At 39.8% G+C, this 288358-nt stretch overlaps 1 protein-coding gene and 1 long non-coding RNA gene across 7 annotated transcripts in view; both read left to right on the top strand.

Annotated features, from left to right (window-relative positions):
- LOC103099157 (uncharacterized) overlaps positions 1–111378 on the top strand; it is a 118576-nt gene extending 7198 nt beyond the window's left edge. For 2 of the 6 annotated variants that reach the window (XR_008912741.1, XR_008912739.1), the window contains exons 2-10: positions 1121–1231; positions 40763–40976; positions 41272–47087; positions 48248–48384; positions 50713–50731; positions 53513–53578; positions 58732–58790; positions 60677–61380; positions 107707–111378. This is a non-coding gene — a long non-coding RNA (uncharacterized LOC103099157). Of the gene's footprint in view, positions 1–1120; positions 1232–40762; positions 47088–48247; positions 48385–50712; positions 50732–53512; positions 53579–58731; positions 58791–60668; positions 61381–107706 lie in introns of all 6 variants that reach the window. The other 4 variants (XR_008912742.1, XR_008912737.1, XR_008912740.1 and 1 more) reach the window with 4 other exon arrangements.
- A 20641-nt stretch (positions 111379–132019) lies between these two features.
- On the top strand, positions 132020–285535 carry HSD17B12 (hydroxysteroid 17-beta dehydrogenase 12). The gene is made up of 11 exons (XM_001367642.4): positions 132020–132303; positions 192799–192845; positions 202034–202109; positions 238926–239033; positions 252169–252233; positions 253118–253162; positions 262636–262670; positions 269115–269196; positions 273447–273512; positions 283858–284007; positions 284753–285535. The coding sequence occupies exons 1-11, from the start codon at positions 132156–132158 to the stop codon at positions 284858–284860; spliced, it is 930 nt and encodes a 309-aa protein (XP_001367679.1). The 5' UTR covers positions 132020–132155; the 3' UTR covers positions 284861–285535.
- The last annotated feature ends 2823 nt before the right edge of the window (positions 285536–288358 follow it).

Raw genomic sequence — 288358 nt, 5'->3', positions numbered from 1 at the left:
CCCCCCCCCGCCCCAAATCTTTCTTTTCTCAAAGAATGACATTATGTGTGAAATTTGCTTTTTTGGTTTTCTCAAGGGGATGTTTACTCCGTGAACATCTCGTTTGAGATCAGACGTTTCCTCGCTCCCTCCACTTCTGCTAAAGAAGGAGGAGGGGGCGGGGGACAAGTGTGATCTCTGTGAACCCCAAAAGTGAGTTACACAAGCACCCCAAACCAAGCTACAGTGCCTGTATGAGGCCCCATTGACTGCGTCCGGGCTTCTGCGGCTTAAACCAAGAATTGCAGTCTTGGCGCTGACGCTCTGTCCCCGGCTCTTACCACCTTGATCGCCCAGCCCCAGGGGCCAGGGGCTGGGCAGTCTCTGAACCTGATGGGGTGGGGGAGGGGTTCCCTAGATGGTCCAGTTTCCCTGCGTTTTGGTATATAAAAATACAAGAACACACGCAAAATAGTGGTGCCAAACGGGCAACCCTAGGGAGCTGCCTAGGGCGCAGAGGGAAGGAAGAGAACAGCCCGAACTTTTTTGCAATTTTTTTAGCTTCAATTGTTGACAGACAGGTGTTTATTTTCGAGTCTGCCTCTGCCCATCTCTTGCCCTGTTCTGGTCTGGAAACAGCTACTGCGAACACTCAAGCTGGGCTTCCCCTTGTGGGGCTGAAATTACTACCCCCAGGTCTTCTCTCCTCTACTAGCCCTTCTCGGGAGTCACTAAATAACATTCCTTGAGGCCCCTCGATTATTTGTGCCCTTCTTCCCACTTTCCAGGGCACCCCAACTATGGGAAAAGATAAGGCAAATGGAAAATTTGAATGCTGATGGGTACAAACACTCAAGGTGCCACCTCTCTTTCTATCAAATCCCTATCGACTCTTCCAAACAGGACCACTTCCAGAGGCCTCCCAGGAATCTGAAATCTGTTCCCAACTGCTTCCCAAGGTCCTGGACAGCAGAGCCTGGGAAAGTTCTCTGGACCACCTCTACCTCCACCCCTCCAACTTCTTTCTCCTTTTTAACCTTCCCAAGCTACCCTAGGCTCCAGGCCAGCATCCTCTCCAGCTTTTCTTGCTCTTTCTGCTGGAGATCATTCAGTGACCTGGCCTGTTTCTTTTTCCTCACAGGTCCTTGTTACTTACTACTCTTGCTGTGATACCTCCAGGAGCCCCAAGGAGACAAGAATGGGAGGAATAGCAAAAACCCTGGGTATGGTACTGACATGACAGGCGACTAAGGTGAGTGCAAAGTCAGCAACACCAGAGAAGGGCAAAGCCAAGGTTCACATACTACATCCTGGACCCCTGCAGTCCCATTACAGGTTGCTTGGGACACCAGGCATTCAGACAGTAAAGTGGTTTTCAAGAGGTGATTTGAGAAGTAAAAAACCACTTACAATATGGAAAGAGAGGTAAGGATACTAGGAGAATGCCTTATAAATCACATTCTTGCCATGAAAATGGGTAGAAAAAAAATCCTTATATGAGATTCCTTTCATTCACTCCTAGCATCCAACCCTCAAAGAAAAGCCCACAAAGAAGTCTATATTCTACTATGAAGTGTCAAGAGATCCCAAAGGGGCCCCTCTTTGTGGCCCTTTAGAGTTTACAGATAGAGCTAGAAACCAACCAAGTAGCTAGAGACAGAGGGAAGCCAGGATGAGACTCTCCCCTTTCAGAGGTTAGCAAGCACTGCTCTGTTTAGTCCAAAATGGTACTTAAGTGGTTTCTAGAAACTCAAATGAATCAAATCTGGAGGGAAGACCTCTTCTTCCAACTGAGTTTAAGTATCTAAGAGAAAAGTGGTAGTTTTGGGGGGAGGGGTAATGGGGGTCACAGGAGGAAGGCTGAACTAAAATCTAATTAAATAAGAATATCTCTGGCAGACAAGTTGTTTTCTTGTTGTTTGAGCTTCAGACTGTAATAGAATTCCTATTTCTTCTAATCCTAGGGCTTTTAAATTTGAAACTAAGAGGAGCTCAAATCAGGCTTCTAAAAGCAAGGTGCCTTATGTGGAAAAGAGAGGAAGTTGCAAGGAATATTAGGGGGGAGATGAAGAGAATGCAAAATTTAGAAGTTGGCAGTCAACAAGGCCTCCACACCATTATGCAATAGGCCTATTTACTATATTTATTCAATTACTATGGCATGAGGCCTTAAAACTTCTCTCATTTTGAGATTTGAACATTCATAAAATAGATGGACTAGAATTGCCTGTGCTTTCCAACTTCATGATTGTGCAGAGGGTCACTGGATCTCTGGTATAACCAACCTTTCCAATTCTTTTCCTTCCTCCCTCCCTTCCTTTCTTTCCTTCTTTCTTTCCTTCTTTCCTTCCTTTCCTTTCCTTTCCTTTCCTTTCCTTTCCTTTCCTTTCCTTTCCTTTCCTTTCCTTTCCTTTCCTTTCCTTTCCTTTCCTTTCCTTCCTTCCTTCTTCCCTCCCTCCCTCCCTCCCTCACTCCTTTCTTTCTTTCTTTCTTTCTTTCTTTCTTTCTTTCTTTCTTTCTTTCTTTCTTTCTTTCTTTCTTTCTTTCTTTCTTTCTTTCTTTCCTTCTTTCTTTCCATTTAAATATTCCAGAATTGGGGGTTTATATAATTCTACTTTTCTATTTTTGTTAATTCTGAGTAGTTAGTAGTTTGTTATTGTTTCTACCTCCTGACCCCAACACATACACTTATTCAGTCCTTACTGTGAGGAAATCTCAGTCAATTCATACTGATGAAAAAGCAAACAGTTCTCCCCATAAAATTTTTTTTTAATCCCTGGCTTTAAAAAAAATAGCCAATGGGTTATAAAAAATAATTCCAACCATAACTATCAGAGGACAGATCAGCATCCTAAGTATTGCCAAAAGCCAGGTCATAGTATCAGTGTTTCTTTTAAAATAACTTGTATTTTGGATGCTGGATTCTATGGAATAGATCAAAGAAATTAATTTATGCTCCCAATTAGTATCTTCTGGGACTTCAGCAAGAGGCTAGGAATTCCATGAAGGATCATTCTGGCCTTCATAAACCTTCCATATACTTCCTTGTTCTATGGCAAGGCCACTATCAAGAGCATGCTTGTACATCTAAGGGTGACTGTGAGCTCATGTGCACACACACACACACATACACACAATACAAATATGGAATTTGCTGTGTCATACAAACAAGGGCTCTGTTTTTTTTTGTATTTTCAGACCTTGCCCAACAGAAGGCAGTTCCATTAGGGCCCAGGCCCCTATCTCTTGTGCCACCGAACAACTTGACATTTCTGATCAATCCTCCCTGTCCCCTAGGACTAGGATGTGGGCATCTGAATATGATCATTCAGGCTAGTCAGCATCCATTGCTCTGAGACACTCACTGTATTATCAAGGATATCCCTAAATTGTTGTCCAAACAATCCTAGGCCAATATCTTCATGAATCCTTGGATGTTTGAAACTCTAGACTTGGTCTGGTCACTGGTCAACTGAGACAGCATAGTCTGAATTTACCATTTACTTTCTATATGATACTGAACAAGTCATCTTTCCACTCTGAGACTTAGTTCTCTCGTCTTCATAAAATGAGGGAATTGGATGTTCTGAACTTCTAAAGACTTTTCTAGTTTTAATCCTAAGATTGTAGGAATCGATGCAAAAATACATTAATTCACTTGTGAAGAGTACAGATAACTCAGATAGAGCCCTTGTTTCTGTTTTAAATATTCTATTGTTGGTCACCATCTTTATATTTAATTGCTCAACATATAAGAAGTAGAGTCACAATATTTTCTACTGGAACTAGACTGACATATAGCTAAATGCTTTTGGTAGTCATCTACATAGGATTTGTTCTTTTCCCCCTTCCCTTCCACAACATGCAAGCATTTAATTTTGAACCCTCTTAGAACATAATTTCAATGAGGAGATTGACAAGATAGACTCTAAAGTCCTTCCCAACTCTGGGTCTATGATCTTGAGCTTTACAAAGTTAAAAGCACTAAATTCCTGTTAGTTATGGGAGGATTAAAAGCAGGAACCTAGGAATTAGAAGTCTAGATTAGCTCTGCCACCTACTTCACATGTAATCCTACACAGATGGTGAGTTAGTGTGCCTCAGTTTTCTCTCTATGAAATGAATGAGTTGGACTATTAGCTGATGTCCAAGGGAACTTTTATCTCTTTGATTCTAGGTTTGAGTCATGGACTTTCCTCATAGCATTATGATTTTTAGTGGGTGCTTGCATTTACAAGTACCATTTCATTTTAAAATCTAACCCATCTATATGATCTCTTTCTAAGAGCAGAAATTGAGGTGTAAAGATAACCCTCAGGATAGTGGAAATAAATACTGGGCAGCAAGTCAGAGATGGAGAAACAAAGTTCAAAAGGGCCTCGGGGAAGGCTGTGGTTGAGTTCTATTGGTGAAACCTGGCCTCATCCTTGGATGCTTGGCAAAGAGTTTTAATGGAGTGAGCAAGTTCCCAGTGAAATAGGACCAGGGTTTTTGTCTTTCTGATAGAGCTGAGACCATCAGCAAGGATTGATTCCTCACCCTTCTTCTCCCCTCATTGCTGTCCTTGGTGCTGGAAGAAATCAGAGCTAGTTAGGACTGGGTCTGGACTTAGAGCTGGTCTCTGGGAGGTCAAAGAGGAGAGGAGGAAGGTCTCTTTGGAGAGTAGGAGAGAAACCAGTTTCCTGACAGAATTAGATCAACCACTGGCCCTTACTTAGCAGAGTGAGTGGCATTCAGACTGATAGGTCTTTCTATGGTTCCATCCTTTTGAGATTTCTGCTGGACAGTAAGGTTCACAGTGAGAGAATTTATCAAAAGTGAAAAAAGAGAAGGATTTGATATTTAAATATGTTAGCTTTCCCTGTGTCTTCCTAGAGGAGGGAGGAGACTATGATTAAATCCATTCTTCCTCTTCTCAACTTCAATAGGTATTTCCTGATTGTCTAAAAAGCTCTTGACCTATAGGAATGTCTCCCTCTATAGAAGAGGGACTCGTGCTGTCCCTAGTTCTCATAAATCAATAAGCAGTAGGAGAAATTTCTAGCTGGAATCCATTTTTGTTGAGGAAGGACAGTGAAGGGAAGGTCTTGGAGCCCAGACTGGCATAGACTTGTTTAATCAGGCTTGGAAGCCATCTGTAAACAATGAGATGGAATGGTGTATTCTGAGTTTGATAAGAGTAAGAGCATAGAGAAGTTCACCTACCTGCTGAGCACTTTTTCCTTTCTCCTAAACCCCCTTCCCTAGTCCTTATGTAAACACAGCAAAGGTATACCTAAATCCCAACCCTTACAGACACTGACAACATGTTTCTACAAACACACATACCTACCATACACATAGTAATCAAAGATGGAGGGCTGGTAGCTGTGTGACCCTGGACAAGTCACTTAACTCTGATTGCCTAGCCCTTACCACTCTTCTGCATTAGAACTAATACACAGTATTGATTCTAAGATGGAAGGTATGGGTTTAAAAAAAAAAGATGGAAGGCTGGAAGGGACTTTAGGGACCATCTAGCCCAACTTCTTCATTTTGCAAAGGAGGAAACTGAATCTCAGAAAAGCCAAAAGTCTCATGTAGCATCACATGAATCAGAGGCAGAATTCTACTCTAGCTCATCTGATTCAGAGAGCTCAACAACACAGCCCAGTGCCTGCTCCTTCACCTTCCACAGCATCCTACAGGAGAGTGTTACTGTGATGGAGAGAGCCCTGGATGTAGTGTTAGTGTATAGTGCAACCTTTCAAACACCATGTAAATGTCAGTGGTTATTACAAATATTATTAGACTCCCAGCATATCTACTTATTAACTGTGTGACCTTGGGCAAGTCAGTTCACTTTGGTAACTTTACTTTAAATCATCTAATCAATCATTCCATAAGCATTTATTAGGCACTTAATGATACTGAACTAGATACATTTCTTTAAGGTCTCTCCCCACTCCAGCTCTCATAATCCTATGTAAAATTCTCACTCACATTTGTGTATGCAACTATACATAGATGTGCATGATATCTATCTAGATATATCTCATATCTTAATTTAAGTCACTCTATCTAGTTATAGGTAGAGGGATGCACATATATAGATAAAGATGAGATAGTAGGAATCTCAACTGAGACTATAGGTATATATATGGTTTATATATGTGTATATATATGATGCATAATATATATACATATAACATGGGTATATCTATAGTCTTTGTTGATATTTCTACTATCTCTCTCATGCACGTCTATGTATAGCTATTTCTGATTGAGATACCGACTTCTGTTTATATAATAGAGATCAGAACCTCTTGTTATAGCCATGCGCACATACCTCTAGATACGATAGCTAAATGGACAGATACCCTTAAAAATAGAGAATGTCTCCCTTCTCCCCTTTTCCCCCTCCCCAAATTCCCATCTCCCCCCCCCAGGCCATTCATCCAGGAATGACCTAACCTGCCTCACTAACATACTTGACCACAAAGCCACACACATGAATCATGTTCAGGATAAGCAGAAGGTATATGATTTCCTGAGTCTTAAAGGCCTTGAAGCAACATTAGTTGAATTGATTTCTCACATTCAGCTGCAGGGAAGGGGGTAGCTGAAGGCTTGCTTTCAGGGAAATAAGATACATGTCTCTATGGATTGTAGTTTCAAAGTCCTCCTATATCCCAAAGAATACCAAAGCTTCCCTATTGAAGCTCAGGCTACTTTAAGAACTAAGAAAGCGTTAGCCCAAATAATTGAGATTTGTAAACCATCACCCCTCTCGAGACCTCAGTTTCCTCAACTGTAAAATGATGATCTAATGATCTCAGAGGTTCCTTTCAGCTCAAACTCCTTTCAATCTGAGATTTCACCTTACATGTATGTGTGGACATTGTAGAAAACTCCCGATCTCATCCAAGAAAGATAGAAAGGGAGACAGATGAGCCAGAGAGAGCCAGAGTGACCAACAGAAACAGAGAGCAGATATTCTCACATATGGCTAGGAACATGGATTTGGTTCTCTTTTGAAATACTATCCAACTCTGTGGTTCCATTGTTTCTTCCTTATCCTAGTTGCAATATATATAGGCAAGAAGGTGTCAAAGAGAAGTCCATAACCATTCTGTCATTTATGACTTTGAGTAAGGGAAGAAGACTGGGGGGCTATCCCAACTGCAATTGCCTAAGATTGATTCCCTAAATAATAGATTTCCTTAAAGACACTCTCACTTAGAAATCTTCATCTGTTTGAACCATAGTCATATTAGGAACACTTCTCTTTCTAAGTTCAAATCCGGACTCAGATTTTTACTAGTTGTGTAACTCTGGGAAAGGTCTGAGATATATAATGAGCTAAAGAAGAAAATGCAAACCACTCCAATATCTTTGTAAAAAAAACAAATGGATCACTAGGAGTCAGACATGACTGAAATGACTGAACGACATTGCACCACTGGTGGTTCAACTCAAGTGGTGAAAAAATCAGTAGGATCAGAGGTAGCTTTGTGCAGTGGAAGAAGCCCTAGACTTCAACATCCTCTGAAGGACCTGAGTTTAGTCCTTGCCTTTGCTTCTTAATTTCAACATGACTTTTAGCAAGTAATTTCTCCCACTCTCAGTTCTCTTGTCTGTAAAATAAAAGGGTTGAACTCTGTGATCCCCAAGATATCTTTTCAGCCCTTTGTGCTCTGACTCCAAACTGGAGGAAAGCCCCTCTTCTGCTTCTGCTCTGACTGTAGCTAGCCTTGATCTTTTTTCTATTCTTTCTTCTACCCCCAAAACCTGCCTTCCAATTCTTCTTTAACACAAAGGGACTTCTTCTCTAATCCAATCTTCATTGTTTTTGTGATGATTGCTTCCTTTGCTCACAAAACCATTTCTTAGAATTTGGGGAGAAAAAGATAACTCATCCAGGGCATCCTACTGTCATTTTCTCTCTCTCTCACAATATCATTCTTTAGTTTCTCATCCTACCTTATGCCCTAAAATTTCAAAACTGGGACTCTGACTAGAAAAAGATGGCATTGACCAGGGAAGATTTTAAATTTTGTTTTGCTTTGTTTCCTTAAATACTGCCTTCTTTGCTCCTTCTACATTTTATTTTTCTCTATTCCTCTGCTTCTCCTTCCTGATTCCTTTTCTTCCTCTAGCCTCTTAATTCTTTCTTATCCTGCTCAAAACTCCTTCCCATTTCTTAGACTCTCATTGTTCCACTGATTGCTCTTAAAGATGGCAGCCATTTTGTGTTCCTTGTAGGGAAATTCTGAAGAGGAAAACTCACACTGAAGAGTCTCCTGTGTGTCCCCACCACCATCACACACACACATACACACACACACACACACCACCACCACCACCACCACCACCACCACCACCACCACCACTCAAACAGTTCCAGAGAAAAAGTCCAAAGCTGATTTCAGTGTCCCCTGGTCTTATAGAATAAGATCAGAAACACCCCTTATTTCTCAGGGATGTTTCCTTTTTCTTTAGTTTTCAATAAGGGGTTATCTGGTCCTCTAGTCTTTTACAAGGGGCATAATTGAGTATGCCATGAATGAAAAATCAAGGTTCTATTCTATACCCCAGAGTAGGCATCAAGAATAGTGAAGGAAAAACAGGGGAAACAAGAAATGTGGGGATACCCACCCAAAACCTCAGATCTTCTTGTAATTTTCCTATTGTCTCAGGAAGGGCTGTATTCATACTTTAGATTGTAGAAATAATGAGAGCATGAAAGAAAATCCCTGTCAGTCTTTCAGACTTTCTGGTGAGGGACAGTTCTGTAAATTGCAACACCTTTTCTTGAATTCTTACTCTTCAGATGCTCAGCTACTATGTGGTCTTGATTAGATCTTTAGAGAATTCAAGATTTGAACTCCTCAGTGTCAGCTCATCTCAAGAGTTGAGAACTGGCCAAATGTAAGCTAAGAAATGTATTTATCAGTTGAGTGGTCAATATTTTTTTAAGCTGTATCTTATAAAAGAGATTTCTCTATAACCTTGATGTTTAGCAAGAACCTTCAAGGGAATGAAAAACATTTTTTAAAGGATGAGAGTGAGTGAATACTCTTTAAAAAGAAATGAATTTGACCAGGTAGAAACTATAATTTCAAACAAACAAAAGGCTAATAAGCTAATAATTATTATAAACATCAGATTCCCCCCTGCCTTTCCTCAGATTTGCAGTGGTTAAATCAAACAAGTGAGACTGACATAAGAGAGATCCTTTACTAAAACAGTAGCTCTCTGTAGCTTTTACCTTTAAAAAAGCTTCTAGTTTCATTTTTAAAAAATTTAAGTGAAAAAAGACAAGATTTTTTTTTGCTACAAAATCAGCTTTTCTCTTGTTAGATTTTTATTTTAAAAAATATAGATCTAAAATGGAAGAGAAACTGATACTTTAGAAAAAGAAAATTTTACAAGTAAATATTTCCTAATATTAACAGCTTGCTCACATTTATAAGAAAATTATACCTTAAGAATTACATTTTAGGCTATAATATAAATAGGTGTTTAATCATCAGTAGTTTTTATTTGTGTATTTGCAACCTTCTTCTTTAAAAACTAATATTCAGAAAATTTCCCCCCTTCAAAAAAAAGACTCATTAGAAAGTTTTCCAGGAAACCTTGACACAAAATTTTGTATATTTATAAAAATGATTATGTGCATGCACATAAGCACACACAAACCTAAGCCCCTTCTGCTTAAATATAACCTATTATATATAATAACAATTTCCTCAAATGAAAACAAATGGAATTTTATTTTTTATATTTCTTAAGGGAGTGAATGTCCAGGAAAGCATGATCTTTTAAAGGGATAATATGAGAGAGTTTAGGTACAAGCTTTCAAGTTCATTTTTTAAAACAATGATATTTTCATTTTATAATCCAAGAAAAAGAAAAAACCCCTTTAAAATAAAACAGGATGCTATTTTATTAATTTGAAGTTCCATTTGTAAAGGAGCTAACTGCAGATTTAAAGTACCACATTTCACTCAAGCAATAAACATTTATTAATTACCTATTATGGACAAAGCATGATGCCAGGTCCTGGGGGTAGAAAAGAAAAAGAAAAAAATGAAAATCTCTACTCTCAAAGAGAGTTTTTATTTGAAAGGACCAACTTGTAGGACTGCAGACAGGATCTGATAGTAAATATTTGCATTTATATAAATCTCAAAAATCTGATTGTACCCCTTGTCATATTGTGGTAAAGATAAAATAGTCCAAAACTGAAGTTCTTCTCCATTTTTGTGTCCTGGATCCCTTTGACAATCAGTCTGGCGAAGCCCATGGGACTTTTCTCAGAATCAGGTTTTTAAATTCATAAAAAAAAAAAAAAAGGATTGTAAGGAAAACCAAATTAGACTAAAATGCAGTTATTCAAATACTGAAAAACAAGTTGATGGATCCCAGGTTAAGAACCCTTAGACCAAAATATCATCCCCCCAATAACACATAGGAAGCATGATTCTTAATAAGTAAAATATTATAATACTTTAAAATATCTATCCCTGGGAGCTATGATATTTGATCTACTGATTCCTAGTTTCTATCATCATTCTTTATTCTAAAAATAAGGCCATATGTATACAAAAGACTGATTTTTTTTCTTAGAAAAAATAGTTTCTAATGAAAAAAAAAGTTTGTTTTTTAAATCATGAGTTTTTCCTCCAGAAAAATTTTACCAACTCAAAGAAATATTTTTCTTGGAAAAAAAGTATCTAGCTAAAATAATTGGTACATATAAAATAGACCCCACCAGCATTGACTCATAGGTATATGATTGTTCTTTCTATTGTCTGCCCATAGACCACGCTTTTTTTCTAGAATAAAACCTCAGTAGTATCTGTTTTATTTCTAGTATGTTGTTCATATACATAAGAATGAAAGAACATTTGTAAAGCACTTTATAAATTACAAAACACTGTAAAAACAGGAGCATCATAAAACTTACTGCTTTGATTTCCAGCAAAAAAAAAAAATCTACTTAATTTTAGGGGTAGGAAAGCTCTCTAATATCAACTTCCAATCCAGATTTGAGATATCCTGATAAATAATTTTAAAGGGTTTGGGGACTTTGCAATGGAGGATAGGAATTGAAACAAACAAATAGCAATAAGAAAAAGAAAGAGGGGGAAAAAAGGAAGAAAGGGGGGAAAAGCTCCTCCCAAAATGTGACCAACAGAATTGATTTAAATCATCCCAACAGCAAAATTCCATAGGGTGATTCTCATGAGGGGTACAGTAATGACTAAACAATGCCACTCAGATTTAAAGAAATATTTATTAAGCACCTATTATATACAGATAATATTTTAAAGCATTTTGCAAACCTTAAAAACCTGTATAAATACTAACTATAGCTATTATTACAAAGCATTGAGTTTATGATGGAAATTATATTTCTAGTGAGGAAACAAAAAGCAGAGAGTCTAGCTAATCCTGTAGATCATGTGGATGTTTTAAATTCATTGGGTAATTAATTGCCTGGTTCCCCACTTCAATTGGCCTTGACAGATACTAAGGTTAAAGAGGTGGTCAGAATCTCTTTTATTCCTTGTATCAGGATTTTTTCAGGATCCATCTATATATCTATCTATCATCTATCTGTCTGTCTATCTGTCATCTGTCTCTTTGTCTATTTGTCTGTCTGTCTGTCTATCTATCATCTCAATCTCTCTATCTAGTCTGCAATGCAAAAATATCCTCAATTTTTCTTGACTGCTTTGGGATGGATGAGTGGTGGAAGGTTCCCATCACTTTACTTAACAGCCCCTGTACTTGAAGGGGCTCTGGATGACATAGATGACATCATCATAGTAATTTTCTTGAAAGCTGATCTCCATTTCCTAAGTACAGGGAAGACTGTGATCTCTACAGTACCTCAGAGGACAAGGGAGAAATGTGTTATCAGCTAGGAAGTGACCGGAAGGGAGGAAAGAGGATAAAGGGAGGGATAAGGAGCTAATTTCATCAAGGGTTTCCAATACCTTGTTTAGTGATGTCATCAGAAGACCGAAATTGAATATATTCTCAGCTGATATCTTACTAATACAATTTACAGCTTTTATATTTACCTAATATAAACATATATGCAGGTATATATGTATATGTATATATACACACAAATATAGAGTTTTATATATATTTATACATATATACACACAAGTATATATTATATAAAACACAAATAATATAGTAGCTATCACATAAAAACACATAAAAAAATATGCACATATATCATCCCCTTATAAACAGATAGGTTACTTTGAAAATCATTAGTTTCAAAGGTTTTGTTTCCTAATATTAGAAATCAATCTCAATGCATACAAATAGGCAGTCTAATCAAAAGTATGAATTTTCTCTCCCCTTCTTCTTTTAAGGGAAGTGGAATCTATATGCTAAATATATATAGATCAGCAACAAGTAAATAAATTAAATTTGATTTTTTTTTTGGCCCCTGATAGGACCCACTTCAAAGTGGATGGCCTGAGGCTCCATAGAAAAGGTCCTTTTCTCCCTTTTTTATAAACTTTATGGACACAAACAGATGGGAATGTCTGAGAAATATATACATTTCCCATATTTAAATATAAATGTAAATTCCTAATACTTTGGCAACCAACCTGGTTGGTTGTGACTGGAGACTCACAGGTCTGGGGAAATTCCAACTATGATGAAGCAGAATAACTACCCAGGATTGCTTTAAGTCAAAACAGCAATTCTCTGATTCCCAAAGCCTGTGATTAGAGGGGAAACACTGATTTCTGTTCTGTGTTTCTGGGGTGCTTAGAGCTTCTTAGAAAAAAACTATAGACAACATTTTTTGTTCCTTTTACTATTAATCAATATTTATTGATTTTTTTGTTATCAAAGGGGATGTCCATTGAATAAAAAAGGGGGAAATGCATATATAAATTTGGGATCTGAAGTTGGTATTATGTAAGAAGATTTCTGATTAAATCTTCCTAATGGTAGATACTGATATGACAAAACTGAAATATTTACACATATAGACATATATGCAGAGCCATCAAAGAAAGTAATTAAAAGACAGAAGCAAAAAAAGCCACTAACAATAATAATAACTCTAGGTCTAGAAGGAAGTAAATTGGGGGAAATAACTACCAGGCTTAAAAGCATAGAATAGACATTTTAGTTTTTTTCAATCCAAAACCTCTCTATGACTATAAGTTCTTTTTATTGTACCTTTGTGCATACTGACATGTACAGAAATATCAAATACACATAAAAGAGGGGCTTAAAGGGAAAAGGGAGAGGTAAATTGTATAGAATACAAGGATAGTTTATCATAATGTTAGAGGAAATTTTAAATATTAGTTTTTGTTCCAAAATGTGTTTTTTTTTAAATGTTGTAAGATTAGGGTAAGGAGAAAGGGCTAAGATATTGCTTTCCTGACATAAAAAATATACATTACATTTAAATTCTTAGTGATTTTCTGATAATTAGTATAATTTCTAAAGAAGTAATTAAAAGATGACAGTAAAATAGAATCATAAGTTGTAAAGGAACAAACCTCTGCCCCTCCCAAAATCACAGAGAAAAAAGTTTATTATCAATTCATTGTAATAATCAAATTAGATGTTAGAATAGTACAGCATTTTGGGGAGAAATCCTCAGCAATATATACATGTCTACTTGATTTAAGGAAACTTTTTTTAAGGGAGTGCTTACATAAAATCAGCCAGAAATAAGAGAATAAGAGAAAAGGCAGGAAAAAAATAATTTTCCTCTTTGATTTTTGCCTCCCTATTTTTTTTTTTTGCTTTTCTCATCCTTGATCAAATTGATATGAAAATATTTGTCACAAAGCCTTGCTGGTAATTGCAGGGATGCTACAGACTCTCTTTTTAACTTGCTGGGAACAGAAGGATCTCTTGAGCTAGATGGTCTCCCCTTTTGTTTCTGAAGTGCCTCACTGGTCCTCCTAAATTTGCATGGAAAATATGGTCTTTTCCCTTATTAGCTATTTATGTTTTTTTTTTCCTTTTCTTCTTTGTGTGTGTTTGCCATATTGTTATTAGAAAAATCAAAGAGAAATATCCCTTCAGACTGTCTATTCAAAAATGAGTTTTCATTTTTATCTCTCAAGCAGAACAGAAGCCTTATTTGTGGCCTCTAACTGTCCTCTTTTTTCTTACTGAACTCCCAAAATTAAGTATATTTTTGCTCTGGACATCTTGCTATTTTTCTACTAAAACCCCATTTTATTACAGCTTATTACATGGTTTAAGCCACATGATATCCCCTTATCTTTGCTTCCAAATCTAAGAATCCCATAAAGTAGAAGCACTGTGAGTCTGTAACAGAGGCATTAATTAACATTACCATTTGATATTGGAGTCATAAAAATACCTTTGGTACTTAGGGGTAAGGCTGAAGAAGCTATATCTCAATATGAGAAGAAGAGAAATGATTTGGGAATCTCTCTATAATAGTGGACATTTTCTAAAGCAAGTCTGTTGCTTTTCTCATGCTTTCAGTGAAAAATCAAAGGCGAGATTACATAAAGAAAATAATAACAATAAATCTTTATGTGATTGCTTTATATAATACATAAGGTCATCTTTTTATTGTTTTTTACATTTGCAGGTTAATATGTATATGTTGATGCCTTACATATAAGCTGAATATATGTACATAAATATATATTCAAATTAATTTTGAAGGAAATTAAATTAAATCAAATTATGATTTTTAAAAGTCAGTAAAATTGAGGGAAACAAGTGGATTATTAACAGGTAACCTTTTTTTTTAATCTGATGCAACCACCTTTCCCCCAAACCAGTTTGTAATTTGTAGACCCAAGCATATTGGGCTAAGGAGGTATAACCTCCTTCAACCTGTCCTACCTCCTCCTTCACTCCATGGCCTTGACACCGTGGTCTTGAAGACCATGCCAGTAGATACCAAGGATTTCAACTGATAAAGTGCCCTTCCTTGGATGGAAAGTTTAAATAGTTTTCATGTAGAAAGTCCTTCATCCATTATTTAGTAAGTGATTGGCAAAGCCAACACTAGGCACTATAAAAGAAATATAAAATGAATAAGACACCTTCTTTGTCCTCCCAGAGTTTATAAGCTATAGAGCAGATAAGACATACGCAAATACAATCAATTGTGATTCTAGAGGACCAGTGATGAATAATGTTATCCATTTTCCAACAGAGGAGAATGATGGACTTAATATGCAAAATGAGATACATTTTTGAACCTGGCCAATATAGGAATTTGTTTTGCTTGAGTAGGTATGTTTCTACAAGATTTGTTATAAAATTTGTTAGAATTTGTTCTTTTTTTCCAGTGGTAGGGAGAGAAAATACTTGTTAATTGAGAAAAAAGTATTTAAAGAAGAATGTAAATTAAAGACATAGCAAAGTGTGATGGGAATTCCAAGGAGGAATAGCACACTTCTACTTGGAGGGATCAGGAAGGAACTAGGGGGAGAAAAGACTAAACCACCTTGAAGATAAGGCAGCTGTCAAGTTCTTGAAAAGTTATCGTGTAGAAGAGGTGTTGAGCTCATTCTACTTGGCCCAAGAGGGCAGAACTAGGAGCAGTGGGTAATTGTGGAGTAGTAGCTTTGTGTTCAATATGAAGAAAAATTGCCTGACAATGAGGGCTAAACCTAATTGAAATGGGCAGCCTCATGCCCTCTCCCTAAAAGTCTTCAAGTGAAGGTTGGATGACTGTGTGTTAGGAGGAATGTAGTGAAGCTTCTTGGTTAGGTGTGAGTTGGACTAGAAGAAAATAAAATACTTTCCAACTGTGAGATCCTGTGATTGTTAGCCACCATAGAGGGAATGGGGTATTTTTTTTAAAACCCTTACCTTCTTCTGTCTTAGAACCAATTGGTTTTAAAGCAGAAGAGTGGTAAGGGCTAGGCAATGGGAGTTAAGTGACTTGACCAGAGTCACACAGCTAGGAAGTGTCTGAGGTCAGATTTGAACCCAGGACCTCCCATCTCTAGGCCTGGCTCTCCATGCACTGAGTCACCTAGCTGCCTCTGGGGTCTTTTAATAGACAGGGAAAGTGAGGAGGGAATTCCTGGTTTAGAAAGTGAGGTGAGCAAAGGCACAATGGTAGGAAAGCATAGTTTATGTTTGGAGAATGGTTCAATTAAAGCATTGGGTACATGAAGAATAATTTTATTAAATAAGGCTGGAAATTACCATCCTTTAATCTTTTCTCACCTTTAAGTGGAAGTATCTGACTTGTATCTGGTTTCCTGATTTAGTTTCTATTGTATCGGCCTTGCTATGCCTGTACCCAGTATGTCAAGATGGTAGCTTCCAAATGGAAGTCACATCCAAGAGAAAAAAACATACTCCAGGTGATGATATCTCATCCCATGGTTTTGGAGCCCTTTTAGCTAAGATCTGCCCCTTTGCAACAGAGATGATGCAAAATATTTGAATTTAGACAAGAAGATAAATACCAGTGTCTCAAATCTCAGGATTTTAGGGTTGAAAGGAACATTAGAGACCCTTTAGTCTAAACCCATAATTTTGTAGACAAGAAAACCATGGCCAAGAGAGGTTATGAGACTTTTCCATGTACATATAACAAAAAAGTAGCAAAGAGAGGTTTTGAACCTGGGTCTTCCAGACTCTAAAAACAGAAAAATGAAGGGAAAGAAGCTGAGAAAGAGGAAGGCAGAGAACAGAGAAAATGAGTGATTCGTGGCATGTTCATTTGGTTTGTGAATTGCATAGAGCAGGCATTTAACAAATGTTTTTGCATTGGATTAGATTAAACATGTATAAAATCTTTGAGAATAGACCTCAGTTCAGTTGATTAGAGCCTGGTGTTGCTTCCATTTAAGCACAGGCTCTATTGCTTTGCCCTCTTCCCCATGAAGAGTTTTAATTTCTTCTCTTTGTCTCTTTTCAAAAAGTTTTATTGATGCCTTTAGTGTTTGTTTCACAGTCATTTCCAGATATACTTTACCCTCCCTGACAAAACCACGTATTGGGTCTTCCCTTTAACAAAGAACGGTCAAGTAAAACCAGTGTAATATGTCATATATTTAGTACTTCACCTTTCCAATAAAAGGAGGGAGAATTCCCTAATTTCCTCTGGGGCCAATATTGGCCATTACAATCATGCAATATTTCACTTGCTTTTGGTTTTCTTTTAACTTATTGTAATTGTATAAATTGTTCTCTTGATTCTGTTGACTCTCCCCTATATCAGTTCATTCAACTCTTCCCGTGCTTCTCTGAATTCTTCAAACCCCTAATTCCTTACAGCTCCATGTAATTCAGGTGCCCTGGTTTGTTCAGCCATTCCTCAACTGACTTCTCCCTTCTTTGTTTCTAGTTCTTTGTTTCCACAAAGGATACTGCTTTGAATATTTTGGTATATAAATAAACCTCTATTTCTGACTTTAACCTTCTTGGTTAACTTTCTTGCCCAGAAGCTAAATTTTTGTTCCAAAGGGTATGGCTAGTTTAGTGGCATTACTCACATAATTCCAAATTTCTTTTCAAAATGGTTAGACCAATTCATAGCTCCATCATTAATGCATTAGTGTCAGGCCCAATTGCTTTCACATTAAGAGTTATGCCTTCACAGAACCCAGGCAACTATTTTGCTGATATGAACCTTTTATCAAATGGGAGGAGGGTATGAATGGTCCAGTATAAACCCATCACCACTACTGGAAGACAAATAGGAAATATACTACTGGTAGTGAAATCATGCTAATATAATAAGGATTGCATGTTCCCAGGTTGGTCTCTTCAGGGAGGTACAAGCTTCAAAGGCTGGATAGAACCAACTGACTATCTTTAATTACAAATAGCAAAATTTCAAGGCTGAAAATGGTCTCTTCAGTGACTAAATAGAACATTTAGAATCCTTTCTGCAACATCATCCCCCAGGATGATGACTTGGCTTAAGAGTCTAGTGAGGGAAAAACCATTCATTCAAAGGACCAACCCCTACAATTTGGGGATAATGCTAATTGTAAGGGAGGTTTTCTTTTTACATCTTACCTCCATTTACCTCTTTACGCTCTCTACCCATTGCTCTTGATCTTCCCTATGACGGAGAAGAGATGGGGTATGATGATGGTGCTATTAATAAAAGCATCTTACATTTATATGGTTCCATTTACAAGATCTAAATATGTCATTCATTTATTCCTTGCAATAACCCCATGAAATAGGCAGAATATTATTATTTCCCCTCCTACAGATGAGAAAACTGAGGCCCTATTGAGTATTTCATTTTTTGAAGTGATTTTTTTTTCTTGTCCCACATGGACACTACTTCTGAAAGTGTCATTTCCACCTTTGATCAACTTTCCTGTTTCTACTGCAGAGGTGGATGCCCTTTGCTGATGGAAGCAAATATCAGTCTCTTGGGAAACTGAGATCTGTCAGGACAAAAACAATCCTTTACAAATGATTCTTTTTAAAAATCATCTTTATCATTTGAGGGAAGGAAGGGGGAATAAAACAAAATAAAATGAAAACCTCAAAACAAGGACTGTTTCTATTTTAATTGTTGAGTTCCCCAGCCCCTTGCTGTGTTACATTGTTGGGTTTTGTGTGTGTGTGTGTGTGTGTGTGTGTGTGTGTCTTCAAAAAAAATTCAAGTGATTATGCTCATTTCAACAATCATTTCAGTTCTCATAGAAACTCAAAGGTAGAGGCAGAATAGCATTGGCTGTACTCCCTAAGACTTGCATTTTGTTGACTGGATTCAAGACAGATCTTAAAAATGATGGATTGTGGAAAAATGGTTAACAAAGCCAAAATGTGATTTTAAAATAATTATTGCTTATACTATTTTGCATGCTATGGGTAAATTGTTTAAAAAAACACACAACAGAAAGTAGGATCTTAAAAAAATCAGTATTATTTTTTTGTAGAACATCTGTGAATTTGTATATCAGTATCTTAAATTAAGTGCCCACAAAGGGTTCCCCCTCCAAAGTATTCCACTTTTATTCAGGTTTGTAAACCTGGGGAGGGGGAAGAATATATATATATATATATGGAGCCAGAATACTAAGGCTTAGATTTTTTTTCTCTCAGTAGCAATTTGATGAGAAAATTCCATCAAAATGTGTTCTTAAAAAAAAAAAAAGCTTTTAAGCTTACCCTATTGTAAAAGTAGCAATGTCTCTGTGCCCATTTGTATAGCCCTGTATCATTTACCAAAGATTTGTTAATGCAGATCCAGATATACAAGTCTTTGTGATATTATGGACTTGATTTAGCTGAATTTTATTGAGAAAATGATAAGGGATTCTTTTAACTTGGGCCTTTTATAACCTATTATTTTTATATATTAACTACTTGTAATAATGCTGATGATAACTCATTAAGTAATGGTTAAAATTTGTTGCTATTATACTAACAATTAGGAATTGTAATCTTTTAATTGTATCTTTTTTTTTACTTTCTTGCAGCCTTGGTTTTTTAATTTTTTAATTTTTTAAATTTTATTTAGTCAATTTAGAACATTATTCCTTGGTTACAAGAATCATATTCTATCCCCTCCCTCCCCTACCTTCTTCACCCTTCCCATAGCCCATGTGCAATTCCACTGGGTATTACTTGTGTCTTTGATCAGAACCTATTTACATGTTGTTGATGTTTGCATTAGGATGTTCATTTAGAGTCTATGTCCCCAGCCATATCCCCTCGATCCATGTAATCAAGCAGTTGTTTTTCTTCTGTGTTTCTACTCCCACAGTTTTTCTTCTGAATGTGAATAGTGTTCTTTTTTCTCGTAGATCCCTCCGGGTTATTCAGGATCCTTGGGGTTTTTTTAGGTTGTAATATGTGCTTTACTCAGAAGTAATAAAGCTAAATGTTTTTTTAATCTATAGTTTTTATTTTGTATTACATTGAATAGGATTCCTTAATTTTATCCTTGTGTCAAATTAATGAGTATTTACTTTATTTTCTTTTGAGGATAAATTTCTTTGAGGGCCTGTAGGTAATTCAGAAATGTTTGAATTTTGGAATTTCAAAATGGCTCTAGTAAACAATTTTCAGTCGATTATGTTTCTTTTCGTTGAGATAGCTTTTGTGTTTTGGAGGAAGAGAATATTAAAATAGCATTCTTTAAGTGAAGGACCCAATTTATTTAAAAGGTCTCATTTTTTGACTGTGTATTTCTGATCAAGTTCAACAATAGGCTGTTATCTCTGGTGTTTAGGGAATCTAAGTTTTGCATGTGACAAAAATAAAAACAAAAAACCCTAAAAAACTCTAAGGATTTTTTTTAAGAACAGCTCTATCAATTTTTTTAAATGTTGACCTAAGTTGAAACCCAAATCTGTATGATATCAATACAAAGGTCTCCACAAAATTCTGTGACTCTTGCCCCAAATTTTCACTACCACATTTGCCACATGGTTCTTTTGTATCCACTGTACATGAAATGGAGGTCCATTAAGATTGTCTTGAGAATCTTGACTTTTCCCTGGTTACAATAATTTCTAAATAGAATTTCGTGACATTTCCCCAACAACTAAATGGGAGAGGGGCAGGGAAAATTATTATTATTGAGTATTTTGGTAGCACTCTTGGGGTTATGATGTTCTGTACCAAGTGTCTTATTTTACAATAACTTGATATTCCAAGGGAAGTTATTTTTGTCTTAGTTATTCAGTGGGGCTATTTTCATGGGAAAACTTGAGATTAATCCTGGATAAGATCAATGAGTTATTAAGGAATGATATTTTCTTTGGCATATACTGTGGAAGAATTGATCTATAGAGATTCCTGGTTGTCGATAGAAGCATTTGGCTCCTGATGTCTTTGTTTTCTGTAAGAGAAAGATGCCAATATCTGTTGTTGGGGAACATGGGTAGCAGGGTAGTTAGCCTTGCTTAAAAATCATTTTAGCTCATCTAATAGATGCGAGATGATATCTCAGAGTTGATTTGATTTGTATTTCTCTATTCAATAATGATTTCAAGTATTTTTTCTTGTAGTTCTATGTAGTTTTGATTTCTTCATCCAAAAGTTGTCTGTTCATATCTTTTTTTTAATCCTTACTTTCTGTTTTAGCATCAGTTCGGACTTAGAACTTAGAAGAGTAGCAAGGCATAGGCAATCAGGGTTAAATGACTTGCCCAGGTTCACACAGCTAGGACTTTTCACATCCTTTGATCATAAGCTGTGGCACATGATTGTAGTAGAACACTATTGTACCATAAAAATATGATGAGTAGGTTCATTTTAAGAAAACATGGAGGGGGCAGCTGGGTAGCTCAGTGGATTGAGAGCCAGACCTAGAGATATGGGAGGTCCTAGGTTCAAATCTGGCCTCAGACACTTTCTAGCTGTATGATCCTGAGCAAGTCACTTGACTCCCATTGCCTAGCCCTTACCACTCTTCTGTCTTAGAACCAATACACAGTATTGATTCCAAGATGGAAGGTAAGGGTTGAAAAAGAAAAAGAAAAAGAAAAAAAGAAAACATGGAAAGACCTACATGAAATTAGGAAATGAAATGAGCAAGAACAAGAGAACATAATATACAGCAACAGAAATATTGTTTAAAGAATGACTTGTGTATATCTACTTCCAGAGAAAGAATTTATAGAAACAAGCAACATATAGTTCTATACTTACATGTTTCTTTTTTGTCTAATGATGCCTTCTCTCACATGGGGAGAGAAGGGAAAGAGGGAGATACCTAGCAATTTTAATGTGACAAAGAAATAAAAAAAATTTTTTTTGAAGTTGTGGTTATCCAAATAAGTCTATGGTCAGGGTGGGCAGAATATGTTATGTGGGTATTATGTAGACCACCATGTTTCTTTCTCTTCCTTTCAGTATTTTTTGGATAGATGATAGATGCTAAAGGCAATTTACATGGCTTGTCCATAGTTTCCACAGAGGATGAAGGGGAATAGAAAGATAAATGGAAAGGAATATAAATATTGCTTCCCAGTCCTCAAAAAGAGAAGGCAGCTGGATGGTGGTAGATAGAGCAGAACACTTAGAATCAAAAAGAGCTGAGTTAAATTCCTGTCTTGAACTCTTAGTAGCCAAGTGACCCAACTTCATTAATCAAATGAGATCAATCAATAAGGGGATTTATTAAGCACCTACTATGTGCCAGGCATTGTTCTGGCTGCCGAATGGAAATACTATAAATAAAACAAACTCTACTTTAAGGAACTTACATCATAAGATATAATGACCTTTGTAAATATTGAAGTACTAAATAAATGCTGACTATAATAGTTTAAGACCTCAAATTTCACCATTAGTGACTCACTTAACCTTTCCATGCCTCGATTTCTTCATCTGCAAATGTGAGCTTAGGATTCATCCTCTAAAATCCTTTCCAGCTCTAAACTGATGAACCTATAACTCAATAGAAGGTGCTAACTTCTATGGAGAACAGTGCCTATGTGCCCATTAAACTGGAGAAAGACCAGATGACCTTTTGGTCACCAACCCCAGACACCCACATGTATCAATAAGGCAGGGAATTTCTTGTCTCTTCCTGTTTCCATGCAACAGGGTATATATAGAGCAGTTAATTACTTTAGATTTGTTGGACATGTTTTTTAGACAAGAGTTGTGAAAAGATCACTTGTCTAGGAGTGAGGAGATCTGGCCTCTAATCCCGATTCTGTAATCAGGCACATGAGTTGGACAGCCTTAGGCAAGTCATTTAACCTCTTGGTGTTATCAGCAAATAAAACTATTTGCCTATCCATCTCACAAGTCTGTTGGGAAGCAGAATCAGATAAGGTACATGAAAACTCATAAGAACATAGAATTTAGAGAGAGATCATTTAAGCTGGATGATTCATTTTACAGGTAAGGAAACTGAGCCTCAGAGAGATTAAGGGACCAGCAGGAGGTGCTCCAGATAGTTCCAGAGTCAGGAGTCCAATCCAAGGCTTCTGATTCCCATTTCAGAACCCCTATACAGTATCATGCAGTATCTCTGCAAAATACTGCAGAGGCACACCCTATTAAAATGGCTACCACAATCCTGACCATTGCATCATGGCCAGGACTCACTATTGCCATGAGAGCCCGCTGACACGTCATCTGACTGGTCAGTCGAGATACAAATCAGATGGTCAGTGATGGGATTAAATATCCTTCAGGGAAATAGCCTTATGAAATGATATCAATTTAAATCTCATTTAAGGAGTTACATTTCTTGTAATTTTCCTCTTCTTAAGAAGTGGACCTACCAAAGGCTCTGTACCACGACTGGACTTTGGTGGGGTCCCTTGAGATCCTCTGCCATTAACTTCCTTGAGCAGCTGCCTATTTACTGTTAAAGTCTCCATCTTACTTACCACTTCTACTCAAGGATTCGACCTGGCTCCTTTGGAGCTAACTGCCCCTTCTAATGTTGTTTCTCCTGACATTGGGCTTCACGGAACTAATTAGCAACATTTAATGTGTGTTAGCTCTAATGTTAGCTTTCACATTGCTAGTTCTTTTCTGAGAAAGCTAGTGCTACAGTGCTTTGCCATTTGAGATACATGAAAATGGATGCAACTTTGTCTCCTGTATGTGTATCCAAAACCACAGAAGAAAAAAAGGAAAGCTTCTCAGTGATGAGGCTTCTGTTGGTACAAATGTAGCCTAAAGGAAAAAGGAATATTTATATAAGATACTTTTAATCTGGGACACATGAACTTGTTTTTTAAAATATTATGATAACTGCATTTCAATATAAATAGTTTTCTTTGCGATCCTATGGGTTATATTTATGTTTATAGAGTTATTATTTGATATTATTATTATTTAAAAGCATTATTCCTAGCAAGTGGTTCAGAGGCTTTACCAAGTTACAGAAGGAATCCAGGACACAGGAAAGCTTAAGACCCCCTGATCTGAATAGAAAGGAAAAGACTAACAGTCCTGGACCAAGAACCTCAGCAACCTAAAGTGACAAGAGCCTAGAGCTTCTAGAGTCCTCCAGAGGTCATCTGATGGTCCAAGCTTCTACCTCCAGCCTCCTAATGCCTGTGCCATTCCAGAAGGAGGCTACCAACTATATTCTTAAAGATCCCTGGAAAAGGAGATTTTCTTGGGTAATTTAGTCAGGAGGTTCCAATTCTTTCTACTTGGCAAACAATTTCTAACATTTCCAGCCTATTTTCTCTGATGGAATTCTTTGTTGAGGCAGAAGATCATTCATCTAGGGGCACTGGCTGGGGTCCCTGAGACTCAGAAAAGCCTTGGGCCCACTTCAGAGTAGCCTACATACAGTTCTGTCAGGGAACCCAGGATGCAGCCAAGGCTTTATTGTAAGTAGGATTAGTAGTCAATTCTGGATTGTTTTTAAGAAGTAACAAGAAGGCCTCTTCTCCTATGTCCCCTTCTCTCCCTAGATTTCCTTCTCTATAGTGAGGGAGTATTGTGACCACCAGTTTAGTATTTTAAGTCTCTGTCACATTTAATATAATAATTATAAAATGCCATCTTTGTTTGAATACCTTTTCTGAACTTCTTTTTGCTTTCTTTTCTTCATTTCTATGTTTTCCTTCCTTTCATTTTTCTTCCTCCCTCTTTTCTTTCTTTCTTTCTCATTCTTTTTTCCTCCCTCCTCTTCCCTCTCTTTTTTCTCCCCTCTCCCTCATTCCTTCCTTCCTTCCTTCCTTCCTTCCTTCCTTCCTTCCTTACTTCTTTCCTTCCTTCCTTCCTTCCTTCCTTCCTTCCTTCTTTCCTTCCTTCCTTCCTTCCTTCCTTCCTTCCTTCCTTCCTTCCTTCCTTCCTTCCTTCCTTCCTTCCTTCCTTCCTTCCTTCTTTTCTTTCTGTCTTCTTTCTTTCCTAGATCTCTGTCACTTCTCAGTAACTGAATACCCCCTTCTCCCAAATAAAATCTCTCCTTTGTTAACAAATATACATATACAGTTAGGCAAAACAAATCAACCCCTAGCCCCATGTAAAAATAAATGTCTCCTTCTGCACCTCTGGTTCATCACTGATCTGCTAAGAGGCAGGAAAGCATGCTTCATCATCAGCCTTCTGATGTCGTTATAGGTCACTGCATTCATCAGAGTTCTGGAGTCTTTCAAAGCTTTATTGTTATCCTTTGTCTTTTACTGGTCATCATGTAAGTTATTGTCCTCGTTTTTGAGCCTCAGTTTCCTCATCTGTAATATGGGGAAAATAATACCTGTAGTTCCAACCTCATTGATCAAATGAGGCCAATCAATATGAGCATTTATTATGCACCTACTTTTTAAGGGCCAGGAATTATTCTAACTGCTAAAATGGAAATACAATAAACTAAAAAACAACAACAACTGTTTTTAAATAATTTACATTGTAATATATAATGTACTTTGTAAATGCTGAAGTACTACATAAATGCTGTCTTTAATAACTCGGACCCTGAAATTTCACCATTACTTTGTGTCAAAAATTTTTATCTATCCATCCTTCATTTAAAATGCAAATGTTCCTGGGAGAAATAACAGTAATTCACTAAACACCTAGAGGTGCATAAGTTTATCAGTTTTTTTCTAACATTATGAGAGCCTAATGAGATAATGTCTGAGTTCCATTTAATATCATGAATAAATTATTCACTTGTGCCCAAAACAAAAAGATAGAAGTTGTCCTCTTTTAAACATTAATATTCCAAGGGACCAGCCTGTGGAACATCTGGAAGAGTACTTTGGATCATCCGTGGTTCTCTTACTACATTTGAAGAACCACTGTTTTATAGAGAGAAGGGAAGGAAAAAATATGGAGAATTACGAAGGAGACATTGAGTTTGTCATAAGAAATCCTGAGTTCAAATCCCAGACCTACCAGACATTTATGACCTGTGTGTCCTTGGGCAAGTTAACTTCCTTATAAAATAGAGAGTCAGACTTGACAACTCTAAATTTTTGATCCTCCTTAACACAATAGTGGGTCCAGGTTGATACCCTAGTCCAGTGTGTATCTACCCATGTAGCAGGAAAATAAACTAGATCCCTGTGGTTTGACCATGGAGTATCATGAAGTGGGACATGATGTTCTGCTCCATTCTCATCTCTTCTCCCTTTGGTGAATTTGAACCAGGACAGTGTGAAGGTGGTCACAGTAGACAAAAAACAAAGCAAGACTAGTTTCTATGTATGCAAAATATTTAGAAACACCTTACTTTCAAACAAGCACATCAGACTAGAAAATCTCTAAACTTCCTTCTAGTTCTAAATCTGTAATTGTATAGGAGGACATTTTTCCTGGAGGACATTTTTCCAGTAAGCTCACTTATCTAAAATATGGCTACAAGGCATCAAAATAATCAACTGAAAAGCCTGGGTAAATGTCACAAAACTTATACACATACTTTATTTTTTAATTTATTATATTCTTCCTTTGTATTAGACATTAGTGTCTACTTCCTTTTCTTTTACATAAATTCAAATAAATAGATTAAATCAAATGAAAAAATAATCTTTGTATTCATTATCTCTTATGAAGGTTTGAAATTTAAAATTTAAAATATTTAAATGAAATATAGACAACCAAAAACTATCCCCCATAGTGAACTAGTAAAAAAGCTATATGTATATAATTTTTAAAATGATCTACAAACTATTAGGAAGTTTATGAAATAATATTCCAAATCACTAAAATAAAGAGAAATGCAAATCAAAACAACCCTGAGGCTTTTACAACACACCCAGAAGACTGGTAAAGATGACAAAAGAATGGAAAAGTCGTAGTGGTTGTGGACATTGGATTATTAGACTATACTAGTACTTAAATTAACTGTATAGAGATAAAGTGGGAAACTGAATTTTGTGAGCAAGATAGTAGAATTAGGATTTAGGATATTTTCCATTTCAGTTGATTAGCCTAAGAAATATTTTGGCATTTCAAGAGTTGCCTGACAAAAGGGATATTATCATATTCCAAAAAAATTGGAACAACTAGATGTCATTGCCGCCTTCTTTCCAGCAAGGCAGCCAAGGCACTGGACTTGGAGTCAGAAAGTTGTTGTTCAGTTATTTCAATTGTGTTTGACGCTTTGTGACCCTATTTTAGAGTTTTATTAGCAGAGATACTTACATGGTTTGCCATTTCCTTCTCTGGCTCATTTCATAGATGAGAACACTGAGGCAAACAATATTAAGTATCTTGCTAGGATCATACAGCTATTAAGTGTCTGAGGTCAAATTTGAACCCAGGTCTTCTTGATTCCAGACCTGGTGTTCTACCTACTGTAACATTTTGCTGCCCTAGAGTCAGGAAGTTGTCACTTAACTTCTTAGCTTTAGTTTCCCCTTAGTTTGAATTGGAGATAATTATAGTACAAATTTTTCAATATTAGAATCAAATGAAATGTTTATAAACTTTAGACCACTAAATAAATGTTAACTATTCCCTTCCTATCTCTCTTCCTTCTCTGCCCTCCCATCATGAAAGCCAAAAAGTTCTAAGCTTTGTCCAGTATTAGTAAAACTCTGGCATGGAGTGGTGATTTTTCAAAGCTCCTGGGAACTTTAACATTTCCTTAGAATAAAACATTATCTAAGAAAGGAGTCATCGTCCACCTCCATCTTGAAGGAGAACCATGGATTGGAGTTCTGGGGTTGGAAAAGCCCTAGTGTAGAAGACCCCCTCTTCCTGGCTTAGTGAGGATGTGCTCAGAGTTTGTGTGTGTCGGGGAGTAGAAGGAGTGTGACTTTAGTATTGTCTCTCTGTCGTTGCCTAGTAGAATCATGCAGGATAGCCTTCAGTAGAGGAGAACAACCAGTAAGTGGAGGCTAAGCAGGTCTGATCATTGTCTGAACTCCATTAATTCCCTGTTTTCTCCTGGTACCAGAGAAGGCTTTGAATAAAATCAGGCAGTTTTGTCCACGGGCCTTTCTTTATCCTTGTTCTGCTTGTCCCTCTAGACCAAAGACCATTACTGGCATTAAATCCTATTTTTTTAAAAAAGGTCCTAAAATTCATTCACACTGAGGTGTAAATAACTGACAACTTGAAGTATTATGTGTATTGGCATTTTAGCAGAAGTTCAAGCCTTAAACTAAAGGGATTAAACCTCTGACCTATTGATGAGTATCAGCCACCAAAGGGGAGTTACTTTTTTGGTTTTCAAGTCTTCCTGACTCAATGGAGTCACATTATGGGCTGGGAACACATCTTAATTATCTCTGTGTCTCCTTGAAGCATATAAAATGTTCGGCATACAGTGGGCACCTAATAAATTATGTCTGAATGAATGGAGCCAGGAAGCAATCACTTTTTAAGCATCAAATATGTGCCGGGCACTGTTCATTAATTCTGATAATACATATGTCCTTCCTCTCTAGCTACTGCTAGTTCCATATGTATAGATTTCTAGGAAAATAGCCTGTAAGAGCTAGAAGGAACTTTAGAGTCCACCTCAGGATCATACATTCTCTCTCTACCTTCCCAGTTCTTCCATTACAAGCATTATTCTATTTAAAAAAAATCTTGCCCTAGTAATAAAGAAAACAGATATTTAGGTCTAATAATACTAATTTAATGTCTATACTAATGTTTATGACTAGGGTAGAAGAGGCCACTAGTTTCTTCTAAAGATGTGAGTCTATCTCTCCAAGAGACATTCCACTGGATTCCAACTTTTCATGGTACCTTGGATAGCTCTTGTCTCTTCCAATTCTTCATTTTAAGAAGTCTATACTTTGCTGACCTATTCTGAGCAATGACCAAGAGAACTAATTATCAGTAATCTGGAAAATATAAAAATATCAGAATCAAATATGCTATATCATCTCCCCCCATCCCCATTTCTATTAACATTGAAAAATGGAGGGTGGAGAATTAACATTTTTCATTTTAAATTTTTCATCTTAAAATTTTTAAGTAAATTAATGCCTTTTCATTTTAAATAAAATCAAACTTATTTTTTAAAAATTCATTTTTAAATAAAATATTTCATTTTAAATTTCAATTTAAACATTCATTTTCATTTTTAAAAATTGAGATTCAGAATGGAAAAGGGGTTGCCTAAAATGACACAGTTAACAGCAAGGCCATAACCTAGGAATTCAGTTTCCCACTTTATCTCTATAAATTTAATTTAAGTACTAGTATGGTCTAATAGTTCAATGTCCACAACACCACAACACTGACTCTTCCATTCTTTTGTCATCTTTACCAGTCTTCTGGGTATGTGGTAAAAGCCTCAGGGTTATTTTGATTTGCATTTCTCTTTATTATTAGTGATTTGGAATATTATTTAATAAACTTCCTAATAGTTTGCAGATCATTTTAAAAATTATATAAATATAACTTTTTGACTAGTTCACTGCTGGGGGACAGATTTTGGTTATCTAGATTTCATTTAAATATTTTAGATTTCAAACCTTCATAAGAGATATTGAACACAAAGATTATTTTTTCATTTGATTTCATCTATTGAAAAAACCATGTAGTTTGGATGTTTTTGTTTTTAACACTATTAATTATATATTATTTTCCTAATGTTGAATCATCTTTCATCCTTAGTATAAATTCAACTAGATCACTATTTTTTTATGATTTGCTATAATTTCAGGCCTTTGCTTATATGAAGGACACAGTTTCTTTTTTGGCGACTATTATTAATTTATTTGTTTGCTGGTTACATTAAAATTCCTACCTATCTCCCTCCTTGCACCAGAGAAAACATCATTTGACAAAAAAGTATATATAGAAGTATATATACATACATAAACTATGTCTTTCATGTTTTTATTTATCAATTCTTTCTGAAAAAGAGCATTCACAAGTTATTCAAACATTAACTCTGTAGCTGTATATAATGTTCCCTTAGTTCTACTCATTTCACTTTTCATCATTTCATTTAGATCTTTCCTTTTTTTTTTTAAACCCTTACCTTCCATTTTGGAATCAATACTGTGTATTGGCTCCAAGTCAGAAGAGTGGTAAGGGCTAGGCAATGGGGGTCAAGTGACTTGCCCAGGGTCACACAGCTGGGAAGTGTCTGAGGCCAGATTTGAACCTAGGACCTCCCATCTCTAGACCTGGTTCTGAATCCACTGAGCTACCCAGCTGCCCCCTGTTTTTTTTTTTTAATTAACCTGCTCATCATTTCTTTGGTGCAATAATATTCCATCACAAATATATGCCACAATTTGTTCAGTCATTCCCCACTTGATGGGCAGAAGGGCAAAAAATGGTGAAATATCTATTAAAATTATACTTTTATGCTCAAAAGTCCTCCATTTTTGTTGAGAATTTTTGTCTGATCACACATTATGGGGGAATTTTTTTTAAGATATGAAGAAATATTTCCATTCTGGCTTGATACCGGAAAACAGAAATGCTATCAAAGCCACATGGACCTTGGATTTATCCCTAACACTATTCACTCTAAAGGAGTTTTAGCCCAGATTAATATTGTTGTCATTTTTAAGGACAGGAAGAATACAATGCAAATAGAAAAAGAAAAATACTTTCTTTTTTAAAATACAAAATGTTTTCCTAGCTGTAAAGAAGAAAATGGACTGTTTCACATGCACAATGAGACAACATATGTATAGCATGTTATTTTGTACATCATTTTCAAATTTGTCCTGGAGAAGTCACAAAGGATAGTAGGACCTGAAGCCTAGAAATTAAAGATCTGGATTCTAGTCCTGACTTGCTGTGTCAAGTGTGGGCACGTTGCTTCCCCTCTCTAGACCTTAGTTCTCTCATATGTCAAGGGCTAGACTTTATGATAGCAAAGGTCTTTTCTACTTCCTGATTACCTGAGTTTAATAGTATGCGATCTTAGCATAGTGCTTTGAACACAGTAGGTACTTAAATAAATGCTTTTTTTCCCTTTCATTCACTTTGTTGGAGTGAACTGAATTGATTATCAAAGTAAACTCATGAAGTTAGAAGCTCTAGGAATATGTAAGAGTAACTCACATTGATATGAGTGTTACTTTTACAAAGCATTTGTAAAAGGCAAATGGCAGGAATAAGTAGCTGACTCAGTGGATAGAAAGCTAGGTCTGAAGGTTCAAATCTGGCCTCAGACACTTCTTTGCTGTGTGACCCTGGGCAAGTCACTTAACCCCAATTACCTAACCCTTACTGCTCTTCTGCCTTCAAATTGATCATCAGTATCAATTCTAAGACAGAAGGTAAGGGTTTAAAAAAAAATAGCACAAGGAACCCAGGACCAAGTACACATCCCCATGACCTCTCAATTGGATACCTCCTCCCAATCTAGTAGTCAACCATTAGTGATTACTCTTTGGTGGCAAGAGATTAAATAATCTATGATACTTGCAAGATGGCTTCAATAGTCCTGTTTGAGGGCAGGATAGAGGATATTGAAATGAAAGATTCTCTACTCCGTTCCTTAAGCTTCCTTTCTCCAATCCTGGGAATCTACCCTTGCAAATTTACCCTTCTTCCTTTCAATCAGCTGACTTATGTGACTTTTTATTTAAATAGATTTTTATTGCTATTTTTTGTTTTTACATCACATACATTCCCCCCCCTACATTGCTCTTCTACCTCTTCCACAAGAACCATCCCATATTCCAAAGGCTAAAAGGGAAGAAGAAAAAGGCAACAAAATTAATTAACAAGTTGAAAAAATCTAATATTATTTCCAATGGTTCACAGATAGCTCTCCATCCTCTTTTCAGAGATGGGAGACAGTTAGAAGAAGCTTTTCATATCTCTTATTTGGAATCTATTTGGTCAAGAAAAGTTTGTGACGATCAGTTTCTAATTGTTTTATTATTCTTGCCATGGATATTATTAATCGCACTAGGCTATAGTTTTCCTGGTTTGCTTGCTTCACTTCAGTTCATATGTTTTTCTATCCTTTGAATTCATTATGTTTGTCATTTCTTACAACAGAGTGATATTCCATTATATTCATGGACCACAATCAATGGGTTTTTTTTGGGACTTCCCCATTCAATGAGATTTTACTTAATTTCAATTCTTTGCTTCCATAATGATGCTATGACTATTTTGGTATATATAGACTCTCCTTTTTGTTATTGACTTACTTATTTGAAGTATATGCCCCAAAGTGGAATCTCTGGATCCAAGGATATAAAAATTTTAATCACTATATTTACATAATTCCTAATTATTTTCTAAAGTATTATACCCATTTACAGCTCCACAAACAATGCATTCATGTTATTGTCTTTCTACAACCTCTACAATATTGACTATTTCATTCTTTTTCATCTTTGCCAATTTTCTGGATGCGAGGTGAAACCTTTTTAAATTTTCATTTTCATTTATTATTAGTGATTTGGAACATTCTTTCATAAGTTTGTTAATAGTTTGCAAATCTTTTGAAATTATTATTTATTCATGGCTTTTGACTAGTTCGCTATTGGAGGGCAGCTTTTCTTTTTTGTATTTCATTTAGTTTCCTAAATATCAGATTCTCATAAGAAATACTAAATACAAAGTTTTTTCCCCATTTAACCTCATCTATTGCAATAACTATTGAATGTGTGGTATTAGAGATTTTTGTTTTTAAGATAATTAATTATATACCTTGTTTTCCTGAGGTTGAACCACCCTTAAATCTTTGGTATAAACCTAATTATATCATTATTAGTGAGCTTTTAAAAATAATTTAATGCAACCTTTTTGCTGGGGTTTTAGTTTAAACATTTGAATTATTATTCATAAATTACTTTAGTCTATAATTCTCTTCCATTGTTTTCTCCTTCCTTGGTTTAGGCATTGTAATAATATTTATCTCATAGAAGTAGTTTGGTAAAAAACTTTTTCAGTTTTTGAAAATAACTTATGTATCATAAACATAAATTATTCTTTTCAAATATATGAAATTCTTCTGTAAATCCATCTTTATCAGGAGTGGTTTTGTTTGGCCTTTACAGTTTCTTTATAACAAGTTCCATTTCATTTTCTGAGTGGATTACTTAAGATATCTATATGGGATCTTTTAGGAGTATTTTATATTTTAAGGAAATCTGTTTTCTCAGTTCTGCTGGCCTATATGTATTATGTGATAATTAAACTGACAATTTTTATTTTTTCTGATTTTGTTGCAGTTTTCCCTTTTTCCCCTTTATTTTTTCCCTTTATTTTTATCTTATTAATTTGATTTTCCCTTTGATTTTTAATCAAGTCAAAAGTCTTTCAATTTTATTAGAATTTTCAAAAAATCAACTTTTAATTTTGTTTATCACTTCCATATTCTTTTTAGTTTCCAACTTATCTATTCCTCAGATTTTCAAGATTTCTTCTTTGGGCTTATTTTGAATTTTTTTCTTTTTAATTAAAAAATATTCAGCTTACCAATCTTTCCTTCTATTTTATCAGCATAGGTTTTTTTTTAATGTATGTTTTTAAGGATTTAGTTATTTCCAGGATTCCTTTAGCTATATCCCAGAAATTTTGATGTTATCACATCATTATCATTTTTCATATGGTTACTATTTGTTTATATGACTTGTTCTTTGGCATTCTCATTTTTTAAGATTTTTTAAAATTATCTCTTTTTTGTTCTATGTCTTTTTGTTATACTCTGAAATTACTACAGTCATTAGAGTCTGTAAAGGATGGTTTTAGTATTTGTGCTTTTTAATATTTATTTGTAATTTCTCAGGGCCCTACTATATAGTGTATATTGAACTATGATGTGATGTTGACAAATATGTATATTCTTTAAGCATTTTATAGAATTTGCTTCTGAATCCATCTAGATTTAAATCCATCTAGATCCCACCCAACCCTGGTATTTTATAAGATATCATAAATCTTTTAGCTCAAAATTCTCCAGCAATTTATTCAGTTCTATACTATATATAATATATATCTAATATAAATTATATATTACATATACATAAATATATACAGATATTTACATCTATTATATAAAGCAAAAGTATTCAGTTTTAAACTTTAATAACTTCAGAAGTATAAATATTACAAACTTACTAACAATCATTGAAAAGTTATTCAAAATTTTAAAAAATTGATATATTTCTTATTAAAATTAAACATATCTACTGTCTTGTGCTATATATTGCCCTAGTTAATTCTTGAACTTTGTAAAAATTTTAATCAGCTACTGCTCAGTGACTGACAGAATTACATTTGTAATCCTAGCTTTATGAAGTTTCAACAAACAAGATTTGATGTAAACATACTAATTTTTATATGGCCCCATAAGAAAAAGTCTAAAGGAGATACTATTCTATTGATCCACCAGTCTGACAAAATATCACCCAGAAAGTGAAATTAAAATTAAATGTTTATTTTTCAAAATTCAAAAAGCTAAATGAATATGAAAGATATTTAAATAATGACACTTTGAAATGGTGTTTAAATTTGTAGCATTTATATTTCTGAAGTATTTAAAGTTTAAAACTGTGCTGACTTTTGGGATATACTGTATTATGCCTTTTCTTTCCTTCCTGTTAGTTTTAACCAATTCCAAGAGAGAAATATTAATATCTCCTATTATTATTATACCACTGTGTTTTTCTTTATTCATTAGATTCTATATTATTTTGATTCTATAAATTTAATGTTGATATCAATTTGTTGTCCATGTCTTTTTAAAATATAACTGTCTTGTTTATATTGTGAATTTAAATTTTTGCTTTCTCTGATGGCATTTGGGAAATCCTATTTTTTTTTCATTCATCTGATATATAGTAAATTTTGTTCTACAATCACATTTTGATTCTGTATATGTCTTAGCTTTTTAGATATTTTTTTTTTGCAGGTAACAAACTACCAGATTTGTTTTCTTCTCTATTTTACCACTCTTTTATTGTATTATTAACCCCTTATGTTTACACTAATGAATTATGTTAATGTTTCACTCCATTTATGTTTTTAGTGTTGCTTTTTTTTAATATATTTTTAAAAAATTCCTATTCCTACTTCAAATCAATTCCCTCATCCCTCAAGTAGTTTTTTTTTAACTACTTAGATGCAACCACAGGCTTTCTTCCCCCTCACTCAATTCCCCTTCCCACTTGTCAATTGTTTTTTTTTTTCATTAAGAGGTTTGTTTATTGATTTACTTTCTTTTCTTTTACATGGTTATCAAATTCTTTCCCCTTTTCCCCCTTTTCTTTCTTTCTCAATTGGGTATTTATTTTAAAATCTCCCCAACCTTTCCTCCAATGTAATTCCTTTGTTTGTTAGGTTTTTTCTTTCTTTCTTCTGAACCCTATACTAAGGATTTCTTTTCCTTGTTTTCTATATTAATTATCTTCCCTTTCAGCCTATTCTGAACATTTATTCTCTGATCCAAGCACTATATTTTTGTTTATGTCTCCTTTAATCTCATCCACTCATAGAATGGAAGGGTTTTTTATTTATTTTTGTTTATTTCTCCTTTGATCTCATCCACTCATAGAGTAGAAAGGTTTTTAGAACATAGAACATCAAAGTTGGAAAGACTTTTGGAGATCATTTAAGTCTAATCTTCTTTTGGGAGTGGGGTAGAGATGGGCAAGGAACCTGAGACCTAGAGAAGTGAAGTGATTTGTCTATGGTTAAGTAGGTAATAAATGGACTCCCAAGCCAAAACTCTTTCCAATGCACCATCAAACTTTTTTTAACCTCAGTTTCTCCCTCTGTAAAATGAGGGTTCCCTGAATTGCCTTATCTACAAAGTTATTGTTAGACTCCAATAAGGTAGTATATGTGAAGAACTTTATAAGCCTTAAAGTGCCATGTAAGTTATTGCTAATTATCAAGAGACTTCTAAATGGTGTTGTGGGTAAAAGCACTAGAATTCAAGTCAGGAAGATCTGAGTTAAAATCTAGCCTTAATAGTTACTATCTGTGTGACCCTGAGAAAGTCAAGTGACTCTGTCTCAGTCTCCTCGTCTGTAAAGTGAGGATAATAAATACCAGTCCTGACCTCACAAGGTAGTTTTGTGGATCAAATGAAAAGATATTTGTAAAGTGCTTTGCAAACCTTAAATCATCATATAAATGTGAACTATTATTACTGATCAATCAACAAGCATTTATTAAACACCTCCTACATGCCAGACACTGTACTAAATGATTAGGATAGAAAAACAAAAAGGAAATAACTCCTATCCTCAAAGAACTTACATTCCAAGTGAAAATAGAGCATTGTATATCTAAGTAGTTATAAAATATATGTAAATTGAATATGATAGTTGGAGAGCAGGGCATTTTATATTTTAAGGAAATCTCTGCTCTCAATTTTGTTGTGAGATAAATGTCATCAAATAATTAATCTGACAATTCATTTTATTTTTATGATTTTGTTACAATTTCCCCGGTTTAATTTTTTATTTTACTAATTTGATTTTTTCCCTTTTATTTTTAATCAAATTAAATAAAGTTTATCAATTTTGTTAGTCCTTTCAAAGAATCATTTTCAAATTTTTTATTACTTCCATATTCTTTTTGGTTTCCAATTTATTTCTCAGATTTTCAAGATTTCTTCTTTGTGCTTATTTTGTTTTTTTTGTTTTTAGTTTTTTTCTTTTAATTTTTAAAAATGCATATTTAGTTCATCAGCCCCAGGAAAGTAGAACATAGAGTTTGAGATGAAATTTGAAGGAAAACATGGATTCCAAGAGGCAGTGGTGAAGGTGAAAAGATTACAAGTATAGAAGACAGTCAGTACAAAAAGAGAGTTGAAAGGTCATGTCTAAGGAACTGCAAGCAAATAGATCAGTGTGACTGTACTGTGTACTTTGTATAAGTGAGTAAAATGATATTGCTTTTGCACTCAATCCAGAAGGACCAAAGTGAAGCCTGAGAGAGTAATAAAAGTCCCGCCAGCTATTTGATTACAAAGGAATCACTGTGGATTTGTTGCTAATGAAAGAAAACTGACCAAAAAATGACAGATTCATATTAGTTTTACAGGTTGGAAACTGTCAAGGTACTCAGTAGTAAAGATTTTCTCCCACCAGCCTCACCTTTCCTTAAGCTCTAACTGTGAGTATTTTTTGAGAGAGATAAAGGAGCCATCTTCAGAGAGTAGAAAAAGGAATTAAATATAATTATGAGTTCCAATGTATTAGGGAAAGCTGCTGATGGAGGTTCTGAGTAACAAAGGAATGCATACCCAAATTTCTCTTTGTGTGTTTGTTTTTCAGAAGAGGTGGTACTTGGACTTTGATGGTTAAATGGTCTTCCTTCCTTTTTTTTTTTTCAAATTTTAAGCTTAATCATCAAAATAAAGATGTATAGAAGTTGAAAGAATATTGTATATGAAACTCTGAATCTCTCATATTGCTTGATTTTTTAAAACAAAAGGATATGATAAACCTATTAAATAAATAGAATTTATTCATACATTATATATAAATAAATAAAGATTTTCAAAACTGTCATTCTTGTCTATATTTTCTTCTGAACATCATTTTGTATTTTTCACTGTCAATTAGAAAAACGTTTCAATGGCCATCTTTTTTTTTTTTGGTGTCACTATTACTAATGTCTTTCTTTCTCTACCAATTAAAAATCAAAAGAAAGAGGAAAGAAACCAACCCTTGTAACTAATAAGAATAGTCACACAATGATCAATGATACGTGTAAAACCCAGTGGAATTGCTTGTAGGCTATGTGAGGGGAAAGGGAGGAGGGGAGGGAAAGAACATGAATCATGTAACTATGGAAAAATATTCTAAATTAATTAAATAAATAAAGTTTAAAAAAAGAATAGTCAAGCAAAAAAAAATCTAAAGAATAGTCAAACAAAAAAAAAGAAAAAGAAAAATCCAAGCAGCTATATCCAAAAATGAATGTCTCTTTTTGCTCTGTGAGTCCTTCCTCTTTCAGAAAATGTTTCACTATTGGTCCTCTGCAAATGTGGCTGGTCATTATATTGATCAAAATTCTTAATTCTTTCCGAGCTTTTGTTTTGTTTTGTTTTCTGCAATACTGTTAACTTTCTATAAATTGCTCTCCTGGTTCTGCTCACTTTGCTCTATATTATGTACATACTATCCAGGATTCTCTAAAATTATCTTTTTAGTAACTTCTTAAAATGAAATAATATTTCATTACATTTATAACACAATTCAGTTATTCACTTTTTAAAAAACATTTACCTTCTGAGGTTTCAATTTAGGTTCTAATTTCTTTTCTTTTTTCCTTATAATCTTTCCTTCAGGAAGAGAAAGTATTTTTAAAAAATACATAGCTATTCCCTCTCTAGTATTATACTTTCTCTTGCTCTACCATATTGCCTTTAACTTCACTTGTTTCTTTGTTAAAGTTGATATTTTTTTTACCCTAAACCATGCATTTATGCATACTCAAATCTTCTCTGTCTGATTCAGATAAGATTGAGGTTCATCTGATATCCTCTTCCCCAACCCCTTCTTCCATGTTTGTATTTATTTTCACATAAGCCAATTATGAGAAATAATAACCTCTAAGCCCTGCGTCCTCTTATCTTTGCCAATGTGTTCCTTTTATATTCCTTTCTGTTTCCTTTCTTAGGAATCCTAAGAATAGAATCAGTCTATACCCAGAACCTGCTTTTCTTATTAAATTTCCTTAATACTCTTTGAATACTTTAAGCCTCTGAAAATACATTTGTTTCTTCTCTTCCCATTAAAATATTAGCACTGCATCATCATATAGCCCCTTCCAGTTTGGCAAGTAAATTTGCCTTTGCATATATCTCTTGACTTTTAAATTTCTATTTCAAAGTTCCTACTCAGCTCTGATCTTTTCATCAGAAATTCTTTAGTCCTTTATTCTGTTTATTATGTATTTTCCCCTTTTAGATTATACATAGATTTCTAGAGTAAATTACTCTCGGTTTTAAGCCTATTGCATTTTTCTTTTGGAATATTGTATTCCTAGTTCTCCTCTTGTTTATGGTAGAAGATGTTAGGTCTTGTGTGACCTTTTATTGTGGTTCCTTAGAACTTGAGCTTCTTCTTTCTAGTTGTTTTCAATTTTTTTCCCTTGGATTTGGGAGTACTGGATTTTGATAATGACATTTCTCAGACTTTTCTTGTTAGGGTTCATTAACAGAGGTCATTGGTAGATTCTTTCTATCTTCACTTTGTCCTTGATCTAGGTAATTTTCACTTTTGATTTCTTGAGATATAGCATCTAGTTTTAAAAATTATTTTTGGGGAAATCTACTGGTTTTTAAAGTTTTTCTACCTTAATATTTTTCCAGGTCAAGCATTTTTGTATATCTAGTATCTTCCTTTTACTTCTGTTTTTTTTTAATATTTTGATTTTATTCTAATATTTTTGCTTCAAAGAGTTATTGATTTCTCTTTAATCTATTCTAGTTTTCAAGGAGTCCATTACTTTGGTAAGGATTACAACTTTCTCTTTTAAACTATTTATTATCTTTTCCATTTTTTTCCTTCAGAGTTTTTATTTCATTTTTAAAGCCTTGTTTCATTTCTTCTAAGTATTCATGCCATTTTATGGAAAATACTTTTTCCCTTTGAATCTCTCATTTATATTGTTATAGAGTTACTCCTGTCTTCCTTTAGATGATCTTTAGATCTACAATAACTTTTTTTTATAGTGGATCATATCTTCTTTGGATTACTCATCTTTCTCTCTTTATTCTTTGAACTGAGGCTTTGTGCTAGGTCCAGGTTCTGCTCACTGCTGTACTTTGAGGTGGTATGGTTAACCCCTCTTTATTTCAACATGGATCACCTGGGTTCCTGGTGCTCTGAACTCTACCTCCAGGGGTAAAGTCCCCCTGGATCTTTGAAATTCAGAGCATTGCATATGCAGGGGTCCTAAGGAACAAAGTGATAGGATGTCAGAGCTACCAGGTACTTGGACTGTCCTAGTCTGAATATTGCCATGGCCCTGGGCCTCCAAAGTCCTTTCTGTAACTGCTGATCACTTTGGTGATTTCTGACCACCCTGGAACTTTCTTAGGGGAATTCTTTCCTTTTATTGCTTCCAGGCACACAAACACAAGCAACATGTATCTTTGGTCCATCTCATCTTGGGAGATGGCTGTCTTATTTGCCTGAACTGTCATTGATTTCACCAGCAGAATTCTTTCCTTTTTTTCATGCCTTTGTGCAATTCTGGGCTTGACAGTTATGTATTGTGGTTTCTCATTGAAATTATTGATCATTCATTTAGTTTGATGGAATTTCAGATTTGTTGGAGAAGATACGTGGGAAAGAGGTGGGCTCCCTCTGTTTGGGTGCCAGTTTTGATTTGAATTCCTTTTCTTCCCTTTGGAATGAGTTGTTGAAGGATTTGATCCAGGAATCACTATCAGTTCAGGGAAGAGTTTCTAAGATAGTCCTATCTCTGACAATGAAATAAAAAGCAAATTCCTAGTTGAAGATATGGACTCAAGTTCCCATTTCCTTATTTGTGTCTAGAATATAATAGCTTCCACCTACTACCACTGTCATATCCCAAGGATCAGTCTCTGTTTAGTTCTTTGCGATCTCTGGAGGAAAGGTTCTTGAAGAAGGCAGATATGAGATTTTTGTGAGGCTACTGAGCAATTCTCCCAGTGAGTTATTATCAAAGTAATTTCTAGTAATATCTACCTGAACTGCATTTGAAACACCAAGGTGAAAGGTTGTACATGCCAAAGTAAAACCCCAAGTTATCTGACCAGTCCTTGAAGCTGATAGAGACTTTCAGGACCTATCATAAAGCCTCGCCCCCAGTGATAACAAGAGCAGTCACCAGATCTTAAGCAGTGCCCTGGGTAGGCAATCTTAATCACTGATATTTCTATAGTATTTTAAAGTTTGCAAGGCATGCTATAGTTATATCATCTTAATACTACAAGATATTCCCAATACTAACTGTACCATAGGAATTTTTTTCCTCTATTTTACAGATGAGTAAACCAAGGCTTCGAAAAGTTGACTGACTTTTCATATAGCAACACAGCTAGTGAGTATGTTTTGAACACTGTTCTTCCTGATTCCAAAGGCAACTACTATTCAAGGTCCCACTACCACTCAAAGAAAGAGTTCATGGATCTTCTTGAGTTTCTTTCTTCTAGGGGCTAAGCCAAGAACTGAGAAGAACTTGACTTGTTGAGTGCAATGGTAAAAATGAATTTATTTTCAATTTAAAGAACCCAAAATATACATTTTAACCTCTGAGATGAAGCTTAGAGAGCTTGTGTCCCTGATACTAAATCCTTGCTGATAAATTGTCTCTGATTTTGATAGTTAAAGGGCACATGAGAAAGCATCTCTAACCAAGCTTAGTTTAGAAATAGATTTCTTGGAATTTTCCCCTTGTAACCCAGGATCCTTAAATGGTTACTTGGGATTCTTTCATTGTTCCTTGGGATTTGTCAATTGTTCTCTAATCACCATCTTTGTTTTCTTTTTGAAGCAACTTCCAGCTGAAGAAGGAACCCTCAAAGAAAGTCTACATAAATCCTGCAAGACTTCCAGAAAGTTTTCCTTGGAGATTAATAGAACTATGAAGGCTTTAATTGGTTGTTTAATAATTTAATTTTCCATTCATACTTTCCCACCTGAAAACCCTTTGTTCATTTTCAAAGAAATTATACCTTTAGGCCATGATTTTTTAAAAACTCATTATTTTGAGTGAAGAAATGGTGAGCCTTTATTTTGCCTAACATCTTGGTTTATTTCAGGAGGAATTTGTCTGAAGTAATGCCTAATAATATCTAATTTGTTTCTAAATCAAAAAAGAAAAGATCATTTTGTGTTGAGTGCATACAAGATGTCTTCAGTTGACACATTACCCAAATAAAAGTATGGTGTGATTCCAAGTGCAGGATTTGGAATTGGAGTCCTGGGTTGAAATCCCAGCTCAGTACTTACTACCTGCTTGATCATGGCTAACAGAGTCACATAATCTTTTGGGGCCCCAGTTTTTCATGTATGATGAGGAGGTAAACTAAGTCTCCTCAAAAGGTCTTTTCCAGCTCTAGAATTATGATCCTAAAAGTCAAAGCCAAATTGGTATTGATTTCCTCAAATAGCATTGTCCACTGAGGCAACATCACATAGAAAAAGAAAGACCAACACCAGAATCAGGAAAATTTTGGTTAAAAATCTTCCTCTGACCCATATGAGCTATGTGATAATGGGCAGATCAGCTAAACTTCCAGTCCTCTCAATCAACTCTATAACACTAGAAACTATAGATAAGTAGTTGATCTGCATTGGTGGATGGGGTTTCCATGCTGGGAATTCCCTTCCCCAATGAATTCACAGATATGAACCAAAAACCAACAATAAAAATCCATGGACCATTAGACCATGAGAGAAACACTGAGCTTGTCATCAGAAACATGGATTTAGGTGTAGACTCTGCTATTTAATGTCTATGTGATTGTAGGAAATTTAAACTCTTACAACCTCACTTTCCTTATCTATAAAATGAAGAGATTGGGCTACATGATCTCTAAAGTGCCTCTCCCCTGAGATATTCTAAATTTTAAGGTCCCTTTCTTCTCCACTATGATCTACATACCCAAAGTCCCATCCAGCTCAAACATTCTTTCAAGTGCTCTTCAGTGCACTGTGGTCAGATTTCTCCATTGTCAAGTGAGGGGCTCTGGACTAGATGAGTCCTAAGATCCCTTTCAGCTCCAAATCCTATAATCATGGCTGTCAGAGGTAGTTCTAGTAGACAAATTACAGCTATTCACTCAAAGCCACAATTAGCTATCTGTCCTAGCTTCCCATTTGTTTTCTTTTCCATGTTAGACCATCTTTAGTTTTCAAGCAAAAGCCATATTGTGCTTCTGGGTCTTTTGTTTTTGTTTGTTTGCTTCTTTGATAAGTAATTCCCTCACCCTCAAAGACACTGATAGCAAAGAACTGTACAGAAGAATGATGACTTTGTGCTTATTTTCTTTCTTCAACTCCTCCTCTTCTTCCTCATTATCATCAGTCCCTTCTCATCAGCAGGGATCAAGGATTCTAAGCAGTAGAATTCTTATGTGGAAACTTTATGAGTGGGGCCCAAGGGTATAAAATAATCCTTCTTGTAGTGTCTGCAGCTATATTGATCCCATAGTTGTTAAAAAACAAAACCAACTCAAGGACCAAAGACCTCCGATTGGAGACAGACTCCAATTCCCATTGACCTCAGTAGGACTTGAATGTGGATTGAAAGCAGTCAAATCAGGTAAATAAGTTAAGCTGATTCATCTCAGAAGGCACAAAGCGTAGAGTTCACCAGGCATTTGGTTGTTGAGAGTAACTCCATTTAGAATTCCCGACAATGTTTCTCCCTCCACCATCCATCACCCTGTGGTCCTGAGGTAAGTGTTATTGGGAACCTCTCTTGATCCACTGCTTCCATAAAGAAAAGCCTCATGATTTATATGACTCTACATCTTAAAGAATTCTTGGAGAAAAAGGCAAAATTGGGGCAGGGCATATGGGAACCCGTAAGTTTTCAGGGGTGTAAGTAGGCAAGACTGCTGTATTCAAGCATGGGACTTTTCTGTGGATTCAAACTGTAGTTGTTTTCCATTTTACTCACGAGTAAACTTAAATCACATGGAGCATGGAAGGTTTATAAAGCCAGAGGATTGGTGGATTGTTTTTAAGCATTTAAAGGCTTGGAATAATCAGCCAATCAAGATCTTTGGTCACTGAAGTGTTCCTTTGTCAAGAATGAGTGGTCCTTACTGAATTGGAGGCCTCTGGAGCTTTCTCTCAGCTTTTGCTGCTTCAAAGAGTGACCGTTAATATACGTCTCTGTATCCAAAAAAAATAAAGTCAGGACTTGTAGTAAGATCCCTGGGAAAAGGCCAAGACTTCAAGTCACTTTACATTCAGTCTTCCAGGACTGGAAAAAGAAGGTGAATGGGACTTTGCCCCATGAACAAGGGAGAGTTTGGATGGGGGTAGGGGAGAGAGATATTTTTACCTTGTGATGCTCCCTCAGTCATGCCTTTCTTCAATGTATGACCTGCAACACTCTGCTGGCTAACACTACCTAGCTCCTCTCTCCTTTCAACTGTTTTGGTCCCAAGTTTAAAAAATATAGTCATGACACAAATATGGCCCAAAATTATATAAAGGAATCTGTTTACTCACTGTAGCTTTTTAAGAAAATGAATGGGGGCAGCTAGGGGGCTCAATGGATAGAGCACCAGCCTTGAAGACAGGAGGTCCTAGTTTATAATCTGGCCTCAGATATTTCCTAGCCGTGTGACCCTGGGCAAGTCACTTAACCCCAATTGCCTAGCCTACTTGCATCAATTCTAAGACAGAGCATAAGGGTTAAAAAATGTATGGCTATAAAACCAATGACTAAGATTATAGTAAAGTCGATTAAGATTAGGGGAAAACAGGAGATGTATAGTATAGACAATAAAGGGTAAATTCCATTCTCTATGAGTTTTTTTTCCTTCAGATTGTTACATTTAAAGAGATCAGAGTTAGTAATCTTTTAAAATACTTTCTTTCTTTAGACCTGTTCCCTCCTCTGCAAAATAAGAGTTGGCCAAAAGAATCTAAAATCCTTTCCAGCTTCAAAATTACATGATTGTTGTTGTTTCTTTGACAATTGCTTCAGTAATGCAAGAATCTGTGATTTTGTCATTATTGATATTCAGGAAACTGGATCATGATGGAGGGAGTGTAGCATAATGAAAAGAGCACCTGCTTTAAAATCAGAGGACCTGGGTTCAAATTCCACCACTGGCACTTATAACCTGTGTGACTCTACTAGGCAAGTCATTTAACATCCCATGGCCATAGTTTACCCAATTGTCAAATGAGGAGGATAGACTCAATGTTCTCTCAGATCTTTTCCAGATCTATGATCCTCTTAATTCCTCTGACCTTAGCTAGGCTTGTCAATAAACCAATTTTGACCATGTGCCCTAAAAATAAATGATAGGACATATTCAGAAGGTCAGATGATAAAGAAATCCATGACACATTTCATTGTGGGACCACATTTTGGAAAGCCCTTGAGCCTCAAAGGTAAGGCAGAAGGAGTGAGTGATCATGGTGATTTAAGTGGTTCTGGACCAGGTTTGTTTACTGATCCAGCAAGTACCAAGGACAGAGAACTTTAGACTTGTGCACCAAACACAGCGACCCTCAGTAATAGAGGAAAACGAAAATGCCAGCAACATTACTTGATCACCAGGAGGAATTGGTGTATGTGAAAATGGTGCCAGTAAATCCTCTTAATTAATTAACCCAATATCACACACACACACACACACACACACACACACACACACACACACACACACAAACTACTACCACCATCAAGCTTTTTTTAATTTTCAAATAAAGTTCAAATGACCTCTCCTAGGTTATAAATTTAGAATATAGTGATAGAGATCCTTCAGAGAGCTTAAAAAAAACAAAAGTAAATGAACAAAAATTATCCTTGAATTTTTAAAAGGCTTATGAGAATCTAAGCTCAAAAATGTAAGTGTTTGGACCAATAGACAAAATGTTCCCTTGCTGCTTGCTTTGATCAGCAGACCCCTGTGATCTGCAGAGATGGCTGTGATCTCTGTTCCTTTTTCTATTCCTGGACCCTGTACTCTGAGTTCCATCTTGGCAAGAAGGATAAATGCATTTTGATGACTCCTCCCTTCCTTCTGTTGGCTGTGCATTTTGAGAGCCAAAGTGGGCTATTATTCATCCAATAAAGGCCATGTCCATAGAGATCTTCAAAAGGGACCTTCAGACAATTCCTCAGTTGAGACATAGCCTCAACTGAGTCAGACAACTTGTTTGCCAGTTTGGAACATGCTTTCCTTTATATTGTTAACATGTTTCTTCATATAAAGAATTAACCTGATTGGTGGGGTTCAAGTAGGCATATATGTCTAGGAGACATATTGAGTAGTAGGTAGAATAAGGAATATGGGGCTATGTTTGTCTAGTATATTACCATTTTTTTCTTTTAGGGGAGTGATTTGAACTTGTGATTTCATCAATGTAGGAGAACTACCAATATAGAAACTCTCTATCAATTCACAATAGCAACTTATCTGTCTATCGATCTAATCTACCTGTCTAGCCTTCCTATCTTTTTATTCTATCTTTCTGTCTTTCTATCTATCTAATCTACCTTTCTGTCTATCCTTCCTTCCTATCTTTCTATTCCATCTATCTTTCTATCTATCCATCTATCTGTCTATCCATTTGTCTATCTATCCATTCATCTATCTTTATTTATCTAGCTTTCTGTCTGTCTGTCTTTCCATCTGTCTAACCTTCCTATCTCTCTATCCTTTCTGTCTGTCTTTCTATCTATCCATCTGTCTGTCTGTCTATCCATCATCTGTCTATCTATATGTCTTCCTATATCTATCTGTCTGTCTCTCCATCTGTCTAACCTTCCTATCTCTCTATCCTTTCTGTCTATCTTTCTATCTATCCATCTGTCTGTCTGCCTATCCATCATCTGTCTATCTATATGTCTTCCTATATCTATCTGTCTGTCTGTCTCTCCATCTGTCTAACCTTCCTATCTCTCTATCCTTTCTATCTATCTTCTAATCTTCCTATACATATTTGCAACAAAGATTTCATTTTTCTTTCTTAATTGGGAGTAGTGTCTGGAGTTAAATGCTGATTGAAAAAAATAAAATTTAAAAAAATTCTAGTTTTACAGTTGTCTGAGGAATTAAAACAAATATTTATGAAGCTTCTCCTATGTGCCAGGCACTGTGTTAAGTGTTTTACAAATATCATCTTATTTAATTTTTACAACAACCCTGATCAGTCAATGTTATTACCATTCATTTCCATTGTGTTGTTTTGCTGTTTAGTCATCTCAGTCATATCTGACTCTTCCTTGCCCCATTTAGGATTTTCTTTTCAAAGATACCCAAGTGGTTTGCCATTTCTTTGTGCAGCTCATTTTACAGTTGAGGACATTGAGGCAAACAGAGGGTAAGTGACTGGCCCAGGATTCACAAAACTAATAAGTGTCTGTGACTGGATTTGAACTTAGTGCTTAACACAATACCTGGTACAATAGCAGGTACTTAATAAATTTTTATTGATTGATTTGAATTCAGATCTTCCTGACTTCAGTCCTCCAACCTCTGTATCACCTTAATGCCTCAATGGCTGGGAGGTTACCGAGGGTGATACAACTAATTGTGGCTCAGAGATGGGAGTTTTTGCCTCAGAGGAAAGTGAATAAGATGAAACTTCTGCCACAGAACCCAAGTTCTATGGGTAAGGTCTAGCTCTTCATTTTCAATTTAGACATTTGTTAATTGCCTGCTCTGGGCCAGGCACTATACTAGCCCATAATTTATGAGGACAAAAGGAGAATTATCCCTACCCTCAAGGAGCTTCCATTCTACAAGTTTCCAGCATCCTTTCAGCTCCTTAAGATAACCAGGCTAGATTAAGAGTCTACAATCCACATTGGCAACACCAAACTGATGCAGAATGCCCCGCTGCAGCCATTTCCAGTGCTGGGGATTTTCTTGGCAAAGATACTGGAGTGGTTTGCCATGTCCTTTTCCAGTTCATTTTACAGATGAGGAAATGGTCTCAGACACTTAGAAGCTAGGTTTGTGACACTGAGCAAGTCACCCTTGGTTTACCTCAGTTTCCTCATCTGTCAAATGAGCTGGAGAAGGAAATGGCAAACCGCTTCAGGATCTGTGCCAAGAAAGCCCCAAACAGGGCAAGGAAGAGCTGGATGTGACTGAAATGACAGAACAACAATACAACAAAATGGAAATAATAATAGCACTAACCAATCAGGGTTGTTGTGAGGCTTAAATAAGATAATATAATAAACACTTAGCATAATACTTGGCACCTAGGAGATGCTTCATAAATACTTATTTTCTTCCTTTCCCAAAGAACTGTATAAAAAAGAAAGAAAAAACCTTCTTTGTGGCTTAAAAACAACAATAGCAACAACCCTCACCTTCTGTCTTAGAGTCAATACTAAGTATAGTTCCAAGGCAGAAGAGTGTTAAGGGCTAGGCAATTGGGGTTAAGTGACTTAGCCAGGATCCCACAGCTGGGAAGTCTATGAGGTCAAATTTGAACTCAGGACCTCCTGTCTCCAGATCTGACTTTCTATCTATTGATCCTATAAGACTTTTAAAAAATGAATTTTGCTTGAGTGATATATTTCTAAGCCCACTCAGTTAAATAGCTTTAACGGATTCCTGGTATTTAAAATTTGGGACCAAAGTCTTATTTTTTCCAATTTTGACACTCCTGGGAAAGGTTTATTCTAAGTGACTAAAAATAAGGGATTTCATGCAAGTTTTTTTTTTCTCAGCAATAGTAATTGCAGCAGCTAATGCTATAAGCTCACTCCTGCAGTGTCTAATTCAATAACTCTATTAACTCTTTGCATTTGAACACAGGACCATCTACCAGATAATGAGAAGAAGGATGATCATAAAGCCATTTTTCATCGACATTTTTCTCAAACAACCTGCCCACGGAAAGATGGATTGCCACTAGGCTGCAAGAATGATCAGAGAAAGGGCAACATTAAGGAGTCAGTCAATAAGCACTTATATTGCTTATTAGGTGCCAGGCACATAGATGTACCCAATTTCTATCTAATGCAAATTGATTAATCACTGCTTTTGGTCCTTTCTCCTAAAAAGGATTACCTAAAATCATATTCAGTGGAACAGACATCTACTGAGTGCCCACTGTGTTTGGGGAATTGAATCCAATACTTTTTCCCATATCTCACTTTTTTAAAATGGGGGGGGGAGGAGCATTCTTGTTTGCTCATCATTAGGGAAAAGGTGGGGGAATGAAAGCTTATTCCTACCCACAAATGCTTCAAGAATACCTTCTAGGTTGTTATTACTATAATAACAGTTCTTGAAATGAGGTCTAAAATCCTTTCAGGATCCTGTGAAGTCAAAACTATTTTCATCATAATATTGATCATTTAATTTCTAACAGTAAATATTGGGATATATATAACCACATAAACAAAAACTCTTTAGAATCCTCCAATAATTTTAAAGAGTGAAAAAGAGTCCTGAGACAAAAAAAGCTGGTAACAATCCTTAATTTCTCTAAATCAAGCCAAGATCTGACTCCTAGCTTTGTCACTTGTCAGATATATGACTGAGCAAGTTATTGCTCTTCTTTTGTCCAGTTTCCTCCTCTTTAAAATTAAGGGGTTGAACTATTATTGTTGTTCAGTCATGTCAAGGGAGTTTTCTTTGCAAAGATACTAGAGTTGTTTGCCATTTCCTTCTCTAGTACATTAAAGCAAACAGAGGTTAAATGACTTACAGCATTTCTATCTGAGGCTGGATTTGAACTCAGGTTTTCCTGACTCCAGCCCAGTGATCTATCCAGTGAGCAATCTAGCTACCCAAAAGGGTTGGATAAGAAGTTCTCTAAGTTTCCTTCTAGCTGTAATATTCTGTGTTCTGAGCTCAGCTTCCAGCTCTATCATTCACTGTCTAAGCTGCTTTCTAGTTCTGCTACCTATATACTCAGATCCCTTCCAGCCCTGATATTTTGTAGGGGGTTTTGATTCATTTATGCTGATAATCCATGCTCTAAAATCCCTTACAGCTATAACACCCTATATTCTAAGACCCTCTCTAGCTCTTATATCTTTTCTTTAAAGTACCTCCTAGTTCTGATAGTCTATGTTCAAAGATTCCTTCCAGCATTTTGTGCCAAGACCTTCCCAATTAAAACAGTTTATTCCAAATTTTCCTCTAGTTCTAACACTCTTATTTTCTGTATTTCAAGTTCCCTTTAAACTCTGACATTCTGGCTTCCATGACTAGATTAATTAACCCATAAATTCAGGGGACAGTCTAGAATAAATGTTTTCTGAAGCCCCCTTAAGACTTAATCATCCATGATTTTACTTATACTCGTTGATCTTTAAAAGTAGAGCTAAGCAATGCAACAAGATCTAGCTGGTTTCCAAAAACACGTGTGCCTATTTGAGGGGCTTTGAAGAGTCCACAGAAGATGAAAATGTCACAGAGATTCAGAAAGGCACCTTACTCATATTGTGAGTGAAGGCAAATCAAAGGAGAGTGAAGACACAAAATATGGTCATTGGGTTACACTAGTCCATGTCAGCCCTGAATCTCCTACCGGGGGATAAACTCAAGTGAATTTAAGTAGAAAGGGGAAAGATGGTTATTTTGATCATTTAAGAGGGACAAAACAAAAATCACTAAAATTGCAAGATGGTTTGAGAGCTTGAACTTTGCAGATTAGTAGTCTCCAATCTCATGAAAAAAATTTGCACTCCATCTTAAATTAGCAATTTCATAATATTACAGGTCTTATGAGAGACCACTGAGTCCAATACCATCAATTTTATAAGCATTTTTTTTAGTATAATCAGTCCTTGAAAAATTTGAAAGCTTATGCATGATACAACTGAAACAGAAAGAAAATCAGATTTATAAGGCTATCTTCCTTAAAAACAATACAAAATATTCTCCTTTTTTTTTTTTTAAGAGTGCAAGAATCACTCTGGAATCAGACCTAGGACCCAGGTGCAAATCCTGACCTTCCTATTTAGTAGCAAAGTGATCTTGAGCAGGTTAGTTAGATGGACCTCATCTGGAAAAAGAGAGTTTTGCTAGATGATCACCTCTAAGATCCTTCCATCTCTCAATCCATGGTTCTGACACCCCATGACCAATTGCATTAGTTAGCAATTAATTAGCAGTATCATTCTGAAGTAATCACTTATCATTTCTTATCAAAGTTACTCTTTAGAAAGGGACAAATGTTTGTACAAATAATCAACAAAAGAGAGGAGGGGGAAAGGCTAGGAAGGGGATCCCAAAGAATTAACTCTTTCTGCAATGTTTTCTTTCAGGGAAGAGGAGAATCAGAAGGTAAGAGAGGACTTTTTGAGCTATCCAACCTCTGGGTTTGAGTACAGGCAGCCCAACCCAAATGGTATTTGTTAATGTGCTTGTGAAATATACATCTGAAGGAATTAAGCTTGGTAGAGTATATCTAGTGCACAACTTGATAATTGCCTGGGTACTTGGTAAATGCTAACCAAACTTGGAAGGTACCAGTTCACAAACATGAAAATTAAAAAAAATTCACATCTTAGGCTCCCTACTCATCACTTGTCTGTCAAGATTTTAAAACAAATCAACCTTTGTAAATCTCTACAAATGGTTTTTGATCAGAAAAATAGGAATAAGATGATTCCAGTGATTTAAAGGGAACTCTCTCATCCCTACAGGACTAAAATATGCAGGAAATTTGAAGGGAAATTAACAATAGATGAAAAATAGAATACATTGAAATTTAAATAGATTTTGAAAACAATTCATGAACATGACTGTCCTTGGCTCCCCAGCATATCCTCTTTCTTGTGATAGAAAGTTAGAAGTATAGCATTTAAACCAAGAAAAAAGTTTAATTATTGCAAAACAGAGGACTTAATAATTAGCACATTTGACCTCCAATATTGACTTGGGAGAGTTTTCACAAAATTGTTTTGATTATTTTGTTTCCCCCCCCTTCATGAAAAAATAAACCACTTTGAAAAATGAAATGGAAGCAATGATTTTACTTTTAAAAACTGCTTTCTACTTTTAAAAACTGTCAAGAATCAGCTTCTCCAAATTATTAAATAAGTATGGTAATAAAGTATAAAACAAAAAACAGCAAAACCACTACCAGCCCTAAACCAACTATACCAAATAAATTTGATAATATAATTAAAAACAGCAACAAAAATAACTTTGCTAAATGAATAAGTAAAAATAATTTTTAAAAATTAAGAACAATTAAATTTTATTTTATTTTCATTTTTAAAGATCTTCAATAGCAATTAGTAAAATTACATTAAAATCAATATAACCAAAAGCATTTTGGAAAAATTTCAAGAGTAGAATTAATCTCAAAACTTTTAGCAAATTGCTGGTTACAGTAATCAATTTCCTGACTACTGGTTATTATTAAAATAAGCTTCATTTTATCCTTGTTAATACTGTATCATTTCAGCCCTGAAATAATTTGCAGTCAGCATTTATAAGACCAGATTTTAGAAGCTCCAGTCCCTTTCACAATAAATGGGCAAATTGCAACTTATTAAAATAATATTAAGAAAGACTGGGTTTTATATGACAAAGCTTTGATTTTGGTTTCCCCATTTTAGAATAAAGCATACAGGAAAGATTATTTAAAGTATATTATTTTCAGCTTGATAGCTATTTGATTTTATGTACTTATAAATTGGATATCAGGTTGCTGATTATAGAGATTTCTGTTTTGTTTTGTTTTGATTTTTTGAGGATTGCTTTAGAAAGAAGCAACAGAACAGAGAACATAAAACACAAAGTTAAATCTCATCATTTTAGCAAGTCAGAACATTTCAGTGATGGCAAATTGACAACTGATAAAAGTCCATTTTTCCATTGAGCCTAATTATGTAAGTTCCTTTTAGGTTAAAAGAGGAGAAATAGCTATAAATTCAGAACTTGAGTCTAATCCTCCAATTTTTGGGCTTTTCAGGATTCTTTCTGTTTCTCCTAAATTTAAATATTACCAATTTTATGTTTGAACATCAAGCAATAATTAAATTGATCTCTTATCAATTCATAAATTATCCAACTTGGAAGAAAACTTTCATTAGGAATATTTTAAATTCCATATTTGCTTTTGGGGGGAAACTATTAAATACTTTATGCTTGAATTATCCAGAGTAAGATCAGTTTGCCTTGAAACCATTAGATTATTTCCATGAAAAATTACAATTTATTAAAATACCTAAAAACCTTTGTTTCTAGGTAATGCTGTTTTCTTTAATCTCAAATTCTGAAAATATTGTAGCTATATAGATTTGCCCCTGGGTAGTATTGGTTGTTTTCTTTCATCTTAAATTCTGAAAATATTGCAGAATTATATAGCTTTGGATTTTAAACAGAGAAAGAGAAGAAAACAGACCCTAGAAGACTGTTTAATTACTTAAAATATTTTTTAAAGAATCTCTATTAACCATAAACAGATTCTTTTTTTCTGGATAGAAAGCTTATTGGATCCCTTTGTCTAAAATTTCCCCCCTAGCATTTCCAAGATCAATCTGGATGGTTTGATTATGTTTGAGAAATCTGGATAAAGGCAGTAATTTTATTTTTGCTTAATACAGTTCTTTTCCCCCTTATATTTATAAATTAAGAAATTTATATTGAAAATATCAATAGGGTTTTAACTATTGTTTTAAATTGAATTTAAAATTCAATTGAAAAGTTATTAGATATTTTAATGCTCATATTTCTGTATCCTTTTGGTTAAAAGATAAATCCCTATTTGTTTGCCCATTTTAAACATTGAAAAAATCCAGCATTTTTGCATTTAGATATATTTTATTTATTGGAAAAATGCTATTCTGGTTTTTAAAATATGAAATATGTGCATATGTAAAATACATATGACATATATATGCATGTACACATATTCTTTAGATCTGAAAATGCATATTAAAAAGTAGATTTATGGATGGACAGAAATTAAATAGCAGTGGTAAGAAACAAAGCCATATTACATAAGCATGGTTCTGGTGAATTTCAAAGCAAAAGGATCTTTTGATTTTGTCTAGGTTTTTTTGGTGAGTAGCATTAGTAAAATAATTCCTCTCTTCAAATTTTTCCATTTAGACTGAAAAACCAGCAGTTATAGCAGACCAGAAGGCTCTTTTGCTGCTGAATTTTGCCAAGAGAATGGTAAGTTTTCCTCTGAACATTTCTTTAGAAGCAAAAGTAAATATAGTTTTGTAGGATTGGGGTTTTGAGGTTTATTTTTTCATTTGATTTCTATAGCTATATTACTTTGTACTGATATCAACATTTTTAAAATATTAGAAGAAAAAAAGGAAAACAGTTTGATCTGACCACATAGAATGAAGGGAAATAAGGTTCATGGAAACTATAACCCACCAAAGAAAAAGACTTTATAAAAAAAATTGAATACAATTTAAAAAATTAAATCTAATAATGTCTAATTTACTGGAACTAAAATATATGTAATTCTGAACATTATTAGCAAAGTAATCAGGCATAGACAAATTTAAGCAGGTGCTACTAGCAGGCAAGACAGGTTTCAATTATTTCATTTCAAAATATAAAGATTTGGCATCAGAAAGGCAAAAAAAAATCTGTCTGAATGACTTTTAAAATATTTTTATTAGTCTGTTTTGACATTGTATAAACTCCTTGAAAACTCCTCTCCCAAATTAATAGTGCATCCAAAATAAATGTTTGTTCCTTTTTGAATCTGGTATACCATGTATCAATTTTAGTGAAAAAAAATTATATTTTTAAGTGCTGGCACTATATTTTGCCTTTTTTTTAGGTAAATGGAATATATGGTTTATTTGTAAAAATATGGGCTTGTGACTTAATAAATAAAAAATAAAATTATAATAGTATCATACAGAGCCCAAGACTGAATGAAATGATCTGTTATGCTATTTTATTATTACATAACATTCTCATTCCTTGGGTTCTTTTGAAAACTATTTTCTTACAAGATAGTCATTTTAGAATTTTCATGGGCAGTTGTTCTTTGCAACTTTAGAAAAATCTTCAATTTTAAAAATCATTGACAGAAATTCCAACCTCTTAAAATAATCTTCAATGCCCATTTAAAATTACTTTGATCATTATCCCCCAAAATAATATTGTGAGTTAATTCATATCCATTAATTAGATTGAAAGATACCAATGTACCCTTCTTGAAATGCTCATTTTAAAAATCCTGATCATGGGAAATTCTTGTTTATATCTAAAGTTATAAAAATGTAGCATCTGTCCTAGAAGTTGATCTGTAAGCTAAATTTTTATTTATTTTTCATGTCATTTTCTTTGATCAAGTATTTTAAAATTATCATTATAAAAGAAAGCATTTGCTGGATTTTTAAGTTTCTGTTTTTAATATTGATAATAATAGTTTTCTAAACCCTTTAACTTCTAGGCAGAATGCATTGTTTTTGTAGCACTTTCACAGCACTTTCTAAATATCCCCTAATTAATTTTGAACCTGACACTTAGGGGAAAATAACATACAAGTGCAGTTTTTTTAATTGTCCAGGAATATAGGTTAGAGATTCCTTGTCTCCTATAGACAGAGAAATGCAATTCTCTTTTCTTTCTCTGTTAGCTCCATTTGTCTTCTTTTTTCTTTTGAAACCTTACCTTCTGTCATAGAATTGATTCTAAGTATCAGTTCCAAGACAGAAGAGCAGTAAAGGCTATGCAATTGGAGTCAAGTGACTTGCCTAGGGTCACATGGCTAAGAAGTGTCTGAGGCCACATTTGAACCCAGGACCTCCTTTCTCCAGGCCTGGCATTCTACCCACCATGTAACCTAATTATTCTTCCATATGTCTTAATGCTGGGGTTTTGCCACCTTTTTTGTTAAAGAAGGTTCCATTTGCAACTTTCACATGCTTAACCCCCAGAGAAAAAATGTTTAGTCTGGAGCTATTTATGTACCCTACCTCCACCATCAATGTGGTCTATACTTTATAGAAAAACCTTTGGTTTTCATTACTTTTCAGACTTTTATTTAATCTATCACTCAGCTTCCCTAGGACCTGAAAATATTTTTAATCATTAAATTGTATTAATCCCATCGATGGGTGCTGGCTCACAAATCCAAGCTCTAAATGAAATCAGAGGGTGAGAAGATAAATGGAAAATAAAACCCACAACCCTACTATTTCTTTAGGCTATTGGCTTATGGGTAGGTGCATTTGTGACACTGTTTCAATGCAGGTTCAGAGGAAGGACCCCTAAAAATGCCTTTGGACAGCAAAAAAAAATCATTGGCATCCACCTGGAAAGCTGTGTCATTTGCTGCTTAAAATATTAACTTAAATGTCATTTTGTGGGGAAATGCTCCTTTCTCTATCTGGTCTCTGGTTTTAACTCTTGAGTATTCTAAAAAGGCATTATTTAACCAAATGGTATTGTGTTACATAATCAATGAACACATACCCAATTCTTTATCCATCTCGCTTATTTCTCTGCTTCTGGTACCATCTTGGTTTTGAGTTTCGGTTTTGATTTTGGATTCAGATTTCTATTTTGTTTTGGTTTGTTGTTGTTGTTTTTATTTCTTTTTTGGAGGTCTTTTTTGGTCCAAAGTTGTTGTATTACAGAAGTGGATCTCTTGATGTGCAGCAATTAATTTGTAATATAAACTTGGACTGTTGCTGGGGCATTGAGAGTGGCTTGCCCAAGGTCATGATGGTTAATACATACTAGAGGCAGGACTCGAATCTAGTTGTATTTAGCTGTAATTTTTCCTTCCATCCTGTATACCAAACTGCTTCTCATTTTGTCTATATGATTTCCAAATGAGTACCATGAACTTTTGTAATGCCATATGACCAATTAATCTAAAATGTTCAAGATTATGAATAGAAGCAGTTTGAGATGGCCTAAGTTCTGATTAATTGCCCATGTAATTAACCTCTACAAACATATTCCACACAATGGCTCTGCTTTCATCTGTAAATAGTTGAAACCCAAATTTATTAAGCCTCTACTATGTGATAGGCATTATGCCAAGTGCTGAGAATACAAAGATGAAAGGAAGATGTCCTTTGCCCACAAGGAGCTTCCATTCCACTTACATATACATGCACAGAGAAGAAAATGTCAAATATAGAGAAATTAATTTTGGGAAGTGAAGAGAAACCACTAACACTTGGAGATACCAAGAAAGAACTCAGATTGGAATTACCTAGACTAGCAGAATCTTTCCTTAGTGAATTTCCCCAGCCCTGGTTATTTTCTTCCACGTTATGGATTTATATCTGGTATACCCAAGGAATGTCCTGCCTGCTAACTAGTAGGTTGGATCTGGAGGCAAATGTTTTTTCTGGTTTTTATTTTTATTTTGTTTTTAATCCTTACCTTCTAAGTATCAATTCTAAGACAGAGGAAGGGCAGGGATTAGACAATCAGGGTGAAGTGACTTGCCCAAGATCAAACAGTTGGCCTGAGGCCAAACTTGAATCCAGATGGTTGTGCTGTTACTGTTTAATTGAGTTAGTGGCTTTATTAGTACCCTAATTAATATTTTTACTTCCATTTAATTTGTCTGAATGGGGTCTTTGGAAATTAAGAAAAGAGGCAGGTTTTGATCATCCTGCTTTTTTGGAAAATGGGGATTATTTGCTCTTTTAAAATATAGCTTAACTATATTGGGATATATAGGGATGTAGGGAACTAAAGGAGGCAAGAGGTTTCATTGAACTACAATTCAGAGATAAGGAAGAGTAGGTGGTAGGGCAAAATCATTTTCCTGGGAGAAATTTTTTTATGGTTACCTAAACAAAACATCCAATCACAGTGTTTCCTAAATTCTTGAATGCTTTAATTAGAGAAGTCAAATCAAATTGTTGGTATTAACTGTCTCCAATGAATGCCCAACTACATATCACATGATCATCAATCTAAATGCAGAAAGGTCTTGAGAGGCCATTTGGATCAACCTCTTTGTTTTCTATGAGAAAAAAAAAAAAGAGAGGTGTTGAATTGTCCAGAGTCACATTGATGGTGAATATTAAATGTGAAGTTTGAACTCAGGACCTTTGATTCCAGAGCCAGAAATCTTCCCCATCATCTGCCCATCTTGCCATATATGGACAGAAAACTATCCAGACTATTTATCTTCTTTAAGTATGATCTACATCCTTTTTTTCTTCTCTCATCTTGCTGCCTGCCTCTTTGCTATTCTAGGAGTTATTTTCCATCAAACCAAGGAGAGATGGAAAGAAAAGGAAAGTAAAAAGATGGCAACTCGCTCATAAGTACTAGAAAAGGTTTGGGGGCAGAGTTAGGGACTTATCTCTAAATTCCAGTTCTCCTTGGGATAGATCTCATTAAGATACTAAAGTGTTGGTGACTTTGGTCCTGGATTTGTTTTCCATAGAAGGTGACATGCTAGAGTAGAGAGAAGGCTGAACTTGAACTCAGAAAGGCATAGATTCTAGTCTTGTCTGGGATACATCCTGGCTGTGTGACCATGGCCATGAAATTTCAAATTGCAGATGAATTGCTTGCCTGTATTGGTGGAGGGAATTTCCAAGCTAGGAGTTCTTTTTGAGGACAAAATCACGGATACAGACCAAAATAAAGATACTTCTGTAACTGTGTACAAAGCATGGTGGCATTTTAATGAGACAGGGGCCTCTTAAGGGAGGAAGTGCATGTTTTATTCAAGCTACTGTTTTCTTAGCTTAAAAAAATAGATTCAAGTGGAATATCAGATACTTTTGTTCCTATGTGAGGTTATAGTTATCTTTTTTTTTTCCAGGAAGAAAATTCAAATGAGTTGGGCTCCCAGAGAAACAAAATGTCTCTTCTTTAGCAAAGCTTAACCACATATGAATCAATAAAATAACATACTTTTAGAAAAATAAATCATAGAACATTTTTTAAAGGGGAGCTTAATGGATTTAAGTGGGAGGAAAGAGAATTGCTCGGGTATTTCTGGCATTGTTCTGGTTCAAGATGGATCTTTCAAAAATGCCCTTAAGATAGAAGAGGTGCTAGAGCTTTCAAAAAAATAAAGGAACCAGTGCACCTTGCTCAACAAAAATGAATTAGAGAACCTCTGATTTGGAAAAGACTTCAGAGATCAGCTGGGCCAATCCATAACTGCAAACGACTAACATTATCATCTTCGTCATCATTGTCATCATCACTGACATTTCTATGGTGCTTTAAGGTTTGCGAAATACTTTACAATTATGGACTCATTTTCTCCTTACAATAACCCTTGAAGGAAGTGTTCTCATTATTCCCATTTTTTAAAAAATGTTTTAAACTTAATTTAACTTCTTTTTTTTTTGTTATATTTTAAGTTCTGAGTGGTCTCCATCCCTTCCCAGGACTAGAGAAGACCAACATTTCACACCCACACGTATGTACACATATAAAACCATATTTTGCATACTTCTGTTTATTGGTTCTTTCTCTGGAAGTGGATAACATCTTCTTTTAAAGGTCCTTTGTAGTTTTTAAAAAATATTCATAATACTCAGAATAGCTTAATCATTCAGTTACTCTCTGAAAAATATTGCTGCTAATATGCACCATGTTGTCTTGGTTCTCAGTTCACTCTTCATTATTTCATGCAAGTCTTTCCATGTTTTTCTAAACTCAGCCTGCTTATCATTTCTTTTAGCATAGTAGTATTCTGTCACACTCATATGTCATACATTATCCAACTGATGAACATCCCCTCAATTTCCCATTCTCTACCACCACAAAGAGAGCTGCTATGAATTTTTTTAAACCCTTACCTTCCATCTTGGAATCAATATTAAGTATTGGCTCCAAGGCAGAAGAGTAGTAAGGGCTAGGCAATGGGGGTTAAGTGACTTGCCCAGGGTCACACATACTATAAATATTTTAGAATATATCATTTCTTTTTCTCGTCCCCTGATCACCTTGGGGAACTGACTTAAGAGGGGGTACTGCCAGATCAAAAGGTTTTATAACTCTTTGGGTATAATTAGAGATTGCTCCCCAAAATGGTTAGTTTGGCTCACAGTTCCACTAACAGTGTATTAGTGTCCCAGTTCTTCCACATCCCTTCTGACCTTTGTCATTTTTCACTTCTGTCATTTTAGATAATCTGATAGATATAAGGTGGTATCTCAGAGTTATTTAATTTGCATCAGTAATCAATAATGATTTAGAACATTTTTTACATGACTACATATACCTTCAATTTCTTCTTCCAAAAAAAACAGCCTGGTCATATCTTTTGACCATTTATCAATTGAGGAATGACTTATATTCTTATAAATAGGACAATATTCTCTATATATTTGAGATATGAGACCTTTTTCTGAAAAACTGTTTATAAATTCCCTTTCCTCAGTTTTTTGCTTTCCTTCTAATCTTGGCTACTTTGGTTTTATTTGTACAAAACCTTTAAAATTTAGTGTAATTTAAATTATACATTTTGCATTTCACAATGTTCCCTATCTCTTGTTTATTCATAAATTATTCTCCTATTCCATAAATCTGATAGGTGGTATGTTCTATGTTATTCTAAGTTACTTATATCTCCTTTCATGTCTAGATTATATATCCATTTTTACCTCATCTTGGTAAATGGTATAAGGTACTGATCTATACCTATTTTCTGCCAAATTGCTTTCCAGTTTTCCCAACAATTTTTATCATAATGAATTTTTATTGCAAAAGCTGAAATTTTTGTATTTGTTAAACAGAAGGTTATTAACTATGGTGTATTATATCTACTCTGTTCCACTGATCCACCTTGCTATTTCTTAGCCAGTACCAGATGGTTTTGCTATTACTATTTTTTAATATAGTTTGAAATCTGGTACTGCTAGACCACCTTCCTTTACATTTTTAAATTCAATTCCTTTGATATTTTTCACCTTTTGTTTTTCCAAATTAATTTTATTTTTTCTAGATCAATAAAATAATTTTAATTGACTTAATTTGGATAGCATTGAATCAGTAAATTATTTTAGGTAGAATTATTGTTTTATCATATTGGCTCTGCCCATCCATGCACAATTCATATTTCTCAAATTATTTAAATATTATTTAATTTATATAAAATTTGCTTTATTATTATGTTTATGTGTTTCCTGGATTTGTCTTGACAGGTATACTCCCAGGCATTTTATTTTGTCTGTTGTTATTTTAAATGGGGAATCTATGTCTATCTCTTCTTGCAGAGATTTGTTGGTGATGTATAGAAATGCTGATGAATTTTATGGATTTATTTTGTATCCTGCTATTTTGTTCATTCCAGTTTTACAGATGAAATAACTGAGGCCAAGTGGAGTTAAATGACTTGCCTGGATTCATACAGAGAATGAATGTCTGAAGCAGAATTCCAACTCAGATCTTACTGATTCCATGTCCAATTGGACTACACCCAGGTGATGGCATCTGCAGTAAATGGTCAACCAGCCCCTGCTTGAAGATCTATATGGGAGAAGAATCTATTGCCTCTTATGCGATCCATTCTACACTTGGGCAATTTTTTTTCCTTCTCTCTAGCAGAAATCTGCCTTTCCTCCATCCCATCAGTTACTCATCTACAAACAGGTGCCTGTACTTAGAATTAAAGAAGAAGAACTAGCTCTTCCAGAAGGACAAAAATGAGTCTTTGTTTAATTCTCTCCAGGAATAATCGTGAAGATCAAGATAGGTAGTTCTCCCCTTGATAAGTAAATAGAAGATTTGGAATATCTGCAAACTGATATCTTACCAGCTGCAAATATCTTGAAAACCTAGAGGAAAAAGCAATCCATCTGCCAAATGATTTTGCCTGAATTTTCTGGGTGATTGGGGAAAAATTTATTTCTTCTCAAAACCTAAATGAAAAAATCTGATCTCATATACCCAAATTAATCAGATAATTGCCAACTATTTCACTTGGACATCTACACTTGGGTGCAGAACCAGTCTGAAAACCTGCTAACCTGACCAGAAAAACAGTGCCTTAATTCAAGCTCATGGTGAGTACTTTGAGTCAGTCTTCCTAATTCTCTTTCTTCTTCCATTCTTTTCTTTGCATTGTACAGTTAGGGGAAATCTCCCTTTTTGTTGTACTACATATTTGAGGCTTGATTTAAAAGGGTGTCTCCATGGAGGTTTGTAGGAGAGATTAGGTAGTCCCTGGTAGTGCCACAGAGAATTTGTAATAGAACGCTGAGGCAAAGGGGTTTTCTCCCTAGCAGGGTTTAGTGGAATTAACTATTTATCAGCACATTTTGGTTGTGAGATGACAAGTTCACTTTAAAACCATCCAAGCACCATCAAATCTGGCAGACCAGAAATAAAATGACACTCAAGAGACCTGGGTTTGAGTCTTGACTCTGATACCACATATCAGTGTCCCCATATGTAAAATGGTCCCCCAATTTGAATGAAGTAGATGTCTCTGGGGTTCCTACCAGTTCTATATCTATGGTACTATCATCATATGACCTTATGTCTGTATGACCATGGGCAAGTTATTCAACTTTTCTGAAAGTTTATTATCTCAGGACAGCTAGATAACACAGTGGATAGACCACCAGACCTGAAGTTGGGAGGACCTGAGCTCAAATCTGGCCTTAGACATTTCCAAGCTCATGACCCTGGGAAAATCACTTATCACTTATTGCCTAGCTCTTATTGCTTTTTCTGTCTTAGAAATGATTCTAAGACAGAAGGTAATAAAAGAAAGGAAGGCAGGAAGGAAAGAAGGAAGGCAGGAAGGAAGGCAGGCAGGCAGGAAGGAAGGAAGGCAGGAAGGAAGGAAGGAAGGAAGGAAGGAAGGCAGGAAAAAGAAGAAAGAAAGAAAGAAAGAAAGAAAGAAAGAAAGAAAGAAAGAAAGAAAGAAAGAAAGAAAGAAAGAAAGAAAGAAAGAAAGAAAGAAAGAAAGAAAGAAAGAAAGAAAGAAAGAAAGAAAGAAAGAAAGAAAGAAAGAAAGAAAGAAAGAAAGAAAGAAAGAAAGAAAGAAAGAAAGAAAAGGAAGGAAGGAAGGAAGGAAGGAAGAAAGAAAGAAAGAAAGAAAGAAAGAAAAGAAAAAAGAAAGAGAAAAAGAGAGAGTTAATTAATTCATCTATAAAATAGGGATCATTTAGATAATAAATGCAGAACTAGAAGAAGCCCTATTTACTATCTAGTTCAACCCTGGCTCTATTTTACAGATGAGGAAACTGAGACCCAGAAAGTTTAGTGATTGCCCAAGGTCACACCAAAAGTAACTGGCCAGTGAAGGTTGTTGTGAGGAAAGTTCTTTGTCAAAATTAAAGTATTCTACAAATGAGCTACCTTAAGCAATAACAATAATAATGATAATAATAATAATATATGTTCCAGACATATAATCCTCAACTTTTGAATTTGTGCCCTTGAAAGCAATAAGTCTCAGGCTATGTCCAGGGTCCCATAGACTCATCCAAAGTGCAAAATATGCAAGAATGTAGAAGTTTTTAGATTTTTAAAAAACAATCTTTTCTACTGCATACTTGAATTTCCATAAAGAGGTAAATTTAAAAAGAATGTGTCTTTAAAGTGGCATTTTCCAAGTTTTGGCAATTATATCCTGTATATCCTTCCCATTTCAGCTATGAGAGTCATTAAAAACCAAATGTGTCAAAAAACCCTAAATTTAGAGCCTTATCTTTGAATCACTGTATCACAAAGTGATAAACCAAGATTTTTTAAAATAATGAAGCACATTTGACCTCATTATTTTCACTGGAATATTTTATATTAATATACTATTACATACTATGATATATGCATGTGGTATATAATAAGTTAATCATATTTAAGGGAGAGCAAAAGGGGTTTTGTACCATTAATAAATAAAATTATTTTTTGAAAAAAGAATATGATACCATATTGATATTTTAGCTATCAAAGCAAAAGTCCCTCATTTGGGATTTTAGTTGGTTTCTTTTTCCTTTGGTGGCAGTTAGAACTAGGTTGGGAAAGTGGGTTTAAAGGCTTTTTGACAGTCCCCCAAAATGCTATAGAATGGCTAAAGAATCTGAGGACCACAGGGATGGAGGAATGAAAGCCAGAGAGAGAAACAGACCCAGCATATATCACTGTTTTAGTAGAAGGAAAGGGAATCATGATAGAATCTTAAGGTTTGTGAAAGAAAAAAGAAACCTGCTATGAAATCATAGCTCTGGAACCCCCCTCAAAAAAAATTATAGAGGAGAGAGAAAGAGACTGGCAAGAAATGTAAATATTACCTGCTAGAGAAAATTGAAGATTTAGAAGCTGTGCTGAAGGGAGGAAGCCATACAGTTAATCTTTAATAGCAATAATAATAGTTGAATATTGAAAATGTGAAAATATTAGTTGAAATATTTAAATCTTTTATAATAAAAATAGTTGAAATTATAAGAATTTTTCTGGTACTATAAAATTAAACATGCATATTTTATTTCATCTTATTCTGATAACAGTACTGTTAGATATGACAAATATTATTCTACTGTTTGATATTTGATATCTATCTATTCCTATCTGATGGGGATACAGGAGTCACATAGCTAATGTGTCAAAAATTAATTTTGAACCCAAACCCTAGTACTTTGATTAGAGAATCATAGATTTAGAGCTGTGAGAGACCATAGAGGTCATCAAGTCCAAACCCCCTGCTTCTAGATGAGGAAACTGAGGCTGAGAGAGTCTAAGTACCCTGCCCAGCATCCCATGGCCAGTATATGTCAGCTCAATCTTTCAGCCTGCTGAGAAACATTTATTAAGCACTTTCTATATGGCAGATACATGATGAACATTGAGAATGCATACACACAAACTCCAATCCCACCTCTCAAGGGGTATATATTTCTAATGGGGGTGGTGGAGGGTGGAAAAGTTACATATATAACATGCAAGATCCTTAGAGGGAAAATGGAAGGTTCTCGAGCATGAATGGACCTTAAAATATAGCAAAAGAGCTCTTAATTTTAGGGGTATCCTGAACCCCTTTGGCAGTCCGATGGGGCATTTCTCAGATGCGTAGGGTTACAAAGGAAACCAATTATAATAAAATACAATTGGGGTGGGGGGGCTTTTTTAAGTTCAAGGACCTCCAGGTTAAGAATCACTAAGAAAAAAATGTCAGAGCAGGATGGGATATTAGAGTACAGAATATCCATTCTGGAAGGGACCAAAGAAAAGAGAATGTTAATGTTAGAAGGGACCTTAGACCAAAGAAAACAGAGCTGGAAGAAACCGTAGAAATGCTCTGCTTTGGTCCTCCCATTTCATAGCTAGGGATGTTTGTAAGAATGAGGTTAAAAAAAAAAAAAGAATGAGGTTTGTTGATATATCTGCAATGAATTTCAGTGCAAAGCACCTGATGAAATCCAGAAACTTTAATGTGTTTTATTTAGTGTATCCCTGATAAAGAGAGACTTCAAAATGGGGAAAGAAGACCCTTGTGAAAGCAGAAGTTTGTGTCTCATAGCTTTTCCCATTTTAGAGAGCTTAGGAGGAAAGGAAGGATTCTCCTTTAACTGAAAAACAAGAGAAAGAAACAGTCTATTTTTTTACTAAATGGTCTGTGGCTAAATATGTGCCTATTGTTTAGAAAATTCATGGTAGAGGAGACATCTATTGGGTTCCAGAGAGGTGGGTGATCCAAATTGGATAAAGGGACCTAGGGAAAGTTTGCCTTTTGGACTGGATGGTCAAAATATTTTGGGGGGGGAGGATTTTTTTTCTCCTTTTTGTTCATTCAGATCTGCAATAACAGACTGCTGATAAGTTGAGAAGCATTGGTGACATGCTGTATTATTGTACCAAATTTATGCCTGTCTTTTATTCTTTTATCCCCTATGTTTCTCTTTCTATCCTTTGCCTCTCTTCTCTCTGTCTCCCTGTTTCTGTCTCTCTCAGTTTTTGTCTCTGTCTCTTTCTTCCTTCTTTCTCTCTCTCTCTCCTCTTTACTCCCTCTCTCTCCTGTCTGTCTCTCATTCTGTCTTTTCTCTACCTCTCTTCTCTTTATCTCTGACTCTATTTCAGTCTCTCTCTGTCTCTGTCTTTCTCTCCTCTGACATCTTCCTATCTCTGTTTTTCTCTCTGTTTTTTTCTTTCTCCTGTCTCTTTTTATCTTTCCCTATTTTTTCTCTGTCTCTCTCTCCTCTTTGTCTCTCTATCTGTTTCTGTCTCTCTGTCTCCCCTCCTTTCTGTTTTTGTTTCTGCTGTATTTGCCTCTCTCATTGTCTCTCTGTCTCTCTCTTAAAATCAAGGGCTTCTGCCTTTCCTTTTCCATGGAACCCTGAGAAAGGAGTGGAAAGAGGAGAGAAGACTCCCTAAAAATGCTTTAGTGCTTTCCCTTTACAATTCCCTTGAGAACTCTGCTAGTCCTGAAATGCTTTCTGAAGGTTTGAAAGGCTCCCCACTGGGCTGGGGACCCAGGCTCAATAGCCCTGAATTGTCTAGTAAGCCTCAGACAGAGAACCTGCCCTGACCATTCTAGGTTTGGTTTGGTTTTCTGTTCATGTGCAAGGAAACAGGAGGAAAAAAAAAACTGAGAAGGGAAGTTGCTTAGGGCCTCAATTTGAAGGTTAGTATTTGAGTTCTTATTAAGCATTTGGGCACTATATTGGTAAGTTAAGGATTCTGGAGTCTGGGGTGGGACTGGTTTCTTTTTTTATTGAAACCAACTGTTTTTAGCACACTATTTCTTGTGGAGATTCTAAAGTCTGAGCCTTCTGTCTCCCTCTGCCTCCAACATCTACTTTAATGGGGTCCTAAGAGCAGGGGGAATCATCTTGTGAAGGCATGGCAAGGAAATATGCTGGTTTGACAAACAGTCTTCTTTCCTCCTTTCTTTTAGTCCCCCATCACTCAGTCAATCATCAGATAAGTCAAGGGAAAACAAGTATTTATTAAGTATAACTACATGCTAGACTCTCCTGAGCCACAGGGCATATACAAAGAAAGGTAAACAATAGTCCTTGTTCTCTCAAGAAGATTACAGTCTAATGGCCATTTGGACTACTTTGGACGTGATTCCAAATCCATACATGTGAGGAAAAAGGCAGAAGGTAGTTAAACTGCTGACCCAGGCTGCCCAGGAAGAAGGTAATGAGCTAAGACAGGAGACTGAGTTTTTGGTTCAGTTTTTAATTTACTAGGCCTTGCAGATAGTTGTTTGCCTCTGCAACTGACCAGCCATCTGGCCTCATTTCAATTAGCTTTCATAAGCATGTAATAAATGCCTCCTTATTCAGGCACTGTGCTAAGTGCTGGGGCTACAATAACAAAAACTAAAAGTCCTTGACCTTGCAGAGCTTATGATCTACTGAGGAGAGCCCTAAATAGCATAGGTAGATAAATAAATACAAATGAAGTTTCCATTTTTCAGAGGTACAATAATAACTACTAACAAAGGAAATCATCTGTTAGTCAGTCAGTCAATAAGCATTTATTAAATACCTACTGTGTGCCAGACTGTGCACTAAATATAGGAGGGAAAAAAAAAGTAAAAGAGAATCCATCCCCCCAAGCAACTCACATTCTCATGGGAGAGACAAGCAAGGAAATTTATTTGTTTCATCTCCTGTGAAAAGATAACATCAGAAGCTCAAGGACCCAAGAATGGCATCAGAGAATTTTTTTTTATTTTTAAAAAATATTTTGTTTTTCCAATTACATGTAAAAAGGAATTTTTTAAGTCTTTAAAGGGATTTTGTTGCTTTGAACCATAAATATCAGTTATTATTTAATTCTTTTGGTGATGGAGAAAGAATTCATTTTTGTTAACATCCTTTCCCCTTATTCCAGCACCCTTCTGTATTCATTATCTTTATTTCTTTATATGAGGGGTCCAAAAAACCCTGGGAGGGTTAGGTCCAATTAAAGAAGACCCTCGTTTAATACCTAGTAAAGTCTAGAGAATGGAGATGTGATGTTAGCCAGAGTTATCTATATGTTTAAAAAAAAAGGCAAAAAAACAAAACATGTCCTTTCAGTGCTAGAGAAGGACAATCAGGAAGACCTTGCTGCCTTATCAAGAAAGTTCACTAGAGTATGGTTAAAAACATTTAGGGAATATCTTTGAGTAAGGAACTTCAAGGAAGGAAAAAGCAGTGGGGGAAACAATGTAGTAAAAATGATAACCTTTCTCTTCCTCTTCATGGTTTAAATTAGTGAACCCTTATATAAAGAAGATACAGTAACACTGATTTAGAGCTGGAAGGGCCTTGGAGGTCATCTCATCCAATCCCCCTTTTTTCAGATGAGGAAACTGAGGCCCAGAGACTTAGCCAAAATCACACAGAACAAATCCAGGAAAATATTATGATTCAAAAACTGCTCTGTGAAGAAAATAGATTTTATTTATAGAAAGTAAAATTATAGAACTCTAACATGGAGAAAAACATTATAGGGGACATAAGAATAGGAAGAGAAAGAAAGGCCAAAATAACTAAAATACAATCAATCTGAGCTTACCTTTTTTTACCTTACATAAAATTTTCATATCAAGAGTTGTTAAATGTTTCAAATTATGCCTTTCTCAAGTAACTGATTTATAACTTTTAAATATAAAGACCTTGAGAAAAATCTGAGTGTTCAGTTACAATTATAAATTTTCTGCCTGAGATATTTGAGTTATAATATGTCAGTCTGAAATTCAAGATTGAGAGACTTCTTAAAAATATATTGCTTTGTGATCAAATGCATAATTTACAAGAGGAGAGAGTATATAGGAAGGGTTAATTATTTAAATATTATGAAAAATATAGAAATAACTCATTGCAACATAAAAAGGACACAGAGTATCCTAGGATAAAAATATAAATTTTATATTTTAAGTTGAAAGCAGCAGCTTGTTAAGACATTCTGGGTAGGGGCTGAAAGAGCATTTAAAATTTAAAACAAGTCATAAAATTCTTTTGGATCTTGAATTTTAATTCATCATATTTTTTTAAGCCTCAGTGCCTCAAATTAGCCCTTGAAAATTTAAATGTCCATAGTAGCCTTATGGTTTTCATAGAGCTGGACTGATCATCAATTAATTTACCCCTTTTCTTCTCTTTTTTTTTTTGGTAGGAAAATTAAGTTTCTTGTCCTGAGCTGGATGAGTTTTTAAAAAGGGAAACATCTTGTTTTCTGACATGGATATTTAAAAATATTCTTCATTACTTTATATCCTTATCCTATTGCTTTCTTGAGAAAAGGGGCTCTGAATTGAAAAACATAAGTAGAGGAAGCTTTCTTCTTTTTTTTTTTAAGTAAATGATGTGAATGTTATGGAAATGTTAGGAAGGAAGAATTTTTTACAGTTAAAAAAATTACAGTAACTAGAAATCTCCCTAATGAAGTCCAACATGTTGAAAGAAAAGTAAAAACCATCTCTATAGATTAATTTAACTAACAGTCATTTGTACCCTAGAGTAATATCCTTGTATCATAACAAAAGGAAATAAACAAGCAAAAAAAAAAGGAAATTATTTCTAATGAATTTTCAGAAAGGCCATGATTTGGGATATTTTTGCTAAGTCAAAAATCACCGCAGCTTTTTCAGGTACCTAGAATATTCCTAAATGTTCAGGCAAATAAACTGAGGAAGAGAAAGTGGGGAGAAACAGGAGGAGGTGGGAACCTCTTTTCAGGGAAGTTGAAGGGATCATGATCATTTTAAAAGTAGACAAAGGAAGGAAGGTTAGCCAAGAAGGTATGGGACAGTCAACATAAGACATTCTGGAATGGTGGGTATATCATGGCTGGCAGGGTGGGTCAGAAGGTAAATGTAGACAGCCTGCTCAATTAGGCAAGAATTGATATTTGGAAAGTGACCTTTTTCAGTTGTGGATAATTATATCATAAAAGGATAGTCAGAGAGATAAAACAGAGCAAGTTGTCTGACGTATTCGCTTTCTATTTTTGGTAGCCACTCTGTACCATTTACATGAAATGATGGTTTAAATTCCATTTTTTGAAAAGGAGGTATTTAAAAGTCAACAGATCAACCAAAAAGAGAGAGAGAAAGAGAGAGAGAGAGAGAGAGAGAGAGAGAGAGAGAGAGAGAGAGAGAGAGAGAGAGAGAGAGATGCATATATAGTGAAAGGTCTAGACACTCATGAAACTGGAAAACTTTTGAAATATTTCATAAAATCAGAGGACGAAAGGAGATATTATCTTCATATAATTAGACCTTGAATAAAAAAAAAGACAAATTCTTGCATTCCTAAGTTCTTCTACAGATAGCAGATTTGGAAAAATAAATATGTTTCTTTGGGGTTTTTTCCCCTTTTGTTAATTATGTTATGGAAAGTAAACAAAGGTTCTTTTTTAAAGAAAATCAAATAATAAAAGTAAGTCCAGTAAAATGTCCACAGCAACTAAAAAAATATTTCAGTGTTAGTTTTTTAGGAAAAAAAATATTTTGTAAAAATGCAGTATTTTAAAGCTTTGGGATGCAGAAGACTCCATTTCTTTGTTTGGTTTTGGAGAAAACATTTTTAGGCTTTTTTATCTTTGTATTTTTTTTAAGCTGCTGGACCCATTTTATTAGCTTTAAGTATTTAGGTTAAGACTGACTTAAAATTGCTTAATTAGGATATACCAGAATTCTAAGTGATTTTAAGAAGGATTATGGTGATTTGGCAAAATATAAAATAATTTCCAAAATAGTCTTTAAATAAAATCCTTTAACATATCAGTTTTAAAATGTTTAAATCTTAGAGATTGAAATTAGGGGAAAAAGAGAAAGATAACATCCTAATGAAATCTATAATCTTACAGTAGGAAGGAGGGACTTTGTAAGTATTTGGGAAAATGTGATGCTGTCAGTTAAATTTCTAATTTGACTTTTTAGCTTTTCTCATGAAGCTATGAGTATGTTAATGTCAGGGTATATTAAGTGTACTGAAAATACTTAAGGTCTGCTTGTAGAAGAAAAATGGGAAGGAAAAAAGTACCACAATCTTTCGAGGTTAAATGTTGGCTAAAGATATTTTCAGTGAAAAATTGGGGGGGAAAGACAGAAGTAAAAATTAGTGCAGTGAATTAAAATTCCAAATATATATGTTTTATGTAACAGAGCAATTGTGTAAATTTCATGAAATATTATAGAGGATATAGGAGTAAAAATGAAAATATTAGAGATATGCTTTCTCATTGTAGTTTTCCAGGGCAAAATACTGTTTAATAAGATAAATATTACATGCTTAAAATTAAGACATTTAGGAAGAATGTTTGGTAGAAAATGAATCCTTTCCATCAATTAAAATAATTGTTTTGATTATGTTTTCTGCTTCTGGCTATTGTGTGTTGCAATACAGGTTGCATTTTCTAATGTACTTTCAAAAGTTTCTGTAAAAAATCAGGTCTAGGGTCCAATTTTATTTTTATCCATTGAGGGAAAAAATTTATTTCTTATTTTATTTTATCCATGGAGGAAAAATATCAGTTGTTTTGCAGGAAATTTGGTCGTTTCAGAGTATGGTTCAAAAAACAAAAACAAGAACCCAGATTGTTTGTCTTTCCGTAAGTTGTACCTCTGAGCATATGTTCTGTCTGTGGCCTGGCAAGTTAAGGGCATTAAACTGCTGTTTGTAATGCCCTGATCCCCAAATGTGATCTCGGTTCCACTGCATTTAGACCTTTAAAAGAATTGTGTTTTGTTGTTTTATCTCGTTTTTAATGAGGAAACTGAGGAGTTTCATAAATGAGGGTGGGAGTTAGGCTGTTTACTGAAAGATACAGACAGCTCACTTCCCCCCTGGCTCTTAGTGAAAGTGGCTGTTTGTCAATTACAGTTACGAGGACGCCAGAAAGAGACAGAACAGCTGGGGGTCCCGGGCTTGTCTGGCTTCTCATGCCCCAGGAGTGTGGGGACAGGTTCTGTGGGGCTTGGGGGGATTTTTTGGAAATTGGCTTTATTCTGGGAAGAGGACCTCTTGTTTCCCTAGGGCTCCCCTAGAGTGAGTGCATTTCATGGCTTGGAGAGAAACAGGGTCGCCTGTGGGGGCTTCTCCAGTGGGAAACGGGGGTCAGGGGTTAGCAGTTCTTGGGGGTTGTGGGGGTGCTTTAGAAATGGTTCTACTGCTCCAAGCGCCGACTGCAGGGGAGGGGGAAGCGCTCGGCCTGCCTCGGGGGTGGAGGTGGGCTGGGGGCTCCCCCATAAGGGGCTGGGGCGGGAACTAGGAGGCTGGGTAGGATTGGGGGGAGGGGAGGCCTAGTTTGCTACCCGTCCAGCCCTCGGAGGGTTAACAGCCAGGTGGCTTCGGTGCATTGTGGGACTTGTAGGCGCGAAGCATTGTGGGAGTTGTCGTAAAAGGCCGCCCGCGTGCCTTCCTGTCATGGCTTCCTGCATGCTCGAGATTCCTTCTGTGTGGCTCCGGGGGTTCGGGAGACCAGCGTGAGCCCGGAAAGAGCCCGTGGCTCCTCCATGCCTCGGTTTCCCCTTCTGTTAAATGGCGAGAGTGGCCTCACCGGCTGCTGAGGCCCCTTCAGCCCCCTCCAGGGATCTCATTTGTACATAGTAGGCGCCTAATAAGTGCTTGTTTCCGTGTTCTTCTGCTCCTAGAGGTCCCAGATTGTCTGGGAAAGGGCCGGTGAAGCCCAAAGAGTGCTGGTGACCTTTGGGACGGGTTAAGGCGACCTGGTGGTCTTGGATCCGGGCTCTGATCGCTGCTGAGGTCTCCTCTTGGGCTATGCGCGTCGGACCGAGTTCGGAGTTTAGCACAGTCCTGGTAGGGAGGGAGCGTCCTTGGGTCTGTTTCCTCCCCTGAAAAAGTGAAGGGGAGGTGGAGTGGTTCTTAACTCTCGATACGTATGTACCTGTACCCTTTGGGATTTTCAAAATAGTGTGACCCTAGGCTTGTCACAACTCTTCTGCCTAGCCCTCTCCCTTCTGTCTTGGTGTTCTAGAGACAGAAAGGAAGAATTTTTAAAAATAGACACTGATCACTTTCACTGTAGCGGTTTCCTTTTGTGTCTGTTTCATCTCTCATCCCTTTCAGGGTAGTTGTTTCCTTCCGTTTCTATTTCCTGTCTGATCTCTTTCACTGTAGTTGTTTCCTTCCGTTTCTATTTCCAGTCTGATCTCTTTCACTGTAGTTGTTTCCTTCCGTTTCTATTTCCTGTCTGATCTCTTTCACTGTAGTTGTTTCCTTTTGTGTCTATTTCTTGTCACATCAATTTCACTGTAGTTGGTTTCTTTTTGTGGCTATTTCCTGCCTATCACTTTCAGTGTAGTTGGTTTCCTTTTGTATCTATTTCATGGTTTTCAAACATTTCCCAGAGCAGAATCTGGAGACTTCAGACCAAGGGGTTCTGTACACACCAGTTAAGACTCCCTGGCTCTGTGGTCTCAGATTTCTTGCTACTGTGAGTCCTTTGGTCCTAGAAAGCTCTCTCTGCTCTCTCTAAGGAGACTTCTTAGGGCATAAGGCCGAAATAGAGATTATTTGGGGGAGGGTAGATGCGTGAATTTCATTTTATTGTTCGCATAGTAGCAGTGCTGGACTTGGAATCAGTAAAATCTGAACTCTAATCTTGAATACCCCTCCGGCCTCAGATACTTAGTAGTTTCATGACTGGACAAGTTGCTTCACTTTCCTTTCCTCAGCTGCTAAATGAACTGTTTGGGTCCAGTGGCCTCTAATACCCCTTTTAGGTCTAAACTTGGAATTTTCAATATTTGTGGTCTAAATCCTCCAGTGTTGTATGGAAGAGCTTAGATAGGTGTGTGTAGCTTTCTTTATGCACTGATATTTTGTCCTTTTAATGCTTATGGTGTTAGTATTTGACCCATAGTCTCTGTGGCTAGACTAGCCCCAGAAACAAGGCCTGCCTCTTGACTGATAGTGGTTGGGCAATGAAAGACTTAACCTCTCAGTGCCCTGTATTTAATTGGAGGGGACAGCTGGGTGGCTCAGAGGATAGAGCCCCAGGCCTAGAGATGGGAGATCCTAAGTTCAAATCTGGCGTCAGACACTTCCTAGCTGTGTCACCCTGGGCAAGTCATTTAACCCCTCTGATGTAGCCCTTCCTTCTCTACTGCCTTAGAACCAACACACAGTATTGATTCTGAGGCAGAAGGTGAGGGTTAAGGGGGAAAAAAGATTAAATTGGAGACCAGTAACCATGTGTGTTGGTGGAGTTATCTCATTTGTATTTCCCAGAAAACATAGGTCCTGGGGTCCAAAAGAATAAGAAAATCAGTATTTTGTGTTTTGCAAGCTTTTAAAGGTGGCAAATGTTTGACTGAGAACGTTTCCTTTCTGGGACATTTGGAGGAGAGCAAGGAGACGGGGTGACCGCCATCCCTGGCTGTGGAGCCCATCTAAGAGTGTTCCTGGATTTCCTGTTAACTTAGGTCTGTGCGACCACTGTGGACACCTTGGCGTTCTGAGTACAGACATCTGTTTCCCTTTCACTCCATATTGAATGACAAGATCCCAGATCTTCCCCAGATTCCCAGCTTTGGGATATTTGACCTTGGGCCTTAGAATCGAATCATACAACTAGCAGAGTGTGAGGTCAGATTTGAACCCAGGTCCTCCCAGTGCACTCTCCACTGAGCCCCCTTGCTGCCCCTCTGTGTTGTTGTTTTTTTTAATTTTATAATATTTATTTGATCATTTCCAAGCATTATTCATTAAAGACAAAGATCATTTTCTTTTCCTCCCCCGTTAACCCCCATAGCCGATGCATGATTCCACTGGGTATCACATGTGTTCTTGATTCGAACCCATTGCCATGTTGTTAGTATTTGCATTAGAGTGTTCCTTTAGAGTCTCTCCTCTGTCATGTCCCCTCAACCTCTGTAGTCAGGCAGTTGCTTTTCCTCAGTGTTTCTACTCCCTCAGTTTGTCCTTTGCTTATGGATAGTGTTTTTTCTCCTAGATCCCTGCAGATTGTTCAGGGACATTACACCGCCACTAATGGAGACGTCCATTACGTTCGATTATACCACAGTGTATTAGTCTCTGTGTACAATGTTCTCCTGGTTCTGCTCCTTTCACTCTGCATCACTTCCTGGAGGTTGTTCCAGTCTCCATGGAATTCCTCCACTTTATTATTTCTTTTAGCACAATAGTATTCCATCACCAACATATACCACAATTTGCTCAGCCATTCCCCAATTGAAGGGAATCCCCTCGTTTTCCAGTTTTGGGCCACCACAAAGAGCGCAGCTATGAATATTCTTGTACAAGTCTTTTTGTCCATTATCTCTTTGGGGTACAGACCCAGCAGTGCTATGGCTGGGTCAAAGGGTAGATATTCTTTTGTCGCCCTTTGGGCATAGTTCCAAATTGCCCTCCAGAATGGTTGGATCAGTTCACAGCTCCACCAGCAATGAATTAATGTCCCTACTTTGCCACATCCCCTCCAGCATTCATTACTTTCCTTTGCTGTCATGTTAGCCAATCTGCTAGGTGTGAGGTGATACCTCAGAGTTGTTTTGATTTGCATCTCTCTGATTATAAGAGATTTAGAACACTTCTTCATGTGCTTGTTAATAGTTTTGATTTCTTTATCTGAGAACTGCCTATCCATTTCCCTTGCCCATTTATCCATTGGAGAATGGCTTGATTTTTTGTACAATTGATTTAGCTCTTTATAAATTTGAGTAATTAAACCTTTGTCAGAGGTTTCTATGAAGATTTTCCCCCAATTTGTTGTTTCCCTTCTGATTTTAGTTACATTGGTTTTGTTTGTACAAAAGCTTTTTAATTTGATGTAGTCAAATTTATTTTACATTTTGTGACTCTTTCGATGTCTTGCTTGGTTTTAAAGTCTTTCCCCTCCCAAAGGTCTGACATGTATATTATTCTGTGTTTACCCAATTTACTTATGGTTTCCTTCTTTATGTTTAAGTCATTCACCCATTTTGAATTTATCTTGGTGTAGGGTGTGAGGTGTTGATCTAAGCCTAATCTTTCCCACACTGTCCTCCAATTTTCCCAGCAGTTTTTATCGAATAGTGGATTTTTGTCCCAAAAGCTGGGATCTTTGGGTTTCTCATAGACTGTCTTGCTGAGGTCGCTTGCCTCCAATCTATTCCACTGATCTTCCTTTCTGTTTCTTAGCCAGTACCAAATTGTTTTGATGACTGCTGCTTTGTAATATAGTTTTAGGTCAGGGACTGCAAGGCCCCCCTCATTTGTGTTTTTTTTTTCATTATTTCCCTGGATATCCTTGATCTTTTGCTCTTCCAAATGAACTTTGCTTTGGTTTTTTCCAAATCAGTAAAGAAAATTTTTGGTAGTTCAATGGGTATGGCACTAAATAGATAAATAAGTTTGGGCAGGATGGTCATTTTTATTATATTGGCTCGTCCTATCCATGAGCAGTTAATGTTTTTCCAATTGCTCAAGTCTAGTTTTAGTTATGTGGCGAGTGTTTTGTAGTTGTGTTCATATAGTTCCTGTGTTTGTCTCGGGAGGTAGATTCCTAGGTATTTTATTTTGTCTTAAGGTGATTTTGAATGGGATTTTTCTTTCTAGTTCTTGCTGCTGAGCTGTGTTGGAAATATATAGAAAAGCTGATGACTTATGTGGGTTTATTTTGTATCCTGCAACTTTGCTAAATTTGTTGATTATTTCAATTAGCTTTTTGGTTGAATCTCTAGGATTCTTTAAGTAGACCATCATGTCATCTGCAAAGAGTGATAACTTGGTCTCCTCCTTGCCTATTTTGATGCCTTCAATTTCTTTTTCTTCTCTAATTGCTACTGCTAGTGTTTCTAGTACAATGTCAAATAGTAGAGGTGATAATGGGCATCCTTGTTTCACTCCTGATCTTATTGGGAATGCGTCTAGTTTATCCCCATTGCAGATGATATTAGCTGATGGTTTTAGATATATACTGTTTATTATTTTTAGGAATGACCCTTCTATTCCTATGCTTTCTAGTGTTTTTAATAGGAATGGGTGTTGTATTTTATCAAAGGCTTTTTCTGCATCTATTGAGATAATCATGTGATTCTTGTTGGTTTGCTTGTTGATGTGGTCAATTATGTGGATGGTTTTCCTAATATTGAATAGCCCTGCATCCCTGGTATAAATCCTACTTGATCAGCCTTCTGATCACTTGCTGGAGTCTTTTTGCTAGTATCCTATTTAATATTTTTGCATCTATATTCATTAGGGAGATTGGTCTATAGTTTTCTTTCTCTGTTTTTGACCTGCCTGGTTTTGGAATCAGTACCATGTTTGTGTCATAAAAGGAGTTTGGTAGAACTCCCTTCTTTGCTTATTATGTCAAATAGTTTGTATAGTATTAGAGTTAGCTGTTCTTTGAATGTTTGATAGAATTCACTTGTGAATCCATCAGGCCCTGGGGATTTTTTCTTAGGAAGTTCTTTGATGGCCTGTTGGATTTCTTTTTCTGATATGGGATTATTTAAGAAATCTATTTCTTCTTCTGTTAGTCTAGGCAGTTTGTATATATTTTTGTATATATTCATCCATATCTCCTAAATTGGTGTATTTATTGCCATATAATTGGGCAAAGTAATTTTTAATGATTGCCTTAATTTCCTCTTCATCGCAGGTGATGTCCCCCTTTTCATCTTTGATGCTGTTAATTTGCTTTTCTTCCTTCCTTTTTTTAATTAGATTGACCAGTACTTTGTCTATTTTGTTTGTTTTTTCAAAGTACCAGCTTCTTGTCTTATTTCTTAATTTTTAGGATTTCTAGTTTGGTTTTCTGCTGGGGTTTTTTAATTTGATCGCTTTTGAGTTTTTTTATTTGCATTTCCAATTGATTGATCTCTGCTCTCCCTAGTTTGTTAATATATGCACTCAGGGATATGAATTTACCTCTGATTACCTCTTTGGCTGCATCTCAAAAGGTTTGAAAGGATGTCTCGCCATTGTCATTTTCCTCGGTGAAATTATTGTTTCTATGATTTCTTCTCTAAACGATTTTGGAGTATCATATTGTTTAATTTCCAATTAGTTTTTTATTTGGTTTTCCATGTACCTTTACTGATCATTATTTTTATTGCCTTGTGATCTGAAAAGGCTGCATTTATTATTTCTGCTTTTCTGCATTTGTGTGCCATGTTTCTGTGACCTAATGTATGGTCAATCTTTGTGAATGTGCCATGTGGTGCTGAGAAGAAGGTGTATTCCTTTTTGTCCCTATTTATTTTTCTCCATATGTCTATTAATTCTAATTTTTCTAAGATTTCATTCACTTCTTTTACCTCTTTCTTATTTATTTTTTATTTGATTTATCTAAATTTGATAATGGTTGGTTCAGGTCTCCCACTAATATGGTTTTACTGTCTATTTCTTCCTTCAGTTCTCCTAGTTTCCCCATTAGAAATTTGGGTGCTATATTATTTGGTGCATACATGTTGATTAGTGATATTTCCTCATTATCTAAAGTCCCTTTTAACAAAATATAATTACCTTCCCTGTCCCTTTTGATCAGGTCTATTTTTGCTTTGGCTTTATCAGATATCATGATTGCCACTCCTGCCTTCTTTCTGTCAGTTGAGGCCCAGAAGGTCTTACTCCATCCTTTAATTCTGACCTTGTGGGTGTCTACCCGCCTCATGTGTGTTTCTTGAAGATAACAAATGGTAGGGTTTTGGATTCTAATCCATTCTGCTATTCGTCTGCGTTTTATGGATGAGTTCATCCCATTCACGTTCAAAGTTATGACTGTCACTTGTGGACTCCCTGGCATTTTGATATCCTTCCCTAATTCTAACCTTTCTTCTTCAGCTCTACGTTTTAGTCCAGTGATTTGCTTTAAATCAGTCCCCCTTGTCCCCTCCCTTGATATGTTTCCCTTTCTAGTCCCTCCCTTTTTGTTCCCTCCCCCTTTCCCCCTCTTCTTCCCTCCCTTTTTTGTGTTCCCTCCCCCTTCCCCCCTTGGTTTTCCCTTCTCCCTTCCCTTGTTGGGTAAGATAGAATTCAAGATCCCAATGGATCTGGATGTTCTTCCCTCTCAGAGTTGATTTCCCTGAGAGTTAGGTTTAAGTAAAAACTCTCTTCCTCTCCTTCTTATAGGAGTTTTTTTTCCCCTCCCCTTCCCGTGTGAATCTTTGTGTGAGAAAGATTATTCTATTTGGTTTTTCTTTTCCCCCTATGTACACATTACATTTTCCCCACATGCTAGTATACATAGATTGATATAAATGTAGTCCTTATAGAAGAGAGTTTGAGTGAAAGAAAAAGATAACATTTTTCTCCTTTTCCCTTTCCTTCATATTTACCTTTTCAGGTATTCCATGTTCTTTGTTTTTCGATATCGAACTTTCCACAGAGCTCTGGTCTTTTCTTTGCAAAAACTTAGAAATCTTCTATTTTGTTGAATGCCATACTTTCCCTTGGAAGTATATAGTCAGTTTTGATGGATAGCTGATCCTTGGTTGAAGGCCCAGCTCTCTTGCCTTTCTGAAAATCATGTTCCATGCCTTACGGTCATTCAGAGTGGAACTTGCAAGGTCTTGTGTGACCCTGATTGGCATTCCTTTATATCTAAATTGTCTTTTTCTGGCTTCTTGTAAGATTTTTTCTTTTGCTTGAAAGCTTTGGAATTTGGCAATTACATTCCTTCCTGGGAGTTGTCTTTTGGGGATTTAGTTCTGTGAGCTCTGTCAGTGGCTGTATTGCCCCCTTATTCTAGAATCTCTGGGCAATTTTCTTTGATTATATCTTGTATTACGATATCGAGTTTGCTGTTTGTTTCTGGCTTTTCTGGAAGTCCAATTATTCTTAAATTGTCTCTTCTTCCTCTATTTTCCAAGTCTATGACCTTGTCAGTGAGATATTTTATGTTCTCTTCTAATTTCTTGGTCTTTTGGCTTTGCTTTATTAATTCTTGCTCATTGTCTTCGAGTTGCCTGATTCTGACTTTTAAAGCCTGGTTTTCCTTTTCACTTTGATCAAACTAGTTTTGTAGATGCATGAATTTCTTTTGCATTATTTCCTACTTTTCCTCCCAGAAGGCTCCCATCTTTTTGATCCTTTCCAATTCCAATTCTTCATGGGTTTGTGGAGAGTTTCCATTACCTTTGGAAGGTTTTGGAGCATTTTCTTGTGTATCGTATTCTATCTCCTCTGTATTTTGTATTTTTGCTCCATAACATGTGTCCAAAGTCACCCCCTTCTTCTTGTTTTTCTTGGAATTTTCGGGCTTTTGTGCTTCTGTGGAGTTTGCCATCTCTATCTGAGTGGGGAGGACTAGCTTTTCTTATCTCTGTCTGGTGTTCAGAGGTTTTAGCCCTAGGCAGATTGTCCGATCTATGCAGTTGTTGTTCTGTCTTCCCAGGGAAGCCAGGAATTGCTGGTGTTTTTGTGTTACTGCCCTCCTCAGTTCCCTCCCGATGCTTCTCCGTTGCCTTACTTCCACGCTCTGAGCCTGGCTTGGCCCTTTCCTCGGGGTTTTTGTTTCTGTGCCTTAGCTGGCTAGGAGAGCCAGCACTCTGAGGGGGGAGGGGCCTCGGCTTCCCGGGGCTCCAGGGGTTCCTGATAGGATTAGCTTTCCCTGGGTTGAACTGAGTATGCCCTGAGGCAGGGACCTTCCATGAGACTCGGATGGAAGGATCCAGCCAGGGGGTTACAGGCTCCCCCCGTCTCTCTCTGTTTCCCTGCTGTCTGGGTGCCCCCTCAGGTTGTTTTCAGGTTGTTTTCAGGAAGTGGCCTTCAGAATAGCCGGCCCTGAGGCTCTGAGGTTCCCTCTGCTGCCCTTGGACTCGGTGCTCTGGGTTGGGGGGGATGGGTCTTGGGACCTTCCTTCTGCCTACCCTTTAGGTCCGAGTGATCTCGGGTTCTGGCTTTTGGGGGGGCCGTACCTTTTGATCCAGGTCCAGGAGGAGGATTCCCGGGGTCTATGCTGTTGTTCGTTTTGAATTTCGGTGCCCTAGGAGCATATAGTTTGAGTTCGGTAGGGAAGGGTTTCCGGAGATCTGAACTTTAGCTTTCTCTAAGCCGCCATCTTCCCTCTGTGTTTTTAAATATTTTTATTTCTCAGAGTTTATCATGAAAATGTTTGGGGCCTGTTTTGGTCTCTCATTTATTTTTGCACATGGGTTGGAGGCAGGATCTGATCCTAGCCCCAAGGGGTGAGAGGTCATGTGTGGAGGCGGGTCATGGCCCTCCTCAGCCCCTTCGGGTGCCTGGTTAGCCCCAGACCCAGAATAACATTTTTATTTCTGGACGTGGTTAGAAGCCGCATTGTGTTTGCTTCTTTTGGTCTTCCTGGGCGAGTTCACTGGTTCCCCAAACACAGGATAAAGTCCCACTGAGACGCTGGCCCCGCTTTTGTCTAGTCCAGTTCTCCAGACGAGATCTCTGCGGGGAGAAGCTGAGAGCTGAGGCTGGCCGGGGGTCTGTGGTGTCCTGATAGAAAGAGGGACGCCCCGGGCTTTGGGCCTCCTTCGGCAGTCACTGCGTGAGCGATGCCGGAGAAGGTGAGTCCTGGGCTTTGGTTCCTCAAGACTGGGAAGCCTGGGCAGTGATGCTGTGTTTTATTGGCTAGTTTTTCCTTTCTAATTTCTTTCCTTTACATTGTTTATTTTTTAAACCCTTCCCTTTGGTCTTAGAATCAATCCTGCCTGTCTGTTAAGGCAGAAGAGCAGAAAGGGCTAGGCCATGGGGACAAGTGACTCGCCCAGGATCACCCAGCTAGGAAGTGTCTGAGGCCTCATTTGAACCCAGGATCTCCCTTCTCCAGGCCTGGCTCTCCCTCCCCTGAGCCACCCTGCTGCCCCCTATTATGGCCTTTTTTTTTTTAAACCCTCACCTTCCATCTTGGAGTCAATACTCTGTATTGGCTCCAAGGCAGAAGAGTAGTAAGGGCTAGGCAATGGGGGTCAAATGACTTACCCAGGATCACACAGCTGGGAAGTGTCTGAGGCCCCCTATTATGGCCTTTTAACGACACAATTATTTTCTTTTCACATAATTGCAGCTTTCACTGGCAGATTCTGGACAACAAAGATGTTCTTTAAAGAACAGATTCCTCAGCATCCTGGAGGGGGAGCTGGAAGGGACCTGACGGGGCAAATAATCCAAATCCCTTATTTTTCCATTGAAAAATCTCCAGCCCAGAGAGGTTGGGACATGGAGTCTAGATTTGAATCCGGGTCTTTGGACTCCAAACCTTTCCTAACATTGCTATTTTCTGACCCACCTGGAAAGGGGGGGGGGGGTGGATCTGCTTTTCTGGGCCAAGGGGCAGGTTCTCGAGTGTCGTGGAAATCTAGAAAATCATTTTCCCTTTTGCTGCTGCTTTCCTCATGTCCCAAATGACTCTAATCCCCCACCCCCACCCCAAATCCTCTGTAGCAAAAAGCAGTTGCTGTGTATGAATTTTCTCTATCACAAATGCCCATTTGAGGGTTCTTAACGACACCGGATCTTCCCACCAGCCCTTTCCTCTTTGGGTCTCCGTTGTGCCAGGTTCCTGCCATTAGCATGGGAGCTCCAGGAGGGCCAGCATGTAGCCCAGTGACTGTCAGTGCTTCTAATGAATGGTGAAGTCCTTAATAAATGCTTTCTCATTCATGCTTTTGGAGTTTGTTTTTTTTTAAAGCCAAAAAAAAATCCTAGAAATTAAAATGACAAAAACTAAGGTTGGACCAAAACAACTTTGCAGAAGATGAGACGGTCCCTTGGAGCCCAGCCATGAGCCTTTTAGAAGTTCTTGTATGGAGGAGGCTTTACTTAGGTGTTCAGTTTTGAAATCTGGGTCTGGAACTTCAATGTGCCAAACATTCTTTTTTTTTTTAAACCCTCACCTTCCATCTTGGAATCAATCCTGGGTATTGGTTCCAAGGCAGAAGAAAAGGGCTAGGCATTGGGGGTCAAGTGACTTGCCCAGGGTCACCCAGCTAGGAGGTGTCTGAGGCCAGATTGGAACCCAGGACCTCCCATGTCTAGGCCTGGCTCTCATTCCACTCATAGCCACCCAGCTGCCCCCATGTGCCAAGCATTCTTAAAGAAAATCCAGGAACACTTGGAAATAGGTCTTTTGACTATTTCTCTGCAGGCAGCTTAAACCCTTGAAGATTTTTTAAATAAGACTTTACAGATTTTTAAAAACCCAACTCACAAAATGCTCATTGAATTTTTGACCAGACCTATTAGAGGGTGTTATGGACGTTACTGGCCTTGAGAGGCAGCTGGGCCGATCAGTGGTTGGAGAGCCAGATCTAGAGGTGGGAGGTTCTGGGTTCTAATGTGGCCTTCCTAGCTGGGTGACCCTGGGCGAGTCACTGAACCCCAGTTTCCCAGCCCTTCCTTAGTATTGACTCTAAGGTGAACGTAAGGGTTTCATATAATCTGTAGAGTCTCACAAGGATCTGCAATTTCAACACTCAATAACTACCCATAACTTAGTAAATTAATTCTCGGAGAAGTTCTCTGCAATTCAAGTTGAACAACTTGCCCAAAATCATACAGCTAATAAGGGCCAGAGTTGGGATTTGAATTCAGGTCTTCCTATTTTCCAACTTCAATCGTCTTCTCTATTGTGCTCCTTGGTGCTTCCTTGCAGGAATAATTTTGTCGTTGTTTAGTCACGTCCAGCTCTTGGCGATTCCCCCACGTCCCCCAGGAGGTTTCTTGGCAAAGACACCGCGGTGGTTTGTCCTTTCCTTTACCGATGAGGAATCCAAGGCAGTCAGGGTGAAATGACTTGCCCCGGGTCACACAGCGGGATTTGAATTCATGTCCTCCTGACTTCTGACCCAGAAGTCTGACCTGCTGCTCGGCTGCACTGCCCCGTGGCACGGTGGCTTCTTCCCGACTAGCCCGGCTAAAACGGCTCGGTTCTTCTCGTCTGCCCTTCTCACTGAGCAAGGGACTCCCAGGGCTTCCCGCTGCTTTTTTCTTATTCCACCCCACGTAGATACCGTAATAACACTGAAGCTTGCCCATAGCTCTTATAATGATATGGAGTCAATGCAGTTCACTTAAATTTTACCTAATAAATTCTAACTATACGCACCTACAGTCATATGATCCCGTCACGTGACACTGGACTTCCCAGCTGAGCGTGGAGGTCCCACCCTCAAGGTAAGTTACGGGATCTTCAGGAGCAGCCGACGCGCAGCTGCTGCTCCTCGAGCCCGGGAGCTTCCCATAAAGGGTGTTCAGGCCTGATGACAGCCAGGCACACAGCTCTTTCCTCATCAAGACATTTCTTGTTCCGTTGTTATAAATTAAACTCATTGAAAAAAGTCCAGAAAATAATTTTCTTTTACCAAACTCAATCCGCAAAGGAGACTCCCAGCTGTATGCTGTGCCTCAAACTATTCCCTTCCTACACGTGCCCTTCTTGACTCGTGGTACGGAGCTGCTGGGAAAACCTGGGAACACGATCCCCTGCCAAGAGGGTTCAGTGCTAGACCGAACATTCAGGGGAGCCCAAGTGGCTATGAGAAAGCCTCCTCTCCCTGCCGCCAGGCAGCCACAGGAAGAGACGCCGGCCGGCACCGTGCCCGAGACGGGCGTCCGAGCAGCTCCGCCCCACGGCGACGCACGGAGAAGAGGACCAGCAGGGACAAAATGACTCCTCGTGGCCCTTTTGGTCGTAGCAAAGATCAGAACCTAAGGGGGTGCCTGTCCCTCCCCTCCAAGGTGGGGCGAGGTCGGATGGTTTCCTCTTGGCAGCATCTCCTTTCCCCTGGCATTGCCACCCTGCTTTGGTCGCTGCCCCTGGCTCAGTCTCCCTCAAGTCTCTCCCTGTCCCATCCGGCCTCTGTTCGGCCACTAGCATGATTTTCCTGAAGCTCAGAATGGCTCGTGCCACGCTTCCACTCAATAAACTGCAGTGGCTCCCTCTTGCCCACAGGATGGAATACAAACTTCTCTGTCATTCAGAGCCCTTCAAAGCTTCGCCCAAAGACCTTCCAGTCTTCTCACCCTTCCTCTGGCCTCAGCGTTTCCCAATAGGACGCTTTTGTGCCTGGGAGGCTCCGAGCCTTCTCCCCTCCAGAAGGAGGCTGCCCCATCTCTCTCCGTTCTCCCATTTCCTCTCTTTGTCCTCACTTTCTGTGGGTTGGTTTGCATGTGCTTTCCCCCATTAGACTATTCTATAAAGACAAGGACTGTTTTTTCTCCATTTTTGTATCCCAAGCCCTTTGCTTAGAGCCTGGCAGAGTAAAAAAGCCCAAACCCCCTAACTTCTGCCTTAGAATCCATACTAAACAGCTGTGTGACCCTGGGCAAGTCACTTGACCCCCATTGCCTAGCCCTTACCACTCTTCTGCCTTAGAGCCAATACACAGTATTGACTCCAAGACGGAAGGTAAGGGTTTAAAAAAAAAAAAGAATCCATACTAAATACAGTTCCAAGGCAGAAGAGCACCAAGGACTGGGCAGTGGGGGTTAAGGGACTTGTTCAAGGTCACCCCACCAGGAAATGTCTGAAGTCAAATTTGAACCCAGAACCTTGCATTTCCAGGCCTGGCTTTCTATGTCCTGAACCATCTCGCTGCCCCCAGAGTAGAAACTTAATAAATGTTTATCAGACGGAATCAAAGGGCTCCCCTTTGTTGGGGAATGGCTGAATACACGGCGTATACTTGGAATGGAATATTATGCTGCAAGAAGCACAAAAGGTCTGGATTCATAGGAAACCGGCAAGATTTGTATTCATTGAAGCATGTGTGACCACCAGGAATAATTCATGCAAGATTAAGACTAGGAAAAGCATTTCGTTAAGACTTGGAACTTTGGTCGGTGCAGTAAGCAGCCCCAGCCCCAAGAAGCAGGGAGGAAACATGCTCCCCATGTCCTGGTGGCAACCCCAGAGGGGTCACCTCAGACCCACGATGTTGGATGTGGCCAATGTTTGGATTTGTTTTCGCTTAACTGCCGATTTCCTACAAGGGAGGGTGTTTCTGATTCTAAGACGGAAGGTAACAAACAAACAAAAAAACAGAAAAAAGTTTCCTCTTGTTCCAGTGCCCAGATTAGAGAAAAAACTCAAAAGTGTGTCTAAGAAGTATAAACTTTTGGAACGATGTCTGTTCATTTGTCTGGACCCAAAGCCTTGGCAAAATGTACAGTGTTGCAAGTCTCCTTTGACCGTGCTAAACAAGGCAGGGCGAATAAATGTCTCATCAGCCTGGGAATTCCTATGGAAAGATCGATGAAGCAAACCGACTTGGAATCATGGTTTCCAAATAATAACTGGAAGACTAGCAAGACAGAAGGAGAGAAAAAGTGCCAAGAAAGAAGTCCACAGAGGAGGCACAGAAAGCAAGGAAAGTTCTACCAAAGTAGAAAAGCAGAAATGTTCCCAGCTTTTGAATATCTGTAAGCCAAGGGCCAGGAACCTTCATTTCCAGAGAAAATTCTAGACAAATAAGAAAAGATAAGCGAACATTCAATAAAGGAAAAAATAATTACAAACACCCTTTTGAGAGAGTCCATGCCCATCAGTCACGACCAAGCTTGGAATAAAGGAAACCTGAGGTGGAACCCTTCTTTGCCGAGGTGAAGGGGGGGACTGATGTTTATTTTGTGGAGCTGTGTTTTCTTTTTATTCTTTGCTGTGAGGGACGGTTCTTCAAGAGGGAAAGGAGTGTTATATTAATTTATTGGAAAATATAAAAGCTAGCAAGCAAGGAAATTTTTAAAAATAGGTCATTTGAGATTAATTCCTTTCCTTTTTTGGCTGTTTCTGAAGTAGGAAAGCAGAACATATTGTAGATTTAATTTGCCTCTTTCCACAAAGCATTGGATAAAATCATATACCATTCTTCCATAAAAGATGGGAGAAATGTGGGCTAGACTTTAATAGGTGGATTTAGCTCTAGTTAGTCATACAATCATTATCATTAGTGGTTCAGAATCAGCTTGGCAGATGGTCTCCAGTGGAGTAGCTCAAGGATTTGTCCCTCAGCTATTTCAACATTTTTCTCAATGTTTAGGATAAAGGTATAGATGGCATGCTCATCATATTTGCAGATGACACAAATTTGGACAGATAGCTAACACTGGGTGACAATGTCAGGCACTAAAAGGGACTCAGCAGATTAGGAATGAATTTGACTAGATGAAAGTCAATAGGAATAAGTAAAATCTTATACCTGCATTAAAAAAAAATAACCACCAGTATAGGTTATAAACCTAAGATGAACTGAATTTTTAAAAAGACAGGAGATTTGGGGGCAGCTGGGTAGCTCAGTGGATTGAGAGCTAGGCCTAGAGACAGGAGGTCCTGAGTTCAAGTCTGGCCTCAGATACTTCCCAGCTGTGTGACCCTGGGCAAGTCACTTATCCCCTATTGCCTAGCCCTTACCACTCTTCTGCCTTGGAGCCAACATATAGTATTGACTCCAAGATGGAAGGTAAGGGTTTAAAATTAAAAAAAAAAAAAAGATAGAAGATTTGGGGCAGCTAGGTGGCTTAGGGCATAGAGATCCAGGACTAGAGACAGGAGGTCTTGGGGTCAAATCTGACCTCAGACACTAGCTGAGTGACCTTGGATAAGTCACTTAACTCAGTTTGCCTCAGTTCCTCATCTGTAAAATAAGATGGAGAAGGAAATAGGAGACCACTCCAGTGTCTGTGCCAAGAAAACCCCACAGAGGGTCACAGAGAATTAGACATGACTGAACAACAACAAAATGGCGGCTCAGTGATCACATGTCCACATTCTTTTAGTAGCTAAGGATGTAGTTCATCCAAACCAGATGACTTGAACTCAACAAGATCAGCCACTTGTATAATTGAACATAATGAACTTCTCTACTAGCAGCAATGCAATGATCCAGGGCAATTCTGAGGGACCCAAGAGAGAGAACATTATCCACATCCAGAGAAAGAACTGTGGGAGCAGAAACACAGAAGAAAAACAACTGCTTGATCACATGGGTCAATGGGGATATGATTGGGGATGTAGACTCTAAATGATCACCCTGGTACAATTATCAATAATATCGAAATAGGTCTTGATCAATGACACATGTAAAACCCAGTGGAATTGCTCATTACCTACAGGAGGGGTGAAGGAGGAGGGAGGCAAAGAACATAAATCATGGAACCATGGAAAAATATTCTAAATTAATTAAATAAACAAAATTTTAAAACAAGATTAGCCATTTGTTCTCTTGATCCCTCCTCCATTTTCTTGGGGATTAGCTCCCTGTTAGCCATTTTGGTTCTGTTTTTTTCCAGTGCAAAGGTTCTCACAGATAAAGCTCTGTTGACAGTTGTCAGTTATAATTGACCCATCCATCCCAAGCCAAGGTTCTATTCTAGCCTTTCTTTGAGCTTCCTTTTGTTCTCGAAAAGTCAAAAATGTTTTTGCTGTCTTTAGCTTCCCTTGCCAGACTCTTTGTTCAGAGCTTCAGTATTCCTAATGTTTTTTCATGCTATTGTTTTTCATTTTTTCAATTGAATCCACAAAAGGAAAAATAAGATTCTCATGGGGAATAGAACATATTTTAAAATTTCCATATTGGCCATCCACCAAAATATAGTCTCTCTCTGAATTATGAGTTTTCTCTGAGAGGAGATGTTACACAGCATCTCTGGTCCTCGAATAATGACCTATCAGTGCATTGATCAGAATTCTGAAGTCTTTCAAAGTTGTTTTTCTCTATAAAATATTGTCATTGTATTAAATGTTCTGTATCAGTTCACTGAAATCTTCCCAGTTTTCTATGAGATGGTCCATTTTGCCATTTATTACTGTGCTAAACATTCTAGTATGTGAATGTAATTGAATATTAATGTGCCAAAAGAAATGGCAAAATGAAGAGTTTCCATTTTTTACTACTACGAGAACATATGCTTTTCTATTCACCTTTTGTTATCTGGCCTTTCTTCCATTTTTTAATAATTTTCTTTTTAAAACCAATTGGTTGGTGAGTCCCATGTATATCCATATTAGTCTATTTGAACAAATCCCATTTTTACTTCTGTTTGAAATTGTTTTCCATTATGGCTTCAGAATTTCTTGTGCATCTCCCATCCTCTGTAGCATTTTGGTTAATAGAACTCTACCTATCTATCTTTCCTCTGAGTCCCTTGAAATGACACCTTTCCAAGATACTGGGTACATTTCATTCTATGATCAAATTTCCTCTCCTTTTCTGTCACAAACATCATTTCCAATCCTGCAGCCAATTTATTATTAGTCTGAATCAGCTGCAGAATAGCATTTCCCTTTCCTGGCTTCTCCACTTTTTGAAGGATAAAATTATCACTAAACCATATCAACAAGTCACTAGTTGCTTTGCTTTTGGGGAAGAGAGAAATGGAGGCAGAGACAGATTGGTCAGCCAGTTAGATAATTGATGTTTTTACTATGATATCATGCCTCTGCTAGGCTTGTAATTGGTTCCATAAACTCATCTATTTTCTCTTTCTGTCCTGGTGGTCTGTAGTCTACTCCAATAACAAAATCATTTCTCTTTCTCCCTTCATTGAATTTCACATAAATGTTCTATGTCATGCTTCCCTGCTCTCATTTCTGTCACAGAGTTAAAAGGGACCCTAGAGGTCATCTTGCCCAACCAATACTTATACAGCAATCTAATCTACCACATTCCTGACAAAATCTGGCCTCCTATCTGGATAGAAAACTTGGTACCACTTTTGGAGTTAAAATATGTGTAAATGAGCATATATGTATACACACAGATACTTTACATGCATTATGTCACTTGATCCTTCAAACAATCCTGGAAGGATCATGGTGTTATTCTCATTTTACTGATGAGAAAACATTTACTCCTCAAGTTTATGTTCAAGATCTATTGTACCAAAAGAAAGACAGACAAATAGCAGAAAGAACTTAGAGGAGAGAAATACCTGTATAATGTAAGTCAGAGGTGTCACACTTGTAGTCCAGGGACCAATATGGTCTGCAAAACTCCCTCCCAACACCTGAACCCTATTAAAATGTAACTGGGAAATATTTGGCAAAGTAAATAAAAGTACTTTTCAACATATGTAAATGCGGACTTTCTAATGTGACTTTCTAAGTGGATATGTAGCCCACAAGAATCCTTTCTGTTTGGGTTTGACACTGCTGCTCTATGTGATACCACCGTAATTTCATCATGGAGAGGACTGGATTTAGCTCACATTGGACCCATCTCCAAGGATTAGTCTACTGTGTGCATGTGGTTGGTGGATGTTGCTTATGTATTTTCCTTATTTTCATTCAACTTATGTAAATTTTGGCTAAATATTATGCCTTCTTGTCATGAACAATCATTTTGTGACTCCATCTGCTTATAATTTGCATTAGATTTTCCATAAATATCAATGTTCTTCAAGAAACTGTTCTGATTTTAGTTAAATCAGCTGTTTAGTGGAAACACAACTTCCATTCCCAAAAGCTATTTTAATGAGCACGTTTTGCCATAATATCTCTAAGTGGTGTCAGCCCAATGGAAGTAATTTTTCCTTTTAAAAAAAATCAGATATTTTTAAAAAATCATTTAATACCCATTTTAGTTTTATAATCCGGGGAAAATTTTATCTTAGAAGTAATCTCCTTGTAAAATATTTTACAACGTATTTTGAATATGCTAGATAATCTGTAGTCAAATATATTGTAGAATTGATGAATTATAATTTTTTTGTACAAAATCTGAGTTCTTTAAAGATAATTATTGTTAAAAAAAGATTATTGTTTTATGGATTATCGTAGTGTTTGCCACGTGCAAATGTGAAAGAAATGTTCTTGAAACTGGTTTTTCCTGTATGTTTCTAGAAAACTGATGAATTTTTAGTATCCCCACTTAATTATTAACTTAAGACATTTCCTTATTCTTGTTATGTTTAAAAAATGATAATTTAGCAAGAAAAAAGATATTAAGCCCATTGCCTTCTATGCTGTAAAACTAAAGACAATGCAGATAAAAATCTTTTTTTAAAAAACCTTTTCTGCCAGTAAAAATTATTCAAGGAGGGCTATCAATTCAATCTATATGTTTTCTTTAAAAATACATTTAAAACCAGATTCCTGATACCCTTTAGAATAAAGCAGCCCACCTCTCTAGTACCTTCACTAAGAAAACCCACCCAGATCACAAAGAATATGACATGATTAAAACCACTGAACAAGAAGCGGTGGCTCACACCTTTCATTCCTACTCCTAGGGAGGTTGAAGCTGCTGGATTGCTTGAATTCAAGACTTCAAAACTGTAATAGAGAGGCAGCTGGATAGCTCAGTGGATTGAGAGTCAGGCCTAAAGATGGGAGGTCCTGGGTTCAAATGTGGCCTCAGACACTTCCCAGTTGTGTGACCCTGGGCAAGTCACTTAACCCCCATTGCCTAGCCCTTACCACTCTTCTGCCTTGGAACCAATACCAAGATGGAAGGTAAGGGTTTCAAAAAAAAAAACTACTGCAATACCGATTTGGTTATTCTGGCACCAAATCGGTGAGCCTCTGGGATTGGGGAGGAGAGAGGCACCAAACTCCCTAAAGAGGGAGCAAACCAACCCAAATAAGAGAGTGAACATGTCAGAACTTCTTTGTTAATGAATAAGGAGATTTGGCCAGTGAACTTCCAACCAGAGTGAGAAAGGGAGACCCAGTCTTAGCATTAATAGATAGGTAGATAGATAGATGGATGGATGTGGGGTTTTCCTTAATGGACTTCCCTGACCAGCAGGGTCCCACAAGGGAAGGGGCTCCCCTTTGTGATGGGACCAAGGAGAGATAGGAACCGAGAACCAGGGTGGAGAATGAAAGACACGGACAAGTCAGTGTTTGAACAGGGCAGGCAACCCCTATGATACTCCCCTTGATAGGAAAGTATGAGTACAAAGGAACACGAGGTGGGTGAGATTAAGATGGGGAATGCAGGCCCAGATGGTTACAGCCTCGGGGAAGGAGAAGGTTAAGAGGAGAGAGAGACATAGTCATTGAGGAGCCCAGTGGAGCTCCATGGGTTTGCCTCTGAATTTATTCCTGTCCTGTTTGGGCGGTACTCCCAAGCACGTAGTATCCACATCACAAAGTATAGACAATTAAGATTGGGTGACAAGGTAGAGGGAACACCTTTGGGCGGGTAGATTGCAAACCGCGCTTTCCTGGGGAATTGAGTCCGAGCATGTTAATGAGTTTGTCTTAGCCAAGGGCCGCATGGCCAGTTCAAGGTTACATTCACAAGCCTCATTGGTATAACCTCATGCTTGGAGACACAGTAATCATACAGTCATATATATTTCATAGATGTGAATATGCTTGGGATGCTACATATCCCCCTTTTTTTTAAAATAAAATGAAGTGAAGGGTGAGTAATATAAAAATGTAACAAAGTTGCTTGAGGTGAGTAAAAATAGATATTCAAAATATATTGCCAAAGCCTTGGCTGAAAAAAGTAAATGTGATTAACAACAATAATAAAACTGCCTCTTTGCTCATAAAGATTATTGCAAAGATAAAATGTGTTCTTAATACTAAACAATCAAGATCAAAGATAAAAAGTTTCATAAACGATTAAAAATAATGACAAGGATATTAAGAAAATAGTTTTCACTCTGATTATCCTGAATTATTGGGGTAGTAGTCCCATAGAACATAGGATAGGTGCATTAGATTATCACCCACACACAGTTAGGATTACAAGAAGTTGCCAGTGCTTTTGTAGCAAGATAAAAGATGACTGTATCTGGATATGAGGGGAATTTCCTTTTTCTCCCTTGTACTGATTATGCATTTTAGGGATACCCGCCTAGATGCCTGCCACATGGCAATATGGTTGGACTTTGATACACGAGTCACCTGTGAATGAGGGTGTCAAGCACTGTGTCCCAGGACCTCCAACCTCAGCAGCCCACATATATCCATCTCTTATAGAGTATATGCCTGTGTATGTGGCTTTGGCTATCCAGCCCATTGAGGTGTCCTCTGCATTCCCTTTTTATGCAATCAGTGATGGTTTCCCAGGATAGTCACCTGCAACTTTAACAAATGCTGTCACGTTCTTGTAATCTGATGCTGTTGGGTACATATAAAGAGAAACATTTGCACCTTCATTGCTCAGGATTAGAGTGTTAAACGTACTTGAAATATTTTTCAAAATATAAGAGAAAAATGAAAACAACATAGTATAATCAAAATATTCAGAGAAAATAAAGTGAGAGCATCAAATCAAAATTGCTCAATAGGATTAAAATGATATAAAAATGGTATAAAAATGTTCTTAAAATACTTTCTGGGGGCAGCTGGGTAGCTCAGTGGATTGAGAGCCAGGCCTAGAGATGGGAGGTCCTAGGTTCAAATCTGACCTCAGACACTTCCCAGCTGTATGACCCTGGGCAAGTCACTTGACCCCCATTGCCTAGCCCTTACCACTCTTCTGCCTTGGAGCCGATACACAGTATTGACTCCAAGACAGAAGGTAAGGGTTTAAAAAAAAATACTTTCTGTCTTATCCTCCCCCTTTTTTCTTTTTGAACAGCATACCAAATATATTAGCATCTTTTACATTTTTCAAACAGTAGTGCAAACTTTAATACAAATATCAATTTTGCCATAAATATAACATTTTGATTTGTTGAAGACATAACAAAAATGAAGCTAATGAAATGACTTTGTACATTCTGGCTGCATATTTCTTATATGAGCCTTATTTAAATCTCTGCTATAAATGAATTAATATAATAACCAAGAATATAACATAACCAATGTTTGCAAAATTCATTCCACCAAACCAATGTTTGGACGGATAGAAGCTTGAGTTGCTTTCTATGTAGAAGCAATTTCTACAGTTACTTGTTCATACAGAGTTTGATGTAACTTACTTTTCCTAGTTGTAAATGAATAATATTCAATGTGCTTTTTCTACAATCTTATTAGTGCCAATTTTTTTCCTATTTTCAATACATACTCCAAAAAAGAGAAACTTAGTGTATACTTTGCCCTTGCTCCATGTATGTGTGTAATAACCTATTCCATCTAGGAGGTTCAACAACTGCGCGTCCACAGAGATTGTCCAACCTAGGCTTTACTTTCATGTACCAGAACATCTTCCAGTACTTGAAGTGGAAGCTAATAGACCCCGAATCCAGCGGCCATCTGAATACTGGGACTGGTGTCAGAGAGCAAGAAAGAGTTCCCATAAAGATATTAATCCAAAAGATGGGGTTTCAGGAGTAGTGATCAACAATGATGTTATCATTTAACTACAGCAATGGCAGTTGGCACATAATGTCTACGTAGTCATTGTCAGGAATATGATCTATACATAGATGTAGATGATCAATTTTCAATAACGTTGGTTCCTAATTAAAAATTTCTAAAGTGCATTTTGCCTGATATCTCATCCCTTTTTTAAGAGTGGTATCAGGACCATCTTTCCATTAAACATTCCTGTGCAGCATCTCCTGCATTAATCATAATTTTTGTGGTCAGGGTTGCTAGGTTTGTGTTATGAATGAAAAATTTCTATCTCCTTCCCTTTGGAGAGTCATACCAATGTCTATTCCCTTGTTGATAGACCAATTTTTTACAATATAAGGAGTTTTACAATTCATACAAAATAAATTTCCTTTTGACATATATAGCAGATATCCAAAATGAAAGATATACATTAGTGTTTGAACAATTATAGCTGTTTCGATGTTGATCCCATGATAAAGTCTTTGGAGTGTGGGATCCATCTGGTGTCATAAATATAGACGAGTGGGGTTTAGTCCATACAAGTTGACATGCTTGATATTGGTTTAGGTATAAAAGACCAATGGATGTCAGCATGACAATTGTCCTTCAGTAGAATAGTAAGGGTCATTAAAAGTAGTGTAATGTCAGTGTTTGGTTTTTATAGTCACCAATTATGGTTTCTTCCCGCGTGCTTGGTATGCAATCAGCTGGCATCGTAGATGGTACTCGTCTGCTTCTCTTCCTGGTCCTGTGCCACATGGCATGACGTGCTTGGTGGGTGACCAGGTGTTCATTCTCTGTAAACATACAAGCAAAACCTCGACCCAAAATTATCATCCTGTTGGGTCCCTGACAGTTTTAATGTCCTGGCAATATTCAGCCCAATCCATGTACCACATACAATGCAACATTTGTCATTTCATGAGAATTGTGATTTAATAATATTAGCTTATATTCCTTCTGGGGTATAGGAGAGATAGATGGTTAGTAATACCATTTCCACCCCGTTTTTCTTTTTAAAAGCTTCACTGCCTTTTCCAAAAACTTATTGAATAAGATTGATTCTAATGAAGATCTAATTCGTTCTTACAAATTTAAAATGAACCCTATAAGATATATATTATACATACATTTTGGATGATAGCAACAATTTGTGTTACAATTGGACAGTATTCACTGTTCTGTTTGAACATGTCAATCGTATGATATTCATTTGATCAAATTTGGGTAACATGGAACAATTCCAATGAAATAATTGCAGGTTACATATTGTACAAATACCCTTTGAAGTTTTCAGGTACATGATGAACTTAGATCTTACAACAAATTCCCATATACTGGCAGAATAGAATGCTAGTGAGTAACAATGATATTTTTCTCTAGGTATTGTCTTTCATACAAGTACATTTGTGTGGATATTGCATTAGACCTGCCTATAGGGCAGTGATGGTTTTTCCAGCTCATTGGCTGCTTTTCCTGTTGTCTGGCATCGGTACCATGTTGTGGATGGTGCCAGGCACATCTGCATGGACTTTCTGGGCAGACTGTCTTTCAGCTGGATCATTTCAGTTTTCTTCCATGGACTTCTGGTATCTGAGAAAACAAACAGAAATCTCGACCCCAAAAGAAAGCCTTATTGGGTCTTGTTAAGTTAGGAAGTGGCTGAAAATATCTCCTTCTTGTGTTTGGAGTTTGGGGCTTATCAATTCCTTTGAGCCCTTTTGAAATTGCTTGCATTTAGGCCATGGATTATCCCATTCAGCCCATGTATTGCTGTTACAAGCACTGTTACTCCACAATTGTTTTGGAATAGTTAGATATGCCCAATTATTTAAAAGATCTGTAATAACTTTGCATACTTCCCAACTTTGCATCTCCCATCATATGTTAGCTTTTAAATTTTTATACCACAGGAGCATGTTGTAATGCCTCCCTTAGTCCACAATGTTTAGTTCAGACACCTGTTTGAAGTGCATGAGTGACATGATAATATTCACAAAATTTTGCACTGGTAGGTAATTTCACTTGTGTGCATAAAATATGGAGGAATACTGGACTTGGCGCTCTGATGTGTCAGAGAGTGCAAGTGATCTGTGCCTGCTAAAAAGCAGTGTCCTCCAGGCCATTTGCCTTTGATAATGATTTCACGTTGGCTTTGCAATATGGCATACATAGATGTTTAATATTCACGTTTTAAACCAATAATCATAAAAGCCTTATACCATAAATCACATTTGATTTTACCAGCTTGTGCTGTGAACTTAAGCAGTAGCCTATCTGCATGTAGCTTTTGCTTTTGTATCAACTTATACTGTGCATTTAACAATATCTGCTGTACCCTAAATAGATGCAGTAAGTGTAAGCCTAGCAATTGCCGTGATGTTATTATTTTTAAACTGTCAAATTTAAATTCATGACTGAAAAGATTTTGATAATATGAATGGAATTATCAATTTTGCCTAAGAGTTTTACAAGATTCTGTTACCAAAAATGCACTACCTATTGCAAGTAATATTTGAGCTTGTACACTAGTAATTGGTTTTATACTGCAATAATGATTAGGATTGATATATGCAATTTGAATGAGTGGTAGTGTTGCCCATTCTAAACCACACATAAGTCACTGTTACTGGTTAACAAATTAATTAATAACCTTAATAATTTACTGCTGATTAACAATTTGAATCCTACCAGCACTGTTTTTACTCTGATGCCTCGAAATGTTGAGAGTGTGTCTCATATTTAGAATTGATGCTATATTATTTTGATATTGAGTAATTCTAATTAATTTGCTTTTTGGATAAAGTAGCAGTAATGTGCTTTACATACAATTTTTTAACTTTATACAGGTTTTTAAATAATGGCTGCTAATTTTTATCCTTGTTGACCTTATGTCCTGCTTAAAAATTTAATGATTTCTACATCTTTAAAATTTGAATATATTAGAAATTTGTCCAAAGCATATGCCAATTGATGCTAGTCAATTAAAAATTTGCACTGATTATTCATTTTGCTTTTGATAATATTCAATACTTGTCATAAAAACTTGTAACCTGAGGTGTAGGCGTGTGGATCAATCTATGAAACTGCTGAATTAAGTTTCCTTTCCAGATCCAAATAGTTTTGGTAGTGAGTCACATGGTTGCAAGAGTCCATGAGGATTCACCTCTGAAAGCCTTGAAAAATTAGTGTTTATACCTTGGTATTTAGCCTACAGTTATACTATAATTCATTTTAAAATATTATTACAGATAAAATATCTCCTGTAGCATATGACAAAAGTCAGAGAAAGATTTTTAACTTTAAAACTTTGCCTTATAAGAAATACAATTGGACCTTCTTATGTAATTTTGCCATGTCTAATCCAAATTAAGACAATTTAATTTGTAAATTTTGCTTCATAATAATACCATCTCTTAGCAAAGATCTGTTTGAAAGACATAACAGGTTTATACCTTTACATTTAAATCATAGTCCTCCTGCATTCTCTGGTGCTGCTTCAAAAGGCCTGTTCCTTTTAGAAATGCTAAACTGGTGGAGAGGTTTGCTGATAAGAAAGTCTTTTTGCTGTTTGTCCTCTTGAGAGCAAAATGCCTGTTTGCTTCCTAGTTAGGGCAAACAGGTGCTCTGCTTTTTTTAAACTGGTCTTCCTTTAGGTGCTTAAGGAATAGTTTTCATGCTTTGATAAGATCTTATGGTCCTTATGTGAGGGATCGTCTCCTCACAACACTTTAACCTTACGCTAGTAGCCCAAAGTGATGAAAGGTTTGCTCTAAGTTTAAGCATTGCTCATTAAGCTTTCACCATTCACCTGTGCCAGGTAACTTCTGGTAGATAAGTGTTATGGCACAGAGTTATGATTTTTTGGCTTTTTTCTTGCCTCACTTTTGCAATAAGCAATGTTTAAGTAAGGAAATTTCTTGTCATGAACTTATATTTAATTGATAAGAACGGTTTGGTTCTAGGACTTGGTATTAGTCTTATCTAGCCCCATATGCTTTAGCTAGAAGCTTGATACTCTGCTTTGGATTTCTAGAGGAGTCGGGATTTCAATGGCCAGAGGCTGAATTAAACTTCAGTCTGCACTATTGGAATCATTTCTAAGTTTTGTAGGAGAAACATTTCTACCTGCTTATTTCTATACATTTTAAATGGTCCTAATACTACATGAAGCATGGGTGGAGGCCGAGGTTGACATTGAATATTTCTGTCTGTTTCTGCAGCAACAGACAGGGGAGAGATAGCAAGGATAGATCAGTCAGTTGAAGGAAGTGAGTTAAGTATATTGTTAGTATCTTTAGTGAAAGGAAGGGCAAGAGACTGAGAGAGAAGTCAATCCTCCTTGTTTAATGTAACACTTTAATCAGAATCCATGTGCTCTTAGCAGGTCTTAATTTGTCTTAATTTCCCATCATCTGGTGTAAAATTTGTTGCTAAAGAGTTTTGATCAGCTCTGTAATGCTGAGAGCTTCCCATATTTTTGCATGTTATGGCACAATCTAGAAATCCTGCTTCTCCTTTGCAGGGGGCTATCTGTAGCCTCCTTATTGCTGTTTTGGCTTGCAGAGTTCTGCGGGGGAGGGGGCGGGCTGCACAAGACCAGAAGCCTTAAAGGATGAAGGTGGCTGGAGAAGACTGAAAGCTTCCGAGGAAGGGACTTCCTCTTGCATTTGGAAAGATTCTTCTACCTTATGATCGGGATGCTGAAATGGCTTTGCGTTTAACGCCCTTTGCCTAATTTCCCACGTTTTAAAAGGTAGAGGAGGGAGCCACGAGCCAAACGCATTGAACGTCATGGCTTCTGCGCTTTTTAGAATGGAATCCTCCATAGTGAAAAGATTAGGAGAAAGCGTTAGACTTGCCCATGGCGCTCTCTCTGCCATCCACCCTAAGAGATAGGTCAGAGCAGAGGCTTCTTCCTCCACAGGTGGAGGGACTTTCAGCATTCTGAGAATTAGGGTTAGACTGAGGCTTGGCTTTCCAGCACCTGTGATGCCTAAAGTCTGCACAGGCTGTGCCATCAAGGCCATCCTTGTAGTCTCCCAAGTGTTCCAACTGACCTGCGATACTTTCTTTCTTTCTGACACGGCCTCGTTTTTTCTTTTACCAATCAGATCTCATAGCTGCACTTTGGGGACTCCCCTTGCTGGGAATTCAGGCTTTGCTTTTCAGTGCCCACTTAAGTAATGCTTCAGAGATCTTAATACCTTTCTGTTCAATCAGAGACATTAACCGTCTAAGGTGACGAGTATATGATGAGGCTTATAGACCTATGGTTCTAGATAATTTCTAAAATAAGAAATTGAAATAAAAGACGTTTCTTACCGTCAGAGGCCACCTGCCCAGATACGTCTTTGTGATTCCGTACCTCGATGAATGCTCCTCAAGTTGCACGTGCTTGAATGCCTGTGACAAAGGAATTTCGCTCCCAAATCCAGGGTGCCAAGTGTGGAGTTTTCCTTAATGGACTTCCCTGATCAGCAGGGTCTCACAAGGGAAGGGGCTCCCCTTTGTGATGGGACCAAGGAGAGATAGGAACCGAGAACCAGGGTGGAGAATGAAAGACACGGACAAGTCAGTGTTTGAACAGGGCAGGCAACCCCTATGATACTCCCCTTGATAGGAAAGTATGAGTACAAAGGAACATGAGGTGGGTGAGGAGATTAAGATAGGGAATGCAGGCCGAGAGGGTTACAGCCTCAGGGAAGGAGAAGGTCAAGAGGAGAGAGAGACATAGTCATTGAGGAGCCCAGTGGAGCTCCATGGAAGGGGAGAAAAGCCAAGAGGAAGTTCATGGGTTTGCCTCTGAATTTAATCCTGTCCTGCTTGGGCTGTACTCCCAAGGACGTAGTATCCACATCACAAAGTATAGACAATTAAGATTGGGTGGCAAGGTAGAGGGAACACCTTTGGGCGTGTAGATGGGAAACCGAGCTTTCCTGGGGAATTGAGTCCGAGCATGTTAATGAGTTTGTCTTAGCCAAGGGCCGCATGGCCAGTTCAAGGTTACATTCACAAGCCTCATTGGTATAACCTTATGCTTGGAGACACAGTAATCATACAGTCATTTATATTTCATAGATGTGAATATGCTTGGAATGCTACAATGGATGGATAGATGGATGGATGGATGGGGAGAGAGAGATGATGATGAAAAATAAAATTCAAGTCATAAAATACACCGAGGGGGAAATACTTTAAAGAAACAAGGAAAAAACAATAAAAGATAAAATAGTTTTCTTTATATTTAAGTGTTTATTGATTTTTTTTAATTTTATTTTAGCTCCAAATCCAAGTTTCTCCAATTACCTCCCATAGTGGTCAAGCCATCCTTTGTTTAAAAAAAGAAAAAGAAGGGGAAGACAGTTTGACAAAATGAACCTATACTTTAACTAAATTTGACCACATGTGCAGTGCTCCCTGCCAGGAGGCTCCATCTCCGCAGAGAAGGATGAGATGCATTTCTCTTCTCTTTCTCAGGGTCACGATCCAGATCTGTGCTTTCATTGGTATAAAAATCCCCTCTTCCACTGTAGGGCTGCTCAGAATCTCATAGACCAACTTAACAGAAATGTATAGAAACACTAAAATTAAGCAACTTGTCTAGGATCATGTAACCAGAATGGGCAAAGGCAAGCCTTGAACTTACGCCTTCTTGGCTTGGTTATTATAATTATATAGTGTTCAGTTCCCTTTTTGTTGTTGTTTCTATTTTTTCTCATTATTTAATATATTACATTTCTGGTTCTGCTTACTTCACTGGATCAGTTTCTCTTTTTTCTGAATTTTTCATATTCATCATTTCTCATGATAGTAATTTTCTCCTACATTTGTTTAACACAACTCCTTTAGCCACCCCCCTCTTGATGAACATCGTCTTCGTTTCCCATTATTTGCTACTACAAAGAGGGATGTTCTGAACATTTTAATGTATACAGGAGTCTTGGTGATGTTTATCTCTGTGCAGTATGTACCTAATAGGAGGCTTAATGTATCCATTAAGGGAGGAATTTGTATTTAACCAAAAAAAGACAATTTAGAGTGTTTCAAATTTACACCACTATACACAAATAAAACCATTGAGTATAGACTAAGAAGAAAAAGTAAAGAGTGGTTCAATATTTGCATCAAATGATCACTGAAAAAAACCACTGATATATTCAAGATATGTAGGGAAGTAACAAAGATGTAGCACCCATTACAAAAGATATGAACAGTTTTTAAATGTTAAAAAAAAAAAGTATTTGAAAACACACTCCAAATCCCACAATAAGAGGAATGAATGCAAACTAAAACACCTCTCTGGTTTCCTGTTATTCTTAACATATTGGCAAAGATGACCCAAAAAACATAAACGATTCATTTTGCAGGGATGTGGGGAGAGAAAGAAGTATGCTATGATCCATTCTTGGTGGGGCTGTGAATTGCTTCATTATCCTGAGTCAGTTTCAAATTATGAAAGAAAAGTGATGGGGGTAGCTGAGTAGCTTAGGATGGAGAGCTAGTCCTAGAGATGAGGTCCTGGGTTCAAATGTGATCTGAAACACTTCTTAGCTGTGTGACCCTGGGCAAGTCAGTAAACCCCAATTGCTTAGCCCTTTAACCCCCCTTCTGCCTTGGAACCAATACATAGTATTCATTCTAAAATGGAAGGCAAGGGTCTAGAAAAGAAGAAATCTAGATTGTTTGGTAACCCTGCCATTGAACACATAACAAGAGGAAATTAAAGAAACAAAAGTCTAATAGGCAGATAGATGGCATAATGAATGGAACATGGAATTTGGAGTCTATCTCAAAAACTTCCTGGGCAAGTCACCAAACCTTTTCCTGATCTATTAAATGAGGATAATATTAGTATCTGAACCTCATAGAACTATTGTGAAAGTCAATATTAATATATGTAGAATGTTTGCAAACATTACAGTGCTGTCTTTAATGTTATTTATTTTTATTATTATATACCAAAATATTAAGTGACTCTTTGTAATAGCAAAAAATAAGAAACAAAATGGAAGCTCATCGACTGGGGAATGGATGAAAGAACTGTGGTATATCACTTAGGAGAAGAGAAGCCTGTTGCCTACGTGTTGAGATTTTTGGGTAGTGTACTGTATTAGATGGGGCAGCTATGTGCCACAGTGGATAGAAATCATCAGTTAAACAACTTAGAAATTCTAAAAATCAAAGGAGAGGTTTATAAAATTGACAATAAGAAAACCATTAAACTCATAAGTATACAAGAAGCTAGTTTTGTAGGGGGGAAATCAATAAAATAGACAAGCCATTAATTTGGTAAAAAAAAAAGAAAAATCAAATTATTAAATCAAATTATTAGTATCAAAAATGAAAAACAATCATTAGGAGTTATTTTGCTCAATTGGCAACTATGCCAAAAAATCTTATAATTGAAATGAAATAGATAAATATTTAAAGAAATGTAAATTGCTCAGATTAACAAAAGAGGAAATAGAACACTGAAACAACCCCATCTCAGAAAAAGAAATTGAACAAGCCTTCAATGCCCTAAGAAAAAGGCTCTAGGATCAGATGGATTCACAAGTAAATTCTATCAAACATTTAAGGAACAATTAAATCTAATACTATATAAACCACGTAGGAAAATAGCTGAGAAAGGAACTCTACCATAAATTCCTTTTATGACACAAATATGATGTTGATACCTAAATAGAAAGAGACAAAAAAAAAACAGAAAGAAAACTAGATCAATCTCCCTAATGAATATTGATACAAAATATTAAATAAAATACTAGTAAGGAGATTACATCAATACATCAAGAGGATCATATACTATGACCAGATGGGTTTTAGTCTAGGAATAGAAGGATGGTTCAGTTTTTGGGAAACTATTAGCATAATTGCTATATCAATAATAAAATCAACACAAACTGTATAATTATATTAACAGATGCAGAAAAAGCTTTTGGTAAAATACAATACTCGCTGCTAAAAATAGAAGAGAACAAAAAGGAATAAATGGGATATTCCTTAAAATTATAAATAGCTTCTATATCTAAAACCATTAGCAAGAATTGTCTATAATGGGAATAAGTTAGAACCCTTCCCAATAAGATTAGGAATGAAGCAAGAAAGTAAATTATCACCACTACTCTTCAATATTGTACTAGAAAGTCTGAGGATAGCAATAAAAGAAGAAGAAATGGAAGGAATTAGAATTGACAATAAGGAAATAAAACTATAACTCTATAGATGATAAGATGTTATACTTAAAAAATCCTGTCAATCAGAAAACTTAACAAAAAAATTAACAGCTTTAGTAAAGTAGCAGGATATAAAATAAACCCACATAAATCATCAGCATTTCTCTATACTACCAACAGCAAGATATAGAGAAATCCCATTTGAAATAACTAGACAATACAAAAAACCTGATGTACTTGCCAAGACAAACCCAGAAACTGTATAATCACAACTATAAAATATTTTTCACACAAAGTCAGACCTAAACGCGTGGAAAAACATTAATTGTTCATGGGTAAATGAAGCCAATGTAATAATAATGACAATTCTACCTAAATTTACTTATTCAGTGCCATACCAATCAAACAACCCAAAAATTATTTTATTTCATAGAGCTAGCAAAAAATTATAAAATTCACCTGGAAGAACAAAAGGCTAAGAATATCAAGATAATTAATGGGGGGGGGGGGTGGAATGAAGGAAGGTAGTTTAACTGTACTGGATTTCAAAATGTATTATAAACAATAAAAACAATCTGAAACTGGCTAAGAAATAGAATAGTGGATCAATGGAATAGATTAAGCATTCAGCACGCAGTAGCAAATTATTATATTATTCTAGTTTTTGACAAATCAAAAGATCCATGCTTTTGAAGAAAAAACTCTCTATTCAACAAAAACTTCTGGGAAAACAGTATGGCAGAAACTAGGCACAGACCAACACTTTGAACCATATACCAAGGTAACGTCAAGATGGATACATGATTTAGAAATAAATGTGTTAATAAATACATTAGGGGAGCACAAAATAGTTTACCTGTCAGACTTATGGGTAAGGGAAGAATTTGTCCAAAAAGACATAAATATTATGAGATGTAAAGCAGACAACTTTGACTATGTTAAATTAGAAAGGTTTTGCACAAATAAAACCAGGGAAATCAAGATTAGAAGGCGAACAACTGAGAAAAATCTGTATAGCAAGTGTCTTTGGCAGAGGCTTTATGTGTGTGTGTATTTACAATAATATGTGTGTGTGTGTGTGTGGCTCTATATACTAATATATAGAGAACTGAACCAAATTTATAAGAATGCAAAACATTCCTAAATTGACAAATGGTCAAAAGATATGAACAGGTAATTCACAGATGAAAAAATTAAAATTATCTTTAGCCATATGAAAAAATGCTCCACAGCACTACTGATTATAGAAATGCAAATTAAAATAACTCTGACCTATTACCTAAAACCACCTTATACCTATCAAACTTGTTAGTATGACAAAAAAAGAAAATGATAAATGTTGGAGGGGATGTGGAAAAATCGAAACACTAATACACTCTTGGTGGAGGTGTGAACTGATACAACCGTTCAGGAGAGCTATTTAAAACCCTGTCCAAAGGACCATAAAACTGTGCATAATACCCTTTGACCCAGCATTATCACTACTAGGTCTTTATCCCAAATAGATCAAAGCTAGGGGGAGAGGACCTGCTTGCACAAAAATATTTATAGCAGCTCTTTGTAGGGTTAAAGAACTGGAAATTGAAGGGCTCTCCATCAGTTGGGGAATGGCTGATTAAGTTGTGGCATCTGATTATAATGGAATGCTATTGTGCCATGAGAAATTACAAATGATAGGATCATTAAAAAAAACTTGGAAAGACTTATATGAAGTAATGCAAAGCTAACTGACAAAGTGAGCAGAATTAGGCCAATATTGCACACAGTAACAACAATAATGTATGATGATCAATAGTGAATGACTTAACTGTTATCAACAATGTAAAGACCTGGGATAATTCCAAGAGATTCATGATGAAAAAGGCTTTCCATTGCCACAGAAGAAACTGATAGAATCTGAATGCAGATTGAAGAATATCATTCTTCAATTTATTTTCTCCAGTGTAGCAATATGTTTTCTCTCACAATATAATAAACATGGACATCTGTATTGTATGATAGCACATGTACAAACTATATCATGATATCTGCCCTCTTGGGGAGAGGTGGAAGGTAAGAGAGAGAACATGAATCACAAAATGTTAGAAAAAAATATAATCTTGGGAGGAGAAAAAAAGAAAAGAAAAGCACGAGTCCTTATCTAGAACCCACACGAGCATGCCATCCTCAGGCTAGTGTTCAATACTGATGAACTTCTCCAGTCAACCAAATTTGGCCAAGATCTTCCACAAGCCCTGATGTCAGACAGTATCAAAGGATTTGAGCAGATCAACATCGTGTAGAAACCTCTTCTCTGCTCCTGAAATTTCTCTTGGAGTTGTTGGGTACAAACATCATATCCATTGTTACTGAAGCCACACTGGCTCTTAGGTAGATGTTCATCTTCCAGGTGAAGGATCAGCTTATTAAAGAGGATTCTAGCAAGAATCTTGCCACAATGACTAAGAGAGATCCACCCACCCACATATTATGATTGTCATAGGACAATCTATTTCCTTTTACTTTATAGAAATGGACAATGGAGGCATCCTTGAACTCTTGGGGATATAGTCTCCTCTTGCTATAAAGCAATCCAGAAGATTGGTCAGCTTTCATATGAGCAGTAGACCCCCTGGCTGATAAATCTCTGGTAGAATGAAATTTTGCCACACAACAGGGGTCTAATGAAATTCCAAACTTCTTCTTGAGTTTGGCTAAAGAGGAATTAACTTCAACCTGAGATATATGGTCAATGGCTTAAGCATTTGTTGATAACAATCTATTGAGAACATTCTCCAGGATGAATAAATTTCCTGGATGCACCCTCACAGCATAAATTGGCATTTAACAAACTGTTAACAAACATTGTAAGGAAAGGAGTCAGACAGAATATGAGAGTGACTAGGATGATGTGTGGTACAGTGCTGGACCAATCAGAGATTCATCCTCTCTAAGCTAGACATTTGCATTCAACAAAAGTGATAGTCCCAAGGCAAGGTGACTAGCAAAGGACTTCATGTTAACAGATTAGAATGCTTCTCTGAGCTTGGTTTGTTGATGACTTGGTGGGAATGCTGTGAGGGTGCATCTAGGAAGTTTTATTGAATTTAGGTAAATAGAAGACAGTGTTGGTGATAAGGTCATGAGATGCTCAGTCTACTCAGCAAGAAGATTTCAGAAAAACCTGGAAAAATCTTCATGAACTGATACAGAGTGAAGTAGAAGAACCAGGATATTATATATAGCAGCAGCAATATTATACCATAAACAACTGTGAACAATTTAACTATTCTCAGTAATACAGTGATTCAAGACAATTTCAAAGACATTAAAAATGTGGTCCACATCCAAAGAAAGAACTGATGGAGTCTGACTGCAGATTGAAGCCAATTGTTCTTCATTTTATTTTCTTCACGGGTTTTTTAAAACTGTGTTTTCTTCCACAACAGGATGTATATGGAATTTGTTTAATATAATAACACATGTATGACCAAAAGAAAATTGCTTATCATCTCAGGGAGGAGGGAGAGAAGAAAAGGAAGGTGGAATTCAAAATGTGAGAAAATGAATGCCAAAAATTATTTTTTACATATAAGTGGAAAAAATTACATTACGGAAGAAAATAAAACTTGAATTAGGAGTATGATGATGAGATTAGAAATGATGAGTTTAAAGGTCAGTTTGTTGGATGAGTTGAAACTAGGACTGACAACAGAGTCATGGTTTGTCTAATTATTTTGTTAAGCTCCTAAGGAATCTCCTAAAGAGTACATAAGAGGGGATAGATGCTACCTTGTGTAAGAGAGAAGTTACAAAAGGAGGGAAAAATCAGACCCAGCAATGCAAAGGAACAGCCCAAGTGGGGGAAGGGCAAGGAAGACTCAAGATTCCAGGAAGGAATAGAGGAGCTGAGAGAATTCAAAACTGCCAGCTTACTTCTGGTCAGCTCCCTGATGGAGTGGACAGTCTGAGAGGAGGACCTCTGAAGCAGAGGATCCCTCTGGACATTGATTACCTTCCAGCAAACCTCTAAATCTCTCTGGTTCAAGCTGAAGACAAAAGTAGACTGGGACTTTATAGGAAACCATTTACTGAGAAGGTCTCTCTTTTTCCCCAAATTGTCCTGAACTTCAATTTATAGCCAGATTAGGAGGAAAGACAACCAGCAACTAACCAGAAGGAGGGTCAGGCTGATAGCCTGAACCCCTGGGGATTTGGGGAGGAGGGGTAGGTCAGTTGCAAATCTATAGGGATTCCTGTTTCCCACTTTCCAGGACTTTCCCTTCCTTGTGTGTCCTCAAAAATAAAGTGTTACCATTTAGATCAGGTCTGCCTGCTTTCTGACACCAAAGAAAGGGACTGAGGATTTGGGGAGAACCATACCTTTCCCCAAAGAGGAGAACTAGCTCAAGACCAGGGCTGAGGATAGAACTCAGGTCTCAAAAGGGAAAAGTGGCAGTTGGGATATTGGGAGGATTCAGAGGCAGGAAATTTATCCTGCCTCTCAACAACAGCTAATATCAAGAAGGGAGGCTGTGGGTCATTTCTCCAAAACCTCCTCTGGTCCTTAACCTCCACCTCCTAAATCTAATCTCTAAGGAGACATATTCTGTCCCTCTAGAAGATAAATTGTGTTATCTTCTCCAAAGGGAAGAGAGGGGAAGATCGATCTCTTCCCTCTCTCCATTTCTTCAGCTCTTTCACCCTCTCTCTCCAGTTCTCCAGTGTGTGTGTGTATGTGACCTCTTTCTGGTCATACATTACACTTGGATGAGTTATCTACACTCCAGGCCTCAGTTCCATCATTTATAAAATGAAGTGGTTGGACTAGATAACTTCTGTGTTCCCTTCTAGCTCCTTTTCTATGATTTAGTGATCTGTAGCAGAGAGAACTCAACCATAGTTTTATAAAATAACCCTTAAAATTAATGAGTTTCTCCATTCCATTCTGAGTAAACAACTTTTCTTGCCTTTCATTTGGCCTCCTCCAAAGACCCATTACTATAATGGAGGTATCTTGGAGAAGGGGTTGTACATACTGGTTAGCAAAGATCAATCAAGTACATCGCCCACATTAACAAAATGTTCTTCTGGTTTATAAAGCAGGTTCCTGTTGGTGTGAATAACAGAAGCCAGGTTTCCTGAGTCGTCCCCTCATCCCTGAGCGACCTGACATTTGAGCTTCTGGACCTACAAACTTGAGAGGACTAAACGTGAAGAGAAGATAAGCGCGTCTTCAACAAGCATTTACCAAGCATCTGATACGGGTGTGAGACACTGTGCTACATTCTGGAATAAACAATAACTAGCATTTATGTAGGGTTTTGAAGTTTGCAAAGCACTTTTCAAAAAACAGATTTCACTGCCCTGTCTGCTGCTAATATGAAGGGAAAGAAAGTGAATCAGTTCCTGCCCTTAAGGAACTTATGTTTCAATATTATGAAATAATATGGAGGCAGCAAGGTGGTGCAGTGAGTAGAGTACAAGGCAAGGAAGATCGAAGTTCAAAAATGATTTTTTATATTGGTGCCAAGAACGGGGAATTGTTTCTTTGATCTAGCCACTGACTTTTGTACTTCAGGCCCAATAATTGTTGATCTATTCACCAGTGATAAGACATTGACTCTCCATTAAGGCTTCAGTAAAGGGGATCTGGGGTTCCAAATTATCAGGGGATGGGGGCAGCTGGGTAGCTCAGTGGATTGAGAACCAGACCTAGAGATGGGAGGTCCTAGGTTCAAATCTGGCCTCAGACACTTCCTAGCTGTGTGACCCTGGGCAAGTGACTTGACCCCCATTGCCTAGCCCTTACCACTCTTCTGCTTTGGAACCAATACACAGTATTGACTCCAAGACGGAAGGTAAGGGTATAAAAAAAAATTATCAGGGGAGAGGGGTCCTGCTCTGTTCTGCTCTGGTCAGACCATATTCCATGTGGAGTACCTTCTACTCAATTTTGAATACCAGTTGTAGGCAGGACATTTGCAAATTGGAGAGCATCCAAAGCTGCTAGGCTCCCATCCTTCACATTTTGTTTTATATTTGTCTAGGGTGATTTTAAATGGAATTTCTCTTTCTAATTCTTTATGCTGAATTGTGTTGAGAATATATAGAAATGCTGATGATTTATATTGGTTTTATTTTGTATCCTGCAACTTTGTTGAAATTGCTTTCATAAATGTAGATATATGATGGGGCCAAATACTAAAGAAGAAAAAATAACTAAATTTACTAAATATTTTGCTTTACTATTGTGAATCTTAAAATTTCTCAGACTCTACCTTGGAACATTTGGTTAAGGCTATTCCCCATTTAAACAATGGAGGTACTTGATCAGGAATGTATTGGGAATTTTAACATTACTCCACCCATACTTAGGCATACTTTAGGGGAAGATAAAATTGTAAACTCCTTACTGAACAATGAAAAAGTACTTAACCCATACTTATAGTGAGGCCAAGCCCTTAAGCTAGGTCTATTTTTAGATCTAATACAAAAGGGTGCTAAGTACCTATGAAGGTTAAATTAATCACTAAGAGGTCAAGCAACTTACAAAGGGCAAGCTTAGCAAGAGGTGTGAAGTTTTAGTCTACTCAGGGAAGGTGATTAACAAAAGAAGATGTGAATTAAGAATGGTCAGTCCTGTGGAAAACATCTACTGTGATTGGTAGATGTGAAAATTTAGGGGAGGTAACATAAAAGCAATTTCTCTTTAAAAGGAGCTGGTTCTCTCAACTTAGGGGGAGTTGGATCTTGGACTAGTTGGAGTAGCTGGGCATCTGAACTTAGTCGGAGTTTTTCTTGGGACAAAATCTTGTGGCGAGTGGATAAAAGACTGACTTAGTTTTCTCTCTTAAAGAGAAAGGCCTAGGCCATTTGGCCTAGGCACTAGACCTTTTCCTACAATTTCCTCTTACTCTGTCTCACTCCCTTCCCTTAATTCCTTCATTCGTATTAATTAAAATCTCCATAAAACCCAGCTGACTTGGGTATCTCATATTTGGGAATTTTTCTCATGGTGACCACTTATTTTTTGATATAAAATCAATACACTAAAATTATTTTTACAGTTTTGGCAATTCACAGTCATTGAACCCACATTTTTGCGGTCACACTCTGGAATAGCATCTAGCCGAGAGAAAAAAATATCTAAACTTTTTAGAATTTTAGAAAAACAGTTGGGGCAGCTGGGTGGCTCAGTGGATTGAGAACCAGTCCTAGAGACGGGAGGTCCTAGGTTCAAATCTGGCTTCAGCCACTTCCCAGCTGTGTGACCCTGGGCAAGTCACTTGACCCCCCTTGCCTAGCCCTTACCACTCTTCTCCCTTGGAGCCAATACACAGTATTGACTCCAAGATGGAAGGTAAGGGTTTTAAATAAAAAAAAGAAAAAAAAAAGAAAAACAGTTTATGAGAAAAAATAATAAACCTTAAGAATTCCTAAAGGCATCACACAGTGCCCTTAGGAAATTTTCACAGGGTTGGGTGTGGAGATCAAATATTTGTACAAGTGCTTAACAATATCTGGCTCCCAGTAGACTTTATATATATATATTTTTTTGGTCTTCCCCTTCCCTTTTTCCCCATCTAGCCCAAACCCCATCTCCAAGATGACTTCTTACCAAGCTAATGAATCCCAAGGATCTAGATTTGCCACCTGTTATCATTATATATTATTATATATGAAATAAAATGTAATATTTATAATATATAACATTATATACAATAAAATAGAATGTATTATATATTATAAAATAGAATATATAACATAATAAAATAATGTTATAAATAATAAATTATATAGTTGTATAGCAGAAATAGCCCTGAATCATGAGTCAGAGGACCTTGGGTCATTCTAGTCCTGGCCCTGCCACTGATTTGCTGTGTGACCTTGAGTAATTCACTCAGTCTCCCTGTGTCTCAGTAATTTCATCTGTAGAAGGAGGTCATAATACTTCTCAGGGTTGTAGCCAGGCTCAGGTGAACAAAGCATGTGAAAATGCTTTGAAAACTAATGGGGGAAGCTAGGTAGCACAGTGGTTAGAGTACCATGCCTGAAGTTGGGAGGACCTCAGACACTTCTTAGCTCTGTGACCCTGGGCAAGTCATTTCACTCTATTTACCTAGCCTTTGCCCGCGGTCTTAGAACTGCTATTGAAACAGAAAGAAATGGTTAAAAAAATCAAAACAAAAAAACGAATGCATAGGACAAGCAAAAGTTGGGAGTGTTGTTTCTCTAAACTATGTTTAGAAAAAGAAAATTTTTAAAAATGTTTAGACAGCTTGAAGATGATGTTATAATATAAAGAGTTTAGGATCCGCATCTGAACCCCAGGTCTGATATTCACTACCTAGATGACCATGATAAAGCCCCCAAAGTTCTCTAACCCTGTTTTCTCACCTGTAAAATATAGGCAGGGATTGGAAGAGATGACCCTTAAGCTCCTTTTCAGCTTTAAAATATTTGATTCCCTAAAATCTACCAAAAAAAAGGTGTTCCAAAATGTTTTTCCAGGGTACATATGTTCCATATAATTCACTAATTATAAATTTAATTCATCCATCATAAATTATCTTTATTTCAGTTTGAAAACCTGTTTATGAGCCAATATTTCCGATACAAAACTTGCAGCAGTTCCAGCATGTATAATGACATAAATCTGAATGTTGAAACATTTATATGATATTGGTTATTGTGTACATTTTTTCTATGTTAAAGAATTCGGTGAAATTAAAGGTTATCATCATTTCAATAAACTTGAGCCCGAAATCCCGAGGTGACTGTGTCCTGAGTGTTCTATATGATTTGGTCCCCAGGCTCCCTCCAGTCTTAGGCAATTTACTTTTCCTGAGTATAGCATTCAGATTTTTGGTAACCTGAGCTAACCTGAGTCAATGCTACCTCCAGGAAACAGGCATCATTTTCAACGTTTAAGATCATGAGGGAACTTAGGGCAGCCAAGAAAAAGTAGAAAGATTGGTCTGTTAAAAAATGTTGGCAGGTGAACAAATTATGTATACAGAAGATGGTGATGAAATACTACTGTGCTATAAGAAACAATGAGCAAGATGTTTTCTGGAAAAACAAACAAACCTGGAAATATCTATATGAACTGATGCAGAGAGAAATAAGAACCAGGGAAACACTGTACATAGTAACAACAATATTGTGTAATGATCTACTGTGAAAGGTTTAGCTAATCTCAGCAATACAATCATTCTGGACGATTCTGAAGGATTGTGACGAAGAATGCCAGAGAAAGAACTGTTGGAATCCGAATACAAATCAAAGCTTATGATTTTTCACTTAGTTTTGCATAATAATATATATATATAACCCAGATCAAGCTGCTCACCATCTCTGAGAGGGGAAGGGAAAGGAGGGAAGGAGACAGTTTGAATGTTATAACTTCAGAAAATAGATGTGGGAAATTATTACATATAATTGGGAAAATAAAATATCTTTTAAAAAATGTTGACAGGGCAGGGGAATATAAGTAATGTTGAAGGAGAGAGAGACCTGAATGTCAATCCTGTCTCTGAAATTTAGTGGTTTGATAGCCACGAATGAGTCAAAGGATCATCTGAAGGAACTTGAGGAATGATCTTGGCCAAAGCCCCCTTGTTTTCTCAAGGATCAAGGACCATTTCCAGAACCTTGGAAATGAAACAGCTGAAAAGGGAAGAATCCCAAGTTGGGAGAGAAAATACATAGATTCTAATCTTAGCTAAAATTATAATTTATTTTATGACAGTGGGAGAGTCACATGATCTGGATGAGCCTCCAATTTCCCACTTATAAAATAGGGGTGAGAATGAATGAAACCTTATAATTAAAAATTATATCAACATGTAAAAAATTAAAATACTTTTTAAAAAATGAAGCTTTGATCTACTTATTATGGAAAATAAAGTGAGATTAGAACTCTGGGTAGACAAGAAAAAACATAATTCTAAATAAACAAAAGACCCTTGATCCTGGCATAATAGTAAGCAAGGAAATAATAAACTGAATTTATCAAGTCTTGGGATCAGTCATCCATCTCTACACTAATATTGTAATAGAATAATGCTTAATCTGTGGAGAAGGGCCAAGGGGAAGCTGCCTTTATTTGGAACATAAACTGGGGAGATGAAAAGGACTGTTGCAAGGATAGTAAGAGTGGGTAGGGAGTTGGAGTGGGGTATGTAATAGATGATATATTGGTGTGTATATTGGATGAATACTAGATAACTAATGGATCAGATAGTTATCTTCTTTTTTGCCTAACCTCCTCCTTTTATACCTTTCTCTTCAGAAGCCTTTCAGCTTCTCCTCCCACCTTCTTCAGTCTCCTTCCAGTCACTTAGTGTGAGCTGTGAGGTTTCAATGAAATAGTTCTTAATCTTCTTTGTCAAACAAGGGGTTTATTTGGGGAAGACAGGACAAGGGTGGAGCATCAGGTAAGAGGGGTAGGGTATCCCTATTCTCTACAGTGAGTGTTGGATTGGAGGATACTGAGAGAAATGGCAATTCAGTCACTAGCATGAAACAGAGCCAGTCAGAGAGAGCTATGACAATTGTCCTTCTTCCTCCAAATAAGCCAGGTCACCTCCAACTTGATTATCTCAAATCCCAGAGATAAACAACCAGTTTCCTCCTTCAGGTCAGCCAGAAAGTCAAAAGCCTTTCAGCTTCAGTCACCACCATTGGCCAAAGATCTCAAATCCAGTCAAATCTTTGGCTCTTGCCCCCAATTGTTTCCCAGTCACATTCCAAATGGAATGTTCATTTGACTGACAGATGATCAATCTCCAGCTTCTTGTCTTGCTGCATTTTCTTGTAATTTATCTCTTCTCCACAGGTGCTTCAATTTAATTTGAACAAAAGAGTAAACTGCGACAGATTTCCAAGCAGGATAATATCTATTAGCAAGGTCAATGCTGGTTGTCAATAAATGAGTCTGTGGCTTGCCACCATTCATGCCAAAGACAGCTAGTAAGTGTGTGAGACTGGATTTGAACTCAGGTCAGCTAGGTGGCTTAATAGATAGGGTACTAGACAAGAGTCAGCAAGACTCATCTTCCAGAGTTCAAATCTGGCCTCATGACACTTACTAGCTGTGTGATCTTGGACAAGTCTCTTAATCCTATTTGCCTCAGGCTCTTTATCTGTAAAAAGAAAAAAAAAGTTACAGAAAGAAATATCAAATACAGTATCTTTGCCAAGAAAACCTCAAATGGGATTATGAAGAGTGACCAAAACAACTAAACAATGACTCCTGGACTCAAGACCCAGAATTCTATCTATTACATCACCTAACTGCCCTGATTAAATTAAAATGGAACTATTTCTATCCACCTAATCTTTACCTTGAGTGTATATGCTGATTTACTGTCACTGCATTCTATGCCCAACTCAATTTAAAGGCCTTTAGGGGAATCTAGAGTGAGGAATTTTTTTGTCATTTTGTTCCCAGTGCCCAACACAGTGCATTTGCACATTGGTAGATGACAAACATTTGCTCACTTGAGTATTTGCTGAAGAATCAACAAGACTTTTTTTTTTTAAACCCTTACCTTCCATCTTGGAATCAGTACTGTGTATTGGTTCCAAGGCAGAAGAGCCGTAAGGGTTAGGCAATAGGGGTCAAGTGACTTGCCCAGGGTCACACAGCTGGGAAGTGTCTGAGGCCAGATTTGAACCCAGGACCTCCCATCTGTAGGCCTGACTCTCAATCCACTGAACCACTCAGCTGCCTCCCAACAAGACTTTTGAAGATATTGAATAAAGGGAAAAAAGGAGATGGAAGAGAGGAGTTGTATAGCAGGTACAATACATATATTAAGTAGGAACTTTCTGCATATGTTTAAACAGTTCTCTAGTCTACAGTGGCATGTGGCATGTTTCAGAGCATTTTCTTTTTCACACCTGACATCTTTTTGAACTCTGAGAATATTTTGGAGGAAGGGGGGGGTGTGATTAAAAAAAAAACTTATGGTGTCATAAATTAATTAGAAGTTCTGAAACTATGAATTACTAAATTGTGACTAACTAATTCTTATACAAGTAGAGGTATCATATAGTAAGTTTTGAATTAATATTGCTTAAATTTTTGAATTTTGAATAAATTGAATTAAGAGAAATCAATTTAACAGGAGAAATAGACTATCCCTCATAATGCTACAGTTCTTGTTTCAACTGCCATGAAAGCAACTCTTCTGATTAACAGTGAAGTTGGCAGAAATAACCAGAGAAAAATTCTGTAAATTTGGGAATAAAATTAAAGGTAAATAAATTATTAGGACACTTAATTTGATGTTTACAAAACTTTGAAGTGAAGTAGAAATTACTCCTGTATTAATCAGAAATTTTCCTGTAAATCATATTGCTATTATGTAATTGAAATCTTAAGAATTATTTTTTGCCCTCCCTAAAAATAGAGAAGTTTGTTTAAATGAGCAATTGGAACTGTATATGACTTCTACTTAGGGAAATTCTTTGTGTTATTTCTGTGAATAACTTCCAGAACTTAGTTATTCTTTAAAGGATTTTTTATATTTGCTGAAAAGCATCTTAAAGGATTTTAGTGCTTCCATCTCATAGAGAATAGCAGAATTGGCAGTAGTTAAAGTCTAATAGTTTAATATTGTACCTTACTATTATCAGGAAGGGAATGGGTAAACATGAGGTTGGAGATCTATCAGTTAGTTTGAAATTGAATAGTTGGAAAATCTTGAACCCCAGGACTATGTTCCCAAGAATTTCTTTTGTATTTCTCAGCATCCTTTCCACTTTTATGTGTGTGTGTGTTTTAAATAAACTCTTACCTTCTATATTGGCTCCAAGGCAGAAGAGGGGTAAGGGCTAGGCAATGGGGGTCAAGTGACTTGCCCAGGGTCACAAGGCTGGGAAGTGTCTGAGGCCAGATTTGAACCTAGGACCTTCCATCTCTAGACCTGACTCTCAATCCACTGAGCCACCCAGCTGCCCCCTTTTATGTGTGTTTTTACATGATTGTTTATAACTTTTTGGAACTCCTCCCTCAGGCTCTTCTTTATGAATATCAAGACCACAGCTTGAGTTAACTTCCTTTTAAATCTAATTTTTATTTTAATAAATCTTATAATACTTTGGTTATTGTATATTACTTTTAATTCTCATATTTTGGCACCTATGAAGGGACAGAATTCTAAAAAAAATTTTTTTTTAAGATTTGAGAAAGAGAGGGCAGCTGGGTAGCTCAGTGGATTGAGAGCTAGGCCTAGAGACAGGAGGTCCTAGGTTCAAATCTGGCCTCAGACACTTCCCAGCTGTGTGACCCTGGGCAAGTCACTTGACCCCCATTGCCTAGCCCTTACCACTCTTCTGCCTTGGAGCCAATACACAGTATTGACTCCAAGACGGAAGGTAAGGGTTTAAAAAAGAAAAGATTTGAGAAAGAATAGACAGTAGAGAAATTTTGTAAGCCACATTTTCTCTCCTGCCATTGATTGTGCCAGCGTTCCCTGCTACCTGTGCTACTAGGACTGCTAGTAGTCTCTGCCAGCCCACACCCAAACACCCCTGCTGTGAGCCTGTGCTGTGTCTTTTGAACACACAACTTGGAAATTCTTAAGAACTAGGTGAAGTATAAATCTCTTCCCCAAAGTGAGTTTCCAACCTGTCCTAGCCATTTTTCAGCAGGGGAGAAGCAAACCCACGCTATTCAGCTCCATCCCCTTCCGGTTTCTAAGCAGATTTTTTTTTTTAAAGCTGACTCTGGGCTCCTAGTTTAGAAGGCTGTTATTGAATTGTTTTTCACAGGGAGGGCAGTTAGCCCAAATCAGTGGATTTGAAGTCAGAATTTTGGGAAATAAGCCTGATTTTTTTCTTTTCTTCCAAAACACCAAGGCATACTCTTTGCTATTGTTTTCCCTCAGTTTTTCCTCTAGGGAAGGGGTGAAAAAACAATACTTTTCTAAGTCTCCTAGATTGTTTTCCCTGTAAATAAGATCCATTCAGTTTTTTCCTTTTTGAGGAATAATGCTATTTCAAAGTGACATGGGCACTGTACCCACCCCCAGAAACCCAGGCCAACTATTATCAGGGAAACTTCCTTGTCTTTGCATCCTCTGACTCTTAACCTAGAAACACCCAATGACCCCACCCAGGGTCCTGAGATGTTCACCCTCTTTTGTCCTCTAGATTTAAGATGGACAAAGAAATGAATCTTTATGCCTCCAGGCAGACCCCAGTCAGATGCTAGTACTAGTGGTAGTCTCTCTGTGATCAAGAATGACTATTGTCTTTGTGCATTATCATCTATTGATGTACCCTCCTGTGGCTTTGGAGTTGAGTAGTTTTAATCTCTTTAGTAAGTCAGGAAAAAATGCTGCTGTGTGGACAAATTTCATTAGAAAAAACCTCTGAATAAGTTATCACCCTTTTAGGTTTAAGTAGTTTACAAGTTGCCCCACCTTTATAGGTACTTAGTATCCCATTGTATCAATTCTAAAACAGTCATGACTCAAAGAACATCCTGTCCCTTCCATAAGCATGGATCAAAGTACTTTTCATTGTTCTCAAAGAGCTCTCTGTCCTAAAGCAGTCCTAAGTAGGGTGGAGTAGGGATATTCCCAAGGCAAGGAGCCCCCACACTCAAGTAGAATTCTCACTATCTGCTAGGGAATTTTTTAAAGTAGAAGATTCCCCAATGGGGGAAACCCCTAACATTCATAAGTCTGAGAAATGTTGAGGTTTATACAGGCAGACCCCAGTCAGATGACCACCCCACCCCAGCAAATGCCTGAGGGTTTACCACTCTAGAGTCACATCCACACCATGACATAGCATCTGTTGTAAAGAGTATAAAAGCCCCAGAACTGATGTTGTCTGGGGGACAGCTTTTCCATCCGTGCTGTCTTCACAGAGGAACAGCCTTTCCATTCATGCTGTCCTCCCAGGAACTGCTCCCCATCTTGCTGTCCCACCTTGCTATCCTCCTGGCCATTCTCTACATTACTCCCTAAATTAATAAATTTCTCTTTTTCTTTTTAAGCTAAGTTTTGGAGTCTTGCATTCTTGCAAAAGGTGTCCTTCCCGAACGCCAGGGGTACACATCTACACCCCATAAAAGCTAATAATCTCAAATGCTTGTGATTTAAAGGTTAGCAAGTAATGTCTGAAAGTTGTGTTAACAATGAATTCCTCCCAAAAGTTTGAAGAGGCGAGACGAGAGCTGGCGATCTGGATATGTGAATATCCAGCAGGAAGCAAAAGGAGGTCCAGAAATTCTTAACTTTAAGGTCTAATTTTTCTTTCCAAAGTTTTGGTCTGGTTAATATGTGAAATATTTTGTACCAAGTGCAGTTAAAATTGGCAATAAGATGCATTTTATTCTAGGGATTAACCTAGCTATTTGAGGGCTGTCATTTCCCTTTTTTTTCCCCAGCAGTTCATTTGTTTCCAAAGAGCAAGGTGTATGTGAGTTCTGGAGTTAGTAAGTTAGTGGTAGTCTCTCGGTGACCGAGAATGACTATTGTCTTTGTGCATTATCATCTATTGATGTACCCTCCTGTGGCTTTGAAGTCCAAAGGCTGAGGCGCACAGTTTGTGGCACACGGGGCCTGGGACGCCCGTTGTTACGGGAGGTGCGGTTGTGGCCTGGTGTCGGCGTTCACGCGCAGCGGCAAGACGTCGACGTCGCTCATCTTCAAAGGTGGAGGCGGCCTGGTGAATGTGGGTTCGCCAGCTGCTTCTGTCAGAGGCAGAGAGTTCTAGTGGCTTTGGTGTAATGCCAGCCCACTTCAAGTTGGACTTTAGCTGATCCTTGAATCTTTTCTTTGGTCGGCCTTGTTTCCTGAGTCCAGCTGACAGTTCCCCATAGAATACCTGTCTTGGTATTCGCGGTGGGTCCATGCGGATGACGTGTCCAGACCATCGTAGCTGGGTTCGGAGGACCATGACTTCGATGCTGGTGGAGCTGGCTGTAATAGTTAAAATAGTTGGTTGCCATAAACTGTAGTGATTAAAATAGTGGAAGACTTAAATTGTAGTAGATATAAGAGTGGATGAGTAAGTTGTGACCGCAGAAAATATGTTTTCACTACAGTGTCTTGTTTTTAAATCAAATATATAAGGTGGTTGCCAGGGGAATATTCCCAATTATGAAATATACCCAAGTCAACTGGTTTTTATGGAGATTTTAATTAATTAATATAATGAGGAATTAAAGAAAGAGAGAAAGAGAGAAAAAGAGGGAATAATGAGAAAGGGATAAACTGGCCCTGGCCAGTCCTGGCCAACCCAGGCCTAATCCCTAAAAGAAAGATCAGTCAGTCCTTAATCACTCACCACAAGATCTGTCCAAGGATTCTAGTGACACCAGGCCAGCTCCATCTCAGCTGACTTCACCAGCTCAGTCCTCCATCTGAATCTGAATGAGTCTCTGAATGTATCTGAGCTCCTATTTAAAGGGAATTTTCTCCTATGTCACCTCCCCTAAGTCCTTATATCTACCAATCACAGTAGACGTTTTTCAAAGGACAGACCATTCTTAGTTCACACCTGAGTAGACTAGAATCTCTGAGTAAGTTCTCACCTCTTTGTTCCTTGTAAGTTCACAAGTTGCCTGACCTTTATAGGTACTTAGCACCCTTTTGTATTAGTCCTAAAATAGGCACAGCTTAAGAACTTTTGTCTTACTATAAGTATGGGTTTAAGTATCTTTCATTGTTCAGCAAGGAGTTTCTTCCCCTAAAGCAGGCTTAAGTACAGGTGGAGTAGAGGTCTCACATTCCTGATTTAAGTTCCTTCATTGTTCAAAGTGGGGAATGGTCTTAACCCAACCTTATGAAGTAGGGTCTGAGAATTTTAAGGTTCACATGGCTCTGTTGAGGACTTCCTGATTGGTGATTTGGTCCTGCCATCGGATCCTCATGATTGACCAGAGAGAGTGTTGGTGGAATTGCTCCAGCTGTTTCTGCTGAGTTCTAGAGTAAATAAATTTCATTTTAGGATGGTCAACTACAGACCTGAATGGTCATTGAATTGTTGTAAATGACAAGAAATAATGGGGAAAAGGCAGTGCTTTAAATGGTAAGGAAACCCTGGACTGAGCAGCAAATTTCCTTTCAAGGAGTGGCTTTAGCCTTAGGCCAAAGTGGTTTGAGGCAAGGATAAGAGAAAGGCAAACTTGGAGACAAAAGTAAACAAGTAAAAAAAAGGTAAAAAGGAAAGGAATTGTAGAGGTATTTAGAGTTAAAGGTAATTTTAAGCTTTTCTTAGTAATCCTAAACTTTGTGTTTGGAGGGAAAATGTTATGGGTTTTAGTTTCTGGAAAAGTAAAAGGATCATGAACTATAACCTGATTTTTGGAATTTTAAAGTAAATTTCCAGATTGCAACCATTACAATAGATAGATTTTTGTTTTTAAAAGACCAGTGAATACTGATGACTAATTTTACTTTTTAAATGGAGAGAACTAATGGTTTTGTGACCATTATTTCTGATGATCATTGGCACATGACAGCTAATAGAGAAGGGAATTTCTCACCTGGGAAACTCCTAAGAAATTTCTAGGAATGCCCTGTATTTTACCACCCCATGTCTGGAATGTGGGTGAAGTGAGTAAAACCTATTACATTTAAGTTTTACTTCAAGACGCTTCTTAGCAGCCAAAAGCCTGGACCAGATTTTCCTGCAGCCTAGAATCTGAAGGATTCCTGAAGACATCTACAAGAAATCTGAAGGAGCCCCTAAGATGCTGGATCCGGATAAGTATTGTTTCTCATCATTTTCATTGACTTTAGAAATATTTCTGTAGCAGACATAAAACTGGCCATTTTACTTCCCCTGAGAATTATATTTATCTGGAGCAAAGTCCCTTTTAAGTAGAGAACCTAGAAAGGACAGAGCTATTCCCTAAAGTTAGTCGAAGTAGAAAAGTTTCAAATTGGAGCTTTTTACCTGGTTAAGAGGTTTGAAAGTAACATCTGTTCATTTGAAAAGTTGCAGCAAAGATTCCAGAGTGCTAGTTTGTCTCAAAGTAGTATCAGAAGAAGTTAGGAAGAATGACGGAGCCTAGAATTAATTGTTAGTAATAGAAGATAAATTTATTTAAAATCTGGAGCATGGTTAGAGAGAATTGCCATCTAATAGTGAATTGTATGGGAAGATAATTGGGGAAAGAAATACTCTGGAGGAAATTGGTTATTGATACAGTCACAAGGGCAAATGGAAGGGCAAAGTTTCTGTCAAGTTCTACAGATGACTGCTGATCATTGTCAATTCTCCCTCATTTTAATTTACTTCCCACTTTTCTTCTGTTAATAGCAAATTTTCTATATGATGAAAGGAGCCTCAGGAAGGCAAGGCATAGACTATGGAAATTGTGGAGGCAGATAGAAATTTTTAGCCATTATGAATGAGTAAGCAAATTCAAAGAGGTTCCTTTTCTTAAAAGGGAGAGTTTAGGTCATAAGGAAAACCTGGCAAAATATCAGTGCCAAAAGGAGGGAGACCTTGCACATAAATATAGATTCTAAGCAGCATTTTTAATATACAAGGTTCATATAGAACACTGAATTGCTCTCTAGTACCAGTAAAGTTTATACATTTTGAAGCCTCAAAGCAGGAAACAGGGAGATAAGAAGAGAACCTTTGTGACTAGGAAAGCTAATCCATTCACCTATAGATTTAGGCAGAAGTTCAATGGTAAATGAGTCCTTATTGCCAATGAATAAATACTCAGGAAAATGAAATGTGTACCCAAGTCTAATTTAAGGCTACAACCCAGTCAAAACTGAAGAATTATTTTAACAAAAATTTTCATCTACAGACTTTACATTAGTTGACTCATTTGCAACATTATTTTTTCATACTAGTTAATAGAAGTAAAAAGCCTAAGCTATTTAATCATGATTGTTAAGTAAAGGTGAATCAAGACAGTTACAAAATCCCTAGCATCTCAACCTTCCCAAAGGGACCCTCTTTGTTTTAGGTAATCTCCCCTATTGTATTAGACCCTTTCCCAAGAAGATCCACACCTGAGCAGGAACCATCCTTCAGTATCCATTGTAAGTAGCCCCTTCTCTTACACCCTAGCCTCTAGCTAGGATTCCTTTCCCAAGCTTGATTGTATCCTGTCTGTGTTGTTTGAACACTCCCATTTTCTTTGTAGCTATAGTGATGTCAATCATCTTTCCCTGCCCCTGGATTTCCCAAATGGTATATAGTTTCCCCAAATTCTTTTGTTCCTTGGAGTTGTCATCTAGCATTGTGGCACTCCCTAGGAATAACATCCCCAGAGTCCAGGGTTTGCACCCTGAAAAAGTTGTGGCGCTGAACTCTGAGTAAAGGGTCAAATTGGACTTATCCCTATCCTGATTAAAGACTTGGTTTTTTTCTGACTATTTAATAGTTCTGTGTTATTTCCAAGTTAACAAAAGCATGAAGCCAAAGTAAGCTTCTATATGTTTTTTTTTAACTCTTCAGAGTTTAATCTACTTCCACCAGACCTATCTAGATTTCTTAGTGATGTTTTAGACCCTAAAAAGATTTTCATCAGTGGTATAGAGGCTTGCATTTTTTCTAGGCTCTCCTGCCAAATTTTGGAATAATGGCAGTAACTGACTTTGTTAAAAAATATCTTTTCCAAGGTTGAAAGATTTGCTACACCTGTTTAACTTGTGACAATTATCCATCAGTTCATAGGTTTTTAAAATGTCATACAATAGGTGGTTATGTACAGCAACTGATGTGAATCCTATATGAGAGTGTTTTTGTTTGCTATTGTCATTAACTGGGCTATTGTGAATTTTAGGGATTTTGGTACTTTCTTTAAATGTGCATCATCTACTGTACTACTGTTTTATAAATCTGTTACTTTGTGAAAACTATTTGCACTCACACAGTGATTCATGGCCAAGTTAATAAAGGAAATGGATCTCATTTTTGGGGGGTGGGGGAGAAATCTGTATATTCTACCTCTTCTTGGTTGACATAGTATGTCATTGATAATAAGTTATATATTTTTGATTTTTGAAACTTTTTTATTGTTTTTCCTTGCATGTGCAGTATAGTGTTTGAGTTTTATTTTTTCTCTTTTTTTTTGTATTTGAAGCACATGTCACCAATATTGAGAAGATTTTCTTTAACTTTTTTTGATTTTTCAGTAATATAAGTTTAAAATATATTTTCCCTAATGTCAATGCATACCCAAAAAACTTTAGACTATAAAAATGATGCCATTGATTCTTTAAAAAAATATTATGGGACTTTGCTTAATGATTCTGTCTGATTCCAGGGGAAGAGAATATAAAAAGTGTCACTTCACAGTGCCAAAGAAGCACAAAGCTACCTGAATAGTGCCAATAGAGCACAAGGTCCCAGTGGGATTGATGAAATTTTGAGCCAAGAGAAGAGGATTTAAACTTGTTTGGAGTTCAAGGTTGCAGCTGTTTGACCTGGCCTGGTGAAGGGAAGTCACTCCTAGCTTTCCTTCTGAGGGAAGAATTGAAAGATATGTTTGTGAACAACAACAAATTATCTTACCATAGCCTCCCCTTCACAACAACACAGATAATCTCAATACTTCAATTGGGAGCAAAAGTACTAAAAACTGCACCTTGATATGAAGGTAAAATTAATGAAACTATAGTTAATTAGGAGTATTCTGAAAGCAATGAATTTTGTGGTATTTTTAAACTTTGTTATGAAAATCAGATTTTAACTACATTTAATTATGTGCTTTCAAAAGGTGACATAATTGGGATAGATACAAACTTAATAGGTGACTGCCACTTTGGCAATGTGCAAATTGTTTAACACAGAACCTGGGATATGATAAAGATTATATAATTGCCTTGTTATTTCATTGATTGATGTAAAAATCTCATTCTGGATAATTCTATATGAACATAATTGTAAAACACTTTTTGCACAAATAAGGTTGGATAGAAATTATTAAAGAAATATTAATTATTCAAAGATGGGCAGAGCCAATATAATTAAAATGATAATCCTACCTAAACCAATCTACTTTTTCAATGTCATCTCAATTAAATTACCAAAACATTATTTTATTGAGCTAGAAAAAATAACAAAATTCATAACAAAATTCATTTGGAAGAACAAGAGATCAAGAATGTCAAAGAAATTCATGAAAATATGTAAAAGAAACAAGTCTAGCAGTGCCAGACTTTAAACTGTATTGTAATGCAGTAAGGATCACAACCATCTTGTTCTAAGAATTAGAAAGGTAGATCAGTGAAACAGACATATAATAAATAGTAGCAAAAATTATAATAACCTTGTATTTGATAAAAGTATAGAACAGATTTGGGAATAAGAACTCACTATTTGATAAAAATTTCTAGGACAATTCAAAGTATTTTGGCAGAAAGTAGGCATGTATCAATATTTTACACCATTCAATAAAATAAGATCAAAATGGATATATGAACTCTAGAAATGCAAAGATATTATAAGCAAATTAGAACGGGGAATATATTACCTATCATATTTTTGAATAGTACATAAATTTGAAAATTAACAAGAGATAGAGAGCATTATGAGATACAAAATGGATACATTTGATTACATTCAATTAAAAAGGTTTTGTACAAATAAGACAAATGTAGCCAAGATTAGGAAGAGGAAAATAGGAGGGAAAATTTTATAGAGAGTTTCTTAGATGGAGATCTTGTATATAAAATCTATAGAGAAGTCTGTCAAATTTACAAGAATAAGAACTGTCCCCCAATTGATAAGTGGTCAAAGGATATGAACAGGCAGTTTTTGGATAAAGAATTTGAAGTCATAAGTATATGGGAAAACTACTCTTAATGGCTTCAGATTAAAGACTTGCAAAACAAAACAATTCTGAAATATCATTTCACACCTATCAGATTCGCTAAAATGGCAAATATTGGAAAGAATGTGGAAAAACAGGGACAGAAATACACTATTGGTGGAGCTGTAAATTGATCCTACCATTTTGTAAAGCAATTTGGAATTATGTCCAGAGAATTATAAAATCGTGTACACCCTTGAACCTAGAAATACCACTATTGAAGAAGTTCCCCAATGAGATCGGGGAAAAAGAAAAGATCCTATATGTTCCAAAATATTTATAGCAGCTTTCTTTGTAGTGGCGAAGATTGAGGAACAGCTGAACAAGTTTTGGTATATGATTGTGATGGAATACTTCTGTGCCATAAGAAATGATAAGCAGAGTATTTTTCTTTTAAACTCTTCTGTCTTAGAATCAATACTATATATTATTTCTAAAGTAGAAGAATATAATAGCTAGGCAATCAGGGTTTAGTGACTTGCCCATGGTCATCCAGCTAGAAAGTGTTTGAGGCTACATTTGATTGAACCTCCTGGTTCCAGGTCTAGCTTTTTATCTATGAATCCCCCTAACTGCTCCCAAGCAGGTTAAGATTTTTAAAACATGGTAATACCTACATGAAGTGATGAAGAATGAAACAAGTAGAACCAAAAGAACATTACATACAGTTACAGAATTAATTTTTGAAGAATAACTTATGAATGTCTACCTCTGGAGAAAGAATTGATAAATAGAAACATGAAAGATAATTTATGTATCCTTTTTTGTTGATTGATATCTTTGATTGGTTAAAATATTTGAGAATTAATATTTTAGAGAATAAAGATATTTTAAAAAGAGATTATGATCAAATAACTTTTATTTTAAAATCAAATGAAATGCATTCAAACCACTCCAGTATCCTTGCCAAGATAACCCTAAAATGGGGTCATGAAGAGTCAGACTCAACTAAACAATTTCCACCCTTCCTTTCCACTAGATGTGTACTTTCTATCTCTGAATCTGGGGAAAGTAACCAAATCAATAATATCATTGCTTGAGGAAAAGATGTGTCATTCAACTACATTCTTGGCTCTTCTCACCATCCTTGTATTTTCCTCAGTGGAAACATCCTTGTATGCCAACTATCTTTCCAATAGGAATCTAAGTTCCTTGAGGACAGGGTCTTTCTTACTTTCATATTTGTATCCCTAGCACTTAACCCAGTGTTTGACCCTTAATTGGAGCCCAAGAGACTTTTTTTCCTTTTATTCATTCATTCATTCATTCATTCATTCATTCATTCATTCATTCCAATAATGACACTTGCAGTTATATATGGTATGTGGATGAACCCAGTTCTGGATGTTGTGGTACACATAAAAAGAGAAAATAGGATCCTTGAGGCTTGAAAATTTTCAATCTATTATTTGACAAATACTCATAAGACATTTACTCTGTGCTGAGCACTACCTTAAGGTCTGGGCATATTTGGGAAGAGTAGGACCTGGTTTTTGAGCTGATGGAGTTTACATTGTAAAGGGGGAGGAAACATACATGATAAATGCAAAGTAGATGGAAAGTTATATACATATATTGTGTATATGTATATATGGGAGACAAGGCAAATATCCATAAGTAAGATTACATAATCAAAAAGAATTTATTAAGCAGTTACTATGTGTTAGCTACAGTGCTCTAAATCTGTGACCCTATGATTACCTATGAATTTATATTTACATATACATGTATGTATGTATCAGGTATTCATCCTCTTGGAACATGATTATAGTTCTGGAAAGGACTTTAGTGTTTTTCTAATCCAACATTCTAATTTTATAGCTGTAAGTGGAAAAAGGGGTTATTTAAAAAGGGTTGGACTTGATTATTCAAGAGTGTGGCGCAGGATACAAAATGAACCCACATAAGTCATCAGCTTTTCTATATATTTCCAACACAGCTCAGCAGCAAAAACTAGAAAGAGAAATCCCATTCAAAATCACCTTAGACAAAATAAAATACCTAGGAATCTATCTCCCAAGACAAACACAGGAACTATATGAACACAACTACAAAACACTCTCCACACAACTAAAACTAGACTTGAACAATTAGAAAAACATTAACTGCTCATGGATAGGACGAGCCAATATAATAAAAATGACCATCCTACCCAAACTTATTTATCTATTTAGTGCCATACCCATTGAACTCCCAAAATATTTCTTTACTGATTTAGAAAAAACCATAACAAAGTCCATTTGGAATAACAAAAGATCAAGGATATCCAGGGAAGTAATGAAAAAAAAACACAAATGAGGGGGGCCTTGCAGTCCCAGACCTTAAACTATATTACAAGGCAGCAGTCATCAAAACAATTTGGTACTGGCTAAGAAACAGAAAGGAAGATCAGTGGAATAGACTGGGGGAAAGCGACCTCAGCAAGACAGTATACGATAAACCCAAAAATCCCAGCTTTTGGGACAAAAATCCACTATTCGATAAAAACTGCTGGGAAAATTGGAAGACAGTATGGGAGAGATTAGAAATAGATCAGCACCTCACACCCTACACCAAGATAAATTCAAAATGGGTGAATGACTTAAACATAAAGAAGGAAACCATAAGTACATTGGGTAAACACAGAATAGTATACATGTCAGACCTTTGGGAGGGGAAAGGCTTTAAAACCAAGCAAGACATAGAAAGAATCACAAAATGTAAAATAAATAATTTTGACTACATCAAATTAAAAAGCTTTTGTACAAACAAAACCAATGTAACTAAAATCAGAAGGGAAACAACAAATTGGGAAAAAATCTTCATAGAAACCTCTGACAAAGGTTTAATTACTCAAATTTATAAAGAGCTAAATCAGTTGTACAAAAAATCAAGCCATTCTCCAATTGATAAATGGGCAAGGGACATGGATAGGCAGTTCTCAGATAAAGAAATCAAAACTATTAATAAGCACATGAAGAAGTGTTCTACATCTCTTATAATCAGAGAGATGCAAATCAAAACAACTCTGAGGTATCACCTCACACCAAGCAGATTGGCTAACATGATAGCAAAGGAAAGTAATGAATGCTGGAGGGGATGTGGCAAAGTAGGGACATTAATTCATTGCTGGTGGAGTTGTGAACTGATCCAACCATTCTGGAGGGCAATTTGGAACTATGCCCAAAGGGCGACAAAAGAATGTCTACCCTTTGATCCAGCCATACCACTGCTGGGTCTGTACCCCAAAGAGATAATGGACAAAAAGACTTGTACAAAAATATTCATAGCTGCGCTCTTTGTGGTGGCCAAAAATTGGAAAGCGAGGGGATGCCCATCAATTGGGGAATGGCTGAGCAAATTGTGGTATACATTGGTGATGGAATACTATTGTGCTAAAAGGAATAATAAAGTGGAGGAATTCCATGGAGACTGGAACGACCTCCAAGAAGTGATGCAGAGCGAGAGGAGCAGAACCAGGAGAACATTGTACACAGAGACTAATACACTGTGGTATAATCGAATGTAATGGACTTCTCCATTGGTGGTGGTGTAATGTCCCCGAACAATCTGCAGGGATCTAGGAGAAAAAACACTATTCATAAGCAAAAGATAAACTATGGGAGTGGAAACACCAAGGAAAGGCAACTGCTTGACTACAGCGGTTGAGGGGACATGACAGAGGAGAGATTGTAAACGAAACTCTAATGCAAATATTGACAACATAGAAATGGGTTCAAATCAAGAACACATGTGACACCCAGTGTCGGCTATGGGGGTGGGGGGGAGGAAAAGAAAATGATCTTTGTCTTTAATGAATAATGCTTGGAAATGATCAAATAAAATATTATTAAAAAAAAAGAGTGTGGCCACTAGGAATTTAATTAATTCCAAAGAGATTTTATTTATAATTTATTTACAAAATGTAGAAAGAGTGAAGCAAGGAATCAGAACGAGGATAAGGCAAGATATCTAGCCTGAGCACCAAGTAATTTACTCCTGGCCCCTCTTGGCAGGGAGAATTAGTTTCAGCCAGCCTCAGCAAAGCCGAGGACATGGGTCTCTCAAGAGTAGGTCCCTCCAGAGGATAGTTTTTTCAGAAAATCCAGCAGTTAAGAGTCAGTTTTTCACTCACCACATGTCAATTCAAAGGAACAGGGTCTCAGGTCCAGTCAGCAAATCAAAGAATGAAGAATTGCTCCAGTCTCCACTTCCAAAAAATGAAGAACTCCCCCTCACAGGAAGTAACAGCTCCTTTTAAAGACATTTTCTCTTGTGTAGCTTCCTGTGTCTTCCCCTAATTTTATGTCTACCAATCACAATTGACACTTTGTTTTAGGACTGCCCAGAAGGCAGTTAGTCAATTCTGATTCATCATCCACTATTGCACATGTGGGTTACAGACCTCCCCCACTCAATGTGTGAAATGGGGTGTTTGCATCTTTGGTGATTAAATCTAAAATGGGCAGATCTTAATATTCAACTTTAAAAATAGACAGGGGTTACAATTTAATCTTCACAATCAGGGAAGAGTTAAGTATTTTCACTGTTATAATCAGGGGAGAATTAAATTTAATCTTCACATGGCTCAGAAGGATAAGTGACTTATCTAAGGTAATAACATTAGAAGGGAGATTTGAATTCAAATCTTTAAACCCTGTAGCTATATACCATGTAGCAATGTCTCATGTTGGCATAACAAATGGTAGATAGTGGTATTAGGCTGAAAATTGCTAAAAAGCTCATAATCTTGACGTTGCCATCACATATAAATGTTCTATTTCCATGTATAAGATCTCTGAATTTCCATTCTATTTCTATATTCTCAGATCTAAATATTCAGCTCCTGTCTTTCTCCTGCACTTCAGTTGAGTGTCACAAACTGCCTTCTGGACATTTCAAACTGTTAGGTGGGCACTTCAATATCTTTTCCTTAAATCCTCCCTTCTTCCCAACTTCCTGATTAATGTTGAAAATACTACTACCCATCCTTTCACTCAATTTCAAGAATTTAGTGCTATTATTGACTCCTTTCTGTGAATTTCAAAACTATTCGACCCTCATCAGACCATTCTTGAGAAGATCTGATTTAGCTATTTCCTCATCAATAACAATAGAGATATTTGGAATAACAGAATCAGGTCTTGGAAACCCACATTCTCCACCCTACTCAGTGTAACAAGATTAGGAAGGGCTGCATCAAACTCAAGATTTAATTATTTGAGAAAATGGCCTTCAACAGATATATGCAAAAAAAGGACAGAACTCTGGGCCATCCTAAGTCAAGCTAGAGCCACCATTGGCACATGTGAGATGCAGGAAGTAGAGGTAGAGAACAGCCTTGGGAGTTCTCGGGACTTCCTGTGAGGAGGGCTAGAGGGCAATTTGATCCTGGAGCTTGAGCTTGGAGGAGCCCTGCAGACAGCTTTCTCTCAGACTGGTTAGGTGAGTTATAAGGCCTGACACCTTTCCCTGCCTTGGCTCTCCAAGGCCTTAAGGCCCGCTTTGGCTCAGCCTGAGCCAGAGTGGTTCTGAGTTAAACTCCTTTCCTTCTCTCCATCTAATATTTTCTTCCTCCTGTTGTAATTAAATCACCATAAAAATTTGGCAGCTGACTTGGGTATTTTATTATTTTCGATTTCCCTTGGCAACCATTTAAATTTAGATTTTTTCAGTCTTAACCATAATTTTCACCCTTTACATTTCTTGGGCTTATCTGATATATTGTATAGTTGCCAAATCTTATAATTTTTTTCATTCTCTTAATTTAGGTATTTTATATTTTGGTAAATATTCACCTATTTCATTTCGATTATTAATTTTGTTGGCATACAAGAATAAAATGGTTCCTAATATTTTCTTCATTTCTTCATTGGTTTTTAATTTGCATTTTTAATTTTTGGTACTGATAATTTGTTTTTCCTCTTTAAAAAATCAAATTAATTAAAAGATGATCTACTTTGTTTTTCCAAAAAACTCAGCTCCTAGTTTTATTTATTAATTCAGAGGGCTATTTTTTTGGGGGGGGGCTTTCAATTTTGTTAAATTTTTATTTTACTTTCAAAATTTTTCTTTTGCTGTTTAATTGAAGGTTATTAATTAGTTACTTTTCTTTTTAAGTTGAATGATCAAATTTTTTTTAATCTTTCTCTTTGGTGAAAATGTTTAGGGAAAGAAATTTTCCCCTGAGGACTACTTTGCCTAAATCTCTTTATTTCTTTATAACATCTCTCATATGCATCACTTTCTCTCTAGTTATACTATCACCATCCCAGTTCAGGTCTTCAACACCTCTGACCTAGACCATTGTAATAGACTTCCAATTCATCTCCATGCCTCATTTCTTCATATTTCAGTCCATCTGCCACCTACCTGGTAAAGTGATTTTCTAATCATGGGTCTCACTATAGGATAAATTCTAGTGACTCCCTATTACCTTCACTATCAAATATGAAATCCTTTGCTTAGCATTTAAAACTCTCCAGTATCTGGCTTGTTCCTAATCTTATATTTTTGCTCTGCCCCAACATGATCTAGTCACATGATCTATTTAATTGCTTCTTTCCTAAAACACTCCATCCGTCTCCTTCTTAGTGACTTTGCATCTCCTCCCCTGTATAGCAGGAATGTTCTTGTTTCCAATTTTCAATTCTGAGAATATTTAATTGACTTCCTTAAATACCCAGCTCAGGTGGCACTAATTCCAGGAAATCTTTCCTGTTCTGGTCCCTACTCGAACTTTCTAGCTGCTAGTGCCATCCCTTAAAATATTATGTTCACCAACTTTTAATTTTTGTATATTCTGATTTGAATATGCTCCTGGAGGGGGAGGGTCAACACCGTTTTTTTGCCTTTCCTTTGTATCTGCAGGCTTTAGTACAATCCTTGTATAGTAAATATGCTTAATAAATGCTTTTGGATTAAGTGATATAATATTTTATGACTCATAATATTGGAGCCAGAGGACACCCCTTGGGGGAGAGGAGGACAGGATATAGACCTGTGGTCCTCTACCAACAATTACCTACAAGTACTATGCCACTACATAAATAATTTGACCCACATTGTCCACCCCCTTACCACTATTCTGGCTTGGAGCCAATACTTAATATTGATTCTAAGGTAGAAGGTAAAGGAGGTAAAAAAAAAAGAAATGGAATTATAACACTTTGCTACGTTAGCCCAAAGTACAGAAGACCAGCAATGAACCTACCAAGTAACTAAAGTACCGGCAGCGGCTGTTGCTCTTATTTAAATATTCCAGCTCAAACTCGGTTTATTGGGTTTCGCCAATCATAGTTCGAATTCTAGAGTCGTGACAAGAGCAGCTACCAATGAGAGGCGGGGGTGGGGCAATAGGAAGAAACAGAGGAGAGGCTATGACAGATCTGGTTGGCGAGGGGCGGGACTTGAGATCCATTGGCCAGAAGGCGTCATCAATCTGTGGCCTCGGAGCCGGAAGCCAGATCGCGAGGAGTGCTCGTGGGCTCGGAGGGGAGGGGAGGTCTCTAGGGGCGTGGTCTCTCGTATGAGAGGAGGGGCCGAAGCACTCTTGGCTCAATGATCATCCTCCGGGGGCAGGAGCGAAGGCGGGACCAGCCAATGGCCATGCGCTCCGGGGCACTGTGGGTGGGCCTGGCAGCGACGGGTGGGCGGGACGAAGTCGCTTGTAGGTATCCCTGTGGTCGTGGTGGTTCAGTGTCCGACTCTGTTTCCGGCTGAGGTACCTCGTGTGTCTTCCTCGATCCTTATACCCAACATGGAAAGCTACGGCTTCCTCTACTGGGTGGGCGTGAGTACCGTGGCCTACCTGTCCCTGCGACTCTCCTACAGCCTCTTCTCGGCCATTCGGGTGTGGGGCTTGGCCCACGAGGATGGGGTCGGGCCAGCGCTCGGCGAGTGGGCAGGTGAGTGTCCCGGAGCCCCTCTCCCCAGTCTTGGGAGCTGTAACAGCCGGGGTCTGGGGCAGAAGCACCTAATAAGCGCCTGCTGTCCCCTGGCTCAAGCTAAGACAACTGCTTGTCCACTGGCCAGCCGCTTCCCTGCCCCAGACCTGCGTTCTTCTTGTTTGTGTGAGTGTGGGGCTACTTAAATTGAAAGGTTGAACCATAAGACCTCCAAAGTTCTCTTCCAACTTTAAGCAGCAGCAATAATAATAATCATAAAAATAGCTAGCAATTATATATGCATACATATATATGTATGTATTTGTACACTCTATCTCCTTATTCTTCATTGAAATCCCTGTGGGTAAAAAGCTATAGTGATGATTGCTTACTTTTCTGCCTGTTTCAATTGCATTTACTAATACTTTACCCCTTTTTATTTTATACTGAGCAGTAATTGAATTTCACAACTTTTTCAACTTTTGAATATTGAATTGTAATAGTTTTGCAACAGAATTGACTAGGAAATAAAGAACAAAACAAAACAAAACTTTTCATGGATTGAGACCCAGGCCTAGAGACCAGAATTCCTTTAAGATAATTCCTAGCTGTGGGACCCTGGGCAAGTTGCCAAGCTCTTACCATTCTTCTGCCTTGGAACCAAGACACAGTACTGATTCTAAGATAGAAATTAAGGGTTAAAAAAAAAAGTCAGGGGGCAACTGGGTAGCTCAGTGGATTGAGAGCCAGGCCTAGAGATGGGAGGCCCTAGGTTCAAATCTGGTCTCCGACATTTCCCAGCCCTGTGGCTCTGGGCAAGTCACTTGACCCTCATTGCCTAGCCCTTACCACTCTTCTGCCTTGGAGCCAATACACAGTATTGACTCCCAAGAGGGAAGGTAAGGGTTTAAAAAAAATGTCAACTCCCACTCAGGTTGTAGTGGTATGCCATTTCCAGGGGCTTTTTCTAGTGTGCCAGGACAGACAGGATAGATAGAGATGGTGAAACAGCAACACTTGTGATGGTAGGTTTTGAGCAATGTCCTTTTTCTCCCCAAGTAGAATAGAGTCATAGCACCCTTAGCTTCTTAGCTTCTTCAGGGACATGTGTGTTTGCTCCCTGATTCAAAGTATAGGAGCCCAGGTTGGTTCACTTTTTTGAGTGTGTGAGCCTGTGAGAGCCATTGCTTCAAAATAAAATTTCTCTTGTGGCAAAGTGAACTTGGATCACTCAAGACTGGCCCTTGTTAGCAGTTTTATTGGTGATTTCAGGCATGTTGTTCAGATCACATCTTTTCAATCTTTTGAAAATGCCTCTCCTGTCCTCGATTCTGCATTTTTCCTCAAGGATCCTAGAATTTAGAGCTGGTAGGGACATCCAAGAACTCCAGGTTTCTCCTTTATGAAGATTAGGGAACTTGAGTTTCCTAAGGTAGAAGGGTGGTTTCTTTTTTATGCTAAACAGAAAGTATTACAGTTTGGGTCCTTTTGTTAATCTGGCAAAACAAGAATTCTATGTTGAAATAAATACTGTCTTGAAAGGGAGGAGATGCGGGGGAAGGGGAGGTTATTTGCATCTGGGACTTTGAGGGTAATGACATTTCTCAAATAAATGTGTGTGGGACTAATCCCTGCATTCTAGGTAGTCTTGGGGTTTTAAAAAAGTAGGGTAAAGGTCTTTGGATTGCGTGGGAAATTTATCTATTGAGCAACTTCTCAACAGCTTATTCAGACTAAGAAGTTACTTGTCCTGTGATCAGTGACCTGGTTTATTTGACTGAGATTTGATCAATTCATTTTGAAATTCCTGTAGGTAAAAAAAGTTTAGTGATATTTCTGATTATTTAATTGTCTGCCTCTTTCAGTTACTTTTCTAAACAACTGACTAGGAAATACAGAACAATTAGCATTTTAAAGAGAACAAACTTAAATTTTACCTCCAGAAATTCCCTAAGAATTGTATATATTTTAACATATTATATATTTATTTGACACCTGTTCAATGTGATGATTTAACTTTGTTATTAAATTTTAATATTCACTTTTTTCACATTGCTTTTTCTTCCTCTCCTTCCTGGCACATAAAAGATGAATCTCTCATTTCTGTTGTACTGTACAGTAACATAATTTAACAGCCTTTGAATATTGAATGCTTAATAGTTTTGCCATGGAACTGTGCTCCAGGTAGTTGCTCATTAGCCATGAATTTGACATAACCTGCAAACAGTTCTAATAAAATTAAATGAAATGAAATTTTTTAAGCCTTTACTTTCTGTCTTAGAAATAATATTGTGTATTGGTTCCCAGGCAGAAGAGCAATAAGATCTAAACACTAAGAATTAAGCAACTTACCCTGGGGTCATCCAGCCAAGAAGTGTCAGAGGCCAAATTTGAACCCAGGACCTCTGGTTTGTAGGCCTGACTCTCAGTCTACTAAGCCACCTCACTGCCGCCCTGAATAGATCTTGAAATTTGGCAAAGTGAAAAAAAAAAGACCTTTTTTTAAAAGTGAAGCATCTTGAAAAGGAAAGAATGGGCTTATTTAGCTATTTGGTATAGAGATAAGAGTTTAGAACCGGAGTCCCCAAACTACGGCCTGCAAGCCACATGCGGCCCATTGAGGCTATGTATCCTGCCCCCACTGCACTTCCGGAAGGGGCACCTCTTTCATTGGTGGTGTGACAAGGAAATCACTTTAAAAGACTGATATATATTAATTTAAGGTCGCCAAGGAATTCAGCTATGTAATTTCTAAATGAAAACTCAAGTCAATTACAAACAGGAGGAAGAAAGGAATTAGAGATAGAGAAAGAGAGGGAGAGAGAAAGGGGAGAGAAGGGAATAGGGCTTAAATACCCTTTCTGTTTAGGCTGGGCCAAAAGGCCCAAGCCCTTAGATAGCTGGGGCAAATAAAGGAGATCAGTCCCTATTACTCTCGTGACCAAAATGGAGAAACAGTCTCAGGGGCCTTCACCTCCAGCTTCCTTCAGAGCAGCTTCCTTCAGAGCAAGCACAACCTCCCAGAGCCAAAACCTCTCCAACCCACCACCTTTCCAACCAACCACCCTCAGTCCTCAGACCCCTCTATCTTTAAGGAAACCATCCAAGTTCCCTCCCCTCAGTTCTCACATCTACCAATCACTGTCCATGTCTTCCCTGTGCCAATGGTGGCTCTACCTTAACCCAGGACCGCCCAGAGGTCTGTGGCTTTGCACATGTCTGTTGAAGGTCATATTCTCAAATAATTAAATCTTGATCCTTTGCTACAGCCCTTCCTAAATCCTGTTACCCTGAGTAGGGTAGAGATTGGAATAATTAAATTTTGATCTATGCTGCAGCCCTTCCTAAATCCTGTTAGGACTGAGTAGGGTGGAGATTGTAATTTCCAAGACCTGGTTCTGTCATTCCAAGTATCTCTATTGTATCAATTCTAAAATCAATCATGACTCAAAGAAATTCCTGTTCTATGCTTAAGCATAGGTCAAAGCCCCTTCCATTGTTTAGCAAAAGGTTTCTGTCCTAAAGTAATCTTAAGAAGGGAGGAGGAGGGACCTCCCATGCCAATGGGGTTCACATTCCAATAGAGTTCCCACTATCAATAGGAAATTTTTCAAGTATGAAATTTCCCAATGGTGAAATTTCCAACATTTATAAGTCTAAGAAATTTTAAGGTTTACAGTGGTCAGTGAGAGGATCACTGTATGTGGCAGTGCATCGCTCACGTACAGTACTACTTCTGGTGACATAATCCTTTTCATGGTGCCTTAGAACGAGGTGCTGTGCAAAGGATTATGTGGCTGCACAATGGAAGATCTCAGCATGGTGAGCGGTGATCTGGGGGAGGGGATTCTGCACTGTGTATACTGCTGCCCAGTTAGGGTTAGGGTTAGGTTTTTATAGTCAAATGGTCTGAAGGACAGTGAACTGGCCCCCTGTGTAAAAAGTTTGGGGAACCCTGGTCTAGACCACACTGCTCCTTTCTTGAAAAAGTCATTTGCCTTCTGGACCATATCATAGATTTAGTTCTCTCTCAGAGGGTTCTCTAATCCAACAGCTCTCATTTTATAGATGAAAAAGCTCAAGGAATGGGAAAGGATCTGTCCAAGGTCATATAGTGATTCAGATATGGAATGTTAGTACAAGTCCTTTGAATTCCAGAGCTAGTGCTCTTTTCACTGGCTATGAGTCCAGGCTACCTTTTTTTGGTTTATAAATGACTAAGATGTCATTTACAAGTCAAAACTAACTTAGGTGTGTGTATAGAGCCTTGCTTTAACCCTATCCAATGATAATATGCCCATTAAGGATTGGGGAGAAGATCTTACATTGCCAGTGGGAATCTCTTCTGAAAATGAACCCTGTAAATCAGATTTGTAGATTCTCAGTGTTAGGAAGGACCTTAAAGACCATTTGGTTCAATTGAAGCTGATACTTAATGGAAAGAGTGCAGAATTTATTGTCAAGTGACCTGAAGTTGAATCATAGCTGTTACTTGCTACCTATGTGACTGGATAAGTTTCTTAACCTCTTTGGATCTTAGTTTCCCATTTGCAAAATTAAAGAGTTGGACTAGAAGGCCTTAAGGTCCCTTCCAGGTAAGTATTAAGTGCTGACAACTTGCACATATTACTTTCATTTCCCAATATATCCCTTTTCTTTCCTACCCTGAGGACTTTGTTACTCAATCAACAATTATTTGGTAGACATCTGCTATAGGTGCCTGGCACTGTACTAGGTTTTAGAGATACAAAGACAGACATCTGACAGGCTCTTATCATCAAGGAGTTCACATTGTAGTTAGGGAAGACTAGTTATATTTAGAGATAAGTACAAAATAGTTACAAGGTGCTTTGGGGGAGACAGCATTAGTTGCTAGAGGGATTAAGAAAGGCTCTCCTTTAGATTGAGCCTTGAAGGAAATGGGATGTGAGATAGTGGAGAGAAAGGACTGTAATCTAGACATCAGTTCTGCCTCCTAAAGCAGAGTTAGGAGGTGGACTGGGTGCTCTGGATAAGAAAAGCAAGTTCCTTTATAACAGAGAATAAAAAAAGAAAAACTGGTCAGGAAAACTAACAATGTATCAGTGAAGCCATGTTACATGTCCAGAGTCCCCTCCTGCAAAGAAGGGAGGTAGGTATTTTCTTTTATCTCTTCCAAGCCAAATGAGGCCATTATAATGATGAGAACTTCAGTTTTGATTTTTTCCTTTGTTGTGGTGCGTATTATTTTTCTAGTTTGCATATTTTGCCATGTAACAGGTTGGATTACTTTTCTCTAGAGTTTTTCATATTCATTGTTGCTTATGGTGCATCAATATTCCATTACCTTGATATAACAAAATCTTTGTAACCATTTCCCCAATCGATAGGCATCTACTTTGTTTTCAGTTCTTTGCTTTATACAAAATGTGCTCTAAATATTTTGGTGTCTCTGGGGAACTTGTTATCTTTAGCTCCTAGGGGTATATCTTTAGTAGTAGGATCTTTGGGTCAGAGGGTAAGAACATTTTAGTTACTTTGTTCACAGACTTCCAAGTGCTTTCCAGAACGGTCGGACCATTTCATAGCTCTGCTTGAACAGTTCTTAGAGTTGGTAATAATTTGTTCGGCCCTGGCATCCATGTTCCTTTTTACTCCCTGCAGAACTTTCTGGTTCTGTAGACTTCTGTCACCCTGAAGGGAAGGTGCTTCCAGGAAGAATGACTAGAAGGTTTAAGACTAGCAAATGCTGAATTGACATTAAACTAGCACTTTTGCTTTTTCTCATGGAGTCTTTTTTTTTTTATTTTAATATATTTTATTTGATCATTTCCAAGCATTATTCGTTAAAGACATAGATCATTTTCTTTTCCTCCCCCCCACCCCCCATAGCCAACGCGTAAGTCCACTGGGCATTAGATGTTTTCTTGATTTGAACCCATTGCTTTGTTGATAGTATTTGCATTAGAGTGTTCATTTAGAGTCTATCCTCTGTCATGTCCCCTCAACCTCTGTATTCAGGCAGTTGCTTTTTCTCGGTGTTTCCACTCCCATAGTTTATCCTTTGCTTATGAATGGTGTTTTTTTCTCCTGGATCCCTGCAAGTTGTTCAGGGACATTACACCGCCCCTAATGGAGAAGTCCATTACGTTCGATTATACCACAGTGTATTAGTCTCTGTGTACAATGTTCTCCTGGTTCTGCTCCTCTCGCTCTGCATCACTTCCTGGAGGTTGTTCCAGTCTCCATGGAACTTCTCCACTTTATTATTCCTTTGAGCACAATAGTATTCCATCACCAACATATACCACAGTTTGTTCAGCCATTCCCCAATTGATGGGCATCCCCTCGTTTTCCAGTTTTGGGCCACCACAAAGAGCGCAGCTATAAATATTTTTGTACAAGTCTTTGTGTCCATTATCTCTTTGGGGTACAGACCCAGCAGTAGCACTTTTGCTTTTTAAAGAACTTTTCTTTCCCCAAAACACTTGTACTTGTTGTAATGGAATTATTAGAAGGAAGCAGTTAATGCCCAAAGGGTGTTAAATGACTGCCCACCCTTTGATCCAGCCATACCACTGCTAGGTTTATACCCCAAAGAGATAATAAGGAAAAAGACATGTACAAGAATATTCATAGCTGCGCTCTTTGTGGTGGCAAAAAAATTGGAAAATGAGGGGATGCCCTTCAATTGGAGAATGGCTGAACAAATTGTGGTATATGCTGGTGATGGAATACTATTGTGCTATAAGGAATAATGAACTGGGGGAATTTCATGTGAACTGGAACAACCAACAGGAAGTGATGCAGAGTGAAAGGAGCAGAACCAGGAGAACATTGTACACAGAGACCAATACACTGTGGTACAATTGAATGTAATGGACTTCTCTACTAGCAGCAATGCAATGATCCAGGACAATTCTGAGGGACTTCTGGGAAAGAACATCATCCACATCCAGAGAAAGAACTGGGGGAGCGGAAACACAGAAGAAAAACAACTGCTTGATCACATGGGTTGATGGGGATATGATTGGGGATGTAGACTTTAAGCAATTATTCTAATGTAAATAATAATATGGAAATAGGTTTTGATCAATGTCACACGTAAAATCCAGTGGATTTGATCATTGGCTTTAGGAGTGGGTTGGGAGGAGAGGAGGGAAAGAACATGATTCATGTAACTATGGGAAAATATTCTAAAATAAATAAACTTAAAAAAATTAAATAGAAGGAGCCATGGTATTTAAAACCTGGAATTTAAAAACATAAATTAGAGAGTGATTACTGACATTCCAGAATGTTTCCTCTGCTTCCCAGAAAAATTCCTCATATAATTCCTATGAGGAATTCCCTATTTTAGATACTTTGAAACAAGCATTTGGAGATAATTTTTTTCTTTTGTTTTTAAAAACTCGAAAATTACCTTATAAAGAAGATTAGACAGCAATTGAAATCCTTGGACAACTTGCTTGGTGTGGTTAAATTCATTAGGCTACCTAGATATTCTCCTTTTTCAAAAAACATTACCTTCTGTTTTAGAATAAATACTAATAAAATATTTGTGCCAAGGTAGAACAGTAAAGGCTAGGCATTTGGGATTAGGTGTCTTGCTCATGGGCACACAGCTAGGAAGTGCATGAGGCCACATTGACCTCAGGACCTTCAGTCTATAGGCCTGGCTCTCAAACTACTGAACTACCTAGCTGCTCTGCTAGTTATCTTAACACTAATGTGGTAACAAACTTCTGAAAGTTTGTAGTAAAATGGAAAAAGCAAGGCTTCAAATAGCATAATGTAGCAAGAGTACCTTTTAAATTTTTAAATTTTCGTTTAAAACTTTTTTCATGGTTACATGATTCTTGTGCCGCTCCCTTCTTCTCTCCCCCCTCCTGGAGATTACAAGCAATTCCACTGGGTTATACATATATTATCACTCAAATCCTATTTCCATTGTATCCATTTTTGTAATTGAGGCATCTTTTAAAACCCAAACCCCAAATCCTATACTTAAATAAACAAGTGATAAATGCTATGTTTTCTTATGGATTTCTGTTCCCACAGTTCTTTCAAGGTTGTCCACTAAACTGACTTAATCTGATTTCATCAGGCTTCTTTTGGCAAAATTATGGGAACTAGGCCTTTCAGCTAATCTCTGATTCAAAGTCATACTTGACTAGTTTGAGCTAGTTGTAAGACTGATATGGAGTATGGAACCCAGATAAGGGATGTCGTAAGTTTGTTATTTCAAAGTCGGTGAACATTAACCCCTGGTGTTTAGAGATCCGTTTTTGCAAATTCTCAGATTGGGAATGACTCCAGATCTGATAGTCTCCTTGCCTAACCTCCCAACCCCAGCTTTCTTGATTCTGCCAGTCGGTGAGAAGTGACAGGCCCCAGCCGCCCACCTCTTGCTGGTATAGTCTATCCCTGCGGCTGAGCAGACTCCTCCCCCCACCCCCTATTTCTTATCTTTTCTGCTCTTGCAGAGAATAAGGCATTTGTCCACATGTCCTGGGGTCTTTTGCCTCACCCCTGAGACTGTCAGCCGGAGCTCCGAAGCTCGGGGAGGGGATGTTGCACGGACTCTGTCCCCCTTGTGTACCCACATCATGGACTTGGAGGCCAGCACTGAGCCTGGCCCTGCTGCTCCTCCGGGGAAGCAGAAGTTTGGTAAGAGCTGTGTTGGCTGGAGGCTATTCCCCCTCCTATCACGCCTTCCCTGCCTACGATTCTCACTGCTGCCCTATTCCCAGGGGGCCAGCACAGCCTCAGGAAATCATGGGGTGGGTGAAGATGAGACATGCCAAAGCCTGAGGCTCCTTCTGTAGCCATCTCTGAGTCTCACACCATTTACATGTGCTACAGCTCCATGTCCTGAATGATGACTGATTTGTTAAGAAAAAGTTTAGGGAGCAGCCGGATAGCACAGTGGATAGAGCACCAGGCCTGGAGTCAGAGATTCTGGGTTCAAATGTGGACTCAGACACTTTCTAGTTGGGTGACCCAGGGCCAATCACAACCACCTCCCCATTGCCTAGCCCTTACTGCTCTTCTTCCTTGGAACTATCAGTTCTAAGATAGAACATAAAGGGTTTAAAAGAAAAAAGAGGGAGGGGTAGCTAGATGACTCAGTGGATAGCGAGCCAGACCTAGAGAAAAGAAGATCCTGGGTTCATATATGGCATCAGATACTTAGTAGCTGGGTGACCCTGGGCAAGTCACTTAGCCCTTCACCTAGTATAGCCCTTCCTGTTCTTCTATCTTGGAACCAATTCACCATATAGATTCTAAGACAGATGGAAGAAAGGAAGGAAGGAAAGAAAGGAAGAAAGATCTGGTGGTTGCATGCTGCAGGGGGGGCTGTGTGGCAGGATGACTTTGGGGTGTCCCTCCTCCCCCTAGTGGCATAGATAGAGAGATACATATAAAGTCATAAAAATGCTATGTGTAGGGGTACCACTGTCTACCCCTGGGGTTCTTTTTTATTTTAGGAAAATTACCTTTGGGACCTTGTCCTCACAGCTGGGGATGTTCCACTCCTCTGCTACGCCTGGGCAAGGGAAGAAGGCAGTGCATGGGGCCTATAATGATTAAACATGGCTTCCACTTTAAAAAAAGGGAAGAAAGAAAGAAAGAAAAAAAAGAAAGAAGGTTAAAGTGAGTAGGTGGGACATTTTATAGAGTAATGGTACAAGAACTGAGTCCAAATGCAGCCTCCCTCACTAACTTCGGCAAGTCATTTCACTTCTGTCTGCCTATTTCCTCATCTCTAAAATGGGGATAAAATATCACTCAACCTCAGTGATGTTAGATTAAAATGAGTTGTCTCTATAAATGCTAACTACTATTTTTTTTATTCCTACTATTATTATGCTTAGTATACTCTGTTCCCAAGCCTTTCTGTGTGAGAAAAACTCATACTGTGACCAAAAGGATAATGGAGAAACAAAAATGGCATGAGATATTAAGGAAAATATCTGATGAGATGGAGAGGTTTTCTTGGCAAAGATACTGTAGTGGTTTGCCATTTCCTTCTTGAACTTATTTTACAGATGAGGAAACTGAGACCAACAAAGATATGTGACTTGCCCAGGGTCATACAACTAGTACATGTCTGAGGCTAGATTTGAACTTATGAGGATTAGTATCTGATTCCAAGCCCCTGTGCTCTATCCATGAGCCACTACCTCCCCCAGTACGAAACATATATACATCAAATGGCATAGCATCTAAATTCTGAAGGAAAAAAATTAAATGATTTGCAGGAGGAAATAGGCAGTAAAACTATTCTAGAGACACCTCAATTTCCCCTTTTTAAAGAGCTATATAAAATCTAACCATAAAATAAATAAGAAGTCAAGGAGATGAGTAGAATTGTAGCAAATTTAGATACGATAGACAAGTAAAAAAAATGCAATAAAAAGTACATTTAATAAGGAACCGTGGAAGCATAGATTAAAAGTTAATTGGAACTAATAAGTGATCTAATCCTTCAGAATGAGTGGATCAAAGAACAGATCATTGAAACAATTATTTTCTTAAAGAGAATGACAATAATGAGACAATACTCCAAAATTTTCTGGATGCTGGCAAAGCAGTTCTTAGGAGAAAATTTATATCTCTTAATGTATACATCAGTTAAAGAGAACAGATGAATGAATTGGGCAAGCAAATAAAATAATTAGAAAGAGAAGTAATTAAAAATCTAATTAAACACCAAAATGAAAATTCCAAAAAATCAAAGGAGAGATTAACAAAATCAAAAGTAAACATTGAACTAATGAATAATACTAGGAACTGGTTTTATGAAAAAGAAAAAAATATATAAGCTTTGAACTAATGTGATATATAAAAAAGAAAACCAAAATCTCAGTCTCAAAAATTAAAAAGGTGAATGTGCTACCAGCCAAGGTGAAATTAAAGAAATTATTTATTTTGTCCAGTTATATGCCAGCAAATACAACAATGTAAGTGAAATGCATGAGTATTTTAAAAAATGAAAACTGTTTAGATTAACAGAAGAGGAAAGATATAAAACCCTATCTTGGAAAAAGACATTGAAAAAATTTCAAGAACCAAAAGGATTTAAAAGTGAATTGTAGCAAATGTTTAAGGAATAATTAATCTCAGTATTTTTTGAAAAAAATAGGTAAATTAATCTAACCAAATTCCTTTTATGATACAAATTTGATTTTGAGACCTAAATAAGGGAGAGCAAAAACAAAAAAACAACTACGGACCAGTTGCTTTAATGAATAATCATGTACATTTAAAAAATAAAATGCAAGCAAGGAGATTATAGCAATATATCACAAAGATAATACATTATGACCAGGCTGGTTCAGTTTTAGGAAAACTATCAGCATAATTGACCATAAGTAACAAAATCAATGAAAATTATATGATTTTATCTAGTGATACAGAAAAGCCTTTGACAAAATACAATACCTATTCCTATTAAAAATACTAGAAAGCAGAGGAATCAGTGGAACTTTTCTTAAAATAAGTAGTATTTATCTGAAATCAAGAGCAAACATCTATAATGGGGTTAAACTTGCCAGTGATATTAGAAGTAAAAAGCAAGGATGTCTGTTTTCACCATTATTATTCAATATTGTACTAGTATTGCTGGTCTATAACCAGCAATAAGAAAAGAAAAAGAAATTGAAAATAAAACAGGAAGTGAGAAACCACAACTGTCACTCTTTGCAGATGATATGAGGGTATACTTTGAAAACCCTAGAGAATCAACTAAAAAACTAGTTGAAACAGTAATTTAAATACAGTTGTAAGATATAAAATAAACCCACTTAAATCATCAGCATTTCTATATACTATCAACAAAACCCAGTGCAAGAAAAATCCCATTTCAAATAGCTACAGGTAATATAAAATCCCTGAGAGTTTACTTGTCAAGGCAAACCTAGGAATTATTTGAATACAGTTGCAAAATATTTCACACAAATACAGATCTCAGGCTGAGCCCAAAATATAATAAAAACGACAATTCTATCCGTTAATATACTTATGCAGTTCCTTTCCAGATTTCCAAAGAATTATTTAATAGCACTAGAAAAAAATAGTAACAGTTCATCTGGAAGAACAAAAGGCCAAAGATATCAAGGAGGGGGAAAAAGGTGTAAAAGAAGGTGACCTAGTGTAGTTCCAGATTTCAAACTATATTACAAAATAGCAATCATCAAAACAATCTGGTATTTGCTAAAAACTAAAGAGTGGTAGATTAGTGGAATAGATTAGGTATGTGATACATAGTATTAATCTATTGTTCAGTAAACTAAAAAATCCAAGCTTTTGAGGTAAGAACTCACCATTTGACAAAAATTGCTGGGAAAACTGGAAAGCAGTTTCTCAGAAAACAGGCATAGATTGACATTTCACACTGTATATGAAGATAATGTCAAAAAGGATAAATGATTTAGACATAAAGTGTAATCATAAATTAGGAGAGCATGGAAAAAATGTACTTCTCAGATCTATGGAAAAGGGAAGCATTTGTTGGTTGTCTCTCGAACCGAGGATGATGATTGTCTTTGTGCATTTTTGTGCACAAAGACACCTGTGCATGAAGATTTAAGTGGAAAAGTCGATGCACAGAGACAGTCCCACTCTCTTGGCGTTGGAAGCCTGGGTCCATTGGCACGAAAAGTTGTTACACCTGGAGACTTCCTCAGCTGCATTGGATGGCCGTGTTGTCTTTTGTGCTCCATCACGCCCTAAGCACTCCACAGTGCCTTGCTGCATCGCCATCTCAGCCGTTGAACCTTCTTGTTGGTTTCTTCCGCCTGTTCTGCCGAAGCAGTCTTCACATGCTGGGTGAGCAAAGCCCTAGTTCACCAGGAGTTGAGGTCGACCCGATGGCTACCCTCACAGGGTTTAGCCGGCCTGTCAAAGCCGTTGTCCGGGGTGTGGCCGCTGCCGCATGCTAGCAGCTACTGGGAGCCACAGGTGAGAGCTGGGTGTCAGATGGGGGTCAGAGGCTGGAGAGCTGCCCTAGGAGGGCATGATAAGCCCTCCATACCAGAGATATTACCCCTCCCTGAGCACCCCATACACCCCCCCAAAAATATGGAACGCTTCACGAATTTGCGTGTCATCCTTGCCTTTATGACCCAACAAAAGATAGAGAAGATTATGGGAAGTAAAATGTATAATTTTTATTGTATGAATTTAAAAAGCTTTGCACAAACAAAATGAATGCAGCCAAAATTAGAAGGAAAATAGGAAAGGAGAATTTTTAGAGTAAATTTTTCTAATAAAGGCCTGATTTATCAGATATATTGAGAACTCAGTCAAATTTAGAAAAAGAAAAGTCATTCCCAAGTTGATGAGTGGTCGAAGGAAAACAGGCAGATTTTATAAGAAATCAAAGTTGCCACTATTCATATAAAAATGCTTTAAATCACTGATTAGAGAAATTAAATTTAAAATGACTCTGAGATACCATCTCACATCAACAGATTGGATAACATGTTAGAAAAGGAAAATGATTAATGTTGGAGGGGATATGGAAATATTGGAGTACCAGTCCATTGTTGCTGGAATTGTGAACTAGTTCCATCATCCTGGAGAAAACTTTGGACTTATATTCTAAGGACAATAAAATTATGCATACCCTTTGATCCAGCAATACCAGTATTAGATATGTATTCCAGAGAGATCAAAGAAAAGGGAATAGGACCTATTTGTAAATATTTATAGTACCTCTTTGTGAAGTGGCAAGAAATTATATTTTGAGGGGATGCCCATCAGTTGGGGGAATGGCTGAACAAGATGTGGTATATGATTGTGATTGAATTCTGTTGTGCTAGAAGAAATGTTAAGTGGGATGGATTCAGAACAACCTGGGAAGACATACACTTAACTCAACTCAGGCAAAGTTAAGTGCACAGCACCGGAACACTGTACATTTTAACAGCAATATTGTTAGGATGATTGTGAAAGAAACTAATATGATCATGACAGTGATCCAAGACATTTCCAAAGGACCTGTGATGAAAGATGCTGTCCACCTCCAGAGAGAGCATTGGTGACCTCTGCATGCAGAATGAAGCATGCTATTATTGATTTATTTTTTTGTTGTTGTTATTTTGTTTTTGTTTTTTTCACAACATAAAGCTAATACATAAGTATGTTTTGTATGACTGCACATGTAGGAACTATATCAAATTGTTTTCCTTCCTTCTTAAGCCAGGTGAAATAGTTACTACACTGAGGTATATGTGAATCCTCAATGTCCCTCAGTTAAGTAAGGCCAATGGCCTCACTTACAGGGACCAGTATGTGATCAGGCCTCCAAGCAGTGTTGGTAAACAGGTAAAAGGGTTTATTGATAATAAATGGAAGGATTAGGAAGGAAACAGGGTTTACCTAGCTTTGAGAAGTCTTACTAGCTTCCCCCTTCTACATTTCCCACATGGGAAATTCTGTTTTTCTTGACACTCCCTAAGCCCTTACCTATCTCTGGCTAAGATCCTTGAGCCCTCACTGTCTCTACTTAACTCTTAATGAATTCTCCTTGTTGGTTCGCAAGATATAACAATCTTTAGATGGCCAAAGAGTCGACTCTTGATGACTGAGTTCAACCCAGTTGGACTTAGACTTGAGCTGCCTCTTGATCAGATCAGGCTAGTTGTTATAAAGATCTTCTTGATGAAATCTTCTTAGGGAGGAAAGATATTTCCCTTCAACCTCACTGTAGATATTATCACAGCAAGAACAACAGAGAGTAGCTGCCTTCTCCCCTCAGCTCCAGGGACCAGAAGTAATACCTTTTCAGTTGGTTGGTGTCCCATCAAATCCTCTCTTCGGATTCCAGAATCTGCTGTCATCACGTTCCTATCATGCAGCCAAAACCAACTCCTGCAAAACCATTTCTCTCACTTATATTTCAACCCATTTCTCTTTCCTTTTTACAGAGGAGGGTTGGGAGGGAACGAAAGCATTTGGAACTTAAATTTTTTTAAACTGACTTAAAACTTTTTACATGTTATTGGGAAATATTTAACAAAATAAAGACAATTTTAAAAAGAAACTACAGTACTATTATTGTGTTAATTAAAAGTTTTCCTCATTTTTCACTCCATCCCACCAATGACTCAGGCTACAAGGTATTTACTAAATTTTTTGGAGTATTAGAGATTTTTCTTTTATCCTCATTCTTACCTAAGAGCCAGAGTTTTATGAATTATGAAGTTAGATTATGTGATTAAATAGCATCTGTAGCAAAAAAGCTAATCTTTAAATTAAGGACATTTTCCCAGAATGCTAGTTATTTCTATTTTGATTCCATTTAAGTTTATAGATATAACTATCTAATGTGCAAATGTTTTAATACCATTTGCTTTGAAATATATCTTTATTTGCATGAAAAACTGAAATTTTATATCTTGACCAGCAACATCAAAGAAATTAATATGTGACAAATGTTTGCTCTGATATTTCCTTTCCTTTTCAAGATGTTGCCCAGTTTAATTTTTTCTACAACCCCCAATAAGTGGAGGTAGGTGGGGTTGGATTAGCTGACTGGTAGTCTTTGATTTGGGAGTGATGCTACTGCTGACTTCTCAGGACAGTTGGGGAGATTGAGGCAGGTTATAATCACTTTTAAGGCATCTGTGTATACATACCACTGCTGATTTATATTTGAATGGACTGTATAAAGTTGAAACCATGGCAAAGCTTGAATTCACCCCTCTTCTTTCCACTTGAAATTCTGCTCTGTTGAGTGGGCAACATTTCTAAGTCCAGTATAGCACAAGAGTTGATGCATTTCAAGAAATTGTGGGTGGAATACATGGGAAAGTTTTATGTTAGAATGACGTTTTTTTTGAGACTCCATGAATCTAGATAAATTGGATTTTAGTGCTACTATTGGCAATTTTGATATTAACATTATTTTATAATGAAAAGAATATTGGAATTGGAGTCAGAGAACCTGGAAACTTGATTCTGATAATTTATCAACTAGGATAACTTATTCTAGGATTTGGTTTCCTCATCTGTAATATGAGAGGTTTGAATTCAGTGCTCACTTAGAGCTCTAAATCTAGCTCTAAATCTAAGGTCCTGTGATCCTATAAATACTAAGAATTGATTACCTTTTAAAGGGAAAGTCTGTAATTGCTGCTTTTTATGTATTGCTACAAATGTCATTTATCCAACAGTGTTAACTCTTTACTAACTGTAAAAATGGAGGTTCCTGAGGTAAAAATAAAGGTTCTTTCCACCAATTTTGATGGTATATCAGTGGAATAATCAGAGTGCTTCTGGAGAAGGATCTGTATATGAGGGAGAGAGCCAAGGCTTGAATGGATGAGCCTCTGCCCTCCTCTCACCTCTCCTAAGAGAGAGGCAGTTGTCAGTTACTACACAAGGTATATTGAGTGAGGTTCCCTGAGGAAAGGGATGGCCAAGAGTTGAAGACAGGTCACTCATTATCAACTAAGCCCAAGGATGGCCTCAGTTCCTCTGGCACAGAGAGGCTTTGGACACAAGCCCCTGTTGAGGCTTTGCCTCAGCAGGGGATGGTCCTTGTAACTCTGTTGATCTTGACCTTTTTTGATATAATCAAGAGGCTTGGCAAATCTGACTGCTGTTGTAAGATTTAATGAAGGATCTATATATAGGTAGATTGGGTAATGGAAAGTAAGGTTTGGTTACCCTAATGTTTTTCCTACACGGCCTTTCACCTGAGCAGTGTGTTCTCATGGATTCGGATTTCTCCATCCTGTTTCCTCAACTAAACAATCCCACTATTATTTTATGTATCTATCTGACCTAAAAAATTATAAAGAGATAGGTATAAGAAGGCAGGAAGGGGCGAGGGAGCTGGGCTCTCTCCTCTGTGGGTCCACAGCCCCCCTTTGGGGTTTAGAGTATCTTTTCCTCAGTTGATAGGTGGTTGGAGATATCAAACTGATGATAGGTTTGTGGAAGAACTTGAATGCAGGAATAGGGTGTTCTCTGGTGGCTCTTGCTGAAATCCTCAGCCCGGGAACAGGTCTTGCCATGTCAAGGACCCAGCTCAAAAAGCCAAGGATTCCCTGTATATCTTTCTTAGGTCAGTTTCCTTTCCCAGAATCCTTTGCTCTCCAACTGACACTTTCTCTCCCTCAACCCTGATGCCAAGGTTCCAAAAAATCTTCTCTCATGCATCCATCATTTATATTAACATTCTTCATAACAAGTTCGTGGAGTAGATTATACATATATATTAGTGTATTTGGATGAGACTTACAGCTGAGGAATTGGAGGCTCAGAGATTTTGCCCAAGGACCACAACCAGAGTCTAGACTGAAAAGTGGGATTTCTTACTCTTCAAAGTCTAGAATTAGCGACTAAGGGCAATTGTAAAATTCCTTCCTGTGTTTATCTTTGAGGTGAATCAGAGAATCAGGAAGCATTTTTTAAAGAGTCTCTTGTGTAAAAGGTTGGGGATATAAAAATGAAGAGCCCTTGCCCACCCCACAGGTGTTACCCACTTGAGGAAAATAATCTGTATAGAGATAAAAAATAATCTAAATAAAAGGTTTCTCAAAAGACTTAGTGCAGTTTTAAACTTGTAAAACAAATACTATACTGAGTAAATACAAGATAGTGGCAGGAGGGGAAGGAAGGCAGCATTAACATCTGGGGATTCAGGAAAGAGTTCTCAAAGAAGTGACACTTGAACTGAATTTTTATTTCTATTTTTTGGAAATTTTATTTAATTTAGAATATTTTTCCATGGTTATAAGATTCATATTCTTTCCCTCCTTCTCCCCCGCCCCTTGAACTGAATTTTTAAAGGAAGTATGGGATGGTAAGAAGCAGAATTGATTAAATATGTTCCAGACCCAGGGGACAAACAGTCTGAGAAAAGGCATGAGCCAGACTTTAGAAATGTCAAAGTGACCCTTATTGTTCCCCCTTAGTTGAGGCAGCAAAGACTGAGTAACCACTGATCAGGTTTGTTATAGATGGGAATACAGGTATACAGGTATGGGTTGGATTAAATGGAACCGCAGGTCCTTTAAAACATTCTGTGGTGATGCAAAATTGAGTGAAAAATTGACCTTTTTTTTTTCCCCTATCCTGTAAATGACCAAATCCTACCTTTTGCCTAATCATTTGATCCTGCCTCTAGTTTGCCTCTTGACAGTTTAGGTCAGATTCAGACCAGCCTAACTGGTCTACATCAGCTGACATAATCCCTGAGGAGAAGAGAACCTTGTCTTGGAGATATTTGTAGTCCCACTACTTAGAGGAATGAAGATGCTTATCTTTAGGATTTTGTGATTCTTTGTAAAAATGATGGCAAAAATTTTTATACATATATATCTGCTTAAGAGAACTTGATGAGTTAGAGTTAAACAAAATTAACCTTTTAAATCTGGCCTCAGACACTTCCCAGCTGCAGGACTCTGGGCAAGTCCCTTAATCCCCATTGCCTATTCCTCATCATTTTTCTGCATTAGAACCAATATAGTATTGATTCTAAGATGGGAAAGTAAGGGATTAAAAAAATTTTTTTTTAATTAACTTGAGTTTGTTAGTAGAGATACAGCATAATGCAGGGCAGGGTTCAGCTGACTGTGCGTGGTCTATGAGCTAAGAAATGGCTTTTATGTTTTTAAGTGGTTGAAAAAATAAAAAAATATTATTTTGTAACTTGTGGAAATTAAATGAAGTTAAATTTTGTTTTCATAAATAGAGTTTTATTGAAACAGTCCCACTCATTCTACATATTGTCTATGGCTGCTGAGCAAGAGGCCACATGAGGCTCTCTCATCTCTTTGCCCTGTTGTACTGATCATTAAAAGTCACAGTGAAGCAGTTATATATAACTCAGCAACATTTCAGGGGCCACATGTATAGTCAGACCACAACATTTTATTTATTTTTATTCCCAGTATATCCATCATGTCCAAAATAAGAAGAGGGAAAAAAGTTTCTGATCTGTTTTTGAGCTTACGGTTGAGATAGGAATTTTTCTGAATTAAGAAAACTCTCACGGATCAGAATCAAGAAGTCATTGTTCACTGTAAGGGGTAAATTTAGGGTTTTTTGACTGAATATATTATACTAGTGGTTGCCAGGGACTAATTCAAATCCCAATAAAAATATTCAAGTCAGTTTGGGAATTTTATGATGGTTTAATTAATACAGAGGCAAGGAATTAAGTAGAAGGGGGGGGGGGTATAAGATTTCTCAGGCCTAACCTAAGCCAAGGGAAGTTCATAGAACTCAGCCATGAGGCCTCCTCTGGGATGAGGGGTCTCCTAGGAGGATAGCATTTTAGGAGGTAAAGGACAAAGGGATCAATTTAAATCACTCACCCAGATCTCTCAGGGAAGACACCTCACCTAACCCACTCTACAGAGCTTCTCCCAGTTGCCTCACCGGCAAGCCACAACCTGCCAAACTGCCAGGACGCCCAGCGCGCTGCCACGAGCCACACCAGCCAAAGCGAGAGCCATGTCTCCATGAAAGAAGCCGGAGAGAGGAAGAGACGTGAAATATATAGACTCTTTTTTACATCACTTCCTGTGTCTCACATGTACCAGTGATTGCTTAAGCTTGATTTAGGACAGTCCAGGTGGTCTGTCAGTTGTTTCTTATTTGTCACTTGCTAGCACATGACGGTCATCCTCCTCAACATTTAATCCTTAAGTAGGGGTGTAGACATTCCTGTTTGTTAGGATTTTAAAAACTAATGGGGGGGGGGGGCAGCTGGGTGGCTCAGTGGATTGAGAGCCAGGCCTAGAGACGGGAGGTCCTGGGTTCAAATGTGATTTCAGACACTTCTCAGCTGTGTCACCCTGGGCAAGTCACTTAACCCCCATTGCCTAGCCCTTATCACTCTTCTGCCTTGGAGCCAATACACAGTATTGACTCCAAGACAGAAGGTAAGGGTTTAAAAAAAAAATAATCAGGGCATAGAAAATCTAAATTCACAATCCCCCTTGATGATGATTGGGGGACTAGTCTCCCCAATTGATCACTAAACATAACCATCTTGCACCTCTAAATTCTTTTAACTGCAGGTGTATACAAAATTTCACCTTCTAAGAGGAAACTACAATAGTTAGAAATAAGAGGGAAGTAGAAGAGAGAAAGACAGCAAAACCAATGTTTTCTGAGCACATTGACAACCAATTAGGGGGCAGTCCCCTTTTGGCATAAGAATATACATTCAAATAAATGTTTAATCAACCACACCCAAAGTTCATTCTGGATCTTCTTGATGTAGTATAGGTTTTCCGGCATCTTTCTGCAACAGTTCATTCTCTGGATTTAGGAGTTAGCAAGCTCCTTTTCTTGAAGAACTTTCTTGGACAAAAATTTATATCTTGGATTTTTGTTAAACTACAAACTCCCCCCACCCCCAAGTGGATGTTAAGAAACACCTAGTTCAGCTCAGGATGCATGGTTGAGTTATGGGGGTGTATGAGTCAATTATCAAAAGAAGAGAAAACCCCAAAACATAAAAAAAAAGAAAGTTAAACTTTTGGAAGAAAGAGAAAAAATTCAGAATCAAAATACCAAAACCTATGTATAAAATTTTGAGTAAACAAGAATAAATTCATAATAGGCTCTTGCATTAGGGTTCAATAAATTTCTAACAGCTCCTTATATTAGGGTTCAATTAAAGTAATTTCACTTATCCATTTGCAGCCAAGATTACAGGAAATTGCCATACTATAAGAGAGAAAAAGTACTAGATTTTTATTTTGATAGGGAAGTGTCTTCCCTCGTCTGATTTTTTTGTAATTCTCAGGGATATGGGGAGCCAAGATGATAGCCAAACTTCAGTACTTGTCTGTGAGTATTTCACAAAGAGTGTAGATACAAGGAAATCCTATGTCTTAACATGTCAAGTGTCACAACCTTGAGTCTCACACTAGGTTCAAGTCCTTTTGTAATGGCTTAGAAGTGCATCAATCCTACCTGGATTGGTTTCTTTCTTTTTGACCTGTGTTCTCTTTTTGGCACTATTCAGGTTAAGTCTGTGCTCCTTTTTTTATCCAAATTCCTAGAGTCAGACACAAACATTAATCATGGTCCCATAACATTTTTCAATAAATGGCAGGTTCCCACAGTTTAATGCTTTTTGGGTATGCATTAATATTATAGCACATATATATATGAATATTAAACTTATTACTGCTGAGTAAAAAATTAATATTGATTGTATGTACCTTAAGTACAAGAAATATAAAAAGGAAAAAATCAAATATTCTAATCAAAATAAAAGAAAAGCAATATTAAAAATCAGGGAAAAAATTCAGGAATTCAATGTGTTCCCCCCAAAAATAGCATCCACTTGTCTATGGATTATTATCTCCAAGGCATATGATAGGATACAGTCAATCCGTCTCAATAGAAGATATTCTTTTTACATGTGAGCAATGAATCCAAGAGTCCTTTACTCCAGTCCTTATAGATGTTGGAGTAGTTAACAATATTTGGAATGGACCTTCCCAGGAAGGCTGAGTTGCTCCAGTATGCTGGAAATTCTTTATATACACCTTGTCTCCTGGGTTCAGGTCATAAAATGAAAAGTCTAGTGGTCCGGCTTGTACAGCAGCTCCGAATTCATGGAGTTCATGCAGTTTGTGCTGTAATTTCTGTATGTAGGAAGGAGTAGTAGTATCTCCCCCTAATAGTGATGTATATGCAGGGGAGAAAGGCTTTGCCTGTATAGGTGGATATCCAAAAATCATCTCAAATGGTGAGAAGTATAGGTCTCTTCTGGGCCTACTTCTAAGATAAAATAGGGCTAGAGGAAGAATTTCAGACCATTTTAAATGTGTCTCAGTGCATAATTTGCCAATCATAGTTTTAAGTTCTCTGTTCATTCTTTCAACTTGGCCTGAGCTCTGGGGATGATATGGTACATGAAATTTGGGAGTTATCCCCAAGCAAGAATATATCTTGATTTAGAACAAAATCAGTAAAATGACTTCCTCTATCTGAATAAATATGTGCTGGCAGGCCAAAGCGTGGAATAATCTCTTTTGTGGCTCGGACTGTAGGAAATGCTTCCGGCCATCTGATCAGTTGATCTACTATGACTAGACAAAATTTATAATGTCCGGCCTTTGGCCTTGTTATGAAATCTATCTGTAGGTGTTCAGAAGGTGTGTTAAGCCGGAGGATACCCACCAAAAACTTTGCCATGAAAGGCATGTTGGCTATATGCTTGGCAGGTAGAGCAGGCTGTACACACTTTAGAGGCTATAGTAGTTATACATGGGGCTATTCATACTCTCTTAATGGAGTCCACGATGTCCTGGGTGCCAAAGTGGCCATTTTTATGAACAGATTGACAAATTTGGTATTAGAAACTTCTAGGGAGAAGGAGTTTGCCTTCAGATGACACCCATACTCCATTAATCTGTTTTGCTTTAAATTTTTGCTTCCATTTTCCCACTTCCTTTTCATTATAGGAAAATGATAAATTTAAGGCATCAGTGGTTGTCAATGTTAAAATTAATTCAGGCCCTTCTATGGCTATTAGCTTTGCAGTGGTATCTGCTCAGTTATTTCCCCTAGAGACAGGGTCAGTGCCACCTATATGGACAGAGCAATGAACTACAGCTTAGGGCTTCAGGCAGCTGGAGAGCAGAAAGAACTTCATTAATAATTTTTGCATTAGCTATATATTTTCCAGCTGAGGTTAAAAATCCTCTCTGGAGGCTTAGCATCCCGACTTAGTGGCAAATGCCAAAAGCATATCTAGAATATATATATAAATTGTTGTCTTTTTATCCCTGGTAATTATACAGGCATGTTTCAGGGCTATGAGTTTTGCACCTTGAGCACTAATATTAGAGGGCAGTGAAGCTGACCACTCAGTGGCAAATTCTGTGATTACAGCAGCTCCAGTGTAGTGTATGCCATCCCTCATAAAAGAAGAACCATCAGAAAATAAGACCAGATCTGGATTGTCTAAGGGAGTGTCCAAGAGATTATCTCGAGACTTTTCTGCCATAGGCACTAGTGTTTCAAAACTGTGTAATGGTTCTCCTGAAGTTGTTAATCTGGAAGCAAGGTGGCAGGGTTAAGGGTTGTACATTTCAGAGTAATATTTTCATTGTTTAACAGGGTTATTTTATACTGTCTAATTTGCTGATCAGAGAATGCCTGTGTTCTATGCCTTAGCAATAATGCTTCTACCTCATGTGGGCACATAATTGTTAATGGGCATCCCAATACTAGATCCTCAGTTTTTGTCTCTAGTAAGGCTGTAGAAGCTATGCCTCTTAAGAGATGGTGGTGTTCCAGAAGCTACTGGGTACAGTTGGGCCAAATAATAAGCAATTGGGCACTGACGAGGTTCCAAAGTCTGGGTTAAAACACCTGAAGCTACCCTTCCTCGCTCATGTACATACAAAGTAAATGGCTTGTTGTAATCTGGGATGCCTAGAGTGGGGGCAGACAGAATAGCCTGTTTTAGATCTGATAGAGCTGACAGGTGTTCTGGCTCTAATTTGAGGGGTTCTGGTATCTAATCCCTTGTTAGTGCTATAAGGGTTTTAGGTTTCCATTGTCTACAAAATTCTGTTGCTCCTAAAATTGCTCTCAACTGTTTCTGAGTGGTAGGAACACTTAATTTTTGAATATTTTTAATTCTTTTGGGAGAAATAGGACAGGCACCTGCAGTCAGGATGAACGCCAAATATTCTACATTGGGGAGACACCACTGAACTTTATTCTTTGAGATCTTATGCCCTCATTTGTGTAATTTCAAACGAAGGTGTTTACTATCTTCCTGACATGCTTCTGTGTCTGTTGAAGCCAAGAGTAGATCATCTACGTATTTGATTAATTTACTGCTTTTAAATATTATATTATTGGTGTCTTGGCTCAAAATTTGTACGAATAAACTCAGGCTTTCCACGTAACCCTGGGGCAGGAGACTCCACGTATGGAGTCCTTCCAGGTGAAAGTAAAGATATGCCTGGAATCCTCATGAATGAGTATGGAAAAGAAGGCTGAGCACAAGTCCACTACTGTAAAGTATGTAGCTGTTGTAAAAGTGGAGATTTGAACCCCAGACTTCAATCCTCAGAAGTCCTTGGCAGTTTCCAGAATTCCCTGTAGTCTCACCTGAGTGTGAGATCACAAATTATTATTTAAAGGGTCTCTCCGCCAGAGACTTGAGGTAATAAAGAGAGGAAGGAAAGAAAGGTTTCACAGAAATTTGAGGGTACTGGTCACAATCTTCGTGAATTAGTCAGACTGTAAGGAGTAAATTTAGGGGTTTTTGACTGAATATATTATACTAGTGGTTGCCAAGGATTTATTCAAATCCCAATAAAAATACTCAAGTCAGTTTTGGAATTTTATGGTGTTTAATTAATAGAGGGAAGGAATTAAGAAAAGAGAGAGAGAGGGGTAGAAGATTTCTCAGGCCTAACCTAAGCTAGGGGAAGTTCAGAGAACTCAGCCATGAGGCCTCCTCCGAGATGAAGGGTCTCCTAGGAGGATAGCATTTTAGGAGGTAAAGGAAAAAAGAATCAGTCTAAATCACTCACCCAGGTTGCTCAGGGAAGATGCCTCACCAAACCCACTCTACAGAGCTTCTCCCAGTTACCTCACCGGCAAGCCACAACCTGCCAAACTGCCAGGACGCCCAGCGCGCTGCCACGAACCACAATAGCCAGAGCAAGAACCATGTCTTCGAAAGAGTCTGGAGAGAGGAAGAGACATGAGATATATAGACTCTTTTTTTACATCACTTCCTGCGTCTCACATGTACCAATGGTAGCTTAGCTTGACTTAGGACAGTCCAGGTGGTCTGTCAGTTGTTTCTTATTTGTCACTTGCTAGCACATGACGGTCATCCTCCTCAACACTTAATCCTTAAGTAGGGGTGTAGACATTCCTGTTTGTTAGGAATTTAAAAAACTAATCAGGGCTTAGAAAATCTAAAATTCACAACATAGAGACTGATACACTGTGGAACCATGAAACATAATGGACTTTTCTACTAGCAGCAATGCAATGATCCAGGACAATTCTGAGGGACTTGGGAGAAAGAATGCTATCCACACCCAGAGAAAGAACTGTGAGAGTAGAAATATAGAAGAAAAACAAATGCTTGATCACATGGGTCTATAGGGATATGATTGGGAATGTAGACTTTAAATGATTATTCTATTGCAAATATCAATACTATATAGATATGGATCAATAATATGGAAATAGGTCTTGATCAATGAAACATGTAAAACCCAGTAGAAATGCTCATTGGCTCTGTGAGGGCAGAGGGAGGAAGGAAGGGAAAGAACATGAATCATGTAACATGGGAAAATATTCTAAATTATTTAAATTTTAAAAAATAATATACAATATGTACAAACAAAAAAAACATGATTTGAATTCACTTAAAAAAGTAACCTCTCTCAACTAGTTTTAGGAATATTGATTGGTTTTGAAAATTAACCTTTGCTACATATTTAATAATGTTTCTTAATCCACCCTAGATTACAGAGCAAAACAGATTTTTTTCGCAAAATTCATACTGCAGTAAAGTCATTTTGATGACATATTGTGTTCGAGTCACAAGTTATGTTAAACTGCTTTATGTACATCTCATGCTGTCAAAACTTAAAACAAAAAGCAAAATCTCCATCCCCACACAAATTTGTTGTGGATTGTGAGCTTGGAAATTACTCCACCCTACTTACAGTGCCTTAGGGGAAGATAAAGTCGTAAACTCCTGTTTGAACAATGAAGGTACTTAACTCATACCTTATAGTGAAGCGAGAACCTTAAGCTAGGTCTATTTTTAGATCTAATAGAAAAAGGTGTTAAGTACCTGTAAAGGTTAAATTAATCACAAAAAGGTCAAGTAACTTACAAAAGACAAGCTTAACAAAGAGGTGTGAAATACTCAAAAGATATAATCTAACCAGAGTAGGTGTGAACCAAAGAATGGCGAAAACTAAGAATGGGCAGTCCTGGAAAAAAAACATCTACTGTGATTGGTAGACATGAAAATTTAGGGGAGGGAGGTGACATAAGAGAAAATTTCTTTAAAAGGAAGGGGTAAAAAGTCAGTGGAGAAAATTTCAGTTCGGATTGGAAGAATCCAGCTTGGAGATGTTCTTGTCATGAATGATAAAGACTGACTCTCTCTCCCTTAGGCTCAGGGAGCCCACTTTGGTCTAGGCCTTTAACTACTTCTTGGCTCAGCTTGAGCCAGAGCAGTTTATATTAATTCTCTCTCTCCTTCCCTTAATTCCTTTTTTTTTTAATTAATTAAAATCTCCATAAACCCCAGCTGACTTTGGTATTTTCATATTTGGGAATTTCCCATGGAGACCACTTATTTAGATTTAAAGTCAAAACACTAAAATTATCCTTACAGTTTTGGCCATTACAGGATTTATTTTTTAAATTCAAAACTACAGTTCTAGCAGTTTCTTGACTTTGATATGAGTGCAAAGAAAAATGCCATTTTTCAGAATCCATTAAGCTGCAACTGAGTAGATTCCATCTAATCTTCAATTGGAAGAGATTCATCTTCACCTCAATGATATATTCAGAGACAAATATCAAATTCAGTAAAAAAGATTTTTGGTAGTTCAGTGGGTATGACATCAAATAAGTAAATTAATTTCGGCAGTATTGTCATTTTTATTATGTTAGCTCTTCCTACCCATGAGCAATCAATGTTTCTTCAATTGTTTATATCTACTTTTAATTATGTGGAGGGTGTTTTGTAGTTGTGTTCATATAGTTCCTGTGTTTGTCTCAGCAGATAGATTCCTAAGTATTTTATATTGTCTAGGGTGATTTTAAATGGATTTTCTCTTTCTAATTCTTGCTGCTGAAATGGGTTGGAGATATATAGAAATGCTGGTGACTTATGCAGGTTTATTTTGTATCCTGCGACTTTGCTAAAGTTGTTGATTATTTCAACTAGCTTTTTGGTTGATTCTCTAGGATTCTTTAAGTAGACCATCATATCATCCGCAGAGTGATAGCTTGGTCTCCTCACTGGCAATTCTAATACCTTCAATTTCTTTTTCTTCTCTAATTGCTACTGCTAGTGTTTCTAGTACAGTGTTAAATAATAGAGGTGATAATGGGCATCCTTGTTTTACTCCTGATCTTATTAGGAAGGCTTCTAGTTTATCCCCATTGCAGATAATGTTTCCTGATGGTTTTAGATATATACTGTTCATTATTTTTAGGAAAGGTCCTTCTATTCCTATACTTTCTAGTGTTTTTAATAGGAATGGGTGTTGTATTTTGTCAAAGGCTTTTTCTGCATCTATTGAGATAATCATGTGATTTTTGTCAGTTTGCTTGTTAATATGGTCAATTATGTGGATGGTTTTCCTAATGTTGAACCATCCTTGCATTCCTAGTATGAATCCTACCTGGTCATAGTGAATAACCCTTGTGATGACTTGCTGGAGTCTTTTTGCTCTTATCCTATTTAAGATTTTTGCATCTATATTCATTAGGGAGATTGGTCTATAGTTTTCTTTTTCGGTTTTTGAAATTGACCTGCCTGGTTTTGGGATCAGTACCATGTTTGTGTTGTAAAATGAATTTGGTAGAACCCCTTCTTTGCTAATTCTGTCAAATAGTTTGTATAATATTGGGATTAGTTGTTCTTTGAATGTTTGATAGAATTCATTTGTGAATCCATCTGGACCTGCTGCTGGAGACTTAGCACTCCAGGCATGGGGGAGAGGGGTCCTGGGTCCTTCCTTCTGCCTTCCCCTTAAACCTGAGTGTTCTTGGATTCCGGCTTTTGTGGTGGGTACCTTTTGGGTTGAGCCCAGCAGGAGGGTTCCTTGGCTCTGTCTCATTAGGTTTGATTTTTAGTCCCCTAGGAGCATTCAGTTTATGATCTGTAAGGAAGAGTATTCAGAGATTTGAACTTCTGCTGCTTCTAAGCCACCATCTTCCAGAGACAAATATCAAGAGATGAACATAAAATTCTACAAATGTTTTCCAGGCAAAAAAAGTGCTCAATGAAAAATCACATGCTTATGGACTGGCACTGCCTATCTATGGGAATAAAATTTCAAAGATGAAATATATAAAATCTTATTAACAGATCAGCATTATCAGATGTACATTTGTAATGGATTTTGATGACAGGGAACATGAAGGTTGAACCCCAACTAAGGGAAATGTTATTCTCTTAAAAATTCCATTTGTATAAGTAGACCTTTATTATAAAAGGAAATATAATTATTATATTTTGACCTCACCAATATTAATGTATGGCTACATAATAGCCTTTTTTTTGTCTCTTGGCCCACAAAACCTAAAATACTTAAATATCTTTCCCATTACAGAAAATGTTTCCTCTGATATAGTGGAAAGTGGGTACACAGTAAATGTTGATTTAAGTTGTGTGAACATGAACAAATTCATCTATTTTTCCTGACCACTATTTTCCTTATTGGTTAATAAATTCACAGCCAGTGGAATGACTGCTGATTCTGAAGTCAGGAGACTTGAGTTCAAATCTCACCCCACAGTGTTCATCACTTTTGGATCAGTATCTTAACCTTCCTGACTCTCAGGTTTCTTTTTCTGCAGAAGGAAGAACTTTGACTATATGGCCTTAAAGGTCTCTTCTAGTTGTAAATGTATGACCCTATGACATCATAAAGTTCTTGTGAGAATCAGCAAAGATAACATGTAATGAGCTTTGAAGGCATCTAAATATCAGGTGGGATTTTGGCTGCTGAACTTTTACTACCTTGGCTTATCCCCAGAGAGATGAAAATGAATAATAATAACAATAACGGCAACTAGCATTTATATGGTGCCTATTACATTCCAGGCACTGCTAAGTACTGTACAGATATTATCACATTTGATCCTCAAAACAACCTGGGGAGGTAAGGGCTATTATCCCCATTTTAAAAGTGAGAAAACTGAAGCACAGATTAAGTGATTTGTTTAAGGTCATACAGCTAGCTGGTAAATTTTTGAGGTTAAATTTGAACTCAGGCCTTTCTGACTCTAACCACAATTTCTTATCTATTGTACCACTTAGCTGTTTAACGTTATGTTTTCTGTTAATTTCCAAAGATTGCATTGTACATGGTAGGAGCTTCCAAAAGTCTTTGTGGAGTTGTAAGATTTATAGCTTTCATTTGTAAACTTTAGTAATTTATACTGCACTAAGACTTTTGGAACAATTTACTTGCATTTGTAAAATGAAGTAAGGACCCAAAATACAATGCTAATCCTAAGACAGAAGGGTAGAGTTTAAAAAAAAAAAGTACTATGTACACAATATTTATTGGTTCCGAGGCTGAAGAGTAGTAAAGCCTAGGCAGTAGTGGTTCACTGACTTTCCTGGGGTCACACAGCAAGAAAGTCTGAGGCTAGATTTGAACCCAGGATCTCCCATCTCTAGGCCTGACTCTCTCTATCCACTGAACCCCTAGATGCCCCCATGAGATAGTTTCTTAAGTTTCTAAACTTCATTTAGTCCTGAGACCAAATCTGGGAGGCAGAAACTATTTTTATTTTCATCTTACAAATGAGGACAACAAGGCAGAGTGAGGTTGACTCCCCCAGGGTCAGACCAGGTAGCAAGTGTCTATGGCATAATCAGACTCAGGTTCTCTTGATTCCAGATGCCCTGCTCCCCTGTACCACGGACGGGGAATCCTCATCACAAGTGACTTGTCTTTTTAAAAATACTGCTATAAACTCATCATATTCATTTCCAGGTTTGTCTTGCCTGTGTGTTTCCTTATGATCTTCCTTTTTATCTCTTCTGAGCAGATTTTTTTTTAAACCCTTACCTTCCATCTTGGAGTCCATACTGTGTGTTGGCTCCAAGGCAGAAGAGTGGTAAGGGCCAGGTAATGGGGGTCAAGTGACTTGCCCAGGGTCACACAGCTAGGAAGTGTCTGAGGCCAGATTTGAACCTAGGACCTCCCATATCTAGGCCTGGTTCTCAATCCACTGAGCCACCCAGCTGCCCCCTTGAGTAGTTTTTAAATGATTCGCTGATGACTTTTTTTTTGGGGGGAGGGGGAACATCTCTCCTACTACCTCCCTCCTTTCCCCAGTTCTCTTCTCCACAAATAAAAAAAATCTCCATCCCTTTAAATATAATTATAAACTTTTATGCTGAATTTCAGTATCTAGAGATCCAATCATAGCTTTATCTTGAAAGCCTTTAAGGGAAGGAATCCCCCTCCCCCAGGTTTTTTTTTTTTTATTATAAACTTCTTTGGAATCTTTCACATTTGTATTGGTTTCCTCCAGAAGTAGGATATCTGGCATACAGTTTCCAATTTGTTTCCTTAATAGCATTGAAAATATCCTTCATGTTTGGGCTGACACAGAATAAAAAACTCTGAAAGACTTGCTGAATTGCTCCCCCTGTTGGCCAAACTCTAAAATGATTTCCTTTGAAAAAAGGAAGGTTTAACTAGGACACATTTCAGAAGCTGCTCAAGACTCATTCTAAAGGAATGAGCCCTTGCCACTCCCCGAATGAGTTATTTGTGAGTCCTGATCTGTTTCCTCTCAATTGATTTAAAGCTGGAGGGACTTTTATCTGTCGCACAGCATTATGGTGCAGGTGAGAGAGAACTGGACTTGGAGCCACCCATCCTGGGGGTTCAAATCCTGATTCTTTGAAGGACGCCTGCCAGGGAACACATGCCCCTGGTGCCTGCCTCTCGGCCCCTCTTCCCTGCTACAGATGGGATTCACTACCCACCTCCTTCCCTGCCCCAGACTGCCCCCGTACATCCCCTGGGACAAGAAGGAGGCCGTCTCCTGCCCCCCCCCCCCTCTCCAGGACAGGCAAGGCATCCTCACCCCCTCCGGGCTTCTCTGCCTCTGCTTGCTCCTAGACAGTCCTCTTAGGGAGAATCAAGCCAAAACAGAATTAACTTCTACCAGGTTGAACCTGATGAGATGACTTTTCGTTTCATCGGCCTCCCTTGGGAGTCTGGTCTCCAACCACCGAGCCTTTTCCTGGACTCACTTCTCAGTAGTGAACACATTCTCATCTCCTTATGTTCACCCGCTCCTGTGATTCTGATACTTTTCTACAAGCCCCATTTCCCCCTGAAATAAGCTATGACCCTTCCCGCCCACTTCTCCTTCCCAAGCTTTCCTCTCCTTCACATCTGGCCCCCTCAGTCCTGCCCTCAGCTCCTAGGTGACCCTCCCTTTAGAATGTCCTTTTGACTTAAATCTTCCTTTTATATTCTTCTGTTTTCTTCTTCCGGATAACCGCTTTCTCCAGCCCCCTTTCTAGTGCTGCCTTTGGTGTCAGAGGCACAACACTTCCCATCGTCATTCGCAACTGTGGAAGCTGTTACTTACCGACTCCCAGGACACCCTTTCTCCTTCCTCTGAGTCCCGCGCGGGCCTGGCTCACACTGTTTGTCTGTTCTCATACCAGGAGACTTCAGCCTACGGATCCATATTCGTTCAAATACTCTTTACATTTTCAGCTGTTTGGAAAAAACAAACCAACCAACCAGACAGGTAAAGAAAGGGTTCTCTCAGAACCCTTCCATGATACTGTGTGCCTTGATACCTAAACCAGGGAGTCAAAAGAGAAAGAAGACTACACCCCACCTTCCTAATGAGAATTGCTGCCAAAAATTCAAGTTAAATACCGGCCAAGGGACTACAGCAATGGATCATAACGGATCTATACTATGACCAGGCCGGATTTATAGTAGAAATGCAACATAGACCCTGTTAATAACAGGATCAAGAATAAAAACAATCCTCTGAAAAAGCTCTTGACAAGATTCAAATACTCTAGCTTTCTCTCCTCGTTCTCTGTTCACCTGTCAGAGTCACTTCCATCTCTTTGGGATAGCTAGGTGGCTCAGTGGATAGATAGTCAGGCCTGGATAGGGGAGGTCCTGGGTTCAAATATGGACTCAGATACTTCCTAGCTGTATGACCCTGGGCAAGTCACTAAACCTAGCCTAACCTTTGCCACTCTTCTGCCAGGGAACCAAAATACAGTATTGACTCTTAAGATGAAAATTAAGAGTTTTTTTTTTTTAAATTTACTTAAATCTACTTGTTACCTTGTTATCTCCTCTTTTAGAATGTTAGCTTCTTCAGGGCAGGGACAATGTACTGTAAGTACTAACTAACTTCATGCTTGTTGAGTGACTGACTAAGGGAGGTAGGATCAGGCCATGCCTGTAGAACAGAACAATGTAATGGCCCAGAAGGTAGGGAGTCAGGAGGAAGATGGACTATTTAAAGGGTCTGAATATTCCAGATGTGGGGTACTTAATCTTTGTGTAATCAAGTGTGCTCTGTGATTTTTTTTCCCCTGTAAGGCACCCCTCCTGAAATCCCTTTAATACTGTTCTTTTGGAAGTCTGGGAGGATTTTGTTAATACTTGGATCCAGTTTCTTGTCCTAAGTTTGTTGATTCATGCATGTGCTGGACTGCTCTCCCTCCATACTGAGGAATTTCACTTGCGGAGCATTTGGGAATGCTGGCAGGAAGTTTCGGTCAAATGTGCCCCCTGGAATGGAGAGTGATAAGGGATTGAATTTTCCCCGTGATGAACTCGCATGCTTTTCTTCAGATCTGGGGAGACAAAGGTAAAAAGCCCCAAACTTCGGTGAAAGGAGAGAGAGCAAGAAGCAGCATCTGGCTTCTTTTGAAGACACAGTAAATTGTGAATTGACCACTGTTGCTTTTATGAATTAAAGCAGTGCCCTTATGTGATGTGGCTGCTGACTTGAAAGTGAGCTCTGAGTGAACAGTGAGCTTCATCCATGTGAATGGTGCCTGGATGTGCTGGGGCCTCTGGAGAGGTGAACCCCGCATGTGCTGCAGCAGGGGGGAACGCGTCTCCAGTTCGCCCCTTGATTCGATTGCCCTTCCCACGAGAGCATCAGTTCAATTGGAGCAATGATGGTTTTATGTTTGGGGGAGAAATAATAGAAGATAGCAGGCTCCCCAAGCACTTTTGGGTAACTCTTTGAGGAAGATGACTTTGTGACCTTTTTTGGACCCTTAAAAAAATCTGATCCTGGCCATTCCCATAGAGCAGGGTTCCTAAATATTCACAAAACATTCAGGTTTTGTCTTTTCTGTGAGGTTCCTCAATAGTGGAATAAATCATTTTAATAGACTCTTTTTCATCTTAGGGCAGGAATTTTGAATTTCAGACTTAGCCAACCCAATTAGAAAGTTATAAGACTTGATTTCTTTCCAGACAAAGGCCCTTGCACAGTAACAGGTAGAAGGATGAGTCATGAACCAATTTAGTAGAAATAATAGAGTTAATCTCTAGTACTTTAAGGTCTTTGACTAAGATGATCTAAGACCTGATGGCCTTTAAGGGCCCCTTCCCTCTCTAAATCTAGGATCATTTGGCTAGCAACTTGTATATTAATTTTTTGTCCAATACGTTTTGTGTCTCTAGACTTATGGATAAAGAGATTCACTTCTTTTAATAATCTTGAATTATGTGTAGGTTCTTTCATTGAGTCTCAGTTGCTGAAATGCAGCTCTCCTAGAGATGATATGTGGATATGACTTAAAAAAAAAGTTGACCTTCCATCTTAGAATCGATACTGAGTATTGGTTCCAAGGGATACCTGACATTATATATAATATACAATATAATATTTTATGAATTAAAGCAGCATCCCCATATGTTGTGGCTGTTGGCCTGAATGTGAGCTCTGAGTGAAAAGTGAGTTTCATCTGTATGAATAGTGCCTGGATGTGCCGGGGCCTCTAGAGAGGTGAGCCAAGGCAGAAGAACCTAAATGGCTTGGCAGTGGGGGAGGGTTAAGTGATTTGCCTGGGGTCACGTAGCTAGTAAGTGTTGGAATTTAGATTTGAACTCAGGACCTCCTATCTCGAGGCCTGGTTCTATCCACTCTGTTACCTACCTGTCCGTGGTAGGATTAAGTTTTAAGAAATAGCCAAAAATCAGTAAGAGGCATAACTATTGAGCATTCTAGTTGATCAAACTGAATAATGCAGTTGGGCAACCAGATCAGAATGGAACTTAAAACTGAGGATCCCAGTTCATTGGTCATAGACCTTGAAGGGAGATGCTAGCTGTCTGCCTAGTCCAGTCATCTCATGATGCAGATCAGGAAACTGAGGCCCACTGAGGTTAAATGATGTCCAAGAACTTTTAGGGAAGTAGCAAAATTTGAACTGAGTTCTTTTGACTTCAAACTAGTATGATTTTCTTTATTCCATGCTACTTGGCTCTAATTTGAGGTGTAAGAACATCCGTTTTCTTGAAGCCACTTATATATTGCATAACTTGAAGTCCTTAGGATTTTGCTGTTATGTCTCCTGGGACTGCCAAATATTAGATGTTTAATATATACTTGTATATTGATTTATTGATTATTCTGGCTTCTAGAATGAAACATATTAAAGCTAGTTTAAGACTGATATTGTATAATGAAAAACTTTGGGCAAAATCTCTTGAATTTGTAATTCCACATCTGATCATAGCACAATCTTCATCCAGCACACTGTTCTAAGTGACCTGTATTTCTCTATGTTCTCCAATTAGGCCTTCCATTTTTCTACTACCTTTTCTCCCCTCTTAGACCTTGGGCATGGAAGCCCCTACCTCCATTTTCACTTGGCAAATTATATTTCTCCTTCAGGATCCAGTTCAGATACCTTGATGTATTTCCATATCATCATCTGAAAGAGTGTTTCCTAAGTCCCCTATAGTCTAATAGCACTATTTATACATTTTTATGATACCCAATACATTCTGTCTTTTCTCTGGGCATATTTTTGGTCCTACTTTGCTCTCTAGCTTATTTAAAGAGGTAATTGAGCTCTTCCACATTACCTAGTACAGGGCTCTGTTGATATGAGTGGCCTTTTTAATGATAATCGCCACTTTCAGATACTGTCATTTTTATTCTGTGACTTGTTTTGAAATTCTAATAAGATGCATAACCATTTTCCTTTAAGCATCCCCTTTTAAGAATTATGTTTACATTAAGCTAGTTATTATTAAGATAATTCTTTTCATGGGGATGCATACCTAACTCTGGTTTAAGTTAATGGGGAAAATAGGGTTTGATAATCTTGAAAGATTTGTAGATCAATTTTGAGAAACTTAGTGGTTTCTTACATGTAGGAATTCTTACGTGTGTAGGAATACCTGCCCACACAGAAGATAGAAGCAGAGATGGGGGACATGTCCGTTAACATCACCAGATTCCCTTCCCTCTTTTTGTAAGTAGCAGAAGAGGCATGTTCCAGGTAATAGAAATCGTTAAGAGCAGGAGTGAAACAAGACTCAATTAAAAAAAAAAACAAACTCTTACTTTTCCATGTTGGAATTAATACTAAGTATTAGTTTTAGGCAGAAGAGTGATAAGGGTTAAGGGTCAGGTGTCTTGCCTAGGATCACAGAGGTAGGAAGTGTCCACGGCCAGATCTGAATTCAGGACCTCCCACTGCTAAGTCTGGCTCTCTATTGTAAGGGGTAAATTTAGGGGTTGTTGACTGAATATATTATACTAGCGGTTGCCAGGGATTAATTCAATCCCAATAAAAATACTCATGTGAGTCTTGGAATTTTATGATGGTTTAATTACAATAGAAGGAAGGAATTAAGAAGAAGAAGAGAGAGAAAAGGGTATAAGATTTCTCCAGTCTAGCCTAAGCCAAGGGAAGTTTAGAGAACTTAGCCACAAGGCCTCCTCAGAAGATTAAAACTAACTCAGCTTTTAGCCATGAGGTCTACTTTGAGATGAGGGGCCTCTTAAGAGGATAATGCTTTTAGGAGATAAATGAAAAAGGAATCAGCCTAAATCACTTACCCAGGTCGTTCAGGGAAGATGCCTCACCTAACCCATGCTACCGAGCTTCTCCAGTCTCTTACCGGCAAGCCACAAACGCCAACCGCCAAGATGCCAAACGCCACCCAGCACTCCCCATGCTGCTGACAGATACCAAAGTCTCTGTGAGCGAGAGTGAGAGCAAGAACCATATCTCCGCAAGAGAGGCCGGAGAGAGGAAGTGACACGAAATATATAGACCGTTCTTTAAATCACTTCCTGCATCTCACATGTACTAATGGTAGCTTAAGTTTGACTTAGGACAACCCAGGGGGTCTGTCAGTTGTTTCTTATTTGTCACTTGCTAGCACATGTCTGTCATAGCCTATTCTCCACAACCCTTAATCCTTAAGTAGGGGTGTATACATTCCTGGTTGCTAGACTAAGCAGGGTGGAGTAAATCTAAAATTCACGCTATCCACTGAGCCACCACGCTCCTGATTTCTAATCCAGTGGTCTTTATGACCCCAGACATAACATGAATTATCCTCTCATCACCTTGGGCTCTTCTGTTTTGAGTTTCTGACAGTTTGGACAAATTTGAAGAAATTGAGCAGCTCTATGACTTTTTTCCTATAAAAGGGCTGACAGAGCAAATGGACTGCCTTTAAAATTTCTGACAAATATTTAAGCTGCTGAAGAGAACAAGCTATTGTCCAGTACTTTGGAAAGAACTGTGTATGCTGTTGGTATGCTAAATAGAAACCTTTCTAATCTTTTTCATGACTTTATTACCTAGGGACCCTGCCAGTTCATTCAGTAGGGGTCCTGTGTACTTAAAAGCAATAAAAATACAGTAAAAAATTAGACTCTTCTGGCTCCATTTTGAGGGTCAAGGACATGTTCTTTAAGATTCTAAATTACTTAAAAGCCTTTGAGTACATATAGTCTGAAAAATTTGCTTTTTGGGCACCAGGCTAGTAAAATATGAATGAGAAGTCCTACCCCAGTAGAATAGTCACTTGGTGACAATTGATTTGGTCTTGAAACCCTGACTTTTGAGCAGTTCACTCCCTTCATGCACAAGAATTCAAAACTAGTGATATTTACCGTACTTTGGAATAAGACTTTAAAAGAATTAGCTTTTTCATTTGTCAGCTTTAATTTTTTGTATGTCATGGCCGAATCTAGAATGGTGATTAAAAAAAAAGATCTTGTGTGCTAAGTTTCCAAGGACTGCTTAGGGAATGAGGACCTTGAGCTCAAGCTCTACCCTAGTAGGCATAATAGTGTAACCCTAGGCAAATCACATACTTGTTTAGCTTCCCCAAACCTTAGTTTCCTCACCTATAAAATAGCTATAAAAATCCTTGGACCACATTCTTTAGAGGATTTTTGTGAGCATAGTGCTAAATGGAAGGTGAGGCTTACCCAAGAGGCAACAGAATGGCTGTGATGCATAATTAGAGAGGAACTGGGCTGAGATTGGCATGCCAAGTTAGTAAGCATTTACTAAATGTCTACTGTTTGTGATGCATGTAAGTATAGGAGCATGCCCTCTGTGCCACTAGAAATACCAAGAAGACCAAAAAACCAATCTCTGTCCCATCAGAGAAATTAATGACTGGACACAAAAGACTGATGAGCTCTTGTGCTCCATTGCACCCAGCTGGAGGCAGAACATTACCCCTCCTCAACTCTCCTCCATATTGGACATAAGTGACTTGCCCAGGGTCACATAGCTAGTACGTAGGGCCACACAGCTATGGCCAAATTTGAATTCAGGAAGATGAGTGATCCTGACCTGACACTGTATGCACTGTGGTGCCACTTAGCTGCCCCTAAGATGAGCATCCAACAAAAGAGAATGGAGATCAGTTAAGAGACTGGAAGGAGGACCTAGGAGGGCTGCATGGTATCACAGGATGCCTGAGAATGCAGGAGGAGGGGTGATGGAAAGTGTCAAGTGACCAGCTGAGGTCTGAGAACTCCAGGGGAGACCATTGTTCAGTGGCAGCCAGATTGGAGCAGCTGAGAAGTGAATGGAAAGTGAGGAAAGTGAGGCAAGAATATCCTTTCCATCAGTGTGAAGGAAGAGGAGCTGTAGGAGCACAGGCTGAGAGAACAGCTGGAGAGAGGAAAGGTTGAGGGAAGCCTGGGCCTGTTTGTAGGCACAGGGAAGAAAGAAGCCATTGTCTAGAAGGAGAGCTAGAAGATGTGGCAGAGATGTGTATGTATGTATTTCAAGAAGTTAAAGCCTCAAGGATTATACTGTGCAGTGATAAGTATTTTAAAACTTTAAAAGTCCTTTTATTGCTCTTAATTAACAAACATTTGTTTTCTCTTCCTCCCATCTCCCTTTCCACCAGTTGAAAAGTTACACAAGACACAAGCAAAACCAAGGCCCTTGGCATTGTCTGTGTCAGGTCTTATTTGACGAGGTGGCGGCCTGTTCCCCTCCTACTCCTTCCTCCACCAGGGTGGATTGGCCCAAAGAATCCAATGTTAGTATGGCAGGCTGCTGTTTGATCCTTGTTAACAAAAGCTGATTATATATATGTGTTGGGGTAAGAGAGTGACCAGAGGGTTCTAGGGGAGCCTTTGAGGGCCACGGAGCTCCTTTAGCAAAGAGTAGTAGGTCCATCCCTAAGGCTAGGGGCTAGCGAGCGCCCTCTGTGATTGGGGTTCCATGAATTCAAGTTTACCTTTTTGCTCCTTGCTCCTTGCTATAAATTTAGATGCAAAAAGAGATAAATAGGTTTTTCCTCTCATCTCCAGAGGTACAGGAGAGGAAATTTTGAATGGGTCTGCCGTTCAAACCAATATCATTTAGAGATGATTATAATTGTATTTTTCAACTATAATTTCAGGATGATATTAGAAAACAACAACTATGAAGGCAGTGGTCTTGCCTTGGCTTTATTATAATTGTGTCTGGGGTGGGGGAGAAATAATCCTTTACCGAGGGCCAGTTAATGGGCTCACAGCTAGAGACATCTGTCTTTTAATACACTCCCAGGCTCACACAGCCAGCTTCTAAACAAAAATGCACAATGGCCATGGAATAGAGCTGATCCCAAGCTATTTGCGCATCTCTCCTTTGCTCACAGTGTTCAGCTTTTCCTTCTTTGTAAGGCTTTAAGTCAGGTTATACTAGCAAGTGTGTGTGTTTGTATTCTGGTGGTGTCGCTGAACCAGACAGCTCTGCAGCACACTGGTTTATTTTTAGACTCGAGGTTGCCATTTTTATCCTGTAAAAATATTCATCAGTGTCTGGGTGACAGACCATCACTTTTTATAAATGTGCCAGAGACCAGATTTTGTTCTTTGTTTCTTCCTTCTCCTCGCTGATCCCCCACCTTTTCTCTTTTCCATTCATGATCTGCTTCCCACAACTGGTTGGAGGGGGGATTTCGGGGGGAGGGGAACAGGGGAATCAGTTCATATATTATACTTCATTTCACAGATCTTGAACACCTCCCAGTTCATTCATGCTCTCCTGTGTGTAGTGCTTACAGTCTTGTTTGGGGAGATGAAACCTTAAAAGGGAAAATGGGATCTACTGAGGGCTTCCTGCTTCTGGGCCTCCCTCCTAGACAGCTCATCTCACTTCTGCTAGCCCTGGGGGTCAGCTTACTTTGCATAAATGGACAGCCTGTTGTTTTTCCTTGAAGTGAAAGCCATCTTGCATTTTGATATTCTTATATCTCTGCAACAGTTTCCTCTTACAGACCCTGAATCTTTGGCCTGGGGGAAATACAAATGTGGATTTATCTCTCTCTATAGGAAGGAATGAAGGCTCAAAAAGCTGAAATAACTTGGCCAGGGTTTTCTTTACTTGTCTTTTGTGCCCAGCTTGTGACTCTGTGGCCTTCAGCACGCCAGTGTTGTCCAGGGGTTTTCTTGTCTAAAATACTGAAAGGATTTGCCAATTCCTTGGCCACTGGATTAAGGCCAGCAGAGGTTAAGTGACTTGCCCATTGTCTGAAACTGCATTTGGGTCGGGTCTTCCTGCCTCTATCCACTGAACTAGCCAGAAAGGCCAAAGCCCAAGCCACTTAGTGAGCTCCAAGGTCAGCGGTCTCTAGGCCCCTCTAGGCAATGAGAGCCAAACAAACTCCACTGAATGGTACCTTTGTCTTCTCAGAGCACAGGGCAGTGATGGGCATTCATACATGTACCATTAAATTCTGAAACCAGGGAGCAACTTGGGAGGAGCTTAATTTTTGATTCCAGCTATAGAAGGTGGAGACAAGACAACTCAAAATATCCCCCCACGAGCCAGGAGGACATAATCACAAATGGGAAGAGCATTTTGTTCCCCAGTTAAATATTACATGTTATTGATTTCTTCAGTGGGAGCTCTATCCAGGCCAGGTGCTGCTTCTCTCTGTCTAGGCTCATTTACACTGCTTTGTAACTTCTCTCTTTAGAGAGAACGGGCCAGTATGTGTCTGCTGTGGGACAAGAACCCAGGCTTTCCTGACTCTGAGGCCAGCTCTTTAGCCACTGTACTGTGGTTCTCGTTGAAATCATAGATCTGGTTTTAAAAAATCATGAAATTGTTTTTAACATCATAGCAATTTGCATAATGACAGCAGCTTTACCCTCACCTCAGTCCATTTTGTCTACAGTCAACTTAATAGTGACCTCTGCCTGGTAAGAGTATGTGGCATTTGGGGTATCTAGATGGGTCAGTGGATGGAGCCAGGCCTGGAGATAGGAGGTCCTGGATTAAAATATGACCTTAGATACTTCCCAGCTGTGTGATCCAGAGCAAGTCACTTAACCCCCATTGCCTAGCCCTCACTACTCTTCTACCATAGACTAGTACTTAGCATTGATTCTAAGACAGAAGGTAAGGGTTTAAAAAAAGAAAGTGTATGTGGTATTTTGTGTCTCCAACTTCTCTACCTAAAGGGGGCAAGTGTAAAGCAAATGCAAATTTAAAATGGAATATGTGAGATTTAAAATGATGGAGGTCTTAAACTGTAGTGATTAAAATAGTGGAAGATATAAATTGTGATAGATATAAGAGAGGGTGAGTAAATTTGACCGCAGAAATATGTTTCACTACAGTGTCTTGGGTTTTAAAATCAAATATAAGGTGGTCACCAGGGAAATATTCCCAATTATTCAAATACCCAAGTCAATTGGGTTTTATAGAGATTTTTAATTAACAATACAATGAGTAATCAAAGAAAGAGAGAGAGAGTAAGAAAGGAATAAGTATGAAGGGCCTCAAGCCAATATGGCCTAGACCTGAGTCTTAAAAGAGAAATCAGTCAGTTTTTTAACACTCACCACAAGGTCTGACTAAACAAGGATTCTAGTGACACCAGGCCAGCTCCATCTCAGCTGACTTCACCAGAGAGCCTGCCAGCCAGAGACTGTTCCAAAAGGCCTCTCTCAAGAGATTCTTCCCAAGCGGTCCTCATCAGAGATCCTCCAAAAGGCTTTCTCCAAAAGGATATATATATTCAAGAGATTCTGCTTTTTCTTATATAGGGGTTTTTCTCCCATGTCACCTCCCCTAAGTCCCTACATCTACCAATCACTGTAGATGCTTTCCAAAGGACTGCCCATCTGAATTCCTGCTAAGTAGACAAATCTCCTCAGTAAATCTGAACCAGTGAAAACACAGCTGAGTCAACTAATCTCATTAAGACAAAACTTGCCCGACCCTTTTAGTTACCTAGCCTCTCATTGTATCAATTCTAAAAACAGGCCTGGCTCAAAGAACTCCTTGCCCCCCACCATAAGCATGGATCCAAGTACTTTCTTTGTTTAACAAGGAGTTTTTTTTCCCCTAAAGCAGTCTTAAGTACGGTTGAAGTAGAGGTCCTCCCATTTCTGATCCTGGCGAGTTCTCACATCAAAATGGGGAATGTTTCTCAGTAGGGAATTTGTTCCAATTAAGAATTCCCCGATGGGGAAATTTTTAACATTCACAAGTCTGAGAGATTTCAAGATTTACAAATACCTCCACATTGGATTCTGTAAAAGTTCTGAGATCTGAGATTTTTCAGGGCAGGTTAATTGATTACACAAATACTTCTCAATACTTTTCTATTAGGATCTATGAGGGAAATAATGAAATGTAGAAGACCTGATCCCTGCCCTCCAAGGACATGAAGGCTTGTTGGGAAAGAAGGCTGACTGGTCAGTAATTATAGGATAGAATGGTTAGGTGTGTGCCATCTATAGAAGGTAAATGCTATAGCAATTCAGGAGAAGAGAAGGCTTCTAGCTGGAATCATCAGAAGGCTTTCATGAAGTGCGTGTAGGGGTGGGTGGCATTTGAATTGAGCCTTAAAGGAAAAATGGGATTTTAACATGTGGAGATTAGGCATAGTCGGGGGCAAAGATGGGGGAAAGGAGAAAGGTTTTTGTCAGTGAAAGGATAGTGGAAAGAGTGCTACATTAGGTTGGGAAGATACCTGGGTTCTGACTTCTTCTTACTAGTTCTGTGAGCAGGCAGCAGTCCTCAACATTTCTGAGCCTTAGTTTTCCCATTTGTAAAAGAGGCATAATAATACTTACAGAGCTTCTCTTGCAAGGTTGTGAGGATCAGATGAGATAATGGAACAATCTTTGCAAATCTTAAAGCAGTTATTAGTTTAAAAGTGTGCTGACTTGAAACTGAGATGTGTTTCAATTCTGGTTCAAAGAAATCTTTTGAGTTGTGTGATGGCTTTTAATTTTTTTTAATTTAATTGATTAATTAAGAGAATTTTACCATGATGACATGATTTATATTCTTTCCCTTCCCTCCCCCCCCCTTCCCAGCCAATGAACAATTCACTGGGTTTTACATGTATCATTGATCAAGACATATTTTCATATTATTGATATTTGCACTAGAGTGATCACTTAGAGTCTAGATCCCCAATCATATCCCCATCGACCCATGTGATCAAGCTGTTGTTTTTTTGCTGTGTTTCTGCTCCCACAATTCTTCCTCTGAATGTGGTTAGTGTTCTTTCTCATAAGCCCCTCAGAATTGTCCTGGATCATTGCATTGCTGCTAGTAGAGAAGTCTGTGATGGCCTTTTAAAAAATTCTAGCTAATGTTGATTTGAACCGAAATAATTAAGAGGATGAGCCTGGAGTTCTTTCAAATTGATCATGTGAATGGACTTTGTTTTCTTATTGACCACATGCAGATTTTGCTTGTGTAAATTTTGGGGAACATTTTTGTGGATTTTGTGGTCCATTCTAGTTATTATGAAGCTATCCTTGAACCAGCTACTTTCTCATTGCCCCAATTCACTCATCAAAATGAATTCATTTATCATACTATCATTGTGACCCACTTTTAAGAAAATCTGACATCCAAATGAAAAGATGAGTTTCTAAACCAACAATGGTCTGAGAGGTTATTTGCATTATCAAAAGATTCTTTATTTTGTAATAGTAACTTTAGGGCTATTTTAAATAATAAGCATCCTTAGCGCATTTAAAATGATTGTGTGCAGAAATCTGATTTATACATAAGGGTTTCAGACCACAGTTGGAAGAAGCAGTATTTCATCCATTACTGGTAAAGAGACACAATGAGATCTCATGCCCAATCTGCCAAGGTGAATGAAATCTCCTTGCTCAGCATATACAGAGCAGAGTGCTGATGGGGTTATCTGAAGGTATGACTTGTTAAGGCCCAAGAACTTGGAGCCATCATCTCACACTACCCCATTACACTGAATAGACATTGTCTGATGGGATAAGCAAGGCCTATCTGCTGAAAATAACTATGTAAAAATACCCTGTGGTAAGCATATTTAACGACGATCTTCCTGAAAGCCATGGTGAACAAGGACAGCTCAACAACCTATTGAGAGCTTTGAAAAACAAAGTGCACCATATATTGAAAAAAAATAGAATTGTGACTGTTTCAAGGAGGACTCACCCAGTCTAGTTTGAACCCTGTGCTCTTAAGGCTGACTAAACTATCAACTAGGATGTTGACAGAAGAAAACCAGGATTATAAAGACCTTTAGATTTATAATTGCAATATCAATAGCCAAAAGGAATGGGCACCTTCTAGAAACACTGCCAAGAGCAGTGGTCCAGGAGGCAAAAGATCCTTTTCCTTGCTCTCCTTCCTCTAAGTAGCTGAATGCTCTGTTACTTTGATAACTTTATTAGACCTCAGTTTCCTCCTGTGTAAAATGAGGAAATCGAACTAGATAAATGTCATCTAGACCATCTAGTGGATTGTTGAAATAGCAAAAATGTGTACTCCAAGCTACCTTATCAGGATATAAAATACTCAGATACTTCTGTGATCTCATCAGTTTCCTCCTGTGATACCCTGCTTTACCTTGTGTACTCTGGTGTTCAGGGGGCAAAGAGGTTTTCTTAGACAATTTCTCTTCTCTGTTTACCCCACCTCCTACTTTTCAATACTTTTTTCAATACTTTAGACCTTTTATCAATTCTTTTGCTTCTTTCCCTGTTCTCAAAATGAGCTGAAGGCATGATAGTTCTGGAACCTTTGGTCCCACTGAGAGAGCTGAAGGTGGAGGGGACTATTCTATAGTGCTCAAATGTTGTGATCTCAGACCTCTCTTACGGTTTTTTTTTTTTTAAAAACTCTTACTTTCCATCTTAGAATCAAATTGTATATTGGTTCCAAGGCAGAAGAGTGCTAAGGACTAGGCAATGGGGGTTCAGCCACTTAGCTACCTCCTCCCATATATTCTTTGCTCCTTTGCTGGATCCTTCTCTAGATCTTGGGGCCTTTTCTTCTCTCCCTCTAGGGCACTTCACTTGGCTATCTCATTAACTGCCATGGATATAATTATCATCTCTATGTTGAATCTTGAATCTTTCTATCTTGCTCTAACCTCTTTGGTGACCTCTAACCTTGGATTTCCTACTTCATTTCCGACATCTTGAACTGGATGTCCAGTAGTCCAGCACATCCCAAATTGAACTAGTTTCTTTCCCCCTAAACCTCCCCACTTCCTATTTTCCACCTTCCCTTTTAGTATTGAAGTATTGGGATTATTATTGATGTTATTGAGGAGGAAGCTGTGGTAAAATACTTTGATGTTCATAAAAGTATCTTTCAGCTGCCCTCTTTGAAGAAAAGCCAGGGATAACTTTCCTTCACAAGGCCAGTATGCAGTTTTCTTGGAGACTACATATTTATATAAAATTCTATTTATTTACCTTATAGAACAATAAATAAAATAAGGATTAGTAAACGGATGCCCTAAATCTTAAGGAACTAATTTCTCCACCCACACTTCTATGTTTGCCTCACAATAAAGCCTTCTGTTTCTTCAATCTACACTGCCCTTCTTATCACTTTCCAAAACCCATATAACACACTATCTGACTATACTTAATCTATTATTCCTTATTAAAAATAACTTAATATTGTTAACAGTGTCTCCAAGGAAATATAGTTAGTTAGCTCAAAATGGCAGAGGCTGACTGACCAGAAAGTAACTCTGAGATGACTCCCAAAGTTTAGGCAAATAGGCCTTTGATCTTTCTTTCTTCAAAATAGTTCTCCAACACAGCAGATTTTATAGCTTCTTCTCCACGATGATTTCTCACGGTCAGGAAAGTAGAAACCTTTTAAGATAGGTTTGATTTCTCTCTCTCCTATAATCACCAGAGAGCAAGGTTTGAGATGAGTCTGTCTTCACCAGAAGTCAGAGAAAGAGTCAGAGCTTAGTCACCAACTATCAGAACTTTGCCTGCTGTTCCTCCTTCCAAGTTCTCATCTTGTGTCCAGACCTCTGTTTTGCCTGTAGCCTCAGAGACACTTTCCTATAGTTCTTATCTTATCAATACTTAATCAATATATTTCCTATTCCATTTCTACTATATTGAGGACATTGCCATCCTCCCAGTCTCTCAGGCTCATAGTCTAGGTGTTGTCCTCAACTTTTCACTGTCTCTCACCTTCCACATCCAATCTGTTCCCAAGACCAGTTGATTTCACCTTTCTGACATCTCTTGAATAGCCCCCATCTTTCTTCTGACACTGCCAGCACCCTGATGCATATCTTTCTCCTCTCGAATCTGGACTGGTGAGTACGCCTGCCTCTTCTTTCCTCGCTCAAATTTATCTTCCACTCAGCTACCAAAGTGTAGGTCTTCCATGTTGACCAAGTTACTCCTCCTTCTCAATTAAAATTCCAGTGACTCCCTGGGATCAAACTGGGATGAAACACAAAATATTTTTGTTTGGCATTCAAAGCCCTTCCTGATCTAGACCCTTTCTACCTTTCCCATTTTTTTTACACCTTACTCTTTGCTGTATACTTGACAAGCCTGTGACAGTGACCTCATGGCTCTTCCGTGGACTAGAACCCTTCCTGTCTCAGCTCTGGGTGTTCTTTGGCTGTCCCATATGCCTAGAATGCTCTCCTTCCATGGCTGTACTTCCTGTCTTCCCTGGCTTCCTTTAAGTCTCAACTAAAATCCCATCTTTTATTGTAAGACTCTCCTAACCCCATCTCATGTGAGTGTTTTTCCTCTCATTTATCTCCCCTTTATCCTGTCTATAGCTTGTTCATACATATTTGTCAGCTTATTGTCTCTCCTAGTCGATTGTGAGCTCCCTGAGGTCTGGGGTTGTCTTTTGCCTCTTTTTGTATCTCTGGGGCTTTGCACAGCACCTGACACATAATAGCTACTTATTCATACTGTCTGAGAATAACACTATAATCCACATACAGAGAGCAAGGCTGATTAATTGGAAGGAATGCTCTGGGTGTGTCTCCATCAAATCTGAGGAATGGACCAAGAAAAAATGATAAAACAATGAAGATGATGTTATAGGTTATCACCGTTTATGTTTATGGAGCACCATTAGTCTTCCAAGGAGGGAAGGTGCTTCTGAAGTTATCACTAGCAGATGGCATCCATTCTCTCAGCATACCTGAGGGGGTAGTAAGCAAAAGTCTTCATAAATAATTGTGCCTATTCCATGCCTCCTCCGAGCTCCCTCCATGGATACATTTAAAAGTACTTTTAAAAGAACCTCCATTTGGAAAGATTGTCAAGACTTTCAACAAGAAATCAACTTAAACTGGGTTGCTATTGAATCTTCTAGAGTTTCTTGGTACTGTAAACCTCAAAATTTCTTAGACTTATAAATGTTGGAAATTTCACCATTGGGAAATTTCATACTTGAAAAATTTCCTATTGATAGTGGGTCTTGACTATTGGAATGTGAACCCCATTGGCATGGGAGGTTCCTTCTCCTACCTTCTTAAGATTACTTTAGGACAGAAATCTTTTGCTGAACAATGGAAAGGACTTTGACCTATGCTTAAGCATAGAACAGGAATTTCTTTGAGTCATGATTGATTTTAGAATTGATACAATGGAGATACTTGGAATCAATCTCCACCCTATTCAGTCCTAACAGGATTGAGTAAGGGCTGCAGCCTAGATCAAAATTTAATTATTCCAATCTCTACCCTACTCAGGTTAACAGGATTTAGAAAGGGCTGTAGCAAAGGAGCAAAGATTTAATCATTTGAAAATATGACCTTCAACAGACATGTGCAAAGCCTCTGGGTGGTCCTGGGTTAAGCTAGAGCCTCCATTGGCACAGGGAAATTGATGGACAGTGATTGGTAGATGTGAGAACTGAGGGGAGGCAACTTGGAGGGTTTCCTTAAGGATAGGGGGGTCTGAAAACTCGAGGTGGTGGTGGAGGAGTTTGCCGGAGTGGTTGCGGTGTGCTCTGAGAAGCTTGCTCTGAAGGAAGCTGAAGGTGGGGGCCTCTGAGACTGTTTCTCCATTTTGGTCACGTGAGTAATAGGGACTGATCTCTTTTCTTTGCCCCAGCTATCTAAGGGCTTGGGCCTTTTGGCCCAGCCTAAACAGAAGGGGTATTTAAGCCCTATTCCCTTCTCTCCCTTTTTTTCTCTCTCTATCTCTAATTCCTTTCTTCCTCCTATTGTAATTAAACTCCATAAAAGATTGACTGCTGACTTGAGTTTTCATTTAGGAATTACATAGCTGAATACCTTGGCGACCTTAAATTAATATATATCAGTCTTTTAAAGTGATTCCCTTGTCACAGTACCCATTTATTTAAATGATTTTATTCATATCTTCCTGCTCTTTTCAAAGTAAAGCTCTACTTTTCTTTCTTAGGAGACTTTTCATCAAGTGATTGGGTTTTTGTTTTTAAAGAAAATATCTGAGATTATTTTATTTTATTTTTAAAAAAATGTTCTCTTAAAGTAAAGCTCTACTGACTATCCATTTGTTTATTATCATCATTGACAAGCTTTTATTATGTTCATATGATGTACCCAACTCTGTGCTAAACACTGGCTTTACAAAGAAAGGCAAAAACAGTGTCTGCCCTCAAGAAGCTACATTCTAATGCATTAGACAACATGAAAGTAACTCAGTACACACAATATTTGTAGAGTAGATGGAAAGGAATCTCAGAGGGAACTAGGAAAGGCCTTCTACAGGCCTGAAGGAAACCAAGAAAGTGAAGAGGCAGAGTATTCTGGGCATGAGAGATGGCCAGTGCAAAGACATGTCATCAGTAGATGGAGCAGCAGGTAGGCCAGTGTAGTTAGGTTGCAGGATGTGTGTGGTGGAGAGGAAAGAATAAGACTGGAAAGGTAGGCAGGGGCCAGATTAGAAAGGGCTTGAAAAGCCAAGCAGAGGAGTTTAGTTTTGCTGGTTATAGAGCCACTAGAACTCAGGGAGCAAGGGGGAAGGTTATCATGACTGGAGCTACATGTGCTTTATAAAAATCACCATGGCAATTGAGTGGAAGATGTTTGAAGTGGGGAGAGACTTGTACTGGGGAGAGGTAAATTTGAGTGCTATTACAGTCATTTTGGAGAGAGATGATGAGAGCCTGAATGGGGGTGTCAACCATGTGCATGGAGAATACGGGGAACAAACCAGAAATGTTGGGAAGGTGGAAGGATGAGATTTGGCAACAGATTAGATATATGGAATGAGTGTCAGAAGTTGAAAATGACATAGAAGTTGTACGCCTGATTTACTGGGAAGAAGTCCTTGAGAATCATTAGGAAGAGGAGAGCTTTTTGTTGGAAAGATGATGTGATCTGGTTTGGACATAGCGAATTTCCGCCACCTATTGGACAGCCAATTCAAGATGTCCAAAAGGCAGTTGTTGATGCAAGCCTGGATTTCCTAAGAGACTAAGCTGATATATAGATCTGCCTAGGGTTGGCAATTGAAGACATGGGAACTGATGAAATCACCAAATGAGATAATATCTTTTCAGAGGCAGCATAAGAAAGAGCCTTGGAAGACACCCATAGCTAATAGGTGTGATGGGGATGAAAATCTATGGAAGGAGAGTGGGAACGAGGGGTCAGACAAGCAGGAGGAGAATCAGGTGAGAGTATTGTCGTGAAACCCTAAAGGTGATCCACAGTGTCAGAGGCTGCAGAGAGACCCAGAAGGATGATGCCTGAGAAAAGGCCTTTGATTTTGGCAGTTTGGTGGATGAGAATGCTAAGGTTGGTGACTGGTGCAGTCATTTGGAGAAAGATCTTAGACTAGAACTAAGATCTGACTCCTGTGTAGTATTTGAGGTGTGAGTAATGGCATGGGGCTAGGATCTAGGGAGTCATGTTGGAGTGAAGCCCCCAAGATTGTCTTGTGGAAATTCAGGAAGACCTGGAGGGCGATGGAGGCTCACAAAGGCATGATTGCTAAATGGGGAAGTTGGTGATAAGCCTTTTTTGGTGGCATTTGAGCCGAGCTTTGCAGGAAGCTAGATGTTCAAAGAGTAGAGGAAGAGGCAGGAGAGCATTCTAAGCTTGGGGGACATGGAGTTGGAAGATGGAATGAGTAATGGGAACATAGTCCATAGCATTTGCATAGACTAGAAAAGGCATGAAAGGAAGTAATGGGCTTTAGACCTAAAAAGCAGACTAGAGCCAAGTTGGAAAGGCTCCCACATCATTTCTGCCCTCTTTTTTCCCTGACTCATGTCTACGTTTCAACGGCAGCTTCCAGATGTTTCTGGCCTCGGAGCTGAATCATCTCCAGCCATCTTCTCTGGTGGCTGGTAGAACCTTCTCCACAATATTGCCCCTAGATTTGGTTCATTCTAGTAAACTGGAAATGTAATGTCTGGCACTGTCGAGCCTTTGGATTGCCTCGTTACATGTGTTCTTGAAGGGATGTTGGCATTTGCCTATAGACCATTTCCAAATGAGAAATGGATTGCTTCAGAAGTTCGTGCTGAATTCAGAGAACCTTTTTCCATAAGAATACTGTGGTTCGGTGGTTAAGTTTCCTGGCCAGGTGATTAGATCCTATTTAATCAATACTGTAGCTGAACTCTGGTCAGCGATTAGTGCTGATCTTGGTTCTGGGATTAGGAAATTGAGATTTTACATGAAGAAAATGGGAAAGGGAGAGAGTTTTTACCCTTTTCTGGGTGTTGGGATGGCCTTAGATGAACTCCCTTTTTTTCCATTTCTCTTTCTGTCTCTCTCCTCAGTCCCTTACTATAACGTCCTCCTCCTCTGCGCTCTCCTCCCTCCCTATCAAAATGTCCATTTTCTTAGTGCGGCCATTTAACTAAAGAAAAGCAATCTTGTTGAACCAATTCACATTAATCTGTGGATGACTGATAGCTCCCTCCCTCTCCAACCTTCCCAGCAGAATTTACATTTTTTTAAATGCAGAGACTTCTTAACCCAAATGACTCTGCCTGGTACAAGCCTGGGCAAGAGACACAAAGCAGTATGACAGAAATGCCAGATGGTGTGGGGGAAGGTAGCCTGGGCTGGCCAGAGGCACTGCCTAGAAGTGTGCCCCCCTGTTGGGATTGCCTTCCCTGATTTTCACGCCCTCTTTCCCTTCGGAGCTGGCAGGTGCTTTAGGTTTCTTCCCAGGGGCTGGGAGGGGTGCCCTTGTGGGGATACTTGTTCTTTGCCTGTGTGACTCATTCATGAGGTGTATAGTTCCACCTATACCTAGGTCCATACATGTAATATGGCAGTGTTCTCTTTCTGATGGCAAATTTTATGGCTTTGAAAATGAATAGGTGGGATTCCTGGGATTTCGCAGTCCACTTCTGAACAGATCATTTCCTCTCTCTGCAAAATGACTTCCACTTAAATGTGACGGGGAGTGCAGGTCATATTGGCCTTTTCTCACTTTGCACCACCGTCTCTGTTTTGCTTTCATAAAAATGCAGGAAGTTGCTGCTGGCTTATTAACTTGCAGCCCACGTGCTTATCTTCTTTGTTCTTTGTTCTATGTGAGCTGGCATGTGTTGGCCTGCGTTAGCATTCGCTCTTTGGGATTTCAGTGGTTTCTAAATTCGGCATTGCTCAGCCGGTGCCCTGTTTGCTGGAATCAATTGGGACTGCTATTTTTAGCAACAAAAGGGAATTGAAATAGCAATTTTCTTTCCATGTAATGGATCCCCAAGAGGAATACTGATGCAAGCTCTCTGTCACTCCCTATTCTCCCCCTCCCCAAAAGCACTCAGACGAGAGGCAGCTGTCATGGTTTGCGGCAGTATTAATCTTTAATCAATCGAGTGTTTTCTGCATTCAGGTGTTCAGGGAAAAAAACGGGTCACGAGGAGGACCTGCCTGGAATAACTGAGCACTTGTGCATGGGCTGGGGAGTCAGGATTTGGTGGGGAATGACAGGGAAGAGAGGCAGAGGAGCTAAAAATAGTGTGTTTGCTTCCAGTGATCCTCTAGTCTATTTTTGATGTTTGATTTTGATAAGGTTGATTGGGTTCTTACTAAAAATATCTGTTCCCAGCAAGTTGAGGACAAAAAGAGTAGAATATTTTTAACCTACACATACGAAGGTATTTTTGTTGACTACAAAAAATATCTGGAAGCTAGGAATTGGTCAGTTGCCAGTATTTTATATAATCTCCAACAAACAGGACCCTTCTGGGAGCCAAACGAGGATCGTCTTTATACTTGCCAGGTTCAGTCTTCTAAAGACTTGCATATTTGGGGTCTTGGTTTTGCCTCTCAGAATATTTCTCCCATTATCTTTCCCCCCCCCCCCAACTCCAACTCGATTCATTATAAATTAATGCAGTGTGTATTATAAGTGGAGGTATGGGTTCTAATGGTCATAAGGTGGCTTTTTGTTCACTTATCTTCCTTGTTAAGAAGGACCTTAACTCATCTCTTTTTCTGAACCAAGATGGAACCTTGACTATATTGGTGAAAGCCATCATGGGTGTCAAGGAGAGTAAATTGTTTCTACCTTGATAATGCAGGCTTTGGCTTTTAACAAGGTCCCAAATGGTCAGAGTTCCCTTTTCTCTTGGGACTGAAAACCAACTCATAGACTAGTTTACTTCACAGTCACTCTGGAGCATGATAAGGAAGCAGCTTTCTACAATAAAAATAATTTCTTTCAGTCACAAAGAGTCCTGGCGTCCTTTTGAGAGTTTATCTATAGATTTAGCATGTGCTGAGGCAGATTGCATTTTCAACTAATTCTATTTCCTGGAAAGTTGAATTATGTTTATTTCAGTGTTGAAAAAAGCAAGAGAGAATAGCAGATTGCACATAGTAGGTGCTCACAGCTAGTGGATTGAACTGAAAGATTGCCATTCGATTTCTGTTTTGGCCTTGGCGTAGCTCCATTTAGAATTTCTACATTCACTGACCAATTAGGAAACTGGGTACAATAAGACTCTGCTTCTCCTTTCTTGACTAGGATATTTTTACTTTGCAACAGAATCACTTCTCGAGTGCCCTCTACATGTGAAATGTCCTTTTAATAAGTGACAGTCCTTGTGGTTGAGAGATTCATAGACTGGTTGAGAGTATAGATCACATACAGTGGAAAAGGCAGTGCTTATCAAGGAATGTTCAGATCTTTATAATGGCAGGGGACAACTAGTCAGAGGAAATATTGGGAAAGGCGTTGTCAGAGTGGAATGAGAGTGTTGGGGCTGACGGGAGGACTTGCTGAAGCAAGGGAATGTTGAGCTGATTTCTAAAGGAGAGGGACCTGACTTAAATGTTGGGGAGAGAAAGAAAGGTCAGAGGCATTCAGCAGGTAGGGGAGAACAAGTTGTGTGGGGCTTGGCTTGGCAGACTGACTTCCCTGGGCTAGAGAAGAGTGACTTTGTAGGGCAGTTGAAACAAGATGAGTGATAGAGTCAGGACCCATATGTGGATTGAAGCTGTCGGAGGGCCAGGCAACAGAATGTCTTACTTGATTTCACCCAACTCCTGTTGCCCTGGTGTTTGAAAGATTATTCAGTGCTTTCCCCACAATGGGTTCTGTAAGCTAGATGATACAGGTTTCAGCATTCTTGCTTCACAGATGAGGAAACCAAGTCACATAGAAGCTAGTCTCACAGCCAGCCCTTGTTAGAGCTGGGATTCAAACACTGAGTCTTAAGTGCGCTTTCTATTGAAGTGGAGTGCTTGCGTTGCTTCTTATCAGGAGAGTAGCTCAGGGAAAATGTTGATCGAAGAACATTTTCTTGGCTATGTGTGTAGGGTGGATTGAGTGAGACGACATTGGAGACAGGTTATTGGACTAAGCCATGGATGGGGCAGCAAGGACTTGGCCATTGTGAAATTCAAATGCATATTGAAATAAAACTTCTAACTTCTTGAGTGTGGGGCCTGCTTCTCATGGGCCGTCCTATCCCCAGGGCCATTCATGGGTCCTTGTTCCCTTTCATAAATGTTTGTTGGATGCATAACTCATCTGGTTATTTTGAGGAAAGTGATTTGCAAATCAAAGCAGTATGGAAGTGTGAGTTGTTACTGGATGGCTACTGATTCTCGGTGAGGTGTTTCTGGTAGTCAGTTAATAAGCACTTAAGAGCTTGCTCTGTGCCAGGCACTATGTTAAAAGTATTGAGGATTCAAAGAAAGCCCCCAAGACACAGTCCCTGCCCTCAAGAAACTCCCATTTAAATGGAGGAAGCAATATGCAAATAGCTGTCCACATACAAGGTATACACAATGCCAGTGGAAGGTAATTTTAAAGGTATATTGTTAGTAAGATGTGAATATGTGGAGAGCCTGGGTTTTAGCCTCAGCTCTATGAAGGAAATCAGGAAGTCATCCCACTGCTCTGGACCTGTGGCGTTAGTGGTAGAATGAGGTTGTTGGGGATTTGGGATCCTTCAACTCCTTTTGAGCTCTAAAATTATGATTCTGTGAAAAGTTTTTGTTGCTGGGATTATCATTACATTGTGTCAATGTATGTATGTGGTGTCCCTTGGCTGGATAAGGGATGGGAGAGAAGGTGGTAACAGAGTGCTGAATTTCAAGTCAGGGGAAGACCTCAGTTCAAATCCTTCTGTTATAGGCAGGAAGGATACCCTTGGGGTTTGGGAAGGATACCTTTTGCAAGCATGCAAGAGTCCAAAACTTAGTTTAAAAACAAAAAAGATTTATTAATTTAGAAAGTAATGTTGAGAATGGCCAGGAGGATAGCAAGGTAGAACAGCAAGATGGGGAGCAGTTCCTTGGGAGGACAGCATGAAAGGAAAGGCTGTTCCCCCTAACGACACCACTTCTAAGGTTTTTATCCCATTTTTACAACAGATTCTGTGCCCTGGTAGGGATGTGACTTAGAGTGGTAAGCCCTCAGGCATTTGGTGGGGTGAGGTGGTCATCTGACTGGGGTCTGCCTGGAGGCATAAAGATTCATCTCTTTGTCTATCTTAAATCTAGAGGACAAAAGAAGATAAACATCTCAGAACCCCAGGTGGAGTCATTGGGTGCTTCTAAGTTCAGAGTCCGGAGGAGGCAAAACAAGGGAGTTTCCCTGATAATAGTCAGCCCGGGTTTCTGGGGTACAGTGCCCATGTCATCTCCCCCCTCTCCTAATATGTAAGGGAAAAAGGGACAGCGGTCTGTCTTCTGTAATTTCTTCAGAGCTGAGAATGGGCGTAGAGATGTCCCTGCCTAACGTTAGGAGAGAGAGGTATTGACTGTAGGCTGTCGAGAGCATCAGGCTGGGATGGTTATGGTGGCATCTGGCATCTGGGTGGCTCCCATGAGTGCTTTTACCCTAGAAGCAACTAGAGAGATGACAAGGTTACAAATACAAGGTCCACATGCATATCAAGATACTCCCAATTATCATGATGATAGGGATAAATGGGACAAGGAGGGCATATAGCCAGGATTTCCAGGAGGATGAGCCAGGAAACAGCTTTCTAGGGCATCAGCCATCCCAAGTGGACACCTCATGTAGTTCTTGAACTCTTTTCCACTTTGTGGAATTTCCACATTTGTATTTCCACTTTGTGGGAATTATTGATATTCCAAAAAGGACAAAGAATGTAAGGAAAGAGATAGTCATGGCTAGAGCAAGAGAGATTTAAGATAACAGGGAGGAGGGGATGGGGCTACTTATTCCAAAGTGTCCTTAGGTTGGGTCTTTCTGCAGAAGAGGAATTTGAGATCTTCCAGTGGCTCACAGGAATAAGTGGCTTCCGTTCCCCCTTCACCACCTGTTTCTGGAGGGATAAAGGGCTTAATACGAGAGACATGAGTCCATGTATTCTGCCCCTCTAATTTTACAGCTGAAAGAGTGGACAAAATAACCCTATGGGGGCCCTCCCATGGGGGTGTTAGGTGGTTTGATCCACTCCATGTCTTCAGATATACCAAGTCTCCTGTTTGGGCTGGGTGGAGAGATTCCTCTGTATCCTCTGTTGAGGGTTTGGGGAGGATCTGATTAGGGTATTCTCTCAGAACCTGGTGGATTGGGCCAAGTTGTTTAGAGAACCGAACAAGGCTGTGTATTTATGTATCTAAAAGAACATCAGAGGTTAGAAAGGGTCTCCCATAGAGCAGTTCAAATGGACTCAGCCCTAACTTTGCCTGGGGAGCAATTCTGATTCTGGTTAGGGCAACTGGGAGAGCTTGGACCCAATCAATCCTTGCCTCCTCACAGAGTTTGGTGAGGGCTCTTTTTAGGGTCTGATTCATATGTTCTGTTTTCCCTGAAGATTGGGGATGCCAGGCTGAGTGTAGATGGTAAGTGATGCCCAAAGCCTTAGAAACCATCTGAGTGATCTGTGAAATAAAGGCTGGACCATTGTCACTCTGAAGGGTTTTTGGAAGGCCAAACCTAGGGATGATTTCATTGAGTAGGGCCTTTGTGACATCTTGTGCTTTCTCTGATCTGGAGGGAAATGCTTCAGGCCAGCCTGTGAAGGTGTCTACAAAGACTAAAAGGATCTTGTACCTCTTGCAAGGTGGCAAATGGGTGAAATCTATCTGCCAGTCCTCACCAGGTGATTCCCCTCTCCTTTGGACAGGCTTAAGGAGGGGAGGAGGCCTAAGAGCTCCAGTGCTGCTGGTTTGGGCACAGAGGGCACAGGAGCTGCAAACTTCCCGGATGGTTTTGGAAATGCCTTTGCTGTGAAAAGTGGCTTTATCAGAGTGGTTAGTGCTTCTCTGCCCAAGTGTGTGGAGTTATGTAATCCCATAACCAGCTTCCACGTTAGGTTACTGGGGAGGAGCAGAGGTCCGGAGGGAGACCTCCACCACCCGCTGTCTTCAAGGGTGAATCCCTGAAGTTCTGCCTGTGCGATTTCCTCCTCGGTGTACGAGGGAGAAATGCCCTTCGGGACTGTGGGGTGTCGTGGGGTTAGGGTCAGAGCCGGCAGAGAAGTGGCTCTTGTAGCCTCTTTGGCCGCTAGGTCTGCCCTATGATTCCCTCGGGCCATGTTGGAATCCAGACCCTGATGTCCTCTGCAGTGGATGACAGCGATTTGGCTGGGCAAAGTGACGGCCTCAAGTACACTCAGGATTTCCTTCCTGTGTTTCAAGGGAGAGTTTTTGGTAGTTAATAAGCCTCTTTCTTTCCAGATAGCCCCATGAGCATGTCAAACAGGAAAGGCTTATTTTGAGTCCATGAAAATATTTGCCTTTTTCCCTTCAGCAAGCTGCAATGCTCTTGTGAGGGCGATCAGCTCTGCTTTCTGTGCTGAAGTCCCTGGGGGGAGTCCCTTTGCCTCAGTGGTGGCTGTCTGAGAGACTATAGAGTGCCCTGCTTTCCTTACCCCTTCTCCATCAAGGAGGACCCGTCTGTATACCAGCTGGGAGAGGAGAATCTCTGAGGTCTGGTCAGCTGGAGAAGGTGTGGTCTATCAACTCCTCCCAGTCATGGAGGAGGGTGGCTGGATTCAGTGTCCTGCTTACCTTCAGGGCAAGGCCGGGTGTGTCCAGTAAAAGAGCCTGGTGCTTAGTGAGGCGGCCCCCAGAGAGCCATCGGTGACCTCTAGCCTCCAGAATGCTGAGGACACGATGGGGGGTCTGGATTTCTGGGGGTTGACCCAGAGTTAGTTTAAGGGCCTCTTCTGCCATGAGGACCGAGGCAGAGACTGCCCTCAAGCATGGTGGCCATCCCCTGCTAACTGAGTGGAGTTGTTTGGAGAAGTAAGCAGGGGGCGGAGGTCAGGCCCTAGGTATGTGCTAGAACGCCATGGGCAAACTGCCTTCTCTCCTCAGTAAACCTGAAAAATGGCTTTTCCAGGTCTGGAATCCCCAGGGAGGGCGGAAGAAAGCCGGCTTTTTAAAAGTGAAAAGGCTTGCTCCTGGTCTCCCCCCAATCTAGGGGTTCAGGCCCCTTAGTGGCTTCATAGAGAGGTGTTGCAATGATCCTGACATTAGGTATCCAGATACGGCAAAACCCTGCCGTACCCAGAAAAGTTCGGAGCTGTCTTTGGTAGAGGAGACAGGAGTGGACAGGATGGCCTGTTTCCTGTCTGTGGTCCGGGAGCGCGAATTTGGGGTTAGGGTGTGTCCCAAGTAAGTTACAGACTGGGAGACAAGTTGGGCTTTAGAAGCAGAAACCTTGTAACCCCGTTCTAGAAAAGTAAAGAGGAATCTGCATTTTGGGTGCAAGGGTATGCGAAGGAAGGCATCTTTCAAGTCAATAACAGAGAACCACTGAGAATTCCCTGGCATTTTAGTTAGGGTTGTATATGGGTTTGGGACAATGGGGTGATCAGAAATGATTGCTTCATTAATACGCCTGAGATCTTGAGCCATACGCCAGCTCCCATTTCGCATCTTCACTGGTAGGAGGGGAGAATTGCAAGGTGAAGAGCACTCTTCTAAGAGGCCATAGGCTCGGAATTTATCTATGAGAGGTTGTAGTCCTTCTCTGGCCTCTGGGGAAATGGGATATTGCTTCCTGTGTGGGTAAAGGGAATCAGGGGCATTTTACTACCTCTAGATCTGGCCTATTCTGGAGGTGGCAAGGATATTTTTAGGTTTAAGGTCAAGAAAATTAATTTAGAATCCTGTAAAACAGGCCATTTTAAATGTACAAAAGGAAAACAGGATTCCTTAAATATAATTAAGTTTAAAATTCCTTAAATAATTTGTATCTTCACTGGCCTTCTACATTTAAATACCAAACTCTAGGATTGTGAAGCCTAGACATGACAACAGTTCTGCTGTCTTATTTATGACTAATAGTACTTAAATCTTGAGTTTTGGTCACAACCATCATGAAAGGTAGTGTTGGCAAGAGCTCTGAACTTGGAGTCACGAGGCTTGTGTTCAGATTGCAACCTTCTCACTTGTTTTGTAACCTTGATCAAGTCACTTACTGATTCTCAGCCTCTATTTTCTCACCTGTGAAATAAGGGTAATAATTATTCTGGCTTCGCAGGAGAAGTGGGCACGTCCAATAAGATAACACATACACACATATAACCCCTTAAGTGCCACATGATTATGAGCTATTATTAGAACTTAGGAGGGAAAATACAAATAGGCACATGGGTGGCAGGGGAACTTCAGCAGAGGCAGGTGTATAAAATACAGACTTAGGGAAAAGTGATCCAAGTTTGATTTATATGATAATCATCTTTGAGCTATTGCTTTCACCAGAATATAGCCCAGTGCAAGTCAGCATATTGGCCAGGTCCCCAAAGCTAGCCAAATGCTAGGCATCATCAAGAAGAGTTTTAGAAACTCGAGAAAAGAATTTTAGAGTGGAACATTTTTATTCTACTGTCATGAGTAACCATGCACGGTGCCACCATCCCAGCCTATGAGTGCTGTCTTGTTCTTTTTAGAGGTTTTTGAAGAAGACAGAACTTTAACAAGGTCCAGAAAAGACCAAGAGAACAGAGAAACATTCATATAGGCAGATAGACTTTATAAAATGAGAGAAAGAGAGGCTGGATCCTAGAAAGTGGTTTTTAGGGTTTTTTGGTATCATTTCACAATAGAAATAATAAGAGCTGCAGAGGAGCCAGTATCATCTAGGGAGTGCGAGGACTCCTAAGGAGAGCTAATTGGAGTCAAATGAGGGATTCCATTATCCGGACAAGTGGGGATGGAGAGGAAATGGGTTGAAAGTTTATTTGAAATGTGGGTAATTGAGAGGGGACATTGTTTTATCTTCTTTTGGAATCCTGGACCAGGAGCATCCCTAAAACTGTAGGCTTGATGTGTCTATGTCTGGTCACTTCCCAATAAATATCTCTCCACAGAACTAAAATACCCTTGTGGGTATCTTGTACTTGGCTTCTTTCTGCCGAGATAGGCTCATGTTGTATCCTCCATTAGGATATAAGCTCCATGAGGAAAATGATCTCTTTTGCTTTTCAGTATCCCTAGTATTTAGCCCAGTGCCTAACATGTAATATATACTTAATACATATTTATTGTTTTATTAACTGATAATAACAAACAAATGAGTTAAACTAAACCAACTGGTAAGTGACTGCATCTGATGTTTATGCAATGATTCACATCCATAGTTGTTCCCTATCTCTCTAAGGAAGTATGTTTGCTATTCTCTGGAGCTTTTTATTTATATTTTTGTGATGACTGTATATGTTACTTTCCTGATTCTAGTTTCTTCACTCTATATTAGTTCCTAGGCCAGCTAGATTGAGGCAGTGGACCTGAAGTTAGGAAGATTCATCTTCTTGAGTTCAAATCTGTCCTCAGACACTTGCTAACTCTGTGACCCTGGACAAGTCACTTATTTCTGTTAGCTTCCATTTCCTCATCTGTCAAATGGGCTGAAGAAGGAAATGGTCCACCTCTTCAGTATCTTTGTCAAGAAAATCCCAAATGGGGTCATGAAGAGTCAGACACAACTCAAAATATTGAACAACAACAAACTAGTTCTATAAATCTTCTTATATTTCTCTTAATTATATTACGTTCATTTACTAAAGGTTTTTTCAAACCATTCCCTCAATTGATGGGCACTCACTTTGTTTCTAGTTTCTTCTATCACAAAATTTCCAATATGGATATACTGGCATAGAGATCTTTCTTCCTCTCTTTGACTTCCTTGGGATGTATGTACCCCAAAGCAGGATCGTGAGTCCAAGGATATGGCCATTTCAAGGATTTTTTTTAAACAGAATTCCAAATTGGCCACTCTAAGACAGAAGGACAGGGCTAGGCAGTTGGGGTTAAGTGACTTGTCCAGGGTTACATAGCTAGGAAGTATTTGAGGTCAACTTTGAACCCAGGTCCTCTCACCTCCAGGCTTGTTGCTCTATCTTCTGTGTGACCTAGCTGCCCCCAACTTTAACTGTTAAAGTTTAATGTCTTGGAGAGTCGAGTAACCTTGCCCTTTCATAAAATAAATTTTACAACTGCTATTGGAGCAAACTATTAGTTTGGATGAACCCACTGGGCCAAGCTCAAAGATCTAGTCTTATGGTATAGATTTTGTGTAAAGGCAATAAAACCTTTTTCAGTGCCATTTCTGTGAGTCAGACTTCTTAAAATTTTTCTTTGCCTTTTTTTCTCTTTTCAGTTGTCACAGGGAGTACTGATGGAATTGGACGATCATATGCAGAAGAGGTGAGGTTTAATTTCGTTAATCTAGGTTTTTAAAATTAATTTTCATTAATTTAATTTTTGTCATGAATGTAAATGTCCCTCAAACCATTTCCTTATACAGTGCAACAGTACAGAAGACAAAATTAAGGATTACATACGAAACTGAAAATCTGTATTTCATACTGCTCACTTTAAAAATAGTACATTAAAAATTCCATACGCTAATTTCAAAACTACCCTCTTTTGTACTTTTTTCTGAACTTCCTTTTGTTTTCTACTACACATTTAAAAGAAGATTTCAGTGGCCTTCTTTGGTGGTGGTGGTGGTGGTGGTAGTAGTAGTAGGGGAGGGTTCATTACTACTGATTGCCCTTCCCTCTCTACCATTTATCTCTATCAGTTGAAAATAGAGAAAATAGAACCCATTTAACAATAAGCATAGTCAAACAAAATAAATCTACATGGTATCATGTTGAAAAATATATGCCTTTTTATGCATCTTGTCTCCTTTGTCAGGAGGTGAGCACAAGCTCCAAAAAAAGAATCCTGCAGTGTGGATCTCAGCCAAATTTATCTCCTAAGCATCCTTATGTAAAATGAGGATGTAACTTAAAAGGATGCTGGGAATGTAGCTCAGGTGTTGCAAATTTTTCATCTGCATATAACCCCCTGTGATCCTTTGGGAGACCAATCTCCCCAGTGGATCACTTTAAAAATAATTAATTAAAATACATAGAATTTTACACAGGGAAAATACAACTTGGGGATAAGGAAACAAAAGGGAATTAAAAACAAAACTAATTGGGAGCAGTACCTTTTGGTACAACAAAGTACATATAAATGTATTCAGCTCCCCAAAGTTCAGTTCTGCACATTCAGTTTTGCCCAGGAACTCTTGGAGCAGCATGCAGTCTCCATCAGCATCTCCATGGCAACTTCCACAAGGAAATCAGTCTTGGGATTCTGGGAGGCAGCAAATTTCTTATCCTTAAAAAAATTTTTTTGGGGGTACAGCTGGGTAGCTCAGTGGATTAAGAGCCAGGCCTAGAGATGGGAGGTCCTAGGTTCAAATCTGGCCTCAGATACTTCCCAACTGTGTGATTCTGGGCAAGTCACTTGACCCCCATTGCCTAACACTCTTCTGCCTCGGAACCAATACCCAATATTGATTCCAAGATGGAAGGTAAGGGTTTAAAAAACTTTTTTTTTCTCAAAAGGAACTTTTTCCTCGGCCCTCTGGAGCCATGGTTGGTCATGACTTTGATCAGAGATTTTTAAGCCTTTTAAAGTATTTCTTTGTATACTCTTGTTGTCATTGTCCACATTATTCTCCTGCTTCCTTTATTCCCCTCTTTATCAGGTCATATTTCCCAGGATTCCTTTTCACTGAGATTCTACTCCTGATCAGCCCCTCTTCTCTGATCCTAAATGTCCAGCTTGCTAAATTTTATGTCTATGGCGCCAGTCATCTGTGGCCATAAGCAGCAGCCTACTTATGCCCCCTACATGTCTTTCCATTGAAAGTTTGTATTATTTGGAGATTAAGCATGTTCCATGATTCAGGGCCTGATGGTCCCAGATCACTGGAAGACTATTGGTGTTGAAAGGGTGGGTTTCCCAGATACATGACAGACAGCCCCTTCTTAATTGTTCATCTGCAGTATCTGTCCAAGATATATAGATGAATAAACCTAGTCAGTGGGATGACGATCTAATTGTGTATTCCGTTTGAGCAGTCAGCATTCTTCATTCATTTGATAGTTTTCTATATGTAGGGTTGGGCCATATTCTTTGGCGGCACTACAGATCTTCTCAAGTGGGCTCTGTTGTATTCCGGTCCTTATTATAGTCAGCATAAAGTCATCTTGATACTGGAACATGTGGAAGACTCCTCCATCAATGGGCAGTCCCATTTCTACTTGGACTCTTCATCAGATGTGTTCCGGTGACCTTACCAATATACATCTTTCTGTTTCATGACTCTACAAAGTGCTGCTTTGATTCCTTATTGTATCATGGAACTGTTTCAGGACGCTCAGAGGCTTTGACAGCAGAGCATAAGCTCTGTCATCTTTTGCAAAGGTAGAAAACCTTCTAAGGATGGCCCTAGAGCCAGACTGCGGCTGTGTCCAAGAGCCAGCCTCACTGAAGCTAATTCTTCCTTTGGGGGGTGAATTCTTCAATCCCCAGAACCCGTGCAATGGGAGTAAATAGAAAACGGCCTTTTGATTTCTCCTCAGCTGTAGGGGCAAACAGGGCCAGAAAGCATCAAGAATCACATCCATAAAGGATAACTTACTCTGGTGGTTCTCCATATGAGATCATTGTCTGATGACCAACAAGCCTGTTTGCTGTGCTTCCCCAGGGTCAGTATCAATACTGTCATCAAATACTAAACACCCATAGAATGTCTCGTCCTAGATCTCATGCAAGAGGGGAACTCGGAGACGTCTGGTGGCATTCCTTCATTTTGTAGAAAAAGAACCTAGGGCCCAAGGAACTTAGTGACTCATTCAAGGACACTTAAGTAAAAGGCATGACAGGCAGGATTTGAATCCAGATCCTCTGAATCCCAAGCCAGAAGTTGTAGTCCTGTGGAACGATGGCTGTGGTGGGCATCCTGGAAAGCTGAAGCTGCTCCCTTCTGTCTGTAGTTCTTGTTTCTTGGCCCTGACCCTGCTACTGACCAACAGCAAGGGCAGGCCTCTCCATTAAGGTGGACGTAGCCTTGCCCAATCCTGAGGTGCCTGAGCCCACTTCCCCTCTTGCTAATACCGATAGCAGCTGCCTTCTCTTGTCTCTGCTCCTTCAGATGGGGCTCCCTTACTGGTACACACAGTAAAGCCTCTGTGGCTCACAGACTTCTGGGGCAGGGTTTGGTTCTGATTTGTTCCAGGACTGATCCTGGGACCCCCCCTCGAACCCCCCCCCCCCCACGTTCACTTTGGAAAGCTACACTGAACAGTTTCCTGTTACAGCCAGAGATGGTGAGAGACATCAGCATGCGGGACGTGAGGTCGTCTTGTACAGGGATGAACTCGTGCTGGGGTGCCGGGCGTGAAGATGCCGGCTTCAGGCCAGAACCTACAGACCCGGCACGCTCTTCACAGCAAGGAGACCAAGAAAGGGGACCCAGGTGTGCTCGACAGCATGGCTCCTGTTGGAGTCATCGGAGGCCCCAAAGGCTTCATGCCCTGACTCCCCAGAAGCTTCCTCCCCAAATCTCAGGAGTTTTTCCTTCCCTCAGAGTCAGAGCGCCTATCCGTGAGGAATGTGGAGCTGGCCTGGGTGGCTGTCCAGGGAGTGGTGGCTAACTGTAGGAGAAGACAGACTTCAGTCCACTCTGTATATCAGACCGGCACCTCCTCAAGGCAGAAGGCACAGTCCGAATCCCATCACAACTATGGCGTGGAGCGGAGGGCACTGTGCAAGGAAACCTCAGCCGCATCTGTTTCAAGAGCTGTTGGATGAGAGGAAAAAAGATGTCATCCCAAGGACCCTCATTTTCTGTAGAAATCTTCCCAGTGCAAAGCTGTCACCCCTTCAGGGAGGCCAGAAGAGCCTAGCTACCAACTCTGAGGCAGCAAGTGACCACTTAGCTTCCTTATGGGATGGAGAGCAGGTAATGGTTCTATCTATTTAGGATACACTAAGTGTGAAAACCCTTCAGATGAGGTGGGAAGAAGTTTATGGGCATTGTCACTTCATAAAGGCATTGAAAAGCCATGGAGGAGAAAAGGAGGTTGGAGAAGATTTGGTGCAATCCTCAAAGAAAACATCTCAGCTGCATTCTTGGGCATGTAATGATGGCCTAGGCGATTGCAAAAAGCAGGAAAATGCAGTCAATCTGTTACTCTTTGAAATGCAACTATCACAGCTGGACTCTTAATAATTCTCAAGTCACCAATGTGCAAGCTTAGAAAAGAGAGAGTTGGGGAAATGGCTGGAACATACGTGATACCCCTAGAAACATATTGTGTTTCACCATCACAGTTATTTTCAAATTTCCACATAAATTTTCTGAGGTTACATGATCCATATTGTCTCCCTTTCTACCTTCTGGAGCTGACAAACAGTTTGATCTAGATTGTATTATCACACAAAACATTTCCATATTATTCATTTTTGTTAGCAAATACTCTGATAAAACCAAAAGCCCAAAACATATACCCAGATAAACAAGTGATAAATCATATGTTTTCTTCTGCATTTCTGCTCCAACTGTTCTTTTTCTGGAGGTGAATAGCATCCTTTTTCATAAGTTCCTCAGAAATGTTCTGGATCACTGTATTGCTGTTAGTAGCAGTCTATCACATTTGATTGTTCCACAATATTGCAGTTCTTGTATATAATGTTCTCCTGATTCTGCTCATTTCACTCTACATCAGTTCATGTAGGTCTTTCCAACTTTCTGAAATCATCCTGTTCATCATTCCTCATAGTACAATAGCATTCTAGCACCATCATATACCACAATTTGTTCAGCCATTTGCCAATTTAGGGGCATCCCTTTAGTTTCCAATTCTGCCACAAAAAGAGCATCTATAAATATTTTTGCACAATTGGGTCCTTTCTCATTTAAAAAAAATAATTTTGGGATACAAACCTAATAGTGTTATTACTGGATCAAAAGGAATATATTCTTTTATAGGCCTTTGGACATGATTCCAAATTGCCCTCCAGAATGGTTGGATCAATTCATAATTCTGCCAGCAATGCAGTAGTATCCCAATTTAGCCACATCCCCTCCAGCATTTATCATTTTTCTTTACTGTCACCTTGGCCAATCTAATAGGTGTGAATCTGCATTTCTCTAATCAAGAGGATTTTAGAACTTTTTTTCATATGATTATTGATAACTTTGACTTCTTCAGTTGAAACCTGTCTATACATATCCTTTGACCATTTATCAACTGGGGAATGACTTGGATTCTTATAAATTTGACTGAGTTCTTTATATATTTGAGAAATGAGACCTTTATCAGAGAAATTTGTTATTAAAATCTTTCCCCAGTTATTTTGCTTTTATTCTTGGTTTCATTGGTTTTGTTTGTACAAAACCTTTTAAATTTAAATAATCAAAATTATTCACTTTATATTTTGTGATATTCTCTATTGTTGTGTCACAAAAGCTTCCCTTCTCCATAAATCTTATGGGTAAACTATTTCATGTTTGCCTAATTTACTTATAATGTCATTCTTTATGTTTAAAATAAACCCATTTTGACCTTATCTTGGTATAGGGTGTGAGATATTGATCTAAAACTAATTTTTGCTATGCTGTTTTCCTATTTTCTCAGAATATTTTGTCAAATATTTAGTTCTTATTCTGAAAGCTGGGATCTTTGGGTTTATCAAACACTAAATTGCCGAGGTCATTTACCCCAAATCTATTCCATTGATCCATCCTTCTATTTCTTAGGCAGTATCAGATTGTTTTTGATCACTGCTTTATAGTACAGTTTAAGATCTGGTACTGCTATGGCCAGCACAATTTTGAAAGCTGTCAGAAAGGAAGAGTAGTTACCAAAAGAATAGAAAAAGTCTCAGATGCTCATACTGCCATACATTTGCTTTTCAGATTTCTTTCTGTCCATTCTGTGCTACCCTGTCTGCTTTACCCACTAGAAGAAATTCTCTAGGACAGAGTGATTTCTCTTTCTCTCTCTTTAGGTTCCCAGCACTTAGCACAATACCTGACCCATACTAAACACTTAATAAATGCTTGTTTTGTGACTGACTATGGAAAAAATAACTACTAGGCCATCCGTAGCTTCAAATCCAAAGCCTACTCTTCCATTGCTATTGTAGCTTAGTTCTAGGCTTACATAATACTTGGTAGTACTTTATCACAAAAAAAGCAAAAGATTCTTCAATATATACAATTACATGTAAAGTCACTATTTGTTGTGACAAAGAACTAGAAACTAGCAATGTAGGTATCAGATGGGCAATCGTAAAAGAAGAAATGGTATATGAATCATGTAACATAATTATATCGTAAGAACTGATGAAAAGAGATGGTTTCATAGAAATCTGGGAAGACGTGAATTGATGCACAGTAAAGTGAGAAGAAGAAAACAACTTATTCAATGACAACATTATACGGACAAATGGTTTTGAAAGACTTAAGAACAATGATCAGTGTGATGACCAATCATAGTTCCAGAGGACCATTGATAAGGCAGGCTATCCATCTTCTTGACCAAAAGGTGATGGATCCAAGGTACCAAGTGAGGCTTAACTTTTATGATAGGACTAATGTGCGTATTTGTTTTGCTTGACTGTGCCTATTTGATACAAATGGCTTTTTCTTTACCTTGGGAAGAGATTTCCTGGGAAGAGGACAGTTATACTGTTGTGCTCTGCCTCCTCTCCCCTAAGAAAATGTGATCATTAAAGCATTTAAAAGAAAATGTATAGAAGAGAACAAAGAAGTTCAGAAGCAGTGACAAATAGGGCAGATTTGAAAGTAGCTTGTTGAATTTGTCATATACACATACACCACATACACTTGCACACAGTGTTTGTACACACACATTTTAAATCAAGATGTACATAGTAGAGATTCATCACATTTCCGTCATTTTTTGTACATAGAAATGCTTGGTGTTTAAGTACAGAATGAAAAAAATGAATTAAAAATGTTAATAAAACAATCTATGCACATATCAAGAATATCCTTGATGAAAATGAAATGAAAGCAACACATTCCTCAAATGATTTTCTAAAGCTGATCATAGCCTCAAAGGCACAATCATTGATAATGATATTACAAGATCCTGCTGTGCTTGTTTTTTTATGGGAGGGGTAGGTAGGCTTTTTAAAAAGTTTTGAATTTAACAAACACCAAATAAAATGAATACTTACATATTCAGAGTAGAATAGAAAAATAGGATAACACACAAAACTTAAAATATCTATTATATATGCTTTACTTTTCCTTTAAGCATATAATAAATTTACTGTGTAAGTTTCAAAGCTATCTTGCTTGACTGTGTTTCCTTCTCTTTTGTGCATTTTAAAAATACTTTAGTGCTCCCCATATCTTCTCTTTTTGGCAGTCCTATCACTGGTTTCTCTCTACCTTTGAGAGGAGGAGGAGGAGAAAAAAAAAGAAAGCAGATCCTTATAATATACATGGATATTCAAGCAAAATGAATCCCCATGTTGGCCATATCTAAAAATAAATATATCATTTTGCAAATTGAGTAAAGTGCCTCTCAGTCAAGAGGTTTGATCATCCATCCTCTAGTGTTCTGGTGTCAGCGACAACAGTATCCTTTGTGGTAGTTAAAAGAGTGGAAGCCTTAAACTGTAAGAGTTAAAATGGTTGAGGTCTTAAACTGTAGTGATTAAAATAGTGGAAGATATAAATTGTGATAGATATAAGAGTGGGTGAGTAAATTGTGACCGCAGAAAATATGTTTTCACTACAGTGTCTTGTTTTAAATCAAATATAATGTGGTCACCAGGGAAATATTCCCAATTATGAATATACCCAAGTCAACTGGGTTTTATAGAGAATTTAATTAATAATACAATGAGGAATTAAAGAGAGAAAGAATAAGGAAATAAATGAAAAAGGAATAGACCGGCCCAGGGCAGCCCTGGCCAACCCAGGCCTAAGTCCTAAAAGAAAAGATCAGTCAGTCAGTTATCATTCACCATAAGATCTGTTCAAGCGAGAATTCTGGGGGACAGAGTCTCCCCAGAGGGAGTTCCAGCCAGAGTCAGTCCCAAGGGACTTCTCAAGAGATTATCTTCAAGAGATTGTCCTCAAAAGAGATTCTTTCTCAAGATACCCTCCTTAGAGCCTCCTCTCCAGCCTCCTTCTCAAGAGATCCCTTTTTCTTATATAGGGGGTTTTCTCCTATGTCATCTCCCCTAAGTTCTTCCATCTACCAATCACAGTAGATGTTTTCCAAAGGACAGCCCATTCTGAATTCACAGCTGAGTCGACTAATCCCTTTAGTAAGTTTGAACCAGAAAAAACTTCTGAATAAGTTTTCACCTCTTTGATCCTTGTAAATTCACAAGTTGCCTGACCTTTATAGGTACTTAGCACCCTATTGTATAAATTCTAAAAATAGACATGGCTTAAGTATGGGTGTAAGTATTTTTCATTGTTTAGCAGGGAGTTTTCTCCCCTAAAGCAGTCTTAAGTACGAGTAGAGGTCTTCCCATTTTTTATCTAAGAGTTCTCACTGTCCAAATGGGGAATGTTCCCAGTAGGGAATTGTTCCAATGGAGAATTCCCCAATGGGGGAATTTTTAACATTCACAAGTCTGAGAAATTTCAAGATTCACACCTTCTAGTCTCCCAGATTCATAACATTAGAATTATCCTCAACTTCTCACCCTTCCCCATCTCACATATCTCGTCATTTGCCAAGTCTTGACATTTCTACCACATCATCTTTTCTTTCTATCACTTGGCAACAAAACAATGCTAGTTTGGGTCATTGCTGATCTCCTAGACCTTTATATAATGACCCCCTAGTTTTTCTGTTGGAAATTTTGTTTTTTCTTTTTTAAGGTCAATTAAAAAAAAAACCCTCCTTTAAGTTGGGTACTGAGTGCCTTGCTGCCAGGTGCTGCTCTGGCCCTTTTTCCTCTTGTGGCCTGGGCACTGTTCTAGTTCTGGCTAGTCCTGTGTCTCAAGTATGGTGGTGCTCTGACTGTCTCCTGTTGTAGTTCTCTGTTGATTGTATAATCTGTGCCATCAGCCTACTGAGTCTTGTCTCTGCTTCAAGCAGTGATAGGCTTCTGGCAGCCTCTCATTCAGTTCCACTCTGGATGGAGGAATTTTTGTTTCTATATCATTATTTTTTCTGGTATATTTTAAGAACTTTACTGGTATATTTGGCAGGAAATTGGCTTCTCTAGGTCTTAGCATGCTACCATCTTAGCTGGAAGGCCCATTGTGTTTGATTCTGAAAAAGCACTTCTTAGAGCCAAGGTGCAATCTGTAAGAAAGAACAATAACTTATTCACTCAAGTTTTTTTCAGTCCTCTCAGTGAGAACTTTGTGTATACTAAACTTTTTAAACCAAACAATCTATGGTTGGTTTAGTTATATAATTAAAGGAGCAGTAATAATGACTAGGAAGAGATCTGTTTTAATGTAGAATGCTTTTAAGGTCATATTGGCTGAGAAAGCATTACATAGCACATACTTAATTGTCTTTACTCTCTCTTGTTTGCAGTTGGCAAAGCGTGGAATGAAGATTGTCCTCATCAGCAGATCCCAGGAAAAACTAAAGGAGGTGGCTAATGATATAAGTACGTTTTCATGTCAGCACCTGTTGTTTTGGTGTAGTGGTGGTGATTTTTATTATTACTTAGAGTTGAATGATATGTAATTACCTCTGCATTTGTAGATAGTCTTTGAAAATTGCTGTGGTGAAAAAATTCACCCCCCCTGCAGGCAATGTGGTGCTCTGAGTGTCTTAGAGCTTCTCTAGGCTCGTTCTTGCATTAATAGGCTAGCAGTCCACTCCTGGATCCTGTCTGCGAAGCCTTTCCAGCTGAATTGACCCAATCAGATATTTTTATGCTTTGCTGGGATAGTATTTAAAAACCCAAAAGCTTTCAGGAATGATCATCGTTAGCATTACAGTCACTATCATCATCATCATCATCATTATTCTTTTGCTAATTCTTCACTTTCACATCTTCCTGGTCTGGAATGTTAGGAGGGTGATTTAGGGAATGGGACCAGATGGATAGGTTTGGGCCAGTATCAGAAGATAACAGGTTTGGGAAGGCCAACAGAGCCCAGTGCAGGCAGAGCCTTACTCTTAAGATGGCACACACAGACCACTAAATGAGATGGGAAAGTAGATTTTAATAAAAAAGAATAAGGTAGAAGGCTATGGTATAACCTGAAGCCAATTTCCTAACAAATACCCTCGGATCTAATATCTCTTCACAGAGATTTCTTCAGTGATTTTTCCTACTCTAATCCTCACTGCCTAAAACCTCAGGCCCTGTTCTTGGCTAAGCTAAACTAATTTAAGGAAAGGGTCTATGTAAGCCTGATAGGACCCAGGGAAGGTCCTAGATCCCAAAGGACCCAGGCCTGGTCTCACAGTCAAATGCCAGATGGTTCAGGATCACCAGCAACTGCAGTAGATAAAACAGATCAGCAAAGTAGCAGGGCAGCCGGACAGCAAGACAGGATAGGTAATTCAGGGTAGTACAGGGGAGTGTCAGCCACTAAGGAAAAAGCAGCCTGTCTCTCCAGGTCAAAGCCAGAGAAAGACCCCTAAACCTCAGTTAACTGTCTCTCCCTTACTTACTCCCATTCTAGAATTCTCTCCCTATTAGTCTCATGCCTCGGCACACTTGCTCTAACCCTCTCTTCCTTATAATAGGAAGGAACCCAGGATTTTGAAAGCTCTGCCAGACAAGTATGATGTTATATAGCCCAGCCAAGCTAGCATATGAGGCTAACAATAGAATGTGTGGTTTGTCAACTCCAACCTGGCTAAATTTGATTGCCTACCATTGCTAAAATTGGGAAGATCCCGGACCAGAAGTTTGGTTAGAAGTTGTTGCTGGGCAGTTGTAAATACTTCATATTGAGAAGTGTCTTGCTGAAAAAATTTTGGAAATGGAATATTTAATATCTTATTATCTAATTTATTATATTCATTTATTAAAATTTAACAACAACTTGATATACTACACAGTTTGTAATATTCTTTACTCATTGTAGTTTGTTCAATTTATTCAGAAAGAAATATACTTATGTGGCCAGATCATTTTGCTTTCATGTTCTCCATTATTATCCTGGAGACACAAAGCAAAAATGAAGCAATCCTTAATCTCAAGTGGCTTACATTCTACCAGTTATTTAAGCTATTTATGTCCGCCTCTACTCCCCCACCCTACCAAATAAAGTATCTATAGTTTAGGAAGGAGAATCTCTGTAGGCCAGCTCAAAGTTTGCAGGAAACAAAATCAAAGGCCCAAGTGATTACAAATGCTTGGTTTCCATGGCAGTTAGGTAGCCCAGTGGATAGAGTGCCAGGCCTGGAGTCAGAAAGACCTGGATTCAAATCTGGAGTCAGATACCTAGCTAGGTGACCCTGGGAAAGTTTCATAACCCCAATTGCCTAGCCTTTACTGCTCTTCTGCATTAGAATTGATAATTAGTATTGATTCCAAGACAGACAGTAAGGATTTTAAAAAAATCATGGCCTTTGATATCTTTCACAAATATAAAAATGTATGTGTGTTAAGCATGGTAAATCATGTATCCTAATCTTGTGAAACACATCAAATCTGTAAGTATCACAGTCTGGAATATAGATCTGAAATTATGTATTTTATTCAAAAAGGATAGGATATAGAAAAGATTTAATTGTTATGAATGTCAAAAGTGGGAGGGGAGGGAAACATGGTGGAGTGCATTTGAGTAAAGATTGATAGAGGCAGAAGCTATAGAGGCAGAAGTAAACTTTGAATCACATTATAGAAAGAAGAAGTAGGTAAGATTAGGAAGAGAGAGTGCAAATTCTGGCCCAAAGGCTTTATATAGCAGAAAGGTGTTGTCCCTTATTTATTCCTTTTCCCATAACTCTTCCTTGATATTTTGTTTTTTTCAAATGAATTTTTCAAATGAGTTTTGTAAAGTATCCTTTTGATAGTTTGGTATGATTAAATATTTTTTTTTCTTTTGTAATATTGTCACTTTTATTATGAGCATTCAGTATTCTTCCAGCCATTTAAGTTGTTAAATAGACTTTCCCTTTCATTGCTCATTGGGTTTTTGTTATTATTATATAGAAAAGCTGCTGGAGTTTTACAGGTTTGTTTTGTAGCTCGAAACTTTGCTGAAACTATTGTCTTAATAGCTTTACTGGTTCCCTAGGATTTTCTGAGTGAATCATTACATTATCAGCAAATAGAGATAATTCTTTCCTCTCTTGGCTAGTATATTATGCCTTAAGTTTATTTTTCTTGTCTTATTTATATTGCTAACCTTTGTAGACTATATAAAACACTAACAAGGAGACTGAATGTCCTCACTCCACTCCTTTATTTATTAGGAAAGGTTCCAGTATATTCCTCTTGTATATGATGCTTACTTTTGGTTTTAAATCCTTTTTATGATATTAAAAAGGATCCTTTTACACCTGTACTTTGTAGGGCTTTTAGCATATGTGTGTCATATTTTTTCAGTCTTTTTCTTCATTTGTTGATAACTTCACATGTTTTGGATTTTTAAAAATATGATTCTGTTGATCATTTTCCTAATGTCGAACCTTCTCTCTTTTCTCCTACTCCCAGAGAAGTAGATGGACTAGATGCAATGTAGGAATATTGGCCTGAATCAAAGAAATGCAGCCTTTGACTTAAATTCAGCTTGGTTATAATGGATGGTTTCTTAGATTAATGGTTGTCGTTGATAAGATTTTGTTTAAAATTTTTGTACAACCAGTAATGATGCTAGTCTTTATTTTGCTTTCTTTGCTTTATCCTTCTCTGGTCTAGGTATTAGGACTATATTTGTCTTATAAAAGGTGTCTGGGGGGCAGCTAAGTGGCTCAGTGGATAGAGAGCCATATCTAGAGATGGGAGGTCCTGGGTTCAAATGTGACCTCATACAATCCTAGCTTTTCAACAGGGCAAGCCACTTCACCCCCATTGCCTAGTCCTTATTGCTTTTCTGCCTTGGAACCAATAAACGATATTGATTCTTAGACAAAAGGTAAGAATCTTTAAGAAAAGGAATTTGTTAGGGTGCTTTCTTTCTCTTTTTTTGAGAATAATTTGTTTAGTATTTGTATTAAAATTGTTCATTAAAAGTTTAACCCATCCGGAATAAGGGTTTCATGGCTTGTCTGAATAAGAATTCCATTTGAGGCCTTTCAAAGATGTTCAGAAGATAGAAGCAGGGCAGGTAATCAAGGGGATGGCCCTGAAGCTGTGGCAGGACACTCAAGAGTGATGTCAGTGGTGCTTGGGGTCAGAATGCAGCAATGCAGGCGAGGGAAACTACAGGATGGTTCTAATGTGTATTAGGGGAAGAGAGATGCTGCTTCCTTCATGAAGCCTTCCTTCATCTCCCTCTTTTCATTTCTCACAGCACTTGTTTTCTCACTTGCTGCATTGTGACACAGTTGTTCTATGCCTTATCCTTCTGATGAGATATTAAGCAACTTGAGCCAAATGTAGGGTCTTCTTTATCTTTGTCTCTCCCTTAGTACCTAGCTCTGAACCTTGCATGTGTTGTTAAGTGGTTTCAGTTGTGTCTGACTCTTTGTGACCCCTTTTGGAGTTTTATTGGCAGAGATACTCTAGTGGCTTGCCATTTCCTTCTCCAGTTCATTCTACAGATGAGTAAACTGAGACCAATAGGGTTTCATGACTTGCCCAGAGTCACACACAGTTAGTTAAGTGTCTGAAGCCAGATTTGAACTCAGGAAGATGAATTTTGCTGACTCCAGACCTGACAGTGTGTGTGCTTTGGTGCCACCTCACTTCCTTGAGCCTTGCACATAGTAGGCACTTAACATTTATTAGATAGAATTAAATGGGGTTTGGAGAGAAAGGTAGAACTTGATGGCATCTAAGACACAGGGACAATTGAGTCACACTTGAAAGAAGGAGACTGGAGGGCTACTCAGAGAACTTAGAACTTAGTCTCCCGAGGACCCTGGTCTCTATGGATGGAATCCTGGAAATCATTTTTTGTTTTCACTTTGGCTAACCAGCTAGGCCAGGTGTTGAGGTGTGGCAAAGGCTTTAGTGCCTTCTTTCAAGGCTACATTCCTTGGATCCAGGCTAATATTCCTACCTTGGATCTAATGTGTCTCCTTTCCTGCCAGTAGGGGAAAAGAGAGAAGGCCAAAGGAGAGAAGAAATAGTCCAAGCAGGTGCCCCTGGGAGGAAAGCAATCTTTCGCCTGGCCATTTTCCCATATGACTCTTCTCCTCCTCTGTCCATCCCTGTTATCAGTTTTTACAGGTACCTTTGAGAGTCTGTCTCTCGTGGACTGTGTGAAAACGAGCCTACTTCTGGAGCCAAGCCTCGGCGTCTCTATTGGGAAACTGGCAGCTGAGATTGAACCATGTCATGTTTTATCCCAAAGGCTCAAAACATTTCTGTATTCATGATGTTAGTAATGCACAGAGCAGGGCAGTGGTTGTTTTTTAATGATAGTAAAACAGGCCTCACACAGTGGCGAACACCTTTCCTACGTGTGTCCTCAAGCCGTCTGCCGTTTCCATTCTTCGGTGTTCCTGCAGCAGGCCCCCTGCAGCCCAGCAATAAGAGGCAGCAGCCGTAGAGAAAAAGACCGGCCTCGTAGGGCCTGCTTCCCCTTGACGCTGAATGTCTTCTTAGAATGAGGATGATGGATTCGAGGTGGGCCAGCACACCTTCCAGCTCGAACGTTTTCACCCTCAAGTTGATGCTCTCTGTGATCACATTCGTGTCTCAAATGAGGTGCCCTCCCTCCCCATCTGCTGTGTCCTGGTCCCTTGTCAGGGAAACGGCTTTGCAGAATCCCACCACTCTGGTGTCCTTACAGAGCGTCACCTACAGAGACAGTAGGAGAAGGGAGGGGGAGGGGAGGGCAAGTTCTCCTCTTAAGTATACAGAGGTCACGGTAAGTACGTTTCCCAGGAGGCTGTTTTTGGGGAAGAAAACCAACTGTCTTGTCCTTGTCATGGGTAGAAAAAATCTTGCCTGTCACATCAATTTGTCATCAGCCTATCTGGCTATGTACCCTTTAGGACAGTAAGGGAAAAAAACAACAATATTTGCTTTCAGCCTTGGAGTGGGGGCAGGAGGGAGAGGAAGAGAAAGAGAGAGAAAGAGAGAGACGGGGAGAGAGAGAAAATTGTGCAATAAAATGACCATTCGAAGGAAGTTTACTAGTTTAAGGAAGATGGAAAATGAATAACTGCCTTCCATTTGTAAGGTGGTAATGTAAATAAGACCATTTTCTTTGAAATTTCTTTAAATGAAAAACTTTTACTCCTTTATTTGCAAAGTTGAGGATTCAAAGTTAGGATTACACAGGCCTACTGAAAGTGAAAGATTGTACCACTACCCAGGCATTTGAGATCTTTAGAAAGTTCAAGCTCCGCCCCCAATCATTACTGATTGTACATGTACCCAATGATCTCTACTTAGATTGTGGATGCCTTTGTGATCCTGTTAATGTGGGTATTTCCTTTATTGGGACAGGTCACTATTCACTCTTTCCTTATTTCTTGTTTTGTATGATTCTTATCCGTGGTTTCCCATAAATCCTCCTTAATGGATCCACTCAGGGTGCACGGGATGCTCTTAGATCTCTGACACAGAATGGTTATCAGTAGAACAGGCAGACTGACCCTCACTCTGACACTTAATACTCTCACTACCTGACTATCTGCCTTTTCTGATCATGTCTTTGATACCCCACTTGACACTATTTCTCCTATGCAATTTTTCATTGGTGAATATGTTGGAACTCACTCAAGCCTACCTCATGCCTTTCTATTGTTCTTTGATCTTAAAATATAATTTTTCAGAGATGAATATTGATGAGACTTTGTTTCAGGAAGGAACTCGGAATCTGTATAATTTCCCAAATACAAATCCATGGAGCCTATTGACCAATTTGGGGTCTGGCTCACTATTTATTTTTGGTGACTGCCTAAGATATAGGCACTAACAGACCAGCTTTATGGGTTCTTCCTTCAAGGAGAAAAAAAGTCTGTACAAAAGACATTTTTTATCTGCCTCATTTTTCTAGTGTAGTCAGTTAGGTGATATGATTATGGCTCTCTTGTAGGAGACTCTGAAGTGTTCTGTGCTTAGATGAAATCATCCCATTGTCATTCATGAACAGGAGCTCATCCTATAATAAAAACTTGTGAAGGAAATAAAGTAAAGGATGGTGTGAGTTGCTCCACAGTCACATTCTAACAGTTCCTTCTTTGACTGTGGATAGCATTTTTTTTTTATCATGAGTCCCTTTGGGTTACTTTGGAACCTTGTTTTGCTGACAATAGTTTAGTCCTTCACAGTTGATCATCATACACTATTTCTATTACTTTATACAGTGTGTTCCTATTTCAATTCACTACACTTAGCATCAGTTCAGATAAATCTTTCCAAATTTTTCTGAACTCACCCTATTCCTCTTCTTATGATGCAGTAGTATTCCATTACAACTATATACCACAACTTGTTCATTAATTTCCCAAGAGATGGATAACCCCTCAGTTTCCAATTCTTTCTCTCTACAAAAAGAATTGCTAAATATATATATTTTGTGTACAAGTAGGTCCTTTCCCCCATCTCTGATCTCTTTATGATAAAGACCCAGCAGTGGTATTGCTAGGTCAAAGTGTATGCATAGTTTTATGACCTTTTGAGTATGGTTCTCTATTGCTCCCTAAAATGGTTGTATCAGTCTATACAGTTCCACCATCAGTGCATTAGTTGTAATATTTATTGGGAGAGATGGAGGATTGGAAAAATGGGGGATAATGGGAGGTCTTATGGGGGTATGGAATACTTGAGGGGAGAGAGGGAATTTTGCTCAGTGAAGCAAAGGAGAAAGATGCCCCCTGCCGAGAGGAAGCAGCAGGGGTCCAAAAAGAACTGTTTGTCCTGAATGACTGAATTGAAGTTCAGCTCCCTCTATGACCAGAAAAGATAGTCCACTTATCTAACTGAGAATTCAAATAATATGAAGTTTAATAACCAGTTGGGATTGGAGTTTTTTCCTCAGCTTCAGAGTTGAGGCCAGGCCCCGAGGCTGGCGGAGGGTTCTCCTACTCCCGTCTACTCTATATCAGCCCTGCTTTGTCTAATTCAGAATCTTAGCAGTAGACAGAAAGCAAACAAGAACATTTCTGACCTTCATAAGAGATTGGGCCAAAATCTTCAGGCTGAACCAAGAAGAGGCACCCCACACCAGACTGGGCTGAACAAGCTCCTCCCTCCTCCAACACCAGGAAAAAAGTCAAGCCCATCAGGAAGGAAGTGCTAGTCACAAGACCCAACTGCCACTCCCAGTTGCCCCTTCCCTCACAAACTGTCAGTCTTGTTTCCTTTCCACATAGTATCCCAATTTTTCCACATACTCTCCAACATTTATTATTTATCTTTTTGGTCATGTTAGCCACCCTAAATAGATATGAAGTGGTATCTCAGAGTTATTTTAATTTTCATTTCTCTAATCAATGATGATTTGGAGCGTTTCCTCATATAACTAGAGATAATTTTAATTTCTTCATCTGAGCACTGCCTGTTTAAATTTTTTTGGCCATTTTTCAAATGTGTTCTTATAAATTTGAGTCAGTTCTCTTTATATTTGAAAAGGAGGCCTTTGTCAGAGACACTTGGCATAAAATTTCTCCCCAATTTGTTGTTTCCCTTCTAATCTTGATTGCATTGATTTTGTTTGTACAGAAACTTTTTAAATTTAATGTAATCAAAATTCTCCATTTTTTTGTAATGTTCTTTATGTCTTGTTTGGTCATAAATTCTTCTTTTGTAAGTCTGACAGGTAAACTTTTCTATGGTTCCCTAACTTGTTTATGGTATCCCTTTTATTTGTAGATCAAGTTTCCATTTTGACATTATCTTGGTGTATGGTGTGAGATGATGTTGATCTTTGCCTAGTTTCTGCCGTATTTTCTAGTTTTCCTAGTAGTTTTTTTTTTTTAAATAGTGAGTTCTTCTCCCAATAGATTGGATCTTTGGGTTTATTGAACACTAGGTTACTATAGTCATCACTACTGTGTGTTCATTTCCTAACCTAGTCTATTGATACATTAATATATTTCTTAGCCAGTACCAGATTGTTTTTATAGTACCACTTTGTACTATAGTTTGTGACCTGGTATGACTAGGCCTTCTTCTTTCATGTATTTTAAAAATGAATTCCCCTCGGGGGCAGCTGGGTAGCTCAGTGTGTTGAGAGCTAGCCCTAGAGACGGGAGGTCCTAGGTTCAAATCTGACCTCAGACACTTCCCAGCTGTGTGACCCTGGGTAAGTCACTTGACCCCCATTGCCTAGCCCTTACCACTCTTCTGCCTTGGAGCCAATACACAGTATTGACTCCAAGATGGAAGGTAAGGGTTTAAAAAAAAAAATGAATTCCCTTGATATTCTTGACCTTTTTTCTTTCCAGATGAATTTTTTTTTCCCCTAGCTCTGTGAAATACATTTTGGGTAGTTTTATTGGTATGGCACTGAATAGTTAAATTAATTCAGGTAGGATTGTCATTTTTATTATATTGGCTTGACTTATCCATGAGCAATTAATGTTTTTCCAATTGTTTCAATCTGACTTTATTTGTGTGAGGAATGTGTTTCATTGTGTTCAGTCCTGTTCCATCTTTCAAATAATCTTGTATGACTTGAGTAGGTGTCTGATCCAAATGGAATGAATGAGTAAATGAAAATGATTGAATGATTGATTTAGCACTTAGTCTGTGCTAAGCACTGTGTGAAGTGCCAGCTATTCAGTCTCCTTTTCTCAATAGACTTAACATTGTTATTGGGAAACAACATATGAATAAGGTGTTAGACTGAAAGTCAGGAGGATCTGGGTTCAAATGCAGTCTGACACTTGGTAATTATTTGATCCTGGGTAAGTCACCTCATTTCTATGCACCTCATTTCTTGCATCTGCGAGATTGGATTCAGTGGACTCTGACGTCCCTTCTAATTCTAGCCCTCTGATCTCTTATGACCTTTTTGGAATCTCTAGTTTTCTTCAAAACATAACTGAAATGATACCTTTTGTAAAGGCTTTTCCTGATTTTCCCCAGTAACTGTGCTTCCCTCATCTAGACTACCTTATGTTTATATTTTGAATTTACTGTTATTTGTGTACATGTTATTTTCCCAGAGAGCACATTAGTTCCTTGAAGACAGGAATTGTTTAATTTTTATGTTGGTATTCCCATTATCCAGTGTGCTGCCTGACACTCAGATGCTATCAAATTTTTGCTGACTAATTTGTCTGTTTGTAAAACATTCTCTCCATTCCTCTGTAAAGAAGGGAGGAGTTCTTTGGAGGAGGAAAGGACCCTCTGCCACATCCCCTTAGCAAGTGGCCTGTATGTCCTCTGCACCAAAAGATGATTCTGTATGATGTCTTAGTGCCCGTGATAAGGGGCATGTGATTGCTTCCATATCAGACACTTCTGAAGAAACTACTTTACAAATTAGTAGAGAGAGACACTTTTAAGCACCTGTTCTACATGAGTAGCATTGTGGTGTTTAGATGAAATATATTCATGTCTGTGCCTTTGTGGAATTCACAAATTACACGGGGGATATGACAAACCCACAGAAAACTCTGTGTAAGATTATATGTGATCATTGTACAAGTGATGTGTGTCCCAAGTGTGAAATCCATGAGACGGAGGACCAAGCTGCCTGGATTTGAGCCCATATGGGAAGGTGTGATGTGAGGTAATGCCTGAAAGGCACAATGTCCACTAGCCTTCGATACTAAAGAGTTTCAAGTAAATTCATCTACTAAACTTTGGTGGGCAGTTGAAGAATTCTGAACAAAGGAGAAACATGAGGTTAGACCTGTGCATGAGGGAGATAAAGCTGGAGAAAAGTATACAGCATGTATTCTTGGAATGACTAAAAAGAGGGCTTCATCATACTCTGCAAAGAGAGATGCCTCTGAAATTTAATATAGTAACCTCATCCTATGTATAATCCCAAATTATTTTGGAACCTTTCCTCATAAGAGTCCAAATTTTTCTACCAATTGTAGTTCATTTCAACTTCTCTTATTGTTAATACTGCTCGTAGCTTTTGCTGGGATAGAGGAGAACATCTGTATTATGGATGGATATTTTAATAGAAATGTTAGCATACCTACCAATTACATGGGCCAGCCAAATTAACGTGTTTAGGTCTGCATCTCCAATTAAGGCAGCTGCATTAATGGTGCCATTCCACAGCTGGCATTAGGCTTGTGGGAGTGTACTGCACCATAACCAGACGTTAGATTGTACCTCTTAATTAAAATACTTGGCTATGCTTGGAGAATTTCGTCAAAGTAGTAAGTAGTCTCTCCTATTGGATTATTGATGATTCAGTGCTTTTTAAAAAAATTCTCTTTTGAAGGGGAAGAATAAGGACCAATGAAGAATGAAATTTTTCCAATTTGACTAGATGGTTGGTGTTTGTCTTCTCATTCTTAAATTATTACATTGTTGGAGTAAGTATTTATTTGGACGTAACGTTAGGCAATAGAGTAATTTGGAAAAATTGAATCTGTGAAACACTAAAAAATTTTGATATTCTTACACAGGAGGTGTTTGCTTTTTCTTTTAACTTTGTGATAAAGTCCAAAGTTATGTACTTTGTGAAATTGGTTTCACTTTTTAGTGAACATAGCACTTTAAAGAGCATCTAAATCCACTCATGTGATGCCTTTGAATCATAATGAAATTTCATAATGAAAATTTCATGAAATGAATCCTTTATGCTGTATTCTTTCATCTGTATGTTAACATCTTTTAAAATAGGTAATATGTGTATGCATAAGTGACCAACAGTTTTGTAAAGGGTTAAAAAGAGAAAAATGGGGGCACCTATTGTAGAAAGCCTTCTTAAGGAGTCTAGCTGCAAAGGGCAGAGGAGACAATAATTAGCAGGGTGGATGGATCAGATGAGGATGGGGAGGTATGGGCATGCGTGTAGGTGATGGGAGAGAGGATGAATATTGATAGATTGGGGATAATAGAAGGGCAATCCGTTGGAGATGACAGGATGCAATGGTATCGCGTGTGCAGTAGAGGGGTTAGCCTTGGTAAGGAATAAGAACTCACAAACCCTTGAGACAGGAGCATATGAGTGATAATGAGAAGAGAAAGAAAGTAAGGCTTCTCAGCTGAGGGTGGCCTGAGAGGAGGAGCTGTGGGAGGTTGAGGAAGGGCAACAGGAAAGGGAAGAAGTTGTTTTCCAGTGGGTAGGGACTGAGCCAAGAGTCTACTTAGATAAATGTACATGTGCCAGATCCTTACTCTAATAAGAGAGCATGGAGAAAGAAGTTCCCAGTTCTTAGATAGGCAAATAGTTTAGTAACTGGATGAGATGCTGCCTCCTTTCCTCCTTAAATATAAATCCTAAATTCAGAGTAATGATGAATTCTATATGTACATACTAAACCACTCCTCTATGAATTTTTTTCCCCTTTTAATCAGTATGTTTAGAAGTATAGTGATTCCCAGGTGCTATCTAAAACAACTCTATGCTGGTTGAAATTCATTATATTTTATTGATTTATTTGTTTATCTTATAAGGAAGGCCTTGACCTTCATTAGTATCAGTACTGCATCTTCTTCTAAGGCAGAACAGAGGCAAGGACTAGCTAATGGGAGTTAAGTGACTTGCCCAGGATCACATGGCCAGGCCCCCTGAACCACCCAGATGCCTCCAAAATTCATTACATTTTAGAAAAATAATTTTCTTCTCAGAAGTTAAATTCTTTCCTCTTGCCAAACTTCTTAGGTTGAAATGAGGTGTTTCTGATGATAATTTCTGAATCTCTTACTGGGGTGACTGTTTTAGGAAAATTTGAAATGAAGCTTAAGTTACTTTGTTACTTCAACCTAGTTGTCTTTTAGGGAACTTTAGGTCATAACTGAAGTCTTTTCATATACAGAGATGAAAGTACTTTGCAGAAGGGTTCACAGACTCCATAGCATCCTACTTGGGCTTTGAGGGGAGGTACTTTAAGACCAACTCCCTTGACCTTTTCCTAAGGGGATCTCCTAGCCTCTAGTTCTTCCAACCCAGGCTGGTCCTTTGTCTCCTTAAGTCATCTTCCTTTCTTATTCTAATCCTTAGGATGGTGCCTGATACATGTATTAGGCTCTTAATGAATGTTGATTGATTGATTTCATGTGAAAACTCTTTGTTGGTCCTTATCTTTCCTCCTAGAAGAAGGTCTTCCTTCTCTCTCAAGCTGTCCTTTTGCCTCTCAGTACAGGTCCTTGGGACCCTCCCTCTTTGGTGTACTTAATCCCTTATTAGGCTGTTACCACAATTCTCAAGTGAGTGCTTTATAGCTTTCTCTTCCTCATGAACTCCTTTATCCTTCAACATTGATGTTCTTTTGCTCGTGTCGCTGGCCATCTGTATCCATTAGACCTCTACTTTCTGCTTTATCCATTCTAAACTCTTGCTTTACTTTTAATTTAATTAAATCTTCCACTCTGGATTCAAACTTGCTTCTGACTACTCTTCAGTGTCCTGTCCAGATTGTTTTTCTCTCCATCCTTATAGCACTTTGGGCCTCTTGTCATTGATTTTACCCTCCCATTGCCTTTCTAATCTTATTCCTGTTTTGAGGCTTATTCCAAGGCCCCATTCCTTCCATGTGGTCCATGACACCAAGGCAGGACCTGCCTTTGTGGGCTTTGTCTTTTCATCCAGAGTACCTTGTCCAGAGGAGGAGCCTAGTAAATACTGATCGAGTTGAATTCATGACTCTAGTTGGCTAGAGAGTCTCAACCACGCAGTCCAGTATTTAATTATATTTTGTTTTGTGCTGCTGGCTAATTGGTTCTTTTTGCCCTGTATACCAAATCTCCACCCTCACAGCTTCTGCCGTAGCTAGGCCTGGGCATACTGCTCAATAGTTGCTCATTAATTGATATCTAATTTCACATTGCAATCTCAGTTGTTTGTGAAAGTCATTTTAAGATGATATGGTGGAAGGGGAAGAAGCATTTGGGGAGACCTACCACGTGGCAAGCGCCATGCTAAAAGCCCTTTACAAAAGTGAGGCAGGTGTGGGACCTAGCGGAGGGGGTTTGCAGGCTGGCCCTGTGGGGCCGAGACTGCCCAGAAACTGGACTGTAGAGGGTTCAGGAGAGCGATGCTGTTGGGAGCTTGGTCCAAGATGGTGGGCCTCCAGGAGTGTCAGCTGATCACCAGGGCCTCATGCCACCCTTGGCTGGGAACAGCATGTTCAAAGCTCCCTTTGGTCAGGCGTGGGCTTGGGGCCCTGGGGAGCTCCTGCAGTACGTCCAGCCTGGGCACAATGGGGGAGTTCGCTTCTGAAAAGGCAGGAAAAGCACACACGCTTGGTCCTGGAGAGAATCTGGCCCAACACCTTCTTTTGAGCAAACTGAGGCCCATCAAAATTCTGTGGGCTGTTCAAGGCCAAATACCTGAACCCTAGAGTCATCCTCAGGCCATGTGTCCAATACGCCCACCTTGGATCAGACTGCGAGCTGTCGAAAACCCAAGCTGGCAGCCCTGAGGATAACATGACTGAAACAGACAACAGTCTCTTTTTAGAAGGAAGCATAGTTTCAAAAATTAATCTTTAAAGAAAATTATATAGGGGCAGCTAGGTAGCACAGTGGATAGAAAATGCCAGGCGTGGAGTCAAAGGCTTGGGTTCAACTCTCGCTTAGCTGTGTGACCCTGGGCAAGTCACAACCCCAATCGCCTGCTCTTCGCTGCTCCTCTGTCTTAGAATTGACACTAAAACAGAACATAAAGGTTTAAAAGTTTAAAAGAAAGAAAGAATAGTTTCAGAAGTTCATCTTTTAAAAAATTATATAATACAATAATTTTTTTCATAATATTTTCCTAAAACCTAATAGAATTGTATTTCATATACAACTTTAATAGCTGAAAACTGCACTGTGAATTTTGGGGCATTTCATATGTTTCTTTGCTAAGTTTGGATCAGATTGGAAAAACATCATTTGTTAGGACAACATAGTCAGTCGGGTGGGAACTCGTAAATGAAATCTACCCTTGGGACTCTTTGTGTTTAGACGATCACTGCTTTTCCTGATGTTTGAGAAGCTAATAATTGGCAGAAAAAGCAATTTAGTTCCCCTGTAGTAACTCATGGATGTGGTTGTTGGACCTTGAGTGTTGTAATAGAGAGAGAAAAGGAGGGGACTTGAAAGATGCTGGGACCAGAAAACCAGCTGCTGTTGGGGGCTGATTTCTGGGTAGCACTCTTCCTCTCCTAGGCTGGACAACCTTAATGGAGTCAACCCTGACTTGACCTGAGGGTGAGTCAACTCTTCCCAGCCTTCTTTGATTTTAAAATCCTCCCTCCTATTACACAAGCTTTGATATGGTTCTTCTGTAATCTAAATGATCTAATTTATTTCTTGAAAAGAAAAGAGAGAGAGAGAGCAGAGGGTAGAGGGCAGAGGGACCAAGGAGACCCTGCCAACTATTCCCTATGGCTACTTTGGATGGTGGGATTAAAACTGTCTTCCAAGGGATATAGTCCCCCTTGGGGAAATTGTGATCCAGGATGATCTTCAGTTTAGGGCAGAATACTTTCCTTCAGCTCAGCCAAGAAAAAAGGGTATTAGAAGAGATGATAATCTAACCAGCTCTTTCCAGAGTCTTGGGTAAGAGACTGACCAGAAATTCCTCTGGCCAACCGTTTTCCTTTTTTGAATCTTTCATGGAATTCTCCCTTCCCCGCCAGCTCCTGAATATTCCATTGCCCTTCCAGACACATTTTTTTCCAACCTTTGCAGGTCTCCCTTGTTCTTGGCAAATTCCTTGTTTACAGTGTCCAAAGGGACCCCAAAAGGACCTTTGAGATAGTCTGGTCTGACTGTCACATTTATAAACAGAATTGCTCGGAGAGTTACCCCATTTGGTATGACACCACATGATGATGGCTAATGCTGAGAGGTGCAGACATTTTAAAGATCATGTTCATTGTAGTGGAGATTCCTCAGGCTCCTTGGTCCAGTTCAAAAAGGGAAGACCAGCAGGAAGAGATGATAGTCTTTCTCCTTTTAAGCCCATCTTCTTTTAAAGCTGACAGACAGATATGTGTGCATGGAAGCACATGCACGCTTGCAGGTAATATTTTATAAAAATGAGCTCTGGTGAGCTGCCTGGCCTTTCTCTTCCATGGCCTGTCCTGCACAACACACAAAAGCTATTAACTTCATTTTCCCCCTAATGCGATTACCAGACCATGCTTGGAGTAGGGTTGAATGTCACTTACGTCCTCATTTCACATAGCAATGTCTCCCTAGGGTTTTTTCTTCTTTATATATCCATTGCAGCTGCGTGTGGCAGATGAAGGGAAAAGAAATAAATAGAATGACTCTTACCAATCTATGGGTGTTCCCAAGAGGAAGCACTGTACCCTGGGCACTAAGTAGCTCCAGGATTCAGCATGAATGGGCAATCAAATCATGGGAGCTGCTACTTTTCCTTGAATGGAGAAATGCATCTTGGGAAGGAATGTAGGTTGTTCCTAATCTTTTTGTGAATGGTTTTTCTTGGCATTGACAGATTTTTATGAACGATGACATTTTTTTCAGTGATTCCTAAGATTTTCAGAAGTGACTTGAATGTTGTTGGGGTGGTATTCCATCGAGCTCGCTTGTTTTGAGCAAATTTCATAATTCATTTCTTTTAGCTTAAAAAAAAAAAAAAGGATACATCAGACACACAAACCCAAACCAGACATCCAGGCAGTGTCAGTGCCAATTTTTGTAAGTTGTGGCATGTTTAGTTTATCCAATGAATGGTATTTTCTAGAAACTCTGGAAAGCGACATTTTAGAAGCCTAAGTATGGTAGTCATCACAGTATAATATGGCAGGTGGTACAGGGGCCAAGAGCCCTGGACCTGGAGTCAGGAAAACTCCTCTTTGTAAGTTCAAATCTAGTGTCAAAATCTTACTAGCTGTGTGACCTTAGGCAATTCACTTCTCCCTGTTTGCTTCAGTTTCCTCATCTGTAAAATGAGTTGGAGAAGGAAATGGCAAACCACTCCAGTATCTTTGCAAAGAAAACCCCAAATGGGATCATGAAGTCAGACATGACTGAACAACAGATGGTAGAAAGAATATTGGCTTTGAGATCAGGTGATTTGAGTTCAAATCCAAGCTATGACTCTGGGGCCCTAAGCAAAAAACTTAATTATTTTGGCCCTCAGTTTTCTCATTGGATAACAGGGGAGGCAGAGCTAGATTACAGCCCCTTCTAGTCCTAGACCATAGAATGTTACAGCAGAGGATTTTGCGTTTTCAGCATTTGTTATTTATTCCAACTCATTTCCCATTCTAGTTTTACAACTGCCAGGCATCTAAAGTAAATGTTCATAATTTCATTTTTAATTTCATGAGTAAGGATAAACCTTTTGCCTTTTGCCTATGCCCACTCTTTCCCTGTACAGCCTCATGGATGGTCTTCAAGAGTTGCTACAACTTAAAAAATTCATTACTTCATAGCTAGTCTAACACTTAGCTTGTTCATGCTTCACTAGATCAATCCTCAGACAAGATATAATAGGAGGTAGCATTGAAATACCACCTTAAGGTTTAGAGCACTTTACAAATATTATCTTGTGTGATTTTCACTAAGTTCTTTAAATTGATGGGTTGTTATTCTTCTTTTTTTTTTTAAACCCTTACCTTCCATCTTGGAGTCAATACTGTGTATTGGCTCCAAGGCAGAAGAGTGGTAAGGGCTAGGTGATGGGGATCAAGTGACTTGCCCAGGGTCACACAGCTGGGAAGTATCTGAGGTCAGATTTGAACCCAGGACCTCCTGTCTCTAGGCCTGGCTCTCAATCCACTGAGCCATCCAGCTGCCCCCAGAGTTGTTATTATTCTTAAGAGAAAATTTTCCAAGACTTTAAAGATATTTTAGGAGGTGAATTGTTTTTTTCTTAAGATTTTCATCAGTGTTCTACTCCTGGCATGGAGATAACTCATGTTTTTCAAGGAAATAACAATGGAGCCCAGTTCCAAAAAGCTTTAGTCCTAGCTGAAAAAGCTTCGAGTATGGCTCTGGTAATGAATTATGTAGCCAGGTGGCACAATGGGTAGAGCACTGGACCTGGAGTCCAAATCCTACCTCCGACATTTACCAGCTGTGTGATTCTTGGTAAGTCATTTAAATTCTACCTGCTTCGTTTTCCTCATCTGTAAATTGGGGATAGCAACAGCCCCTCCTGTGCTTTTGTCTTGACTGATTAATGTGCTCTATAACAATGCTTATACTCAAGGGGCTTTTCTAGACAAGCCATTGTCCTATGTTCAAATAGTTTAAAGATATTTTTCTGCATCCCTGATGACCCTTTTGAACCCAAGATGTACTTGTCATGGAGGTCTGCATCATAAATTCCATTTTATGGGCCTCTAAGCCTAATGCTTTTGGTAAGGAGATATGGGGACTTCTTTGGTCTTTAAATTAGAGAAGGGTATTCTGGGTTGTGAAATAGCTTTAATGATCCCTTTTGTCCTTTTTAAATAAGGTTGAACAATCAACTTAATATACTAATGGAATTAGCTTGAGACCAGGCATCAGAATGTCTTTGATCCAGTTTTATCTCTGGTGCTTTCTGTGTGTTTTTGGATAATTTGTGACCTATCACTTCTCCCATAAAATTAAGGGATTGGAAATTTCTACTTTTGGGAGCTAAGATGGTGGAGTAATGCTCCCAGCTTGCCAAAACCCTCCCCAAAAATAAAAGGGGGGGAAAACCCCTTCTCAACACAAAGGAATGCCAGGGGGACCTGTTTCACTGGGTGAAAAGGGAAAGTAGCCCAGCAAGTGAGGCATCCAGGGGAACCAGTAGCTTGGGGACAGCCTCAACACACTGCATGTGGCATAAACTGGCAAAGTGGGAACCAATGCAGTGCATGAGACACCAGAAAAACTTGCAGCTGGGGAGTGAAAGCCAATTGGACAAAATAACTACACACCTCCCCATAGGAAACCAGCCAGACCACCCCCTAGAGATGCATACTGTGGGACCCAAAGGCAGCCATGCCTACCCTTAGCAGCAGAGTAGTCTGCAATACAAGCTTGAAACACTGCTCTCTCTCTTCACCAGGAGCAGAGCAGAACTTCAGCATTTAGGCAAAGTAACAGGAAAAAACAAAAATTAGAAAAATGAGAAAAGCCAGAAAAAATGTGACATTAGAAGGCTACTTTAGTGACAGGGAAAATCAAAACAAACTCAGAAGAAGACAACAGTGCCAAAATAGAAACATGTGAAGCCTCAAAGAAAAGTGTGAGGTGGTTTCAGGCCCCAAAAGAACTGGAAGAATTTGAAAAGAAATTTAAAAAAGTATATGATAGGAGAATTGATTGAAAGGGTCAAAGGATTGGGAAAAATTTCAATGAAGAAAATAGCTTCGTGAAAACTAGAACAGGCCAAATGGAAATCCGGATACAAAAATACAATGAAGAAAACAATTTCCTAATGTCTAGAATGGACCAAATGGAAAAGGAAACACAAAAGTGCAAAGAAGAAAATAACTCATTAAAATATGGAATTGGGCCAATGGAAGGTAATTACTCCATAAGACATTAGGAGACAATAAAACAAAATCAAAAGGATGAAAAGGGGAAATACACAATTTCACTGGGAAAACATCTGGCCTAGAAAATAGATCCAGTAGAGATATCTAAAAATCATCAGAATACCTGAAAGCCATGGGGGGGGGTGGGGGGAGGGAGAGAGGACATTATTTTGTTTCCTCTTGGAAAACTGCCCTGATACTCACAAACAAGGGGAGGAAGGGGAATAGATATCAAAAGAATTCACTTATCACCTCCTGAAAGAGATTTTAAATTAAAAACTCCCAGGACCATTATAGCAAAATTATAGGACCAAGTGAAAAATACTTTTAAGTAGCCAGAAGAAAACAATTTAGATATTTTTGATGCATAGTCAGTATTCCCAGGACTTAGCAGCTTCTACATTAAGGGAAGGGAGGGAGGCATGGGATAAGATATTCAGGAAGGCAAGGAAGCTAGGATTACAACCAAAAATTATATACCTGGAAAAATTGAGCATAATCCTCGGGGGAGGGTGGGTGAGGTTTAATGAAATAAAAGACTTCCAAATATTCCTAACAAAAATACCAGAGCTGAAAAGAAAATTTGATGAGCAAATTTAAAACTTAAAGAGAAGCATAAAAAGGTAAAATAGAAAAGTCAGTACCTAAGGGATTCCATAAGATTAAACTAATTATATACCTACATGGGGTGATTTTAATTGAGATACTTAAGTTATCTATGATTTTTGAGATACTTGACGTAAAGTACATTAGATACTCTAGAACTTTATCTCTATTAGGGTAGTGAGGAATATACATAGATGAAGAAAAGGAGTAAGTTGAATAGGATGGGATATATTTTAAAAATTAAGGGACAAGAAAGAGGAGCATACTGGGAGAACAGAAAAAAATGGAGATAGAATGGATAGATGATGTCATGTGAAGAGAAGCATAAGAGTCAGTAATGCAGAGAAGATTGGGGATGTGTGGCAGGCAGTGCTCAAACCTTACTCTCATGGAATTTGCTTACATTGGGAATAACATTCATACTCAGTCAACAGAAGAAACCCACCTTTACTGCTAGGGAAGGAGGAGGAATAAGAGAAAGGGGGGACAGACAAAAAGGAGGGTGAATTGAGGGAGGTGGTGGTCAGAAGATGAAATGGGCAAGGCTGAATGAAGAGAAAGAGAAGAGCAAAGGGGAGGTGCAGAATGAGGGGAAACACACAATTAGTAATTATAACTAGAAATGTGAATGGGATCAACTTACCTGCAAAATGGAGGATAGCAGCATGGATTAAAAACCAGAATCCTACAATATACTATCTATAAGAAACACATTTAAAGCTATAGAATGATCATTTAGAGTCTACAACCCCAATCATATCCCCATAGAACCATGTGATCAAGCAGTTATTTTTCTTCTGTGTTTCTGCTCCCACAGTTCTTTCTCTGGATGTGAATAGCGTTCTTTCTCATAAGTCCCTCAGAATTGTCCTGGATCATTGCATTGCTGCTAGTAGAGAAGTCCATTACATTCGATTGTACCACAGTGTATCCATATCTGTGTATAATGTTCTCTGGGTTCTGCTGCTTTCACTCTGCATCACTTCCTGGAGGTCATTCTAGTTCATATGGAATTCCTCCAGTTCATTCCTTTGATCACTATAGTATTCCATCATCAGCAGATACCACAATTTGTTCAATTCTCAGATAAAAAAATTAAAACTTTAGTCATGAGGAAATATTCTAAATCATTATTGTTTAGAAAAATGAAAATTAAAAACAACTTTTTGGTGCCATTTCATACATGTCAGATTGGCATTAACCAGAAAGAAAAATGCTAAATTTTGAAGGGGATGTTGGAAAATTGGGAGACTAAATGTACTATTGGTGGAACTGTGAACTGATAAACCATTCTGGAGAACAATCTGGAACCATGTCCAAAGGATCATGAAACTACAAATGCTCTTTCATCCAGCAATGCCACTACTAGGCTTGTATCCCAAAGAAATCAAAGAAAGAGGAAAGGGAAATATATTCACAATATATTTATAGCAGCTCTTTTTGTAGAGGCAAAGAATTGGAAACCATTGGGATGTCCATCAGATTGGATAAATGGTTGAACAAGTTATGGTATATGGTTGTAATAGAATTGTGCCATGAGAAATGGCAAACAAGAGGATCACAAAAACAAACAGACCTGGAAAGGTATTGCAAAGTGAAGTGAATAGAACGAGAAGAACCAATAATGTGTACTGGTTAATAGAGATATTTTATGATGATCAATTGTGAAGGACTAAACTATTGTCAGCAATGCAGGGATCCAAGATAATCCTAAGGTCTTATGATGCAAAATACTATTCACAGCCTTAGAAGAAATTGGAAAGGAGTTTGCAAAATGCAAGAAGAAGATGCAAGACCAAAATTTCATTTGGAACTCGTAAGGACCTAGGACTGGACAGGAAGAGACAGTAACTGGAAAGCAGTTAACGGTTGGTGCTGGGCTCCTTAGGAGACAGAAGCTGTGTCCTGCTTTCTGCTCTCAAGATACTGAGAGGGTAGCTGTTTTTTGGTATTCCTTGGGTGGACCAAGGAAAAGTCATTCAGTTCCCTCTCTGTGGCTGTCTTGAGGTACCTGCCTGCTTCCTGCTGTTCACATTACCAAGAGAAACTGGATTTATTCTGGAGGTGTTGACATCTTTCTCTGGATCAAAGGAGGACTCTTGTGAGAATGCCTTAGGGCCCTAGATTGGTTTTCCCTTACCAAATCCCTCTCCATTTTAACTATTCTTTAGTAGTCAGATTAAGTTAGATTAGAAATTTTAGTAAGTTAATATCTGGGTGGGCAATAGTAAGTTACTTCCTCATCCCCTGTCATTCCCTTGCCTTTTTGTTAATAAAACTGTTTTATTCCATTGTGTGATCCCTTCCTTAAAACCTTCCCTTCCCCCAAATCCCACTATTTCAGTTGGCAAGCCAGGTAGATAAAAACTTAGAAAAATAGGGAAAATCAGTTAGAAACCAGACAGGGAGTTAGCTGGAAGAATCCATTGGAACTTGCAGCACCTGGTACCTTCTAGGGGAGAACAATGGAGTTCTGAGAATCTGACTGAACTCTGAGGGATATTTAAACAAGGAACAGAGAAGGAATACAAAAAACAGCTACCCTCTCAGTATCTTGAACAGAAAGCAGGATGGATACACCTCCTGTCTCCTAAGGAGTCCAGCACCAACTGTTAACTGCTTTTCCAGTTACTGTCTCCTGTGTCCAGTCCCAGATCCTTAAGAGTTCCAAGTAGAATTTTGGTCTTGCATCTTCTTCTTGCATTTTGCAACCTCCTTTCTACAAGTCTGAATGCAGATTGAAGCATACAGTTTTTCATTTTATTTCCTTCATGAGTTTTTCTTGTAATACATGTCTTCCTTCATGGCACAAGGAATATGGAAATATAGAATGCATCATACTACTGGCATCACTTTTATCAGATTATTTCCTGTTTCAGGGAGAGTTTAAAGGAAGGAAGGAGAGAAGCTGGGTTGCAAAATGTCAGAAAGCAATTGCTAACAATTATTTCAATGTATAATTGAAAAAAATTTAAATAAAAAAATTTTAAGTGAAAGAGTTTGATTAATTGTATTTCAAAAGTTGCCTTCCAGTTCCAATATCCTCTGAATTTAAAGTGTGCTAAATACTTGTTTTCATATTATTTTAAGGCATTTATTTTCCATAATTTAGATTTTTAAAATGTTGGAATTTTATGAAATTTGAGTGGGCAGCCTATTTCAAGGCCCTTCTGGTTCTAGGAAAGTAGGTTGCATTTCAAAATCAGGTAATTGATTTTATACTTGCTAATTTTACTTCTTGGATCACCTTGTATCTTCACATTTGAAATTACCTTAAGCAGTAGGTGGGCATTGGAAAAATAAGAAACTCATTGCTATAGCACTTTATGGTTCCCAGAATACTGTCACCATTTTCTACTGGGTTTGGCATTATTTTATTTTACAGATGAGAAGATTGAAGTTCAGAGTTGAAGCAACTTGCTAAAGATCATAACAAAAATATGAATTCATACTGATGCTTCTTGATTCCTGGCTCTAGCCATGTAAGAGATCCAGAGTAACCTCAGTTTTCAAACTGCTCTCCCTTTCTGGCCTGATGAATGGCTGGTGCCGGTTTTCTTTGATATAGCTAAATTATTATCTTTAATTACAATGGGAATTCATATTCCTGTGAATGTTACAGTACATGATGGGGCTGTCTCTGACATCTGCAAAGGAATTGTGTTGACTTTCATCTTTCTCTGTGTTACAGAGAAAGGAAAGTGAACTTCCCTGAAACTTCCTTGAAATTGCTGATAGAAGCATAGGGTGACTTAAGCTATTTATTTTATGCAGGTTGTCCTTCCCTATTGCTGGTTCAGATATTGTCCATCTCTCTTATTCAGGGCCGCCTAATTAGCACTCATGCCACATCCCTTTCAGTCCTTCATTCAACATTCATTTATTTAGCAAATATTTGTTAAACACTGGAAACTGTGCTCCCTATGCTCAGGCTAGGGAATGTGACTGGGAATATGATTCATTCACATTCCAAGTCTAAATGTTGCTTACCACCTATATTCAAGAGACTTTTAAAGGCCTGTTATGTGCAAAGGATTAGGAATATAAAGAAAAGAACCAAAAAACTAGCCCTACCCCAAAGGAACTTATGCTATAGGGGTATGTGAAGTCATTAATAAATCGAAGACAATTTGAGGAATCAGAGAATACTAACAGTTATAGGGATTGGGAAAGGTTTCCTGAGTTGAAGGGATTTAGGATATGGTAGTAAGGATTGAGAGAGCATTCCAGGCTTTTAGGAGCCCTGAGTTGCCTGAGTTAGAGACTAGAGAGTAGATGTTAGGTTAGGTTTTTGCAATGTGCAGTTTGGATTGACACTACCACTATTTCTTTTTTCCCTTTACTTTTCTTTTTTATTTATTTGCTTATTTATTTAGAAAATTTTTCCATGGGATGTAGTAAAATTGGGACATTAATACATTGCTTGTGGAGTTGTGAATTGATCTAACCATTCTGGATAGCAATTTGGAACTATGCTGGAAGGGCGCTAAAAGACTGTCTGCCCTTTGAACCAGCCATAGAACTGCTGGGTTTGTACCCCAAAGAGATAATAGGGGAAAAGACTTGTACAAGAATACTCATAGCTGCAGTCCTTGTGGTAGCAAAAAATTTGAAAATGAGGGGGGATGCCCATCGATTGGGGAATGACTGAACAAATGTGGTATATGTTGGTGATGGAATACTGTTGTGCTAAAAGGAATAATGAATTGGAGGAATTCCATGTGAACTGGAAGGGCCTCCAGGAAGTGATGCAGAGTGAGAGGAGCAGAACCCAGAGAATCTTATACACAAGAGTCTGATACACGGTGGTATAATCGAATGTAATGGACTTCTCTACTAGCAGCAATGCAATGACCCAGGACAATTCTGAGAGTCTTATGAGAAAGAAGCTATCCACATTCAGAGAAAGAACTATGGGAGTAGAACCATAGAAAAAAACAACTGCTTAATCACATGGGTCGAGGGGGATATGATTGGGGATGTAGACTCTAAATGATCATCACCCTAGCACAAATATCAATAATATGGAAATAGGTCTTGATCAATGACACATATAAAACCCAGGGGAATTGCATGTTGGCTACAGGACAGGGGTGGGTGGAGTGGAGCGAAGCAAAAGAATGTGAATCTTGTGACCATGGAAAAATATTCTAAATTAATTAAAATTAAAAAAAAAAAAGAATAATTTTCCATGATTCCATGATTCATGATTCCTCCCTCTTCCCTCCCCCCTCCCGGATCTGACAAGTGGTTCCACTGGGTTATACATGCATCATTGTTCAAAAAAACCCATTTCTATGTTATTTATATTTGCAGTAGAGTGATCTTTTAACACTAAAACTCTAATTATATCTTTTGTTCTTACAGATAAACATTGTTTGGTTTTTTTTCTAATTCTATTAAAAAAATTTTGGCAGTTTCGTAGGTATGGCACTGAATTAGTAGATTAATTTGGGTAGGATTGTCATTTTTATTATGTTAGCTCGTCCTACCAATGAGCAATTAATGTTTTTCCAATTATTTAGATCTAGTTATAATTGTGTGAAAAGTATTTTATAGTTGTTCGTATAATTCCTGTGTTTGTCTCAGTAGATAGATTCCTAAATATTTTATATTATCTTCAGTGATTTTAAATGGAGTTTCTCTTTCAAACTCCTGCTATTGAATTATTTTGGAAATATACAGAAATGTTGATGATTTATGTGGGTTTATTTTATACCCTGCAACTTTGCTAAAGTTTTTAATGATTTCCACTAGCCTTTTAGTTGATTTTCTGGGATTCTTTAAGTAGACCATCATATCATCTGCTATTAAGGGTAAAATTTAGGGTTTTTGACTGAATATATTATACTAGTGGTCGCCAGGATTAAAATTAAATCCCAATAAAATACTCAAGTCAGTTTGGGATTTTTATGGTGGTTTAATTACAATAGAAGAAATTAAGAAGAAGGGAGAGAGGAAAGGGAATTAGACTGCTCTGGCAAGCCAGATAGGAGTTGGAGGTCAAGGAAAGGAGGAGTTAGTCACCTCACTAAGGTTGTTCAGGGAAGACGCTACAGAGCTTCTCCCAGTCACCTTACCAGTAAAGCCGCAAATGCCAAACCGCCTAAAATGCTAAGAACACCACCATGAGCTCCTAACGTGGGAAAAAACCCCAATGTCTCCGAGAGAGCGCGAGAGGGTCAGCAAAGAGTAAGTGACACAAAATATATAGACTGTTCTTTACATCACTTCTTGCATCTCACATGTACCAATGGTAGCTTAAGCTTGACTTAGGACAACCCAGGGAGTCTGTCAGTTGTGTCTTGTTTGTCATTTGCTAGCACATGTCGGTCATAGGCCATCCTCCTCAGCACTTAATCCTTAAGTAGGAAGTTGCTCCAGTTCACATGGAATTCCTCCATTTTATTTTTCTTTCAAAGGCTTTTTCCTGGTTGCTAGAATTCTAAGACTAAGCAAAATGGAGAAAATCTAAAATTCACTCTTCAAAGAGTGAGAGTTTAGTTTCCTCAGTGTCTACTTTAATCCCTTCAATTCCTTTTTTTTTCCTAATTGCTACTGCTAGCATTTCTAGTACAATGATCATTAGAAATAAAGGAATAAAAAGGTAACAAAATAAAAACCACATGCCTGTGGCTAAGTTACCTGTTCAAAACTGCGTTCTACCACAGTTGCAACCCAGGAAACAAAGAGACCAAGACCAGGAACCACATTCAATATATCCCCCTGTATATAGGAAGTACATAATGACAGGAAGTCAGTGGGCTCTTGGGAAATTCAGTTTTTAGGGTAACAGATTTCCAATTATACAGAGGTGATAATGGGCATCCTTGCTTCATTCCTGTTCTCATTGGGAAGGCTTCTAATTTGTCTCCATTGCAGGTGATACTTGTTGATAGTTTTATGTACTGTTTATTATTATTTTAAGGAATGGTCCTTCTATTCCTATACTTTCTAATGTTTACGATAGGAATGGGTGTTGTGTTTTGTCAAAAGCTTTTTCTTTTTCTTTGTTTTTTTTTTAAGTTTTGGAAACTTTTTTTTAATTTAGAATATTTTCCCATTGTTAAAAGATTCATTTTCTTTCCTTACCCTTCCCCAAACCCCCTCCCTTAGATGACTCACAATTCTTCTGGGTTTTACATGTGTCATTGATCAAGATCTATTTCCATATTGTTGATATTTGCACTAGGGTAATTGTTTAGAGTCTACATCCCCAATCATATCCCGATCAACCCATGTGATCAAGCATAATTTCTTCTGTGTTTCTACTCCCACAGTTCTTTCTCTGAATGTGGATAGCATCTTTCTCCTAAGTCCCTCAGAATTGTCCTGGATCATTGCATTGCTGCTAATAGAGAAGTCCATTACATTTGATTGTGCCACAGTGTATCAGTCTCTATGTACAATGTTCTCCTGGTTCTGCTCCTTTCACTCTACATCAATTCCTGGAGGTTGTTCCAGTTCACATGGAATTCCTCCAGTTTATTTTTCTTTCAAAGGCTTTTTCTGCATCTATTGAGATGATCATGTGATTTCTGTTGGTTTGATTATCAATATGGTCGGTTATGTGAATGGTTTTCCTAATATTAAACCATTGTATTCCTTGTATAAATTCTACCTGGTCATAGTGAATAATCCTTGTGGTAACTTGCTGTAGTTTTTTTGTTGGTATTTTATTTAAGATTTTTGCATCTATGTTCACTAAGGAGATTTCCAACACTATTTCTAATAGAAGTCTCTCTCAGAAACTTCCATACTAACTTTCTCTTCTAGAAAGACCCTGGGGGTAGGTAGGTGGCTTAGTGAGTAGAGAGAGCAAGTATTGGGATGCCTGAGTTCAAATTTGACCTCAGACACTTTTCTAGCAGAGTGATGCTGGGCAAGTCACTTAACCAGATTAACTTGCCCTTACTGCTCATCTGCCTTGAAAACGATGCTTAGTATCAAGTCTTAAGACCAAAGGAAAGGGTTTATTTATTTAAAAAGAAAAAAGAATGGTCCCCTAAGTTATTCCTCTTATCCAGATGAATTTTTAGAGTTGCATCTGTGGATGGTACACTGTTGCCTAATTTTCTGAATGAGAAAGGCATTTCCCTTTATAACCTTTGGATTATGTACAATCTAAGCTCCAGACTTACGCAGATGATATTGAATCTTGGAAACAGTGCCACTTCCCTCCTCTGATTATATCTTTGTGGCTCACGAGTATATAGCACATCTAGGATAATACTTGAGACCTAGAAATACAAGAAAAAATATTGAAGGATTGAGTGCTACAGGAGATTTTATAAATAATAGAAGATAAAATCTTGATAAAATTAAGACAAGAATTTTATCTGAGCAAAGCAGTTGTAGTCAAAACCTACTTCTTCATTTTGTTAAGAGTCTTGGGATTGTCAGCTCATCATTCCCAGCAAATCTTTTCTCAAATTGAAGTAGACAAATACAATTCTTGTTAATTAAATGAAGGATAGCATAATGTTGTGAAAAGAGGACTGAAGGTAGAGGCAGAAGCCAGAGAATGAGTTAGTAGTTTCTTTAGTCATGTCCTGCTTGATCATAATGTAAAATGTGTGTTCTCTTTGGATTTGTGTATGGGGTTCTTTCCATTTCAGTGTTGTATTCATTGTATATATTGTTCTCTCACCTTTGCTGACTTCCCTCTGCCTCAGCCTTTTAGATCTTAACATGCTTCTCTGTATTCATCACGCATACAGTTTCTTATAGCACAATAATCTTCTATTAAATTTATATGCCACATTTTTATTTAGTCATTCTCCAGTCAGTGGGCATCTACTTTGTTTCCTGTTCTTTGTTATCACTAAAACGTACTACTATAAATATTTGACTGCATATAGAAACTTTCCTTTTATCAGTAATTTGTCCCTTTATTTGAATAATTCCAAAGTACTTTGCAAAATGGTCTTACCAATTCACAACTCTATCAGCAATGTAGTAATCTGTCTAAACCCTCTCCAGTACTGACTGTCGTCTTTTTTTGTTGTTGTTGTTATTGTTCTCTTTGACAGCCAAGGGTTATTTTACCTTACATTTATCTCATCGTGATTTGAAGCATTCTTTAATGTGGATGGTGAACCCTTTGCAATTCTTCCTTTGAGAACCCTTCATATCCTTTAACCACTTATCTATTGAGACATAGTTATTAGTCTTAAATGTATTTATTAATTGTTTTTATATCTTGGGATACTAAACTCTTATTAGAGAAATTTGATTACAATTTTTTTTTTCATTTGACTTCTTCCCTTCTCCTTGGTGTATTCATTTTGCCTGGGCAGAAAGAAGCTTTTTTAGTTTCATGTCATCAAAGTTATCTGATTTATCTTTGGTAAATGTCTCTATTTCTTGTTTTGGTTACAATTTCATCTCTTACTTATAGTTGGGAGAGTCATGATGAGTTTTTTCATGAATTTTTTAAATAAGAACTTTAATAATAATTTATCCATTTAGAATATATTGTTTAGTGTGGTGTAAGGTGTTGATCTAAGTCTTAATTTCTGCCAGAATGCTTTCTAGTTTTCCCAGCAGTTTAAAAAAAAATCAAATAAGCAATTTATGTTTTCTGCTTCATCAAACACTGGATTGTTGAGTTCCATTGTTTCTGATACTCCCTCCTCTAGTCTATTCCTTTGATCTAGCTCTCCTTTTTAAGCAGTACCAAGTGGTTTTGATACTACTTTCTTTATAATAGTCTGAGATCTGAAAGGGCTATTCCTCTTTGGTCTCAGTAGGTGATTATTTAAATTAAATTCTTCAGTATTGTTTTTCAGTATTGTTTAAAAGTTTTTTTTTAAAGGGGAAGGAAGCCATATTATATTATATATGTCATTTTTTTGTTTTTCATGCAACAAATTTGTTTTCTTATAGCACATTTAAACAAATCTGTCTTCAGACACTCACTTAACCTCTGTTGGCCTTAATCCACTGGAAAAGGAAATGACAAACCATGCTAGTATCTTTGCCAAGAAAACCTTAGGGATAATATTGGCATGTTGTGGTCCAGAGGATCACCAAGAGTCTGATTCAGTTGAGTGACTGAACAGCAACAAGGGCAGAATGTTACTAGCAATGGAGTAAAGGGGAGCCTTTTTGTTGGGGATTCCTTTGTGAAGAGAGAATTGATATAAACTGGCTTCTCAAGCTTCTTGGTATTCAGTAAAACTGAAGGACAGCAACACCATAACCCAAGCCAAGGATTCCCTAGACAAGTACCAAGGCATAGCCCCAAACAGTATAAGGGAGACAGTGGGGAGCTCAGAAATGGGAGAGTACATTTTGAACAAACCAACCAAACTGGGGAAATGCTCATAATCTGAGCTGAGCCTGTAATGAAAGGTGGCCCTGTACTCTGCACTAGAACTGGGAGGGGGGAGAATATAGTCCTTAATATAACATGGCAACCCATAGGACTTTTTTATTTAACTTTTTTATTATACATAGGAACAATTTTTAACAGTCCCCCCCCCCATTTCTTGATTCAGATTCTCCCTTCCCCACAAGCTAGAAGTCATCTGACATAGTTTATACCAGTGTGCCAGATGATGCGTATTTCCACATTCCTCATGCTGTGACAGAAGACATATCGCACACACTAAAGAACTCAGGAAGGACATAGAGGGATGTTAGACTCTAGCAGTTCCTCCTTTGGCTGGGGAGAGCACTTTTTAAACCATGAATCCTCTGGGGGGATATGGGAAGCTCATTTTGCTGATAATAGTTTACTCCTCCACAGTTGATCATCGAATACCATTTCTGTTACTGTAGCGGCTGTTCTGGTTCTGCTTGCTTCACTGCATCAGTTCAGAGAAGTCTTTCCAATTTTTTCTGAATTCTTCCTGTGCATTATTTCTTATGGCACAATAGTATTCCATTACCACCATATTCCACAACTTGTTCAGCCATTTCCCAAATGATGGGCACCTCCTTGGTTTCCCATTCTTTGCCACTATGCTGCTAAATGTATTTTTGTATAAGTAGAGCCTTTCTCCATTCTCTGATCTCTTTAGAATACAGATCCAGCAGTGGTATTGCTGGGTCAAGGATATGCTTAGTTTATGGCCCTTGGGCATGCTTCCTTATTGCTCTCCAGGATGGCTGTATCAGTTCACAGTTCTACCAGGAGTGTTTGAGTGTCCTGATCCATAGGACTCTTAAGGGAAGTCAAGTGTAAGTGTGTCATATTGGGCCTTTGTTAGGACCTAGCAGGGTGAACAGTACCTTAGATTGAGAATTAGGAGGTGTTAGATTATGGGCATTTACTCCAAGCACCCAAAACAGAAGCCCATCCTGCAAAGCTTTGCCTTAGCCATTATTATTTCATGTTAAGGTAGGTAAAGCATCATAAGCAAAGCCCATTGTCATTAACTTGTTGGATGTCCTTTCTATGAGATGATCAAGCACAAAGACAATGGTTAAGTAGGCTTCATCTTCAAGGGGCAGGAACAGGTGCTTGTTGTTGGTTTTTTCCCTGTGAGTATAAAAGTCTCACCCCTTGAGTTACAGATTAGAGTACTGAGTTTACAATTTCAGTTTATGTCTCAGTTTACAAGATTTTGATTGGGTTTTAAAAGTACCTAGTAATGCATTAAGATAGTGTCCAACTATTTGGTCTAGTGAGAGATTTAAGAGATATCTTTAATAAATAATCACCTGTGTCTCCACATAAAAATTCAAGCATTCTTCCAGTTCTTCAACATTTCAAAGTAGCGAATAGGTGATGCTCGTCCTCCCCGCCCCCCCCCCCCCCAATAAAAAAGAGAGATTAGGAATTTGGATGGGGAAGAGAAGAAGGAGTTGTGAATGTACAATTTCTAGATTTTAGTTTATTTTTTTAAGATTGTAAAAATCCAATAAAATTCATAGCTCAATCTGTTGTCATATATATTGGCCAGACTTAATATTCCTGGCTATTGCAAGTGGGGAAAAAAACCTAGATTTTCCCCTTTTTCTTGGTCTCTGAAATGATATTCTTCTTTAAAACAAAATACTATTTGTTTAAGAAAATGAACATTATGAAATAGTAAAAGGGGAAGTCTGGTATTGTGTTCAATCGGAATTATTAAATGCCTTCTGTGCGGTAGGTGCTAGGGTTACGAAGACAACAATGAAAAAGTCCTTGCATTCAGGGAGCTTAAATTCTCTTGGAGAAGACAGTATTTATCCTCAAGTGAATACAAGGTAGTTACAAGTGGATAGGAAGGCAGGAGCAGGAGGGCAATCAGGGAAGGCTTCTGGTGGAAGAGGCCCTTTAGCTGGGTCTTAAAGGAAACAGGATTCTTGGAAGTGGAAGAAGGGCCTTGAAACCAAAGGTCACTTGCAGTGGAATCCTGAATTTTCTTTGAATGGAGGAGTTGTCAGGTTTGGGTTATTCTTGAGGAGCCCATGACCTCAAGATCATCTTTTCTTTTCATTCCAGATCTTGACCCAATTCACTAGTCTCTGAGCTAGAAATAGCTAGAGCTGGAATGGGTCAGCCCATGCCCCGGGCTTGATGGTGGTCCGAGGCCAGTGGTGATCAGTTGTCCTAAAGATCGACGGTTATAAATAACATTGAAATTTTCTTTTTCCCTTGGGCATAGGCTCAGGATGTGTTTTTGAGGGCTTGATGTGGAGGCTGAAAATGCAAAGGGACAGTTTGATCTCACCTTAATTCTCAACTTTTCCTGTGGTACCAGTGCTGGGGCTGGAACATGCTTCTGTTGCCAGCTGACCGTGCTGTGGGAGGGAGGCCGGTGTTAGCCTATAGATATCAATTGTGCCCTCAGACTGAGAAACAGAAGAGCCCCAACCACAGCCGCTGGGCTGTTTTATTTTTCCGAAGGTTAGAATCCTCGAATGTTATTGTCAAGGCCCGGAGACCTCAGGAGACACCATCCTAGGCACGTGCCACTGCCCTTGTGGAATAGCTTCATAATCGGGGAGCTCCTTCCTGGCCTCACCAGCACTGCCTGCTACACTGTGAAAGAAAGATGGTAGGCAGCCTGGGGCAGGGAGAGGGACCTGCCACCAGGCTCTCTCATAGCAATGACCCCAGAGAAGATGCAGTCTGTCCCATTGAATGTTCTATGGGTGTTGTCTCCCTCCATTAAAATGTGAATTCTTTGGGAGTAAGGTTTGGCTTATCTGTATTATTTCTATTTACCAAGTTAATGTTTATTCATCCACGGGGTTAGCCATTCCTCCATCTCTACCCAGGCTCTGAGGGTGTCCTGGGCCCCAGATAGTTCACTTAGCACCCCAAAACATGGACGAGGCACGACTTAACCAGACGCTGCAGACAGGTGACAAACTGGCTTGTGTATTTCCTTGGCTCTCCTACTCTCTGTGTCTAAATGCCAGCCAAGAAACCTGGCTTAGCTCTCTTTAAAATCGTCTTTAATTTCATTTTTATTAATATCTTTGTTTTTCGGTTAACCTTCATTTGTGAATACACCTCTCTCCCCTCCGGTCTGGCAAGCCTTAATGGCTACTATGTGCCAGGCACTGTGAAGAGTGCTGGTGATACTGAGAGAGGCAAAAAACAGTCCCTGACCTCAAGGAGCTCCCACTCTAATGGGGGAGAAAACATGTAAACAATCAAGACATGTATAGGATGAACTGGGGGTTGTCTCAGAGGGAGGACACTAAAATGAAGGTCTGGGCAAGGGAAATTCAGGAAGTCCTGAGTTCAAATGTAACCTCAGACACTTCCTAGCCACATGACCCTGGGTGAGTCACTTAAGCCCAATTGCCTGGCCCTTCTGCCTTGGAACAAATAATTAGTAGCAATTTTAAGACAGAAGGTAAGTGTTTTAAAAAAAGGGGGGGACTGGGAAAGGTTTCTGCAGAAGATGGGACCTCAGCTGAGACCTGAAGAAAGCCAGGAAAGCTAGTAGATGGAAGTGAAAAAGGGGGAATATTCCAGCTTGGTGGACAGCAAGGGAAAACACCTGGAAATGAGGTGGTAGAGCACCATGTGCAAGGAGCTAGCTATAAGGAGGCTGGTGGCACTGGACTTGCAGAATACCTGGAGGGGATAAGGTGTCGGAAGACTGGAAAGGTGGTGGAGGACTCTGAACATCAAACAGAGGGTTTACTCTTTTATCTGGTTAAGGGTGTTGTTGAAATGAACTTCACCGGGCCGCTCTTTTAGTAGAATTTCTGTTTTTAGAAGAGGCTTTGGAATGGCCAGTCATAGACCTGTGCTGAAGACCAAAGTTTGCTCTTGTCTACTTTCTAGAACTGCTTAAGCCCTGGCTCGGGGTTTCTGAGCTTAGTTCAGAAATCAACTGTTCTGTAATGGGTTAATTTAGAAGTCCAGCTCTCTTTTCTAGCCCCAAGGAATTCTAACTGGCCTTGGAGAGTGTGTGAAAAAGAGAGGGAATTGGGCCCCAAATCTTTAGCCACCAAACTATCTCCTCAGGAATGTCTGGTTTCCTGTCCAAAAGTCTGGGCTGCTATCTCTCTCCTGGATTCCAACAATGAGTCCTTATTAATCCTCTGGGAAAACAGGGAGTACCTTGCTGTCCCCCATTACCAAACTTTCAACCAATCACAGAAGGATTTTAGAACACCTTTCTTCCTGCTTATCATTCAGATATTTTCTTCCAGAAGCCATATTTGTTCCAAGAACAAATAGAGAGGCTTCTAACATTTGTAGCTTTTTATTACATTGAGTGTAAATAAGTCTTAAAAATATAAGCATTTCCACCAGATCTAGTAGGTTATAGAACACATATTTCTTTCCTTGGTTAGTACATGGTTATAATTACTAGGGGAAAATGTATTCATCTTAAATGTCAGTGTGGTAGCTTTGCTTGATAAGATAACTTTGCTTTTCTTAAAACATTATGAAGAGCGCTTCATTATTTTCTTCCTGATTCAAAAGCTTTATGTTTAATAAAAGATATCATTCAACCTTTCATTCCTTTTCCTTGGGAGACTATAGACAAAAATAATCTCTATTGCTGATGAATTCTGTGAGCCATTTTTGATGACTTTGGAAGCCTCGTAAAAGATACTAAAACACTCTGCAGTCCCATACATGTTCAACTTTGTAAAGACGTACTGTCCTCATGTTTTTTAGGCTTCCTGTTTATGAGTAGGAATAAGCCATTTGCGTTAAAGCAGGAGTTATGTCTTCAACCCAAAGCAAAGTATTTTCTGGATCAATTATTTTTCTGGCTCCAACCAATTCAAAGTCCTTACAAACGTTTCTATCCAGGGTCAGTTCTTGTCACTGATTGGAAGAGATATCTAAGCTTCCCGTGACCCAGCTTTAGCTATAATGCAGGAATCCTTTTCAACTGAGAGTTGTTTCTTCCCATATAGATTAACCATGCACTTTGTGGGAAAAGTCCCCCACCCCATTTTTAAAGGAAGCAGGAATTTATCCTTTTTAAAAAACCCTTACCTTCCATCTCAGAATCAATATTAAGTATTGGTTCCAAGACAGAAAAGTGGCAAGGACAAGGTAATGGGAGTGTCAGAGGTCAAATTTGAACCCAGGACCTCCTGACTAAGCCTGATGGGGATTTATCCTTAATTATTTAATAATACAACCAAATTCTAGTCTTTTCTCTATTTTAAAATATAGCTGGCCAATATGGAAGTCATTTATTATTTTGCTTAAATGCATGTTTTTCCTATATAGTTTACATGAATATATCATGGCCCACTCCATTGGAAAAAAGGTTTAGGCTTTTCTTTGTATCTTGAACTTTTTGTAGTGGTCCTGAGTGCTTAATAAATGCATGCTGATTTGTTGACTGGGCACCCTTTGGTCCGAGGGAGGCCCTTGGAGGCCTTTTATTATGTTGCTCCACTGCCTTGGAAGCACTGTCTGCCTCCTTAATGACTGCCTTCACTGTGGGGTTTCTCTAAAGCTCTTAGGAGGTCATTGGTGATAGTGAGTGCTAAGTCTTAACCAGACTCCAGGGCCTAGAGAAAGGTCATAATTGTGTATTACTGTTCTAGCTCGATTGACTGTAAATATTGATGCATAATTCTCCCCATATGCCCCACTGACCATTGGATGATTTCTCACTGAAATGGTGAGATCTTAAGTTTTCATTAAAATCCCCAATCCCAGTGCAATGGTAGACCTATTTAGATGGAAAATGAATTTATTTTCCTGTTATGTCTTGCAATTCATCTAGACATATAGAAGTGAATATATGTTTAAAAATTTTTTTGGTTGGACTCTGAATATTTATATAGGTGAGGGGGGGAGGGAGGTAGAGAGAGAGGGAGGGAGGAAGCAGGAGGGGGAGGGGAAAGGGGAGGGGGAGGGGGGAAGACTTTGAGAAAGGCAGGGTCACTAAGTCAGCCTTTCACTTACCAACAGTGACCATCTAAAATGGAAAAGTAGACTGAGGTCTCCTGCAAGAATTCCTCCAGGGGTCCAGTACCTCCAGTCCAACTTGGAGTCAGAGAATCCTCCATCCAACTAGAATCTCGAATCTAATATCTTTTTGTGACCTCTGGTCCTCTTTTAAAGATCTTTTTCTCTTATGTCACCTTCCCTAAATTTCACATCTACCAATCACAGCAGAGGCTCCTCTCTAGGACTTCCCACTCTTTAGTTCACACCTTTTTTGGTTAGTTCACCTTTTGTAGTAAAAACCTTTTGGGGATTAAAATCTAAAAATAGATTGTGGATTACAATTCCATCTTCCCAATAAAGGAAGACCTAAATACCTTCATTGTTATAATCAGAAGATTACAATTTAATCTTCACAATAAAGGAAGAGCTAAGTATCTTCATTGTTACAATCAGGGGAGAGCTAAATCCAATCTTCACAAATGCCACTGTCACCATTTTACAAAAAGGCATAACTGGGAACTCCTCTCATTCATGCAGTTGTTGAAAATTCGACTCACTGCTAGCTTCTTAAGTTTTCTACGAGTACTGAAAATTATGAGAGCATAGATTTAGGGACAGAAAAGGGTCCAGATGTCATCCTGAGTCCAAAAGTTTTCATTTTACGGTGGAGGAAACTGAGGCTCAGCAGGTTCAGAGCCTCAAGCAATAAGAAATGCAGGGCAAGGCGGGTCTATATGAAAACTTAAAAAGAATAAAGAAGTGTAACTGAATTTGGTTTGACTTGTCATTCTTTATATGTGTCTATACACACACATATTTTTAAAAAAATCTTTCTCTGTGTTCTTTTTTTAGAAGAAAAATTCAAAGTGGAAACCAAGACAATTGCTGTTGACTTTGGTGCAGTCGATATTTATAACAAGATCGAAGCCAGCTTGACAGGCCTGGAGATTGGTGTTTTAGGTTTGTATCTGTGGCACATTTCTTGGACTTAGTCTATCATTTAAACTTTCCTACTAATATGTATTCATTAGTACAAAATCAGTGCATAAAACACAACTGTTGTTTATTGTAATGAGTGAAATTAATATATCTACCCAGTTATTAATTTTATGAAGTTTATTAATAGGAAAGGTAGATCAGCACAGAGTTAACTCTTTCTTACTCTAAGTCCTCCAACTTGTAAAGATTAAAATTTAGGGGAGATGGGGAGACTGAGGCAGGTAGAAATTAGTTTCTCTCTGCAAGGAGTATTATATTTTTTAGAGGTTTATTAAAGGTTAAAGATTAAGAATATACAAGTAAGAAGCATGTGCCTAGGCCAGAGGCCTAGACAAAATAACCTCACATCATGGAAGAGACGCCTCTGCTCCAAAACGGAAGTCCAAAAAAAGCCAAAAGCCCTTCAAAAGCCTTTGAATCAACTTAAATCCCTTCTCGATCTCGGCCCAGGTGAGATTACAAGGCATTCTGGGGAAGTGGAGCAAAGGCTCATGGGGATTGTAGTCCTGTATTCGAGTCTATTTTTTACAAACTGCATGTTCCCTAGCCTGCCAGTCCCTTCCTCTTCCCCGTTACCTGCCTGCTCTCTCCCCTGAGTTCCTCCAAAAGCCCAGAGAAGACCTGCCCCCTCTCTTATATTGATGTACAGCACATAACTTTGGTATTTGGAGAATCTGGATCAACCATTTGGCCCTCTAGGAGGGGGAGGGAATAAACTTCCCTTGACACACTATATACTTTTTAAATGGATGGAGTAGACAGTATACAGTAGCTAGATCAGATTATTTTGAATTTTGGATGATAGGAATCTATTCAGAAGTGAATCTGCTCTTGAATAGGGCTTAAGAAATTTTCCTTTTCTGCCATTTTGATTGTTTTTATTTAACTTCATTTTTTAAAAAAATGTTAAATTCTTGTTTATGCCTGAAGATCTCACCTCATCAGGCAAAAAAAAAAAACTGTATTACCCCAGCTGCTAGGCAATGAATTCTTCTGGGGGGCCAGTCCCTGACCCTCTGGTTGTTTCAGTTTGGAAGAAATCCCACAGAGAAGAGAGCACCTAGCACGGCAAGCAGTTCTCCTTCCTGAACCTCCTTGCTGCAGAACCTAAAACGTCATGTGTGCGAGCACATCCTTTTCTTCAATGGGCTGCAGAGGCAGCTGGGCCTCGATGACCAGTAGGCAGCTTCCTGACAGTTCAGGCCAGGCCTAGTTCCTTAGCGCATGCGACAAGTATGCGATGTCTACAAGTCAGACAGAAGGTGTCTCTTGAAATCTTCTACAGGTTCCATTCTCTACCCTGAGCCTGAGAAGTCACTTTTGCTGCTGCTCTGCCTCCCTCCTCACCCCGTGTGGGCTCCCAAGGGTGGGCTGACCTCCCTGTTTTTACTCATAAGCATTGATGGCCTGGAGTCCTTGCCTGACTCCAAACCTTTAGGTCTTTATTAGCGTAAATCTGGTGCAAGGCTAATAAAAGCCTTTGGCTGGGCCCTGAATGCCTGCTCTGAACTCTGCCTTCTGCACAATCCTGTGACCTCTCTTTTCGGTGCTTGCCTTCCAAGCCTTCTAAAGCTGACAGCGACTAGGGGATGGGGAGAGCAGGCTGAGCTCAAGACTCCGCTCTCGGGAGGAGACCTGGGGAGAGCCTGGTCTGGAGAAGTGCCTGCACCTTCCTTTCCTAACTTTGAGTCTCCGCTCTTTAATCTCTCCAGAAGGCAGGTGCATTAATCATGTGGTAGAGATAACGATAGTGCTTCACATTTATGTAGTGCTTTAAGGTTTGCAAAATGCTTCTTATAGGAAGAACCTTGCAGCAACGCTAGATAGAAGATAGGTGTAATGGTGACCCCCATTTTACAGGTGAGAAAACTGAGACCAGGAGAGTTAAGAGACTTAGTGAGGGTTGGTCACACAGGTGGTGAGTAGCAGAGAGGTGTTGAAACCAGGGCTTCCTGACTTCATCCAGGCCCAGTGTGTTACCCTCTGTGGTCTGTTGTCAAAAACAACTGCTTTTCACCATGAAAGCTTCCAGTGTAAAGCCCCAGGATCAAGCCCGTGGAGCCTGGAGACAGGGAAGAGAAAAGGTGTGATAATCCTGAGGAGGAGGAGGAGGAGGAGGAGGAGGACACTTTATCTTTCTTGGGGACCTCCTCCTTTCAAGGCACTTTCATCTCCCTCCCCTTTCTCTAGCACTTGACTACACTTCTGTGAGGCAGGCCCTATAACCGCGTCCTCTCCATCTGAAAGACCAGGAATTGAAGAGGAGTTGATGGGAGGTGCATGAATGTAGTTTGTTGGCTACAGACCTCGTAAACCTGGAGAGAGGGACCCCGAAAAGCAGTTAGCGTTTGGGTAATGCTTGAAGCTTCACCCAGTGGTTTAGAGACATGAACTCTTATGGTCCTTGCCACCACTGAGGGATGTAGAGGCTAGTTTTTTTTAAATGCGGAAACTGAGGCAGACATTTAAGTGACTTGCCCAGGGTTGCACAGCCATTTAAGTTTCTGAGGCAAGATTTAAACTCGGATCTTCCTTGACTCCCAAGTGCAGGACTCCATCCTCTGCTCCTGAGCTGCCTTCCCCAGACTAAAGAGGCTCAAATTTGGGCCCAGCAAGTGCCTGTAGAACTTTTGCCTAGGACCGGCCTCCATGCTTCAGGAAGCCGTGACATGTGGCAGCTGTGCCGTGAATGAACAAAGTCCAGGCGTGTTTTCTGAGGCACAAAGGAAGGTAATACGAGGCAAGATGATGCAGAGAAAAGTAGCCCCGCTCGTTTGTGCTGAACACTTGGGAGCCAGTGAGTAAGGAGAAGTGGAGCCTTTGAGACCGGCCGCCTGGCTACCCCTGCGACCCCACTTGAAAGATAAGGCCTGATGAGCTGAAGGCACTGAGAACATTCTGAATGTGAGGCCTGGAAGAGCCCTGGTCCGGCCTCTAGACTAAAGGCCATCGAACAAGAGAGGCGCAGGGAGGATGTGCCCACCTCAGAGGTTGGACTCAGTGTAGCCCTGCCTCGTTTCTACTCTAGTGACCTGGACATGAAACAGGATTTTGATCCTCAAGCTTGTTTGGGGGAGGCTGATATTTAGGAAGAGCCATTAAAGGGCCTTTGAACTGAACAAAGCATCACTCAGTGACATCTAAGCAAGTAGCCCCAGGCCTGTGCCTGAGCAGGAAAAAACACTCATCCCCATAACCACACAAATGGTGGCCTCCAGGGAAAGAAGCCTGGCATGACCCCCAGAGCAGGCCCTGGGGCTCCGGATCCCTCCCCGGGAGAAAAAGATTTCCTGGGCTGCAGGAAAGTTGATATGCTCTTCCTGTGTCTTTTTTATCAGAACTGTTTTTCCCCATTGTTTATGCCAAACATACAGATAGCTTCAGGGAAGAGCTGGGCTCAGAGCCCGAGGCTCCTGATGTCTGGTCCATTGTACTTGCTGCCTCCTCCACCCTTCAGGGTAAAGATGGTTGTTCTTCCCCATCCAAGTTCATGGATTCCCCGAAAAAGGGCCTTGGCCTCCAGGTTAATAATCAGAGAAATTAGGAACACTGACTGAGGGCTCCTGGGGTTTGGTTGGAGAGAAGACCCAGGGTATTTTGGAGCCTGAGAGATAACAGCTCCACAGACCTGGGGAGTAAGGAGAAGAGAGTGGGGGAAAAGGAGATGAAGGGGAGACACCCCCCCTACCTGAAAGTCATTCAGTAAGTATTTATTAAGCTCCTACTATGTGCCAGACATTGTGCTAGCCTGTTGCTGCTGGACACTAAGAAGACAGTACCCCAAAAAGTTATTAGAGAGGCTTACTGGCTGGTTCTCCTCTCTTCCAGTTAGTCTTTCCAGGGGCTGATTCCTGCTTCCCCAAAAGAAGAGTTAAGAGAAAGTAGGATGTGTGCCCTGAGTGAGTCGCTTAATCCCAATTACCCCATATCAATTTTAAGGTAGAAGAGAAACAGTTTTTGAGAGAAACAAAGATTCTTGAGAGAGACAGAGAAGGAGGAGAGGGAGAAAAGGAAAAGGTAGGAACTGGAACTGGCCATTGGTTCTCCTCTTCCCAAATCCTGTTCAAGATAGTCTCAAGTGAGAGGCAGGATGCTGAGTCAGATGAGGGCCCTAAAGTGGAGGATGGCTTGTGAGGAGAGCCCTTTCACTTCTAGGTTCAGTCATTATATTGCACAGATTATAATCTGTGAGTGAGAGCTGAGTACCCCCAGACCAGCTGCCCTCCTTGAGAAACCTCCCTGGCTTCTTCTCAGAATCTTGTTCTCAGCAGAGCTGTGGTTTCATGGGCAGTTGAGCCTGCAGGAACTTGGGTTGGCTGTATTTGGGTGTGCATGGGCCATGCTCCAAGGGAAGGCAGGTCTGCACTGGCTTACACTTTCATTGGAGCCAGGACAGGGAAGCCTCAGCTGAGTTTGGCTTTCCCTTAAAATATGCAATACTTGGGCTTTCTCTCCTGGCCTCTCAGAGCATTTGTCAAGGCTGGGCCACTACCTGAAAACTATTCTTGGAGTTTAGATGTGGGACCTGGGATTTCACTGGAATAAGGAATTCTCTGATGAGATGGAACCACCAGGATCCTCAGACCTGGCACTTGAACCCAAGCCTTTGGGGCCCCTATTCAGTCTGCCACATTGGTTTCAGATCCAAACCACAATTGAATGCTGGGGAATTATGACGACCCAAGTAAAGAAGAGAAGAGAGCCCAGAGGAGTCGCCTCTCCCTTTTCTGCCAAGGTCCTCTCACCAGCCACTGTACTATAAGACTGGAGGACTTGACTGACATGTTCCTTAGTTTGGCTGAACAACCTTTTTTCCTCTCTTATTCTCTGTTATCAGGTACTGCTTTTCTGGGTGGAGGAGAAAGAAAAAAATATATTGGGAAGCAAAGTTATTTAAAAATCCAGAAAAAAAAACAATTTATATTCTCACAAGATTTAGATTGGGAAAGGGAGGGACCTTAGAAATGATCTAGTTGGGGATAGGGGGCTGCTAATAAGCACAGTGTATACAGAGCCCAGCCTAGAATTGAAGTCCTGGCTTCAGATCTAACCTCAGGCACTTCCTATGTATGTGACCCTGAGCAAGTCATTTAACCCCCCTTGCCTAACCTTTGCCACTCTTCTGTCCTATAATGGATACTAAGACAGGTTAGGATTTGGAAAAACAAAATCTAGTTCTAAGACATCCAAGAAGAGAAGAGAGGCTCTTTATTATTTGATTAAGATTACAAAAGTATGAGTACAGATCAAAGCATGCCTTCATGAGATTTCTGTTGGGTGTGTGATATGTGATTTCCATCATGACATGAGCAGTGTGGAAATATGTATTACATGAAAGCATGAGTATAACCTATATATCAGATTATTCACCGCCCAAGGGGTTGGGGAGAGAAAAAAATCTGAATTTTAAAATGTCCAAAACAAGCATCAAAAAGTATTTCTACACATAACAGAAAAAAAAAAAGAGCAGTAACCTCCACATGTAGAAATAGGACCATAGTTGATATTTTAGGTCGGCTTTTCTTGGGCTATGAACTATTGTATAATCTGGCCCAATCCTCTATTTTCTCCCCTTCTTCACCCTAGCAAAGTTTATGCTTAGCCAATTGCATTTAATTTTATTATGGGGAATACATAGCAACTTCCAAGTAAATACTGGAAATTTTCTATTGTGTAGCTTCTGACTCAGCCACAATTTGCAGATTCTGATTAAAGCCACTGCAAATTTAAAGCCTTGTAAACTGCTTTTTATTTAGAAATTGATTCTCACAAATGTAGGAAAACTGTAAAGTTTGCAAAATGTTTTGCATAGTGTTCCAAATATCATCTGTCAGACTCTGAACATGTGCTAGCCGCAGCACTGTGTTAAATAAAACGAAGCAGAACCTTTTTTTTGCTGGAGTCCCTGAACTCCACTGACTTGAGATGGTGAAAGCAGTGCAGGTGGGGAAGAGGCAAGGGAAGACAAAATTCTAGTCCAGACCCCTTTCGTTTCTTTTCATTCATTCATTCATTCGTTCATTCATTCATTCATTCATTCATTCATTCATTCATTCTTTTTTTTTTTAATCTCTTACTCTGAGTCTTAGAATTGATACTGAGTTTTGGTTCCTAAGCAATTGGGGTTAAGTGACTTCCCCAGGGTCACACAACTAGGATATGTCATGAATCCAGGACCTCTTGCCTCTCTGGCACTCTTATCCATTGCGCCACCTAGTTACCCCAATATTTTACTTTAATAGGGTCTCTAACTTGAGTCATTTCGATATTTATCTCATTTTTCTATTTTTATCCTAGTCTTAAAAATATCAGGCAAGTGCATTAACTCTCAGTGTATAATCGAACTGATTAAAAAATACAAAATCAATTTTTGATAAATGAAGCTTTAATTTGTTTAAGTTTTCAAAATTAAGTCAATTAACAGGCATTTATTAAGTGTCTATTCTGTATCAGGCACTGGGAGGAGAAATGCTAGCTGGACAAGCCTTGCCCTCAGGAAGATTACATCTTTTTTTTTTAACATTATTTTATTTGGTCATTTTCACACATTATTCATTGGAAACAAAGATAATTTTCTTTTCCTCTCCCCTCCCACTACCCCTCCCATAGCTGACGCACGATTCCACTGGGTATGAGGGAAGGTTACATCTTGACGTGGGGAGACAGTACATAAAAGGGGCTGGAAAGGCCAGGGAGAAGACTAATTCCAGGGTGCAGAAAAGAAAGGCCAAAGTGCAGCCTGTGGAAGAATGAAGGCAAGGCTGGCCTGGACTTCCTCATGAAGTGGAGGCTCTAGGAGGAGCCATCCAGTCCAAGCGTATAGGCTGCAGGGAAGGAAGAGACTTCCCAGGTGGTAACCTGGAATGAGCTTTGGAGATGAAGAAGTTTCAGGGCTCTGGAGAGCAGCAAGGCCTATGGCGAAGGCAAAGGAGCCTGGCACTATTTCTTCTCTCCCGCCTGTCCCTCTCATCAGTTTACTGAAGAAATTCTTATCTGGGCCTGGAATGCCTCGAGTCTTCCAGATGGGTCAGTGCTGGGGCTAGTTCAGTGGAGATAATCGCATAGGTGTCTTCCCACTTGGCCTGATAGCCAAGTCATTGAATGAGGAAAAGCGATCAGACTTCTCTAGTACATATTAAAGAGCCCCAGGCTTTAGGGATATTTTTATAGACCTTCTGACATGGCAGTTCCCCATGAATCTGAATTATACCTGAGGGATGTGCAAGTAGAGCACTTGGTTTCCCTCTCCTCGACTCTTATGACTATAGTTATTTGCTTGAGAACAGACCTTAATGCTGGGAATTCACTTCTCTGCCTCTGCCCCTACCCTGACCACCAGTGGAAGCCCTGACCTCTAATGACATCATAGTCTTCACAGCTTCTGGTTGTGAGAGAGGATATGGAGTTCAGGGAGGTCAGTGACAGCAAATGAACATCACAGGAACAAAAATCTCCTGATTTTGCTAATTTGAAAAGACTAGCGAGAGGAAGGGGAATGATTGTAAAAAGAAAAAAAGAAGGAGGCAGTTAGAATTTGTGGAACTCCCAGAATTAGCCAGAAGCTTACTGTGCTTTCTGTTTTGAGCACTGGGATGGGGGAGTTCCTAAAAACTTTAGTTATAGAGAAAGTGGAGGCCAGGGGACAGCTGCGCAGCTCCCAGCCTCCTTCTCAATAACCACCTGCCTGTCCTCTTCTGTTAGGCTCTTCTTCAGGGCCTGCTGTGGCCCATCTTATCTCTCGTCCTCTTTTCCTTTTCCCCCTCTCTCCTTATATGATAGTGAAACCATAATTCACGTGCACATTTCTGAAGGGGCAAAAGTTTAGATTATTGGGTAGAGTTTCTGCCTGAGATCAGACTGCCTCTTTCCTTCTGGTTTTCCTCATTGCTTGCTCCTTGAACCTCCTTAGTTTGCTACCTTTCCAGTCTTGTATCCTTCCAGTTTCTTTCATGTGTCCCTACTCTTTAAGACAAACTATCCCAGTTGGTGATCAGGCTCTAATGCTAAGTGCTGGAGATTTAAAAAAGGGGGGTGGAGAATAGCCCCTGCCCTTAACGACCTCCCTCCTGTTAAAGAGGGAGACAACCTGGAAATAACTTCATTTCCCCTACCCATACAAGGGAGATGGAAAGGCAGCTCAGAAAAGTCATTAGCACTTAGAAGTGGAGAGAGGAAAGACTAGAGAATCATCTATCAAAGGTGGGAATATGAAGTGAATTTTGAAGGAAGCCATGAAGTAGAGGAGAGGAGGGAGAGAGAATTCCAGACCTGGAGGTGGGAGATGGCGTCCTCGGTGGGGAATGCCCTGGTAGTGTGAAGGAAGATTGGCAAGGTAGGAAGGACCAGGTTGTCCAGTCTTCTGCCAAACAGGAGTTCCTGTTTGATTGTGGAGGCTAGTAAGGAGTCAGTGTAGTTTATCGAGTCTGGCTGGACATGGTTGGACCTGAGCTTTAGGGCAGATTATTTCAGCACTTGGGGAGAGATGGGAAGCATGGTGTCCAATTAGAAGGCTGCTGCAGTAGCCTGGGTGAAATGTGAAGAGGGGCTGTGCCAGGAGGTGGCTTTGAAAGTTGAGAGAAGGGGCTGTAGAGGAGAGATGTCAAGGGTAGAAATGGAAGATTTGGCTCCCAGTAGGGTGAATGTGAAGGGGGATGATTCCATCCATGGTCAGTAGATGGGAAGATGGTGGTGCTCTCTTCAGGAGAAAGGGAGAGGGGAGCTTGAGGTCAGCTATAGACTGTTGTGGGCCTGTTGAGTTTGAGACACTTTGGGCCATCCAGTTTAAGGTGTTCAAAAGACATGTAGGACTGGAGCTGAATGCGCAATCTGAAGCATCGACATAGAGATATCTGAACCCAGGAGAAGTGATGAGATCACTGAGTAAGATCGTTTTGGTCCCTCCTTTGTTTTGAAGGGGACCAATGACATCTTGGGGTGAACATAAATTAGATTTAGAGTCACGCGGAGTCATCAGCCTCACTGCCTTCCAGTCATCCACGTCCAGTGGCCAGACAAAAATCAGAATGATTGGTGACGGCCCAAGAGGCAATGGATGGCGTCTTCAGGGTCGGACCGAGCTCTTTAAGTGCTCCCCAGAGCTTGCTTTGCCTGTGCCGCTTCCATGATTTTGAATCAAATGGTTCTCTTCTGCCTATTCCACCAGGGGAGTCTTCACGTGCTTGGTGTAGACATTCCCCCTAAGTTGCTGAGAGGTTGAGGTCCCTCAGTGGCCTTCAACCCAGGCTAGACAAGATGGTATCACCTGGGCAGCTGGGTATGAGTCCGCTTCCTGGAGCCATAGGTGAGAGTTGGGTAAAAGGTAGATACCAGAGGTGGGTGAGCCAGCAGAGCCTGGCTAGAAACTGTCTAGGATAATGGGCAAGGCCTGGATAAGGAATCCGCAAAGGGGGGCAGCCGGGTGGCTCAGTGGCTTGAGAGCCAGGCCTAGAGATAGGAAGTCCTGGGTTTGAATCTGGCCTCAGACACTTCCTAGCTGTGTGACCCTGGGCAAGTCACTTGACCCCCATGGCCTAGCCCTGACCACTCTTCTGCCTTGGAGCCAATACACAGTATTGATTCTAAGATGGAAGGTGAGGGTTTAAAAAAAAAAAGACTCCAGAAAGGATGGCCATATAGCCAGGAAGAGAAAGAGAACAGAATTACAAAGCTGAAAGAGGAGGAAATGGTGCCCAGGAGAGGGGAATCCACCGTGGCAAAGCTTGCAGGAAAGCGATGAGATTCGAGAGAGGGCTGCTAGATGTGGCGACTGTTGGTGAGAGGGAGACAGACAGACAGAGATGGAAAGAGGGATTCTCTGCTCGTATTTAAGGGAAGAGATGTCACAGAGCATTTTGGGGGGCCTGAAGAGGAGTTAGAACAGCGGCAGTGCCCTTTGGTCATGGCTGTGCGCACTGTGCGGTGACAGAGGGGAGCGGGCTCTGTTCTCTGGGGCCAGGTGACGGCTCCTTGGCGTAGTTCTGGCCCAAACCTCAATCTGCAGACCGAACATAGACTACCCGGGAGCTGGGCCGGGGCAGGCAGGAGCAGGGGCTCCCGAAGCCCTCCAGGCGCCTCTTCTGGGCTCCTTTGAAAGCCTCCCTCAGGAGATTCCACCCATCGGAAAGGTGTGAAGACAGCTTGTGGGACGGATGGGGGGTGGATGGAGGGGGGGGGGAGCCGAGGCCCAGAACACCGCAGAGATGAGGCGAGCCGCGCTGGAATGCTCAGCTCCCTGTTTCTCCGGCTCACCCATCCCTGGTCCTCAGGCTGTGGCTGCCTGTCCCCTCGCCGCGCCTCCGCCCTGGCTGCAGCCTCGGTCCTTGCTGCCACCTAGTGTCCCCGTGGGGCCTCTGCAGCGGGCTGGAGGGAGAGGCGGCAAAGGCAGGGCGAACAGGGAAGGAGCCAAGAGAGGTGGCAGACAGCCCTGGGAGCGGGAGTGTGCCGGGGCCTGAGCTGCCTCGGCAGCCCCTGTACTTCCCTCAGCCTCCCTTTTTCATCTGCTAAATGAGGAATGTTTAAAAAACCAACGAACAGTATCTCGTGGGGCAGCGAGGTGGCACCAGGCTTGGAGTCAGGGGGCTCTGGGTTCCACTCTAGCCTCAGACACGTTCTAGCTGTGTGACCCTGGGCAAGTCACTTAACCCCATTGCCTAGCCCTCCCTGCTCTTCTGTCTTAGAGCTAATATAAGACAGCAGGTAAGAGTTCAAGAAGCCCACGTGCTTTTTTTTTTTTTTAGACACAGCCAATGTGGGCATTTATTTTGTTTGACTAAATAAAAGGAAGAAGAAAATAAATACTAGATTCAGGTTTCATCCAGGAGGACGTGTCAAGCTTGCCTTCACACTGCTCTCCTCATGAAAGGTCACACTTTCATACTCTTTCGGAGATTTAAACTGGGCCAACATTGTGATTCCAGTTTTATAGAGGAGAGAGAGTGGAGGCTCCAGGTTGCCGAGGGTCACAGCGCTCCGGGCTTCCTGACTCCAAACCCAGCTTGCCTGAAGTCTGGACGTGTGTCAGCATTTACGTTCCGTCTTTGATCAGGCACAAAAGACACAGCGGAGCCTCAGGGGCCTGGGAAGGGAGGCCTGCTCTGCCCTAGGGGTCACAGGGATGGTGAATGCAGACACTGGGGGAGCAGATTGTCGTGACCCACTAGAGCACGGGCAGAATTGAGTCAGTTACTGCTCCCAGAGTCAAGAGCCAGAGGTGGACTTGGTGGCAGACTGCCGGCTAGTGCCATTGGTGCCCCGAGGGCTCGCCTGGTCCGATGTGGCCCATTCCTGGGCTGCCCACAGGCATTTGTGTCTCGGGCACGGCAATTGAGGCTGCTGAGCCTAAAGCTGCTGTCGTTGGCAGAACGGGGGAAGGCAGCTCATTGAGAGACCCCTCGGGGCAGCCCACCCCTCTGATAGAGGCTTGTTCACATTGATGACATTTTTTCTTTTGTCAGTGTGTGCATCTCGGCATTGTTCTGTCCAGAGACTTTGCCCCCAATTTTGTGAGTCAGCTCCTGAGAGCCTGGATACTGGGTGGCCTTCCTAAGGCTGAATGTACAAACCCTTTCCTGGGGTTCCTCCACAGGCTCACACTCTGGTGGCAGTAACAAGAGCGGCTTAATGCTTATCCTTGATAATGGGCCCAAATTCCTGCTCTGGTACTTACTGTGTGTGTGACTTTAGCCTCCCGGTTCTCAAAGGAAGCGTGGGCTTGAGGACGCCCGAGGGCCAGTCCAGGCAGGATCCATGGCACTCTGTCCCTGTGGTTACATTGGTAGGAGACAGTGGGGAACAGTTCAAAGAGGCCCACAGTTGGGGCCAGATCTTGACTCTGCCTCTTCCTGGCTATTTAACTTCAGGCAAATAGGTTCTCCAGGCCTCCATTTCCCTGGAAAGGAGATGATTGGATTAAGGACCTCCAAGGTCCCTGCCTGCCCAGCTTTGACTCTATTTGTGATCCTTTGATTCTTTTTCTTTCTTTCTTTTTTCAAATCCTTACCTTTTATAAATTCCAAGGCAGAATAATGGTGTGGGCTAGGTGGTGGGGGATGAGTGACGTGCCCGCGTTCACATAGCTAGGAGTATCTGAGGCCAAATTTTTGAACCCAGGACCTTGATCCTTTGATTCTTATAGCAGACCAGAAAGGTAGGGAAGGCAGGTGATGACTATCCTCTCTTTACAGGTATCTCAGGCGACTTGCCCACTCTGCTGGAGCTGGGCTCAGCTTTGTTTTCTGTCTTTGTATGCTGGGCTTTCCCCATCACACCATGCTGAGTCTTTTGGGACGGTGGCTCTTATTATGGGCTTCTCTGGCCAGTTTTCTTCACCAGGACTCTTAGCTCATGACTTCATTATCTTTTATCTACTTAAACTTTCCTTTTTCTAATCATTCTGTTAACTAAACGTGGTTCTTTGATTTGTTAGTTGCCCCCACTGTGTATATCTCCTGTTTTTAATATGTGCATGTATCCCATTAAAGTGGTACCGAATGGAAGTGGAGGGGAAGCCCCGCATCCCGTGCTCAAAAACTACATTGTTCTTAGAGAAAAGTCATTCCTGCCTGATATCCCAACCTTACTGGCAGGACCACGGGCCGCTGACATGAACCATTCATTACCTCATTTCCTGGGGATTCAACTGCCTGTTTTGAGCCAGTCAGTCAATAAATATCAGATGCCTGCCAGGTACCAGGCACTAAGCACAGACGTGTTTTCCTTCATGTCGGGTTCTCAGGGAGCCCGTTAGCAACGTTAGCTGTGTGGGGGGGGCCGGGGTGGGGGTGGGGGCTGTATTTGGATAGCTTCTTCATTTAACAGTTCAGTTACATACGGGAAGGTGAATCGAGCACCAATCCAGGATGGGGGGGATCATCTAGACATCTGAGGAGTATTTAGAAAAGAAATCCAGAGACACGTATGTGTGAAGATGAAACCCTAACTACTGAATTTTCTTCCTATTCAAAAGTTCCATTTCTGTTCAAGGAAGTAGAGCAGTCTGAAGGTTTGACAAAGCTTGAAGGTGTTCATTCTGTCACTCTCCAGAATCTTTAAAATACGTGGAAGCCAACCCGCAATGACTATTGTTGTCTCATTTCAGTGAACAATGTGGGAATGTCCTATGAGTATCCCGAGTACTTTTTGGATATCCCAGACCTGGATAATGTAAGTTATTTTTAAAACCTCTCTAAAAACAAACATTTTAAAATCTCTCCGGGGCTAGGACAGAAACAGTCACACTAGCGTTAACCTAGGAGGAACGGTTTCCCTCATGAGTCTGTGCTCTTCTAGGTGAAAAGCCTGTGAACACGTCCAGGAGAGAACGGCTCCTGGGAACCCTCGAGGGCTTCCTAGGGTTCTGCCCAAGGTTCCCACGTGCTCCACAGTGCACGTACCTCTCAGAATGTCTGCGTGGCACTTGAATGGACCTCTGCCGTCAGTGGTTCTCGAGAGTACAAGCTGAACTTAGAGGCTGTGCCCTCGCCTCCTGCCTCTCCCCCAGGCGCAGCCCAGGTCCCGTGGGGCCCGAACAGAAGAGTCTGTAGGAGTCCTTCTTCATCGTCGTCCACTTTAGTTTGAACGGGAGCCCGGCTCTCCAGAAGAGGCGGCGGGGGCCTCTCGGCCATTCCCTTCTCCCGAGTCACAGAAAAAGAAATGGAGGTCCAGGAAACTTCCCCGAGCGGCCCGCAGGGACCCGGGAGTGATTTAAGAACAGCTCTCTTCTCCCGTGGGGTCCGTGGAAGCAGAGCCGGCCGTGGCCTGGAGCCGGGGGACAGCCAGCCGCCTCTCTGTGCCCCACTTTCCTCCATTTCCTCTAAAGTGGGCATAAAGACACTTGTTCAGCCTTCCACATCAGGAAAACCCCGTGTAGGCCATGCCCTAGCCCAGAAGAGTGAGTTCTTAGGCCATCTTGCTTTTGTCCTCACTCATTTCTGCCCCCTTTCAGGACTTCCCTCTTTTCTACCTAAGCTAGGTCTAAAATGCTGCTGGTTGCTTCTAAATGAATAGCTCCGAAAGTAATGAGTCTTTGCTTTTCTTTTTTTTTGCAGACCATCAACAAACTGATAAATATTAACATCTTTTCTGTCTGCAAGGTAAGCAGTGCCTTTCTTAATGCATAGATCCCATTGAAGAGCTGTTCCAAAACAAGGGATGTCAGCGTGGTCGAGACAAGCCATTATCACTGACCCATGGGGGAGCCGGGGGGCCTGCTGCCCGGCCGAGCCACGGGTGCTCTGGGAGGTCAGTGTGCCGAGGCCCGTGCCACAAGGCAAGCCCCCAAGAAAGAAATCCTTTGGGTTGTTCACGTCATGACCCAAGGGGAGCCCAGACCCGTGGGGGTCAGGGCTAAGCTGAGGGCCAAGAGAACTGGGGGGCGAATCCTGCTACCCTGGGCTAAGGCTGTAGTGCTGCAGGAGGACCAGGCTCGAGAGGAGGTTGGTCCCTGGTCTTTACCGTATGTTGTGGTGCGTATTCTTTCATTCATTCATTCACTCATTCGCCAAACAAAATGGCCTCCATGTAGGGCCCTGGGCTAGGGCACAAATGAACTGTGGGCCGTCCCCTGGGCAGCTGTGTGTGATACTAAGCCAGGGAACTGGGATACCAAGTCCTAAAGAATCCAGCCTTTCAGCGGGCTGAGAGCAGGACGGCACGATGACCTCAAAGCCGCCATCGCATGCGGCTCCGGGGCCGTCGGGCCTCCTTCCTGACCTCGCTCCGGCCTGCTTGGCCCCGACAGAGCCCGTGCATGGCTGGCGGTGGTCAGAGACCCAAAGGCCCGCCTGTGCCAGGAAGTGGCATGAGAGGAGGCCTGGAGGGGAGAGGCACATTGTGGAGAGCCTGGTGGTAATGGAGCCCCGGCACGTAACACAAGCGCACGTCGGCCCAGCCTAGGGCCTGGCCCGATGACTGCCACAGAGAGGGTGGCCTGGAGTCCAGGGCAGGGAGAGAAGGGCTGCCCAGGGCTCCTGTGGGCTCCTGTGCAAGGCCTGGGTGAGACTCTGGGGCCCCTTCAGCCCTGCCAGTCCTCTCTGGTCCCAGCAAGTGGCCGGGACCCTTGAGCCTCCGGGGTCCCCCTCACAGGCTGCCTCGGGCCGAACACTCCATCCGCTGTGCCTGCGGCAGCCTTCGAGAGTTCAGCTGTGTCCTCGCTCTGAACACATGGCCGTCTCTCTCCCCTCTCCAGGCCTTTACTCAGCCCCTCACCTCTGCCTTTTGGAATCCCTCGTATCCTCCAGGACTCAATGTAAGCCCCCTTCTCCATGAAGTCCTCCCTGATTGCCAACCACTTTCTCCTCCTATCCCCAGCTATTGCTGGTACCAAACAACCTGGTACTGATGTTCCATCACTCTGCTTATTCTTTTTTTTTATGTCTTTTTTTAAACAATATTTTATTGATCCCCTCCTCCCCCCCATCCCATAGCCAACGCGCGATTCCACTGGGTATCACAAGTGTTCTTGCTTCGAACCCATTTCCCTGTTGTTGGTATTTGCATTAGAGTGTTTGTTTAGAGTCTCTCCTCAGTCATATCCCCTCCACCCCTGTAGTCAAGCAGTTGCCTTTCCTCGGTGTTTTTACTCCCACCGTTTGTCCTCTGCTTGTGGATAGTGTTTTTTAGATCCCTGCAGGTTGTTCAGGGACATTGCATTGCCACTAATGGAGAAGCCCATTACTTGTACAACAGTGTATGTACTCTGCTTATTATTACGGAGACGTTTCCTCCCCCGATAAATGTAGCCTCTCTGAGGGCAGGCCCGTCTCATCTTGTCTGGGCATTCCCAGGCTTAGCCAGGAGACTCCTCCTCTGTCCAGTGCTCAGCAGAGAGAAAGGGCTTCACAGAGGCTCCTGGGGTAGGTGGGCTCTTCAATGGGGGATAGAACCTGCAGCCCTGAAGGAGGCCCTGGCAGCCAGGATGTGGTGCCACAAGTGTCAGAGCGAGGCACTCAGTGGCAGGGCCAGTGTAGAGGCAGGGCTCTGGGCTGCCCTGTTCACTCAGTGCCAGGGCCAGAGTCAGGCAGGGCTCTGGGCTGCCCTGTTCACTCAGTGCCAGGGGCAGAGTCAGGCAGGGCTCTGGGCTGCCCTGTTCACTCAGTGCCAGGGACAGAGTCAGGCATGGCTCAGTGCTGCTCCGTTCACTCAGTGCCAGGGCCAGTGCAGAGGCAGGGCTCTGGGCTGCCCTGTTCACTCAGTGCCAGGGGCAGAGTCAGGCAGGGCTCTGGGCTGCCCTGTTCACTCAGTGCCAGGGCCAGTGCAGGGGCAGAGCTCTGGGCTGCCCTGTTCACTCAGTGCCAGGGGCAGAGTCAGGCAGGGCTCAGTGCTGCTCTGTTCACTCGGTGCCAGGGCAGGGGCAGAGCTCAGTGCCAACCTGTTCACTCAGTGCCAGGGCAGGGGCAGAGCTCAGTGCCAACCTGTTCACTCGGTGCCAGGGCAGGGGCAGAGCTCAGTGCCAACCTGTTCACTCGGTGCCAGGGCAGGGGCAGAGCTCAGTACCACCCTGTTCACTCAGTGCCAGGGGCAGGGCTCCATGCCATCCTGTTCTGGGATGCAGAGTGATTGCCCTGGGCCCACAGTTGCATTTGGGAGAGGTTGCAGCGCAGTCTTGGACACGAGCAGAAAGAGTCGTGTGTGTCCGCCCTCCTGCCGGACAAAGTTCGGGGGAGTTGCTGCAGGTCTTCTCAGAATCCTTGTACCGGGGCAGGCCGGCCCAGACTTGTTCTGGGCAAGCGGCCTCCATCAGTCGTCACCGCCGCTCTGGCGCTAGTGACATGTGTTTGCTGAGGGGCGGCTCAGGGTGGCCCGTGACCAGGAGCGGTCAGCGCCGGCAGAGCGTGGTGAGCCGCCCGGGAGACTGGCCGGGGTCCGGGGGGACCTTGTACAAATGCGAATCGCCCGCTTCCCTTCGGGGACTGGTCACCGAGTAAACAAGCACCTGGCCAGATCACGCGGCTCTTTCTAAGAGATGCTTCTGCCGTGCTTCCGTCTTAATTCATCTTGAAATCCACCCTTCATCGTGTAGCTGCGGATGGGCCTTGTGGAGCCCCCGGGCCGAGGGGGGGTCCAGATCCTTAGGAAGAAATGGGCTATGACGTCATTGGAAAACTCGGGGCTGCCGCAAAGCTGCTCAGTTCTGACAGATGCTCGCTTTGGGGAAAGCGCGTTGTTTAGTGAGAACTCAGACTGGTGACTTGAACGGTCTTGTATGGGACGTGGCCGAGCTCCAGAACAGGATTCCTCGTGGCAGCCTGGACCACCTCAGCAGAGCTGAGGCCACGTGTGGCTGGGCCACGCCATGTACGGATTATTTTCATTTCACTTGGAGTTTTCAGATGAAAGATTTGGGGCTTCAATAGGATAATATGTGGGTCAGCGTGTGCGTGTGAGCATCAATGTTAGGTGTCGGGCGCCCTGCTAGAGCAGAACCCTGGGCATGAGGACAGAGGATAGGAGGCTCCAGCCTCGCGGTGCCCCTCCTCAGCTCCCTTCACCTCTCTGAGCCTCCGCTTCCTGATCTACAAAATGAAGATTCGATCCCTGCACCGGCGTCTCAGGATTTGGGGTTTGTGAGTAAACTCTAAAGCTCCACACACATCCTGATCCTGGCCTGGTGGACAGAGAATGGACGGTGTCTTCCTCCTCTTCAGAGAGCTTCCACGGGGCTGCAGGAGCCCAGCGCTCCATGTGGTGGTCTGAATTTTGGTGGTTTTGCTTAATTCTAAAGGGGGCTGGGGGTGGAGATGGTGAAACAGCCCAGAAACACCTGGGATATGGAAATAAAGGGCATCCAAAACCCATTTTAAGTCGAGAATTAGTACGTGGTTTTTCTCCTTTTAAAAAGTGAATTTCTTTTCTATGTACAAAAATTTGGGATTTCATCGCAAGAGGTCTATGCTAATCTTCCCAGGCTCTCCAAGGAAATGCAAGCTAGAACATGAAAAATGTTCTGTTTTGTAGAGGATTGGGGAACGTTTCCATCTTGAATGACATGGGGCGAGGCCTTTGGGGGAGTTCTGCTTCCTACTACAAAGCCTCATAATCGCTATAGAGTTCACCTGAGGATCTCAAAGCACCTTACCAACTTGATCTAATTATGCCTCCCACCCTCCTGGGCAGTAATTATTATGTGGGTCTCCCAGATGGGATTCTAAGAATTTCTAATCAAACTGTGCTCCTAGGCACACCGCTCAGATTATGGAGCTCTCCAAAGGTCATGTTGGATCGCTCCGGTGTGACTTCCAGGAGGGCTACTGCCTCATTAGCACAACATACTCTGATGACACCATGATTCCCGGTTGATTTCAGATCACTATTTTAACGGGAAGTTTAAAAATCATTTTGTAGTGAATCCAATCTTTGTCATAAAGCATTTACTTCTAAGAAACTCTTGACTCCAAAGTGGCATAGCTGGATCCTTACTTGTTTGGGCTGGAGCAGCGTCTCTAGCGGTTAGGCACGTCCTTTATTTGGGAGGGCGGGAAGGTGCTCCGGACGGCAGAGAAATGGTCAGAAAGTGCAGTCAGAGGCATGAGTCGTCTGGCTTCCCTCACTTGGCTGGCATGGTAGCCAGGTGGTGATGACCTGCCCTGAGCTGGCAAAGCTCTGACTTTGAGGGAACGCATTGATGAGCAGGACAAAGGAGAAGTGACTGCTCTACATCGGTGCTTTGTTAAGGAGTGTTTCTATAGACACGTGGAGAGGATTGTTTCTGTTGAACTGCTTCTCCTGGGATAGCAAGGAATCAGAGCATTTCGGTTCCCTGCGCACCCCTGCTAGCACCCATCTCTCCTTTGTTTGGAGGATTCCCGTGAGGAGGGGAACCTGCTGCCTCCGAAAGAAGCTCATTCAACTTGTAGAACTATGTGACCATCAGGGCATTCCTCATTCTGTGCTGTGGAGTGCATTCCCTCTCTGTCTGCAGGTGGGGTAGCGTCTTTCATCATTAGCCCTCTGCAGCTGTGCTTGGTCATTGTGTTCATCCGTGCCCTTGAGTTTTTCATTTTTATAATTCCTTCATTATGGGCCCTCCCTCAGTCTCCAGCTTTAGCTACGCCACCCCACCCCCAAAAGGATTTCATACATATAGGCTGTTTTCCTCTTTCTTTGATCTCTTTGGGGTTTGGTTCTTGTACCAGTATTGCTAAGTCAAAGATTATGCACAGTTTAATAGTTTTGGGGAGCATAGTTCCAGTTTGCTTTCCAGAATGGCTGGACCAGATCACAGCTCCAGTTTCAGTACGTTAATGTACCCGTTTTCCAGCAGCCCCTCCAGCATTTATCAAATGCTATTAGAAGATCTAGGGAAACTGTTCATATAGCATCCCTTTGATCTACCAGTTTGGTAACCCTGTCAGAAAAGGAAATAAATTAGTCTGGTATAACTTCCTGATGAAGCCATGTTGGCATTTTGCAGTCACCTCTTCTTTTCTATGATGTTCACTACCCATCTCTTTAGTAACATGTTTTAGGGTTTTATAAGGTACCAAGTTTGCTAGCCTGCGGTTTACAGATTCCTTTCTCCTTCTTTTTTTTTTTTTGAGAATTATGGATAACATTTGCCTTTCTCCAGTTCTGTATTACCTTCCCCGGTCTTCACAGTCTTTCAAATGTCACTGCAAGTGGTACAGCATTCCCATGTGCCATTTTTTTTTCCATTACCCAAGGAGATAAGTTATCTGAGCCAGCTAATTAATTTCATCAAGGACAATTAAGCATTCTCTTACTATTTCCTTATTTATCTTGGTTATCTACTTTCTTTTGCCCATTTTTGTTCTGTTCTTTGCAGTCCTGGAGTCATTCTCTTTGGCCAAGAGAATAGAAACAGAGCTTTTCAACCAGACTGTACACTGCTCTGGCAGAGCCTGTGTCTGGTCACAAAGGCCTCCTATGATTGCTTGTTTGTCATTTACCCCCAAAGAATTCTAAATCGGATTGAATCAGAGACTTTCCTGAGATCCAGTTTATTTATCACCATTTCAGTGGCTGTCAGGTCAATAGTATGCCTCAGTAAACATTTATTAAGCATATACTGTATGCTCGGCACTCCTGTGCACTAGGAATACAAGTACAGAAATGAAACAGTTGCACTGGACATCCTGCCCTCAAGGCATTTATATTCTGACTCAGATAAGACAAGGAGGCAGGGAAGAAGTTTTGACCCTGGCTGCGGCCGAGTGAATGAGTGGATCCCTAGGGCAGTTGATTGTCATGCTCAGTTGTATAGAGGACTTGGGGTCAGTTATAGGTTGGACTAAATGGCACCTTAGAGATGATATAGTTTGATCCCTTTCTGTTACTAATAAAATGTTTACGATAGCTTAATTAAAGAGACCACCATATAATATGGACCTACTGAATCCATTACATTTATGTTGAATGTGCAGGAAACATGTTTTTTAAAAAGAGATAAAACACAAAAGAAGCAGAAATTATGACTTTTGAACCACATAAGAATATAATAATAACCACTTATGTTATTTCTAAGCTGTCATTCCATATAATGTTGTCTTGACTGGTCACATTTTACAATAATATTATTACAACCCTGTATTATAATGATGGTGATGATACTCAGTAGTTTCAGTTGTGTCCAACTCTTTGTGACCCCATTTAGGGTTTTCTTGGCAAAGATCCTGCTGTGGTTTGCCATTTCCTTCTTCAGCTCATTTTATAGATGAGGAAACTGAGGCCAAGTTAAGTGACTTGCCCAGGGTCACATAGCTAGTAAGTGTCCCGAGGCCAGATTTGAACTCGAGAAGATGAGTTTTCCTGATTCCAAGCCAGGCACTCTCTCCACTGCACTACCTAAATGCTCCACTCTATGGGCAACCCCCTGCTATGGCGTTTTTGGCTCTTGACCCACTAATGATGTTGGAGCCTATTCTGTCCAGAGCTTTGTTTGGCCTAAAGTTGTGTCTCTCTGAAGGGCTTTCTATCAATGCTGTAAGGAAAACGGTCTAGTTTTATTTTTCCTCTCCGAAGATGAGGCAAATAGTAAAGCTCCCAGAGGTCTGGTGAATGGCTCACAAGTAGTCAGAGGTCAAGATTTAAAGCTGAGACACCCTGAGGTCCTCTTCTCTGACTTCCATTTTACAGATGTGGAAACTTAGACTACAGAGAGTGTGACTGTCTTAAGGTCCCAGAGCTCACCCATTGGCCAAGAGATGCTTGGGATTCTTGTCCTCTGACACCTCCTCACCAAGGGGTGGAGCAGAGCTGACTCCCAAACCCAGGCCTTTGGGTTCTCACAGCCTGAGGGTCCTCCTGGACTTCTTGTCCTCCCTCGCCTTCCCACATCTGATGTTTACCTTGAAACCTCTCTCCTATCTGCATCCCTCTCTCTTGTGACATGGGGCAGGCCCTCATCGTCTCCTGACTGGATTGCTGCCACTGTTTGTCTTCCTTGACTCAAATATTCTCCCTCTGCTTGGCATTCAAAGCTTCCTATGCATTGCCTCTGCATTTCCCTCTACCTCCCTCTTCATCTCCACCTTGTAGGTGCCTTCAGGAGCCTCCTAAACTCTCACCTTCCCCCTTGGCCAGGCTTCCCTCTGAGGTTTGGCTCCAAGAGCTCGTTTGGGCACCCGGCTTTCCTGTTGTTCTCCCCATTAGCCTGGAAGATCCTCACATGCCTTTATCCGTAGCCCGGGGCACAGTGCCTGGCACACCATGGGCACTTAATACGCCCTGACTTGACTCCTGGCTGCCCGAGTGCTCCTCTTCCCTTTCCCCCGCAGCCTCTTGTAAAGACAAGTTCCCTGGAAAGGTAGGAAGCGAGTTTCCTGAGAACGTGGATCTGAGTGTGACTTGGAGGTTCCCATTATATTTCACATTGGAATGTGGAGGGAGAGTCGATTTAAGATGGGAATCTGGTGTGAAGGCAGCGAATGAGGAGGAAGAAAAAACTGTCTCTCATCGATGGCTCTCTGTCGACACTGAGGCCATCGGAGAGGCGCCCCGAACCTCATGCCGCCTTCCGCCGGCTCCCTTTGCTCTCCAGCCTTGGAGGGGAGAGAAATCTGAGCTAGACTCGCTTGCGTGTAGGGCCTTCCGGTTTCTTCTTTTTATGGTGGACCGTGCCTGCCCGGAGTGCTGCCTTTGTCCTTAGTCTAGGACCCACAGGCCTCTCATGTCTTGATTCGGGGTGATTGGTTCCCTTTGTTGTGCCCTGTGTTTTGTTGTATGCGTTTAAGCGCATTCCCTTTGAGCAAGGATCCCTAGGCTTCCCCAGCGGGCAGAGGACACCTCCTGGAGCAGGCAATTATAGACAACTCTGATCTCCTCTGAGAGGTGATACTATCATTAGTGAAAAGTAATCCCTTTGGAGCCTTAGTAGGAGTTTGGTGAATTTCTGTGATGAAAATAATTCCTCTAGCAGCAGGCAGAGTGGAGCCGTGGCTGAGTAGAATAATTTCTCATGGCAATCGTCGTGGAGCCAGATCCTGACTCGGAGTCGGGGGAGGCTGGTTCGAGTCGTACCTCTGCTGTGTGACCCCAGGCCAGGCACCTGACCTTTCTGAATGGTTCTCCAGAGAAGCGGCTGACCCTCAAGTGGTTTCCTCTCCCAGGAGTTCCACGTCCCTTATCAAACCACCGGTTGGCCCTTGTCCTTCAGGAGGCCTCGCTCTCTAGAGTTGAGCCACTCCACATGGAGCCTGACCTTTCCTCAGGATGATGATGGAATTAAAAAATCTATTTTGAGTGCCTCATGGGGCAAAGCAGTGAGGATGAGAGAGAACCTAATCTCTGATGTCCCCGCGCAGTTGGTCCTGGTACTCCCAGGCTTTCCAGCTTTTCCCACCAACAGGGGGACCTGCATGTGGTGAGGAGGCTGTTGGGAGCCTCAGTGAATGGAGCCCAGCACTGCCTCTTCTCACGTGTCAGCTGCTAGCCTAGGGAGTGGGGGGGGTGCCCCTCCCAGCCCGAGGCATGCTTGTGCTGTTTGTTCATAGAACTGATGGTTATTTAGGAAGTCCTGAGAAACCACAGATTTGAATTTGGGCCTTAATAAAGTAGCCATTATGGATTTATAGCTACTTAATTGTTATTTTGCTTCTAGTGACTAGAATTTTCTTCCTTTCTGGCTAAAATAATAAAAAATGTATCTTATGATGCCTTAAGGTAATCTGAAGATATTGTTGGCCTGTTGCTTTTTGATGAGTTTTAGGAAAATAGGCCATCCCACAAATCAAAGACATTTGGAAGGCTCTGGAGCTGGTGAAGCTTCAACAACACCAGTAGGCCTGTGGTCGCCTGGACCCTTTTATAAGAAGTATCCTTTTTACCAGAAATGACATCCTCTTTCAGAATCTCTAGACCTCCATTAGATTTCTGGCCAGGCTCATTCTGGCTCACTGTCAGAATCTACAACGCTATCTCCAATAATTTTTCATCAGATTCCTCTTTATGCCTCCTGCACACAGCCACCGCTTGAAAGCATATAAAAATAAACAACTATGGGGAGAGGTTTTCGATTCCCTTTATTTGTGGAGGGGAGCTGTTTGCCCCTCTGCTTTTTGCTTGCATCCTCAGTTATCACAGATGCTTTGTTTTCTCTCTTCTTTTGCAGATGACACAATTGGTGCTGCCTGGCATGGTGAAAAGGTGAGTCATGAGCTCACACACAAACACTATACAGACAGAGTTCCTTATTATTTATAGGGGAGAATCCTTTCTTTAAAAAATTCATTATGGTGACTAATCAACCTAGCCTCCATTTGGAGGTGAGTCACGGCCATGGCGTGTGAGTCACCAGCTGGTGGAAGCCTTTCCCACTTGATTCCCTTTTTATTCCCCTTCTCCAGGCTGAGGTGGCTTCTCTCGACCGTCTGAGTCACCACCACTCACTCAATAACCTGCTTTTCTGTGGGGGTGTTAGGGTTCCTGGGATCTTCCTGGGAATGCCGCTCCTCTCTATTTGTAACCCAAATCACTAGAGTTTCTTAGCTTAGACACAAGCTTATGTTTTGGAATTCCAGCAAGGAGAATGGATGAACATGATGCCCAAACATCACACGGACTGATCCTATTGTGTGGAGTCAGCCCTGTAAGGAAACGAACCTGAAAGTGTCTCTTAGGCCCCCGGCCTGATTTGTGCTGAGTTCCATTCGGATGGAATTGATGGGGAGTTCCATGATGGAGTCTAATGTTTAGAATACCACATCCTCATGGAAAAGTTCTTTGCTTGAGGATCCCTGAATCACAGGAAACTTTGATGAGGCTGATAATGTGAGGCACGGAGGCACCTGGTCATTCAGGGATCTCAGGCTCTGTCAGCTTGCTGTCTGTGGTACCCCTCCCCCCGACAGGAGACAACCTCTTAGTGTCATGGGCTTTGGAAAAAGAAGAGGGGCATCTGAGTGCCTCAGTTATTTGAGAGTGAGGGTAGGAAATCCTAGTGCAACTCTGACCTCAGATATTCCTTTTTGGGTGACCCTGGGCAAGTCACTTGACCACATTGCCTAGCCCTTACTGCTCTTCTACCTTGGAACCAATACACAATATTGATTCTAAGATGGAAGGTGAAGGTTTAAGAAAAGGAAGTAGAAGAAGACAAGGGCACTTTTAAGTCTAAGAGATAAGATATATATTGTTCAAAAGTTTGAATCAAGAGAAGGATAGCATTTACCATTGAGGCTCTGTGACTACGAGGAAGGCAAAGTCTAGGTAGTGATTTAGAATATCAGGGGAAGAAAGCAAGCTTCACCAAAGGGTAGAATCAATCTTGAGGTATGGACAAGACAGACAGGTCAAGGACAGAGGTTGGACTCTTAGTCAAAGTCCAAAAGACCTTCAGGGTGGGTTAACGTGTCAGTGAGCACAGGATAGCTAGTAGCCCATAGGAAGACTCTTTGAGGCCATTTGGGTCAGGGCCTTCCTTGTCCAGGAAGATGTTTCCCCTTAACCTAGGTTGGACTAGATCTGGAGTTCTTAACTTGGGGTCCAAGAGCTTGTTTCTTACATATTTTAATAATTGTGTTTCGGTGTAGATGGGTTCCTTTGTAATCCTATGTGCTTTTTTTTCTTTTCTTAAACACATTCAGAGAAGGAGTCCCTAGACTTCAGCAGATGGCTGATGGGGTCCATGGCACAAATACGTTGAATATTCCCAGATTAGGTGATTGATTCTAGCTTTGACGTGTGATTCATGGTCTAAAAGCAGTGCCACCCAAATCTACCTCCTATTTGAGTCTGTCTATTTAATGTTTTAGGAATAAAGGCAATCCCCGAGTCACTAGAAACCTTATTTGCTTTCATAGAAGATGCAAGGTAGTGGCCTTAAGAGGGAAGGGGCTCCTGTGCCTCTAGCTCTCACCATCTCTCAGGGATTATCCCTTCATTCTCAGCTCCCCTTTAGGCTTGGTTTTGGCAGCAGACACACTGAACACCCCCCTACCCCCAAGGGACCTACCTGGGTATGGAAACACCTCTTTAATACACCATAGACAAACTCATGAGCAGATTAGAGGTTTGGAAGAGTAATTTTACTAAGAAACTTGGTTTAAAGGAGGAACAGAGAAAGCCACAAAAACTGTGTGAGTAAACCAGGAAATAAGGATGGATGAATTTCCTAAGGACAGCTTTCCAAACTGGCCCAAGAGCATCTCGGGAGTCCATGTCTTGGTTGTCTCTTTTACTACTATACTGAAAGGGAAAGACTTGATGTGGAACAGAATCCCTATGGGCTCCTGGATAAAGAAGAAGGGGGTGTTGATGGGAGAGCCCGAGAGCTGTGCATAGACTCAGCCAGCTTGGCTGCACTCAGTGCTAAGGACCAGTGAGGAATATAGAGCAGACAACTTGAACAGGGCCTTGGTTGAAGAGGAAAGCGTGACCATTTTCTCTTCCACCTTCCCTTGCCAGACAGTGCTGTCCCACCAGCCCTTTCCAGCCTGCCCTGTGCCTGTCCTTAAAGGGCATCCTTGATGCTGTCGAAGCTCCTGGAATGGATAACACCTCCGAGTGATAGAAAGATCCCTTAGAAATTGTCTTTGTTTCTCTCTGCTGTCTTTGTTCTGTTTTCAGTCTGAGATAACAGAACGTCCAGTCCTCCAGAACTGTAGCCTTGAGACAAGTGATCACTCAGCCAGTGTCTCAGCAGCATTACTGCAGAAGTAGAAAGCGCATAATTACATGATCGAGGAAGCTCCAGCTCCCCACTTCCATGGAATTGTAAACATTGTGGACAGCTGGAGCCAGGAGGTGGTTGCCATAGCAACTTGGGAAAAGCTAAAAATAGCCTGTTTTCTCCTGTTCTGCTTAAGGTGGCATTATGACACATTAGGGGGCTAGGGGGACTGGTGATTCTTTTTCATCTGCTAAATGTTTGCAAACTTTCATCAACAAAGCAGCATTTGTATGGAATAAGGATTGGGATGCTGAGTTCTCATTATATGGCTGACTCTGGGGCTCTTGGACTCCTCCCATGGTCTGAGGCCTGCATGCAGGATCCATCTGAGATAGTGGTAGGGGGACCTGCCAGAACTGATTCCTGTCTCCTGCTCCCCCTCAATAAGGTCATTTCCTGAAAGCACACATATGTGTTCTCCCTAGTCAGGGACTGACATGAATCCCCATGGCACAGGTTTTCTTGCATCTGCCCTCCTTCCTGTCATTAGCTTCTATTCAGCAGTCACATCACACAGTTCGATGACTGTTCTACTCGGAAACCTTCAGAGGCTTCCAATTACCAATGAAGTAAATGATGTAGCCTACAGTGAGGACCCTGCGCCGTCTGGCTCAGCCTGCTTTTCCAGTTCTGTTTCATGATACCTTTCCTTCATCTCCCTTCTGTTCCAGCCAAGCCGGCCCTGCCTGGCCCCCACTCCCTCCTCATCTCCAGATCAGGTCATATATTGTCATTTCAGAGAGCTTTTCCTGATTTCCCCCATTCAGAGTATTCTCTCCCTCCTGAGACTGGCCTAGAGCATTTTGGGCCTCTCATTTGCAAACCCATCACCTTCTACTTTCTCTGATGCTTACCTCTGTTCACGGTGCAGCCCCCCACCCCATCCCACCATCACACCATGGTAGATGTTGAGCCCTTTCAGGGCTGGGACTGGGTCGTTTTTAGTTGTTGTGGTCCTAGCTCAGTGGACATTGATAGACAGGGCTGTCTTGGACACACCGTGCTTATGTGGGTGCCCCCACTTTGCCCCTCCTACTCACATCCTGTGATAAGTCCAGCACATAGAATGACAGTCGATGGCATGGGAAGGATGAGACTGAGCCTGGAAGGGGACCAAGTGCTTTTCCAGATGGTATTTACTTCTTTTCTTTTGTCTTTTTTCCCACAAGGATGTGGCAGTGATGGAGCTCCTTAAGAGCTGCCAAGGATTCTCTTTTTGTCTCTTTTGGACCTGTATGGTTCCTTGCACATTCACAGGCACCCAACAGTTATCAAGCTAAATTAAAGAGAGTTGAGTCAGAGAACAGTGGTAATGGCAGTGGCACTAAGAGCACCATGCTGTGTGGGCCACCTTAGAATTCACAGAAGAAGACTTCCACAGAAGTCCTCCCAGTGGCATTGGATCTTGTATCTGGAGATGCACTGGGCAGGCATTGTCTCCATCCTCATGACAGAAACTTTGGGCAGCTTTGAGGGAAGGGAGGGATTCTAAGTGGTAGAGGCAGGAAGGGAGTACATGTGGCAAGGATGTTTGTGCAGAAGATGGAAGCAAGATGGGATCGAAGGTTTGAGGAATGGCAGAATGGCTTGGCCCAAGCCCAGGGGTCATAAAGAGGAGAGACGGCAGTTCTTCAGGGATAGCAGTCTGCAGCCTCAGAATGAGTCAGCAGGCTCATAACTGCAGGTCCAGAGCTGCGGGAGCAGGGACAGTGCCCTCGAAGAGGCTCCCCTAGAAGCGATTCCAAATCTCCTCTCTTGCCACTCTCCATACCTCTTCCTTGGGGAGGATCTTACTGTTTATGGCCTTTTGTTGTGAGCTTCTCAATTCTCTTTCTCTCAGCATCCTTATTTTCATCTCCCATCTTCCCCTCCTCTCTCTCAGACTCTGGCAGAAGTGCAGGTCATTGCTTGGACCAGCTGCTCCACACATGGCTTATGACCTCCCACCTTCATCTATACAATGTCTATCCTGTCCTCTCCCCCTCTCCAATCTTCCAGTTTAAGTTCTAACTAATTTCCTGACATTCCCTTTTGAGCACCTCTAATTTCTAGCTTTATCCTCTATGTGTGGCACAAGGTGCTTTGAGTCCTATCACATAAGAAATTTAAACTCTTCTAACATTAGAATTGGAAAGGTCCAGTGGGAGAGGTAGACCATCTTAGAGTACTGATTATTCCCTCCTTGGAGGAAAACCCTTAGGTGCTAATTATCTTTGATTGTACCTCTATGCAAATGGGACAGAAATTGAAAGGGAATGCAGATACTACTACTGGATTTGTATCCTAAAGAGATCAGAGATTTTGGGAAACAACCTACTTGTACCCTGCTCCCCAAATACACACACACACACACACACACACACACACACACACACACAGACACCTTTACCTTCTATTCTAGAATTAATATTGTGTATTAGTTCCAAGGCAGAAGAGTGGTAAGGGCTAGGCAATGGAGGTTAAGTGATTTCCCCAGGGTCATTTAACTAGGAAGCATCTGGAGGCCAGATTTAAACCCAGAATTTCCTATCTCTAGGCGTGGCTCTCAATCCACTTGATGCCCCTGTACAAAAATCTTTTTAGCATCTCTCTTTTTTTTGGTGCCCAAAACTAAGAATGTATCCATTGATTGGTGAATAGCTGAATAAGTTGTGGTACATGTGTATTTAATACATATATGTATATTGTATTGTATGATTAGAATCTATACCCCAGGACTCTACCAGCATCCCACTTTCGTTCTCATGTTACGTCCTTATGTTTTGGAGATAAAGTTTGTGTGTGGCCCTGCCTTCCTTTTTTTTTTCCACGTGTGTGACTGGGAAAACTTCTCTTTAATCAGGTCTTTACTTTTGCCTTTTTATTTCTTCTACTTCAAGTGATTATTAATAAATCTTATTAAATATAATACTTGGAGTCATTGGATATTAATTTTAATCTCAGTATATTAATTATAATATATATTATATATTTATTAATTATATATTAAATTAAATATAACATATATTTAATTATATATAGCTATATTAATTAAATATAACATTATATATTACATATATATATTGTTGGTATATAATGGAATAGCATTGCACCATAAGTAATGATAAACAGGATGAGTTCAGAAAAACCGAGAAATACTTATCTGTACTGATGCAAAGTGAAGTGAGCAGAACCAGGAGAGCAGTGTCTATAGTAACAGAAATAGTGTATGATGATCACCTGGGAAGGACTAAACTATTATCAGCAAAACAAGGTTCCAAAGTAACCCCAAGAGATTCATGATTTAGAAAAAAAAATGCTCTCCCCAGCCAAAGAAGGAACTTCTGGAGTCTAACTGCCGATCAAAGTGTGCCATCTTTCACTTTATTTCCTTGGGGAAGAGTGGAGGGAGGGATGGAGAGAATCAAAATCTTAAAATGTCAGAAAACTATTGTCAAAAATTATTTCTACATGTAATTGAAAAATAACATTAAAAAAGAAGAAGAAATAAAGTGAGTGGACCCTAGCCCTTGCCCTTCTGTCTTAGAATTGTTATTAAGACAGAAAGTAGGGGTTTAAAAAAAAAAAGGGAATGCAGCTACATCTCAGTGAAATGGCTGCTGCTGTTGGTAGGGTTGTAGCTCTCCAAATGCCCAGGCATATCAAAGGTGCTGCTATAGCAGGGACCATGGGTTACTTTAAATCTGTGTAAATCATGATGAAGTGAAGTTTCAAATTGATACTTGTCTGTACCAGCACTTAAGAAGAAGTAGCCTTTATTGTGCGCTCTGCTGAGCCTTAGCTTTCTCATCATAAAATGTAGAGACCAGGACTTATATACTTTGTAGCATTGCTCTGGGGAAAGTAGTCATAAAATAAACATCCAGACGTGAGTGATTGTCATTACTCTTACCTAGTCTATCTTTTCCTTTTCTTTTTAGATCGAAAGGGGCAATTTTGAATATCTCATCTGCTAGTGGCATGCTGCCAGCTCCATTGCTGACTATTTACTCTGCGACCAAGGTAAAGTTTCTTTGGGGGGGGAAAAGTTATTAGAATATTCTGCAAAAGATATATTAATTTAAAATGATGTAAGTTTGCATTTCTTGAGGTTTCATTCTTGGAAGAATAGCAGAGTGGATAGATTGCTAGACTTTGTTTCAGGAAGATTTGGGTTCAAATCCCACTTCTGACCTTTACCTGGACCAAGTCACTTAATGTTTGAGGTTTTAGGCGGATCCCCCAGGATTTAGCTACTAAAATCATAGATTAATTGTGGTCTGTATTGGTAGATTAAATGTCCATACTAATGAAATTTTAACTCCTTGTGTATGTATTCTTGTCCATTTTCAAATGAGCTGGAAAGAAAAAACAAAATTTCCTTTGCTCCTTTTGGCAGGGAAAGAACACCAATCGAGTTTGACCACAGATTCATAATCTTAACCTAGTATGGCATATGTGAAAACCTGAATTTTCAATTCTTCTGTTGAAAGGAAATTTCTATCTAGGTGTTATCCCAAGTTCAGGAACATCTGAATTGTACATTTCTTTTAACACACAACAACTTGTTTTGGTACCTTTTCTTTCATTCAGTAAACATTTATTTAGTGCCTACTGTGTGCAAAGTGCTCTACTTAATTCTAAGGAATAAACAAAGTTTATGTAAGACATAGCCCTGCTTCCATAAAGCTTACAGTCTAATCATCCTATGGCTGATATAGAAGAGGGTCAAACCCACCTCTCTGGGTCCTTGCAGACTCATTTTTCCATAGCAGTGATGATACTTTCTGCATACAAACCAGTTGTAATCTCTACATGCAGCCCAGGAAGGTTTTTAAAACAAGTTTCAAGTCCTGGCTTATAGGAGCAGCTGGGTAGCACAGTGGACAGAATGCCAGGCCTTGAGTTGGGAAGACCTGGGTTCAAATTTTGCCTTAGACACTTCCTAGCTGTATCACCCTGGAAAAGTCACTTAATCCTAATTGCATAGCCCTTCTAGAACAGAAGGTAAGAGTGAACCCCTCCACCCAAAACTGTATGTTGTTTCTTTGCTTATTGGCTATTATCTAAGTACCTACAGTGTAGCACTGTGGTCATTGCTGCTAAATGACAGGGAGCCTTGGACGCTGGGCCTCTGCTGGGCCTCTGCTCGAGTTGTCTGTGGTGGCCATGAGTCTGGTGTCTTGAGACCTAGCAGATAGTCATATTCCACATGGCCCTGCCAGCCTTTCTCTTCTTAGGGCCGTTCTCTCAACCCTGGGCACCAGCTCTTCAGTGTGGGCCAATGGTCAGTGTAGGGTAGAAACTAGAGAAGCTGGATCAGTCAGCCTAAAGCCATCTTCCCAGCCAGAGTAAACTCATTGCTCTCGGTATGTCATCTTCACATACAAGGGCAGCTCGATATCATGAAGTCTGTGATGGGAACAAGTTGAGAAATATAAGCGAATCTAATTACTCTGATGGGCTGTGAATCCAGTGCATGGAAGAGATTCAAAAACCTTTTTTTTTTTTGAAGTGGAGAGGAGTTTGTTAGTCTATTTAGCATGCTTTTCTATTGAAATTAATGAGGAATTATGTCTTTTTCTAAATTTATATTTAGAAATAGGAAAAGGGCCATTTATTCTATTAATCACATTCAAGTTGATTTTTATAACATTTTATCAAAACTTATTGGATTAATTTTTAATCTGATAAATTGGAAGAACTCGGAGAGTGTGACCTGTGACAAGATAGCACTACAGGAGAATTGTGGGAAATTATCTTTGGCTTTTATTCAATAAGAACAGCTGCTTTGAAATTTAGCTTTTTCCCTAAAGTTTATTAATGCCATATCAGACATCTTATCAAGACATATTCTTAAAGAAAGGTAATGCTTCATTTAATAGAAAAAGAAAATTGCAAACAGATGTTTTTCACATTTAAATATCTCCGTTTTTTACTATTTCAATATGATGGCATTGTGCAAGTTATATGTGTAGGAAAAACATACCAAATCCACAGAAGCTTTTTTAAAACTTTTTCCTTCCATCTGAGAATCAGTACTATGTATTGGTTCTAAGGCAAAGGAGCAATAAGGGCTAGGCAATGGGGATTAAGTGACTTGCCCAGGGTCACACAGATAGGAAGAAGTGTCTGAGGCCAAATTTGAACCTACGACCACCCATCTGGCTCGCTATTGACTGAGCCACCCAGCTGCCCCCTTCCACAGAAACTCTTGCTCATGCAACATTATTGAGAGCAAAGGTCAGTTAAATAAGGAAGTATCAGGCTGGGCTCCTGGAAAGGCCACTGGCCTATGGGTAAGAAGTACTCAGTTCCCTGGGGCTCCAGCCATGTGGCCCAGAAGATCCAACTAATGGTCTTGATAGCTTCCTTCCATGGCTACAGAATTAGAGCCTTCTCATGCACACACAGTCCATGAGGAGTATGGATGACTCTCTGTGGCCCATCCCCATGCTGGGGCATCCCCATGGGTGGGGAAGAGTCAGAGTGCATGTCCTGCCAGGAGTCATTCCTTCTGCCATCTTCACACACAGAGCATAGCTGGGAGGTCTGTGTAGGGGCCTCATTTTCTGTAAGAGGAAACTGGTGACACAATACTCTGATTGAAGGATGCTCACTTAAAGAGCTGAAAGGTGGCCTGCCTTTGGGGAAGTGGGGTGGGCCTGGCTTTAGTAGGTTAGTGGAGTTGAGAAAGGAAGAGAATCCAAATGCTGCCTGCAGTGCAAACATTTTCCTTGGTTTATGCAACTGCTGGAATGCTGCAACAGCTGCTTCTCTTTTGAAGCCACACACAAACTAACTCTGTCTCTGTCTCTCTGTCTCTCTGTTTCTCTGTTTCTCTGTCTCTCTGTCTCTCTCTCTCTCTGTCTCTCTGTCTCTCTCTCTCCCCTTTCTCTCTCTCTCTCTCTCTCTGTCTCTCTCTCTCTCTCTGTCTCTCCGTCTCTCTGTCTCTCTCTCTCTGTCTCTCTCTCTCTCTCTCTTTCTCTCCCCCCTCTCCCTCTCCCTCTCTCCCTCCATTTCTCTCCCTCCCTCCCTCCCTCCCCCATCTCTCTCTGTGTCTCTGTCTGTCTGTCTCTCACTCTCTGTTTGTCTCCCTTGCTGTCTCTTCCTCCTCCTCTCCCCTTCTCCCTCCCTCTCTGTTTCTCTTTTCCCTTCTTTCTCCCTCCCTTTCCTCCCCCTCCCTCCTTGCCCCTCCCCTTCCTTGGGGCTGCTTTTGTCCTGGGCTGACATTCTCTTGGTGAAACACCCATGTGCACACACTTGAGGCTCTACGATGGGACACCCCTTTAAAGCTTAATGTACTCAGACTTGCCTCCAGCTCTGCCACAGTGCTGGAACCTTGCAGAGTCATGATGGATTCATGTGCCCAACAGGCATGTCTAGAGCCCTTCCTACATGTGTGCCAGGCATGTCCTGGGCACCAGGGCTGCAGAGGCGGGGCAGACGCTTCTTTAGAAAAATCCTCTTAGCTTCCCAACAGGGGACTTTGGATTATTGTTGTTTTGGGAAAAGCAGGACATGTTCTCTCCTCTGTCTGCACTTGCTGGGCTTCTCTCCCCAGAGAACTCTTGACTGTTGATCTAAGTTCTTTTAGCTCTGAGAGCTTATTTCTCCCCATCTCTTAGAGCCAAATGAAACAGAATTCCAACTATGTTTTTGCTTATGTTGTGATGGGAGGAGAGGGATTGTATCTCTTATTAGCTAGAAATAAAACAAACTTCTTGGAAAGCAAGAGAATTGTAAAATTAATGGACTTTGGGACCATTATGTTCTACAAATGGCCAAACTACCTCCACCGTACACAGATGGGTGATGATGATTTTTCAAACATTTCTCACACGATCGCTCATATTTGAGCCCACTCCCTTGGCTAGAGTCCTGCTATTTTCATGTTACTGATGAGCTAACTGAGACTCTAAGAGATTAAGTTGCTTGTCTAGAGACACCTAGATGGCAAATGGTAACACCAGGAAGTCAAGGCCTCATGAAACCATATCAGACTGGATCCCTAGGACTTCTTCCAACTGAATCTCAATTTGACTAGAATAATGTATTTAACAAGAAGCCCATTGGATGGCTTTGCTTCAGCAGCAGACTGGATATTTTTTGTATCGTACTTTATGAGGTTCTCCATCTTTATCTAAAGTAAAACGAATGATGAGGAACTCTCATGTTCCCTGGTTGCCAGATTATCTCCCGTTTCCAAGACAACAAATCAGCCGATTGATGTCATCTATGTGTTTTCTCCTCCCCCTCCCCGCCCCATGCAGGCTTTTGTCGATTTCTTCTCCCAGTGCCTCCATGTGGAATACAGGAGCAAGGGCATCATTGTGCAGGTGAGTGGGGTTTGTCTCAGCGAAGCATCCCTGTTGTTGGGCGGTCGCCACAGCAACCGTGGCTGTCCTGGCAACGAAAGGAAATCATATTCCCAAGTAAGTGAATGTGACGTTAATGCCATTAAAGATATAGGCTCCCTTTGGCTTGTGCCGGGACAACCCAAAAAATTCTCCCCCAAACTTTTAAGTGGACATCCATACCCCAGATCAAACTAAGGGCCTCATGGAAGTGATTTAAGCAGAATTGGGAAGGTTTAAAGCTGGAAGGGACCTTCAGTTCCATGGAGTTATCCCCTCACTGGAGAGATAAAGGGAAGAATCCCAGAAAGGGGAAATCACTTGCCTAAGGTCTTAACAGGTTATAAGTAGAAGAGCTCAGTGTAAACCCAGCACCTCTGAACCTGAATCCAGTCTTCTCTTCTCCTGTACTGGCCAGCTCTGTGAAGACTTCTGCCCACCAGTGAATGACTGGAACCTAGGTCCTTTGGATTAGAATTCAGATGTGCTCACCACTGAGCAGTTAGCCTTCAGGTCTGTGTATGCCACAAGGGCTGCAGTTAAAAACAAAAGGAATAAACACTCTTATCAGGGACCAGTGTTTTATTGCACTGAAGCCAAGGCTGGATGCTGGGATGACATTTAGAATGCGCTCTGATCTAATCACCCAGTAATATCTCAGAAATCTGTGGCAGCAACAATGCTCTGACAATTGGCAGTGCCATGGGGGTGGGAATCCATAGAATCTATGGTGCAACTCTCAGCTACTGAGCACTGGCTGAGAGCACAGCATAATAATGGCCCATGAGATAGCCACCCTGAAGTGCATGAACAAATACTCCTCTGGGAATGTGCAAGTGTCCTGCCAGAGTTTATTATTGTGGACTTTGAAGTAAGAGCAGGACTGTCTCCAACTCTCAAGATTGGAGGCAAAATCTGTGCCCAAGAAAGGATCTTCTATTCCATTTGCACCAAGTAGTTCTCTGACCTCTGCTTGATCACCTCCAGGATCCAGCCTATGCTAATTGTCAGCGAGTTTTTCCTCTGTTGCCCCCAAATTTAGTTTGAGGCACTCATTTGTCTTGGTGCTTGTTTGGATGTAGGTTTGAGCCAGCTCAGGACATTCTTTACTCCACATCTTGGCTGCTGAAAGCAGAATTCCCCTCAGATTAAGTATCTCTCTTTCCCTCTCCCTCCTACCTTACCTCCTCCTCTCCCCTTACCTTCTGTCTTAGAATCAATACTGTGTATTGGTTCCAAGGTAGAAGAGTGGTAAGGACTGGGCAATGGGGATTAAGTGATTTGCCCAGGATCACACAGCTGGGAAGTATCTGAGGCTACATTTGAGCCAACTCCTCCTTTCTCTAGGCCTGGTTCTCTATCCATTGAGCAACCTAGATGCCCTCTGCGTTGAATTTCAGGTGACTCTCCATATGTGCAGCTTCCAAACTTGGTTCCTGGCTCTGCCTCCTGGGTCCAAGCAAGCATGTCTTCATTTCTCTCCTATCCATCCACCATTTGAACTTGAAGATTGCTAGCATGTTCCCTAGCTGCTGTTTGTGAAAGCTAGTTGTCCCTTCTGGGATCCAGGCTCTTCTGTCAGGGCAGCTCTGGAAACCGATCAGGTATACCCCAGACTTAGGCAGTTATTGGTACAGCAGAGTAGGATGAACAGGGATGAGTCCCCAGGCTCCCTAACAGTTCAAAACTACCTATCAGATTGTGAAGTCCATGTGCCTTTCTCTTTGTGTCTTCCTTGGGCAGAGCAAAGGAAAACTGGAACTGTTTTGTCTGCTGGGAGTGGGAATGTTATTATCTGGTAAATCTACTCATGGAGTCAGCGTGACCCTGACTTGGTCTAGTACCTCAGTTCTTGTGTTGTATGTTTTGGCAATCCTGCTCGTCTGAATGCCTATACCCCGGTTCCTGTCCTCCTGCATTCAAATCTCTACCTGCATGCCCCAGTGCACTTGTGGATAGGCCACTGTTTTCTAGATCTTCCTGGGAGATGCTAGATTTGAAGAAATCCAAAGCCCTGAATTCCACCTCTGTCATTTACTGGTAAAAGGATCTCGAGGAAGCCATTTTACCCTCTTAGGGCCTCAGTTTCCTCATCTATTAAGGGAGTTAAATTAGATATTCTCCAGGATCAGCCTTCCAACTCTGTGATCTGGGCTTTCATTTTATGTGCCATTACATTAATATCCCTTTTTCCCCCAGTTGCTTTGGCTTCTTGATTGAAAAGTAAATTGTTAGGATGTTACTACATTGTTTATGTGATAAGGAATTATTGCACCGCTTTTGTCCTTTGTGTCATTGTGTCATCCTGTAGAAATGACCAAATGACCCTGGTTCCTAAAGGCTGTTCCAGTGGATTGCAGGGCCCTGGGGCGTGTGTGTGACTAGCTTGCCCACCAGAATTCTGAGAAGTTAGGCTGAGACATAGAGGAATTTTAACCCACCCTAGTGGAAGGACTGCCCACACCTAGAAAATCATTGATCCCTAAAGTAGTAACTAGGGAAGCAAGAGGGATACTCCAAATGGGCATAGTCCTTGACTAGCACCAGCCGTGTGCCAGACCCTGGGTAGCAACACCGATCCTGCCCACAAGGAGCTTGTGTTCTAATGGGGGAGGTAGCACATACGTCATGAGGCGCACAGATGAGCTAGAGGGTAACCGAGAAGGGAAGGCTTTCTGTGTGTTTTGTCACAACAACGAAGTTTCTTTTACTGGTGAAGGGCCAGGGCTCTCTGAAGGGACTCGCCACAGGTCACAGTTCTAGTAAATGGAAAAGCTCAAACCCACGTCCCAGCATTGGAGGGGATCTCGAGGGTCTCATCTGTCCCAGGTGGCCCCGAGGAGGGAGGAGGACAGCTGTCCGTTCTACTTCAGGATAGCTTTAATTACGAGGAAACCTTGTTCACATCAAGCTGAAATCTGCCTGTCTGCGTCTGCCACTCATTGCTTCTAGCTCTCCGCTGTAGAGCTGAGGAGAACGAGTCTAATCCCTCTTCTTCAGACAGCCCTTCAGGTACTTGAAAACTGTGATCCCGGTCCCTGTGTCTCCTCGGCTTCAAGTTAAGCATGCCAGTTCCTCACGAGTTGGCGGCTTATCAGTCCTCCTATAGACTTTCCCAGTTTGTCAGTCAGCGTGCTCCCCAAAATGGGGCATCCGGAGTTGAACCACAATATTCTTAACGTGGGCTGACTTGGCAGATTTGTTACATTGCAGTAGAACAACCCCCTTCTGTGGAGAAGAGAGCTGCCATGCCCACCCACCCAGCCCCCTGAGCGGCTGCCCCCATTGGGGTAGGCAGGGGGACCTCTCTGAGGGAGAGATGGGAAGTCGCGTGGGCTCAAACTGTCACCCCCACTTTGATCATCTCCTTTTCTCAGACCAAACTAGAAATCACCCAGGACTCGGCCCTAGAACCCTAGTCCAACTGGCCCCTGCCTCAGGTGCCTGGCCTCTGTTGCTGACATCAAGGAGAGCCATCCTTGCAGTGAAGCTCCTCATCATCTCTGTCCCCCTCCCTGCCCTGGGACTGCCTGGACAAGCACGAGAGCCAAGGGCCTTCATGACAGTAGCACGGCCCTAGACAATAGAGCCTTGTTCTTGTCCAGCCCTCCAAACCTTCATCCAGGAAGTGACTCTGGGGAGGTGTAACCTAGCAACAGCCTCTACAGGTGCTGTGGCTCCCACCTCCTCAACCACCTGGGCCGTGGGAGGCAGGAAGAGGGACCTCCTAGCTTCCAGAGGCCTCGGCACCCTCAAATGGCCCAACGTTGGAGGCAGGTACTTCACTATCTGCCGTGCCCCTAGGTCTTTCTGTATTTCTGTCCAATTTGCTGCTGCTATCTCCCCCCCACTCCTAGAGAGCAGAGACCCCCCCCCCCCCAAGCTTAGCACAGGACTCTGCTGCAGGAAGCATTTAGTAAGTGCTCTTTGCCTTCCTTTGTTGATGCAGCCAAGGGCTGTGTGGGCTTTGGGAGCTAGCTTTGCGTGCACCCCATTTGGGGAGCATTCTTATCCTCCTTTTCTGACTCCAAAGGTGGAGATCGTCCATGCAGGGCGGTGCTTCTCCATACCCTCCTTCTCTGGGCCAGGATTGCCAGAAAGCCAAGTGTTTGCGTTGGGGCAAGCGTGTGATCAGTACCCGTATTTATGTGTATATGTCAGTGCCCCAAGTAAGAGGCCTTCAGTGGCACGTTGTAACTCAAGGTCAAAAAAAGAATTTCTGATAGAATGGAACATGGTTAAAAAATGGTGAACATTTCTCCAGGGTTCTTCTGTTTCTTCCATGGGTCCCAACTACATAATTTTCTCATTCTAAGCTAGTTACAGGAAGCAGCACTCAGTATGAAGAACTTCCTGCCAAATCTGTTTAAAAGTAGGATGAGCATCCCAGGGAGGTGGTGAGCTCCACAACACAAAAAGCAGTCCAGCAGAGACTCGATAATCACAGGAAAGCTTCAGGTTGGGGGTTAGATTCAGAGAACCTCTGAGCATCCCTTCCAGCACTTGGATTTTTGCCTGGTGGTTTCCCTGGAGATATTGGCCTTGCTCAGACATCCCTTTTAAGTGTCTGCCGTCACTCCTGGAGGTCCTGCTGCTGCAGTATATCTCAGGGGTAATCAAGCTTGGACTTACCAAGTCTGTATCTGAGAACAAGAGTTAACTAGATTTTAGTCCTTCAGACTTTTAAGAAGTGATGCTGCTTCTTTATAAGTAATAATAGCCAGGATTTATATAGAGCTTTAAAATTTGCAAAATGCTTTACAGATATTATCTCATTTTATCCTTATAACCATTCTGGGAGATCAGTATTATTATTCCTATTTTGCATTTGAAGAAACTGAGGCAGACAAAGGTCAAGGGATTTGCCAAGGTCACAGAACTTGTGTCTTAGGTCAGTGGTTCTCAACCTCTCAATTTGTAGCAATGAGAAAACATAATGCCTATCAGGTATTTATATCCCGAATCATAACTGTAGTGTAGCAAAATTGCAGTTTTGAAGTAGCCACCAAAATAATTTTTTGGTTTGGGGGTCTCACTGCAACATGAGGAACTGTATTGTGGGGTCACGGCATTAGAAAGGTTGAGAACCACTGTCTTAGGTGAACTTGAACTCAGGCCTTCCAGACTCCAGGTCCAGCACTCTACCCACTGTACTACCTTTCTTCCTAAATAAAGGTTCCCTTTCTTCTCCTTCCTTTGCTATTCTTCGTCTTCCCCTTCCTCTTTCTACCTCCCCCATTAGGAGAAAATATTTTTCAAACTAGTATTATTTCCTTGGGGATGGAGGAGATGGATTTGTTATTTTCCTTCATGGAACCAATGTTCACATTTTCCATCTGGCCAAGCCATTTTCTGTTTTACATCCTTCTTATCTCTTTTCCTATAAATATTTTTTTTCCATGGGGGAGGAGGAGACTCAAGCTCTCTCCCTTGTCAAGAATTCATATTTGGCATGATTCCATTCTTTAATCCACATGCTGATGAATAGCTTACTTTATTGATAGAAATAGTCCTAAGAGCAAGTGCTTGACATGGCTCCAGATTTTTGGCCTTTAGTATCATTCAGGATCAAATGGAGCAGCCCTGGGATTTCCAAGGTGTAGGGCGCTCCCAGTGCAGATGTGAGGAAACCTCTTCCATCTCTGAAGATTGACTGCTTTTTGGAGGCAGGACTGGAAACTTGCTCTTCCTGATGCTGAGGAATCTCTGCAGAGAGATTCTACTCTCATCCCTGACTCTCTAGGCATTGAGTTGCTATTGTCACACATAGCTCGTCTGCAAGTGCAGAGTGAGCTCAAGACTTAAATCTCTTCCCATTCCATAATTGAGGACAACGTTGTAAGTCTGTCTTGTGAAGATGTGATTTCATTTACCTCAAAAATATTCCTTCAGTGCTAAGAAGGGATAGGAAGGTCCCTGCCACTCTTCCCACGTTTCTCTTGCCTTCCTTGGGAAGCTGCCCGTGGGCCTGGACACGGCAGCTCAGAGCAGCCCCTGGATGGCCTTTGAAGAAGCTGGAGGTGGGATGTACCTGACAGAGCTCTCCACCTGGCTATTAGGAGACTACACGGCAAGAATGGTTTCATGCTGGGTGATTCCAGCCTCATTTGGGCTAGAGGCCTTGTCCTATTTGAGGAAGATACTGACCCACATTTGTTTCTGGAATTTGTAGATAACAGCATCGGTAAGGCATTTGACCATGGCAGCTGCTTAGAGACCAGATTATTCCTGGGATGAGAAACCAAATCCTTAGTGTTATAGCCAGAGCAAAGAAGGTTGTGCCAACCGAGACTCCTCACATCATTGTCTTCCATTAAGACTGGGAATTAAATGGACTTTCTTATTCTTAACCAGAAACAGCCTCATTTGAGGAGGTCAATCTTGGGCTTGTTCCAGAGTTGGCATCTTTTAATTCTATGAGTCTTCTTTGTACAGCTTTGGCTAATCAAGGCCCCATTAATTTCATTGACTTGGAAGTTCCTTTATGTTTCAGTTCTAGAGAACTGGGTCAGATTTGGTTTTCTGATTTGATCAGGCAATGCACCAGTCAAAGAATTGAGAAGGAGAGAACCACTCAAAATGTATTCCAATGATATGAGGTTGATTGTTTTGATTTAAGAAGTTCTTTTTCTGGGGAAACTTGGTGGCTCAGTGGATAGAGCCAGGCTTGAAGATTAGAGGTCCTGGGTTCAAATTTGGCCTCAGACACGTCCTTAACTGTATGGTCCTGGATGAGTCACTTACCTCTAATTGCCTAGCCCTCCTTGTTCTTCCTCAGAACAGATACTTCTATAGATTGATTCTTAGATAGAAGGTATGGACTTTTTTTTTTTTTAAGAAGCTTTTAGGGGCAGCTGGGTGGCTCAGTGGATTAAGAGCCAGGCCTAGAGATGGGGGGGTCCTAGGTTCCAATCTGGCCTCAGACACTTCCCAGCTGTGTGACCCTGGGCAAGTCACTTGACCCCCATTGCCTAGCCCTTACCACTCTTCTGCCTTGGAGCCAATACACGGTATTGACTCTAAGACAGAAGTAAGGGTTTAAAAAAAAAAAAGACGAAGAAGAAGTTTTTATTCCTTTTTTGTGTTTATTAGTTTTGGATGAAATATTGTCATTGCTTCATACAATCTTATCACTGTTGATGAATAAAGTATAACATGATGGGGTGACTATATTGCCTTCCCTCCAGGAGCTTATAATCTAGCGAGCGTAAGACACATACAAATAAGAATACTATAAAGTAGAAGGTGCTCTGAGAAAGCTACAAAATGTTAGGGGACAGGAGACAGGAGATAGCCCTTCTAGCTCAGGGAAAGGAGGGTTTGATTTAAGCCTTGGAGACTGGATGGGAAATGAAATAGAGCTGAACGTAGTGTAGGCAGTAGGGAAAAGGACAAGTCATGTCTAGAGGATGGCCAGTAGATTCTTTTGGCTAGAGCACTTGCTGTGTGAAGGCTAATGTTGGTGGATGAGGCGGAGAGGTGGGTCCTCGAATGTCACCTTGCAGAGTTTAGACAGCTTCCTGCAGAGGAAAGGACACTTACTATATTCAGAGTCAGAGTAGCCAGAGTAAGCTGACTGGCCCAACATCACACAGTATTGTCAGGGCCAGGATTTATACCGAAGTCATCTAACTCCAGTCCCATCGGAACTCTATCCCCTGCTGGCTCTTAATCAGGCTTGCTTCCCACTTCCTCTCTATCCTAGCCCTATGACCAGAAGTGATTTTATTGGATCTAATGGTCCCCAAAAGACTTCTGAGGTGGGGAGGATGTCACTTAGCATGAAATCTGCTTTGGGCACTAGCTAGTTTAATACAATTTACTAAGAACTGGCTACAGTCTCAGATGCTCTTGTCTTCACCAGATAGAACTGTTTCTTGGCCTGTATCGATATCAGTTGCCACTTCTAGGCATAATGTATTCCTCAGAAGACGAGATCCAATCACAGCAGTCTTCATTTATTCAGTTTTAAGTGGCAAAATCTTGAAAATGTTGAGAATTGTACCTTCAAGTTCTAGCTCTGGGAGACTATGAGGAGAAATGCATCTTAGTAATAATTTAATAAAAATAGGATTGCTTCTGATTTAAAAGGGGGGGCAGCTCTGCAGCTCTAATTTGTCGTTCCTCGGGACTCTGAGGCTTAGCCCTAAATTCACCATTGTTCTTGGGGCATTTGGGGCTTTGCTGTGAATGTTTGCCCCTCGTTGCCTGGGTGGTTGTTTTTGTTTTGGTGTCCCCAGCACCTTGCACAGTAGTTAGCCCAGATTAGGCACCTAATGCTTTAAATCGAAGGCATATTTCCAAAATGCATCCTTTATCAGAACACAGTAACGGAATCTGGAATCAGATGAAATTTGGTTCATGTTTTCTTTTTGAGGAATGTTTTATGTTGTGGCACTTGAACTAATTATTAGTTTTTTTTCTGGACCTTTTATTTGTTTATAATTTGTTAAAAATCGGTCCCCTCTTCAGAATTTGTGCCTCTACTCTGAATCTCCAGAAGGGGCATTTTGGGTGAGGAGTGAAGAAGAGATTTGTGGGATTTCTGCCATTGGAGGGAGCATGAGAGTCGGCCTGAACTCCCTCCCTAGTGACAGAGACTGGATTGGGTGATTCTTGGGAAGCTCTGATTGCAAAGGAAAGCTGTCATTGGGAAAACTCCTGGTCCTTCTTTCCATGCACGAAATCCAGTTCCATCGCTTGTGTCTTCTGTTTGGCCAGGGCAGAGCCATTAACCTTTGGAAGCCTCTTCCTCCCTACTCAGAGCTCAAGGGTTTTGGATGTTGGTGGTGTCTGTGCCCCCTTCCAACTCTTACATTTTGGGCTTCTCTTTTGGTTCAAATTACCGACCCTTCACCCAGCACCCCTCCAGTGCCCACGGCCCCACGGATTGGTGCTGGGGACGCCAAAATGGAAATTGATATCCTAATGGTGGGCCTGCAGAAAGGAGGAACTCAGGCAAGGGGCCTTTGGAGGAGAGGGAGCCGCTACAAGTGAAGCAAAGTCCTCCCCACATAGGCTGGGATGCTGGGGCTGAACAGGACAGAACCAAACCCAGGGACGTGGGCTCAGAATCCAGCTCTCACCTTCTTTGGGGGTAACCTTAGGAAGATAAACTCTTTAGCCTCTCTGGATCTCCATTTCCTTATCTGTAAAAGGAGGGGATCAGATTAGATGGTCTCTAGGCTCCTTTCCAGCTAAGCTCTGCCTGCTGCCACCCTGGCCTTCTCTCAGGACCTCACCTGCCTGCAGACCTGCCTAGCACCCACCTGGTTGATGAGCTGGCCTTTGGCACCACCAAGTGGCCCAGCCTGGCACTGCAGCCTCTTGGCCTCTAGCCACTGGCCATTAGTATGCTGTCTGTGTATTGCCAGGTGCCAGCTGCAGAGGGACCATCCCCTGAAATTCCTTGGACTTTGTTTTCCTTTAAGTGGAAGGGCTTAGGGAAGGGGTGGCAACGGCCAACACTTAATGTCCTATTTCCTAAGCTGTTTGTACCTTCCTGGTGGTCCTGAGGCAGGACATTTAAAGGGAGATGGAGCCATTTCACCAACATCCCGAGTTTGTGACCCTCTGAATAAGGGATTAATAAAGTCAAGGCGTTGGGCGGTTTTGCCAGGCTGGATGGATGATCTCTGGGCGAGTGGCCTCTGGGCCATTGCTGCCTCCCCAGGCCAAGCCAAGCTGCCGGGGAGCCTCTGACTATTTGTGACTTTCTGGGGCCTCTTCTGGATGGCCTGGCATTGGGTAAATAGCATGGAGCAGGGCTTTCTGCGTGCCCAGCCCCTGGGACACCCTCAATGCATCTCTCTCGGTATAACCCGCTATCAGACAGGAGAAGCGGCACAAACGCCTCCATGAGCCTAGTCACCGGGAAGTGCCTGCACTAAGGCCAGCTTTTTAATGTACTTTCTTTCACCCAGACTTAATCTAGCCCACCAGAGAGGGAGCTGCCAGGGTTTCCTTTACAGGAGTTTGAGATCCTCAATGGTTTTGCTTAATAATTTCGTGCAGAATCTCTTGGGTCAGAGCATCCTGTCCTGGACCACTCTGGCCTCCCAGGTGAAACCTTAGTTTGGCTTATTCCTGCCATTTTCCTCCTCTTTTCTCTGCTGGGCTCCTGGGGATGATTATTTCTCACCTTGGTTCTTTGTGTGCTATTCTGTGCCTTCTTTGGGGACAGGGAGAACGAGTCCCCCGGAGAACCTCAGATACACAGATTTGCCAGAGCCGCGGGCCTCAGTCCGTGGGAGGGGATTCTATATGCTGACATACTGATCAGCACCATGACGCTTTCTCACACGAGCTCCCTGTACGTGTTTTCCAGAGTGTCCTACCGTACTTCGTGGCTACGAAACTGGCGAAAATCCGAAAGCCAACCTTTGACAAGCCGTCAGCTGAGGCGTTTGTGAGGTCTGCGATTAAGACGGTCGGCCTGCAGTCCCGCACCAATGGCTATCCGGTCCACGCCATTATGGTGGGTTGTTCCTTATCGAGAACAAAGTGTTTCCCATCTCAGTGTCTTTTTATAATAAGATACTTTAAAAATGTTTCTGATAGGCGGAGCTTCTGTAACGCAGTAGTGGGTTCAGTAGCAAAATAAGTCCTTTTTAGTCATAGTAAGAAATTAGTTCTTGAAGAGGAAAAAGCCTTAATAGTGGATAACTTTTAAAATCACAGTTAGGGGTTTTTTCTAACTTTAATTTAAACTCTTATTGAAGTAGCTTGACCTCCTGGGGTCAGTCAGAAGGCCCTGGGCTCAGTTCTTGCCTCTGTTCATACTGTCAGTGTGACTTTGGCTGAATTACTTAGTAGTTTCTCAGAGCCCACAAGTCTAAGGTTGGGTTAGCAGAGGGAGCTCCTTGCCCCGGAGTCAGGCCTGATTGCCACCAGTAGTCGAGGACTTAGAACCACATGCTTTCGTGGGACCCCATTTTGAATTTCTGCTAAAACCCAGTGGCGCCTCCCCTGCATGGAGGGGACCGGAGGTTCTCAGGCTGCACCGGGGCAGGAACTCTGGCAGGTTCCTCTGGTGTAGAAATCCTTCCTGTGGAAGTCAAGAGACTCCGTGCTTGTGGTCAGAGCAGCAGCCAAGGCTGGGGGGCAGAGACCCATCACCAGCGTGGCCTGTGCCCAGAAGTGTGAGAGAGGCAAGATCTACCCCAGGGAGATCCTCATCGGAGGAGGCTGGCTTAGAACCTCTTTATCTTTTTGCTTTCCAGGGCTGGTTTCTCTCCTGCCTGTTGCCTTCATGGCTTTCCATGAAACTTGCTTACTCTGTGAACAAAGGATCGAGAGCTCACTACCTGAAGAAGCACAAGAAAGCCTAACCTGGGAGGAGCCCATCTGGGAAGTCCAGCACAGTCCAGTGTATCCATGTGCTCTGCGAAACACTTCTGAAATCTCCAGTTACCACTTTTTAATTTAGGAATTGGATGAAATGCTGTTGCGTTTGAAGAGAAAACAAAAATTATTTCTAGGGGCTCTTGCCTTGGACTGCTTTCTTGACACAAGTTGGCCAGAGTAGGAAATTTCCAAGACCATATCTCAGTGGGGTTGGGGAGGGGGATCTTTAATTGGAAAATAAAACAGAATCAGGCTAATGGGGAGGGGATCCGGGTGGATTGTGGGGGAACTGCTTGATAACTCATAGAATGACTGTGGGTTTTTACTTCGAATAGTTACTACATACTAACTCATCAACCACTGGCAGAGGATCCCCAAATCTCCCTTTCACCCGGCTTTGTGCTCCTCAGAGTGTCTGGACATCATTTGTATTGTCCCAAGTTGTACTTGCTAAGTTACAGCCTGGCCGTCCTTCAGTCTTAGCCATTCCAAGGGATAGTTGGGGAAAATTGAGAGGGGAGGCCCCCTGAGATCTCTTAAAACTCTGTCTATTCTGCACGGTCACTGAGGCGGCAGGGCGGCCCCATTTTTGTGTTCCAAGCACTTTGGGCTTTGCCTGCCTGCCCTGTGCCAAGTACTAAATAAACAGCTTGTGGCGATGCCCCTTGTTGGCTGACTTTATTTGCTGGTGGTCTTGTTTCTGGGACGTGATGCTGGCCCACGCCCTTGTCTCTAACTCATGCTTATTCTCCCCAACTCACAATTGAAACATCGACACAAAAAACTCTGAGAGGCTCTAGATCACAGAAAACACCCACAAGAGCTTGCAGCTCATGCCAGGTCTTTAGCAGCATGAGGGACCCGGTGACTGGGGCTCGGGGGCTGCCACTCACTGGGCATAGCGGAAGGGAACCTTCCTTAAAGAATACACTCGTGGCTGATGGGAGCAGCTGTGGAATAATGGAAAGAAAAACCTCAGACAAGCTCAGAGGCCTCCATTTACTCTTCTGTCAGGAAGAGGCTTGGGTGGGATGAACTCTCATGGTCTGTGGGGATGGGGTGAGACTTTCCTTCCTCTGATGCCTTTTTAAACCCTGACCTTCTGCCTTAGAACTGATGTCAAGCATCTGTTCCAAGATAGAAGAGAGGGAAGGGTGGGCTTACCAGACTGGCCCAAGGTCACACAGCTAGGAAGTGTCTGAGGCCACATTAGAACCCAGGGCCTCCTGACTCCCGACCTGGCACTCTTCCCTATTGTGCTGCCCAGCTGCCCATCCTTCTGCCTTTTTAAACATAACCACACCTAAAAGAGACTAAAGAGGGTAAAAATGAACAACCTCCCCATGGATGGGGTTGTTGGCATGTAAGAGTGGTCTGCTGGCAGCGGGGACACATATTCCATTGTTGCCTTTGATTGCCATTAGTGTGAATCTTAAATTTTCTCAGACTCTACCTTGGAACATTATCTTAAGGTTATGGTTAAGGTTATTCCCCATTTACACAATGGAGGTACTTGTTCAGGAATGTATTGGGAACTCTAACATTACTCCACCCATACTTAGGCATACTTTAGGGGAAGATAAAATTGTAAACTCCTTACTGAACAATGAAAAAGTATGTAACCCATACTTATAGTGAGGCAAAAGCCCTTAAGCTAGGTCTATTTTTAGATCTAATACAAAAGGGTGCTAAGTACCTATGAAGGCCAAATTAATCACTGAAAGGTCAGGCACCTTTCAGGGGGCAAGCTTAACAAAGAGGTGTGAAGTACTCAGAAGATATAATCTACCCAGGGAAGGTGAGACCTAAAAACTAAGAATGGGCTATCCTAGGAAAAGCATCTGCTGTGATTGGTAGATGTGAAAATTTAGGGGAGGTGACACAAGAGAAATTTCTCTTTAAGGGGATTGTCTGAACCAATTCAAGGTAGTTCGATTTAGTTCAGCTTTGGAGGCTGAATTGGAGGTCAGGAGTCAGAGGAGGCTGCTGGGTCTCTGAACACTAGAGTTTTGCTTGGAAAGATCTTGTGAGTGATTAAAGACTGACTTAGTTTCTCTCTTAAAGAGAAAAGGCCTAGGCCATTGGCCTAGGCCCTAGCCTTTTCTTACTATTTCCTCTTACTCTGTCTCTTTCCCTTTCCTTAATTCCTTGATTTGTATTAATTAAAATCTCCATAAAACCCAGCTGACTTTGGTATTTCATATTTGGCAATTTTTCCCATGGCGACCACTTATTTTTGATTTAATTCAAGACACTAAAATTATCTTTACAGTTTTGGCAATTCAAAGTCTTGAACCTATATTTTCGTGGTCACATTAGGAAACGGATTCTCTCTGGGAAATCCCCAGAAGATCTCAGAAGCCATCATCACTTCTGTGACCCAATTGTGTAAGCACCACTTTGATACTCTTTCATCATACAGTAATTTTTGTTGTTTAGTCGTGTCCCACTCTTCAAGTCCCCATTTTGGATTTTCTTGGCAAAGATGCTGCAGTGGTTTGCTGTTTCCTTCTCCAGCTCATTTGAGAGATGAAGAAACTAAAGCAGTCAGGGTTAAGTGACTTGCCCAGGGTCATAAAACTAGTAAGCAGCTGAGGGTAATTTGAACTTGGGTCTTCCTGCCTCCAGGCCAGGTACTCAGGCCACTGTACTATCTTGCTGCCCTGTATAGTCATCCTCCCTCCTCTTTAGACTATGAGCTCCTTGAGGGCAGGGACTGCCTTTTCTCCTGTACTCCTAGGGCTTAATGCATAGCCTAGCACAACGATAGGTGCTTAATAAATGTTGGTCATTGGTATAAGCACCAAGCATTGCACCTCCTCATTTTACCATGGTTGGCTTCCCAGATGCTAAGCCAAACCTTAGCAGAAGAAGAGGTCAGGACGCACCAATCTATGTTATCTAGTCCAGCCTCCGTTTCCAGATGTTTCTCTTTGTTCCTGCAGTAACAAGTACATATTAAGTAGCAAAAGAAAATGGCGCGAGGAGTGTTGTACTTTATCTGAAGTGTCAACTAGAAAAAACACAACTATTAAATAGTCAAAATCACTTTAATCAAGGGCAAAAGGGGTTCAGCGCTAGAAGAGCTGCTGGCTCCCCTCGACTGCACAGAGTCCGAGGATTGACCTCTGGCTGCCCTGGTCACTGACCCCTGGGAGTGCCACTGCTCAAGATGGACTCAGAGGAACAAAAGAATTTGGGGAAACTATATACCATTTGGGGAGTCCAGGGGCAGGGAAAGATGATTGACATCACTATAGCTACAAGGAAAATGGGAGTGTTCAAACTGCACTGACAGGATACAATCAAGCTTGGGAAAGGAATCCTAGCTAGAGGCTAGGGTGTAAGAGAAGGAGCTACTTACAATGGATACTGAAGGATGGTTCCTGCTCAGGTGTGGATCTTCTTGGGAAAGGTTCTAATACAATAGGGGAGATTACCTAAAACAAAGAGGGTCCTTAGCCTATGCTTATCTCACCCAA

This window comes from Monodelphis domestica, chromosome 6 (assembly GCF_027887165.1).
Source record: "Monodelphis domestica isolate mMonDom1 chromosome 6, mMonDom1.pri, whole genome shotgun sequence".
NCBI lineage: Eukaryota > Metazoa > Chordata > Mammalia > Didelphimorphia > Didelphidae > Monodelphis > Monodelphis domestica.
The sequence above is the reverse complement of the archived record's forward strand: the minus strand, read 5'-3'. Positions and strand labels throughout refer to the sequence as shown.

What these genes read in the sequence shown, in the direction of transcription:
- HSD17B12 (XM_001367642.4), top strand. Translation starts at nt 132,156, where the DNA reads ATGGAAAGCTACGGCTTCCTCTACTGGGTGGGCGTGAGTACCGTGGCC. An exon ending in CCTGGAGATTGGTGTTTTAG is followed by an intron (nt 239,034 to 252,168) that starts GTTTGTATCTGT and finishes GTCTCATTTCAG; the next exon opens with TGAACAATGTGGGAATGTCC. An exon ending in GCAAGGGCATCATTGTGCAG is followed by an intron (nt 273,513 to 283,857) that starts GTGAGTGGGGTT and finishes CGTGTTTTCCAG; the next exon opens with AGTGTCCTACCGTACTTCGT.